The sequence below is a fragment of the Ranitomeya variabilis genome, chromosome 1, assembly GCF_051348905.1.
Source record: "Ranitomeya variabilis isolate aRanVar5 chromosome 1, aRanVar5.hap1, whole genome shotgun sequence".
In the NCBI taxonomy this organism is placed as follows: Eukaryota; Metazoa; Chordata; class Amphibia; order Anura; family Dendrobatidae; genus Ranitomeya; species Ranitomeya variabilis.
The window spans coordinates 582,571,867-582,860,224 of NC_135232.1; the positions used below are offsets into that span (position 1 = coordinate 582,571,867).

Consider the following 288,358-nt stretch of genomic DNA (forward strand, 5'->3'; position numbering starts at 1 on the left):
CTATGAGAAACATATTGGCGCCCCCGCTCAGCGATGACTGCCCCTAATGGCCCCTAGATATTTAGATGATCCAGGTGTTCCCTCCCACAATAAATGAATTTAAAGGGCACCTCTATATCTAGTGTTTTGTCAGCAAGGTAGGACTGTAATTAGATACAATAAAATGTAACTTTTAATAAATTCTACTAAAAGAGCCTATTTGACTCATAAAACGACATGAGACACAACGTACATATACTGGCTGATATTATCAGTAAGCTCTATACAAGCTCCAAAACAGCACGGTGATTAATATAAACACCTAAAAAAAATGCAAGAGGTGTCTTTTCTTATATGCCCTCTATGCAATAAACAGAACACATCCAATCCCGGGGAATAATCATTGATTGCTACTGATAACAAGAACAATCTCACCCAAGATGGAAGTAGCTTCACAGGATATTGTGGTCTGGAAACCCATGTAGATACGAGGTGGCACTCAATGTACCCATTTCAAACCTCACTCATGTGGATTTCATCCCACCAAATATCTATTCCTCCTTCATTCAGAATTTCTCCCTTTAACGCGTTTCTTGTGGCAATATCATCAGGGGAGAAGCCACTTCAAAAGGATAGTAAAGTGTGCGTCATTCGTCAGGCACACATAGGCACACGATGACTGCCCCTAATGGCCCCTAGATATTTAGATGATCCAGGTGTTCCCTCCCACAATAAATGAATTTAAAGGGCACCTCTATATCTAGACAGTCATCACTCCTCAAACTAGGGAGACCCTGGCCCCCAACAAAAGTGCAATATAAAAACAATGAAGAACACAATCGGCGTTCGGTGGTAAAGATAAATATTTAAATTCCAAATTTTTGATCGAGTGCTGAGGAAATAAAAAATACAAAATCAAGGGAATTGACCCCTTTAAGCTAGATGTGTATGATTATCCCCATGCATAACAGAGTACCATGTAGCCATGACGATCAATCATATCAGTTTATGCAGTCTATATGATATTTTTACCGCCAGATATAACCATAAGCAGGGATTATCCCTGCCATCAATGAACATGGCATAGAGGATTTGTGGTACTCATCTGTACGCCACCCGCCAGTTCCACCTCAACGCATTTCGCCCCTCTGGCTCATCAGGAGGCCCGATATAAAGAATGTGTCCCGATCTGGATGTGATGTCTGGATGAGATCTAGTTTATTGAGGGTTCGACTGCTGGCAACCCCACTAATCACAACAATGGGCACTTTTATCCAGGTTAGAATTGTTGGAAGCATTCGGCAATTCAATATAGAATGAATGGAGTGCACTCAGACATGCGCAGCACCGCTTTCTTCTAACTTGGATAAAAGTTCCATTTCTGGTAATTGGTGTGGGTCTGACCCCAGAGTTAGGCTAAGTTAACACTTGCGTGTGGCTGGTCTGCATATGGCTGCATAGTTCCTCCCTTAAGCTCTGCCTACAGTCCGCCTATTTCAACATGCGTCCTGCGTCGTCCTGTGTACAACGCATGTCCCTGCGTACCCAATGTTAAGAATAGGTACGCAGGAAACAAGCGGAAGTAGGCGGAGCATAGGTGGAGCTTAAGGGAGGAACTACATTGCCATACGCAGACTAGCCACACGCAAGTGTGAACCCGGCCTTAGTAAGTGTGCTGTGAAAAGGTTGTAGGGATGTGGGCTGTCTTACCCATTTCCTTCTCCTGAAGACCACAAACACACTATGTGAAAACCGTTGTGCGGTTTTATATGTGAAAGTAACGTGTGTCTAATGTAAAGTGATATATTGTATTATGGTGATGTACAAGATAAAAAGTGCTAATGCATAATGTGAATATAGCATAAGGGTAAGCTTAGGACAGCATAGAATATAGCATAATATAGGTTACCCTGTTAGATAGGAAATGGTTAAGGTTAAGATTAGCCCAGTGGAAGGGCACTATGGCTGATAAGATGGGAGTGGGAATTCCTGGTTAGAGGGAGTTCAGTGTAAGCCAGTGAAGTGTGGAGAGAGATAAAGTTCAGGTGGGGTGGTGGGTTGCTGGGGGCAGCATGAGCCAAAGGATCAGGGCCGTGAGTGGCCAAATGGAGATGCCTGATGGACATTCCAAGGTCTGGAGCCTAGGGCTTGGGACATGTACCCTGGATCTGGCCTGGTCTTCCGACATCACGAGGTTACATGGGGGGCAAGTGGCCAGTCCCGTGTGCACTGTCGGAGTGGACAACGAATCCCTGAGGCTGGTGGAGTTAGCGGACTTCGGGGCAGTGCAGGACAAATGGGTGGCAGAACAGAAGAGGAGGAAGGAGATGTGAATTGCTGTGCTGTATCCCACCTGTACCCACCTGATGAACTTGGACTGTTTAGTAAACATTTACCTGCTGCAAAGAACCTGGTGTCCCATGTATTGTGTGCAGCAGCTCCTGAGGACGGAAGCCTGGAAACAGGGCCAGTGTTAGGCAAAGTGGGATCCTGGGCAAAAGTTTAAAGCGGGGCCACAAATGCTCACATATTGGACCATCACACAGAAACATTTCTGTTGCATTTACATGCATTGACTTCAGGCCGCTAAATGAGCGCAATCGACAATATTGAAGTCGTTCGATGCTTGTTTCCTGGCCTATTTACTCCAGCTGTGGAAGAATGATGGGGACAGATAGTCCTCCATACAGTATAATGCAGGTCCCAAATAGTACACATAGTAGACTGCACTCCCAATGGTCCTTGATAGAGTATAATTCAGCCCCCCTCATAGGGTATAATGCAGCCCCCCTAATAAAGTATACTGCAGCCCCCCTCAGAGTATACTGCAGCCCCCTCATAGAGTATAATGTAGTCCCCTCACAGAGCATAATGCAGCTCCCTCAGAGTATGATGCAGCCCCCTCAGTTTATAATGCAGCCCCCTCAGAGTATAATACAGCCCCCCAAGTATAATACAGCCCCCTCAGAATATAATGCAGCACTCTCAGAGTTTAATGCAGCACCACACACAGTGTAATGCAGCCCCCCAAACACACAGTATAATTCAGACCCCCACAAATACACACAGTACAGTGCAGCCCCCACACACAGTATAATGCAGCCCCCTCAGTATAATGCAGCCCCACACGCACAGTACAGTGCAGTCCACCCACACACAGTATTGTGAAGCCCACACACACAGTATATAGCGGCCCCCACATACACAGTATAGGGCAATCCCCCCATACAGTATAATGCATCCTCCCCACATAGAGTACAGCGCAGTCCCCCCACACAGTATAATGCAGCCCACCCCCAGAGAATAAAGCAGCCCCTCAGACTTTGGCTTTGAGAAAGAACAAGCTATTGTTCGAAACGCGTAACCTTACGTAACGTTACTCATTATCATGTGAATTCATCCTACTGGACTTCATGTTTTATTCACAATAAATTTGGATTTTTTTTGGAAGCTGGATTTTCCTTTTCTTGCTATAAATAATGCAGCCCACCCCCCCAGAAAATAAAGTAGCTCCCTCAGAGTATAATGCTGCACCACACACAGTGTAATGCAGCCCCCCAAACACAGTATAAATCAGCCTCCCCACACACACAGTACAGTGCAGCCCCCCTACACAGTATAATGCAGCCCCCCTCACAGAATATGTAGCCCCCCACACACACAGTATTCTGCAATCCCCCCACACAGTATTGTGCAGCCGACACAGTATAATGCAGCACCCCACATACACAGTATAGCACAGTCCCCCACACAGTATAATGCAGCCCCCCACACACAGTATAGTGCAGTCCCCCCACACACAGTATAGTGCAGCCCCCACACACAGTAGGGTGCAACCCCCCACACACAGTATAATGCAGTCCCCACACACACAGTGTAATGCAGCCTCCCAAACACACAGTATAAATCACCCCCCACACACACACAAACACATAGAGTACAGTGCAGGCCCCTCACACACACACAGTATAATGCAACCCCCCACAGTATAATGCAGCCCCCCACACACACAGTATAGTGCAGCCCACACACAGTATAATGCAGCCCCCCTCATTGTATAATGCAACCCCCCCACATACACAGTATAGTGCAGTCCCTCCACACACAGTATAATGCAGCCTCCCTACATAAATAGTATAGTGCAGTCCCTCACACAGTATAATGCAGCCCCACCCCACACACACAGTATAGTGCATCTCCCCACACCCAGTATAGTGCAGCCCCCACACACAGTATAATGCAACCCCTTCACATACCAGTATAGTGCAGTCCCTCCTCACACAGTATAATGCAGCCCCACAAAGTATAATGCAGACCCCCACACACAGTATAATGCAGCACTCCATACGTATAATGCAGACCCCCACACACAGTATAATGCAGAACTCCATACACACAGTATAATGCAGCCCCCCACACACAGTATAGTGCAGTCCCCCCACACAGTATAGTGCAGCTTCCCACATCCACAGTATAGTACACTCACCCCACACACAGTAAAATACAGCCCCCACTTACAGTATAATGCAGCCTCCACACACACAGTATAGTGCAGTCCCCCCACACATGATATAGTGCAGCAGCCAGATGCAGTGCTGCAGTGTCTCAGCATCTCATCAGCTCCACTGCTGGCACACGCTGAGTCAGAGACAGAGGGGGAGTGATGGGAGGAGCTTCATATGACACTCTCTCTTCCATCACTGCTTTCAACTGTATCGGCATCTATGATGCTGATAAGTTGAATGTACAGGGGGGGTTGCGCCAGGCCCCGCTTACTCACGAGCCCCATAGCGGCCGCATGGTGTGCCACTATTAGTGGCACGCCACTGGCTGGGGGCCCCTGGAGGAGCAGGGGCCCTAGGCAGCTGCCTGGTCTCCCTGCCCCTGCCTGGAGGCAGCGGAGGCCTGCAGCCTACAAGGGAGTGTGATGTACAGCAGCTCGGTCTCAACTTGGAAATCACAAGCTGTACATTCCTTACACTCAGCAGCCGTAAACTGAAAGTTGGCGTTATGACTGCTCTAACACATAACGATGTCACGCCAGTCCCAGGAAACACGGTGCAACATCAGTGGAATGATGCCATTGGTGTTTTGACATTGATTTTTTTTTTTTGCTGTTTAATTAGGGGAACCCAGCATTTAAGAAGGAATAGATAAGTAGAATAATAATTCTACATATTCACATACTGCAGACAGTTCATGTGCACAGCAAAAATAAAAGTCAAATCTTCTTACTGGCACATATATTCAGATCCAGGAGTCTGATCCTGACGTAGTCTGATCCATGCATCTTTCAAGTTCCATCTTTCCAATTACATACTTTTAATTACTTTGCATTAGACTGAATTGGACTGGAATTAACTGGAAGGAAACAGAATACCAAACCACTACAAAGTTTTGGTTTCTTTTCTCTCACCCCCATACAACTTTCCTTCTTACAATCTCCTGCAATCCCTCCACCTAGTAAAGAGCTACTCATTTCTCCCTCCATACTCCCCAGCCATGTCACCTTCTCCTCAGAACTGTTCCTCCACATACAATCCTCTTTCTCAAGACACATACAGCCGCATCATGTCCTATCCTGCTCCCACCTTCTAACGCTGTCTGCTACTCCTCATCTCTGGTGATGTATCCCCAAATCCCGGCCCCCCTCAACACATCCCCACTCATTTCTAACCCCCTGCCACAATCCTCTGCACATTTTCCCAACTATTATAACCTCATACACATTCATCCAGCCCCCATTCCCCCCGGTTCCCCTACCTGGAGTACTATGGAACGCACGCTCTGTCTGCAACAAACTGCCATTTATCCATGACTTCTTCATTACCAACAAACTCTCCTTCCTTGGCATCACTGAAACCTGGCTCACCCCCTCTGACTCAGCCTCTCCAGCCGCGCTTTCCGATGGTGGATGCCACCTCTCTCACACCCCTCGCCCCAGCAACAAACGTGGTGGAGTTGGCTTGCTCCTGTCCGACACCTGCTCCTTTACTCCAATCTCGCTACCACCCTCCACTACTTTTCCCTCGTTTGAGGTGCACTCCGTCCGCATCTATTCCCTCTCCAACCTCCAGCTGGCTGTCATCTGTTGCCCCCAAGAAATAGGCATCTCCACCTTTCTCGACCACCTGGCTACTTCATTTCCTCTCTGCTGACATCCCCATTATCATCATGGGTGACTTCAACATCCCCATTGACACTTCCACCTCAGCTGCCTCTAAACTTTTATCACTGACTGCCTCCTTTGGCCTCACTCAATGGTCCTGAGGCCACTCACAAAGATGGCCACAGGCTGGACCTCATCTTCACTCGCCTCTGCTCCCTTACTAATCTCACTAACTCACCCCACCCCCTGTCTGACCACAACCTACTGACATTCTCTTCCCTCTCCTCTCCTAGTGTGCAACCCCCACTCCACAAACTCACTTACCCTCGCAGAAATCTCAAACACCTCAATTTACAATCACTCTGAGTCCCTTCTCCCTCTTACAGACATAGCCTCCCTTCATGTCACATATGCTGCTGCCACTTTTTATAACACCACAATAACAGCAACACTCGATTCGGCCGCCCCGCTCATGCATAGCAAAACTCATACACTCAACAGGCAGCCCTGGCTGACCAGCCTGACCAAAGAACTGAGACGGGCTTCCAGGATAGCTGAGCAGAGATGGAAGCGATCCCGCTCTGCCGACCACTTCACTGCATACAAGCAGTCCCTTGCCAAAGTTCAAGTCCATGCTCACTGCTGCAAAACAAACTTGCTTCTCATCTCTCATATCCTCCCTCTCACAACCCTAAACAGCTTTTCAGCACTTTGAATTCTCTACTCCGTCCCTCCGCACCCCTTCCCTCCCCTCTCATTTCTGCTAAAGACTTTGCCTCTTTCTTTAAACAGAAGATCGATACGATCAGAGAAAGCTTTGGCCCACAGCCCCCAATGCCCCTCTTAGCTGCTCAACCCTGTTTCTCCAAAACCAGCTTCTCCACCATGGCAGAAGATCAGCTCTCCACCCTCCTGTCAAGATCACACCTCACAACTTGCACGCTTGACCAGCTCCTGTCCCACCTCATCCCTAACCTTGCCACGGTCTTCATCCCAACCCTAACACACCTCTTCAACCTCTCACTCAAAAACAGGTGTCTTCCCCTCATCCTTCAAACATGCCAAGATCACACCCATCCTCAAAAAGCCCTCCCTCGACCCATCCTCTGTGTCTAGCTATTGCCCGATATCTCTTCTCCCTTATGCCTCAAAATTACTGGAACATGTCCATCTCGAACTGTCCTCCCACCTCTCCTCCTGCTCCCTCTTTGACTGGTTACAATCTGGCTTCCGACCCCATCACTCAACTGAAACTGCCCTAACTAAAGTCACCAATGACCTACTAACTGCCAAGTGCAAGCGACACTACTCTGTCCTCCTTCTCCTGGACCTGTCTTCTGCCTTTGACACTGTGGACCACTCCCTTCTGCTACAGATCATCTCATCTCTTGGCATCACAGACTTGGCCCTATCCTGGATCTCTTCATATCTGACAGACCGAACATTCAGTGTCTTCCTCCCCCACATCACCTCCTCACTCTGCCCTCTCTTTCAAGCCACATATCCAAGCCATTGCCTCCTCCTGCCGTCTCAAACTCAAAAATATCTCCCGGATCCGCGCATTTCTTGTCCGCGACACCACAAAAACACTAGTGCATGCCCTTATCTCCCGCCTTGACTACTAAAATCTCCTACTCTCTGGCCTCCCCTCTAGCACTCTGGCACCACTCCAATCCATCCTACACTCTGCTGCCCAACTAATCTACCTGTCTCCGCGCTATTCCCCACCCATCACTGGCTTCCTATCGCCCAGAGACTCCAGTTCAAAACCCTTACAATGACATACAAAGCCATCCACAATCTGTCTCCTCCATACATCTGTGACATGGTCTCCCAGTACTCACCTACACGCAACCTCCGATCCTCTCAAGATCTCCTTATCTACTCCCCTCTCATCTCTTCTTCCCACAACCGCATCCATGACTTCTCCCGTGCTTCCCCCATACTCTGGAACTCTCTACCACAACACATCAGACTCTCAACTACCATAGAAACCTTCAAAAAGAACCTGAAGACTCACCTCTTCCGACAAGCCTACAGTGATCCGCAACCTACTGAACCGCCGCACAACCAGCTCTATCCTCTCCTAGTATATCCTCACCCATCCCCTGCTGTGAGCCCTCGCGGGCAGAGTCCTCCCTCCTTATGTACCTGTGTACCTTGTTTTTTGCTCATGTTGAATTGAATTGTCTATATTTGCCCCCTTTTCACATGTAAAGCGCCATGGAATAAATGGCGCTATAAAAATGTATAATAATAAAGTCTCTTTATAAGGTCACAAGTTTAGCTTGTCTGTTTCCTACATATATTTAAAGGAAACCTGCCAGTGGAAACATATTTTGAAAAGACATCTGGGAACTATAGACCGATAGGGAGAGATTGGACTAGACCAGCGCGGCTCCTGGCTGGCTATTCCCTGCCCCGCTGCAGTTGACTGGCAGGTTTCCACAATATGCGTACACAGGGACTAAACCTTTTCGGCCCAATTCCCACTGAATTTTGACACGCACAAGGGTGTCCTGTCTAAATTCCTTTTTTGGAAACCCCATCATAACCGTAGAGGGAAGAGACACAAACTTTATTTGTACCTTTTTGGGGTGTAACTAGTGCAGTCGCCCATGGGCCCTGAAGTCTTAGGGAACCCCAAAAGGTGCCATACTATTAAAGACCCATGATAGTTAGGAGCCCAAGTTAGGATAGTTGAAGGTTGCAGCTCGAGACCCACAAGATTCAAGTTACGCCGCTACTTATGTCTGTTTGAAAGATGCACACTGTCAGAAAAAAAGTACAAGCGGAGTCCATTTGTGTCACTGCACTTTATGACTGTGTCAGAGGTCAAGTCTGAAACCTTTTGGGGGGTATTTGGATGGAGCAGCCAATGCGAGGGTCAAAATGCAGTGTGAATGGGGCCCATCACAAGAAATCTACCAATTCTTCCTTTTTTCCAGTAACTTGCCTGACAGGGACATAAATAAAAATCTTGGGACAACCCACTATAGTCAAATTCGGCACCTCCATCTAGCAACCAATCGGGGTGAAATCCTGTCTGAATCTCTTTATTTTCAGGGGGATTCAGACCAATCACTGAGGGTAAAGAGTGTTAAATGGCCTTCAGAAAGATGGTTTGGGGACATTTGGTGCTCATTCATTCTGGTGCGTGTCTGAGGTGTGGTGTGGAGAGCATTGTGTAAAAAGGCTGCATTAAGATAAAGTGGTGTCCTCATCAGTGTTCTCCTTTTACTATGAAGCGTTACAATCTTTGTGCGCTTTCCTGAAAAAAAGTCATATAATTTACTATGGGTGCTGTATATGTGTATAAATTATATCCAGATTTTTTATTATTATTTACAACAAAGATGCTTCCAAGACAAGCTACTTCCACTCCAGTCTGGCTTAAAATTTTATCAGCAATGCTTAATTAAAGATCAAACGTAAAGTTTTATCAGCAATACTTAAAGATCAAACGATATATGTATGTTACAGCCGAAAAGGAAAAAAAACAACTATTTCCACTCTGACAGGACTCCATCTTGCGAGCTACACTACAACACAGCCAGCACCACGTGACCTTGCCTCATAGCAGCAGCTGTTTACCCGCCTTGTGAGAACCAGCATCACGTGAGCTGCTCTGTGGCGCGGTCTCACAGCACTACTGTGGCAACCTCTGCTTCCCGCCTTGTGAGAAGAAGCAGCGGCGTCACGTGACCTGCTCTGCGGCGCGACTTCGGCTTCCTGCTTTGTGAGAAGACGTGCGGCGTCACGTGACCTGCTCTGTGGCTGGTCCGCTTCGTCTTGTAAGAAGCTGCGTCACCTGACGTCACCCGTCTTTGCTGACAACGACGCTCCCCTCACACACAGCCTCTTTCTGTCGCCATTTTGAATCCAGTTAAGTAGAGTGTAAACTGCGCCATCGCCGTGCATAGGACCTCCCTGACTGGAGTTCTATACTCTAGGAAGAGTCAGCTGCCTGTTTCTGAGGTGGACAGATTATTTTACACTGAATACACTAGAAATAAAAGTGATTTTCAAAGTGTTTTTTTTTCTTTACAAGTAATAATTTACGTTGTTATTACCATGAATACAAGCATGAGGAAAAATAAGGGGCTCCATTGCATCTGCTGAAGGAAGCCCCTCTTGGACCCATTTGAAGGACACAATCGTAGCACTAAAGTGTCACTAAAGTGTCGCAGTGCGCACCAGCCGCCATATTGTTTGAAACACTTGTGAGGGATGTGCATCAGTTGCAAAAATTCTAACCACTGCCCGGCGATTATTCTGTCTTGCACTTTCGTTTTTGATCCCTGTTTTCCCAAGAGCCTTTTTTCCGTCCTTGTAAGTCTCTTTTTTTCCTGGACGTTGAATGACAACATTAATTTTACCATATAATGAACTGAGAAATGGTAAGAAAATTCGACTTGTGGTATAATGGTGAAAAAAGCACAAACCCACAATTTTTTATTTATTTTTTTACCCGCTCATTGCCTAGAAACATGATTATCCAGGACGTTATGATTACGCCGATACCTAATTTATACATTTTTATATATATTGTAAGAATTAAAACACATTTGTAAAAAATATGTAAAATTTTTGTGTCACCATTTTCCGAGAGCCATAACTTTTTTATTTTTCTGTTGATGGAGCTTTTTTGGTTTATTTATTAAATGTAACTTTTTTTGTCTCCCTAATAAAAAATAAGTATACAGTACAAGTAATTGGTTGAACCATATACCACGTACCACAATTGCAGTAAATTTAATAGTCAAAATAATGATCACCAAGATGGCGGCAAGCCCTTCGGAAAGGCCACCAGCTGCCATTGTGACACATCAGCCTTGGAAATTATACATGCATGCTGCAGAAAATCTGAATGAAATCTGCAATCGGTGCATTTAGCCAAAACACCTTCCTACAGGAACGTTTTTAATGCGGAGATTCTGCGGTGATATTGGATATCATTGAGAAGAAACCAGATATTTCACCCCTTGAATCTCACCCACATCCATGATCTAAACCCACAGCTCTTTTTTTTTTACATTGTGATAATTTTTTTAACATTTTGTTAAAATCTCGCACACTGGAAAACGCGTTGGCTTTCAAGCAGATGAATACGCTACATTATCGTTAGGTGAGAACATTGCCGATTTTCTCAACTTTCATTTGCAATTACAATATTGGAATGAAGAATTGATTTTTCCCTCAGAGAACTTTTCACAACAAATCCTAAAAGGGTGAAAAGAAAAATCGGCCCAGTGGGTCAATTTGGGCTTGATATAAAATTTTGCAGGACAGTAATTAGATTCGTTGTAATTGAGGTCCGTTGTGGATTTCCCATCTGTAAATTTGCATGAACAACCTTCATAATACAGTATTTTCAATTTCTATTTGGCAGCGTGAAATGCGTCAGAAAATATTTATTTTTATGACCATGCTCTTTCCAACTTGCCAGGCCCCATCTATGTCCATTGAATGGGTTTTTGGTACCTGGGCAAAGAAAACAATATCGGATTCCCTGCTTTCTTGGGACTTTGTACCCTCTTCCCAAAGTTTTCTCTCATTTTTCCTGGAGAGTTGACATGTATGCATTGCATGTGCATTATACTATGCTGAATTGTAAAACATGTCCTGTACTTTCATATAGAGCCAGGCACATCATAGATTTGTGATGGCTGTGTTCAGATGATGAGTTTCTGAAGGATTTTCCGGAAACCCGATAATATTGCTCTGTCCGCATTTTAAAAAACATGAGATAAAAAACGCAACATGTGAAAAAGGCATAACATCCCTTTCTTCATTGCGGTATACAGGAGCCATGGTTGGCAGCAGCATACACCCATGGTTCCTGTGTTTCTCAATGTTCTCAATGAAGCCCCTGAGAAATGCTGTTTTTCTTCACAGTTGTGCTGGATTTGCTGACAATTTTTCGTGGTTCATTGTGAATCTTCACAGTAAAATCTATGGTGTAAATCTGGAGATTTCATAAGTTCCTCCGCTGACTTGTGAGCACAACCTTGACCGGACCGTGATTTACAAACTGGTCACAGTTCTCCCAACCCAAACTCATCAGCCTCATCTATGCCTATGAGCCTATCAATTTCAGGTTGGGGGACCAAAAGGTCGGTCTGTGCTTGGACTGTGTTTCACAGACGTCTGAATGAGATTTTAATGCTATATGCGCACATTGAATAAAGGGATGCAGAAATTTCTGCACCATTTCTGCATCTCTTGGCGGGAAAAACGCAGCTGCAAAAAAGTGTTTTTGTTACGCGTTTTTGTCCTGCATTTTTTTTTATTGATTTGAGTGAGGTCAATGCTTAAAAACGCTGTCAAAAAGGCACAGAGAATTGACATCCTGCAGATTATTTTCTTCATCAAATATGCAAGTCAAAAATACTCAATGTTTGCATGACATGTCAGGTTTCTCATTCACATTGCTGGCATCTGGATTGCTTTAGGTTTTGCTAGCAAATCTGCATGGCAAAAACGCACCAAATCTGCAACGTGTGTACAAGCTCTAATGTAGTATTTGGGTCTGTAAATTGCCAGCAGCTCTAATAATCTGGGTTTCATTTCAGGTTGTGGACAATAATTGACGATGGCGACTGCTCAGATGCAGCGAAGCTCTGTGGTAAGTCACATTTTCCTGCCACATGTACTGGTGTCTTCATAACCTTTTGTTTCTGTAACTGTAATCTATCCCATAGCTTATATGGGCTGTCACATAATTATTTATAACGGGAAATCATAGTTTTTAAGGTTGAAGGTAGACAAGTCCATTGAGTTCAACCCATACCCTCTCACATCTACCTCTGTAAAATTATTCTAGCTGCACAAAGTCATCTTCATCTTTTGTCTTCAGAGTACAGTGACATTACCAAACCGCGTCGCTACAGAGCAGCAGTCCATGGTTCTTGTGAAGAGGTTGCTTGCTGTCTCCGTGTCATGTATCACCTACCTGAGGGGCTTATTCCCTGAATATGCATATGGGACAAGATACCTTGAAGGTAAGATCCCTTAAAATGGGTATACAGGGTGGGCCATTTATATGGATACACCTAAATAAAATGGGAATGGTTGGTGATATCAACTTCCTGTTTGTGGTACATTAGTATATGGGAGGGGGGAAACTTTTCAAGATGGGTGGTGACCACGGCAGCCATTTTGAAGTCGGCCATTTTGGATCCAACTTTATTTTTTTCAATGGGAAGAAGGTCATGTGACACATCAAACTTATTGAGAATTTCACAAGAAAAACAATGGTGCTCTTGGTTTTAACGTAACTTTATTCTTTCATGAGTTATTTACAAGTTTCTGACCACTTATAAAATGTGTTCAAAGTGCTGCCCATTGTGTTGGATTGTCAATGCAACCCTCTTCTCCCACTCTTGACACACTGATAGCAACAACACAGAAGAAATGCGAGCACAGGCTTCCAGTATCCGTTGTTTCAGATGCTGCACATCTCGTATCTTCACAGCATAGGCAATTGCCTTCAGATGACCCCAAAGATAAAAGTCTAAGGGGGTCAGATCGGGAGACCTTGGTGGCCATTCAACTGGCCCACGACGACCAATCCACTTTCCAGGAAACTGTTCATGTAGGAATGCTCGGACCTGACACCCAAGATGGTGCACCACCACATTATGGGTGTCAGATCCAAAATGGCCGCCATGGTCACCACCCATCTTGAAAAGTTTTCTCCCTCCCATATACTAATGTGCCACAAACAGGAAGTTGATATCACCAACCATTCCCATTTTTTTAGGTGTATCCATATAAATAGCCCACCCTGTATATTACCTGATTTTGCAGTGTGGAAGTCCTCTCTGATGATTTTTCTTCTGCTCTTCCAGACATATGTGTGAAGATCTTGAGGGAAGATAAAAGCTGCCCTGGCTCCACTCAGCTTGTGAAATGGTGAGATACACAAGAAACAGGATTTCAGAACTTAAAAGCAAACAAAAACATAGTGGTTTTCATTTTATTCAATATTTTCCCCCTAATAGATGTAGTAAACACCTAATAAAATAGATTTAAAAAAAATCTTGGAACCCTACATATATAGAATTATTTTGATGATATTTTTAGAGTCAGTCTTTTTAATTGAAAATTGCTCTCCAGAAATCAACATTAAAATAATACCAGTCTCCGTGATGCCTGGTAAAGAAAAGAACATGTTTTTAACATTTCGGGTCAGAATGGGTCTTACTTTCTTAATTAATGCACTAAATATCAATTTTGTCATCTTTTGCAACTTCATTTAATGAATGAACCATTCAGACAAGACAAGCCAAAGATGAACTTGACAGAAAGACATTGCTTAATATGCACCTAAAAAATTCCCGAACCTCACAGGCAAGGCCCTTGTTCTGACCCTCACATACAAAACCCTGTCCCGACCCTCACAGACAAGGGCCTGTTCTGACCCTCACAGACAAGGTCCCTGTCCCTACCCGCACAAACAAGGCCTCTGTCCCAACCCTCACAGACAAGGCCTCTGTCCTAACCCTCACAGATAAGGCCTCTGTCCTGACCCTCACAGACAAGGCCTCTGTCCTGACCCTCACATACAAGTGCCTGTTCTGACCCTCACAGACAATGTCCCCGCCCCGACCCTCACCGACAAGGCCCTCATCCCGACCCTCAAAGACAAGACCTCTGTCCTAACCCTCACAGACAAGGTCCCCATCTCGACCCTCACCCGCAATGCCCCCATCCCGACCCTCACAGACAAGGGCCTTTTCTGACCTTCACAGACAAGGTCCCCGTTCCGACGCTCACAGACAAGGCCTCTGTCCCGACCCTCACAGACAAGACCGACGTCCAGACTCTCACAGACAAGGCCCCTGCCCAGTCCCCACACACTAGTGATGGGCAATCCAGCTCTTTTTGGTGATCTGGATCACTTGGTTCTTCTCACCAAGAAGATCCAGTTCTTTTGGATCTCAAAAGGTCTCCTATTAAATAGGTAACACACATTTAAGATGAAATGAATGCAGCTGAAACCCCGCATACCTGCTGCCAGCCATTGAAATCCCTGGGTGGACAAGGTTTTGGCTGCTGAAAACCATCATTTTACCCCCAGTGAGGGTCATTCAGAGACTTTTGGTGGCTACCATCATTTGCAGCAGGGAGTAGGCGATTTATAAACGACTCATGGCTTCCACATGCAAGTCTCCTGACCCAAGCAGACAGGGCCTCTGACCCGTCCTCGGTTGAGAAGGCCTCCGTCCCCAAGGCCCCTATCACAGCCTCAGTGGACAAGGCCCCCAGTCCTTAATTTGACCCTGACAGACAGTGTACCAGGTGCTAATTGTATAAGGCCCATGTCCTGGCCCTGACAGACATAGCCCCTGCAGAGAAAGCCCCAGGCCAAAATTGATGTCCTTTAGCTTAATACATTATCATACCTATTGCATAGTCTGTTAAAATGCATCAGATGGGGCTGACAATCTTTGGGGTTTTTTTAACGTAGATTGATCCATTGGAAGACCCCAAGCGCGTCATATCAGCAAAGGATGCGATAGGGGGCTCTCCTGCATTCAACAAATTCTGCTCTGGCAAACTCAATGTGACCATGTATTAGGCTATGTTTTACAGATGCGCGGCGTTTCCCACCCTGTGCCTATATACTTCTGCAATGTGAACACTGCCTTGCTTTCTTTGTAATACTCAATTTCATCCCTAGCAGCTGCATGAAGCTTATAAGGCCAGACTTGAGTAACTGTAATGCTACACGCATTTTTGTTAAATTTCACTTTTTGTTGCAGGATGCTGGGGTGTTACGATGCCTTACAGAAAAAGTATGTAAGTATTGATATCAGTATAGGAAACAAATCAGAAATATGACAAGCTCTGCCCTCTCCATGGCGATTGGTAGAACACAATCACCTAAGAAGGGGCAATCGCACCTGAACCCTGGAGCCTAGGGGCCCATATGAGCAGACTATTACTGGTAAAGATGTGCCATGGTTGGGGCCCTTGCTAGATATTTTGCAACAAGTTGTGCTACTGGATCACAACAGGTGCATACTGTACATTGGTGGGGCACTCTTTACGCATTAGGAAGATGAGTCTTATGGATGTCTTCCCAGGCTTCAGAACTTAAAGCGTTACCGGCCATGCTGGCTGGGCTACTAGAACATACTGTACATGTATGACTTTCTAATGTAGTAATATAGTATAGTAATACAATTTAGTAACATATCATTCTGATCTTATTGCTTTGTACAGCTAAGAATGGTGGTATTGGCAGTAAGTATTGCAACTTGTTTTTGTTTTGCTTGTTTTTTTGCCTCAGAATTGCCATTTTATACTAGAACCAGTAACCTAAGGGTTAAATCAAGGGTGGACAAGCCCTGAATATAATAATGTAACATGTAGAGGTGACACTATTTTTTTTTTGCTTCTGTTATACCTTGGTATTGTGTGGAATAAAGCCAAATTGCATTTTTGATGTAGCCCTAAAAAAATAATAATATTTATAAAAATTGTGTGTATGGAAATACTGTATATGTATAAGGTACAGATCTGATGACAGATGAAGAGGGCATACTACTACTACTACCCACACTTGTTCTGGTTTATTGCACCTGTTTATGATTTTTCATGGTTTTCTGAAATGTTTTGCAGTCAGCAGTACTAAAATGTGCGTTTTTATTGCATTTTTCAGCTATATACTAACATTGAAGATCCTCAGGTGGGTATTGTCAGCACTTACCATACAGCTTTGTCTCCGCTTCTCCAATGTGTAAAGACGTGCAGAACAATGGAAAAGATTCATTGAAATGCACTGGATCTCCCTGACTTCACTTAAAGAAGAATCCTCATTAAAATTCCTCTTAATAACTATGCACTGATGTGTAAGTGCACTACTTTGATTGACGTCTTCTCCCGTTTCCAGCCACGCTCCAGTCTCCTTCTGAACCATGTGACTGCTATTAGTTGGCTCACACAGTACCTCCTGTGCAGAGAGGCAGCTGCATCCCTAATGTAAGTCTATGAGCCTCAGTACGAAGCTCCATAGACTCATATTTAAGAGGCTAACAATGATGGCCTGTCCTTAGGACAGGTCATAAATGTCTGATCAGTGGGACACCTCTACCACTCAGCAGTTCCCGGTATCTGCACAACTCCTCCTACTGTGTAGTGGTTGTAGCAGGGTACTGCACATCCACCCTTCAAATCAATACAGAGCAGATGTGCAGTAACCAGTTGTGGTCACCATGCTGTTGACGGAGCTCTGCTGAGAAGTTCCAACCATTGCCAACATCGGGAGCAGCTGATTGGTGGAGGTGCCACACCGATCTGACATTGGTGACCTATCCTAAGGACAGGCCATCATTTCTAAAGTCTTGGACAGGCGCTTTAAAAAAGCTGCTCCTGGATGATACGCAAACCCCCGTGTTTCCAGGTAGCGTGGGCCAAAAGAGGAATGGAGAAAGAGAATTGTAATGCACTTACACTTCATCACATAGGTAAAAAATAAGCAAAACGTTGTGCCCCCAAAATGGTGCCAATGAGAACATTTCGGATACAAAAATAAAAAAAATATATATTTTTTTGGAATGGTGTACACACCAACAGCCATAGTATATGATTGGCAGGTTTTCCAGCAGTGGGACTTTCACACTGTCCACGATCCCTGATGGAGGGAGCACTGAAATAAAGAATTGTCAAAGGCTTTGTATTAGGGTGCAGTAAGACGGCCGAATAACACGGACGACTATCACATCGCACTGATCGGACTGACTGGCGGCTCTCCTGACCCTAGTATGGCAGCTACATAGGAGTACATGAATCTGTCAGACTCGGATCAGGAGAGCTTCTGGCCAGTCCGAGCATTGCGATGCGATAGTCGTCCGTGTTATATGACCGTCTCACCCAGTGTACCCAGGCATGTGCAGGGGCCCTGAGCAGGCAGGGAGGGCCCACTTGCCGTCGGGGATACCAGTGCACTATGGGGGCCCGTTGCCAGCGCCTGCGAGTGGGCCCCACCCCGCTTGCCCAGGGCCCAAGTGCTTGCAATATTTACCTCTCCTGTTCCTCCACAACTTCGGTGTCTTCTGACTCTGATGTTTCAGATCAGAGGGCACAATTACGTCACTACACCGCGCTTTCTGCTCTGAACAGTCACAGTACAGAGAGCCTAAAGACGGCGACGTTGAGGAGTCCAGACCCGCGGCCAGCGAAGAGAGGTGAGTATTTCATTTTTTTTTTTTTTAATGTTTGGATCAGTATATGGGGCCCATTCTTTATGGAGCATTATACTGGGCCCATCATATACTGTATGGAGCATTATATGGGTCTCATTATATATGGAGCAATATATGGTGCCCATCATATACTGTATGGAGCATTACAGTGGGGCAAAAAAGTATTTAGTCAGTCAGCAATAGTGCAAGTTCCACCACTTAAAAAGATGAGAGGCTTCTGTAATTTACATCATAGGTAGACCTCAACTATGGGAGACAAACTGAGAAAACAAAATCCTGAAAATCACATTGTCTGTTTTTTTTATCATTTTATTTGCATATTATGGTGGAAAATAAGTATTTGGTCAGAAACAAACAATCAAGATTTCTGGCTCTCACAGACCTGTAACTTCTTCTTTAAGAGTCTCCTCTTTCCTCCTCTCATTACCTGTAGTAATGGCACCTGTTTAAACTTGTTATCAGTATAAAAAGACACCTGTGCACACCCTCAAACAGTCTGACTCCAAACTCCACTATGGTGAAGACCAAAGAGCTGTCAAAGGACACCAGAAACAAAATTGTAGCCCTGCACCAGGCTGGGAAGACTGAATCTGCAATAGCCAACCAGCTTGGAGTGAAGAAATCAACAGTGGGAGCAATAATTAGAAAATGGAAGACATACAAGACCACTGATAATCTCCCTCGATCTGGGGCTCCACGCAAAATCCCACCCCGTGGGGTCAGAATGATCACAAGAACGGTGAGCAAAAATCCCAGAACCACGCGGGGGGACCTAGTGAATGAACTGCAGAGAGCTGGGACCAATGTAACAAGGCCTACCATAAGTAACACACTACGCCACCATGGACTCAGATCCTGCAGTGCCAGACGTGTCCCACTGCTTAAGCCAGTACATGTCCGGGCCCGTCTGAAGTTTGCTAGAGAGCATTTGGATGATCCAGAGGAGTTTTGGGAGAATGTCCTATGGTCTGATGAAACCAAACTGGAACTGTTTGGTAGAAACACAACTTGTCGTGTTTGGAGGAAAAAGAATACTGAGTTGCATCCATCAAACACCATACCTACTGTAAAGCATGGTGGTGGAAACATCATGCTTTGGGGCTGTTTCTCTGCAAAGGGGCCAGGTCGACTGATCCGGGTACATGAAAGAATGAATGGGGCCATGTATCGTGAGATTTTGAGTGCAAACCTCCTTCCATCAGCAAGGGCATTGAAGATGAAACGTGGCTGGGTCTTTCAACATGACAATGATCCAAAGCACACCGCCAGGGCAACGAAGGAGTGGCTTCGTAAGAAGCATTTCAAGGTCCTGGAGTGGCCTAGCCAGTCTCCAGATCTCAACCCTATAGAAATCCTTTGGAGGGAGTTGAAAGTCCGTGTTGCCAAGTGAAAAGCCAAAAACATCACTGCTCTAGAGGAGATCTGCATGGAGGAATGGGCCAACATACCAACAACAGTGTGTGGCAACCTTGTGAAGACTTACAGAAAACGTTTGACCTCTGTCATTGCCAACAAAGGATATATTACAAAGTATTGAGATGAAATTTTGTTTCTGACCAAATACTTATTTTCCACCATAATATGCAAATAAAATGATAAAAAAACAGACAATGTGATTTTCTGGATTTTTTTTTCTCAGTTTGTCTCCCATAGTTGAGGTCTACCTATGATGTAAATTACAGACGCCTCTCATCTTTTTAAGTGGTGGAACTTGCACTATTGCTGACTGACTAAATACTTTTTTGCCCCACTGTATATGTAGTCCATTATGTGTGGAGCATTATATATGGGGCCCATCATATACTGTATGGAGCATTACATGAGTCCCATTATGTATGGATCATTATATGGGGCCCATTATGTATGGAGCAATACATGGGGCTCATTATTCTGTATAGAGCATTATGTGGTGTCCATAACACTGTATGGAGCAATATAAGGGGCTCATTATTCTGCATGGAACTTTATGAGGTGCCTATAATACTGTATGGAGCAATATATGGTGCTCCTACTGTATGGAGCTCTGTATGGTGCCCATAATACTGTATGTTACAAAATATGGGGCTCATTATCCTGTATGGAGCAATATGTGGTGTCCATAATACTGTATGAAGCAGTATATAGGGCTCATTATTTTGTATGGAGCTCTATATGATGCCCATAATACTGTATGGAACAATTTATGGGGCTCACTATTCTGTTTGGAGCAATATGTGGTGCCCATAACACTGTATGGAGCAATACATGGGGCTTATTATACTGTATGGAGCTCTATGTGGAGTCCATAATACTGGATGGAATAATATATGGGGCTCATTATTCTGTATTGAGCATTATGTTGTGCCCATAATACTGTATGAAGCAATATATGGTTCTTGTTATTCTACATTGAGCACTATGTGGTGCCCATAATGCTGTAAAAAACTATCTGGTGCCCATAATCATGTATGGAGCACTATGTGGTGCCCATAATACTGTATGGAGGACTGTGGTGCCCATAATACTGTATGAAGCAATATGTGGTGTCCATAATACTGTATGGAGCAATATATGGGGCTCATTATAGTGTATGGAGCACTGTGTGGTGCCCATAATACTGTATGGAGAAATATATGGGGCTTATTGTCCTGTATGGAGCAATATGTGGTGTCCATAATACTATATGAAGCAATATATAGAGCTCATTATTTTGAATGGAGCTCCATTTTGTTCCCATAATACTGTATGGAGCATTGTATTGGGCTCATTATACTGTACGGAGCACTATGTTGTGCCCATAATACTGTATGGAGGACTATATGGTGCCCATAATACTGTATGGAGCAATATATGGGGCTCATTATTCTGTTTGGAGTAATATGTGGTGTCCATAATACTGTATGAAGCAATATATAGAGCTCATTATTTTGAATGGAGCTCTATTTTGTGCCCATAATACTGTATGAAGTAATATATAGAGCTCATTATTTTGATTGGAGCTCTATTTTGTGCCCATAATACTGTATGGAGCAATATATGGGGCTCATTATAGTGTATGGAGCACTGTGTGGTCCCCATAATACTGTATGGAGAAATATATGGGGCTTATTATTCTGTATGGAGCACTATGTGGTGCTAATAAAACTGTATGGAGCACTATATGGGGCTCATTGTATGAAGCACTATGTGGTGCCCATAATACTGTATGGAGCACTATGTGGTACCCATAATACTGTACGGAGCAATATATGAGTCTCATTATTTTGTATGGAGAACTATGTGGTGCCCATAATACTGTATGGAGGTTTATGTGGTGCCCATAACACTGTATGGAGCAGTATATGGTGCTCATTATTCTGTGTTGAGCACTATATGGTGCCCATAATACCGTATGGAGCACTATGGTGATCATAATACTGTATGGAGCAATATATGGGGCTCATTATAATGTATGGAGCTCTATGTGGTGTCCATAATACTGTATGGAGCAATATAATAGGGTGCTCATTATTCTGTATGGAGCAATATGTGTTGCCCATAATACTGTATAGAGGACTATGTGGTGCCCATAATGCTGTATGGAGCATTGTATTGGACCCGTTATACTGTATGGAGCACTAAGTGGTGCCCATAATATTGTATGGAGCAATATATGGGGCTCATTATTCTGTATGGGGCAATATGGTGCCCATAATACTGTATGGAGTAATATATGGGGCTCATTATAGTGTATGGAGCACTATGTGGTACCCATAATACTGTATGGAGCAATATATGGGGCTCATTATTCTGTATGGAGCACTATGTGGTGCCCATAATACTGTATGGAGGACTATGTGGTGTCCATAATACTATATGGAGCAATGTATGGGGCTCATTATTCTGTATGGAGCACTATGTGGTACCCATAATACTGTATGGAGCAATATATGGGGCTGATTATTCTGTGTGGAGCACTATGTGGTACCCATAATACTGTATGGAGCAATATATGGGGCTCATTATTCTGTATGGAGCATTATGTGGTGCCCATAATACTGTATGGAGGACTATGTGGTGCCCATAATACTGTATGGAGCAATGTATGGGGCTCATTATTCTGTGTGGAGCACTATGTGGTACCCATAATACTGTATGGAGCAATATATGGGGCTTATTATTCTTTATGGAGCACTATGTGGTGCCTATAATACTGTATGGAGCAATATATGGGGCACATTATTCTGCATGGAGCACTATGTGGTGCCTATAATACTGTATGGAGGACTATACTGTCTGGTTTCTGAGCTATTGTAGAATTTACAATAGATATCACTCAGGTTTTGTAAGAAGTAACTGAAATCTTTGGCATTGTACTATACCTACAGTATATTTCTCTGCCGTATCTGTGCATCATGAATCGTGGTAAGTGTTAAAGGGGCCCACTGAGACTCTTTTTCCCGGCGCCCACGAAAACCTGGAGCTGGCCCTGGTCTCACTACCTCCTAACATAGATAAAGCAGTCGCAATTTTGTTCTTTTTTTATGTTTGCTGCAAAACAGCAAAATGACTGCTACTGTATGTCTGAAAAAACACTAATTAATGTGACTTGGAAGGTAAAATGATAAAATGAAGACAGTGTTCATTAATTGTGTATTTCTGTGTGTTTTAGACTATTACAGAGTGCTACCAGTTCAAGTTTAAGTACACCTCTAGCGGGCCCGTCATGGACTTCACTAGGTACGGCTTTTCTAATGCTGATATTGTTTTTTAGACACAACATGCTGTCTGTTTGCTAATAGTTTTCCACACGGATCGATTATATGTTCGTCTGAATGAGGCGACTCGCGATACAGTTTCATGTCACCTGGGGGTTTATGCCTAGCAGCTATGTGGGGTTTTGGGCTAATAATAAGGGGACCACAGGAGTGGTTAGATGTGTCAAGGACCCCAGGTCCAGGCACATGATATGGAAATGGCTTAGATCCTCAGGAGACAGCAAGGGAAATGGACAGTAGGGGTTTAAGTAAGAAGAGTGCTTACATTTTTTATTTTTTTTCTAAAGATGCTTTTTTTGGGAAATGTGTTGTTGTACACACTATGGATTACCAATGGGAATTTTTTTGTATTTCACTAATAGTCTTCAAATGTTATGCTACATTTTTACACGACTTTACATTCACTCTCCAAAAACAGAGCTGGAAGTCCGCAGCAGCCTGATACGTGCATATGAGGCTCCCGGACAACACGTGTTGGATGTGACTTTGCTATAAATTTGCAATTTTTTTTTACATCTGTCATGCATTTTACATGTAATAAACCTGGCTGCTCTGTGACTCCTATCATCCTTTTTACCCACAGCAACAAAGGAAGCATTGTTTCTCCTTGCACAGATATAAAGAAGTCCAGTATCTTGCTGGTCCGCAAGCTGTACATATTGATGCAGAATTTGGGTCCTCTGCCAAATGACGTCTGTCTGACCATGAAGCTATTTTATTACGACGAAGGTAAATGTTAGTAATGAATTAAGTTCACATGGGGACAAAAGTCTCTGATACTGATGTAAAATACTGACCAAATACTAATAGTGTGACTGCAGTCTAATTTTTAAGGGTCTTTTATATATTTTAGTGATCAAAAGTTTTAACTTTGTAGCAAAGAAAACTTACCTTATGTCTCAATTTTCTGAGACCCATAACTTTTTAAATTATTAATGGAGCTTCACAAGGGCTTGTTTTTGTGCGCTGAGCTGTCATTTTTATTGATACCATTTTGACGTACATGCAACTATTTTATCTCTTTTTATTGTATTTTTGTGGGGAGATCTGTGACCAATATAAAAGTCATTCTTGTATTTCAAGATATATAACAAAGATAGATATTTATACAGTATATACAGTACAGACCAAAAGTTTGGACACACCTCATATAAAGATATTTCTGTATTTTCATGACTATGAAAATTGTACATTCACACTGAAGGCATCAAAACTATGAATTAACACATGTGGAATTATATACTTAATAAAAAAGTGTCTTATATTCTAGGTTCTTCAAAGTAGCCACCTTTTGCTTTGATAACTGCTTTGCACACTCTTGGCATTCTCTTGATGAGCTTCAAAAAGTAGTCACCGGGAATGGTTTTCACTTCACAGGTGTGCCCTGTCAGGTTTAATAAGTGGGATTTCTTGCCTTATAAATGGTGTTGGGACCATCAGTTGTGTTGTGCAGAAGTCTGGTGGATACACAGCTGATAGTCCTACTGAATAGACTATTAGAATTTGTATTATGGCAAGAAAAAAGCAGCTAAGTAAAGAAAAACGAGTGGCCATCATTACTTTAAGAAATAAAGGTTAGTCAGTCTGAAAAATTGGGAAAACTTTGAAAGTGTCCCCAAGTGCAGTGGCAAAAACCATCAAGCGCTACAAAAAAACTGGCTCACATGAGAACCGCCCCAGGAAAGGAAGACCAAGAGTCCCCTCTGCTTCTGAGGATAAGTTTATCCGAATGACCAGCCTCAGAAATTGCAGGTTAACAGTAGCTCAGATTAGAGACCAGGTTAATGCCCCACAGAATTCTAGCAGCAGACACATCTCTGCAACAACTGTTAAGAGGAGACTTTGTGCAGCAGGCCTTCATGGTAAAATAGCTGCTAGGAAACCACTGCTAAGGACAGGCAACAAGCTTTGTATCTAGAACCTTTGCTGAGACTGACGTAAACTCATCTGATTCTTTTTATACCAAAAGTACCATCGGTGTAACTAGAGGACTGTGGGCCAACTGCCCCCTTCTGTGCCTCCATCTTTGAATAATGCCCCTTCTGTGCCTCCATCTATGATTAATGCCCCCTTCTGTGCCTCTTTATTATAGTAAAGTTTCTGCTTCATGTCCCATTTGTTGCCATAAATCCCACCACCACCTAAATTTTTTCACTTGTTTGGGCTAAAGAACACAAGGAATGGATATTAGATCAGTGGAAATCTGTGCTTTGGTCTGATGAGTCCAAATTTGAGATCTTTGGTTCCAACCACCGGGTCTTTGTATGACGCAGAAAAGGTGAACAGATGGACTCTACGTGCCTGTTTCCCACCGTGAAGCATGGAGGAGGAGGTATGATGGTGTGGGGGTGCTTTGCTGGTGACACAGTTGGAGGTTTGTTCAAAATTGAAGGCATACTGAACCAGCATGGCTACCACAGCATCTTGCAGCGGCATGCTATTCCATCCGGTTTGCGTTTAGTTGGACCATCATTTATTTCTCAACAGGACAATGACCCCAAACACACCTCCAGGCTGTGTAAGGGCTATCTGACCAAGAAGGAGAGTGATGGGGTGCTACGCCAGATGACCTGGCCTCCACAGTCACCAGACCTGAACCCAATTGGGATGGTTTGGGGTCAGCTGGACCGCAGAGTGAAGGCAAAAGGGCCAACAAGTGCTAAGCATCTCTGGGAACTCCTTTAAGATTGTTGGAAGACCATTCCCAGTGACTACCTCTTGAAGCTCATCAAGAGAATGCCAAGAGTGTGCAAAGCAGTTATCAAAGCAAAAGGTGGCTACTTTGAAGAACCTAGAATATAAGACATAATTTCAGTTGTTTCACACTTTTTTGTTAGGTATATAATTCCACATGTGTTAATTCATAGTTTCTTTATCACTTCATTGGGGGACACAGAACAACCATGGGTATATGCTGCTGCTGCTAGGAGGCTGACACTATGCAAAAAAGGAAAAAAGGCGTGGCTCCTCCCTGGCAGTATACACCCACCGACAGGCACCAAGTACCTCAGTTTGTGCTTAGTGTCTGTAGGAGGCGGACCTGGATCTTCAGATCCGCTGCTAACCTTGATTCCTTTACAGGTTTTTGTTGTTTTTATTAATGTTTTGGCTTTTCTTTTTCAGATCACAGCATTCAGGGATTCAGGGTGCAATCTTCCACCCTGCCTCCCCAGGAGGGCGGCTGAGCGAGCAGTGTAGTGTTGTCCGCATCGCAGCTCTCAGACCGCCGGCAGGACATTATCCCCTGTCATCCTCCCAGGTGCTCCAGGGTTTTTATGGTGGCGGTCCTTGCCAAACAGTCCCCCTCACCCCTCTCCTCAGAGAAGGCTGAGAGGAAGACAGTGGTCACCAGCGGTGACCCTCCCCCTTGTCTTTGGGGTCGAGGCCGTCTTCTGGACGAAGGATTCCGTTTCCAGCGACCCCTCTCTCATCGGGCCCCTGGACGATCCTCTCTCCCTCTACCTGTGGAACCGGAACATGCAGGTACGAGCGCTTCAGCAGCCGCTCCCCCGCAACGCTTTTTTGGCCCCTCCCTCGGTATTATCCATACCACTGTAGGCCCCTTAGTCTTTTCTGTAGTATAGTGCTGCAGAATATCCTTATGTCCAACTCTTCTGGAGCTTTCCTTACCAAACCTACCATAACTCACTACGCCTGTGCTCCTTGTAAGATAAAGTGGTCAGTAGGCCAGTCGTCGCCTCTCTGCCAGTCCTGCAGTCCTCCTGCCATGTCTGCCTCGCAGGAAGCTTCTGACTCTCGGGATGGGGGTGCTCCCCCTCCCACTGAGTGGGCCGTTGCTATCTCGCAGTCGGTCTCTGATTTGACTAAGGTGTCTCAGTCCCTGGTCCAGGCGCTTGAACGTCTTCCACAGCTTCCTTCAGCCACCATTGCTCCGACCGTCTCCTATGGCGAGTCGGCCGCACCTGACCCTGAACCACAGGGAGACAAATCAGCCAGCCGCTCTAGAAAGAGGACTCTGTCTGGCTCTTCGTCTGGTTCTCCGGGTCCCTCTGCAGTGCTCAAATTGCTCTCCTCCTCCCAATTCCCCTCCTCGGAGGAGGACATTGGGTCTGATGTGGATTCCCAGTCCGGTTCTGACTCCGATTCAGACCAGACTTCTAGCATGCAGGCTGTCGTAGTCTTATTTCGGCTATCTCGCAAACCCTCAAACTAAAACAAGATGAGGTTTCCTCCCAGGATTCCTCTGTCTCCTTTAAGCGGGTGAAACGTCCCTCTCGCTCCTTTCCTACCCATGATGAGTTTGAGTCTACCCTGTCTAAACACTGGGAACATCCTGAAAAATGTTTTTCGGGTAGAAAACATCTGGACGTGCTCTATCCCTTTAGCGCCGATCTTCTCTCCAAGTGGGCTGAGTCTCCCAACGTCGATCCGCCGATCTCCCATTTTTCCTCCAAGAGGGTTCTCTCCTTACCGGACGGCGCATCGCTTAAGGACGCATCGGACAGACAAATTGAGGCTCTGGCCAAGTCAGCTTTCGAAGCAACGGGTGCTTCCCTCTGCCCCAGTTTTGCTACCACCTGGGTGGCTAAGGCCATCTCTGCCTGGGCCAAGATCCTCCATCGGGGCATTTTGGCTTCAGCCTCCCTTACCGAGCTGGCTGACCTCGCAGACCAGATTAACCACGCAGGGAAATACCTTCTCACTGCCTCTCTAGATGCAGCAGCCTGTTCAGCCAGAGCAAGTAGCAACATTATTGCTATTCGCCGCTTTCTTTGGCTCAAAGCATGGAATGCAGATGCTATTTCCAAAAAGTCTCTCACTAACTTGGTGTTTCAAGGTTCCAGGCTTTTTGGTGCTCGTCTGGATCAAATTATCTCAGACGCGACTGGGGGCAAGAGTACCTCTCTCCCCCAATCCAAGCCAAAGCGCTTCTTTAACCCAAAAAGGTCCTCGAACATTTTGCCCCTTTCGTCCATTTGCAGCCTTCCCAGGTCTTCTGGACCTCGTTCCAACAGATACCGTTCCAAGTGACGGGTCGCCCCCACCTGGGAGACTTTCCAGGGTGGGAGGCAGGCTTCTTCTCTTCAAAGACACCTGGCTGTCAATGATCAGCGATGCCTGGGTCAGAGAGATTATTACCTCCGGGTACAAGATCGAATTTTCTACCCTCCCGGAAAATCGCTTCTTTCTCTCTCGTCCCCCAAAGCAACCGTCCCATTTACCCGGCTTGCTTCAAGCCGTAACATCTCTGGTTGCCGCCGGAGTCGTAGTTCCCGTTCCTTCCGAAGAATGTTTTTCCGGGTTCTACTCGAACCTTTTTGTAGTCCCAAAGAAGGACGGGTCTCTTCTCAACCGCCACGTCCGACCTAGCCACTTCAGAATGGAATCCCTGCGGTCAGTGATCATAGTTACATAGTTATTAAGGTTGAAGGAAGACTTTAAGTCCATCTAGTTCAACCCATAGCCTAGCATGCCCTAACATGTTGATCCAGGGGAAGGCAAAAAAAAACCATGTGGTAAGAGTAAGCGCCATCATGGGGAAAAAAATTCCTTCCCGACCCCACATACGGCAATCAGACTAGTTCCCTGGATCAACGCCTTATCAAGGAATCTAATATATATACCCTGTAATATTATACTTTTCCAGAAAGGTATCCAGTCCCCTCTTAAATTGAAGCAATGAGTCACTCATTACAACATCATACGGCAGAGAGTTCCATAGTTTCACTGCTCTTACAGTAAAGAATCCGCGTCTGTTATTATGCTTAAACCTTCTTTCCTCCAGACGTAGAGGATGCCCCCTTGTCCCTGTCACCGGTCTATGATTAAAAAGATCAGCAGAAAGGTCTTTGTGCTGTCCCCTCATATATTTATAAATTAACATAAGATCACCCCTTAGTCTTCGTTTTTCCAAACTAAATAGCCCCAAGTGTAATAACCTATCTTGGTATGGCAGACCCCCCAGTCCTCCAATAACCTTGGTTGCTCTTCTCTGCACCCGCTCCAGTTCAGCTATGTCTTTCCTATACACCGGAGACCAGAACTGTGCACAGTATTCTAAGTGTGGTCGCACTAGTGACTTGTATAGAGGTAAAATTATGTTCTCCTCATGAGCCTCTATGCCTCTTTTAATGCATCCCACCATGGAACCCGGGGAGTTCCTCTGCTCGGTCGACATCCAAGATGCGTACCTTCATGTCCCCATCTGCGTACGGCATCAGAGATTCCTTCGGTTTGCTATCGGGGACAATCACTCCCAATTCACGGCTCTCCCCTTCGGTTTAGCGTCTGCCCCCAGGGTCTTCACCAAAATCATGGCTGCGGTCATGGCCCTCCTTCGTTCCAGGGGGATCCTCGTTATCCCCTACCTGGACGATCTGTTGATCAAAGGGTCCTCTCGTCTAGACTGTGCCCACAGTCTCCAGGTCTCCCTGGACACACTGACCCGTCTCAGCTGGATTATCAACCGGACCAAGTCCTCTCTGATTCCGTCCCAACGACTGTCCTTCCTGGGCATGTTGTTCGACACAAACTTAGCTCGGGTCTTCCTCCCAGAGGACAAGTTCTCAGTACTCCTCAAGGCGGTCCGCCTTCTCAAACGCCCAGATCCTCAGTCACTTCGTTTCTGCATGGGAGTCCTGGGAAAGATGGTGGCCTCCATGGAGGCTGTTCCTTTCGCCCAGTTCCACACCCGCCCCCTCCAACTATTCCTCCTATCCACCTGGAACAGGTCCTTGGACTCCCTGGACTGTCCCGTCCACCTTCCTCTCCAGGTCCGTCAGCCCCTAACCTGGTGGACGCTGTCCTCCTCTCTCCTGAGAGGAAGATCATTTCTTCCCCCTCAGTGGCAGGTCATCACCACCGATGCCAGCCTTCTCGGGTGGGGAGCAGTCTTCCGACAACACACGGCTCAGGGCCGTTGGACCACCCAGGAAGCTCTCCTTCCCATCAACCTTCTGGAGATCAGGGCAATCTTCCTTGCGTTAATCCGCTGGCAGTCTCTTCTGTCGAATCTTCCCGTCCGCATCCAGTCGGACAACGCCACGGCCGTGGCGCACTTAAATCACCAGGGCGGGACTCGCAGCGGCCAAGTAATGGCAGAAGTGGCAAAGATTCTTCGGTGGGCGGAACGCCACGTTCTGGCCATATCAGCCGTTCATATCCCCGGGGTCGAAAACTGGGCAGCCGACTTTCTCAGTCGCCAGGGCCTGGCAGCGGGCGAGTGGTCTCTCCACCCCGCAGTCTTCAATCAAATTTGCCTCTGCTGGGGTACGCCAGACGTCGATCTTATGGCGTCCCGGATGAACCACAAGGTCCCTCAGTTTGTCGCCAGGTCCCGGGATCCTCTTGCTGTCGGCCACGACGCTTTGGTAATTCCATGGTCCCAGTTTCAGTTTCCCTACCTGTTCCCGCCCCTCCCCTTGATTCCAAGGGTGGTAAAGAAGATCAAGTTGGAAGGGATTCCAGTCATACTGATAGCGCCGGACTGGCCAAGGCGGCCGAGGCACGCCGAGCTCGTAAACATGCTCGCGGACACTCCTTAGAGACTTCCGGATCGGCCAGACCTCTTCTCGCGGGGACCTCTCTTCCACCAGAGTTCTCAGTCGCTGAGTTTAAAGCTATGGCCGTTGAGGCCGCAGTCTTAAAAAACTCTGGTCTCTCTCCCCAGGTCATACAGACCATGATGAGAGCCAGAAAACCGGCTTCTTCCCGTATCTACCACAGATACTGGAAAGCGTTCTTCCGGTGGTGTGAAACTAATGAAGTTTTTCCAATGTCCTTTTCTCTTCCGGATCTTCTCGGTTTCCTCCAGTCTGGTCTCGATTCGGGTTTATCCCTCAGCACACTCAAGGGACAAGTGTCTGCTCTGTCGATCCTCTTCCAGAGTGACCTTTCCTCCATTCACCAGGTTCAGACTTTTCTACAGGGAGTTGCGCATATCGCCCCTCCATTCCGTCGTCCCTTGGAACCTTGGGACCTTAACCTGGTCCTTGGTGCTCTTCAGGCTGCTCCCTTTGAGCCTCTTCATGACGTGCCCTTTTCCCTTCTCTGTTGGAAGGTCGCCTTCCTCATTGCCATTACATCTATCAGGAGGGTCTCCGAGTTGGCAGCCCTGTCATGTCGTTCCCCCTTCCTGATTCTTCATCAGGATAAGGTCGTTCTTTGACCGGTTCCCGAATTCCTTCCCAAGGTGGTCTCGGCTTTCCACATCAACGAAGACATTGTCCTTCCATCATTTTTCCCTTCTCCGGCTCATCCTTTGGAGAAGTCCCTTCACAAGCTTGACGTGGTCAGGGCCATTCGGGTCTATCTTTCTAGAACCGCTCCTTTCCGTCAATCCGATTCTCTCCTTGTCGTTTCCAAGGGTCGTCGGAAGGGCTTTCAAGCGTCTAAATCCACCATTTCGCGCTGGATTCGCTCGGCAATTTCAGAATCGTACCGTGTTCATGAGGCACGTCCTCCTCCGCGGGTGCGAACTCACTCCACCTGAGCTGTCTGAGCTTCTTGGGCTGTTCGCCACCAGGCCTCCGCCTTACAAGTTTGCAAGGCCGCAACCTGGTCATCTTTGCACACGTTTATGAGGTTCTATCGGGTTCATACCCAAGGCTCGTCCGATGCAGGTCTTGGTAGGAAGGTACTGCAGGTGACGGTCGCTCACCTGCCGACCTGAGACCTTTTCTCATTTCCTTTCTACCCACCCTTTTCCGGGACTGCTTTTGGACATCCCATGGTTGTCCTGTGTCCCCCAATGAAGCGATAAAGAAAGAGGGATTTTTGGTACTTACCGTAAAATCTCTTTCTTGGAGCCTTCATTGGGGGACACAGCACCCTCCCTACTTGTTTGTTCTGGTACCGTGTTTGGGGCCTGGAGGCCCTAGTTGAGTTGGTACTTTTACTATTATGAGTTCTGTCGCTTCTCCTACTGCTTTTTGCACTAACTGAGGTATTGGTGCCTGTCGGTGGGTGTATACTGCCAGGGAGGAGCCACGCCTTTTTTCCTTTTTTTGCATAGTGTCAGCCTCATAGCAGCAGCAGCATACACCCATGGTTGTCCTGTGTCCCCCAATGAAGGCTCCAAGAAAGAGATTTTACGGTAAGTACCAAAAATCCCTCTTTTGATGCCTTCAGTGTGAATATACAATTTTCATAATCATGAAAATACAGGAAAATCTTTAAATGAGAAGGTGTGTCCAAACTTTTGGTCTGTACTGTATATATTTTTTTTTTCTTATACTTTATTTTTTAGTCCCCTCAGGGAACATCGATCTGCGAACGTTTGATCGCTTATGCTATCTTGCAGTACCACAACGTGTAGCTGAGCCTCAGAGAAGGGCCAATATGGCAGTTACCTGAGCGTTCAGCAAGCCTCCGTCCGGTGTGACAAACCATCAATTCTCCGTGGTCATCATGTAAATGCCACTATGAGTGATTGACAGCGGCATATATATAGTTGTACAACAGCGATATGAGCGAACTCTGTTTGCTGCTGTTGCTGGCAGATGCCAGCTATATCGAAGTTCCTGATCCTGATCCATACATCCGCCTCACCCATATGACTTAAATTAGCAATATCTGGTCACGAAAGGGTTATATGGCCAACTTCTGCTTGTTTTTTAAGAATATATTTTTTTTTTATTAGTGGAAAAAACCTTTATTTATCTGCCAAATATTGTTTAAATGTGAATTTGATTTTTTTTTCTCTTAATTTCAGTTACCCCATTAGATTATCAGCCTCCGGGCTTCAAAGAAGGGACCTGTGATGGTATGATGTTTGAGGGGGAACCCATGTACCTTAATGTGGGCGAGGTGGCTACACCTTTTCATACCTTAAAAGTAAGAGTTACTACTGAAAAAGACAGGATAGAGAACATTGAAAAGAACATACTAAGGAATGCAGAAATCAAAACCCCCCTAGTAACCACCCAGATGGATGTGGATGAAACTCCAGAGGAAGCTTTAAGTGAAACCAGGGTAGGTATCGGTTTGGGATTGTTACACCTTTTTGAATAGCGGGCTGAGCTTCAGCAGGAGTTTACACCAGAGATGTACTCTAGTCCCCAAGTGGAGTATATTTGTTTGCATCCAGAAGATTCAGCAAAGAAGGGCCCACATGTCTAGATGAAACGTAGCCCGAGAGTATCATTTTTCTGATGATTTATTTTTTTTTATTTAATCAGAACTGTGGTGATTTGGCTTTTATTAATAGACTGCATTTGACAATTGAATTTTAATTGAGCTTCACATTTATTGAAGGCTGCATTTCTGTGAATTAAATAGTGAAATCTGGTTATTATCTTCCAGGCGATGTCCTGAAATTAGATTCCTCAAGCTTATTCCGTTCTACTAAACCAAAAAAAAGCGAAATCAATAAAAGCCAAATGAAATCTGTTGCAGGAAGAATAAACTTGCTCTTTTTTCTTCTTACCTTCGTAAAGGACGAGACGCTTTGTGATTATTCGGTTGATTTGGAGAAAAATGACATCGCAGATTTGAAGGTTGACGGTAAAAAGTGCAAAATGAATGGATGTCATTATGGCGTCTGCGCTATTACGAAGGGGTTGGGTAGTTGTACTGTATGAGTGTTTTCTAGCTGGGATTAGTTGATCCTGCTTTTTCCTAGCTAATAAATGCATGCAGTAATTTGTATGCTTGGAAAGCCCACATAATGTGCATTATATAGCGTATAGGCTGATGAGTGGATGCTCTGTTTTCAGATATTTTAACGGGTGGAAAAAGGAAACATTGTTTGATTACCATCAAAATAAATATAATAAATATAATGTGCAATCCCACAATTGGTTTTTGTTTTGCCTTTTCACTATGTTCAGTAAATGCTAAAACTGACCTGCCATTATGATTCTCCAGGTCATTACGAGTTCATGAACACCAAACATGTATAGGTTCTTTTTTATCTAAGTAGTGGAAAAAAATTGCTAAGTTTGCTACAAAAAAATTGTGCCATTTTCCGATACCCATAGCGTCTCCATTTTTCGTGATCTCGGGCTGGGTGAAGGTTTATTTTTTGCGTGCTGAGCTTACGATTTTAATGATACTATTTTGAAGCAGATAGGATCTTTTGACTGCCTGTTATTGCAACGGAATTCTGGCGTTTTTACTTTTTTTCTCATTTAGCGTTCAGGTTTATTCTTTTTTAATATCGATTGATAGATCGGACAATTCTGAACTCGGTGATACCAAATATGCGTATATTTGTTTTTTAGTGTTTTTCTTTGAATGGGGCGATGATTTTAACTTTTATATATTTTTCTTTTTTTTTAATAGTTTTAAAAACATTTTTTTTTACTTTTGCCATGCTTCAATAGTCTCAATGGGAGACTAGAAGCTGCCATAACCCGATCGGCTCTGCTGCATACAGGCGGCGCATGTCAGCTGTTAGCGGCGCATGTCAGCTGTTCAAAACAGAGCCAGAGCAGTAAATCCCTATAGAAATGGCTAGTACTGACAGCCTTTAACCCCTTTCTAATGCAGGATATAATGGGACAGCCTATGTTCGTTCCTCGCTTATGAAGCGGATACAAGAGCTGAGCCCCACCATACTGGGCAATTGAGCCCACTGCTGCGACTGCAGCAAGCTCCAATCTCTGCATATTGCACTGACATTGCATGTGTAGCCAAGGCTTCATAGGAGAATGTCATTGTCTCTATATACAACAGTACTCTACTAGAACATACTATCCCTGCCCCCTAATGTCAGCCAGCTGTCTGTGCGCTGCTGTAGGGGCCAGGGACTAAGACAATACTGTACAAGAACACGTGGTCAGACCATATATGCCCTCCACAATACTCCTTAATGTCAGCCAGCTCTCTGTGCACTGCTGTAGGGGCCGGGTATTACAACAATACTGTACAAGAACATGTGGTCAGACCATCCCGCTCCTCCGCAGCGCCCCCTAAAGTCATCCAGCTGTCTGTGCACTGCTGTAGGGGCCAAGGACTACAATGGTACAGTACAAGAACACGTGGTCAGACTATGCCAGCCCTCTGCAGTGTCCACTAATGTCAGCCAGCTATCTGTTCACTGCTGTAGGGGCAGAGGACTATAACAGTACTGTAGAAGAATAAACGGTCAGACCATCCCAACCCTCCACAGTGCCCCCTAATGTCAGCCAGCTGTCTGTGCACTGCTGTAGGGGTTGGGGACAGCACAGTAGTAATGCCAGTGCCTGGGCTATCAGGAGAAATGTCTCACCAAGGTTTTTTGTAAAGAGCACAGAGCTGAATAATATAAAGCTCTTGTGTAATCTACTGCTATATTTCTGTATTCTCAGAACTTAACCTTACCTGCCAAGAAGATGACAGCATGAAGTGCGAGGAAACAACTAGTCAGAAATCACAGGTGCCTGTGCCATAATCTTATGACATCAGAAAATAACTAATTGTTCAAATTAACGTTATGTCAAATGTATTTTTTAGTTTGGATGATAGCACGATATCAGGCTGCGCTGCTGTAATAAAGAATCCTTGGGACCAAGATGAGTTAAACGGTTTCTTTTTCCACAGCGCATCTCAATGGTGGACTAACGTTTTTTTCGGATGCAATTGTTGTTTTTCTTTCGCCGGTTTCACACTCATCGTAGGGAAATACGGTCCGTTTTTTTACAGGCGTAATATGCAGGAATGATCCCAAAACAGTGATCCGCATGTCATCCGTAGGCAGGGTGTGGCTGGGTATTTTACACATGGAATCCGTATGGCATCCGATTTTCTCGCCGGCTTGCAAAATGGACATAGAATGGATTCATGGGCTCAAATATTTGTGAAAACATATATACAGTATATATATGTATATATATATATATATATATATATATATATATATATAAATATACATATGTCAGTGAGACACATATATATATATTTATATTTCAAACAGCGCTAGATAGCATAAAAACCGGTAATTCAATTGCCAGCTTTTGCTATCTCCTAATCCAACCCGACAGGATATGAGACATGGTTTACATACAGTAAACCATTTTATATCCGTTATTGTTTTACATATTCTTCACTATAATGTTAGTAGTGTGTGTGTGCAAAATTTAGGGGCTCTAGCTGTTAAAATAAAGGGTTAAATCACGGAAAAAACTGGCGTGAGCTCCCGTGCAATTTTCTCCACCAGAGTGGGAAAGCCAGTGACTGAGGGCAGATATTAATAGCCTAGAGAGGGACCATGGCTATTGCCCCCCCCCCTTCCCGGCTAAAAACATCTTCCCCCAGCCACCCCAGAAAAGGCACACCTGTAAGATGCGCCTATTCTGGCACTTAGCCTCTCTCTTCCCACTCCCGAGTAGTGGTGAGATATGGGGTAATAAAGGGTTAATGTCACCTTGCTATTGTATGGTGACATTAAGTCTGGTTAATAATGGAGATGTGTCAATGAGACACTTATCCATTATTAATCCTATATTAATAAAGGGTTAATAATACACACACACATTGTGAATAAAGTATTTTAATGAAATAAATTCACACATGGGGTTGTAAAATCTTTATTATACGCTTAATCCACCTGAAGAACCTCGTTCTGTAAAAGTAAAAAAAAGAAAAAATCAACAATCAGTCATGTCCCACGCTGTAAATCCATCTGAAGGGGTTAAATAATTTTACAACCAGAAGCCTGCTAATGCAGCTGTGCCCCTGGCTGTAAAAACTGGGGAATGAATTGAAAGCAGGGGAGCGTAGCTACCTAGACTTGCGGTGCTGCGCCCCCTACTGGCATAACCTCATGTGAACTCTAGCGTGGGAATTTTTCTGAATATTTTCTCACACTAGAGTTCATATGAGTTTATGCCAGCAAGGGGCGCAGCACCGCAAGTCTACGATGCTACGTTCCCCTGCTTTCAATTCATTCCCCAGTTTTTACAGACAGGGGCGGCTGCATTAGCATGATGGTGTCTTATTGACATCTCTCCATCATTAACCAGGCTTAATGTCACCTTACAATAGCAAGGTGACATTAACCCTTTATTACCCCATATCCCACAGCTACTCGAGAGTGGGAAGAAAGAGGCTAAGATCCGGAATTGGCGCGTCTTGCAGATGCGCATTTTCTGGGGTGGCTTGGGGCAGATGTTTTTAGCCGGGGGGGGGGGGGGCAATAACCATGGTCCCTCTCTAGGCTATTAATATCTGCCCTCAGTCACAGGCTTTCCCACTCTGGCGGACAAAATTGCGTGGGAGCCCACGCCAGTTTTTTCAGTGATTTAACCCTTTATTTTAACAGCTAGAGCCCCCAAATTTTGCACACATGCACTTGTAACATTATTAGTGAGGAATATGTAAAAAAATAAGGGATGTGAAATGGTTTACTGTATGTAAACCATGTCTCATACACTGTCGAGTTTGATAAGGAGATAGCAAAAGCCGGCAATTGAATTACCGGCTTTTAAGCTATCTAGCTCTGTATTAAATAAATAAATATATATATATATATAAAATTGTCTAACGGTTTTTCTGCCTGTCTTGGAAATCCCGCGTCTCTGATTGGTCGAGGCCGCCTGGGCCTCGACCAATCAGCGACGGGCACAGTATCGACATAGATGTCATAATGGAAATCCCGCGTCTCTGATTGGTCGAGGCCTGGCGGCCTCGACCAATCGGCGACGGGCACAGCATGGCGACAATGATGTCATAAAGGTTGCCTCGACCAATCAGCGACGGGCATAGTCTGCCGCGAATTCGCCTCGAGCAATCAGCGACGGGCACAGTATCGACGTAGATGTCATAATGGTTGCCATGGCGATGATGATGTCAAAAAGGTTGCCTCGACCAATCAGCGACGGGCACAGTCTGCCGCGAATTCTGGAATCATCATTGTCCATATACTACGGGGACATGCATATTCTAGAATACCCGACCACAGTCTAGTATATACAGTGGGGCAAAAAAGTATTTAGTCAGTCAGCAATAGTGCAAGTTCCACCACTTAAAAAGATGAGAGGCATCTGTAAATTACATCATAGGTAGACCTCAACTATGGGAGACAAATTGAGAAAAAAAAATCCAGAAAATCACATTGTCTGTTTTTTTATCATTTTATTTGCATATTATGGTGGAAAATAAGTATTTGGTCAGAAACAAAATTTCATCTCAAAACTTTGTAATATATCCTTTGTTGGCAATGACAGAGGTCAAACGTTTTCTGTAAGTCTTCACAAGGTTGCCACACACTGTTGTTGGTATGTTGGCCCATTCCTCCGTGCAGATCTCCTCTAGAGCAGTGATGTTTTTGGCTTTTCGCTTGGCAACACGGACTTTCAACTCCCTCCAAAGGTTTTCTATAGGGTTGAGATCTGGAGACTGGCTAGGCCACTCCAGGACCTTGAAATGCTTCTTACGAAGCCACTCCTTCGTTGCCCTGGCGGTGTGCTTTGGATCATTGTCATGCTGAAAGACCCAGCCACGTTTCATCTTCAATGCCCTTGCTGATGGAAGGAGGTTTGCACTCAAAATCTCACGATACATGGCCCCATTCATTCTTTCATGTACCCGGATCAGTCGTCCTGGCCCCTTTGCAGAGAAACAGCCCCAAAGCATGATGTTTCCACCACCATGCTTTACAGTAGGTATGGTGTTTGATGGATGCAACTCAGTATTCTTTTTCCTCCAAACACGACAAGTTGTGTTTCTACCAAACAGTTCCAGTTTGGTTTCATCAGACCATAGGACATTCTCCCAAAACTCCTCTGGATCATCCAAATGCTCTCTAGCAAACTTCAGACGGGCCCGGACATGTACTGGCTTAAGCAGTGGGACACGTCTGGCACTGCAGGATCTGAGTCCATGGTGGCGTAGTGTGTTACTTATGGTAGGCTTTGTTACATTGGTCCCAGCTCTCTGCAGTTCATTCACTAGGTCCCCCAGCGTGGTTCTGGGATTTTTGCTCACTGTTCTTGTGATCATTCTGACCCCACGGGGTGGGATTTTGCGTGGAGCCCCAGATCGAGGGAGATTATCAGTGGTCTTGAATGTCTTCCATTTTCTAATTATTGCTCCCACTGTTGATTTCTTCACTCCAAGCTGGTTGGCTATTGCAGATTCAGTCTTCCCAGCCTGGTGCAGGGCTACAATTTTGTTTCTGGTGTCCTTTGACAGCTCTTTGGTCTTCACCATAGTGGAGTTTGGAGTCAGACTGTTTGAGGGTGTGCACAGGTGTCTTTTTATACTGATAACAAGTTTAAACAGGTGCCATTACTACAGGTAATGAGTGGAGGAAAGAGGAGACTCTTAAAGAAGAAGTTACAGGTCTGTGAGAGCCAGAAATCTTGATTGTTTGTTTGTGACCAAATACTTATTTTCCACCATAATATGCAAATAAAATGATAAAAAAACAGACAATGTGATTTTCTGGATTTTTTTTTCTCAGTTTGTCTCCCATAGTTGAGGTCTACCTATGATGTAAATTACAGACGCCTCTCATCTTTTTAAGTGGTGGAACTTGCACTATTGCTGACTGACTAAATACTTTTTTGCCCCACTGTATATATATATATATATATATATATATATATATATATATATATATATATACTGTGGTGATACGCTACCTGAGTGTGTTGGGGGACACTGGCTTGGCATGGAATTTAAGCACTCAGGCACGATTTCTCCACTTAAACAGTCTATTCCGGTTTATTAAACATCATAAACCATAACACGAACAGTTCATTATTTACATCAACGGAACACATTAACCATCGATAGTCTATTCCAATGGCAGATCCGTGTCTGCCCGTAACCCCTTGTTACCTGGAGTTACCTTACTGGAGCTCCGGCTTAATATACTGACTCCTGCCAGTGCTGGTTCACAGGGGAAAGCTGCCTCACTGGGATCACCGTCCTTGTGACCAGGGCACCTCGGATAGTCCAGACCCACAGTAGGAACTGTAGCCTCCCCAATGCAGAAGCCGTCACAGGCTCTTTAGTTGCAGCCTTTCCATGCGCTTCCAGGAAGTCCAATCACAGGCACTTCCAACCCACAGGCCATCAGTCCATGATCTTACCAGGTGCTTGCAGGACTCCAGTCCATACCAGGACAATCCAACACCTCGTCCACTAAGTCCACGGTCTCAGGTGCTTCCAGGAAGACTCCACTCACAGGAGCTTCCAACACCGACCATCCAGGACCTTGCACAGGAACCATGTGACCCACACCCTGGTCACATTACATACCTGTAACCACTCCCCTGGGTGGGAGTGTGGGTGTGTGGGGCTAGTTTGACCCTCCCAACTCTCATAACTAGCCCTGCCAATCTCTCATTAGAACTACACAATCACACGTGGGACTACAGGTCCCAGCACACCAACTTAACTTCAGACTGACAGCGCAGAGTGACCTCCTCTGCGACACACACACCGGCGATTTATAATCCTGCCGGACTTTCTCTCATCACCATTATGCCTCCAAGCGCATCTTGAAGGGCACACACAGCGCCCCCTGACTGTAACATTGGTCACTGCACCACATACCTCCCCCCTTTGTTCAACCCTATTGGGGTGGACACATGACATAAACCCGGGGTTCCGATACCGGGAACCCACGTCACCTTTGATAGGCCTCCCCCGCCCCCAGCGGTCAGTTTGTCGGCCTTGGGCTTCAACCCTTGAGTCACCACCTGTCTGTGTCAGCAGACCCTTTTTGGTCAACCCACTTACAGTCGAGCTGACTGTCTGGTCTGAGTCTGACCCTTCGCTACTACGTCTGCTACCAGGTCTCCCACCTCGGTCACTCAGCCCTGAGCTAACAGAGGAGTCACTTCTTTGCACTCTTCTATTCTTTAGGGTATCTTTTCGTATCTCCATACCCTGGGTTGGAAGTGGTCGCTGTTGTGAATTTGGATTCTGGGCTCCCCCGGTGGCCGCTTGTGGAATTGGACTTGTCATCCTCTTTCCTGTTTCACCTGGTTCCATCAGTAGTGGGTGTCGCTATTTAAGCTCATTTCTCTGGTGGTTTCTTGCCGGTCAACAATGTTATCTGATGCCTCTCAGTGCTTGTTCCTGCTTCTAGACAACTACTAGATAAGTTGGACTTTTGTCCATGTTTTGTTTTGCCTATTTGTTCCAGTTCACAGCTGAAGTTTTGTTACTGTGTCTGGAAAGCTCTCGTTGATCAGGGATTGCTACTCTGGCGTTATGAGTTAATGCCAGAGTTTAAGGTAATCTCTGGATGGTGTTTTGTTAGTGTTTTTCTGCTGACCATGAAAGTATACTATCTGTCTTCTGCTATCTAGTAAGCGGACCTCAAATTTGCTAAGACTATTTTCCTGCTGCGTTTGTTGTTTCATCTGAACTCACCGTCATTATATGTGGGGGGCTACTGTCTTCTTTGGAATATTTCTCTAGAGGTGAGCCAGGTCTTATATTTCCCTCTGCTAGCTATTTAGGTCTTAGGCCAGAGCTGGGCATCTAGCGATAAATAGGAAATGCTACCTGGCTATTTCTAGTTGCGCGGCAGGCTTAGTTCATGGTCAGTATAGTTCCATCTTCCGAGAGCTTGTCCCTCTATAGGCTTGCTATGATCTCTGCCTGCAGAGATCATGAGAGTTTGACCGGCCCGTAAAGTGTTAAAGACCCAGGTTGAGAAAGGAGAGTTATAAGAAGTCTGCTGGAATTTTTTTTTTTTTTTCCCTCCAGTCTGCCTTGCTGCAGTCTTTTTTTCTCTCTCTCCTCCTAATCTCTGTATGCTCTGTGTGCACCTGACAATAATGGATCTCCAGAGTGTGACTGCGGGTTTGAATAATCTCATCACGAAAGTACAAAATTTACAAGATTTTGTGGTACATGCTCCGGTATCTGAGCCGAGAATTCCTTTGCCGGAGTTCTTCACAGGGAATAGAGCTAGCTTCCAGAATTTCCGAAATAATTGTAAGCTTTATTTGTCCCTGAAGTCTCGTTCAGCTGGAGACCCTGCTCAGCAGGTTAGGATTGTGATTTCCTTGCTCAGGGGTGACCCTCAAGATTGGGCCTTCTCATTGCCAGCAGGGGATCCTGCGTTACGCGATGTGGATGCGTTTTTTCTGGCCTTGGGCTTGCTTTATGAGGAACCTCATTTGGAACTTCAGGCAGAAAAAACTTTGATGGCACTATCTCAGGGGCAAGACGAAGCTGAAGTTTTCTGCCAAAAATTCCGTAAATGGTCTGTGCTTACTCAGTGGAATGAGTGCGCCTTGGCGGCAACTTTCAGAGAAGGTCTCTCTGATGCCGTTAAGGATGTTATGGTGGGGTTCCCTTTGCCTGCAGGTCTGAATGAGTCCATGACAATGGCTATTCAGATTGATAGGCGTCTGCGGGAGCGCAAACCGGTGCACCATCTGGCGGTGTCTATGGAAAAGACGCCAGAAAGTATGCAGTGTGATAGAATTCTGTCCAGGAGCGAGCGACAGAATTTTAGACGGAAGAATGGATTGTGTTTCTATTGTGGGGATTCTACTCATGTTATATCAGCATGCTCTAGGCGTACAAAGAAGCTTGATAAGTCTGTTTCCATTGGCACCATTCAGTCTAAGTTTATTTTGTCTGTAACCCTGATTTGCTCTTTGTCATCCATTGCCACGGACGCCTATGTTGACTCTGGCGCCGCTCTGAGTCTTATGGATTGGTCCTTTGCCAATCGTTGTGGTTTTGATTTAGAGCCTTTGGAGACTCTTATTCCTCTGAAGGGGATTGACTCCACCCCATTGGCTAATAATAAACCACAATACTGGACACAAGTAACCATGCGTATCAATCCGGATCACCAGGAGATTATTCGTTTCCTGGTGCTGTATAATTTACATGACGATTTGGTACTGGGATTGCCATGGTTGCAGTCTCACAACCCAGTCTTGGACTGGAGAGCAATGTCTGTGTTGAGCTGGGGATGTAAGGGTATTCATGGGGACGTACCTTTGGTTTCTATTTCGTCGTCCATTCCCTCTGAAGTCCCTGAGTTCCTCTCTGATTATCAAGACGTCTTTGACGAACCCAAGCTTGGGTCGTTACCTCCGCACCGTGAGTGCGATTGTGCCATAGATTTGATACCGGGTTGTAAATATCCAAAGGGTCGTTTGTTTAATTTGTCTGTGCCGGAACATGCTGCTATGCGGGAATATATAAAGGAGTCTTTGGAAAAGGGACATATTCGTCCATCTTCTTCTCCCTTGGGAGCTGGGTTTTTCTTTGTCTCAAAAAAAGACGGCTCTTTGAGACCATGTATTGATTATCGGCTTCTGAATAAGATCACTGTTAAGTATCAATACCCATTGCCATTGCTTACTGATTTGTTTGCTCGTATAGAGGGTGCTAAGTGGTTCTCTAAAATTGATCTTCGTGGGGCGTATAATTTGGTGCGGATCAGGCAGGGGGATGAGTGGAAGACCGCATTTAATACGCCCGAGGGCCACTTTGAGTATTTGGTCATGCCTTTTGGTCTTTCTAATGCCCCTTCAGTTTTCCAGTCTTTTATGCATGATATTTTCCGCGATTTTCTGGATAAATTTATGATAATATATCTGGATGATATTCTGATTTTTTCTGATGACTGGGACTCTCATGTCCAGCAGGTCAGGAGAGTTTTTCAGGTTCTGCGGTCTAATTCTTTATGTGTGAAGGGGTCTAAGTGCGTTTTTGGGGTCCAGAAAATTTCCTTTTTGGGGTATATTTTTTCTCCCTCTTCCATTGAGATGGATCCCGTCAAGGTGCAAGCTATTTGTGACTGGACTCAGCCCTCCTCTCTTAAGGGTCTTCAGAGATTTTTGGGCTTTGCCAACTTTTACCGCCGATTTATTGCTGGTTTTTCGGATGTCGTTAAACCACTGACTGATTTGACCAGACAAGGCGCTGATGTTGCTAATTGGTCCCCTCATGCTGTAGAGGCCTTTCAGGAGCTTAAGCGCCGTTTTGCCTCTGCCCCTGTGTTGCGTCAGCCTGATGTGAATCTGCCTTTTCAGGTTGAGGTTGACGCTTCGGAGATCGGAGCTGGGGCAGTGTTGTCGCAGAAAGGTTCCGACTGCTCCGTCATTAGGCCTTGTGCCTTCTTTTCTCGCAAATTTTCGCCCGCAGAGCGGAATTATGATGTTGGGAATCGGGAGCTTTTGGCCATGAAGTGGGCGTTTGAGGAGTGGCGCCATTGGCTCGAGGGGGCTAGGCATCAGGTGGTGGTATTGACTGACCACAAAAATTTGATTTATCTTGAGACTGCCAGACGCCTGAATCCTAGACAGGCGCGCTGGTCTTTATTTTTTTCTCGCTTTAATTTTGTGGTGTCATACCTACCGGGTTCTAAGAATGTTAAGGCAGATGCCCTTTCTAGGAGTTTTGACCCGGACTCTCCTGGTAATTCTGAACCCACAGGTATCCTTAGGGAGGGAGTAATTTTGTCGGCCGTTTCTCCTGATCTGCGGCGGTCCTTGCAAGAGTTTCAGGCGGATAGACCGGATCGTTGTCCGCCTGATAGACTGTTTGTTCCGGATGATTGGACCAGCAGAGTCATCTCTGAGGTACATTCTTCTGCATTGGCAGGTCATCCCGGAATTTTTGGTACCAGGGATTTGGTGGCAAGATCCTTCTGGTGGCCTTCCCTGTCACGAGATGTGCGAGTCTTTGTGCAGTCATGTGACGTTTGTGCTCGGGCCAAGTCTTGTAGTTCTCGGGCTAGCGGACTGCTGTTGCCCTTGCCTATTCCTAAGAGGCCTTGGACACACATCTCGATGGATTTTATTTCAGATCTGCCTGTTTCCCAGAAGATGTCTGTCATCTGGGTGGTCTGTGACCGTTTCTCTAAAATGGTCCATTTGGTTCCTCTGCCCAAGTTGCCTTCTTCTTCTGAGTTGGTTCCTCTGTTTTTTCAGAATGTTGTCCGATTGCACGGTATTCCTGAGAATATTGTTTCTGACAGAGGTACCCAATTTGTGTCTAGATTTTGGCGGGCATTCTGTGCTAGGATGGGCATAGATTTGTCTTTTTCATCTGCTTTTCACCCTCAGACTAATGGCCAGACCGAGCGGACTAATCAGACCCTTGAGACATATCTGAGGTGTTTTGTCTCTGCTGACCAGGATGATTGGGTTGCTTTTTTGCCATTGGCAGAGTTCGCCCTCAATAATCGGGCCAGTTCTTCCACCTTGGTGTCCCCGTTTTTCTGTAATTCGGGGTTTCACCCTCGATTTTCCTCCGGTCAGGTGGAATCCTCGGATTGTCCTGGAGTGGATGCGGTGGTGGAGAGATTGCATCACATCTGGGGGCAGGTTATGGACAATTTGAAGTTGTCCCAGGAGAAGACTCAGCGTTTTGCCAACCGTCATCGTCGTGTTGGTTCTCGGCTTTGTGTTGGAGATTTAGTGTGGTTGTCTTCTCGTTTTGTCCCTATGAGGGTCTCTTCTCCTAAGTTTAAACCTCGGTTCATCGGCCCTTATAGAATATTGGAGATTCTTAATCCTGTTTCTTTCCGTTTGGACCTCCCTGCGTCCTTTTCCATTCATAACGTTTTTCATCGGTCGTTATTGCGCAGGTATGAGGTACCTGTTGTACCTTCAGTTGAGCCTCCTGCTCCGGTGTTGGTTGAGGGTGAGTTGGAGTACGTTGTGGAGAAAATTTTGGACTCTCGTGTTTCCAGACGGAAACTCCAGTATCTGGTCAACTGGAAGGGTTACGGCCAGGAGGATAATTCTTGGGTCAATGCATCTGATGTTCATGCTTCTGATCTTGTTCGTGCCTTCCATAGGGCTCATCCTGGTCGCCCTGGTGGATCTGGTGAGGGTTCGGTGCCCCCTCCTTGAGGGGGGGGTACTGTTGTGAATTTGGATTCTGGGCTCCCCCGGTGGCCGCTTGTGGAATTGGACTTGTCATCCTCTTTCCTGTTTCACCTGGTTCCATCAGTAGTGGGTGTCGCTATTTAAGCTCATTTCTCTGGTGGTTTCTTGCCGGTCAACAATGTTATCTGATGCCTCTCAGTGCTTGTTCCTGCTTCTAGACAACTACTAGATAAGTTGGACTTTTGTCCATGTTTTGTTTTGCCTATTTGTTCCAGTTCACAGCTGAAGTTTTGTTACTGTGTCTGGAAAGCTCTCGTTGATCAGGGATTGCTACTCTGGCGTTATGAGTTAATGCCAGAGTTTAAGGTAATCTCTGGATGGTGTTTTGTTAGTGTTTTTCTGCTGACCATGAAAGTATACTATCTGTCTTCTGCTATCTAGTAAGCGGACCTCAAATTTGCTAAGACTATTTTCCTGCTGCGTTTGTTGTTTCATCTGAACTCACCGTCATTATATGTGGGGGGCTACTGTCTTCTTTGGAATATTTCTCTAGAGGTGAGCCAGGTCTTATATTTCCCTCTGCTAGCTATTTAGGTCTTAGGCCAGAGCTGGGCATCTAGCGATAAATAGGAAATGCTACCTGGCTATTTCTAGTTGCGCGGCAGGCTTAGTTCATGGTCAGTATAGTTCCATCTTCCGAGAGCTTGTCCCTCTATAGGCTTGCTATGATCTCTGCCTGCAGAGATCATGACAGGTCGCCATCTTATATTCTGCAGCTGTTTATTAATCTTCAGACGTTCCAGTCTTAGCTGCTCTATCTCCTTTAGATACGTCACCCGGTATTCAAGAAGCATTCGAATGTTCCTGAGGCTATTTACTGAGCCAATTACAACAAATGGAATCATCTCATCTTCACCAGTTACCTGGACTTCGCCAACATCTGGAATCCTCACTCTTGCCACACCTGATCTATTCACCAGGTCCTGCATCACTTTTCCAAATCTTCCAATGATTTTCCCCACCAGACTTCTGGGTACTTGAACAATGTCTTCTACAAAGCCCAGCCGACTTTGAACTTTCCTGGTATGCTTCAAACGTCGAGCGGCTTCCTTATTTTTCAACAAGATCATCTGTTTCGTACGGAGACATTGTAGGTGCATATCCTTCATGATAGCCACCCGCTTCACTGTGACTTCCATAGTCGACAATATCACCAACTGTTTAGTCTCTGGTGCCCAGTGCACACTACATGCTTCCACTGCTTTTCTAAAGGCCTCATGCACACCTTCACTGGTACAGGCTTCTTGCACCTCTTCGGGTACATCAATCACACTTGAAGAGCGGGGTCTCACTCTCTTCATGGACAGACGGCTTCTGTTCTTCCATGTACCTTTCCATTAAGACATCTGCCACGACCGGGTGACTGTCTTGTTCTGTTTTTTTGCGCCAATTCTTCCTCCGCTTTGCACTCTTCCAGATCCCTGGCCAGGATGGGCACTGACAGCTCCACCTCGTTACCACTTTGGCACCGGCACGATAAGTTTGCAACCACCAACTCTTTCTCTTGCAGAAGACCATTTAATGCTTCCCTGAGCACATCCACATCTTCCCTTAAGGCTTTATTCACACTTTGCCACGTTGACAGGTGACCTCAGAGCTCAGAGACTTCCTTCTCCAGCTCATCCACCCTGTGCTCAGCTGCTTGTCTCAGATGCCTTAACTCGGCCTGTAAATCTGTTACCTTTTGCTTCTCATGAGACAACTCATTAGTGAGATCCTGGACCTCCTCTTTATCAACCTTCTCAGAGGGTGCAATTTGTTCAGCCCCTTTGCCTCTTTTACGTCTCCGGCGATGGGAGGAAGACTTGCCACTTGTACTTAAGTCAGCTATACTGCACTCTTTTCCGCTGGCATCATCATCTGAATGGGAGTCATCACCACCCAATCGGTCATCCTGTAACCCGCAGTCGCCCCTTACACAGGTCATAATTTCTGTTATGGCTGCCCCTGCCATCCTGACTTTACCTTGTGGAGCACTGTCGTTCCCCTGTGTCAGTGTTTCTGTCCGCACAACCTCGTACTCAGCTCTAGTGGTTGCTACTGGTAATGAAACGTCACAGTCACCCCCAGACTCTGTGTCACACCCCACAACATGGTGAACGCTCAACTTGCTTTCTAATAGGGTGTCAGCTACACCGGTTTTATTTAACACACCACTACCAGTCATCTTGGGGTACATGTCAGGTGACATCATGTCAGTAAGTTGGGCAGACGAACCCTTCACACTGGTCACGCCGATGTCCGACCCGTCAATTCTGGGATGTATTACTGACTTAATGTATGCCCCTGAAACAACAGAGAGACTTCCATCCTCCTGCTGTAGAGGAACGCCCTCCTCCCACAAGTCTGAGAATAACTTACAGTCCCGGCCTACTATCACCGGACAAGGTAGGTTAGGAACTATGGTGGCCTCCAGACTTGTAAGACCCCTGGCCGTCTCGAGTTGCACTAAGGCCACTGAATAAACCTTAGTGTCCCCATGGATGCATGTGACCTCAATCTTTCTTTCAGACATAACAAATTTATCTCCTACAGCCCTCACCTGGGTCACCGAATCAACCAGACCAAAAACATCCTCTATATCTGCGTTCAACTCTAGAACACACCCACGCAGCTTCTTACCAGGAGGGTAGTTCACATGGCAAATTGGACACACATAGTACCATTGTGTCTGGCAACAGTCCGTTTGTGCCACCTTTTTAGTTTCAGGAGGCTCTACCCCCTTTTGGGCCTCTGCCCCCTTCAGGGTCACCACCCCCTTAAGGGACTCCACCCCTTTTGGACACCAACTCCCTTTTTGATGCCACCCCTTTTTGGGACTCCGCCCCCTTTTGGGCAACCATCCCTGGTTGGGTCACCGCCCCTTTTTTTTTTTTTCGGACACCACCCTATTAGGGACACCACCCCTTCCCTGGGGTACACCCCGTGGACTCCCCACAATACTTTCAGGCCCCAGATCGCACAGTACACCAATGTGACTCTGGCCTTGCACTGGCCCTTTAAGAGTCTGCACAACCTTGGAGCACAATTTTATTTTATTTTTTTTCTTCAATACTCCACCAGCTCTTGCTGGCAATGCTACAGCTCCTGATGCAGTCCCAAATCACTGGCCCCTCCGGGTGCTGATCACAAGCTGCTGCTACCGTGGACCCGCCGATCTACAGCAAGCCGCTTGTCACCTTCATGGACCCGCCGATCCACAGCAAGCCGCTTGTCACCTTCGTGACCCCGCCGAGCCACAGCAAACTTCGTGACCTCACCGAGCCACAGCAAGCTGACTTGAGAAAAAAAACTTCACAGTCTCTCACTGACCCCAGTCAGCACAGACTCCTGTCTGTTACACACGGTTCTCAGACCGTTTACTCCTCTGGCTCAGATCAGACCAGCGCTGCAACATGTGCTTCTTGGACCGTTGCCTGCATTCGAAACACCAAATGTGGTGATACGCTACCTGAGTGTGTTGGGGGACACTGGCTTGGCATGGAATTTAAGCACTCAGGCACGATTTCTCCACTTAAACAGTCTATTCCGGTTTATTAAACATCATAAACCATAACACAAACAGTTCATTATTTACATCAACGGAACACATTAACCATCGATAGTCTGTTCCAATGGCAGATCCTTGTCTGCCCGTAACCCCTTGTTACCTGGAGTTACCTTACAGGAGATCCGGCTTAGTATACTGACTCCTGCCAGTGCTGGTTCACAGGGGAAAGCTGCCTCACTGGGATCACCGTCCTTGTGACCAGGGCACCTCGGATAGTCCAGACCCACAGTAGGAACTGTAGCCTCCCCAATACAGAAGCCGTCACAGGCTCTTTAGTTGCAGCCTTTCCATGCGCTTCCAGGAAGTCCAATCACAGGCACTTCCAACACACAGGCCATCAGTCCATGATCTTACCAGGTGCTTGCAGGACTCCAGTCCAACCCAGGACAATCCAACACCCTGACCATTCCAGGACTCACACTCTTACCAGGTGCTTGCAGGACTCCAGCCCATACCAGGACAATCCAACACCTCGTCCATGGTCTCAGGTGCTTCCAGGAAGACTCCACTCACAGGAGCTTCCAACACCGACCGTCCATGACCTTGCACAGGAACCATGTGACCCACACCCTGGTCACATTACATACCTGTAACCACTCCCCTGGGGGGGAGTGTGGGTGTGTGTGGCTAGTTTGACCCTCCCATCTCTCATAACTAGCCCTGCCAATCTCCCATTAGAACTACACAATCACACGTGGGACTACAGGTCCCAGCACACCAACTTAACTTCAGACTGACAGCGCAGAGTGACCTCCTCTGCGACACACACACCGGCCATTTATAATCCTGCCGGACTTTCTCTCATCACCATTATGCCTCCAAGCGCATCTTGAAGCGCACACACAGCGCCCCCTGACTGTAACATTGGTCACTGCACCACAATACCTATAATATGTGTAGACCTTTATTCTATCTATTCTATTCTAACCTGTCAGTGTGATTTTACTGTACACCGCGCTGAATTACCGGCTTTTCTATAGAACACTGCTGCGTATTTCTCGCAAGTCACACTGTTGGTCCGTGTGTAATCCGTATTTTTCTCGCCCCCATAGACTTTCATTGGCGGATTTTTTGCGCAATACGCTGACAAACGCAGCATGCTGCGATTTTCTACGCACGTAAAATACGGCAGATAAATATACGGCAGATAGGAGCTGTCCCATAGAGAATCATTGGTCTGTGTGCAATATGTAGTTTTTGCGCCTCTCATACGTCCGTAAAACTCTCTGGTGTGACCCCGGCCTTACTTGAAAAAGAAGCTAGTCCAGTGAGTGACAGCAGAAAACGGCGACTTTACAAAGGTATTTCGGCAGCTTAGGTAGGTTATAAAGGCACACAAAGACACTAATGTAACGCCCAGCTCTGCCCCTATTTAATGCTATTTTTAGCTCATCTTCAAAAAACGGGGTGACAGGTTCCCTTTAAGTAAATCAGGTGATGTGCATCTCTGTAATGAGGAGGGGTGTTGTCTAATGACATCAAAACCCTATATAAGGTGTGCTTAATTATTAGGCAACTTCCTTTCCTTTGGCAAAATGGATCAGAAGAGAGATTTGACGGGCTCTGAAAAGTCCAAAATTGTGAGATGTCTTGCAGAGGGATGCAGCAGTCTTGAAATTGCCAAACTTTTGAAGCGTGATCACTGAACAATCAAGTGTTTTATGGCAAATAGCCAACAGGGTCGAAAGACCTACTGCCAGTTTCTCGAAGACAACTTCTTCAAGCAGTGGTACAGGAAGAAGTCGGTATCGTTCAAGAAAAACATGATTTTCATGCAGGACAATGCTCCATCACATGCCTCCAACTACCCCACAGTGTGGCTGGCCAGTAAAGTCCTCAAAGAAGAAAAAATAATGACATGGCCCCCTTGTTCATCTGACCTGAACCCCATAGAGAACCTGTGGTCCCTCATAAAATGTGAGATCTACAGAGAGGGAAAACTGAGTCTGTGATGGCTGCTGCATGCAATGTTGATCATAAACAGATCAAGCAACTGACAGAATCTATGGATGGAAGGCTGTTGAGTGTCATCATAAAGAAAGGTGGCTATATTGGTCACTAATTTTGGGGGATTTTGTTTTTGCATGTCAGAAATGTTTATTTCTAAATTTTGGGCAGTTACATTGATTTACCTGGTGAAAATAAACAAGTGAGATGGGAATATATTTGGTTTTTATTAAGTTGCCTAATAATTCTGCACAGTAATAGTTACCTGCACAAACAGATATCCTCCTAAGATAGCAAAATCTAAAAAAACCCACTCCAACTTCCAAAAATATTAAGCTTTAATATTTATGAGTCTTTTGGGTTGATTGAGAACATAGTTGTTGATCAATAATAAAAATAATCCTCTAAAATACAACTTGCCTAATAATTCTGCACACAGTGTAGAGGTGTTATCAGTCATTATACAGGAGGCGGAGGTGAGCTGTTACATTACCTATTGTGAATGGTGGATCCTGTGCAGTCCTCTGTATTTACAGTTGTTATCAGTCATTGTACAGGAGGAGGTGAGCTGTGATATCACCTATTGTGGATCCTGTATATTGTCACGCTGATGGATGTGGACCCACTGCGCCACAGGCAAGGGTTACTTTGGAGGGGTGTAACTAAGCGACTACTTGGTCTTCACTAGAGCCTCTGATGGTGAGATTAGGCTTGAGCTTCAGGTAGCCGACGGGTACCACTAAAGGAAGGGCCCCGATACTAAGGCAGGACCGGATACTCATGCTGGTTCAAACAGTACATATTCGGGAACACTAAACAGGATGTACACTGGTGCTGACAGTGCATGTTTTGATACAGGTATTAAAAGGACAGATAACAGTTTCAGGTGCTGGTTCAGACTAGACAGGTTGAATTAAGCAGTACTGGTTTAGGTCCAGAGTAATAGATGTTAGCACCATGCCGGATCCCTGCTGTGACAGGCAGGGTCTCCGGCATGTCACTTCACTCACCTGCGCTGCGGTTGGGTCTCCCCTTTCTCGTGCTCTGCATGCTTCCACCAGAGCTTCCAACCAGGCCTCTAGCCATGTCATTAGAGCATACGCACGTGCTCCTACCCTCTTAAAGGGCCAGCTCATGTACTTGCTATTTCTTTCCCAGCCAATGGCTGTGGGGCAGTATGTATATATTGCTTCCTCCCCACTGGAGAGGTGCCTGAGCAACCTTCCTGTTTTGCAGTCTAAGTTGCGTAAGTTTGCGTACCAGTCCTTTCTGCACTCTGGTGCAGATCCGGCCTGCTGCACTCTGATACAAACTCTGCCTGCTGCACTCTGATACGAACTCTGTCTGCTGCACCATCCAGTCTGTCCTTGCGGGTCCAGCTGCCGAGTGTCCGTTGGTCTGTCCTGGAGTGGCACCTGGCATGCAATGGGAGCCAAGCCTAACCTCACCATCAGTGGCTCTAGTGAACAGTCCAGTGCTCGCTTAGTCACGCCCCTCCAGGCTCTCCGTGGTCCGAGGTACAGTGGTTCCACAACCACGTCCATGACAATAGGACAGGTACGAGAACAGGGACCTGACAATTGACAACAGACTTAGCAGGTTGCTGACAATGCAGTTACTCAGGCACCTCCCTACAGGCGATGATGCCTTAAATACCTAGCACTTCCTAGCTATTAGTTGGGGACACATCAGGACTGCACGCTACCCTTTAAGAAGCAAAGAGGGCACGGTCCCTTAGCATGCTGCCAGGAGATCTGCGCAGCGTGCACAGGCCTTTGGAACGGGAGTCGGAGCAGAGCACACAGCTGGGCGGTTGAGGCAGTGAGCAGACAGGAATCATGCAGGGATACTGGCGTTACAGTACTTCCCCCGTACGCCTCCTTTTCAAGCCCATAAGGAATCTTTCCAGAATCAGTGGGGCATGAATACTCTCCTTGGGCTCCGACTATCTCTCTTAGGAACCGATCCCGTTTCAATCCACATGAAAAAAGGTCTTACCTATCATCCATTGCAAGAATGCTCTCCATCTCAAAGAGATCCTCAGAGCTGACTGGTGCAGGAGTAGAACCAGGATCCTTGAAGAAGTGGCTTAAGACGACTGGTTTGAGGAGAGATATGTGAAAAGAGTTAGGCACATCTATTGAGGGACAGGTAAAGCGAGGACCCAACTTATAAGATGGAACCTTGAGACAGATGTTTTTAAAGGAGAGCCACACCTTATCTCCTGCCTGATAACATGGTGGATCCATGTGTCTTTTGTCTCCATGTTTTTCATGACAAAAAACAGTGACCACCTAGCTTGGTGCGGGTTCTGCCTTTGTGCAGACTACAGGTAGGCCAAGTTCTTATAGTCGGAGGATATGACGACTGGTTGGATTGCCCCTTGGGTAAGTAAGGCCATTCCTTTAGAGCCATCTTAATTGGCAATAACTCTTGATCGCCTATCGAGTAGTTTAGTTCAGGGGCAGAGAAGGCCTTGGAGAAGAAAAAGCAAGTTACCATTCGATCAGAGGAAGACTTCTACGTCAGAACGCCTCCTGCTCCAGAGAATGAAGCATCTAGTTCCAGAAAGAACTGTTTGCTGATCTTATGTCTGTGTAGCACTGAAGCTGAAGAGAAGGCCTATATTAGAGAGAGAAATGCATCCTCAGCCTCCAAAGTCCAGATTCTCAGATTGGCCGCTTGCAGATTATTGCTGAAATGGGAGCTGTACGAGATGAGAAATGAGGAATAAACTGGCTGTAATAGTTGGCAAATCCCAAAAATCGCTAAATTGCGTTAGCGCCAGTTAGACTCGGCCATTTGAGAATAGAAAACAACTTCTCAAGATCCATCTTCAATCCCGTGGCAGAAATGATATAACCTAGGAAAGGTAGAGTGGACTGTTCAACGATGCATTTTTAACATTTCGTGTACAGGTGATTCTTCCTACATCTTTGCAAGACCTGGCGAACATTCCTTCTATGAGAGGGCAGATATGAAGAAAAGATCAAGATTAGAGTTGAGCGAATTTGCTTGGGTCCCTGCTTATTCGGCAAGCTATAGCGCTTATCAGCTGTTCGGCTACATAGCTGCATGTGTCTCTGCTGTGTGACAGTCTCGAAACATGCATGGAGAGCCCAACAAACAGGCTCTCCATGCATGTGTCTGACTGTCACACAGCCGCCACACGTGAAGCTGCAGTGCCGAACAGCTGATCGGCCAGAGCGATCCAGGAAGCCAGGCCACCTCTGCAGCTTATTCGGTAAGCGCTGTAGCTTGCTGAATAAGCAGGGACACGAGCAAATTCACATAACTCTAATCAAGATATCACCCAGATAAACCACCACAGAACAGTAAAGGAGATCTCTGAAGATGGCATTCTTGAATTCTTGGACATAACACAGTACTCGTAGTGACAATCTCAGGTGTTGAAAGTTGTTTTCCTTTCATCGCCTTGGCGTATGCGGATTAGGTTGTATGCTCCTCTTAGATCGAGCTTGGTGAAGATCTTAGCACCTCTAAAGGTACCGTCACACTAAGCGACGCTGCAGCGATAGCGACAACGATGCCGATCGCTGCAGCGTCGCTGTTTGATCGCTGGAGAGCTGTCACACAGACTGCTCGCCAGCGACCAACGATGCCGAGGTCCCTGGGTAACCAGGGTAAACATCGGGTTGCTAAGCGCAGGGCCGCGCTTAGTAACCCGATGTTTACCCTGGTTACCAGAGTAAAATGTAAAAAAAACAAACAGTACATACTAACATGCGTCCCCCGGCGTCCGCTTCCTGCAATGACTGAGCGCCGGCAGTAGCAGGGCACAGCGGTGACGTCACCGCTGTGCTGTGGTTTCACTTTCACTTTGCGGCGCTCAGTCAGTGTGGGAAGCGGACGCCGGGGGACGCATGTGAGTATGTACTGTTTGTTTTTTTTACATTTTACGCTGGTAACCAGGGTAAACATCGGGTTACTAAGCGCGGCCCTGCGCTTAGTAACCCGATGTTTACCCTGGTTACCAGTGTAAAATATCGCTGGTATCGTTGCTTTTGCTGTCAAACACAACGATACACGGCGATCGGACGACCAAATAAAGTTCTGAACTTTATTCAGCGACCAGCGACATCACAGCAGGATCCTGATCGCTGCTGCGTGTCAAACTAAACGATATCGCTAGCCAGGACGCTGCAACGTCACGGATCGCTAGCGATATCGTTTAGTGTGACGGTACCTTAAGAAGATCAAACAATTCCAGAATCAGTGGCAACGGATATTTGTTTTTGCTCATGTTTTGGTTAAAGCCTTTGTAATCTATACAAGGCCGGAGAGTTCCATCATTCTTCTTGACATTAATACGAACAGAGTCAATGGAAGAGAGGAATTACTTTCACCTTGGGTAGCCTCTCCAACAAAGCCTAGACTGCCCTAGGACAAGAGCGGATCATGTGTCCCGTGCTACCACAGTAGTAGCACTATCCCTTGGCTCAACAGATCTCCTGCCGTTGCTTGTCGAGCTTTACATGGTCAACTTGTATAGCTTCAGGGGAGACAGCTGACGCGGACTGCTGATGAAAGAGAGGCCTCTGGAAAGACAGAGCCAGGCATAGCGTTTTTCTCTCACGTGCCATCTCTCTGGAGTGTCCTTGGAACTTGAGGTTTATAGGGATAGCCAGGTAAATTAGATCATCTAGAGTAGTGGGGATGTCTCGACCAGCCAGTTCGTCTTTAATTCTTCTGGTCAGTCCCTCCTAGAAGGCAGTTACCACCACCTCATTGTTCTAGCCAAGTTCGTAACACAGGGTTTCGGAAACGGACTGCACTGATTAATGAACAAATGGCATTGCTCAGGATCTCCATCATATTGTGGTGGAGTAGATAGACGAGGACCAGCTCCGGGTGCATTGGTTGCTGGCTGCTCAGTCACTGCTGCAACTCGGGCTGGAGTGGATGAAGCAGTCGATGTCAGGGTGTCCAAACGGGTGTTAAAAGACTGTAAGTAGGCCAAGATTTTATCCTGCTGATCCCTTTGATGGGTTATCTCCTGGAATAACTCAGAGAGTGGGGGGTAAGGTATTGGGGTCAGCGGGGTCCATGGCCTGAGCAAACTGTCGTGCTGGTGGATGTGGACCCACTGAGCCACGGGCCGGGCTTACCTTGGAAGAGTGTAACTAAGCAACTACCTGGTCTTCACTAGAGCCTCTGATGATGAGGTTAGAATTGAGCTGCAGGTAGCCACCAAATACCTCTCCAGGGCAGTCCCTGGTACTAAGGCAGGACCAGATACTGATGCTGGTTCGGATTCGAGACCACTAGACAGACGGACATTGGTGCTGGTTCAGACGGTAAGGATTCTGGTACAGGTATTGAATGGACAGGTAAAAGGTTCTGGTGCTCCTTCAGACTAGATGGATTCAGGAAGGCAAAACTGGTTTAGGTTCAGAGTGACAGGACAGGTACGAGAACAGGGACCTGACAAAGGACTTAGCAGCTTGCAGACAAGCTAAACACTGATGTTCTCAGGCACCTCCCAACAGATGAAGGTGCTTTAAATACTTATGCTGCCAGGAGACCTGCGCATCGTGCACATGCATACCCAGGCCCTGGGACACGGGAGCGGCAGCGTGAGCTGGAGAAGAGGACACAGCTGGGCGGTCGAAGTGGTGAGCATGTCAGGAGGAAGGAGGGTAACCATGCAGGAACACCGGCGTTACATATATAGATGTGTTATCAGTCATTGAACAGGAGGAAGAGGTGAGATGTGACCATCTATTGTGAATGGTGGATTCTGTGTTATCTAGTGGAGCGCCCAGTCAGGGCAAGGGGGTACTCGGTACCGGGTCCTGCAGTTCACAGGGGAATATCATGGTGGCTGACCCGGTCCGTGGCCCTGGGACGTCCATGTAAAAGGGAAAGGTCTTTAAAGGGATAGAGTTTATGTTCGTGACGCCACCAGTGGTATTCGGTCAGGGTGACCGATGCTGCTTTAAGGGGTCCGCTGGGGTGATGTTATGGCAGCTAGATGGTATACCTTCCCACAGGTGAAGTATGTCCCCAGGGCGTCCCAGTGTGTAGACGGTGGATGGTGAGAGGCGCAGAGAAGAACGAGGACACAAGGTTGCACTCTCTTTACCTTTACTGAAGATTCAGCATCCACAGTCTAGGTCTCCAGATCACAGTACATGCAGAGTCCGGCCAGTTTGGAGGCAAGTCCGGAGTCCCCTTGTCCAGGTGGAAATCAGTAGCCTTCCCTTGCGCTGCGGTGGTGTAGTCCCTTACTGCCTATGGCTTCACATAAGGGTCTCACAGATGTGGTGTTTCGTTCTCTCTGTCCCCCATATAAGATAGGACAATACATGTATGACTGGTGACTTGAGCCTGTTTATAGGGTCTCTTAGATAACCCGGCTCTGTAGGTGTCACCGTGCCTCCTGGGTGTAGGTGCGGACAGGTAACCTGCAATTAGCTGTCCTGCTGGTCTTTGAAATAAGGTGTAGAGGTCCTTACTCCCTCGGTGTTCCAGCTACCGGGATGTTGCGCCTCAGAAGGAGCCAGCTTGAGCGGGGCTGGTGCCCTTCTGGTATCCTCTCCTTTGCTTCGACTTCCTTCACACTCACTGCAATACATTTCTGTCTTTCAATGTCTTTTTCCTGGAGCTGCAGCTCTGAGGGCATGCACAGCTCCTTTAACCTTCCATCCTCCTTAGTCTCTGGTCTGGAACTACAGAACTCCTGTCTAGAGCTCTGCCAGGAACTGACTCCTGTCTGGAACTGACTAAGTTTCCCTACAGACTACCAGTTATATATATATATATATATATATATATGGGGAGTGACCTAATAAATAGGAGCAGAAGCTCCCCCTGGTGGTCTGAAGTGTGAAATGTGTTGCATGTTTGTGATACCTGGATGCAGTTATCCTTCTTTGCCTCCAAACGTAGCATCACTCTCCCCGAGAGGAAAGCAATACTACTGCGACGACCAGGACCCTGGGAAGCCGCACTAGTGTATAGAGATTTTATCAGTCATTGTGCAGGAGGAGGGGGGAGGTGAGCTGTGACATACACCTGGCACCTTACTCTAATGGGCAGCACGGTGGCTCAGTGGTTAGCACAGCAGCCTTGCAGCGCTGGGATCCTGGGTTAAAATCACATTAAGGGCTCATTTCCACATGCGAGGCACACATCCGTATCTCGCATGTGGAAACCAAGCTCTGGCGCCGGCACTTTGGAGCGGAGCTGTGCAGCTCCATGTGTTCCTATGCGGCCGCACGCTCCGCTCTGGAGTGCCAGCTCCACAGCTTGGTTTCCACATGCGAGATACGGACGTGTGCCTCGCATGTGGAAATGAGCCCTTAGGAAAACATCTGCAAGGAGTTTGTATGTTCTCCCTGTGTTTGCGTGGGTTTCCTCAAACATGCCAAAGACATACTGATTGTGAATTTAGATTGTGAGCCCTATTGGGGACAGTGATGATGTATGTAAAGTGCTGCAGAATAAGATAGTGCAATATAAGCAAAGCATAATAAATAAAAAAATAGATCCGCAGTGACCGGAGCTACCTCTGGTCTGATCTCTGCTGTTTTACCTGTAAACGAGCGCCATTTAGGAGTGCAATTCAGGTGTCATGCCATTTCAGGTGTCAGCTGTGGGGAAGTTGTGAGGTGCCCATAGATTTCCATGGTAGCTGGGTGCTTGCTGTGGCCCCCCACCACTTCACGGCTGCTACCTTGGCACTACTATGTGGCTGGGCTTCTGCTATTGTGTATTTTCCAACAAATGATAATATCTAATAAGTCTTTACTATGGCTTCTTTAGCAAAATGTGTCCATGCCAGCCGCTTCCACCTCTACCACGGATGGCCGAAAGACTCGGAGCGGACGAATTGTTCCAGACACGGTCAGTCAAAGTCACAACAATCAAATGAAGCTTAGTGATTTCTTATTGATCCCAACCAATGAATGAGTTTTTGATAAATTAGTCTGGTACGTGAATATTACTATTGATAGATCAAGCAAAATGTGGGAAACTTATTCTAAATATTGCCAGAGGAGTTTAAGATATAGGCCGGCGTCACAATTACAGTCTGCAAAATCAGTCCGAGTCTCCCTGCCGAAAGTCGCACGACTGTTCTCCGTATGGTCATCCGTGTGTAATGCGTTTGCACAGCAGTGATGCAATTTTCTCCCACCCATGTATCTGTATGACATCCGTATGACATGCTTATGGCTTTACATTTCTCACTGATTTTCCCCATTTAATTATATTGCTCAATGGGCTGAAATGAAGAAAATGTGTGCATAGTTGTCGCCACCTAGACGGATGGTCTGTGTGGTGTCTGAGGTTTTCTTGCACCCATAGGCTTACATGGGCAAGTACAATTGCAGCATGCTGTGATTTTACACTCACGTCAAATACGCCTGAGGAAAAATACGGTGATGTGAGCTGCCCCATAGATTAACACTGGTCCGAGTGCTATGCGATGTTTTCTCGCATAGCACTCGCCTGTATTCTACGGTAGTGTGACTCCGACCTTAAAGAAAGTACCTCTCCTAAATATGTAAGTGCTAAGCCCTGGACCCTGGCATATGGAGGCCGAAAATTATACCTGTAAAAAATAAAGCCATAAAATAATGAAAGAAGCAATAACAGTTAATCAACATTTTCCAATTTTTTTTTTTCCAATGCACGGTCTGTAATATTCCTGCAAAATCAGATTGACCCAAACCTAGCCAAAATACTACAATACGCACCTTCTATTTTTGTGTTTCGCGTTCTGCCACAACATGCTTTTCCTCTTAAGTGTAAAATATTTACACCCAACTATTCTACACCCATGTACACTGATAGTGAGTGGGATGGGCTTAGACATGTCATGGGGGTCTTTGTTCTGGTCTAATGCATGACAGTGATATCATACTGTATATAGAAGCTCTAACATTGCAGACTTGGATCCTGACTGCACTGGCAGTCCCATCAGACCAAGAAGGTGCACCTCCATATTATGGGTGTCAGGTCTGAGCATTCCTACATGAGCAGTTTCCTGGAAAGTGGATTGTTCGTCGTGGGCCAGTTCAATGGCCACCAAGGTGTCCCGATCTGACTCCCTTAGACTTGTATCTTTGGGATCATCTGAAGGCAACTGTCTGCTGTGAAGATACGAGATGTGCAGCATCTGAAACAATGGATACTGGAAGCCTGTGCTAGCATTTCTTCTGCGGTGTTGCTGTCAGTGTGTCAAGAGTGGGAGAAGAGGGTTGCATTGACAATCCAACACAATGGGCAGCAATTTGAACACGTTTTATAAGTGGTCATAAACTTGTAAATAACTCATGAAAGAATAACGTTATGTTAAAACCAAGCACACCATTGTTTTTCTTGTGAAATTCTCAATAAATTTGATGTGTCACATGACCCTCTTCCCAATGAAAAAAATAAAGTTGTATCCAAAATGGCTGATGTCAAAATGGCCACTGTGGTCACCACTCACCACCCATCTTGAAAAGTTTTCCCCCTCCCATATACTAATGTGTCACAAACAGGAAGTTGATATCACCAACCATTCCCATTTTATTTAGGTGTATCCATATACAACTGTACTAGTACGGCGGCACGATCGCGCGGTCTCACTAGCTAGCGCCGATCGTGGGCATTTAATCACTCTGATGCTGCTGTCAGTAGTGACAGCGGCACAGAGAACAATCGCGCAGGGAGAGAGCTCCCTGCGTTCTGCCACCGGGACAACGCAATGCGATCACGTTGTTCCTGTGGTCTCCATGGAGACCCCGGATCCAAAATGGCCGCGAGGCTCCTTCCGGTTTCTTCACTGAGGTGGCATGCCAGCAAAAGCCTCCTGCACTGCCTGTAAGATCGCAGATCTGACACAATGCTATGTTAAGTGTCAGATCAGCAATCTGACTTTATATAGTAATGTCCCAACCTGAGACAATAAAGTAGAAAGTAAAAAAAAAAAAAAGAATAAAATAAATAAATATTTTCCAATAAATCCATTTATTTATGTAAATAAAAAAACAATAAAAGTACACATATTTGGTATCGCCGCATCTGTAGCGACCCGCTCTATAAAACAATCCAACTAGTTAACCCCTTCAGTGAACACCGTAAAAAAAAAATGAGGCAAAAAACAATGCTTTATCATCATACTGCCGATCAAAAAGTGCAATAAAACGTCATCAAAAAGACAGATATAAATAATCATGGTACCGCTGAAAATGTCATCTTGTCCTGCAAAAAAAAAAGCCGCCATACAGCGTAATTAGCAGAAAAATAAAAAAGTTATAACTCTCAGAATAAAGCGATGCAAAAACAATTATTTTTTATATAAAATAGTTTTTATTGTGTAAAAGCACCAAAACATAAAAAAATGATATAAATGAGGTATCGCTGTAATCGTACTGACCCGAAGAATAAAACTGTCTTATCAAATTTACCACATGCAGAACAGTGTAAACACCCCCCCCCCCCCCAAAAGAAATCCAGGAATTCCTGTTTTTTGTTCATTCTGCCTCCCAAAAATCAGAATAAAAAGCGATCAAAAATGTCACTTGCCCGAAAATGGTACCAATAAAAACGTCAACTCGTCCCGCAAAAAACAAGACCTCACATGACTCTGTGGGCCAAAATATGGATAAATTATAGCTCTCAAAATATGGTGATGCAAAAACTATTTTTTGCAACAAAAAGCGACTTTTAGCGTGTGACAGCTGCCAAACATAAAAATCCGCTATAAAAACCCACTATAATTAGTAAATCAATGCCCCCTTTATCACCCCCTTAGTTAAGGAAAAATAATAAAATTTAAAAAATGTATTTATTTCCATTTTTCCATTAGGGTTAGAGTTAGGGTTAGGGTTGGGGCTAAAGTTAGGGTAAGGGCTGGGGCTAAAGTTAGGGTTGGGGCTAAAGTTGGAGTTAGGGTTTGGATTATGTTTACGGTTGTAGTTAGGGTTGGGATTAGGGTTGGGTGTGTCAGGGTTAGGGGTGTGGTTAGGGTTATGGTTAGGGTTGGGATTAGGGTTGGGATTAGGGGTGTGTTGGGGTTAGGGGTGTAGTTAGGGTTGGGATTAGGGTTAAGGGTGTGTTCGGGTTAGGGGTGTGGTTAGGGTTAAGGGTGTGTTAGGGTTAGGGTTGGAGTTAGAATTGGGGACTTCCACTGTTTAGGCACATCAGGGGCTCTCCAAACGTGACATGGCATCCGATCTCAATTCCAGCCAATTCTGCGTTGAAAAAGTAAAACGTGCTCCTTCCCTTCCGAGCTCTGCCATGCGCCCAAACAGTGGTTTACCCCCACATATGGGGTATCAGCGTAATTCAGGACTAATTGGACAACAACTTTTGCAGTCCAATTTCTCTTGTTACCCTTGTGAAAATAAAAATTTGGGGGCTAAAAAATCATTTTTCGTGGAAACATTTTTTTTTTTATTTTCACGGCTCTGCGTTATAAACTTTAGTGAAACACTTGGGGGTTTAAAGTTCTCACAACACATCTAGGTTAGTTCCTTGGGGGGGTCTAGTTTCCAATATGGGGTCACTTGTGGGGAGTTTCTACTGTTTAGATACATCAAGGGCTCTCCAAACACAACGTGACGCCCGCAGACCATTCCATCAAAGTCTGCATTCCAAAACAGTGCTCCTTCCCTTCCGAGCTCTGCCATGCGCCCAAACGATGGTTCCCCGTCACATTTGGGGTATCAGCGTACTCAGCACAAATTGCACAATAACTTTTGGGGTCCAATTTCTTCTGTTACCCTTGGGAAAATAAAAAATTGCTGGCTAAAAGATCATTTTGTGGGAAAAAAATGATTTTTTAATTTTCATGGCTCTACATTATAAACTTTAGTGAAACAATTGGGGGTTCAAAATGCTCACCACACATCTAGATAAGTTCCTAAGGGGGTCTACTTTCCAAAATGGTGTCACTTGTGAGGGGTTTCCACTGTTTAGGCACATCAGGGCTCTCCAAACGCGACATGGTGTCCTTTCTCAATTCCAGCTAATTTTGCATTGAAAAGTCAAACAGCGCTCCTTCCCTTCCGAGCTCTGCCATGCGTCCAAACAGTGATTTACCCCCAATTCCTGTGAAGCACCTGAAGGGTTAATAAACTTCTTGAATGTGGTTTTGAGTACCTTGAGGGGTGCAGTTTTTAGGATGGTGTCACTTTGGGGCATTTTCTGTCATGTAGGCCCCTCAAAGTCACTTCAAATGTGAGGTGGTCCCTAAAAAAATGGTTTTGCAAATTTTTTTGTACCAATGAGAAATCGTTGGTCAACTTTTAACCCTTATAACTTCCTAACAAAAAAAATTATATTTCCAAAATTGTGCTAATGTAAAGCAGACATGTGGGTAATGTTATTTATTAACTATTTTGTATGATACGACTCTCTACTTCAAAGGGCCACTGTCACCCCCTCCAGCCGTTATAAACTAAAAGAGCCACCTTGTGCAGCAGTAATGCTGCATTCTAACAAGGTGGCTCTTTTAGTTTTTGCTTCTGTTATTCCCTCAATAAAGCGTTTTATAATTTTCCCCAAATACCTGTCTTTGTACCTGGAGGCAGGTCTGAAGCCTCCTCTGTGAAGCGCCCAACTGCCGTCACTCATCTCTTCTGGGGCGCTGGTCGCCGCCCCCTGAGCGCTGTTATCTTCTGAAATCCGGCGCCTGCTCTGTGCATGCCTGCCTGGGGCAGGCGCATTGAGAATTGCCCGTCATAGCTCAGATGCCGGGTTCTGTTCTGCGCCTGTGCGGGCAGTGCGGCCAGACTGTTACTCAGGGCCGGCTCCAGGTTTTTGAGGGCCCCGGGCGAAAGAGTCTCAGTGGGCCCCCCCTTTAACACATACCACAATTCATGATCGCATATAAACACAGCCATTTAGTATATAACACAGCCCACGTAGTATATAGCACAGCCACGTAGCATATAACACAGCCATGTAGTATATAACAGCCCACGTAGTATATAACACAGCCACGTAGTATATAGCACAGCCAACGTATCATATAACAGCCCATATAGTATATAGCACAGCCACATAGTATATAACAAGGCCCACGTAGTTTATAGAACAGCCATGTAGTATACAGCGCAGCCCACATAGTAGTATACAGCACTGCCCACACAGTAGTATACAGTACAGCCCACACTGTAGTATATAGCACAGCCCACACAGTAGTATATAGCACAGCCCACACAGTAGTATAAAGCACAGCCCACACAGTAGTATATAGCACAGCCCACACAGTAGTATATAGCACAGCCCACACAGTAGTATATAGCACAGCCCACACAGTAGTATACAGCACTGCCCACATAGTAGTATATAGCACAGCCACACAGTAGTATACAGCACTGCCCACATAGTAGTATACAGCACTGCCTACGTAGTATATAGCAGCCCATGTAGTATATAACACTGCCCACGTAGTGTATAACACTGCCCACGTAGTATATAACACAGCCCACGTAGTATATAGCAGCCCACGTAGTATATAGCAGCCCAGCCCACGTAGTATATAGCAGCCCATGTAGTATATAGCAGCCAACGTAGTATATAGCAGCCCAGCGCACGTAGCATATAGCAGCGCAGCCCATGTAGTATATAGCAGCCCACATAGTATATAGCAGCCCAGCCCACGTAGTATATAGCAGCCCATGTAGTATATAGCAGCCAACGTAGTATATAGCAGCCCAGCCCACGTAGTATATAGCAGCGCAGCCCATGTAGTATATAGCAGCCAATGTAGTATTTAGCAGCCCAGGCCATGTAGTATATAGCAGCGCAGCCCATGTAGTATATAGCAGCCAACGTAGTATATAGCAGCCCAGCCCACGTAGTATATAGCAGCGCAGCCCATGTAGTATATAGCAGCCAACGTAGTATATAGCAGCCCAGCCCACGTAGTATATAGCAGCGCAGCCCATGTAGTATATAGCAGCCAACGTAGTATTTAGCAGCCCAGGCCATGTAGTATATAGCAGCGCAGCCCATGTAGTATATAGCAGCCAACGTAGTATATAGCAGCCCAGCCCACGTAGTATATAGCAGCGCAGCCCATGTAGCATATAGCAGCCAACGTAGTATATAGCGTAGCCCACGTAGAAGTATATAGCAGCCCACGTAGTATATAGCAGCGCAGCCCATGTAGTATATAGCAGCCCACGTAGCATATAGCAGCCCACCACGTAGTATATAACACAACCCAATCAGTATATAAGAGCCCATACCTTGTCCTCCCAGCCAGGCTCTGCATCCCCCCGGCCCCCACAATCCTTTGTTCCAGGTAGCAGGTGCTGCACACTTCCTGTTTGGCGACGCTCGGCTCATTCTCCAGGCACTGGACAGTCGGAAGTCACTCTGCTCTGCGTATCCATGGCGACGGATTGTGGGCGGCTCTCCAGCAGCTGCAAAAGTCCCAGAGCTCCGTGCTGCCTCTGCCTCCTCTCTTCTAGCGTGCACCTCGGACCGCAGATGTCTGCCTCAGGGGCCGCATGCGGGCAGCCTGCCCCTAACGCCGGCCCTAAATGGGCCCCCCTGTCTCGCCAGGGCCCCGGCACTTGCCCGGGTACGCCGGGTGCTGACGCCGGCCCTGCTGTTACTGAATCCCCGCCCCGCACTGTGTTATGCATTATGCACAGTGCGGGGCTGGGATTCCTGGGCATGCGCACTGCGCTGTTCAGACGCTCCCCCAGGTCCCCCGCCTTCCAGCGTTGTTCTGTGCAGCTGTTCCAAATGCCGGCAAGGAAACCTGTATATTACGGCAACGCTGGAAGGTGGGGGACCGGGGGGGCGTCTGAACAGCGCAGTGCGCATGCCCAGGAATCCCAGCCCCACGCTGTGCATAATGCATAACACAGTGTGGGGCAGGGATTCAGCAACAGGCTGGCCGCACTGCCCGCACAGGCGCAGAACGGAACCCGGCATCTGAGCTATGACGGGCAATTCTCAATGCGCCTGCCCCAGGCAGGCACGCACAGCGCAGGCGCCGGATTTCAGAAGATAACAGCGCTCAGGGGGCGGCGACCATCGCCCCAGAAGAGATGAGTGACGGCAGTTGGGCGCTTCACAGAGGAGGCTTCAGACCCGCCTCCAGGTACAAAGACAGGTATTTGGGGAAAATTATAAAACGCTTTATTGAGGGAATAACAGAAGCAAAAACTAAAAGAGCCACCTTGTTAGAATGCAGCATTACTGCTGCACAAGGTGGCTCTTTTAGTTTATAACGGCTGGAGGGGGTGACAGTGGCCCTTTGAGGGCATAAAAACTAAAAGTTTGAAAATTGCGACATTTTCGCCAAATTTCCATTTTTTTCACAAATAAACGCAAATCATATCAAAGAAATTTTACCACAATCATAAAGTACAATATGTCACGAAAAAACATTCTCAGAATCACCGGGATCCGTTGAGTCGTTTCAGAGTTATGACCTCATAAAGTGACAGTGGTCAGAATTGAAAAAAATGGCCTGGTCAGGAAGTTGAAAACAGGCTTCGGGGTGAAGGGGTTAAGAAATGGGGTATGTGAACTTTTGATCAGGGTCATTTGGATGTATTGGGTTGTCATTATGATTTAAAAAGAGAGAAAAGACCGCAGTTTGACAATAAATGGCTTCACCCTACCACTAACCATGAGTGGAGAAAAAGTTTTGGTGTTATCTTTCATATTCTCTGTTTTCAAAAAATATATATATTTTATTAATAATGCAACTTGTTAAAAATAACTTTAAAAGGTAGAGCAAAATCCCACAGGTACAGTAAGATTTAGGGTGGGTAACCTGGGGAATACAGCAAGTCAATGCATAATAATACCACACAGGCAAGTGGTCACAAACCATAATTCGAATACAAGCACAACTGAGATATCACCTTATTGATATGATAGTCATGTGACTAGTTTCTTTCCACAGCACAACGTAAAACACATCTGTAAAAGCATCCAGTGATAACAAAGTAATACTGTAGATTATTGGACGGAGCATGCAATATACACATAATACCAATGTAATACCGCTATCAAAAATGCCCGCATGTTACATATAGTAAAGTATAATTACCTGAAACACCCAGGGACCCACCACACTCAGTTGTGCTTGTATTTTTCTCACTGAGGACTAACCATTTTGAGGACTCTATATCTGTATGTTGGAACCACTGATTGTATGTGATAAAGTGGACTATGTAGTATGATTTTCCAATTATGGTTTATAACCACTTGCCTGTGTAGTAATATGTATTGACTTTCTGTATTCCCTGGGTTACCCACCCTAAATTTGCTCTACCTTTTTAAGTTATTCATTAACAAGTTGCATTATTAATAAAAGATCATTTTAAAAAATAAATAAAATCGATATATGGTGGTATCAAAGCTTGTTTTTTGTTATATGATAGATTTTTGGTTTATAGAGCTATATGGGATAAAAATTTGGTGTTTTCATTCATATTCTCTGAAAATAGGCCAAGAAAGAAAAATTTCTACCGGTATATGTAAACTTTTGAGCACAACTGTATGTCACCAAAATAGTTAATAAATAACATTTCTCACATGTCTACTTTACATCAGCACAATTGTGGAACCCAAATTTGAGGGGTCTATATGATAGAAGATACCCCAAATTGACACCATTCTAAAAACTGCACCCCTCAAGGTGCTCAAAACCACATTCAAGAAGTTTATTAACCCTTCAGGTGCTTCACAGCAATTTTTTGAAAAACAAAATAACATTTAACTTTTTTCACAAAAAAATGACTTCAGATCTAGAGTTTTACTTTTTTCGGATCAAGTCGGGTTTCGCGAAACCCTACTTTGTCAAAAGTCAGGTCGGGTGAAATAGGCCGATTATTGCGTAAAGTCGGGGGCCGACTGAAACACGAAACCCAATGCAAGTCAATGGGGAATCAAAGTCGGCAGTGAGTGGAGGACAGGAAAACACTTACAGTGCCCATTTTAATGCCAAAAACATAAATTCTTATTGCTTAAGCTTGTCAATCTTATTTACTTTATAATAATAGTTAGGCATTGAAAACTGGGGGTCATTTGGCTAACGTTGTGGGGGGTAGGGCTGGCTCAAGATTTTCGTGGGCCCAGGAAACGCAGAATACGTCATGGCGGTGGAGCAGGGAGAGGTAAGTATTTCAACTTTGCAAGTGCTGTGAACCATGAGCAAGCAGTGGGGGCCCACTCGTTGGCATTGGCACTGGCACAGGGCCCCTCATAGTAAGGCGGTGTGTTTGACGGCGGGTGGCGCCTCCCACCGGCAGAGACACTTTTGCGTACTATGAGGGGCCCTGTGCCAGTGACGTCGCCAACGAGTATGCCCCCCCACCTGATGAAGGAACCTGCACTTTCATCTGCACCTTCCTCTTTGTCCCCATGTAAGGTGGTATAGTATGCAGGAAGGGGAACCTGACTTTCAGCAGGGTCAGGGCTGTGTAGAGTGAAAGGGGAATGTAGTGGTCTGGGTCAATGTACCAGCAGGCTCATCTAGCAGTGGCTGGGCAATGGGCAGGATGAGGAGGAAACACAGATATAGGCCCAAATAATAAAGTGGGCTAAATGCAGTTCAAATGTGATAACAGGACTAAACAGGCGGCACTGCTTTGTTCAGTGGAGGACAACTGTAATGAGCGGCAGACACAGTTATTAGGCCCAAATAATAAAGTAGGCTAAATGCAGTTCAAATGTGGTAACTGGACTAAACAGGCAGCACTGCTTTGTTCAGTGGAGGACAACTGTAATGAGTGGCAGACACAGTTAGTAGGCCCAAATAATAAAGTGGGCTAAATGCCTGCCAAACAATTGTTCATAAATAAACAGGTGGCATAGCTAGGTACAGGGGTGGGCTCCTCTGCTGAGTAGCAGACAGTGGTAGTAGGCGCAAAGTATTAACTGGTCTAAATGGAGGCCAGGGCCCCTGTATATTTTAACTATCATCTATCATTTCAACAAATTTGTATTGGCAGTTCCATTGAAGGATTTAACAGCCCAGACTACACAGTGGTAGAGCAGGGAGAGGTAAGTATTGCAAGTGGTAGAGCACTGTTCGAGCTGGGGGAGAACACTCTCTCGTGGGCGGCGGTACTGGCACAGGGCCCCTCATATTACGACGGTGTGTCTGACGTTGGTTGTGCACCACCACCATCAGAGACACTTCATTGTACTATGAGGGACCCTGTGCCAGTGCCGTCGTCCAAGAGTCTGCACACCCACCTGTCCAGGCAAACGGCACTCGCACGGGTGCTTGCACCAGGTGGTGACCACGGCCCTGTGGGGGGAGTCAGCCCATTTAGGGAGGTATAAAAATTGCCTATGGTGGACATTCAGCAGCTGCAAATGGAGGAATTGGAGCAGTCAGTAAGAGGAGGCCAAAAGCAAGACATTTTTCAGGCAAGCTACGTGTCAGCAGAGGAAGGTGGGGCCAAATAATTTGAAATCCATGATTGGTTCATTTTAATGAAGGTTAGATCATCAACATTTCGGGTAACCAGACGAGTCCTTTTTTCGGTCAGTATTGAACCAGCAGCACTGAATACTCTTTCTGATAGCACACTAGCAGCTGGGCAAGCGAGCTCCTGTAATGCATATTCTGCCAATTCAGGCCAGGTGTCTATTTTAGACGCCCAGTAATCAAAGGGGAATGACCTGTGAGGGAGAACATCGATAAGGGAGGAAAAGTAGTTCGTAACCATACTGGAGAAATGCTGTCTCCTGTCACTTTGAATCGATGCAGCAGTACCTGTCGTGTCTGCGGTCATTGCGAAATCACTCCACAACCTGGTCATAAAACCCCTCTGTCCAACGCCACTTCGGATTTGTGCACCTCTAACACCTCTGCCATGTTGCCCCCTACGGCTCGTGTGAGAACCATCACTGCCGCTGTGTGCTGGGAATGCCTGAACCAAACGGTCTACAAGAGTTGCTTGTTTGGTAGCCAATATTTGCTCAAGGTTCTCATGTGGCATGATATTTTGTAATTTTCCTTTATATCGTGGATCCAGGAGGCAGGCCAACCAGTAATCGTCATCGGTCATCATTTTGATAATGTGGGGGTCCCTTTTTAGGATACGCAAGGCATACTCACCCATGTGGGCCAATGTTCCAGGTGTCAATTCACTGCTTGTGCTGGGTTGAGGAGCACTTTCTTGCAAATCAACATCACTTGTGTCCCGCAAAAACCCTGTACTTGACCTTGCAACGCCACCAGTTTCTATTGCCCCCTGAGAAGCATCCTCCTCCCATAAATATTCATCCCCATGATCCTCCTCCTCTTTGTCCGCCACCTCGTCCAGGATGTTGAAATGACAGATCCTGTGCAGATTGTGGAAAACGTGTGCACTGGGCCCGTCTTTCTGACGGGCCCGTCGAGGCTATGTGCACATGTTGTGTATGCGTCTTTGCAGCGGTTTTCCGCTGAAAAAACACATCCTGCAAAGTTGCCCGCAGGATGCGTTTTTTTCTCCATAGACTTGCATTAGCGACGCATTGCCACACGTCGCATCTGTCGTGCGACGGATGCGTCGTATTTTGGCGGACCGTCGGCACAAAAAAACGTTACATGTAACTTTTTTTGTGCGTCGTGTCCGCCATTTCCGAACACGCATGCGCGGCCGGAACTCCGCCCCCTCCTCCCCGGACATTACAATGGGGCAGCGGATGCGTTGTAAAACTGCACCCCGGCCCCCATTGTGCTTTTTTTCACAGCATGCTTCGGTACGTCGGCACGACGCATTGCGTCGACGGATTGTGACGGGAGCTGAAAAACAGAAGTGTGAAAGAGGCCTGGCTTCTTTCACACTTGCGTCGCGTGATGTCCGTCACAATCCGTCGTTTTGGGAAAAAAACGGATCCTGCAAATGTGCCCGCAGGATGCATTTTTTTCCCATAGACTTGTATTGCCGACGGATCGCGACGTATGGCCATACGTCGCGTCCGTCATGCACTGGATGCGTCGTGTTTTGGAGGACCGTCAGCATGAAAAAACGTTCCCTTTCGTATGTCGCATCCGCCATTTCCTACCGCGCTTGTGCGGCCGGAACTCCGCCCCCTCTTCCCCGGACTTTAGAATGGGCAGCGGATGCGTTGAAAAACTGCATCCGCTGCCCACATTGTGCCACATTTTCACATCTTGCGTCGGTACGTCGCGCCGACACTTAACGACGGATCCGTACCGACGCAAGTGTGAAAGAGGACTTAGACCTCAGTCCAGAGCCTCTCACCTAGCCAAATCAGTTCTCATACTTCGCACTGACGAGGGCCAACAGCCGAAACACCATGTCTGCAAATTGAGATACTGATTTGGCTTTTGTCCTAAGTCATATTCCAAGACTCGTTAAAGGGTTGATTGTGACTTGTAGGATCACTACTTCCAACAGGTGGCGCTATAGAGTTCAAGTCCTCTTTTTCTCTGAAGAGGCAATTTGCATATTAAATTTCCCAGAGGAGCATTGCATGGCGAATAAGCCTCCTTTTCTTGACAAGCCAGAGCTGGAAAAAAAAAAAATTCTCAGATCCCAACGGAAGCACAGATGACGTTGCTCCTGCCCTGGCTTATCAAATGCCGTGAAGGTAAGAGATTCGCTGCTCCCCTCCAGCCGCCAGGACACTGGACCTGGACACTGGACCAGAACCCGTAAATCCATCCGCTCATCTCTGGTCCCTACTGTTCCAGATGCAGCGGACAGACCTGGATTTGGGTCTACGCCATGCAGTCTCAGGCGTCTGCTGACTGTCCTTCACTGCCAGCGCCCCTCTGACAACTCCTCCGGCCAGGGGAGAAAGAAATGGTAAATTAGCGTGGATTAAGATGTGGCAAAATGTTGCCTCAGAGGGCGTAGCACTCCTCATAGTTTGGTCCCTCTTTCTGTTTTGTAACGTTTGGGAGTTTTAGTGAACGCCGAACGGTGTCAAAAAAATACAATTCATCCCACAAAAAAAGATCTTTCAAAGTTAAGGCTATCGGGAAAAGGAGGGAAATAAAGAAAGCGCAAAATAAAAAATTGGATTAAATTTTCAAGTGATAAAAGGAAAGAGGCAGCTGTCATCCCAAGAAAATCTTGTTTTAATAGTTAGTTTCCACAAGGGGGCAGTGCTGTGCCTCTTTGTATAATTACTAGCTTCTGGCATTCAAGTTATAGAAGTCATAGATAACATTGTATTCTGAAAATTTATTCTCTTCTTCCTTCTTTATAACAATGCATCCACACCGAGGCAGAGAGAAAGTGTCTTCTGCTGTAACGTTATGGGTTATTGCAGAGGGCTCAGGACTAACAGTGAAGCAAGATTTCATGTTTCACCTGACTTTGGAAAGTACCTCATTGGAAAACCTGAAATGAAAGAAGAAGACATATCAGAAAATATTGAATTTTGACATTTCATTTACTCGCTTAGGCTACGTTCACAGTTGCGTTGTGCGCCGCAGCGTCGGCGCCGCAGCGCACAACGCAAACAAAACGCGGCAAAACGCACGCTAAAACGCTGCGTTTTGCGCCGCATGCGTCCTTTTTGGCCGAAAGTTGGACGCACAAAAAATGCAACTTGAAGCGTTTCTTGCGTCCAACGCTTGCGGCCATGCGGCGCAAAACGCAGCACAACGCATGTCCATGCGCCCCCATGTTAAATATAGGGGCGCATGACGCATGCGGCGACGCTGCGGCGCCCGACGCTGCGGCGCTGACCGCAAATGTGAACGTAGCCTTATATAGCGCCATAGGCTCACAGTATAAATACCCTCAAAGCTGTCATGCGAGTACAATCTGATTTTTCTCACCAAGCATCCGATTAACATCCGAGTGCAGTGTGATTGCTATCTGATTGCAATGTGATGTTAACATAAGCTTTTACATACAGCAATTCTCTATGTCATTTACACATCGTTTTCAAAGGAAATATTTGTCAAAACACACTATATACACAGTGAGTACGGAAAGTATTCAGACCCCCTGTCTATATAAGACCTCACAGCTCACAGTGCATGTCAGACCAAATGAGAATCAAGAAGTCAAAGGAACTGGCCAATGAGCTCAGAGACAGAATTGTGGCAAGGCACAGATCTGGCCACAGTTACAACATAGTTTCTGCAGTACTCAAGGCTCCTAAGAGCACAGTGGCCTCCATAATCCTTAAATGGAAGCAGTTTGGGACCACCAGAAGTCTTCCTAGACCTGACTAGGAGCCCATGCCATTTTTTTTTCAGAAAAATAATCTTTTAATAATTAAATACATATACAGTAAATTGCACACACATATATCTATTTATTCTACATGTATTTACTGTATGTAATCCATCTCTTCTATCCTGACGGCTTCTGCAGTGATTTTACAGTACACGGCAGATGAATTGCCGGCTTTTCTTCTATCTATCTAAGTAATATATATTGTAGTGCTGCGCTAGCACACTTATGCAGTGAGGAGGCAGTGACCCAACAAGGTTTCAACATAAACTCTTTAACGTGGTTACTTCACAGCATTAACTTCACATTCACACAAGTATGTATCATTAATGTCCAATTCACAGCACTACATAGTACCCGGTATCCTCCGGATTGCTGCCGGGAACCATATTCTCCAGATTACAGTCACTAAACACACCAGTTCTCCTTCGGGCACAGGGCAGTCCACCACCGAGACTTGTTGACGTGGGCGACTTGCACCACCGTGTTACTGCCTCTTTACTCACAGCTTTCCATAGTACACGATATCCTTCAGTTTACAGTCACTAAACACACCAGTACTTCTCTGACTAGTTACCGTGGGCGATTGCACCGCTATGCAGGCTGTGGGTGTCAGGCGTCTCAGCTCCCTTGGCTGTTTGGCTCCGTTTGCCTGTGTTCCCTCACACAGGTGCTCTGCAGAGCCACTTGCTCTGCCCTCTAGCATACACCAGACTGATACAGACTCTGACCCTAACACACCCAAACCCCTTTTAGGGGTTTTAACTGGGATCTGTGGCCTTCAGCCACATGGAGAACCTGGGCCTGGAATGAAATGGACTGCACGACTATCATCCTGCAGTCTGTTTCAAAATACAAACACCTCATAGCAGGTTTTCCCTAAATCTGCCTTGGACAACCAGCGTGTCCAAGACTAACACTTATTTTTAGTCTGCATTGCCATCACAGCTATGCCTGTGACTGCAATGCACCCCCATGGCCTCCATACGCTTCCATGCACATCTTGGGGAAAACACACAGCGACCTCTACCTGTGACATTGGTTACTGCTTCACAATTGCAATCACAGCTACGCCTGTGACTGCAGTTCACCCTGTGTCCTCAATAAGCCTCCATGCGCATACTGCAGAGAACATACAGCGACCCCTACCTATGACACCGGTCACTGCCTCACAATATACATATATAGATGTCAGTGGCACACACATATATACATCTATGTATATATATCTACTGTATTCTATCTATTCTAACCTGTCAGTGTGATGTTACTGTGCGCGGCACATAAATTGCCGGCTTTTGAAAGGACACCGGTGCGTAAAAATCTGACAGCACTCGCATGGTCCAATTGCTGTGCGATTTTTTTCTCGCTCCCATAGGCTTGCATTGGCGAGTCTCGGACGATATACACGTACAATCGCAGCATGCTGTGATTTTACACGCACGTCGAATACGCCGGAGAAAATAAATGGTGATGTGAGCTGCCCCATAAATTAACACTGGTCCGAGTGCTATGCGATGTTTTCTCACATAGCACCCGCCCGTATTCTAAGGTAAGGTGACGCCGGCCTTATCCAAGAAGTATGCCAGGCAATAAAAATCAAAATTACACTCGCTTTTTATGAGCTGCAGCAGATCTCCGGTCAGTAAATGACCAAACGATATCCAGGAAAGAAAGGAGAGTTTTGTGGATGATTTCAGGTTTTTCCTGATGAAGAAGTCTTTTGTACTTTGAAACATGTAGAATAAACTACTATCCATTTGACAATCTGGGATATATGTCTCATCATTGATCAGCAAGCGCGGAAATCATCCACAAAACTCTCCTTTCTTACCAGTATAAATACCCTATCAGTATTTCTTTGGAGCATATCCTTGGTAGGATATGAACCCAGGACCCCAGCACTGCAGACCCACAGTGATAACCACTAAGCCACCGCGCTGTCCTTACGTATTATGCCCACTGTAATATGTGTTATATAGCTGAGGAGGACAGGAGTCTCTACACAATACTCAGCTGATATTTCAGCCCCCATGTGCAACAACGGTGACTGTACAGTGTGCATGAAGATCTCTGATCTCATTTACTTTCTAGAAACGTGCAGCAGTATCTGAGAAGAAACAGAATAAAGGAGGCAAGAAACGACAGCAGCTCAAAAACCAGGTAACATAAGACAACTGTGATAGGAATGACAAGCCCGGGCATATATCCAATATGTGTAAATATGGGGTAACACCAGCCGGTTTGCACTAATCAATAAATATTTACCGATTGTGTAATAGATTTTCAGGGCACATAAGCTGCTATTGTTCTCTGCAGCACAGGTCCTGTGTACACAAGATGATCTTTTCTGCAGCACAAAAGATCCTTTCACCCAAGGAATGGCTGTTTTAAATTTAGGTGTTTGTATTGGGAGTGTGTCCCAACATGCAGTGACACTGTCAGACATCTGTGATGCTAGTGCAGACTCCCCACGTTAGCTCATTCTAGTCATCCACTGTACGTCAAAAGGAAATTCTGGAATTTCTAAGCTACATTGTATTGATCAATTGATTTACATTCCTAAGGGTACCGTCTCACAAAACGATTTACCAACGATCACGACCAGCGATACGACCTGGCCGTGATCGTTGGTAAGTCGTTGTGTGGTCGCTGGGGAGCTGTCACACAGACAGCTCTCCAGCGACCAACGATGCCGAGGTCCCCGGGTAACCAGGGTAAACATCGGGTTACTAAGCGCAGGGCCGCGCTTAGTAACCCGATGTTTACCCTGGTTACCGTCGTAAATGTAAAAAAAAACAAACAGTACATACTCACATTCCGGTGTCCGTCAGGTCCCTTGCCGTCTGCTTCCCGCACTGACTGACTCCCGGCCGTAAAGTGAAAGCAGATCACAGCGGTGACATCACCGCTGTGCTGTGCTTTTACTTTCCGGCCGGCAGTCAGTCAGTGCGGGAAGCAGACGGCTAGGGACCTGACGGACACCGGAATGTGAGTATGTACTGTTTGTTTGTTTTTTACATTTACGACGGTAACCAGGATACACATCGGGTTACTAAGCGCGGCCCTGCGCTTAGTAACCCGATGTTTACCCTGGTTACAAGCGAACGCATCTTTGGATCGGTGTCACACACACCGATCCAACGATGACAGTGGGAGATCCAGCGACGAAAGAAAGTTCCAAACGATCTGCTATGACGTACGATTCTCAGCGGGGTCCCTGATCGCTGCTGCGTGTCAGACACAGCGATATCGTATGGATATCGCTGGAACGTCACGGATCGTACCGTCGTAGCGACAAAAGTGCCACTGTGAGACGGTACCCTTACATTTTATGTTCTCCTTCCACTTGGCCATAGATTTTATTTTAATCATCCTCTCACTCTCTCTCTCTCTTATCTTTTTACAATATAACTATATGTAAATAGCCTATAGCCTCACTAGAAAGAAGAAAACCAAAACTCTAGTGCCACCTAGTGGAGAAATCAATCATATTAGGGCATGTTAGGTTAGGCTATGGGTTGGACTAGATGGACTTAAAGTCTTCCTTCAACCTTAATAACTGTAACTATAACTAAATCAATATTGACCCCTTAACAAGCCTTGCCGCATGACATAGAATTATACTCCTCATCAGCGTAAAGTACTGGGAAGTCTAAAGTGGCTAGGTGAAAGATCTCTGACAGGTTGTTCAAGGGTGAATGTGTCTCCTTATGGAGAGTGCAAAGACAGCATGAGGAGACTTAGGCTGCTTTCACACTAGCGTCGTACGACGCACGTCGCAATGCGTCGTTTTGGAGACAAAAAACGCATCCTGCAAAATTGCTTGCAGGATGCGTTTTTTCTCCATAGACTTGCATTAGCGGCGCATTGCAACGGATTGCCACACGTTGCATCCGTCGTGCGACGGATGCGTCGGACCGTCGGCACAAAAAAAGTTACATGTAACGTTTTTTTGTGCGTCGAGTCCACCATTTCCGACCGCGCATGCACGGCCAGATCTCCGCCCCCGCCTCCCCGGACATCACAATGGGGCAGCGGATGCGTTGAAAAACTGCATTCGCTGCCCCCGTTGTGTTTTTTTAGCACAGTATGCGTTGGTACGTCGGCACGTCGCATTGCGACGTGCGTCGTACGACGCTAATGTGAAAGTAGCCTAACTTGCCAAGCAATGCTCCTCTGAGAAATTAAATATGCAAATCGCCTATTCAGGAAGAAAGAAAACAAACTAGTGGTACCTAATGAAAGTATAAATCCTAATAATCAATATTGACCTTTTAACAAACCTTACCATATGACTTAGGGTACTGTCACACTAAACGATTTACCAACGATCACGACCAGCGATACGACCTGGCCGTGATCGTTGGTAAGTGGTTGTGTGGTCGCTGGGGAGCTGTCACACAGACAGCTCTCCAGCGACCAACGATGCCGAAGGCCCCGGGTAACCAGGGTAAACATCGGGTTACTAAGCGCAGGGCCGCGCTTAGTAACCCGATGTTTACCGTGGTTACCAGCGTAAAAGTAAAAAAAACCAAACAGTACATACTTACATTCCGGTGTCTGTCCCCCGGCGTTCTGATTCTCTGCACTGTGTCTGCCAGCCGGAAAGCACAGCGGTGACGTCACCGCTGTGCTCGCTTTCCGGCCGGCCGGCGCTCACAGTGCAGAGAAGCAGAACGCCGGGGGACAGACACCGGAATGTGAGTATGTACTGTTTGTTTTTTTTTTACTTTTACGCTGGTAACCACGGTAAACATCGGGTTACTAAGCGCGGCCCTGCGCTTAGTAACCCGATGTTTACCCTGGTTACAAGCGAACGCATCGCTGGATCGCTGTCACACACAATGATCCAGCGATGACAGCGGGAGATCCAGCGACGAAAGAAAGTTCCAAACGATCTGCTACGACGTACGATTCTCAGCAGGATCCCTGATCGCTGCTGCGTGTCAGACACAGCGATATCGTATGGATATCGCTGGAACGTCACGGATCGTACCGTCGTAGCGATCAAAGTGCCACTGTGTGACAGTACCCTAAGGCTTCTTTCACACTTGCGTCGTGTGACGTCCGTCGCAATGCATCGTTTTGGGGAAAAAACGGATCCTGCAAATGTGCTTGCAGGATGTGTTTTTTGCCCATAGACTTGTATTGCCGACGGATCACGACGTATGGCCATACATCGCGTCCGTCGTGCACTGGATGAGTTGTGTCTTGGCGGACCGGCGGCACGAAAAAACTTTCAAGGGAACGTTTTTTCGTACGTCGGGTCCGTCATTTCCTACCGTGCATGCGCGGCCGGAACTCCGCCCCCTCCTCCTGGGGACTTTACAGTGGGCAGCGGATGCGTTGAAAAACTGCATCCGCTGCCCACGTTGTGCCAAATTTTCACAACGTGCGTCGGTACGTCGCGCTGACGCTTAGTGATGTACCTGTACCGACGCAAGTGTGAAAGAAGCCTTAGGGTATGTGCACACGTTAGGATTTCTTGCAGAAATTTCCTGAAGAAAACCGGAAATTTTCTGCAAGAAATCCGCATTTTTTTTTTTTGCGTTTTTTCCCCGTTTTTTCGCTTTTTTTTTAGCATTTTGCAAGCGTGGTTGCACTGGTTATACTCACCTGCAGACAGCCGATCTCCTCAGCGGCTTCCGTTCCTATAGATGGTGTGTGTGCAGGACCTTCGATGACGTCGTGTGACATGTGACCGCGACGTCATCGCAGGTCCTTCACACACACCATCTATAGGAACGGAAGCGGCAGCATGCACCGATGAGAGGCGGGAAGACTCCGGGGGCCATCGAAGGTGAGTATATGACTATTTTTTATTTTAATTCTTTTTTTTTTTACCAATTATATGGTGCCCAGTCCGTGGAGGAGAGTCTCCTCTCCTCCACCCTGGGTACCAACCGCACACGATCTGCTTACTTCCCGCATGGTGGGCGTAGCCCCATGTGGGAAGTAAGCAGATCAATGCATTCCTAGGTGTGCGGAATCCCCGCAATTCCGCAAATTTAATGAACATGTTGCTTTTTTTTCCGCAATGCGATTTTTTTGCGGAAAAAAATGCAACATTTGCACAAGAAATGCGGAATACACTGAAAATAATGGGAGGCATATGTAAGCGTTTTTTTTGCGTTTCTTTCGCGTTTTTATCACGTTTTTATAGCGAAAAAACGTGAAAAATACTGAACGTGTGCACATGGCCTTAGGGTGGTTTTACATTGTGTTAAACACCGTGTAATACTACTGTGGGAAATTAAATATGCAAATAAGGCTATTTGCTTATTTAAGAGGACAAAGACTTGAACTTTATTTCCACATTTTGGAGGTAGTAATCCTAGAAGTCAATATTGACCTTTTCACATACCTCATCATGTAACGCAAGTTAAAAAGCCAAACCACACTCTACATTTAGGCTATGTGCACACGGTGCGGATTTGGCTGCGGATTTGCAGCTGTTTTCCATGCGGTTTACAGTACCATTTAAACCTATGGAAAACCAAATCCGCAGTGCACATGCTGTGGAAAATACCACGCGGTAACGTTGCATTGTATTTTTCACAGCATGTCAATTCTTTGTGCGGATTCTGCAGCGGTTTACACCTATTCCATTTCAGGAATCTGCAGGTGTAAAACCGCAGATGGAATACGCACAAAAACTGCAGGAAATCCGCAGTGCGTTTTACCTGCGGATTTAGCAAAAATGGTGCGGAAAAATCTGCACACTAATCTGCACCATGTGCAAATAGCCTTATAGACACATGTTTTCATGTTTTACCACTCATCAATGCAGAACAAAGATTTGATTTGGCCAGGTGAAAGGCCTCTAACCAAAAATCTAACTGGGAACATTTCTCCTTATTCAGGGTGTTTGTCACTTAGCAGTGTAGGAAGTCTGATTTGTATCAGTGAGAGGCCTCTGACATGAGGTTAAAGGGACTCTGTCACCTGAATTTAGAGGGAACAATTTTCAGCCATAGGGGCGGGGTTTTCGGGTGTTTGATTCACCCTTTCCTTACCCGCTGGCTGCATGCTGGCTGCAATATTGGATTGAAGTTCATTCTCTGTCCTCCGTAGTACATGCCTGCACAAGGCAATCTTGCCTTACGTAGGCGTGTACTATGGAGGACAGAGAATGAACTTCAATCCAATATTGCAGCCAGCATGCAGCCAGCGGGTAAGGAAAGGGTGAATCAAACACCCGAAAACCCCGCCCCTATGGCTGAAAATTGTTCCCTCCAAATTCAGGTGACAGAGTCCCTTTAAGGGGGGAACATTTTTCCTTATCATGCACCGTGTTCAAAATTATTATGCAAATTGGATTTAAGTGTCATAGATTTAATTTTTTTGTTTTTCAAATAAACTTGTCGATGGTATTGTGTCTCAGGGCTCAATGGATCACTGAAATCAATCTTAAACACATGTGATAATTAGTTTTCCAGGTGATTCTAATTAAAGGAAAACTACTTAAAAATGATGTTCCACATTATTAAGCAGGACACAGGTTTCAAGCAACATGGGAAATAAAAAGTATCTCTCTGCTGCTGAAAAGCGTTAAATAGTGCAATGCCTTGGACAAGGTATGAAAACATTAGATATTTCATGAAAACTTAACATACTGTGAAGAGATTTATGACTGAAGCAGAGCACAGACAGAGTTCATGCAGATAAAGGCATAATGAGGAAGGTTTCTGCCAGACAAATTCATTCGATTAAGACGGTGTTCCCAAACTCCGGTCCTCAAGAGCCACCAACAGGTCATGTTTTCAGTATTTCCTTAGTATTGCATCACCTGTACAGGCAATAATTCCATCACCTGTGCAATACTAAGGAAATCCTGAAAACATGACCTGTTGGTGGCTCTTGAGGACCGGAGTTTCGGAACACTGGATTAAGAGAACAGCTGCCAAAATACCATTAGAAAGCAGCAAACAGTTATTTGAAGCTGCTGGTGCCTTTAGAGTCTCTTGAACCACAAGGTGTGGGATCCTTCAAAGGCTTGCTGTGGTGCATAAGCCTACTATTCGGTCACCCCTAAACAGTGTTCAAAAGCAGAAATGGTTGCAGTGGGCCCAGACATACATGAAGACTAATTTTCAAATAGTCTTGTTTACTGATGAGTGTCGAGCAACCATGGATGGTCCAGATGGATGGAGTAGTGGATGGTTGGTGGATGGCCACCATGTCCCAACAAGGCTGCGACATCAGCAAGGAGGTGGAGGAGTCTTGTTTTGGGCCAGAATCATGGGAAACAGCTGGTAGGGCCCTTTATGGTTCATGAAGGTGTGAAAATGACCTCTGCAAAGTATATAGAGTTTCTGACTGACAACTTTCTTCCATGGTATAAAAAGCAGAAACGTGCCTTCAGGAGCAAAATCATCTTCATGCATAACAATGCACCATCTCATGCTGCAAAGAATACCTCTGAGTCATTGGCTGCTATGGGCATAAAAGGAGATAAACTCATGGTGTGGCCACTATCTTCCCCTGACCTCAACCCTATAGAGAACCTTTGGAGTATTATCAAGCAAAAGATCTGGGAGGCAGTTCACATCAAAACAGCAGCTCTGGGAGGCTATTTTGACTTCATGCAAAGAAATACAAGCAGAAACCCTTCAAAAACTCACAAGTTCAATGGATGCAAGAATTGTGAAGGTGATATCAAAGAAGGGTCCTATGTTAACATGCAACTTGGCCTGTTAGGATGTTTTGGAGTTAAATAGCTTTTTTTGTTCAGTGAATGTGACCTCCTAATGCTGCAAATTCCACAAATGAGCATTTTCAGTTCTTTAAAACATATCAAATGTTTAGAAATTCTACTGTGCCTAATAATTTGGAACAGTGCATTTTGAGTTTTTATTCATTTTGGAGATTATACTGTTATCACTGGGGGGTTTCTTAAATAAAATTCGATGTATACTCTAACAGGTGATAACTTTTATTAGACTGACTGTCATTTGCACCGACCATTTAGGAAAATCCGAGAAAAATATAATTTGCATAATAATTTGGAACATGGTGTATTAGCATTTAGCCAAATGCATTGTATGGTGTGCAAGTCTCTTTACACCAGATTGGCACTCTCCCTCTTAAACCCAATGCCAAAGGCCTCTTACAGACCCTAATCAGGCTTTCTGCTGTGAAGAGGGATAAATGCCCTGAATAAGGAGATTATGGTACCCATTAGATCTCTGATCAGAGGCCTTGCCTTAGCCAAATCAGGTCTGTGCTGTATGTTGTTGAGTAGTGAAACATAAAAATATGCATGTCACAACCCTATTCTGCTTTTTCTCCTATTAGAATATATGGAGAGATCTTTCCTGGTTCAGGCTTTGATTTTCCTGCTTTTTTTGACCTCACATCAACAATGCAGCTGTCACAACTCTGTTGTCAGGCGTCCCAGAACCAGGGGCTCCTTCCCTGTCTTTAACACTAGGGACGGCCTAGCTCACCTTGCTCCCTGGATTACTTCTGATGGTGAAGACGCTGGGACCACGTATTTTTACTTAGCTCCTGAATCCGCCTTCAGTCTGTATGGAGAGTAGTAGTGTACCGTAATACACAAAATAAGGTAATATGAACAGGGATTCAAATATACACATAAACAACAGAGGTAAACACCGGAGAGTGGAGGATGGGGTTAAGCCAAACTAGGAGAAGCAAAGGAATTATCACACACTGAAAACCTAGCAACAGTCACAGATAAATCCACCAAACGCCTTCTCCAATAATAACCAACGACAACCTCCAGCCATGCTGCAAAAGCTATTTCTGACAATGAGTGGAAGCCAGGACCCAGATTATATAGGAGAGGGGAGTGGCTAACAGTGCGCAGCTGACAGCCTTAATGCAGGAAAGTTTCCAGGAGCTCTCAACTAAACAGATTAACCCCTGCACTGCTAAAAGAAACCTGCACCATTTAATATGAAGGTGAAGGGCTTCTAATCAGTGCAGGAGTAGGAGAAATCAGACGCTGCAGTCTTCTCGCTCCTATCTGTTGCGGCAAACCTGTGATAATGCATCTGTAAATGTAGTGTGTGGTTTGGCTTTTTATTGTAACTCATATGGCAGTTTGTTAAAAGGTCAATATTAACTATTAGGATTTCTACCTCAGATACAGTAGGTGGTGCTAGAGTCCAAGTCTTGTTTCTCTTGGAATAAGCAATTTGCATTTTTAAATTCCTAGAGGAGCATTGCATGGCCTATTAGTCTCCTTATACCATCTTTACTTTCTCCATAAGGAGAAACGTTCTCCCTTGAACTGCCTGTCAGAGGCCTTCCACCTACCTAGATTAGATCTCCTACCTTACACTGATGAGGAATACATTTCTAGAGTCATGTGTTTGTAAATGCAATGTTTGCTTTGGCTTCTAATTCTAGGTCATGTGCCAAGTCTTGTTAAAGAGTCAATAATGTTTTCTTGGATTCGTCCTCCAATAGGTTGGACTAGAGTTCAAGTGCTGTGACTCTCTAAAGCGGCTGTGAGGGGTAAACACCTTGAATTATGAGTCTGCATATTGCATATTTGGTTTGACTTTTTATCCTAAATGATGAGACAAGTCATATTATAGGGTCAATATTATTGTTTAAAATTGGATAAGTGACATTAAAGTTCAAGTACTCTTCCTCTTTGAAGTGGCTATTTGCATATTTAAATTAGCAGATAAGCATTACATGGCATATCCAGTAAGTCTCCTTACTAATGAGCAGTAAAAACCCTGAAACACCTGTCTGCAAATGCATATTGTGACACTAGTCACTTCTCACGGTCAAGCCGTGAGGCAGAGTGGTCAAGGAGTCCAAGGTCAGAAGCCAGGAGGGTACCTCATAAACAGAAGGAAGAGACAAAAGCGTAGTCAGTTAACCTTTCGAGGTCAGAGTTCCAGGAGGATAACAGATCAGAGCTGAAGAGGTTAAACAGGCAGGTAGTCAGAACAAGGCCAGGCAACAGATCAAACATATAGAACTCAAAGCACAGAGAGCACAGCACAAACCTCACAGGCTGAATGTACATCTGGCAGTGTTCTGGGAAACTCAGCTCAGTTAAGAAGCATGGTCATTAACTGGAATAATGAATACATGGAGACAGCCAACGCCTCACAGTCTCTGATTCGATAGTCGAGCTGTCAATCAACACACTGACAGCTTCAGCACACCCCTGTACCTGATTGGATGGCCAAGCTGTCAATCACAGTACTGACAGCTTCAGCACACCCCTATACCAGATTGGACGGCCAAGCTGTCAGTAACTGCATCCCAGACACCCTGAAGGGTGGAACCTTGACACATATATCCAAGCAATTCATTGTATTGTGTAAGTATCCTTACACCAGATTGGCACTCCATAAGGAGAAATGTTCCCCCCTTAAGCCTCATGTCAGAAGCTTCTAACTGAGCAGACTTTCACTTAGCCAAATTAGATCTCTAGTCTGGATTGATGAGAAGTGAAACATGGAACTACATGTCTATGTAAAGGTAGAGTGTGGTTCGGCTTTTCATCCTAGTCATATTGCAAGGTTTGTTAAAAGGGTACTATTGACCATTACTATTGTTATCTCCAGTAGGTGGCACTAGAGTTCAAGTACCATGTCTTTCTAAAGAGGATATGAGGGGAAAACACCTTGAAACATGTGTCTCCATATGGTGTGTCTGTTTTGACTGTACAGTGGGGGAAATAAGTATTTGATCCCTGGCTGATTTTGTAAGTTTGCCCACTGACAAAGATATGAACAAAAGTACTGCAGTGCGCAGGCGCCAGGAAAGGTCAGAGAGGCCCGGCGCCTGCGCACTGCAGTACTTTGCTCTGCCCTCAACAGGGCAGACAAAGTACACCTGCGCCGGAGCCGCAGTGTGAAGACAAGAGGACGTCATCCTATGAAGATGGGAGTCCCCGGACCGGACCGCGACGCCCATCGGATCAGACCGCCCGCCCAGGTGAGTATAATCTAACCTCTTTTTCTCATCTTTCAGTATACATCTGTGGCTTATCTACAGTATTACAGAATGCTGTAGATAAGCCCCTGATGCCGCTGGCCTTAGCTCGTATACGATTTTGGGGATGACAGGTTCCCTTTAATACTTGGTGGCAAAACCCTTGTTGGCAAGCACAGCAGTCAGACGTTTTTTGCAGTTGATGTGCTTCTTTTTGAGCCACTCCTTTGTTGCCTTGGCTGTATGTTTTGGGTCATTGTCTTGCTGGAAGATCCAGCCACGACCCATTTTTAATGTCCTGGCAGAGGGAAGAAGATTGTCACTCAGGATTTTATGGTACATGGCTCCATCCATTCTCCAATTGATGTGATGAAGTAGTCCTGTGACTTTAGCAGAGAAACACCCCCAAAACATAATGTTTCCACCTCCATCCTTGACAGTGGGGACGGTGTTCTTTGGGTCAGAGGCAGCATTTCGATTCCTGCAAACACGGCGAGTTAAGTTAATGCTAAAGACCTCAATTTTTGTCTCATCTGACCACAGCACCTTTTCCCAATCACTCACAGAATCATCCATGTGTTCATTGGCAAACTTCAGACGGGCCTGCACATGGGCCTTCTTGAGCAGGGGGACCTTGCAGGCACTGCAGGATTTTAAGGCTATGTTCACACTTTGCGGTTTTTGCTGCGGATCCGCAGCGGATTTGTCGCTGCGGATCCGCAGCAGTTTTCCATGCAGGGTACAGTACAATGTTACCCTATGGAAAACAAAAACCGCTGTGCCCACTTTGCGGAAAATCTCTTTAAAAACCGCGCGGAATTGCTGCGGAAAAAAAGAAGGAGCATGTCACTTCTTTCTGCGGATTCCGCAGCGGTTTTCAACATGCACCAATAGGAAAGTGCTGTTGAAAACCCGCAGAGGAAACCGCAGAAGAAACCGCAGGGGAAACCGCAGCGGTTTTTCACTGCGGTTTTTCCAAATCCGCTGCGGAAAAATCCGCAGCAAAATCTGCAAAGTGTGAACAAGCCCTAAACCTTTATGGCGTAATGTGTTACCAGTGGTTTTCGTGGTGTGGTTCCAGCTGCCTTGAGATCATTAACCCCTTCACCCCCAGAGCTTTTTTCGTTTTTTCGCTCCCCTCCTTCCCAGAGCCATAACTTTTTTATTTTTCCATCAATAAGGCCATGTGAGAGCTTATTTTTTATTTTTTGCGGGACGAGATGTACTTTTGAACGATACCATTGGTTTCATGCCGTGTAACAGAAAACAGGAAAAAAATTCCAAGTGCGATGAAATTGCAAAAAAAGTGCAATCCCACACTTGTTTTTTGTTTGGCTTTTTTGCTAGGTTCACTAAATGCTGAAACTTGACCTGCCGTTATGATTATCCAGGTCATTACGAGTTCATAGACACCAAACATGTCTAGGTTCTCTTTTGTTTAAGTGGTAAAAAAAAATTCCAAAGTTTGCTAAAAAAAAAAAAAATTGCGCCATTTTCCGATACCCGTAGCGTCTCCATTTTTCGTGATCTTGGGTCGGGTGAGGGCTTATTTTTTGCGTGCCGAGCTGGCATTTTTAATGATACCATTTTGGTGCAGATACGTTCTTTTGATCGCCCGTTACTGCATTTTAATGCAATGTTGCGGCGACCAAAAAAATCGTAATTTGGGCGTTTTGATTTTTTTTCTCGCTATGCCATTTAGCGATCAGGTTAATCCTTTGTTTTTATTGATAGATCGGGCGATTCTGAACACGGCGATACCAAATATGTGTAGGTTTGATATATTTTTTTTTTATTGTTTTATTTTGATTGGGGCGAAAGGGGGGTGATTTGAACTTTTATATATTTTTTATTTTTTTTTATATTTTTAAACCCTTTTTTTTTTTTTTGGCATGCTTCAATAGCCTCCATAGGAGGCTAGAAGCATGCACTACACAATCGCCTCTGCTACATAGAGGTGAAGCACAGATCACAGATCACCTCTATGTAGCAGAAATGCAGGGTTGCTTTGAACGCCGACCACAGGGTGGCGCTCAAAACAATCGGCCATCAACAACCATAGAGGAGACCTCTGGTTGTTATGGCAGTGCACCGATGACCCCCGATCATGTGACGGGGGTCAGCGGTGCGAGCACCCCCGGCCGCGCGGCCGGGAGCGCTAGTTAAATGCCGCTGTCAGCGGCATTTAACTAGTTAATGGGCGGGCAGATCGCACTCATTGCGCGCACATGTCAGCTGTACAAAACAGCTGACATGTCGCGGCTTTGATGCCAGTTGATGTACTATTACGTCAGCTGACAGAAAGGGGTTAACAAGTTCCCCCCATGTGTTGTTTTAGGGCTCATAGAAGGCAAAACAGGGGTGGAGGGCACCATCAGTAATAACAACAAAATCTGATATTGGGGGATCTACCCAAGGTATGCCAAATTGAATACGACAAAAAAGGGGAAAGAGACATACCAAAAGCTGGGGAACACCCCATATACACAATATATAATTTGAAAAATAATTTATTTAGAGTCCAAAAACAAACAAACCACAAAAACAGTTCCATAAAAACATTAAAAACAGTAAATCAACAACCCCAAAAAAGAAAGAGGTGAAACCCCCTGGGGACTGGAAAAATAGACCAAATATCAATGATGAAGGTATTGCACTGTTACAATAAATATATACAACTATCAATGAAGGTCATAGGGCATAACTGCATGCAAAAAACGAAGGTTTTTTTTTTAAATACAAAAAACAAGCTGCAATTATAATATGCACACCAAATATATGTTGTCAACATTTATATATAGAGACCCCACTGTCTGAATACTCAAGGGGATATGAATTCCCAGTACAAAGCAAAAAAAACAAAAAACAATTCCATTGTAGAAGGGGGCATACTGAAGTTTATAACTTTATGCAGAACACATGAAGTGATCTCATATGACCAGCCAAACTACACAGAGGAAATAGCAGCTATGTTAGTAAATATACGCACCTATAGTATGCAGCAGGCTGCCAATGTAATATACATAATAATAGGTAGATACACATGCTTATGTACACGAAAAAACACCTCTGCTTAAAGACATATGTAAACCTTATACAGATACATTTGTTGTTTTACAATGTAGTAGGGATTTTTTTGTCGTCACAGTTATGAGCGGGCATCTGACAGTAGAGCTCAAAAATCAAGCTGCATGCACATAAAAGAAGATATATATGCAACATGTGATCATGTAGATTCACAGCATGCATCAGCTAGATCTACCCAGACAACTAAATAGCCGCCATACATATCCCATCCAGCATGCTCAAAAGTGTGCATATAGATATAAACATGCACCAACCCGATCTACCTATCAGTTTACATAACCACAATGTATGTCTTATCAGTCATGCCCAAAAAAAGTGCAAACCCAATCAAAGGTCCAAGGGGGGTCAAAGACCCGACGCGTGTCGCCACAGCAGTGGCTTCATCAGGGGTAAAGAATGGAGTGTTTATATACCTGTTATTATGTATATTACATTGGCAGCCTGCTGCATACTATAGGTGTGTATATTTACTAACATAGCTGCTATTTCCTCTGTGTAGTTTGGCTGGTCATATGAGATCACTTCATGTGTTCTGCATAAAGTTATAAACTTCAGTATGCCCCCTTCTACAATGGAATTGTTTTTTTGTGTGTTTTTTTTTGCTTTGTACTGGGAATTCATATCCCCTTGAGTATTCAGACAGTGGGGTCTCTATATATAAATGTTGACAACATATATTTGGTGTGCAGATTATAATTGCAGCTTGTTTTTTGTATTTTAAAAAAAAACCTTTGTTTTTTGCATGCAGTTATGCCCTATGACCTTCATTGATAGTTGTATATATTTATTGTAACAGTGCAATACCTTCATCATTGATATTTGGTCTATTTTTCCAGTTCCCAGGGGGTTTCACCTCTTTCTTTTTTGGGGTTGTTGATTTACTGTTTTTAATGTTTTTATGTAACTGTTTTTGTGGTTTGTTTGTTTTTGGACTCTAAATAATTATTTTTCAAATTATATATTGTGCATATGGGGTGTTCCCCAGCTTTTGGTATGTCTCTTTCCCCTTTTTTGTCGTTTTAGGGCTCATACTCACCTGTGAGAAACTTGGATGAGTCTCGCACGTCAATACCCGGCATTGCACCCGGCACTCAGGAGCGGAGCATGCGGCCGCATAGCAATACATGCAGCCGCACGCTCCGCTCCTGAGTGCCGGGTGAAGTGCCGGGTATTGACGTGCAAGACTCATCCAAGTTTCTCGCAGGTGAGTATGAGCCCTTAGACTGATCTCTCACCTTCCTCATGATCAAGGATATGCCATGAGGTGAGATTTTGCATGGTGCCCCAGATCGATGTCGATTGACAGTCACTTTGTACTTCTTCCATTTTCTTACTATTGCACCAACAGTTGTCTCCTTCCCACCCAGCGTCTTACTTATGGTTTTGTAGCCCATTCCAGCTTGGTGCAGATCTATAATCTTGTTCCTGACATCCTTATAAAGCTCTTTGGTCTTGGCCGTGTTGTAGAGGTTAGGCTGCCGTCACACTAGCAGTATTTGGTCAGTATTTTACATCAGTATTTGTAAGCCATAACCAGAAGTGGAACAATTAGAGGAAAAGTATAATAGAAACATATGCACCACTTCTGCATTTATCACCCACTCCTGGTTTTGGCTTACAAATACTGATGTAAAATACTGACCAAATACTGCTAGTTGCGTTGCATGGCCCATGATAAGTCTTCTTACTAATGAGGGTTAAAAATCCTGGAATACGTGTCTTTAAGTGCAATAATTTCACAACGGTGCATTGTATGATGTATAAGTATCCTAACACCAGATTAGCTCTCTCTATAAGGCCGGCGTCACACTCAGCGTACGAAAATACGGTCTGTTTTTTACTGCCGTAATACGCAGAAATGTTCCCAAAATAGTGATCCATATGTCATCCGTAGGCAGGGTGTGGCAGGGTATTTTGTGCATAGCATCCTCCGTATGTAGCCCGTATGGCATCCGTACTGCGAGATTTTCTCGCAGGCTTGCAAAACCGACATCTAATGGATTTTTGGGCTCAAATGTTCGTTAAAACATATATAAGGTATCTCTCTCTCTCTCTCTATATATATATATATATATATATATATATATGTCATTGAGACATATATGTATATATATATATATATATATATATATATATATATATATATATATATATACTGTATTTATATTTAATTCAGCGCTAGATAGCATAAAAGCCGGTAATTCAATTGCCGGCTTTTGCTATCTCCTTCCCAAACCCGACATGATATGAGACATGGTTTACATACAGTAAACCATCTCATATCCCTTTTTTTTTGCATATTCCACACTGCTAATGTTAGTAGTGTGTATGTGCAAAATTTGGGCGCTCTAGCTATTAAATTAAAGGGTTAAATCGCGGAAAAAATTGGCGTGGGCTCCCGCGCAATTTTCTCCGTCAGAGTGGTAAAGCCAGTGACTGAGGGCAGATATTAATAGCCTAGAGAACAATATCCCATACCTTCCGTCCTTCTGGCACATCCCACGATGTAAATCCATCTGAAGGGGTTAAATCATTTTACACCCAGGAGCTCTGCTAATGCAGCCACCCCTGTCTGTAAAATCTGGGGAATGAATGGAGTGCAGGGGAATGTCCTGTAGTTACCTTGAGTCGCGGTGATGCGCCCTCTGCTGGATGTCCTCATATGAACTCGAGCGTGGGAACTTTTCCCAGACGTGCCTTTTCTGGGGTGGCTGGGGGCAGATGTTTGTAGCCAGGGGGGGCCAATAACCATGGACCCTCTCTAGGCTATTAATATCTGCCCTCAGTCACTGGCTTTACGACTGGCGGGGAGGTGGAGCCGCATATTCATCACTGTAATGAGCGGTACCACGTGACCGCTCATACAGGACAAGCTGCGGCGCTGAGAGGAAGCATCGAGGGAGCTGGGTGAGTATTTTATTTCCAGCGGGCGGGCGCACAGGGAGTGGGAGGGGGTTGGTTACCGGGAACTTTTTTACAACCGCAAAAAAATAAAAAAACAATGATTTTTCATTCCTTCTCTCCAGCGAACGCTGCTGGAGAGAAGAAATGAATGGTGGCTTCAGCACCACAAGCTGGGGGGACAGCGCTTACTGTAGCGCTGTCTTCTGCACGGCACACTGACTGCACACGGACAGCATCCGTGTGCGGTACGTGTTTTACACGGACCCATTGACTTTAATGGGTCCGTGTGGTACGTGCGCTCCCACGAACACTGACATGTCTCCGTGTTTTTCAAATGGATACACGGTCCGTGAAAACACGCTGACATGTGCAGAGACACATTGATTTTAATGTGTCTACGTGAGTCAGTGTCTCCGGTACGTGAGAAAACTGTCACCACACGTACCAGAGCCACTGACGTGTGAAACAGGCCTAAGAGGTATTTCATGGAAACTGGATACCAGTGTCTGTAAACTTAGTGTATGGTTTGGGATTTAGTGTATGGTTTGGCTTTTTATCCCAAATCATATAGCGAGGTATTTTAGAAGGTCAATATTGACTTTCAGGATTGCTGCCTTCAATAGGTGGTGATAAAGTACAAGTCTTCTTACTCTTTGAAAAGGTTATTTGCATATTTAAAGTTCCAGAGGAACATTGTATGCCATGTAAAATCTCTATACATCAGCTTTGTACTCTCCAAAAGGAAAAACGTTCCCTATAATCCACTGCCAGAGACCTCTCACATAGCCAAATCAGATCTTCTGTGCACTGATAAGGGTCCAATACCTTGAAACACGTGTCTGTCAGTGCGTTATTTGGTTTGGCTTTGTGCTCTAAGGTATGTAGCAAGTTTTGTTAAAGGATCATGAATATTTATGTTTAGGATTGTTACCCCAAAAGGTGGTGCTAGGGTTCAAGTTATCTTTCTTTTTTGAAGGGGCTGTTTGCATAATTAAATTCCCTGAGGAGCATTTAATTGCCTATATGTCTTATTACGCTTGGCACCATTTAAAGGGACAAATGTTCCCTTTAATATCCATTATAACTGTGTGACGGGAGCTGTCTAGTTATCATGTGCAACTGAGATATGAGTTTCTGTTGTCCTTGTGATGCAATATACAGGTCCTTCTCAAAAAATTAGCATATAGTGTTAAATTTCATTATTTACCATAATGTAATGATTACAATTAAACTTTCATATATTATAGATTCATTATCCACCAACTGAAATTTGTCAGGTCTTTTATTGTTTTAATACTGATGATTTTGGCCTACAACTCCTGATAACCCAAAAAACCTGTCTCAATAAATTAGCATATTTCAACCGTCCAATCAAATAAAAGTGTTTTTTAATAACAAACAAAAAAAACATCAAATAATAATGTTCAGTTATGTACTCAATACTTGGTCGGGAATCCTTTGGCAGAAATGACTGCTTCAATGCGGCGTGGCATGGAGGCAATCAGCCTGTGACACTGCTGAGATGTTATGGAGGCCCAGGATGCTTCAATAGCGGCCTTAAGCTCATCCAGAGTGTTGGGTCTTGCGTCTCTCAACTTTCTCTTCACAATATCCCACAGATTCTCTATGGGGTTCAGGTCAGGAGAGTTGGCAGGCCAATTGAGCACAGTAATACCATGGTCAGTAAACCATTTACCAGTGGTTTTGGCACTGTGAGCAGGTGCCAGGTCGTGCTGAAAAATGAAATCTTCATCTCCATAAAGCATTTCAGCCGATGAAAGCATGAAGTGCTCCAAAATCTCCTGATAGCTAGCTGCATTGACCCTGCCCTTGATGAAACACAGTGGACCAACACCAGCAGCTGACATGGCACCCCACACCATCACTGACTGGGTACTTGACACTGGACTTCAGGCATTTTGGCATTTCCTTCTCCCCAGTCTTCCTCCAGACTCTGGCACCTTGATTTCCGAATGACATGCAAAATTTGCTTTCATCAGAAAAAAGTACTTGGGACCACTTAGCAACAGTCCAGTGCTGCTTCTCTGTAGCCCAGGTCAGGCGCTTCTGCCGCTGTTTATGGTTCAAAAGTGGCTTTACCTGGGGAATGCGGCACCTGTAGCCCATTTCCTGCACACGCCTGTGCACGGTGGCTCTGGATGTTTCCACACCAGACTCAGTCCACTGCTTCCTCAGGTTCCCCAAGGTCTGGAATCGGTCCTTCTCCACAATCTTCCTCAGGGTCCGGTCACCTCTTCTCGTTGTACAGCGTTTTCTGCCACATTGTTTCCTTCCAACAGACTTACCATTGAGGTGCCTTGATACAGCACTCTGGGAACAGCCTATTTGTTGAGAAATTTCTTTCTGGGTCTTACCCTCTTGCTTGAGGGTGTCAATGATGGCCTTCTTGACATCTGTCAGGTCGCTAGTCTTACCCATGATGGGGGTTTTGAGTAATGAACCAGGCAGGGAGTTTTTAAAAGCCTCAGGTATCTTTTGCATGTGTTTAGAGTTAATTAGTTGATTCAGAAGATTAGGGTAATAGGTCGTTTAGAGAACCTTTTCTTGATATGCTAATTTATTGAGACAGGTTTTTTGGGTTATCAGGAGTTGTATGCCAAAATCATCAGTATTAAAACAATAAAAGACCTGACAAATTTCAGTTGGTGGATAATGAATCTATAATATATGAAAGTTTAATTGTAATCATTACATTATGGTAAATAATGAAATTTAACACTATATGCTAATTTTTTGAGAAGGACCTGTATGTACTGTATGGTGGTGGTGTGCTTCAGGGAACATACATGCTTGTAATCCCCTTGAGATAAACATATATACAGTGTATGAAAATTTATGGTATACTTCTTTACATCTGGGTCAAGTGATACCACAGGGATTACATGAATTTATCTTGTCACCATCTCAGTAACCCGGCCTGTATATATGATGACACTGCCAGAGAACTTCCTATCACAGTTGCAGATGTGATGATTAGATAGCTCCTGTCACACATTATTATGAGCTGCCCTGACCGTATACGTATTATCTATTAAATTATTTAGATGACTATAGCAGGAAGATCGGTAAGAAGCAGTGGCAGCGAACTATTCACACTATGAATTGGGACACAGTGGTAACAACTTCCATATTTTTCTTGCAGACTCAGGTTTTGGAACTTTCCTGTAGTCAGGATGAACCAACTGTACCAAAAAGAAAAAGATTCAGCGAGCCGAAAGATCCGATATAGATGATCTGCCTCCTCCCATCACCACTGTTCTTAAGGCTCGTTACAAGTTATCCCAACCCACAGTTAATTCAATGTTAAATTTAATTTGTTAGTTCTGACACATTTTTCCTTAATGAATGAAATAATATTCTGTTATTGTCAGGAGAAGTCACTGATATGCTGCGACTCAAGATTGAAAAAGAAAAATATTAAAAGTGGAGTAGCTGCACAGTGAGCCATTCGTGTCCCTCCTTGATTGTCTAATCTGCATTCACTTCTGCATTGTGGTTTCTCTTACAGACAGAATCCACAAATCTGTGCCCAAGCAGTTGGCCAACAAAGCCTCCAGCACAAGTGTGAACATAGCCCACTTTGTTATCCTCATATGAGCCTTTATATGAGTTCATATCACCGTGCCCATCTGTGATTACAACGTGTGTGTGTGTGTGTGTGTGTGTGTGTGTGTGTGTGTGTGTGTGTGTGTGTGTGTGTGTGTGTGTGTGTGTGTGTGTGTATATGCATATTGTTGTGAATGGTGATTTAAGTGTACACAGTGTGTGTCCTTATCAGAAAGACGAGCAAAGACAGAACAGGCAGTTGATGTCATGAAAATTTGCCTGCAGTGTAGCACCTGTAGGAACCTGGTATCACTCACCTGCCCTGGTTCTACACTAATAGCTACATCGTGTCCCCTCTTCGATTGGTCTTGTCACGTCTTTTGATCACCGACCTAGGAGGGCAACCCAATAAGCACCGATGACATTGTCCTCTTTAGCCAATTCAACCTGACTACGACAACAGGACGTTACACTTTGCCACCACTGCAGACACAAATCTGCTATACAGCTATTTATTGTTCCAGCACTGCTTCATCACACATAATTGGTACAACTGATATTTCAGTTACTGTTGTTCCAACTTTGCTACATCAGTTATTGCTGTTCCAGCTCTGCCGTTTTGTATCTCCTTTATAACCCGTTACATCTTAAACAACACTTCATCCCCGTCTCTGCTGTCCCGCTGAAACACTACCACATTTTTTTGTGAATCCACCTCACCAAGTAAGATGTATCACATTACAGTAGTGTAGGGTCTGTCATAAGTAGTGTTGAGCATTCCGATACTGCAAGTATCGGGTATCGGCCGATACTTGCTGTATCGGAATTCCGATACCGAGATCCGATATTTTTGTGATATCGGGTATCGGTATCGAAACAACATTAATGTAAAAATGTGTAAAAGAGAGAATTAAAATAAAAAATATTGCTATACTCACCTCTCCGACGCAGCCTGCACCTTACCGAGGGAAGCGGCAGCGTTCTTTGTTTAAAATTCGCGCTTTTCTTTCCTTTACGTGAGTCCCGGCTTGTGATTGGTTGCGTGCCGCCCATGTGACCGGGACGCAACCAATCACAGCAAGCCGTGACGTAATTTCAGGTCCTTCAGGATTTTAAAATTACGTTCCGGCGTTGTGATTGGTTGCGTCGCAGTCACATGGGCGACGCAACCAATCACAGCAAGTCGTGACGTAATTTCAGGTCCTTAAGGATTTTAAAATTACGTCCCGGCTTTGTGATTGGTTGCGTCGCAGTCACATGGGAGACGCAACCAATCACAAGCCGTGACGTCACGGGAGGCTGGACACGCGCGCATTTTAAAATGGGCGCGTGTCCAGCCTCCCGTGACGTCCCGGCTTGTGATTGGTTGCGCCGCGATCAACCAATCACAAGCCGGGAGGCTGGACACGCGCGCATTTTAAAATTTTAAAATGCGCGCGTGTCCAGCCTCCCGGCTTGTGATTGGTTGACCGCGGCGCAACCAATCACAAGCCGGGACGTCACGGGAGGCTGGACACGCGCCCATTTTAAAAAGCGCGCGTGTCCAGCCTCCCGTGACGTCACGGCTTGTGATTGGTTAATGGCGGCCATGTTGCCGGGACGCGGACCAATCACAGCAAGCCGTGACGTAATTTCGTCACGGCTTGCTGTGATTGGTCCGCGTCCCGGCAACATGGCGCCGTGACCAATCATAAGCCGGGACGTCACTGGAGGCTGGACACGCGCGCTTTTTAAAAAGCGCGCGTGTCCAGCCTCCCGTGACGTCACGGCTTGTGATTGGTTAATGGCGGCCATGTTGCCGGGACGCGGACCAATCACAGCAAGCCGTGACGTAATTTCGTCACGGCTTGCTGTGATTGGTCCGCGTCCCGGCAACATGGCCGCCCTGACCAATCACAAGCCGGGACTTCACGTAACCAAGTAAAAGCGCGAATTTTAAACAAACAACGCTGCCGGTTCCCTCGCTGAGGTCCAGGCTGCGTCGGACAGGTGAGTATAGCGATATTTTTTATTTTAATTCTTTCTTTTACACATTTATATGGATCCCAGGGCCTGAAGGAGAGTTTCCTCTCCTTCAGACCCTGGGAACCATCAGGAATACCGTCCGATACTTGAGTCCCATTGACTTGTATTGGTATCGGGTATCGGTATCGGATTGGATCCGATACTTTGCCGGTATCGGCCGATACTTTCCGATACCGATACTTTCAAGTATCGGACGGTATCGCTCAACACTAGTCATAAGGACTTAGCAATAGTGTAGGACAAGTCACAAGTGTCACTGCACAGCTGTCGAGTGACCTGGGACCAGGGGTTCCTTCCCTGTCCCTAACACTAGGGGCACTCTAGCTCGACTTGCTCCCCGGGATACTTCAGATGGCGAATATGCCAGGGCCTCAGCCCTCAGCCTTTGCTTTAATTTCCTGAGCTAGCCCTCCATCTGTTCTCTTCCCCCACTCAGGGAAGAGGAGGTGCTACTGTACACTGTAGTACACCAACCCGACAAACAAGGCAACAGGGACGAGGGTTAACAGAAAATTCCAGACATACAAAATATTCACTCACATGTAACAGAGGAATACACCAGGGTGTGAAAGTAGGGGATTAAATCAAAATAGGGAAGGATAAGGAATTACCACACATACAAACCAAGCAACAGTCACTGATAATTCCTTCAACTCTCCTTCTTATATAATAATAATAATAATAATAATTTTTATTTATATAGCGCCAACATATTCCGCAGCGCTTTCCAACTTATAGAGGGGACTTGTACAGACAATAGACATTACAGCATAACAGAAATCACAGTTCAAAATAGATACCAGGAGGAATGAGGGCCCTGCTCGCAAGCTTACAAACTATGAGGAAAAGGGGAGACACGAGAGGTGGATGGTAACAATTGCTTTAGTTATTTGGACCAGCCATAGTGTAAGGGTACCGTCACACAGTGCCATTTTCATCGCTACGACGGCACGATTCGTGACGTTGCAGCGTCGTATAAGTATCGCTCCAGCGTCGTATACTGCAGTCACACGTTGCAATACACGGCGCTGGAGCGATAATTTCATGACGTATTTGCGATGTAGAAGCCGTTGGTTACTGTGCGCACATCGTATACAACCTGTGTCACACAATGCAATCATGCCGCCACAGCGGGACACTAGACGACGAAAGAAAGTTTCAAACGATCTGCTACGACGTACGATTCTCAGCGGGGATCCGGATCGCAGTAGCGTGTCAGACACTACGATATCGTAAATGCATCGCTGGAACGTCACGAATCGTGCCGTCGTAGCGATCAAAATTGCACTGTGTGACGGTACCCTAAGGCTCGGGTGTTCATGTAAAGCTGCATGAACCAGTTAACAGCCTAAGTATGTAGCAGTACAGACACAGAGGGCTATTAACTGCATAAAGTGTATGAGAACACGATGCAAGGAACCTGATTATGTGTTTTTGTTTTTTTTTTCTATTTTTAATAGGCCACACAGGGATAGTTAGGTTAATGCGTTGAGGCGGTAGGCCAGTCTGAACAAATGCGTTTTTAGGGCACGCTTAAAACTGTCGGGATTGGGGATTATATGAACTCCTCTCTAGCCATGCAGCAAATGCTAGCTCTGACAAGGATTAGTATGAGAGCCCAGATTATAAAGGGGAGGGGAGTGGCTAACCGAGCTCAGCTGTGCACACAGGGATTTCCAACATGGCAGATTAGCCCCTGTTCTGCCAGAAGAAATAAACACATTTAAAATGGAGAAGTGCTTCTTCTCAGCGCCGGAGTAGGAGTAATCAGACGCTGCTATCTTTTGGCTCCAAGCTGTCGCAGTAACCCCGTGACAATGAGACCCTATCAGTAGTGTAGGACCAGCCATGAGAATCTTGTAATAGTGTGGGGCCAGTCATGAGAACCTTGCAGTAGTGTTCGAACAGTCAGGAGAACCTGACAGTAATGTGGGACCAGTCATGAGAACCTTGCAATAGTGTGGGACCAGTAATGAGGTCCTAGTAGTAGGTTAAGACCAGCCATGATAAACTTGTAACAGTGTGGGGCCAGTCATGAGAACCTTGCAGTAGTGTAGGACCTGTCAGGAGAACCTGGTAGTAATGTGAGACCAGTCATGAGAACCTGACAGTAGTGTGGGACCAGTCATGAGAACCTTGCAATAGTGTGGGACCAATCGTGAGATCCTAGCAGTAGTGTACGTCCAGTGATGAGAATCTGACAGTGGCAACCTATCTACATGTAGTGGAAAAAATCTACATGGAAATGTATATGCTGAATTGGTGGAATAGTTCCTTTATTCTCAGTATTGGTGGAGGTCCCAGAGGTCGGATCGCTACTGATCTAAGCAGTATTTCATCACTTTTAGTGATGAGCGAGTGTACTCGTTGCTCGGGTTTTCACGAGCATGCTTGGGTGGTCTCTGAGTATTCGTTAGCGTTCGGAGATTAAGTTTTCATCACCGCACCTGAATGATTTACAGCTATTAGCCAGTTTGATTACATGTGGGGGTTCCCTAGCAACCAGCTAGGAAAACCCGAGCAACGAGTATACTCGCTCATCACTAATCACTTTGTGTTCTGTGCTCTACCTCTCTAAAGACTAATGCAGGGACTGGTGATCTCATGAGATAAAAATAACTTAGAAAACCAGTTTTACTTGTCCACCAGAAACGGTTCATTGACCTGGAAAACAAAAGAAAGGAGTTCCTATGTGCAGGTGACAAATCCTTGACTCCAGTCCACCACTTTATTTCTATAAACAATTTATTATACAGGACTGTGATAAACTGGGAATAAAAGACTGTCCTCCAGATGCTATAATAAGTAAGATATCAGGTAGCTATCTCACTGAATAAGTGAACCTGGCAGTAGTGTAGGACCAGTCACAAGAACCTGGCAGTATTGTAGGACCAGTCACAGGAACCTGGCAGAAGTGCAGAGCCTGTCACAAGAACCTTACAGTAGTGCAAGACCAGTCACAAGAACCTGACAGTTGTGTAGGATCAGTCACTTGAACCTGGCAGTAGTGTAGGATAAGTCATGAGGACCTGGCAGTAGTGTAAGACCAGTCACAAGAACCTGGCAGAAGTTTAGGACCAGTCACAAGAACCTGGGAGCATTGTAGGACCAGACACAAGAACCTAGCAGTAGTGTAAGATCAGTCATGAGGACCTGGCAGTAGTGTTGCACCAGTCACAAGAACCTGGCAGCAGTGTAGGACCAGTCACAAGAACCTGGCAGTAGTGCAGGTCCAGTTACAAGAACCTAGCAGTAGTGTAGGATCAGTCATGAGGACCTGGCAGTAGTGTAGGACCAGTCAAGGATGGATATCAGGAATGCGGCAAGCAAGGTGTAAGCCATCACACCCTGCTTGCGGCATTTCCTGATTCCCGGCTGTTGCTCCACACCGGTCCTCCTTCACATGAAAGAGATTTTTCGATTTACATTATTGCTCTAATAGATTTCTGCTTCCTGCACGCACAACAGATGTCCTTAACACAGACCGCTCCTGGTCGAAACGTTGGACCATATCTGTTTTTGACTCCTTGCCAGATCAAAATAAAATTTACACTTGTGAGGCAGGGAGGGGGAACATATGCGAGGGTCGATATGTATCCCCCAAGATGCTGATGGAGTCCTATTAGACCCGCTGGAGTGCCTTGTGATCACAGCAGTACGACTGTAAGTCACAGGGCAATATAAAAGTAAGCGTGGATCTGGTCAATCTATTTGGTCTAGGCATTGTTCAGAAAAAGCTGGTATGGGCTTTTATTTCTTAAACGGACTGCAGGAAGGAAGTGGGGCTGGTACGTTTCCACCAGGCTGGGTCTTACAGGTGGCCTATGGCCACAGATTGCAGTTTGAGAGACCCTGCCGAAAGCATTTGGATGTGTCAGTTTTGATCTTGCATGCAGACAGAGCAGTAGGCGCTGCAGAGATCAACTGCGTGAAGCAACACAGGGCCAAGCGATGCCAAAGGCCTGACACCCTCAGCATACACGGCGGTGCAGTCGTCCACGGCAACAAGTCACGGACTGTATTTGTTTCCCGGCTGTGATCCGGATGATCTGATTTACTTCATTTGTTTGTGAGTACGCTGTTTATTAAAAAAGACTTTTATTTTAACTTTTCCTGGGTCACTTCCTCATCCCTGCACAGTGTGGACACCGCTGCACTACACACTGCAGCAAGACTCAGGCTGTTTGCACACAGTACGTTTTTGATGCATTTTCGCTGCATTTTTCCATGTGGAAATGGGCCAAAAATGATCTGGACTCCTTATGCAAGCTAATTCAATGACAATCCTGAAGTGTTGGGCACATTATCAGTAATTTTCCTTGTGTATTTGCAGTGTGTTTTTTTTCTGCAGCTTGTCAATTCTTTGTGCGTTTCTGCAGCGTTTTTCACCCATTGACTTCAATTGAGTCAGTCAAATTCGCAACAAAAACTCAGGTATAAAAATATTTGCGGATTTGCTGAGTTTTTGTTTGCATTTTCACATATATCCTATGGTGTGACACCTGGGAAACACCGGCGCAGTGGTTCATATCGGCGGTAATGCTAATGCCGGTAAGACCGTCGGTCAGAGCGCTGCGGAGTCAAGATGTCAGCATGACCCCGCAGCTGTGACTGTGACCCGCAGTGGTGACCTGCAGTAAAAAGCTTACCACAGGTCAGCAGACGTGGGCTGATGAGACTACTGCTCCCATCGGGCTATGTCTGCTGTCACTGATAACACTGATGGCAGGAGCCACTGATGGGAGACGTAGTCTCATCAGCCAGCACCTGTGCTCACAGTTTAAAAAAAAAGGGAAAATAATTACATATATTTTCAAATAAAAATAAAACATTATACTCACCTAACAGCCAATACTTGATGCACTCGTCTCCTAGAAATAATGAAAAATAATAAACCAACATATACTCACCTGTCTGCCGTAGTCCACGTATTCCCGAGTGTTCCACAGCAATCTCACCTGTAGATGAGAGATCACAGGAGATGTGACTGCTCTAACCGGCCGCCGGCGATACACCGGACAGGAAGTAATCACTCCCACAGTGTATCACTGAGCTGCCGTGAGAGAAGTCACCAGAGTTCATCAGCTGATCAGCTCCTTTACTTTTGGCTCCGCTGTGTGAGAATTTTCTCACGGGAGCTCAGTGATACACTGCGGGAGTGATTACCTCCTATCGGTGTATCGCTGGCTGTCTTTGAGAGCAGTCACATCAGTGACTGCTCTCAAAGTGATCAGGATTGTCATGGGACATTATGGATTATTATCTTCTCTGCGGGCGGTGTGGAATATTGTGGTTTATTTTTTTTATTTTTGTTGCAGGAGACGGCTTCGACCGATTAGGCGTTCGGTAAGTATGGTTTAATTAAGATTCATTAATGGAGTCTGTGTCATTATTTCAAATACAAACAAAAAAGAGGAGGGGGCACTCCTGGTGTGATACCCGGTGGTCAAGTGGAGGAGATTGAGAACAAAGTGCATTAACCTGCCGTGGTTATGCCAGACCTGCCGGCATAACCACGTTAGCAGAGCCTACGGTTCACCATCCCTGCTTCCGTGTTCGGAGGTAGACCAGTCATGTGGATTGACATGTGATGCTGATGTCACCGCAGGTCCTATGTCTTTCAGGTCCTACAGGATGGTTGATACTCTGCTGAGACCGTGCTGCACCAAGTCGCTCGCCCAGAAGGGTGTAAAATGCAAGGAAGGAAAGGTACGGCTGCTGAGACAAAGACAGACACTTGTTTTAGATAGAAAAGAAACTTCTTAACTTGGTCACTATCTTCTCACAAAGCTTTTCAGCGGTAAATCCACCTTCATCAGGTTACCTTTCAAAGATTTATTTCAATTAAAGGACTTTATTCAGGATATCTGTGCTTTTTATACAATATCACTATGGGGTTGCTAATGGATAGGTGTCTTATAGACGCCTCTCCATTACTAACCTGTGGGCTTGATGTCACCTGACAATACAAAGGTGACATCAACCCGACAAATATGAACCCCACTTGCCACCGCTACAGGGCAAGTGGGAAGAGGGAGGCTAAGCACCAGATATGGCGCATCTTATAGATGCGCCTTTTCTGGGGTGACTGATAGCGGATGTTTTTAGTCTGGAAGGGGGCCAATATCCATGGCCCCTTCCTAGGCTATTAATATCAGCCCAAAGCTGTCAACCTAGCCTTTGCTGGTTAGATTTTTTAGGGGGACCCTATGTCATTTTTTTGGGGGGGGTCCCCCTGTAAACGAGCCAGTAAAAGCTAAGCAAACAGCTGTGAGCTGATATTAATAGCCTGGGAACCTTTATGGCTATTGGCTCCTTCCCAGAATATTAGCATCAGCCTTCAGCCATTGGCTTTCCCTCTGCTGGTTATTAAAATTACGCGAGAGCACATGCCATTTTTTTTTCTTTAAAATTAGCAGTTGCCGATTAGTTACAGCCTATGTATGTTTGTTCTGTTAACACTCCTACATAGGCTGGTGACAATGTGTGTGTTTGTGTGTGGGTTTGTGTTTACTTATCGGCTTTGTAATGAGGGTGAGATTACATCACAAAACTTTTTTCTTTTAAATATATTTAGCTGAAAAAGCCTTCATTGCTGTACAAAAACACATGCATTTTTGCCTCAGCGTTTTTCCTGCCAAGAGATGCAGAAATCTTGCAGAAAGTTCTGCAAGCAAATACTCAATGTGCACGCATAGCCTTTCAGTCTCATTTTCCTTTGTGGTGCTGAGGTTCCTACCCCAATAAGTCTGGACCACGAGTCCCTTCCTCAAGTACCCAATTTTTAAAAAAGGTCATCGTATCAGTCTTTCTCCTTCTAAGTAGCGAGGGACCCGTCACAATAACTTGGCAGTAGTGTGGGACCAGTTATGAAAACCTAGCAGCAGTGTGAGACCAGGCATGAGAACTTGGCACTAATGTAGAACCAATCACGGGATCTTAGGAGTAGTGTGGGACCAGCCATGTGAACCTGGCAGTACTTTAGGACCAGCCATGAGAACCTGGCAGTAGTGTAGGACCAGCCATGAGAAACTGGCAGTAGTGTAGGACCAGTCACGAGAACCTAACTACTGTGGGACCAGGCATGAGAACCTGGCAGTAGTGTAGGACCAGTCACGAGAACCTGACAGTACTGTGGGACCAGTCATGATAACCTGGCAGTAGTGTAGGACCAGCCATGAGAAACTGGCAGTAGTGTAGGACCAGTAATAAGAACGTGGCAGTAGTGTAGGACCAGTAATGAGAATGTGGCAATAGTGTAGCACCTGTCATGAGAACCTTAAAGCAGTGTGGGACTACTGCCAGGTTCTCTTTGTTGGTCCTACACTACTGCCAGGTTTTCATGACTTGTTCCAAGTACTGTTAGGTCCTCATTACTGGTTCTACACTACTGCCAGGTTCTCATGACTGGTCCCACACTACTGCCAGGTACTTATGTCTGGTCCTAAGATGCAAGACTCATCATGAGAATGTCCACCAGCCCCAACACACGTTTCATCCAGAGGCTTCAACCAGGACACATGTACCAGAACCCCCCTTTTCACTGACATACCATCTTGTGTGAAAGTACTTACCTTATGCATTTTTTCACTAAACAATTTAGTACTAGTCATGACACTTGTTAGTTGACTTGATTAATTACGTAGATGGGGTTCTTTGCCCTATTTGGAATCTGTCGTGTTACTTTACATCTCTCACTTAGTACATGTTACTGGTGCCACTTCTAGAAACATTCTGTTTTGTAATAATGACAATCAGTCTGGCAAAGATGTACCCTGACCTGCTGGAAAAGGATGTATGGCTGCTATCCTTATGTTATCAGTGCCTTCCATGGTGACTGAACATCACCCAAATATAAGAGCATGGAACGGTGTAGGATCCTGGAAGAACATTATAGTACTGTCACCAAGAGTTTTTCAAAACCTCTTCAGGTAAAAAAAATGCTCCAAAATCTCCTCATATGAACAGCACAAAGTGGATTTGCCATAGTTATGCATTTGGAAGAGATAGGAGGAAAATTCCTATAAAAACTCAACGTGAACATGGCCTTAAGAGTCTGTGCACAGTTTTGTTAGCAGTCCTTTCAAGCGAGTCTGTTCTGAAAAATTACTCAAAAACCACTTGAAAGACTCCTCTGTCACATTTCTTCTGTAAAACGACTTGCTGGTCACGTGTTCAGTCTTTTGAGTATTGACTTTTAGGAAAAAAATGCTTGAAAAATTCTTCAAAACTGCTTTAGGAAAAGAAAAACACTCAAAACTCCCCAAAAAACAGTTTCCAGAAGTGGTTTCCACTAAAAAAAACCTCATTTTTCCCACCTCTATGTGTCCATACCTAATATGGCTATAGGTCCATACCTTATATGGCTATGCGTCCATACCTTAGGGCTATGCATCCATACCTTATATGGCTATAGGTCCATACCTTATATGGCTATGCGTCCATACCTTAGGGCTATGCGTCTATACCTTATATGGCTATAGGTCCGTACCTTATAGGGCTATGCGTCCATACCTTATATGGCTACAGGTCCATACCTTATATGGCTACAGGTCCATACCTTATATGGCTATAGGTCCGTTCCTTATAGGGCTATGCGTCCATACCTTATATGGCTATAGGTCCATACCTTATATGGCTACAGGTCCATACCTTATATGGTTATAGGTCCGTACCTTATAGGGCTATGCGTCCATACCTTATATGGCTATAGGTCCATACCTTATATGGCTACAGGTCCATACCTTATATGGCTACAGGTCCATACCTTATATGGCTATAGGTCCGTACCTTATAGGGCTATGCGTCCATACCTTAGGGCTATGCGTCCATACCTTATATGGCTATGCGTCCATACCTTAGGGCTATGCGTCCATACCTTATGTGGCTACAGGTCCATACTTTAGGGCTATGCGTCCATACCTTATGTGGCTACAGGTCCATACTTTAGGGCTATGCGTCCATACCTTATATGGCTATAGGTCCATACCTTAGGGCTATGCGTCCATACCTTATATGGCTACAGGTCCATACCTTAGGGCTATGCGTCCATACCTTATGTGGCTACAGGTCCATACCTTAGGGCTATGCGTCCATACCTTATGTGGCTACAGGTCCATACCTTATGTGGCTACAGGTCCATACCTTAGGGCTATGCGTCCATACCTTATATGGCTACAGGTCCATACCTTATGTGGCTACAGGTCCATACCTTAGGGCTATGCGTCCATACCTTATGTGGCTACAGGTCCATACCTTATGTGGCTACAGGTCCATACCTTAGGGCTATGCGTCCATACCTTATATGGCTACAGGTCCATACCTTATGTGGCTACAGGTCCATACCTTAGGGCTATGCGTCCATACCTTATGTGGCTACAGGTCCATACCTTAGGGCTATGCGTCCATACCTTATGTGGCTACAGGTCCATACCTTATGTGGCTACAGGTCCATACCTTAGGGCTATGCGTCCATACCTTATATGGCTACAGGTCCATACCTTAGGGCTATGCGTCCATACCTTATATGGCTACAGGTCCATACCTTAGGGCTATGCGTCCATACCTTATATGGCTACAGGTCCATACCTTATATGGCTACAGGTCCATACCTTAGGGCTATGTTCACACAGATTTTTTTTTTTTTTGGGGGGGGGGGGGTTGGAGGAATTTTTCTTACTTCCCTGAAGCAGTTGTGAAGAATTTTAGAACAGCTTTTTTTCCTGAAGATTTTTTTTGCCGGTCTTTGGAGAAGATCAGCTCCAAAAAAAATCTCAGTGTGAACTGAGCCTAAGGCGCTGTACACTAAGACTTTTCTGTGTTTTTGAAGTGACAACTTGAAAAAGAATATATTTATTGACACCTGGGTGTGACCAATCCCTGCCGAAGGGGAACATGGGCCAAGCCCCCACCGTGTCCACCCAGTTGATAATTTTTTCATACCGTTCTTGGAGGGATAACAAAGGAGCGTAACAACGCACAGATTTATTGAGAAATGCCTGAACTGGTAAATAACACGAAATCCCAGGAGGGAACACGTTTCTTTGCTTCTTGTGTGATTCCCCCGCTGTAATTAATTACTAAAGATTTCCACTTCCCTAAACAAAGATGGCCACAACGGAAAAAATAACATCACGTGACGCAGTTGTCTTAGCTCCCAAGCAAGTCCCGCCTCTACTTTCATTACTCGCTTTCTGATTGGCTAGACTAAGCGGTCACGGAATCCGCTCTTATTTGCCGACTCTGGGCGGAGTGGGCGGGGTTTTCACCGGGAGCCGGTTGTGATTGGTGGATTCGGCTGCCGGTCAGTGGTGACATCGAGCGACGTGAAGGTGCGTTGTCTGCCCCGAGCTGATGTGTCCCATACCAGGAAGTGAAGTTTTTAAGGAGCTGAACTGAGAGTGGAGCAGGTGAGACCCGGAGAGGAGGGGAGCGCTGTCCGGGGGTTATAGGGGTGTTACATGGTGGTCGTGTAGAGCGCCGGGGACACAGGCAGTTATCACGATCAGACATCTGTCACGATGAGTCTGTTATTGTCACAACATTCCAGGCATTCCTCCGAGAGATCGTCCTGACAGCGATGTTGTGTCACTAATGGGGGCCTGAGACGTGGCCCTGGACTCTGGTGGAAATGGCCCAGGAAGAAGCTGGTGGGGGCCCCAGGGTGGGAAGTGTCTTAGTGGGGTGGCTCCCCGGATGTGTGACGGCGTGGCTCCCCGGATGTGTGACGGCGTGGCTCCCCGGATGTGTGACGGCGTGGCTCCCCGGATGAGTGACGGCGTGGCTCCCCGGATGAGTGACGGCGTGGCTCCCCGGATGAGTGACGGCGTGGCTCCCCGGATGAGTGACGGCGTGGCTCCCCGGATGAGTGACGGCGTGGCTCCCCGGATGAGTGACGGCGTGGCTCCCCGGATGAGTGACGGCGTGGCTCCCCGGATGAGTGACTGCGTGGCTCCCCGGATGAGTGACGGCGTGGCTCCCCGGATGTGTGACGGCGTGGCTCCCCGGATGTGTGACGGCGTGGCTCCCCGGATGAGTGACGGCGTGACTCCCCGGATGAGTGACGGCGTGGCTCCCCGGATGAGTGACGGCGTGGCTTCCCGGATGAGTGACGGCGTGGCTCCCCGGATGCGTGACGGCGTGGCTCCCCGGATGCGTGACGGCGTGGCTCCCCGGATGCGTGACGGCGTGGCTCCCCGGATGCGTGACGGCGTGGCTCCCCGGATGCGTGACGGCGTGGCTCCCCGGATGAGTGACGGCGTGGCTCCCCGGATGAGTGACTGCGTGGCTCCCCGAATGCGTGACTGCATGGCTGATGGATGAGGGCACCGATAGCAGTTGTCCCTAGGATGGATGAGGGCACAGACTGTGGGGTTCCCCAGATGTCCGAGAGCACAGACTTTGGAGCTCTCCGGGTGGGTGTCCGATATCAGATTCCCCCGGATGTGTGGCTGGGGGGCTGTGACCATCCGTCCTCTGGCCCTTTATAAATCCTGAGCATGGAGGAGCCGCCACTCTAAGCCAGCAGTATGACCTTGTCACTGATTCTCAGGGTGCCTGCTGTGCCGTCTGATTGAAGCAAGTGGATCTGTGCTGTTTCCATTCTATCAGTTTCCGGGGGCAGCTGACGCCTAGTGTTACCAGCACTGTATCTCGGGGGCAGGCGCTCCCTCACATTATCGTACATTGTTTTGCTTCTTAACAACGGGAATTTACACAATTGGGGAGGAGCCGACAACCAGCGGCACCATGTGTCTGACTCCCTGCTTTGTTTCCTTCCTAGAAAGGATGACCACTTTAATTCGGCGCGGCCGACGTGGAGACGAGGGGCAAGAGAAGAGGGCGGATTCCGATGACTCCAGCAAGGACAAAGAGGAGGAAAGCTCGGCGGACTGTAAGGACATGAGGCTCACGCTCATGGAGGAGGTCCTTCTTCTAGGACTGAAGGATAAGGAGGTACTTGGAGGAAATGACATCCTTCTGCTGTGCAGTATTTTTGACAAGACGCAAAATGATATAGGTGGCAGACCGGGAGGCGTCACATCATATGTGGGCGTTGTGTGCTGGCCTATTGTATGTTCTCCCCGTGTTTGCATGGTTTCCTCCGGGTTCTCCGGTTTCCTCCCACATTCCAAAGACATACTGATAGGGAATTTAGATTGTGAGCCCCATCGGGGACAGTGATGATAATGTGTGCAAAACTGTAAAGCGCTGCGGAATATGTTATTATGTGCAGTATTGGGGTATGGCGGCTCAGGCTGTGCACTCTCCATATACTGCTGTGGGAGTGACCGGAGAGTGTTGCGCATGCAGTCACCTCCCCATCTCTCTGCAGCAGCTCACCTGCCTCACCTTTCTCATCCCTTTTCAGCAGCATGCTCAGCCTTTCCTCTTCCATCTTTCTGCAGTTGGGTGCTCATCTTTCCTCCTGTATCCCTCTCCTGGTGTGCGCTCACTTTCCTTCTTGCATCATTCTCCAGCTGCACATTCACTATTCTTTTTGCATCTTTATTCAAGGGTGAGCTCATCTTTCCTCTTGCATCCCTCTCCGGCGGCGCTCTCACTTTTCCTTTTATATCCCTCTCCGGCGGCGCTCTCACTTTTCCTTTTATATCCCTCTCCGGCGGCGCTCTCACTTTTCCTTTTATATCCCTCTCCGGCGGCGCTCTCACTTTTCCTTTTATATCCCTCTCCGGCGGCGCTCTCACTTTTCTTCTTGCATTGCTCTCCAGTGGCACGGTCACCTTACCTCTTGCATCTCCCTGTGTGGCGGACCTTTCCTTTTGTATCTCTCTATGGCGGTGGGCGCACCTTTCCACTTGCATCTCTCGGCGGTGGTGTGCTTGCCTTCCTATTGCATCTCTCTGTGGTGGCGCACACGACTTTTCCTCTACTGCGGCATCCTCCAATCTCCCATCCTACTCTGAGTTATGTTAGTTTCTCTTCTCACATCTTCATCCTGGTGTCATACTTTCCTCTCATCACTTTGCTGTAACACACTCTTCTCCCATCCCTTTGCAGCACCGTATTTGTCTTTCCTATTTCATCCCTCTGCAGTTGTGCTCTCTCCTTTCCCATCCCTATGTGGCTGCGCATTTGCCTCTCTCTGCTGCAGCACGCTGACTTTTCATTTTTCTGCGGTAGCACCTTTGCCTCTCCTCTCCCATCTTTCTGTAGAGGTACGCTCTCTTTTCCTATCCCTTTGTAACGACAATCTCTCATCTCCCATCCCTCTGTAATGGCATGCTCGCCTGTCTTCTCCCATCCCTCTGTAATGGCATGCTCGCCTCTCTTCTCCCATCCCTCTGTAATGGCATGCTCGCCTCTCTTCTCCCCTCCCTCTGTAATGGCATGCTCGCCTCTCTTCTCCCCTCCCTCTGTAATGGCATGCTCGCCTCTCTTCTCCCCTCCCTCTGTAATGGCATGCTCGCCTCTCTTCTCCCCTCCCTCTGTAATGGCATGCTCGCCTCTCTTCTCCCCTCCCTCTGTAATGGCATGCTCGCCTCTCTTCTCCCCTCCCTCTGTAATGGCATGCTCGCCTCTCTTCTCCCCTCCCTCTGTAATGGCATGCTCGCCTCTCTTCTCCCCTCCCTCTGTAATGGCATGCTCGCCTCTCTTCTCCCCTCCCTCTGTAATGGCATGCTCGCCTCTCTTCTCCCACCCCTCTGCGGCGGCACGCTCCTCTCCCACCCCTCTGCGGCGGCACGCTCCTCTCCCACCCCTCTGCGTCGGCATGCTCTTCTCCCACCCCTCTGCGTCGGCACGCTCTTCTCCCACCCCTCTGCGTCGGCACGCTCTTCTCCCACCCCTCTGCGTCGGCACGCTCTTCTCCCACCCCTCTGCGTCGGCACGCTCTTCTCCCACCCCTCTGCGTCGGCACGCTCTTCTCCCACCCCTCTGCGTCGGCACGCTCTTCTCCCACCCCTCTGCGCCGGCACGCTCTTCTCCCACCCCTCTGCGGCGGCACGCTCTTCTCCCACCCCTCTGCGGCGGCACGCTCTCCTCTCTTCTCCCACCCCTCTGCGGCGGCACGCTCTTCTCCCACCCCTCTGCGGCGGCACGCTCTCTCTTCTCCCTCCCCTCTGCGTCGGCACGCTCTTCTCCCACCCCTCTGCGGCGGCACGCTCTTCTCCCACCCCTCTGCGGCGGCACGCTCTCCTCTCTTCTCCCACCCCTCTGCGGCGGCACGCTCTCCTCTCTTCTCCCACCCCTCTGCGGCGGCACGCTCTTCTCCCACCCCTCTGCGGCGGCACGCTCTTCTCCCACCCCTCTGCGGCGGCACGCTCTTCTCCCACCCCTCTGCGGCGGCACGCTCTCTCTTCTCCCTCCCCTCTGCGGCGGCACGCTCTCCTCTCTTCTCCCACCCCTCTGCGGCGGCACGCTCTTCTCCCACCCCTCTGCGGCGGCACGCTCTCTCTTCTCCCACCCCTCTGGGGCGGCACGCTCTCCTCTCTTCTCCCACCCCTCTGCGGCGGCACGCTCTTCTCCCACCCCTCTGCGGCGGCACGCTCTCCTCTCTTCTCCCACCCCTCTGCGGCGGCACGCTCTCCTCTCTTCTCCCACCCCTCTGCGGCGGCACGCTCTTCTCCCACCCCTCTGCGGCGGCACGCTCTCCTCTCTTCTCCCACCCCTCTGCGGCGGCACGCTCTTCTCCCACCCCTCTGCGGCGGCACGCTCTTCTCCCACCCCTCTGCGGCGGCACGCTCTTCTCCCACCCCTCTGCGGCGGCACGCTCTCCTCTCTTCTCCCACCCCTCTGCGGCGGCACGCTCTCCTCTCTTCTCCCACCCCTCTGCGGCGGCACGCTCTTCTCCCACCCCTCTGCGGCGGCACGCTCTTCTCCCACCCCTCTGCGGCACTCTCCTCTTTCATAGGCTTCCCTTTTGCATCCCATGAGCTGCCGTGTAGGCTAAAAGATGTCTGTCCATAACGCTGATGCCTCTATATAATGCTTCCTCTAATACGACTTCTGGCGCCTCTAATGTCCTCATCAGGAGATGTGCGGTTTTGCTAACGGCACCTTTACGCTTGCCTACCAGCACGTGTATGTGGTCGGCAGATATCCTTTACATTAGAAATCCTGGCCTGGTATGTGCAGGCATAGTGTCATCAGCGTCACGTGAGGAAGTAGGTAGCAATGTAAAACCCCTTTAATTTTCCATGCAAATCTGAGGATCAGAAGTAGTAGACGGCATCCCTTTACCATCGATTCACAGCGTGTGTGGTCTTGGGTTTAGGAATTGTTTCGGGTGGTGCAAAGGGAGGCCCTTCCTGGAAATAGGTGCAGGTCCCCGAGGTGAGACTCGCACCCACTACTTATTTATGGTATGTCCGACAGATCTGAGGATTTAAAAGATAAAGGCATCTCCAAGGTTACAGACTACAAACAAACCCTCTGTAGTCTGACCCTACAGTCCCTGTCATCTTTTGCGGCTTCTATGTGGTTAGTAATAGGAGAGGCAGGGTCGGAGGGTTTTCTTGGGAGACTCTTGGTGTGTGCATAAGGACCTGGGTACACAGATCGGCCAGTTAATGGAAGTGTCTTCAATTTCAGAAGCATTAAATAGTAGTAGTTGCTAAAGTATTCAAATCCTTTAATACCATTGTTCCCAGAAGGTCATAGACACCCGGGATACGTGGCTTCTCTTTTCTTTGGCACAGAGAGATCCAAACAGGACTTCTCCTTCTGGAGCCTCATGGTCTGATGTGTCTGTGATGGATTTGTCCCATCAGTGTGACCCCGGGCGAGGTGATCTGTGACCTGGACAAACATCCCTGCTGGTGGATGATCCACGGGCAGGACATGCTGTGGTTCATGTCGAGCTTGGTGGTGCGCAGTCATTACCTCTGCTTTTTTATCTTTGCTTCTTTGTTATTCTATACAGTGGGCAATTCAAACAAACTACGCTGCAGTGTAAAGCAGGAGGGACAGCAAGTGATTCTGATGAACACGATTCAGCACTAGGACACTTTGTATAATGCTTTCTTTTACCAAGGTGCGATTGTGCAAACCAAAGGAACTGTCAGAACTGACTGTTCAAACAAAGCACACGAGCTTGGTGCACCCTTGGCATGGCTGAATAGTTCAGTGCACCTTCCTTGTTCCCGCCGATCTCTGCCCTCTATCAAGCCGGAGCTATTAATTAATGAAGGGGGTGGCGATAAAGCGGGGAAACCAGCATGCAGAAAGGTACACTTATGTGTTTGGCCACACCAAGGGTGCACGGGCGCCTATGCTTGGTTTGCACAGTCATTCTGTGCTGATAGACTACCTGTAATGTCAACCTGCAGGCTCAGGAGCTGCTCCGCTACACATAAAACAATATATGAAACCATTGATAAAAACGTAATTCTCCCTATTTTCGGTTTTCCCATCCAAAAATAAGCCACTGCGATATCTGTGCGTCCACAAAGTCCAACTTGTTAGAATATATTATTTCAGGTGTGTGGTAAACGTCATCCAAAAAATTAAAATGCAATAAAAAGTCATCAGTGTTTTTGTTTTTTTTTTTCTTACCCCAAAATGGTACTAATAAAAAAGGATTATTAATTATATTAGGAGATTAAGGGGTTAACGTGATGATGACTTTGGGCTGGTGATGGAGGACATGGTCTGCATGTGTGCAGGATGTTGTCACCCGTCTGGTTTACAGCTTTGCCCCTCAGCGCTTTTCTCTCCGCTGATCAGTAGGGGGCGCTCCTTTACACTGATGTGTATATATGTATTTCCCTAGAAACAAGCCCGCGACATTTTTGAGAATTTTGGGGGCACCTCTGTGCCCCTTTTAGTGCACAGTAACCTTTTCCTCCTCTGTATCCTGTTGGTAAATGCTCCATGACACAACGTGTCTGCCAGACGCTCGGGTTTCTCACTTAATATTTAACCAGATGATGACTGCACGGCCCTGCATGTGCTCACAGAGGCCAGAGATATCCGGGGATAGGCTGCAAGTTTAAAGGGCTGTTCCCAGGTGCACACTGCTGTTTACGAGACTGAGCTGTTATACCACACGTGGCCTGTGAACAAGAGTGGCACTATTTCTGGACAACTACTCCCTGATGTAATGACCAGTGTTTGCATATGGCGGCCGGCTTGGTGTAATCCTCCGTCATTCTGTTATTGGTGTAGTGCAGTATTGAGATGGACAATGTTAATCTCCTTTATGACATTGTCCTATAAATAGTCTCTCATTACTTTTGGGATTATGATATAGTATGGCCGTCTTCTCATAGCTGTGGAACGAGGCCGCTGCTTCACGCCTTGTAATGTCGTCCGACCGGCTGCCAGTGTTCATTCCCCATAAAATGAGGTTCTGTGCGAAGTGTGACTGCTGCGTACCAATGCGGGAGGGAGTGGATGTGATTATGTGCGCGAGTATGTGGACATGTATAACGAGACACAATCACACATGAATTTCTTTTTTAATTGCATCTACACCAAAGAAGTATTCTGAATATAAAAATTACCGAAAAGGCAGAAAGTATGTGAATGAGCAAGGAGGAACGATCTTGGAGATCTGAAACCCGCGTGTATGAGAAGACTGTGTGGTCGTGACCTAGTTATGGGTGATTGGTGAAAGGGAATCCCCCAAAGAATGCCCCAACCACCTCGCCCTGTCAGGAGCCTTGTATATCTCAGTTCTGTAGTCTTAGGTGGCCATTGTTCGGGGTAAGGTCCTAGCCGATCCGGCATATCTCTATAGTCAGAGCTTCTGCACAAATAAAACCTGTAGAACCAGATCCAGCAACGTCTGGAAAGTGGCAGGTACTCTGTTATAATCTCTGGACCCACAAAAGAGAAGCCACGTTTTATTGCAGTGTCCACCTTTTGACCTTAAACATTGGGCTCCTTACTGGGTTTATGGCTCCTTATCTAAGCTGCTCTGCAGGAAGACATGAGGCCAAACTTTCTTCTCTGGAGAGTTTGCCTCCATAAAACATGCAGTTGAAGGGACTTTTGCAAACTGATACATATGTGTAGGGAAAGTTTGCCTTTGGTTGTAAGCTGATCCATCGGGATTCCTACTAGATGGCTGCCAAAGGTTTTCACTGCATGTTGACTAGATATGCCATATTGATAACATACACCTCGTAAAGCGGTCATTTTCTATCTGTCATACAAGAGTTCAGTCTCCACCTTCATCATCTAATGATTGGAAGAGTAATTTAATCCTTGACACCTTTGGCGGCTTATCTCCTTCAAGAGCAAAAGAATTTGGCATTGGAATTTGACATGCTTGATCCTTCTCTTCTCCTTGACATATGATGACACAAAGTCGGGTGTCTGTGATTATGCAATAAATGATCCACTGGTCCTTCCAAATCGATAGATTTGGACAACTTTTTTTTTTATTTCATAAGAGGACAGCCATGGGGTCTTAAGTAGGCCCCCAATCACATTTTTGTCTCATTATCACCTTGCAATTGCTGTAACATGTAACACATAATTATATATATTATATCTATCCCTGTTTTCCTAGTTTAAAACTAAAAAGATTTTCTTTAAAACAAATTTGTCACATCCACAAAAATCTGAGCTATTAAATAGAAAATTAGGAACCTGAGAGGTCCCCCATGTCCTCCAACCCAGCACAATTAATTTATGGATCAATAAATTCCATGCCTAACGAGCCTTGTATAACTGTTTTAGGTAAAAATTATGTTTAAAAAAAAAAAGCATTTATATTGTCCCCATTTCCTATGCTAATAAAGGCTTTGACTAGTCGATGGGACATTAGTTCCCCCACACTAATCAGCCCTCTTTCCACGTTATCACACTCCTGTGGGCATAATAACATAATTTGCAGGTGTGGCGTCATCGTCAGCCCTTGCAAACCTAGCCCAGGTATGCCGCTCATTTTGGCAGCATCACTGCGTCTCTACAGCCAGGTGTATGCTTCCCGGCAGGGCCGGCGTTAGGGGCAGGCAGACTAGGCAGCTGCCTAGGGGCCCCCAGCCAGGGTTGGACATACTGCTGATGGCACTGCTCCGGGGCCCAGAGGTGGAGGGGGGGCCCTGGAGGCAGGCCCGGTATCATGCAGGATCGGGCCCCTCTCACTCCCTCCTGTAATCATGGAACGCTGGGGAGAGAGCGGGGCGTGAAGTGCAGGAGATCAAAAAGGAGGCGTGTCATGCAGGGAGAGACGCTGGCCAATGAACGCTTTCCTTACCTCACAGTGACCAGACTGAGGAGAGCGCTCACTGGCTGCCGTCTGTCCTCCTGCATGGCGTGTCCTAATGGTGAGTGCTCACCTACAGTCAGGGGCCCCACAGCACAGCACATAGAGCCATCATGGAGGAAGAGCAGGACTTAGTGTGTGCCTTCTGCTCCCTCCACTGTTCTAATCAGAGCAGGCTGCACCTCACAGAGAAGAGATGGGGGAGGAGGCTCACTGCACTGGACAACACACAACACGGCAGCACCAGGGGGCTGATATCAGTCCTGCCTCCTCTGTGCCCCTTCCCCCACAGCAGTGGGTTCTGCAGCCCTCTCCTGCTGAACTATGTGACCTCATCCAGGGCTCCTCTAATCACCTGTGAGCTGATATCACAGATTGGTATGTGTGTATGTATATGCTTGTATGTGTGTGTATCTATGTGTATGTTTCTATCTGTGTGTATCTGTGTATATATGTACGGTATATTTGTGTATGTATGGTATATTTGTATGGCTGTGTGTATGCATGTACAGTATGTGTATGTATGTACAGTATATGTGTATCTGTATGTGCAATAAATCTGTATGTATAAATGGTATATACACTCACTGGCCACTTTATTAGGTACACCTGTCCAACTTCTTGTTAACACTTAATTTCTAATCAGCCAATCACATGGCGGCAACTCAGTGCATTTAGGCATGTAGACATGGTCAAGACAATCTCCTGCAGTTCAAACCGAGCATCAGTATGGGGAAGAAAGGTGATTTGAGCGCCTTGAACGTGGCATGGTTGTTGGTGCCAGAAGGGCTGGTCTGAGTATTTCAGAAACTGCTGATCTACTGGGATTTTCACGCACAACCATCTCTAGGGTTTACAGAGAATGGTCCGAAAAAGAAAAAAAATCCAGTGAGCGGCAGTTCTGTGGGCGGAAATGCCTTGTTGATGCCAGAGGTCAGAGGAGAATGGGCAGACTGGTTCGAGCTGATAGAAAGGCAACAGTGACTCAAATCGCCACCCGTTACAACCAAGGTAGGCCTAAGAGCATCTCTGAACGCACAGTGCGTCGAACTTTGAGGCAGATGGGCTACAGCAGCAGAAGACCACACCGGGTACCACTCCTTTCAGCTAAGAACAGGAAACTGAGGCTACAATTTGTACAAGCTCATCGAAATTGGACAGTAGAAGATTGGAAAAACGTTGCTTGGTCTGATGAGTCTCGATTTCTGCTGCGACATTCGGATGGTAGGGTCAGAATTTGGCGTAAACAACATGAAAGCATGGATCCATCCTGCCTTGTATGGAGCATCTTTGGGATGTGCAGCCGACAAATCTGCGGCAACTGTGTGATGCCATCATGTCAATATGGACCAAAATCTCTGAGGAATGCTTCCAGCACTTTGTTGAATCTATGCCACGAAGAATTGAGGCAGTTCTGAAGGCAAAAGGGGTCCAACCCGTTACTAGCATGGTGTACCTAATAAAGTGGCCGGTGAGTGTATGTATGTTTATGTGCATGTACATACAGTATGTATGTGTGTGGTATGTTTATACTATATGTGTATATACTGTGTGTATGTACGGTACATGTATGTGTATCTGTATGTACGGTATATGTGTGCATCTGTGTATGCACGGTGTATCTCTGTACGGTATGTGTATGTATGTACGGTATACTGTATTTATGTGTATATGTGTGTATGTATGGCATATGTATGTACGGTATGTGTATACAATATGTGTACATAACTGTATGTGTGTATGTACAGTACGTGTATATATATGTACGGTATGTGTGTAGGTATGTACGGTATATGCCTGTATATGTATGTATGGTATATGTATGTACGGTATGTGTGTGAATGTACGGTATATGCATGTGTATGTACGCTATGTGTATGTATGACAGTATATGTATGTGTATCTGTGTGTATGTATGGTATATGTATGTGTTTGCATATACTGTATTTATATGTGTATCTGTATGTATGTGTGGTATATGTAGAGCAGATACCAGACATATCGTGGTTATGTAATCTACTAGATGGTGGCCCGATTCGAACGCATCGGGTATTCTAGAATATGTATGTATGTGTGTATATAGCAGCCACATAGTATATACTGTAGCAGACACGCAGTATATAACACAGCCCACGCAGTATATGACACAGCCCACGCAGTATATAATACAGGCCACGCAGTATATAACAGTGGCCACGCAGTATATAACACAGCCCACGTAGTATATAACACTGCCCACGTAGTATATAGCAGCCACGCAGTATAGAACAGCCCACGTAATATATAGCACAGCCCACGTAGTATATAACAGTCCACGCAGTATATAACACTGGCCACGTAGTATATAGCAGCAACGCAGTATATAACATAGCCCACGTAGTATATAGCAGTGTGGGCACCATATCCATGTTAAAAAAAAAAATAATTAAAATAAAAAATAGTTATATACTCACCTCCGGCGTCCAGCGAAGCTGTCCCGATGCACGCGCTGCTGCCGCCAGCTTCCGTTCCCAGAGATGCATTGCGAAATTACCCAGATGACTTAGCGGTCTTGCGAGACCGCTAAGTCTTCTGGGTACTTTCGCAATGCATCTCTGGGAACGGAAGCTGGCGGCAGCCGCGCGCACTGGCGGATGACAGAAGGTGAGAATAGCAGTTTTTTTTTTTTTTATTATTATTTTTAACATTAGATCTTTTTACTATTTCTGTGTGATGTGCAATATGTTAGCATTTGGGGCCCCATTTTAAACTTTTGCCTGGGGCCCCACTTTGCCTAAAACCGGCCCTCCTTCCCGGCTTCAGAGGCACACACTGCTGATGTCCAGAAGTTTAGAATATAGCTTCCGGTCATGCGCAGTGCACTCCTCTGAAGCCGGGAAGCATACACCTGGCTGTAAAGACACAGTGATGCTGCCGAAATGAGCATGAGATGTACATAAGCTGCGATAACACCGCTTGTCAAAATTATGTTATCACACCAACAGGGGCGTAATAACATGAGAGGACTGACTAGTCTGGGGAACTAACGCCCCATCAACTAGTCAAAGCCCTCATTAGCATAGAAAACGGGGATGTTAGAAATGCTTTTTTAACCCTAATTCTTACCTAAAACCGCTATACAGGCCTGGTAAGGCAGGGAATTTACTGATACAAGGGTGAATGATGCGGAGTTGGAGGGCATGGGGGACGTGACAGGTTCCCTTTAAGTAAAACTAAAATTGGCATTTCCATTATAAACCATTATTTAAAAAAAAAAAAAAAAAAATCAAACAAAATGGTAACAAAATGTCAGATCCACGTGGGAAAAAAACAAGCTCCAGCGATAAGAAAATAAAAATTACCGTTCTAGGAAAATGGCGACACAAACCACTTTTAGGGAAGTGATCGGTACCTGTTCCAAATGATATCTAGTTCGATCATACAGGTCTTCCTATTGCATTGGGTCTGTCTGATGGGACCCTCACTGATCCTGAGGAGCGGGCTATAGAGTATGAATGGAGTGTAGGTGGAGGATGCACACCTCCATTCTTTCTCAATGGTAGCCCTGGAGATGGCCGAGTGTCTGGCCTCCAGCACAAAAACTGCAAGAAAATAAACCCGTTGTCGCCATTTTCTGTGACCCCCTAACTTTATTTTTCCATAAATAGAGCTGTGGGAAGGCTTGTTGTTGTTGTTGTTGTTGTTGTGAGGGGTTATTTCCTCCCTCCCCCCAGTGTTGAGCCCTAGTTTTTTGTGTGTTTTTTTTTGTATCAATTTAAGGTTCATACAATGTTTTGATCAATTGCATAAATTGACTGCAGACTGTTAACTGCAAACCTGGACAACCCCTTTAAGGAGTTGTTTACAATGTGATAGGACAACATTATCAGATCGGTGGGAAGCCGACACTTGGCACTAGAGATCAGCGAATGTTGTGAAATGCAGTTTTGCTACGCTTTGGGAATTTTTCAAAATAATTGGATTTACAGTGAATTGATTTACCCTGGATCACATTACATTGCAAAGCCCCCTATTTCCCTGAAAAGACATGTGTAGGACTGTTTCCAACCCCTTTAAAGCTCTTTAACACCAACACAGCCTTAGTAATGTCACAGATACCTCTATATCTGGCTAAACAGCTAGTAACATTTTTCACTGCTGTGCTGTCACACACTATCCGTAATGTTCATTCAGTGTTTTCTGGCTTTCTCATTCATCTCACTATCCAGATTCACCTTAAAGGGGCCACTGCATTCCCTGCCTGTCCAATGTGACGTAATAGCTGCAAGGAGATATACATATATATATATATATATATATATATATATATATATATATATATATATATATATATATATATATATATATATATATATATATATATATATATATATATATATATATATATATATATTACGGGGATGCTCAAGGTCATGTGAGCCTTCTCTGGCTGATGCAGTCTTCTTTTTATTTACACAAAATGAACATCAAATTGTTCAAGTAAGTCAGTGTCTAACACATTATTGTAAAATGTGATACTCAATTGTTTTATGTGTTGATCTCTAACTGGCCACCCCAGCAATCAGTGCAGCAACAGCACAGCTGCCAGTGGCCACTTCAGCACAACTGTGTAATGGCTGTTTTTGGGCTCTGTGGCTTGGGTCCTACTCACTTTAATAGGAGTTTCAATAGCTCTGTTGTTAAGCTGCTAAAAGCTTGCTTCATTGGGAAATTATTCTTCCCAGTCCAGAAGAGCTCATTTACTCCTGAAAAAAGGCGTGTCACTTGCCATCATTGTTGTGTGTGTAAGTGCCGCTGTCCTCCTGAATCTGGCGTTGTTTTTGTTTTGTTCCTGCGCCTCTCCATTCCCGAGATAAGGCCTCCTTTTCCCTGCATGTAAATCTGGTCTGGTTACCTCAGTGGGCGTGGTCCTCGGCTCTTCTGTGGGTGTCTACTTGAGGACCACGCCCACTTAGATAACAAGGCCAGATTTACATGGAGGTCAGAGGAGGCCATATCTCCTGAATGGAGTGACGCAGGAACGAAGCAAAAACAACGCCGGATTCAGGAGAACAGTGGGATTTACATCAGGTGAAAAAATACACATATTAATGGCAAGCGACACGTCCCCTTTAAGACCTAGCTCAATAGTAGTGATGAGCTAATATGCTCGGATAAGGTGTTATCAGAACATGTTCTGGTGCTAAGTGACTTCAGCATGCTCATAAAATATGTTCGAGTCCCTTCACCTACATGTCTCACGGCTGTTCAACAGCCACCACACATGCAAGGATTGTTGCGACTGTCGAACAGCTGTGAGACATGCTGCCGCGGGGACTCCACCATATTTTTCGAGCACTCTGAAAATACTTGGCTAGCACCAGAGCATGATCTGATAACGTCTTTCCCGAGCATATTCGCTCATCACTACTCAATAGGAATCTTAAAGGTATTACACAATTTTCTCACAATTGCCGTCATTGCTATAGTCCGTTGAACGCAGCTGACTGAAGTTTTGGGATGACGCAGGTCCCTCCTTGCTGACTGACACATCCGGGACAGGTTGGAGGATCTGGGTGGCTTGGCACATATGAATAGCACAGGGTTTTGCAATTAACACTGGGACTATTTACATAGTAAAGACCAGTCTGTACTGGGAAATGTCCCGTTAACTATTCATCCTCCTGGGTGTAAAGTCTTTGCTTTAGTGGTTTAACTCTTTGAACCCTTAGTAAAGCAGCAGTACAGCCTCTTGCTTACAGCTATGATTTCTGAAAAAGATATTTTCGCTAGAGGAGACTGCGCACTAGAAAAAGTGTAAAAAAAGAAAAAAAAAAGTCAAACCAGTGTTTGTGTGTTGTGTCGCTATACATCATAGTTTTATTGACAATTTTATTTTTTATTAAAATTTTTACAAACTAGAAGATTTGAATCTCCAAAATGAATATTGTGTTAGGAGCTGCTTTAGTTTGGCGACCCATCAGCACTTCATAAGGTCATCAATGCACATTGAGCTTCGGAGCAGGCGCCTTTCTGGTATCGCAGCATGAAAATTCCGATGTCATTGACTGATGGCAGCGATTGGAGCTGACTCTGATTGCTGCTTATTGAGGCAGGGTCTGGTTATATAACTGTGCATGGGGCAGACAACGACCTGGCTTCATACATCCACTCTACGTGTACGCTGTATGGTAGAAAGGCCAGAGTTGCTATTAAAGGAGATCCTTATTTTGGGAGAACGGGGGCCATGTTTGGGGACCCCAAATGCCAATATTGGACAGTCACGTGCTCAACCGTCTCTGATGAACACTGTCAAGTATAGAAAGATTGGAGCATGTGCTTGCTAGGAATGGGCTAATTGGGTTCACCAAGCCTGGGACCCTGGCCCATCAGGCCTTTCATTCTTTAGACCGTCCTTTTTACTGTAATGCTTCCCCCTTGTCTTTTTGGTGCAGGGCTACACATCCTTCTGGAATGACTGCATATCCTCAGGGCTACGTGGCGGGATCCTCATTGAGCTGGCTCTCAGGGGGCGCGTAACTCTGGAACCAGCTACTTTGCGGAAGAAACGCCTACTGGACAGAAGGGTAAGATCTGCTACTCTGCTCGTTTTTCTTTTTTATTTGTGTAATTTTTATGACTTGTGCCATTAAAAACTGCAACTCGAGCCCTTGTTACGGCCATGTGGACGGCAAGAAAAAGAAAAGTTTATTTTAGAATAACGCAAAATTGCCTGTTTCTTAAGAGGTTAACGGAACAAGCCCCCATTTAAAAGAAATTGTTCTTGGGATAAGGCACTCGTTTTTCTTTAAGTGATACAGGAAGTCTCGTTATTTCCTGGTACAATGAAACAATCTATGAAAAAATGGCCAGCGTTCCAGATAGTCCACACCAGAGTGTGCAATCTGCCAAGGTTGCCTTTATTTCATCCTGAGAAGTCACAAGGTTCATGTCACACTTCTTAAAGGTGTTATTCAAAGTCAGATGCGCAAATACAAGAATCCACTGAAATTCCTTTAATCCGTCATCTGACAATCCAGAAAGTCTAATCGGCACTTGCGTCCACCAATTAAAAATTTCTCAAACTTTTCAGATGGATTATTATACAAAAAGCTTTTACAAATGACGCTTTCCAGATAATAACACTTTGGAGATAAAAAAAGAAAAGTGTTGGTGACATGTGTACACTATAGTGTGTGTGTTCTCACACTCCGGCCCTCCTTCCCCATGCCCCGCTCCTGGAGCCTGCACTACTGTGTCCCGGCTCGGGGTGTGGCAATGTGACCTAAGTCCTGGTATTTACTTGTGTGCACAAAGGAAGGCATAAAGTGTATCCGGCAGCGCAGCCACCTGTCTTAGCGACTGCACCCTTCTCCTATCACACTCGTACTCTTACCATTATACATGGGACCAGGGGGCATTACACTGTGTTCCAAATTATTATGCAAATAATATTTCCTCATATTTTCTCTAAATTACCTATCTAAATTGCAGTCATTGTTATTTTCCAGTCATCTACTATTCTAGTATAATTGCAATGTTTTGGAACAAACTGCCTATGAAAACAGTATATTTAAAAAAAATAAAATAAACACTCAAAATGCATGTTCCAAATTATTATGCACAGCAGAGTTTTCAACCTTTTTTTTTTTTATTTTGAACAAAAAAATGGCCAATTGAATTGTGAAGTTATAAGCATTATCAGCTTATTACAAAATGAAATCAAACAGTTTTCAAGTGAAAACTTTATTCTAGGTGATGTTACATTTGCACATAGGACCCCTTGTTTGAAAGAAGCTTCTGAACTCTCTCGTCCATTGAATTTGTCAGTTTTTGGATGGTTTCTGCTTCAGTTGTTTTGCATGTGGACAGAATACCCTCCCAGAGCTGTTGCTTAGATGTGAACTGCCTCCCGCCATCATAGACACTCCTTTTGATGATGCTCCAGAGGTTCTCAATGGGGTTGAGGTCAGGGGAAGATGGTGGCCACACCATAAGTTTGTCCTCTTTTATGCCCATAGCAGCCAGAGATGCAGATGTGTTTTTTGCAGCATGAGACGGGGCATTGTCATGCATGAAAATGATCTTGCTGCGGAAAGCACGGTTCTTCATCTTGAACCATGGCAGGAAGTGTTGTTTTAGAAACTCCACATAGATTATGGAGTTCATCTTTACCCCTTCAGGGATCATAAAGGGGCCGACAATCTCTCTCCCCATGATTCCAGCCCAAAACATTACTCCACCTCCTCCTTGTTGGCGCCTTAGCCGTGTTTTCATGGGGTGTCCATCAACCAGCCATCCTCCACTCCATCCATCTGGACCATCGAGCGTTGCACGGCACTCATCGGTGAACAAAACAGTTTGGATGTCAGTCTTCATGTATCGTTTGGCCCACTGGAGCCGTTTCTGCTTGTGTGCAGTGGATAGAGGTGGTCGACAGGATGGCTTATGCACAGCTGCAAACCTCTGAAGGACCCTGCATCTTGTTCTGGGGACGTTGGAGGCACCAGCAGCTTCAAAAACTTGTCTGCTGCTATGACAAGGCATTTTTGCAGCTGCTCTTTTAACCTTACGTAATTGCCTGTTGGAAAGAGTCCTCAATTTTTCCTTATCAGCACGCACACGTGTGTGCTGGGAATCAGCTACATACTTCTTGATTGTGCGATGATCACGATGAAGTGTCTTGGCAATGTTGATTGTAGTTATGCCTTGACCTAAATACTCCACACTTTGTTGCTTCGCAGCAGCCGACACATCCTTTTTCTTTCCCATTTTGGCAAAAAATGTAGGCTGCTTAATAATGTGGAACAGCCTTCTTAAGTAGTCTTGCCTTTATTTGGACACACCTGCCAAACTAATTTGCACAGGTATCTGCAATTGCTTTCAGTGATATAAAGATCCCTGACACACACCACCATCAATGAGTTTAAGTGACAAACAAAAAAATTCTAACCTTATCACTCCTAAACTCTTTGTGCATAATAATTTGGAACAGAGTGTATAACCCAGTAGGAAGTAGAAATTTTAACACCTCTAAAAGTTTGGGAAATGCTGATCTAGACGATACAATAACTCCGAATGGAATCACTACTGCAGTGCAGGCCTCTTTACATATTACCACCACTGCAGTCCCATTTCCTAGAAGTTCTATTAAGGGGGATGGAAGATGGTTCTGCTTAGAGGGGGGGGGGGGGCAGGAGGAGAAAATCTGGCCGTCTTTTCAGGAATGGATGCCCCTGCAAATTCACCCCAAGATTAAAATGTGGAATGCTCAGAAAAACTGCAAGAAACCCAAGAGCTACATCTCCAATTCTTAAGGCCTCAGCATGTTAGATGTTGAAGTTCATGATTATACAGATGGTTAAAGGGAACCTGTCACCTCCAAAATTGAAGGTGAGCTAAGCCCACTGGCATCAGGGGCTTATATAAATTCTGTAATGTTGTAGATAAGCCCCAATGTATCCTGAAAGATGAGAAAAAGAGGGTAGATTATACTCACCCAGGGGCGGTCCTGCTGCGGTCCGGTCCGATGGGCATTGCGGTCCGGTCCCTCCCATCTTCTTACTATGACGTCCCTTTCTTGTCTTTACGCTGCAGCTCCGGCGCAGGCGTACTTTGTCTGCCCTGTTGAGGGCAGAGCAAAGTACTGCAGTGCGCAGGCGCTGGGAAAGGTCAGAGAGGCCAGGCACCTGCGCACTGCAGTACTTTGCTCTGTCCTCAACAGGGCAGACAAAGTACGCCTGCGCTGGAGCCCCAGCGTGAAGACAAGCAGAGGACCTCATCATAAGAAGATGGGAGGCCCCGGACCGCCCCTGGGTGAGCATAATCTAACCTCTTTTTCTCATCTTTCAGGCTACATCGGGGGCTTATCTACAGCATTTCAGAATGCTGTAGATAAGCCCCTGATGCCGGTGGGCTTAGCTTACCTTCGATTTTGGGGGTGACAGGTTCACTTTAAAGACTGAGCAAGTATGGGTTGTTTGAAAGGTTGGCTGTAGAAAACTATTTCTTTGTGTGCTGATGACTGAATCAAGTGAGGGTAGTTATTCTAAGACCCTTTCACAAGTATTGATAACTGGCCATACGAAATGCTCGTTCATCAGCTGCTTGGTTCTTTGACATGCAGAACGATGACCAATGACCAAACAATGATATTGAACTGCCCATGTCAATTCCATGTCAAGTATATAATATTTCAGCTGAGCGTTCATTGTCTGTAGGTGCTAGAACGTCATATGTTTATCTAAAGAAACCTTCCATTTACTTACTAGGTGCTACTAAAGTCAGAAGCCCCAACAGGAGACGTTCTGTTAGACGAGACCCTCAAACACATCAAGGCAACTGACCCTGCGGAAACTGTACAGAGCTGGATAGAGTTACTCACCGGTAAGATTTATGGAGGTGTTGACAATACCAAGACAATGGGGGTACTTAGATGTGCCAAGGGGTTTTAACAAGTGATTCTTTGCCCGATCATTACAACCACTACTCGGGTAATAAGCATGCAGGTAGGCTGTATGAGTGACGTACCATAAAACAGCTTGGGATACTCCAACCTGCAGGGACCACATGCATAAAACTTTAAGGCTGGGTAGGACACCTGATGTATATTCAGTATTTGCTTAGAGTATCACTGGTGCTTTTGTAATATTGGTCTTTTGATTTTTACCAGGTGAAACGTGGAACCCGTTCAAGCTTCAGTTCCAACTGCGAAACGTTCGAGAACGCATCGCCAAGAGCTTGGTGGAGAAAGGAATCTTGACCACGGAGAAACAAAACTTCCTGCTCTTCGACATGACAACCCACCCTGTCACCAACACCACAGAGAAGCAACGACTGGTGAAAAAGCTTCAAGAATCAGTTCTAGACAAGTGGGTGAACGACCCACATCGCATGGACAAACGGACACTGGCCCTCCTTGTACTAGCCCATTCCTCTGATGTCCTGGAGAACGCCTTCTCCACGCTGGCGGATGACAAGTATGACATGGCCATGAACCGATCCAAGGACCTCCTAGATTTGGATCCAGATATGGAAGCCACGAAACCCAACTGCACAGAGATGATCTGGGCCGTACTGTCTGCTTTTAACAAATCCTAAGATTTGTGGCTGGCGAGTGGTGGAGTTATAACTGCATTGAAGAATTCACCCATTCTCCAGGACGGTCAGTTGGGTGGGGGAATACAAAGATCGAAAACTTTGCTCGAACGTTGACTTTGAACCTCCAGCCCCCTGGATATCCTCTCATCTGGTACCCTTTAAAAATAGCTGGTGTTGGTCAAGCACATAGAAACAGTGAACTGTTCTATATTTCTTTTTGGGTTTTTTGAAGGGTTGGAGTAAAATAATAATAAAAAAATAGGAGTTGCTCAAGAACTGAAACATCTTGGATAATTCTGAAGTCTCTGGTGATTCAAGTACCAGTAATACCATGGCACTGTGCGCTGGTACGAATATCTTCTAGATTAGGCAGTGGAGTACCCACCTCTCAGTCCATCTGGTCTCCAGTCAGTGACCGATGTATGTAGTTTATGTCTCATGCTCACGTTTTCTATGATGAAGAATCAAAAAAATAAAAATTCTGTAGACTTTTTGAAGGCTATGCTCCAGTTACACTGTTGTGGCCCATGAGATTTTTCTTTGTACTTTTTTGTTTTTAGGCCAACCTGATCTCATGAATGATTTTACCATGTAGCTTTAATAGACAGGAAAAAAATAAACAGATGTCTCCAATGGGACCTTTGTGATTTATTTATGGTCTCCATGAAAGTTTTACCTTTCCAGTCTCTTGTAATGTAGGATTCAGGACCATTTGTTTGTTTATATCCAGAATCTACAAGTTGGCTTCAGTTCCCACCAATTGGACCACAAGTATCAAAGTGGTTGGCTTTTGTATCACCCTACTATTGAAAGTTCTACACCCCCATTCTCTTGTGGGCTTTCTATGGATTTCTTATCAGGTTTCTCTATGGTGACCTATTCCTAGTGGAATCACAAGTATGGATCATCCACTGGTTAGGTACATGAATCTTCCTACTTTCCAGCAAATTGAAGAGTCACAGCTTACATAATTTTCTTCTAGACCTTGGCTTGGATTATCTATGTATATCACTGTTCAGGATCACACACAACCCAAGAACCAGGTCATCAACTTTTGGGGGTTATATTCCATTAATGGTCCTTTTTTTACCTGCTACTGGAAATAAAATTCGGACTGGCTTCTGAATCGTGTTGCTGGCAACTAATGCCTAGACTAGTCTGTCCATCCCTGTTTCTGTCTAAGGCCGGGGTCACACTTGCGAGTGCAGTGCGATAAACTTGCACGAGTCTCTCGCATCAATACCCGGCACAGCCGCCGACACTAGGGAACGGAGCGTTCATCTGCATAGAAATACATGTAGCCGCACACTACGGCCCCGAGTGCCGGCGGCAGTGCCGGGTATTGATGCGAGAGACTCGCGTGAGTTTTTTGCATTGCACTCGCAAATGTGACCCCGGCCTAAGACCAACTCTCACTTGCAGCTGGCAGGTTGTTGGGAGACTACCTGTTCCAGGTGGTTGGGCGTGTCTCTGTGGCAGAGGGTTGGGCTCCTCTCTCTGTGGCCCTGTTGGGCTACCCTCCCTATGTTACATTATTTTTGGTATCAGGATGAGAACAGAATAACGGGATATTGTCTGATTTCATCACCCTCTTTAAGAATATCAGAATTTACCCCTTAACACCCAACTTGTGACCATCTGACATAGCAGGATTCAGTGTTATGATGCTTCTATTTTTTGGCGATTGAATGGAGAAACGTGTTACCGCAACCATATATGACCTGTTGCATCGGTTATTATTGTGGCGTAACTTGAAGCTTGTGGGCCCCAGTGTGAAATCTTCAAAGCCCCCATCTATCATGGAGCTTCATTCCTATTAGTCCCCTATATCCATATATGTCCTTTTGGGACTAAAGGTTCCAGGGCCTGGGGTGCAGTACCAACCCCTGTACCCAGTCTAGTTAAACTCCTGGTCTCCAATCATAATAAGGGGTTCACTCTTTTAATTTTGCAATGCTCTGGAAGAAACGTTGAAGCTTTTTTGTGAAGCTTTCTTTATCAAACTATTATATCGTTATTGCATCAATTTTTGTTAACTCTTCTGTATATTCTTTTAATTAGATTTAATATTATGTTATGATCGAAAACCTTGAAAAATATTTTGTTTTCTTTTTGTAAATCTTTCACACAGTGGAACGAGAAATCATTGCACAAGGATTATTTATGTAGTGTTTTGTGTGGGCTGGCCGGGACTATGCCTATGGAATTCTAAGGCCTAGATGCCCAACCTGGCGGCCGTTGGCTGATGAGTATGGTTTGGATGATGGCATACGAGGATAATCGTGTACACAGGACCAAAGTGATCATGTATTTGTTGCATCTATGAATTAAGTATCTTTCAAATAAAACGGTATAATATTTTAACGTCCGAGTTTGGGGTGTCGGTTATTTTACAGTGATATTTTGGTGTTTTTTTTTTTTTGTTTTTTTTACTATACACTATGGGCCTAAACACCTACTTGCCTGTTGTGCCCAGCGCCAATCTCTGCTGGCACAGAGCAGTCACAGACCGCTCTTGCTGGTGAGTCAGTGGCTTCCGCTGACATCTTGTAAGGGCAATGCTTTCTCTTCCCTCTCCGCTCCGCTATGCTCTGTTGACTGGACATGACTGTCGACATCATGCCCATTGACACCTGGCTCCCTGCTGCCTAACTGCGGAGAGCCAGGTGTCAATCAGCAGGACTTCAGCAGAAACACCCTGCTGGCTGAGCAGCACAGAAGTGGAAGATCTGCTCTGTTGACGTTGATCAGCTGAATCACCGGCAGGCGCAGTCAGTGACCAATATATGACGGTGCCGTCTAGAACCGGCACGTAGCTAACCACTACGTTCCTGTTAGTTTTAGGCCTAAAGTAAAAAAATAAAATGTCCTGGATAGACCCTTTAAAGGGTACTTATTGGAGATGAGCAGATTACTTCTCACAGCCATGGTCAGCGCTATCCAGCAGAGAACAGTAGCTTATCGAATTTCCTTGCCCTTCAGGATGCAAGGTTCGATTTATGATTTGCCGGTCGGGCACATAGTCACTTGACCCTGGCACACAAGACATTGTGCCGGGGACCCTGGAAGCTCAGTACTTGGCAAGAAGCTTCTGCTTCTTGACCAACTCAACTTTGCATATGCGACATTGAGGCGTGGAGAGAGTATATTAATGCTATCCTGGAAGAAGAGCAAGTAGAAGACATGGCCATTGTAAGCTATCTGAACAAATATTGAGTGCTTCTCTCGGAGCCTGGAGGTCCTTCAGCTGGTTTCTCACCTCTTGAGGTTAAATGATCGGAACCGTTTCTTGCTAAGGGGCTTTACTATAGGTGGAAAAAAATTACTATGTTATCAGAGACAAACTTATGTGACCTATTGATTGTACCATTCAACTACTATCACAGGAGAACGATGGCCACTACGTATGCATCGGCTGTTCCACGAAGCTCCTGATATTTCTGATGGGACAGAGGGATGTAGCTGGCAGCATCCTGCATAGAAGACTGCATGATATCCTCACCGGCATAAAAAGTTGAGCCTGACCTTTAGTGTTAAATTTTTTGTAATATTGTATAATAACGGGCCAAACGTTAAGGTTAGGGAAGAGGGACACTATGGCACCATAATCGGGGCTCGTGTACACAACTGATTTTTCTTGGATGAATGCTATGTGTGGTTTTTCACCAATGACACTCAAATCTATCATACTTTCTGGCACTCTGCAGGTGTCCCAATTTTTTTTCTTGGAGTTAAGAAGGCCACGGAAAAAATCAGACATGTCTGATTTTTGATTAAAGGGGTCAGGATGAAAATCAGCAATGCAAATCAAATAGCTGCGTCCACGGCTGGTAACCTGTCAAATACTGCTGTCTTTTGTGACAGCGTCCTTTACAGCGTGACCGTAGATGGACTCTTGACTCTATGCACCGATCGGTATTCCTGTGATTTTGATCGTGGGGCGCCGATGGGATGCTCAGATAGCCAGGGGTCTGTTGAAGATCCCTGTACCTGTCATGATTTTCTGTAAAGGCCCTTGGCTGGCGTACATACAATAGATGGTGATTTTTTTTTTTCCTATTTACAGCAATACTATGACATCGCTGTATATAACACAAGCGACCAGACAACCGCAGCTTTTAAGTTCCCTAAGGGGACAAAAAATGCAAAAAGTGAAAAAAAAAAAAAATGTTTTAGAAAATATCTAAAAAGCTCCTATCACCCAAGAGTAAAAAAAAAATGCACATTTGGTATCACTGTTTGTACAAGTCCGATCTATAAAAAAGACAATAAATCCGATCTGTAAACCATGTAACGAGAAAAAAAATCCAAACTCCAGAAATACAGTTTGGAGGCAGCCGCAACATTGCAGTAAGGTCCAATCACAACATCGTATTTACCCTAAAATTGTATTAGTAAAAACATCATCTCGGCCCCAAAAATATTCCTCTTCCCCTAGATCTTAAAAATAGAAACCTTTACAGACTTCGGAAAATGGCGACACAAGAAAAACACTTTTTTTTTTTTTTTTTTTTAAATAATCAATTTTTTTTTCACCAATTCATTAAAAAACATGCGATAAATGTTTGGTGTCTGTGTACTCATACTGACCTGGGGAATCATATTGGCAGGTCAGTTTTGCTATATAGTGAACATGGTGTATATATATTAAAAAAAAAAAAAAACAATAGTGGAATTGCTCTGTTTTTGCTAATTTGCCACACTTGAAATTTGTTTCTCGCTTTCTAGTGCATCACGTGATAAAATAGATGGTTTCATTCAAAAGTACAACTCGTCCCACAAAAAACAAGCCCTCATACAGTTATGTGGGCGGAAAAATAAAAAAGTTATGTTTAATGAAAGGAAAAAAGGAAACTGCACAAAATATAAATTGGCTCTGTTTTCCCCCACCTGCCATCTACTATAACGCAAGGCGGCCCCCAATCAGGGCCAACGTTGGGGCAGGCAGACTATTCACCCAGGCAGTGGCGTGCCACGTGGCCACTATGGGGCCAGTGTCAGGGGCTCGGTGCTAGCACCTCTGCCCCCTGCTCATCGTGCATTCAGCTGTATCGGCATCTTAGATGCCAATACAGTTGGAAGCAATGATGGAGGAACGAGAAGCCTCTCCCTTCGTCCCCCTCTGTCTCTGACGCAGAGGGTGTGATGACGTCACTTCACGCACCGCGCTGTGCCAGGCAATGGTGTGCCAGGCAATGGAGCTGCTGAGGTGAGGACACGCGCTGCAGTGGGGAACGAGGAGAGGAGGATTGTATTTATTTTTTAAATCAGTGAGAATGTGGTGGCCATAATACTGCAGGACTGGGGGGGCTGCATTATATTCCTATAAGATTCTACATTATACTCTATGGGGAGGCTTCAATATTCTATGGGGCTGTATTATACTCCTGTGGGGGGGTGCATTATACTTCTATGGGGGCTGCATTATACTATAGGAGGGCTGCATTATAGTCTATGGAGATGCATTATAGTCTTTTGGGGGGCTGCATTGTACTATATGGAGGACTGTGGGGTGCATTATACTATAGGGGGCTTGTATTATACTCTGGGGGCTACATTATACTCCTATGAGGCAGCATTATACTATAGAGTGGCGGCATTGCATGCTATGAGAGCTGCATTATACTCCTTGGGTGCTGCAGTATACTATGGGGGGCTGCATTATATTCCTTGTGTGCTGCAGTATACTCCTATAGGGGGCTGCATTATACTCCTATGACGCATTATACTCCTATGGGGTTGCAGTATACTATAGGGGGTCTGGATTACATGCTATGGTGGCTGCAGTATACTCTGGAGGGGCTGCATTATACTCCTGTGGGGGATGCATTATAGTCTATGGAGCTGCATTATACTCCTGTGGGGGTAGGCTGAATTATACTCCTGTGAAGAGCCGCATTATACTCTTGGGGGGGCTGCATTATACTCCTGTATGGGGCTGCATTGTACTATATGGAGGACTGTGGGAGGTGCATTGTACTATATGGAGGACTGTGGGAGATGCATTGTACTATATGGAGGCCTGTGGGAGGTGCATTGTACTACACTGCGTGCAGAATTATTAGGCAAGTTGTATTTTAGAGGATTATTTTATTATTGATCAACAACTATGTTCTCAGTCAACCCAAAAGACTCATAAATATCAAAGCTTAATATTTTTGGACGTTGTTTTTTTTTTTTGTTTAGATTTGGCTATCTTAGGAGGATATCTGTTTGTGCAAGTAACTATTACTGTGCAGAATTATTAGGCAACTTAATAAAAACCAAATATAATCCCAACTCGTTTATTTTCACCAGGTAGACAAATATAACTGCACAAAATTTAGAAATAAACATTTCTGACATGCGAAAACAAAAACAAAAAAAATTAGTGACCAATATAGTCACCTTTCTTTATGATGACATGACACTCAACAGCCTTCCATCCATAGATTCTGTCAGTTGCTTGATCTGTTTACGATCAACATTGCATGCAGCAGCCACCACAGCCTCCCAGACACTGTTCCGAGAGATGGACTGTTTTCCCTCCCTGAATATCTCACATTTTATGAGTGACCACATGTTCTCTATGGGGTTCAGATCAGGTGAACAAGGGGCCCATGTCATTATTTTTTCTTTTTTGAGACCCTTACTGGCCAGCCACGCTGTGGAGTAGTTAGAGGCATGTGATGGAGCATTGTCCTGCATGAAAATCATGTTTTTCTTGAACGATACCGACTTCTTCCTGTACCACTGCTTGAAGAAGTTGTCTTCCAGAAACTGGCAGTAGGTCTGGGAGTTGAGCTTCACTCCATCCTCAAGCCGAAAAGGTCCCACAAGTTCATCTTTGATGATACCAGCCCATACCAGTACCCCACCTCCACCTTGCTGGCGTCTGAGTTGGAGTGGAGCTCTCTGCCCTTTACTGATCCAGCCTCTGGCCCATCAAGAGTCACTCTCATTTCATCAGTCCATAAAATCTTTGAAAAGTCAGTCTTAACATATTTCTTGGCCCAGTCTTGACGTTTTATCTTCTGTTTCTTGTTCAAAGGTGGTCGTTTTTCAGCCTTCCTTACCTTCGCCATGTCCCTGAGTATCGTACACCTTGTGCTTTTTGTTACTCCAGTAATGTTGCAGCTCTGAAATATGGTAAAACTGGTAGCAAATGGCATCTTGGCAGCTTCACACTTAATATTCCTCAATTCATGGGCAGTTATTTTGCGCCTTTTTTGCCCAACACGCTCGGCAAGACATCTCACAATTTTGGACTTTTCAGAGCCCGTCAAATCTCTCTTCTGACCCATTTTGCCAAAGGAAAGAAAGTTGCCTAATAATGAGGCACACCTTATATAGGGTGTTGATGTCTGAGATGTAGTAAATAGATCAATGGCTGCACTCAATTTTACTGTACTAAAGCAAGGAAATTTGCGATACATGAAATGTGAATAGCATAATGGCTTGTGAAATCTATGAAAAAACACATGAGATGCTTAGCACAAGATTTGGCCAAAAATTGTGAGTCCATCCACCAAACATCAAGGTAATCTCAGATCGGATGGGTACCTGACCTCTCTGCCTAGTGTGAACACTTACCTATGGCTAATAACATGGTAAAGCCTGCATTTATAGGAAGGTCAGAACCAACTGTGTTTGGATGTAATTAAAATCACAGCATGGTGAAGGGCGGGGCATTCAAGTCAGAAAAAATAGTACATAGTAAATATAGAAAAACTGACTGAACAGCAATCTAGTCTGAACTGGTGCATAACCAAAAAAAGACATATAGTAAATAGATCAATGGCTGCACTCAATTTTACTGTACTAAAGCAAGGAAATTTGCGATACATGAAATGTGAATAGCATAATGGCTTGTGAAATCTATGAAAAAACACATGAGATGCTTAGCACAAGATTTGGCCAAAAATTGTGAGCCCATCCACCAAACGTCAAGGTAATCTCAGATCGGATGGGTACCTGACCTCTCTGCCTAGTGTGAACACTTACCTATGGCTAATAACATGGTAAAGCCTGCATTTATAGGAAGGTTGGAACCAACTGTGTTTGGATGTAATTAAAATCACAGCATGGTGAAGGGCGGGGAGTTCAAGTCAGAAAAAATAGTACATAGTAAATATAGGAAAACTGATTGAACAGCAATTTAGTCTGAACTGGTGCATAACCAAAAAAAAGACATATAGTAAATAGATCAATGGCTGCACTCAATTTTACTGTACTAAAGCAAGGAAATTTGCGATACATGAAATGTGAATAGCATAATGGCATGTGAAATCTATGAAAAAACACATGAGATGCTTAGCACAAGATTTGGCCAAAAATTGTGAGCCCATCTGAGATGCACATCACCTGATTTACTTAATTGGTAGTTGGCTCTCAAGCCTGAACAGCTTGGAGTAGGACATGATGTATAAAAAGTATCATGTGATCCAAAAAACAACTTGCTTAATAATCCTGCACGCAGTGTATATGGAGGACTATGGGGAATGTATTATTCTACAACCCCTGGCAAACATTATGGAATCACTGGCCTTGGAGGATGTTCATTCCATTGTTTAATTTTGTAGAAAAAAAAGCAGATCACAGACATGGCACAAAACTAAAGTCATTTCAAATGGCAACTTTCTGGCTTTAAGAAACATTAAAAGAAATCTAGAACTAAAAATGTGGTAGTCAGTAATGGTTACTTTTTTTAGCCAAGCATAGGGAAAAATTATGGAATCACTCAATTCTGAGGAAAAAATTATGGAATCATGAAAAACAAAAAAAAACACTCCAAAACATCACTAGTATTTTGTTGCACCACCTCTGGCTTTTATAACAGCTTGCAGTCTCTGAAGCATGGACTTAATGAGTGTCAAACAGTACTCTTCATCAATCTGGCTCCAAATTTCTCTGATTGCTGTTGCCAGATCAGCTTTGCAGGTTGGAACTTTGTCATGGACCATTTTCTTCAACTTCCACCAAAGATTTTCAATTGGATTGAGATCCGGACTATTTGCAGGGCCATGACATTGACCTTATGTGTCTATTTTCAAGGAATGTTTTCACAGGTTTTGCTCTATGGCAGGATGCATTATCATCTTGAAAAATGATTTCATCATCCCCAAACATCCTTTCAATTGATGGGATAAGAAAAGTGTCCAAAACATCAATATAAACGTGTGCGTTTATTGAAGATGTAATGACAGCCATCTCCCCAGTGCCTTTACCTGACATGCAGCCCCATATCATCAATGACTGTGGAAATTTGCATGTTCTCTTCAGGCAGTCAACTTTATAAATCTCATTGGAACGGCACCAAACAAAAGTTCCAGCATCATCACCTTGCCCAGTGCAGATTTGCGATCCATCACTGAATATGACTTTCATCCAGTCATCCACAGTCCACGATTGCTTTTCTTTAGCCCATTGTAACCTTGTTTTTTTCTGTTTAGTTGTTAATAATGGCTTTCATTTTAGCTTTTCTGTATGTGAATCCCATTTCCTTTAGGCGGTTTCTTACAGTTCTGTCACAGACGTTGACTCCAGTTTCCACCCATTCGTTCCTCATTTGTTTTGTTGCGTATTACCTGTTTAGGAGACATATTGCTTTACGTTTCCGATCTTGACGCTTTGATGTCTAACAGTATGTTTTCCTTTAACAACCTTCCCATGTTGTTTGTATTTGGTCCAGATTTTTGACATAGCTGACTATGAACAACCAACATCTTTTGCAACATTGCGTGATGATTTACCTTCTTTTAAGAGTTTGATAATCCTCTCCTTTGTTTCAATTGCTATCTCTCGTGATGGAGCAATGATTCATGTCAGTCCACTTGGTGCAATGTCATGATCTCCATGGCCAGAGAACTAGCATAAGCCTCAATAGGAACAAGCTCTTGGAAGATGTAACTGTACTGACCATGAACTAAACCTACCGCATCATCTAGAAGTAGCCAGGTAGCATGTCCTACTTTTTATCCCTATATGCCCAGCGCCGGCCGGAGAACTAAATAATGCTAGCAGAGGGAAATATAAGACCTGACTCACCTCTAGAGAAATGCCCAAAAAGGAGACAGAAGCCCCCCACATATATTGGCGGTGATATGAGGTGAAACAACAAACGCAGCAGGAAAATAGTTTTAGCAAATTTGAGGTCCGCTTTCTAGATAGCAGAAGACAGAAAGCATACTTTCATGGTCAGTAGAAAACCCTAACAAAACACATCCAGAAATTACTTTAGGACTCTGGCATTAACTCATAATACCAGAGTGGCAATTCCTGATCAACAAGAGCTTTCCAGACACAGTAACGAAACTGCAGCTGTGAACTGGAACCAAAATACAAAAACAAAACATGGACGAATGTCCAACTTATCTAGTAGATGTCTGGGAGCAGGAACAAGCACAGAGAGGCTTCTGATAACATTGTTGACCGGCAAGCATCTAACAGAGAAGCCAGGTTATATAGCGACACCCAGATCTAATCAGAACAGGTGAACAGGGAAGATGATGTCACAAGTTCAATTCCACCAGTAGCCACCGGGGGAGCCCAGAATCCAAATTCACAACAGTACCCCCCCCTCAAGGAGGGGGCACCGAACCCTCACCAGAACCACCAGGGCGATCAGGATGGGCCCTATGAAAGGCACGAACCAGATCAGAGGCATGAACATCAGATGCAGTGACCCAAGAATTATCCTCCTGGCCGTATCCCTTCCACTTGACCAGATACTGGAGTCTCCGTCTGGAAACACGGGAGTCTAGGATTTTTTCCACAACGTACTCCAACTCACCCTCAACCAACACCGGAGCAGGAGGCTCAACGGAAGGCACAACCGGTGCCTCATACCTGCGCAATAACGACCGATGAAAAACGTTATGAATAGAAAAGGATGCAGGGAGGTCCAAACGGAAGGAAACAGGGTTAAGAATCTCCAATATTTTATACGGACCGATGAACCGAGGCTTAAACTTAGGAGATGAGACCCTCATAGGGACAAAACGAGAAGACAACCACACCAAATCTCCAACACAAAGCCGAGGACCAACACGACGGTGACGGTTGGCAAAAAGCTGAGTCTTCTCCTGGGACAACTTTAAATTGTCCATCACCTGCCCCCAGATATGATGCAATCTCTCCACCACCGCATCCACTCCAGGACAATCCGAGGATTCCATCTGACCGGAGGAAAATCGAGGGTGGAACCCCGAATTACAGAAAAACGGGGACACCAAAGTGGCAGAGCTGGCCCGATTATTGAGGGCGAACTCCGCCAATGGCAAAAAAGCAACCCAATCATCCTGGTCAGCAGACACAAAACACCTCAGATATGTCTCCAGGGTCTGATTAGTCCGCTCGGTCTGGCCATTAGTCTGAGGGTGAAAAGCAGACGAAAAAGACAAATCTATGCCCATCCTAGCACAGAATGCCCGCCAAAATCTAGACACAAATTGGGTTCCTCTGTCAGAAACGATATTCTCAGGAATACCATGCAAACGAACAACATTTTGAAAAAACAGGGGCACCAACTCGGAAGAAGAAGGCAATTTGGGCAGGGGAACCAAATGGACCATCTTAGAAAAACGGTCACACACCACCCAGATGACAGACATCTTCTGAGAAACAGGCAGATCTGAAATAAAATCCATCGAGATGTGTGTCCAAGGCCTCTTAGGAATAGGCAAGGGCAACAATAATCCACTAGCCCGAGAACAACAAGGCTTGGCCCGAGCACAAACGTCACAAGACTGCACAAAGCCTCGCACATCTCGTGACAGGGAAGGCCACCAGAAGGATCTTGCCACCAAATCCCTGGTACCAAAAATTCCAGGATGACCTGCCAATGCAGAAGAATGTACCTCAGAGATGACTCTACTGGTCCAATCATCAGGAACAAACAACCTATCAGGCGGACAACGATCCGGTCTATCCGCCTGAAACTCCTGCAAGGCCCGCCGCAGGTCTGGAGAAACGGCTGACAAGATAACTCCCTCCTTAAGAATACCTGTGGGGTCAGAGTTGCCGGGTGAATCAGGCTCAAAACTCCTAGAAAGGGCATCCGCCTTAACATTCTTAGAACCCGGTAGGTACGATACCACAAAATTAAACCGAGAGAAAAATAATGACCAGCGCGCCTGTCTAGGATTCAGGCGCCTGGCGGTCTCAAGATAGATCAAATTTTTGTGGTCAGTCAATACCACCACCTGATGTCTGGCCCCCTCGAGCCAATGGCGCCACTCCTCAAACGCCCACTTCATGGCCAAAAGCTCCCGATTCCCAACATCATAATTCCGCTCAGCGGGCGAAAATTTACGGGAAAAGAAGGCACAAGGCCTCATCACGGCGCAGTCAGAACTTTTCTGCGACAACACTGCCCCAGCCCCGATCTCAGAAGCGTCGACCTCAACCTGAAAAGGAAGAGTCACATCAGGCTGACGCAACACAGGGGCAGAAGAAAAACGGCACTTAAGCTCCTGAAAGGCCTCCACAGCATCAGGGAACCAATTAGCAACATCAGCACCCTGTCTAGTCAAATCGGTCAATGGCTTAACGACATCCGAAAAACCAGAAATAAATCGACGATAAAAGTTGGCAAAGCCCAAAAATTTCTGAAGACTTTTAAGAGAAGAGGGCTGCGTCCAATCACAAATAGCTTGAACCTTGACAGGATCCATCTCAATGGAAGAGGGAGAAAAAATATATCCCAAAAAGGAAATTCTCTGAACCCCAAAAACGCACTTAGAACCCTTGACACACAGAGAATTAGACCGCAAAACCTGAAAAACCCTCTTAACTTGCTGAACATGAGAGTCCCAATCATCCGAAAAAATCAGAATATCATCCAGATACACTATCATAAATTTATCCAAAAAATCGCGGAAAATATCATGCATAAAGGACTGGAAGACTGAAGGGGCATTAGAAAGACCAAAAGGCATCACCAAATACTCAAAGTGGCCCTCGGGCGTATTAAATGCGGTTTTCCACTCATCCCCCTGCCTGATCCGCACCAGATTATACGCCCCACGGAGATCAATCTTAGAGAACCACTTGGCCCCCTTTATGCGAGCAAACAAATCAGTCAGCAACGGCAATGGGTATTGATATTTAACCGTGATTTTATTCAAAAGCCGATAATCAATACATGGTCTCAAAGAGCCGTCTTTTTTTGACACAAAGAAAAAACCGGCTCCTAAGGGAGATGACGATGGACGAATATGTCCCTTTTCCAAGGACTCCTTTATATATTCTCGCATAGCAGTATGTTCAGGCACAGACAGATTAAATAAACGACCCTTTGGGTATTTACTACCCGGAATTAAATCTATAGCACAATCGCACTCACGGTGCGGAGGTAGCGAACCCAGCTTGGGTTCTTCAAAGACGTCACGATAATCAGACAGGAACTCAGGGATTTCAGAGGGAATAGATGATGAAATGGACACCAAAGGTACGTCCCCATGAGTCCCCTTACATCCCCAGCTCAACACAGACATAGCTCTCCAGTCAAGGACTGGGTTGTGAGACTGCAGCCATGGCAATCCTAGCACCAAATCATCATGTAGATTATACAGCACCAGAAAACGAATAGTCTCCTGGTGATCCGGATTAATACACATAGTCACTTGTGTCCAGTATTGTGGTTTATTATTAGCCAATGGGGTGGAGTCAATCCCCTTCAGAGGAATAAGAGTCTCCAAAGGCTCTAAATCATACCCACAACGATTGGCAAAGGACCAATCCATAAGACTCAAAGCGGCGCCAGAGTCGATATAGGCGTCCGTAGTAATAGATGACAAAGAGCAAATCAGGGTCACAGACAAAATAAATTTAGACTGTAAAGTGCCAATGGGAACGGATTTATCAAGCTTTTTAGTACGCTTAGAGCATGCTGATATAACATGAGTAGAATCCCCACAATAGAAACACAACCCATTTTTCCGTCTAAAATTCTGCCGCTCGCTTCTGGACAGAATTCTATCACACTGCATGTTTTCTGGCGTCTTCTCAGTGGACACCGCCAGATGGTGCACTGGTTTGCGCTCCCGCAGACGCCTATCGATCTGAATGGCCATTGTCATGGACTCATTCAGACTTGCAGGCACAGGGAACCCCACCATAACATCCTTAATGGCATCAGAAAGACCCTCTCTGAAAGTAGCCGCCAAGGCACACTCATTCCACTGAGTAAGCACAGACCATTTACGGAATCTTTGGCAGTAAATTTCAGCTTCATCTTGCCCCTGCGATAGGGACATCAAAGTTTTTTCTGCCTGAAGTTCCAAATGAGGTTCCTCATAAAGCAAGCCCAAGGCCAGAAAAAACGCATCCACATTGCGCAACGCAGGATCCCCTGGTGCCAATGCAAAAGCCCAATCTTGAGGGTCGCCGCGGAGCAAGGAAATCACAATCCCAACCTGCTGTGCAGGGTCTCCAGCAGAACGAGATTTCAGGGACAAAAATAACTTACAATTATTTCTAAAATTCTGAAAGCTAGATCTATTCCCTGAGAAGAATTCCGGCAAAGGAATTCTCGGCTCTGATACCGGAGCATGAACAACAAAATCTTGCAAACTTTGTACTTTCGTGGCGAGATTATTCAAACCTGCAGTTACACTCTGTAGATCCATTATAGACAGGTGAACATAGAGCCATTCAAAGATTAGAAGGAGAGAGAAAAAAAAAAAAGACTGCAGCATAGACAGACTGGCAAGTGATCCAATTAAGAGCACACTAACTACTAGAGAAAAAAAAAAAAAAAAAAAAAAATTTCAGCAGACTTCTTATTTCTCTCCTTTCTCAGCCAAGGATTTTAACCCTTTTGTTGGCCGGTCAAACTGTCATGATCTCCATGGCCAGAGAACTAGCATAAGCCTCAATAGGAACAAGCTCTTGGAAGATGTAACTGTACTGACCATGAACTAAACCTACCGCATCATCTAGAAGTAGCCAGGTAGCATGTCCTACTTTTTATCCCTATATGCCCAGCGCCGGCCGGAGAACTAAATAATGCTAGCAGAGGGAAATATAAGACCTGACTCACCTCTAGAGAAATGCCCAAAAAGGAGACAGAAGCCCCCCACATATATTGGCGGTGATATGAGGTGAAACAACAAACGCAGCAGGAAAATAGTTTTAGCAAATTTGAGGTCCGCTTTCTAGATAGCAGAAGACAGAAAGCATACTTTCATGGTCAGTAGAAAACCCTAACAAAACACATCCAGAAATTACTTTAGGACTCTGGCATTAACTCATAATACCAGAGTGGCAATTCCTGATCAACAAGAGCTTTCCAGACACAGTAACGAAACTGCAGCTGTGAACTGGAACCAAAATACAAAAACAAAACATGGACGAATGTCCAACTTATCTAGTAGATGTCTGGGAGCAGGAACAAGCACAGAGAGGCTTCTGATAACATTGTTGACCGGCAAGCATCTAACAGAGAAGCCAGGTTATATAGCGACACCCAGATCTAATCAGAACAGGTGAACAGGGAAGATGATGTCACAAGTTCAATTCCACCAGTAGCCACCGGGGGAGCCCAGAATCCAAATTCACAACAGTGCAACAGCTATCCAAGGTGTGATCACTCCTTTTTAGATGCAGACTAACGAGCAGATCTAATTTGATGCAGGTGTTATTTTGGGGTATGAAATTTTACAGGGTGATTCCATAATTTTTTCTTCAGAATTGATTGATTCCATAATTTTCCCCCTGTGCTTGGTTAAATAAAGTAACCATTACTGACTACCACATTTTTTGTTCTTTTAGTTTTTCTTAAAGTCAGAAAGTTGCCATTTGAAATTCCTTTAGTTTTGTGCCATGTCTGTGATCTGCTCTTTTTCTACAAAATTAAACAACTGAATGAACATCCTCCAAGGCCGGGGGTTGTGTATGGAGGAATATGGGCTGTACATTATATTATGTGGAGGACCATGAGGTGCATTATGTTATGTGGAAGATTATGGGGCTTATTATATTATGTGTAGCACTATGGGGAGTGTATTATACTATATGGAAGACTATGGGGCACATTATACTGTATGGAAGACTATGGCATGGATTAGGCTATGTTCACACGATGCGGTTTTTGCTGCGGATCCGCAGCGGATTTGCAGCTGCGGATCCGCAGACGTTTTCCATGCAGGGTACAGTACAATGTTACCCTATGGAAAACCAAAACCGCTGTGCCCACTTTCCTTTTTTCGACTTGAAAATCCGTGCTGATTTTCTGCGGAAAAAAAGAAGTAGCATGTCTATTCTTTCTGCGGATTCCGCAGCGGTTTTCCACCTGCACCAATAGGAAAGTGCAGCTGGAAACCCGCAGTGGAATCCGCAGTAGAAAAAGGACAGAAAACCGCAGTGAAAACCACCGCGGTCTTGCACTGCGGTTTTTCCAAATCAGGACCTGAAAAATCCGCAGAAAAAAAAGGATAGTGTGAACAAGGCCTTATACTATGTGGAGGACTATGGGAAGTGTATTATACTATATGGACAACTACAGTGTGCATTATACTATGTACAGTACTGTGGGCAGTGTATTATACTGTATTGAGGACTGTGATGCACTTTATACTACACTGCTCAAAAAAATAAAAGGGAACACTTAACAGAATATAACTCCAAGTAAATCCATCTTCTGTGAAATCAAACTGTCCACTTAGGAAGCAACACTGTTTGACAATCAATTTCACATGCTGTTGTGCAAATGGAAAAGACAACAGATGGAAATTATTGGCAATTATCAAGACACACTCAATAAAGGAGTGGTTCTGCAGGTGGGGACCACAGACCACATCTCAATATTAATGCTTTCTGGCAGATGTTTTGGTCACTTTTGAATGTTGGTTGTGCTTTCACACTTGTGGTAGCATGTGTCAGATTCTACAACCCACACAAGTGGCTCACGTAGTGCAGCTCATCCAGGATGGCACATCAATGCGAGCTGTGGCAAGAAGATTTGCTGTGTCTGTCGGCGTAGTGGCCAGAGGCTGGAGGCAATACCAGGAGACAGGCCATTACACCAGGAGCCATGGAGGGGGCCGTAGGAGGGCAACAACCCAGCAGCAGGACAACTACCTCAGCCTTTTCATGGAGGAACAGGAGGAGCACTGCCAGAGCCCTGCAAAATGACCTCCAGCAAGCCACAAATGTGCATGTGCATGTAGAAAAGCCGCGGAGACACCATCATGGGTTTCTCAATGCAAGCAATGAATAGCCAGGTCTTTCACCGGGAAGCAACAACCACGGGAAGGGCAGCATCCACAAAAGGAAAACCACCTATGCCAAAACAAGGTATCTATCCACAGACAACTGTTTCGGGGTATTTGCCCCTCATCAGTGTGGAGTAGGAAACTGGCTATTAGGAGCAGTGCCTAGTGAAAAGACTATAAACATAAGGATGAATGACCTCGGGGAGATCAAAACATCCAACACCGCGGAGACACCATCACATGTTTCTCAACGCAGTGATCCAGAACACTGCCCCCATCCCTAAAGGGAAATATGCAAATGCATGTAGAACAGCCACGGAGACACCATCACGTGTTTCTCAACGCAAGCAATGAATAGCCAGGTCTTTTACCGGGAAGGAACAACCACGGGAAGGGCAGCATCCAAGAAAGGAAAACCACCTATGCCAAAACATGGTATCCATCCACAGACAGCTGTTTGGGGTATTTGCCGCTTATCAGTGTGGAGTAGGAAACTGGCAAAGTTTTATGATGATTTGTATGCTGTGAAATGGAGGGATGAAGGTTTGGAGGGTGAGGTGTTGAGTGTTTTGGAAAATAGTTTGAATAGGATAGAAAGGGAAAGTTTGATGGGTGATGTGACGAATGAAGAAGTATGGAAGGTGGTGTGCAGTATGGCGCTGAATAAAACACCGGGGGAGGATGGTCTACCGGTGGAATTTTATCAGGTGATGTGGGATGTGATTGGGAAGGATTTTGTGGATGTATGTAAGTATACAGGTCCTTCTCAAAAAATTAGCATATAGTGTTAAATTTCATTATTTACCATAATGTAATGATTACAATTAAACTTTCATATACTATAGATTCATTATCCACCAACTGAAATTTGTCAGGTCTTTTATTGTTTTAATACTGATGATTTTGGCATACAACTCCTGATAACCCAAAAAACCTGTCTCAATAAATTAGCATATTTCACCCGACCAATCAAATAAAAGTGTTTTTTAATACCAAACAAAAAAACCATCAAATAATAATGTTCAGTTATGCACTCAATACTTGGTCGGGAATCCTTTGGCAGAAATGACTGCTTCAATGCGGCGTGGCATGGAGGCAATCAGCCTGTGACACTGCTGAGATGTTATGGAGGCCCAGGATGCTTCAATAGCGGCCTTAAGCTCATCCAGAGTGTTGGGTCTTGCGTCTCTCAACTTTCTCTTCACAATATCCCACAGATTCTCTATGGGGTTCAGGTCAGGAGAGTTGGCAGGCCAATTGAGCACAGTAATACCATGGTCAGTAAACCATTTACCAGTGGTTTTGGCACTGTGAGCAGGTGCCAGGTCGTGCTGAAAAATGAAATCTTCATCTCCATAAAGCATTTCAGCCGATGGAAGCATGAAGTGCTCCAAAATCTCCTGATAGCTAGCTGCATTGACCCTGCCCTTGATGAAACACAGTGGACCAACACCAGCAGCTGACATGGCACCCCACACCATCACTGACTGTGGGTACTTGACACTGGACTTCAGGCATTTTGGCATTTCCTTCTCCCCAGTCTTCCTCCAGACCCTGGCACCTTGATTTCCGAATGACATGCAAAATTTGCTTTCATCAGAAAAAAGTACTTGGGACCACTTAGCAACAGTCCAGTGCTGCTTCTCTGTAGCCCAGGTCAGGCGCTTCTGCCGCTGTTTATGGTTCAAAAGTGGCTTTACCTGGGGAATGCGGCACCTGTAGCCCATTTCCTGCACACGCCTGTGCACGGTGGCTCTGGATGTTTCCACACCAGACTCAGTCCACTGCTTCCTCAGGTTCCGGTCACCTCTTCTCGTTGTACAGCGTTTTCTGCCACATTGTTTCCTTCCAACAGTCTTACCATTGAGGTGCCTTGATACAGCACTCTGGGAACAGCCTATTTGTTGAGAAATTTCTTTCTGGGTCTTACCCTCTTGCTTGAGGGTGTCAATGATGGCCTTCTTGACATCTGTCAGGTCGCTAGTCTTACCCATGATGGGGGTTTTGAGTAATGAACCAGGCAGGGAGTTTTTAAAAGCCTCAGGTATCTCAGGTACCTCAGGTATCTAGACGAATGCAGAGGTGGCAAATGGTATGCGTGCAGGGGTGGTTGTGTTATTGCCAAAAAAAGGTGATTTGAAAAATCTAAAAAATTGGAGGCCGATCACATTGCTGAATTGTGATTATAAGATTTATGCGAAACTTTTGGCTAACAGGATGCGTGGCGTGGTTGGGAGTGTGGTGGGTGAGGAGCAATGTTGTGCGGTGCCTGGAAGACGAATACATGGAAGTTTGTGTATGTTGAGAGATTGTTTGTGGGACTGCATGAATCGTAAGAAAGGGGTGTATGTGTTGAGTTTGGATTTTGAGAAGGCGTATGATAGGTTGGCGCATGGTTTTTTGTTTAGTGTGTTGGTGAAGATGGGTTTTCCTTCTGTGTTTGTTGAGAGAGTGAGAAGTTTGTATAAGAATATTTATAGTTGTGTGTTGTTGAATGGAAATGTGGGGAGGAGAGTAAATGTATTTTCGGGTGTTCGGCAGGGGTGTCCTTTGTCCCCTATCGTTTTTATTTGCACAATTGAGCCTTTGTTATGTCTGTTAAGAAAAGATAAGGTGATTCGGGGTGTGCAAGTACCCGGGGGTGGGGGGAGAGAGTGGAAGATGAGTGGCTATATGGATGATGTGTGTGTGCTGTGTGATTCAGAGTGTTCGGTACGGCGTGTGAAGTTGTTGGTTTCTATTTTTTGTGGAGCATCTGCTTTTAAAGTGAATTGGGAGAAGAGTGAGTGTAAGAATTTTGGGGGAAGGAGTCTGAGCAATGATGCTGGAGTAAATGTGTTGAGTGGATCGATAAAGGTTTTGGGTGTGAAATTTTCAGAGAAATTGGATGGAGAGGAGAGCTGGGTGGGTGTGAAAGAGAGAGTGGAGCGTAAGTTTAATTTTTGGAGTTTGAGGGATCTTACGTTTTTTGGTAAAATTTTAGTAATTAAGAGTGTTGTGTTACCTATTTTTTTGTATGTTGCGATGGTTTTTCCACCAAGCTACATGTGTATTAAATAGGGTTTTGTTTGTCTTTTTTTGGGGTTCATGTATGGAGTGTGCGCAGAGAGAGATTGTTATGAAGAGTTTGGATAAGGGGGGACTGGGTTTCCCAAATTTGAATGTTTTTTTCGGCGTGAATATTATGGTGTTTGTATTAGGTGTGATTAGGATGGATGGGAAGTATGCATGTATGTGCAGGTTTTTGTTTGGAAATTTCTTGTTTCGTTTGAAATGGCGTGAAAGAGATCTTAGGAGCCCAGTGGCTTTTTAGGTTCCTGTGTGGTATGTGTGGGTTTACAAATTTTTAGTGAAGTATGAACTGTGTGATGTGGATGTGAGATTGTTAGAAAAGAAGAAAGCTGTATATAAGATGATTGTGTGTAGAGAGATGGAACGTGACATTATTGTTGGACGAGCCCATAGGCTGTCCTTGCCAGATTTTAAAATGGTAAGAGGGGATGATGTGCAGAAAGTATGGAAGAAGGTACATGTGAATGGTATGACAAATAGCAAATAGATCAATGGCTGCACTCAAGTGCAGCCATTGATCTATTTGCTATATGACTTTTTTGGTTATGCACCAGTTCAGATTAGATTGCTGTTCGGTCAGTTTTCTTATATTTATTTGGTATGACAAATAGGCAGAGTGAGATTGTATGGCAGTCATTGCATGGGGTGTTGCCGGTGAGGGAGTTTCTCAAAAATCGGGGTTTAGTGAGGAGTGAGAGGTGTCCGAGGAGTGGATGTGGTGGGAGTGAGAGTGTGGTGTATTTGTTTTGGGATTGTCAGTATGCTAGAAGTGTGATTGCAGGTCTGGGTCGTTTGTGTAAGGAGCTGTGTGAGGTGAATCTGTTGTCTTTTGAGCTTTTTATGTTTGGATTGGGTATGTGTGGGGAAAAGGAGAGAGTATTGTGGTTGATGATGGCATGTATAAAAGAGGTTTTGTGGGATGTGAGGAATATGTATGTGTTTAAAAGGAAGGATATTGAGGTTAAAAACTGTATAAAAATTATTTTGGGAAAATTGTATTTTTGCTTTGTGTGTGATCAGAGGAGGAGAGAGGAGGTGGATGCAGAGGGAATTTGGAAGACTAAAAAGTGGAAACATTTTGTTAATGTATCTTGAAGTGTTTTTTTGGTTGTTAATAAAAAAAATTTCTTGTGTTTTCCAAGGATGAAGGGAATAGCGGTTGCACTAAGTATGTGGCACGCTGTTTTGGGAGATGAGTTCCTTATAGTTTTGGTTACCTGACTGTGGAACTTCCCATCTGAGGGAAAAAAAAAAATCTGTCTGTGGATGGATACCATGTTTTGGCATAGGTGGTTTTCCTTTCTTGGATGCTGCCCTTCCCGTGGTTGTTCCTTCCCGGTGAAAGACCTGGCTATTCATTGCTTGCGTTGAGAAACACGTCATGGTGTCTCCGCGGCTTTTCAACATGCATTTGCATATTTCCCTTTAGGGATGGGGGCAGTGTTCTGGATCACTGCGTTGAGAAGCACGTGATGGTGTCTCCACGGTGTTGGATGTTTTGATCTCCCCGAGGTCATTCATCCTTATGTTTATAGTCTTTTCACTAGGCACTGCTCCTAATAGCCAGTTTCCTACTCCACACTGATGAGGGGCAAATACCCCGAAACAGCTGTCTGTGGACGGATACCATGTTTTGGCATAGGTGGTTTTCCTTTCTGGGATGCTGCCCTTCCCGTGGTTGTTCCTTCCCGGTGAAAGACCTGGCTATTCATTGCTTGCGTTGAGAAACACGTGATGGTGTCTCTGCGACTTTTCTGTTATGTACCTGGTGGTTAGGAGCACCCGAAATGACCTGGTGGTTAAAACCGAAAACCTGGGACAAGCTCTGAGGAGGTGGAAACTCTCTTGACCGCAATCCCTAATCCTATCACAAACACTAGAAATAGCCGTGGAGCGTACCTAACTCTCCCTAGACGCCTCTTCACAGCCTAAGAGCTAACTACCCCTAAAGATAGAAATAGCAGCCTACCTTGCCTCAGAGAAATTCCCCAAAGTAAAGGTAGCCCCCCACAAATATTGACTGTGAGTTAAGAGGGAAGTAACAAACACAGGAATGAAACAGATTTTAGCAAAGGAGGCCGAATCTTCTCTAGAAAGACAGAGGATAGGAAAGGGAACTATGCGGTCAGTATTAAAAACTACCAAAACCACGCAGAGTGTGCAAAAAGACCTCCACACCGACTCACGGTGTGGAGGTGCAGCTCTGCACCTCCAGAGCTTCCAGCTAACAAGGAAATATCATAATAGCAAGCTGGACAAGAAAAATAGCAGGTACTGAGAAATATATTCAAAAACCAATAAACAACAAATGAACTAGCAGGGACTTAGCTTCTGCTGGAGTAGACAGGTCATCTGAGAAATCCAAGAGAGATCTGAACCAGTACTGAGACATTGACAGCTGGCATGAACTAACGACCTGGGCAGAGTTAAATAGGGAAGCCAGAGAAGCAATAAGCGAGGGCAGCTGAGAAAGCCAACCTCAAAGATCAGCAGTTCCACTCAAAGCCACCAGAGGGTGTCCAAGAACAGAACTCACCAAAGTACCATTCACGACCACAGGAGGGAGCCCGAGAACGGAATTCACAACACTTTTCTACATGCATTTGCATATTTCCCATTAGGGATGGGGGCAGTGTTCTGGATCACTGCGTTGAGAAACACGTGATGGTGTCTCCGCGGTGTTGGATGTTTTGATCTCCCCGAGGTCATTCATCCTTATGTTTATAGTCTTTTCACTAGGCACTGCTCCTAATAGCCAGTTTTTTAAAAAAAGCCACGCAGAGTAAGCAAAAAGACTCCCCACACCGACTCACGGTGTGGAGGTGCCACTCTGCACCCCCAGAGCTTCCAGCTAACAAGGAAATATCATAATAGCAAGCTGGACAAGAAAAATAGCAGGTACTGAGAAATATATTCAAAAACCAATAAACAACAAATGAACTAGCAGGGACTTAGCTTCTGCTGGAGTAGACAGGTCATCTGAGAAATCCAAGAGAGATCTGAACCAGTACTGAGACATTGACAGCTGGCATGAACTAACGACCTGGGCAGAGTTAAATAGGGAAGCCAGAGAAGCAATAAGCGAGGGCAGCTGAGAAAGCCAACCTCAAAGATCAGCAGTTCCACTCAAAGCCACCAGAGGGTGTCCAAGAACAGAACTCACCAAAGTACCATTCACGACCACAGGAGGGAGCCCGAGAACGGAATTCACAACACTTTTCTACATGCATTTGCATATTTCCCATTAGGGATGGGGGCAGTGTTCTGGATCACTGCGTTGAGAAACACGTGATGGTGTCTCCGCGGTGTTGGATGTTTTGATCTCCCCGAGGTCATTCATCCTTATGTTTATAGTCTTTTCACTAGGCACTGCTCCTAATAGCCAGTTTTTTAAAAAAAGCCACGCAGAGTAAGCAAAAAGACTCCCCACACCGACTCACGGTGTGGAGGTGCCACTCTGCACCCCCAGAGCTTCCAGCTAGCAAGGGAATGTCATGATAGCAAGCTGGACTAGAATTTTGCAGTACTAAGAAATATATTCAGGAAGCAGTAACAACAAATGAGCTAGCAAAGACTTAGCTTCTGCTGGAGTAGACAGGTCCTCAGAGAAGTCCAAGAGAGATCTGAACCAATACTGAAACATTGACAGCTGGCATGAAGTAACGATCTGAGTGGAGTTAAATAGGAAAGCCAGCATAGCAATAAACGAGGGCAGCTGATAAAGCCCACCTCAGTGACCAGCAGTTCCGCTCGAAGCCACCAGAAGGAGTCCAAGAGCAGAACTAACCAAAGTACCATTCACGACCACAGGAGGGAGCCCGAGAATGGAATTCACAACAGTACCCCCCCCCTTGAGGAGTGGTCACCGAACCCTCACCAGAGCCTCCAGGCCAATCAGGACGAGCCAAATGAAAGGCACGAACCAAATCGGCAGCATGGACATCGGAGGCAACAACCCAGGAATTATCCTCCTGACCATAGCCCTTCCATTTAACCAGGTACTGAAGCTTCCGTCTCGAAACACGAGAATCCAAAATCTTCTCCACCACATACTCCAACTCCCCCTCAACCAACACCGGAGCAGGAGGATCAACAGAGGGAACCATAGGCGCCACATATCTCCGCAACAACGACCTATGGAACACACTATGGATGGCAAAAGAAGCTGGAAGGGCCAAACGAAACGACACAGGATTGATAATTTCAGAAATCTTATAAGGACCAATGAAACGAGGCTTGAACTTAGGAGAAGAAACCTTCATAGGAACATAACGAGAAGACAACCAAACCAAATCCCCAACACGAAGTCGGGGACCAACACAGCGACGGCGGTTAGCAAAACGTTGCGCCTTCTCCTGAGACAACGTCAAATTGTTCACCACGTGAGTCCAAATCTGCTGCAACCTGTCCACCACAGAATCCACACCAGGACAGTCAGAAGGCTCAACCTGCCCCGAAGAAAAACGAGGATGAAAACCAGAATTACAAAAAAAAGGCGAAACCAAAGTAGCAGAACTAGCCCTATTATTAAGGGCGAACTCGGCCAATGGCAAGAAGGTCACCCAATCATCCTGATCAGCAGAAACAAAGCATCTCAGATAGGTTTCCAAGGTCTGATTGGTTCGTTCGGTTTGGCCATTTGTCTGAGGATGGAACGCTGAAGAAAAAGACAAATCAATGCCCATCTTAGCACAAAAGGACCGCCAAAACCTAGAAACAAACTGGGAACCTCTGTCCGACACAATGTTCTCCGGAATGCCATGCAAACGAACCACATGCTGAAAAAATAATGGAACCAAATCAGAGGAGGAAGGCAATTTAGGCAAGGGTACCAAATGGACCATCTTAGAAAACCGATCACAAACCACCCAGATGACAGACATCCTTTGAGAGACAGGAAGATCAGAAATAAAATCCATGGAAATATGCGTCCAGGGCCTCTTCGGGACAGGTAAAGGCAAAAGCAACCCACTGGCACGAGAACAGCAAGGTTTGGCCCGAGCACAAGTCCCACAGGACTGCACAAAAGAACGCACATCCCATGACAAGGAAGGCCACCAAAAGGACCTAGCAACCAAATCTCTGGTACCAAAAATCCCAGGATGACCAGCCAATACTGAACAATGAACCTCAGAAATAACCCTACTAGTCCATCTATCAGGGACAAACAGTTTCTCCACTGGACAGCGGTCAGGTCTATCAGCCTGAAACTCCTGCAGCACCCGCCGCAAATCAGGGGAGATGGCAGACAGAATTACCCCCTCTTTGAGAATACCAGCTGGCTCAGGGACTCCCGGAGAGTCAGGCAAAAAACTCCTAGAAAGGGCATCAGCCTTCACATTCTTAGATCCCGGAAGGTATGAGACCACAAAATCGAAATGGGAGAAAAACAGTGACCATCGAGCCTGTTTAGGATTCAACCACTTGGCGGACTCGAGGTAAGTCAGATTCTTGTGATCAGTCAGGACCACCACGCGATGTTTGGCTCCCTCAAGCCAATGTCCCCACTCCTCGAATGCCCACTTCATAGCCAACAACTCCCGATTGACGACATCATAATTACGCTCAGCAGGCGAAAACTTTCTAGAAAAGAAAGCACATGGCTTCATCAAAGAACCATCAGAACTTCTCTGAGACAAAACAGCCCCTGCCCCAATCTCAGAAGCATCAACCTCGACCTGTAAAGGGAGCAAAACATCTGGCTGACGCAACACAGGGGCCGAGGTAAAACGACGTTTAAGCTCCTGAAAAGCCTCAACGGCCGCAGGGGACCAATTCACCACATCAGCGCCTTTCTTCGTCAAATCAGTCAAAGGCTTAACCACACTAGAAAAATTAGCGATGAAGCGACGGTAAAAATTAGCAAAGCCCAGGAACTTCTGAAGACTCTTCACAGATGTAGGTTGAGTCCAATCATAAATGGCCTGAACTTTAACAGGGTCCATCTCGATAGTAGAAGGGGAAAAAATGAAGCCCAAAAAGGAAACCTTCTGAACTCCAAAGAGGCATTTAGACCCCTTCACAAACAACGCATTAGCACGAAGGACCTGGAACACCATCCTGACCTGCCTCACATGAGACTCCCAATCATCCGAAAAGACCAAAATATCATCCAAATATACAATCATGAACCTATCCAGATACTTCCGGAAGATGTCGTGCATAAAGGACTGAAACACAGATGGAGCATTAGAAAGCCCGAATGGCATCACCAGGTACTCAAAATGGCCCTCAGGCATATTAAATGCTGTTTTCCATTCATCGCCCTGTTTAATACGCACAAGATTATACGCCCCTCGAAGGTCAATCTTGGTAAACCAACTAGCCCCCTTAATCCGAGCAAACAAATCAGACAACAGAGGCAAAGGGTACTGAAATTTGACCGTGATTTTATTTAGAAGGCGGTAATCTATACAGGGTCTCAGAGAGCCATCCTTCTTGGCCACAAAAAAGAACCCTGCTCCCAACGGTGACGAAGACGGGCGAATATGCCCTTTCTCCAAGGACTCCTTTATATAACTCCGCATAGCGGCATGTTCTGGCACAGATAAATTGAACAGTCGGCCCTTAGGGAACTTACTACCAGGAATCAAATTAATAGCGCAATCACAGTCCCTATGAGGAGGTAGGGCACTGGACTTGGGCTCATCAAATACATCCTGGTAATCCGACAAAAACTTAGGGACTTCAGAAGGAGTGGAAGAAGAAATTGACATCAAAGGAACATCACTATGTATCCCTTGACAACCCCAACTAGACACAGACATTGATTTCCAATCCAGTACTGGATTATGAACCTGTAACCATGGCAAACCCAACACGACAACATCATGCAAATTATGCAACACCAAAAAGCGAATATTTTCCTGATGTGCGGGAGCCATGTACATGGTCAGCTGAGTCCAGTACTGAGGTTTATTCTTGGCCAATGGCGTAGCATCAATCCCCCTTAAGGGAATAGGATTCTGCAAAGGCTACAAGGAAAAACCACAACGCCTGGCAAACTCCAAGTCCATCAAGTTCAGGGCAGCGCACGAATCCACAAATGCCATAACAGAGTAGGACGACAATGAGCAAATCAGAGTAACAGATAAGAGAAATTTAGGCTGCACAGTACTAATGGTGACAGACCTAGCAAACCTCTTAGAGCGATTAGGACAATCAGAGATAGCATGAGAGGAGTCACCACAGTAAAAACACAGCCCATTCTGACGTCTGTGTTCTTGCCATTCAGCTCTGGTCAAAGTCCTATCACATTGCATAGGCTCAGGCCGCTGCTCAGAGGACACCGCCAAATGGTGCACAACTTTGCACTCGCGCAAACGCCGATCTATCTGAATGGCCAAAGACATTGATTTATTCAGACCAGCAGGCGTGGAGAACCCCACCATAACATCTTTAAGGGCTTCAGAAAGACCCTTTCTGAAAATTGCTACCAGGGCACACTCATTCCATTGTGTAAGTTCAGACCACTTTCTAAACTTCTGGCAATATACTTCTGCTTCATCCTGACCCTGACATAGAGTCAGCAAGATCTTTTCTGCCTGATCCACAGAATTAGGTTCGTCATAAAGCAATCCAAGCGCTAGAAAAAATGCATCTACATTAAGCAATGCAGGATTTCCTGGCTCAAGGGAGAATGCCCAGTCTTGCGGGTCGCCACGCAACAAAGAAATAATAATCTTTACTTGCTGAATGGGGTCGCCAGAGGAGCGGGGTTTCAGAGCAAGAAACAGTCTGCAATTATTTTTGAAATTCAAAAATTTAGATCTATCCCCAGAAAACAAATCAGGAATTGGAATTCTAGGCTCTAACATCGGATTCTGAACTACGTAATCTTGAATACTTTGTACCCTTGCAGTGAGTTGATCCACACAAGAGGACAAACCTTGAATATCCATATCTACACCTGAGTCCTGAACCACCCAGAGGTTAAGGGGAAAAGAAAGACAAAACAAGCTGCAAAGAAAAAAAAATTGACTCAGAACTTCTCTTATTCCTCTTTTGAGATGCATTAACACTTTGTTGGCCAGCTGTACTGTTATGGACCTGGTGGTTAGGAGCACCCGAAATGACCTGGTGGTTAAAACCGAAAACCTGGGACAAGCTCTGAGGAGGTGGAAACTCTACTGACCGCAATCCCTAATCCTATCACAAACACTAGAAATAGCCGTGGAGCGTACCTAACACTCCCTAGACGCCTCTTCACAGCCTAAGAGCTAACTACCCCTAAAGATAGAAATAGCAGCCTACCTTGCCTCAGAGAAATTCCCCAAAGTAAAGGTAGCCCCCCACAAATATTGATTGTGAGTTAAGAGGGAAGTAACAAACACAGGAATGAAACAGATTTTAGCAAAGGAGGCCGAATCTTCTCTAGAAAGACAGAGGATAGGAAAGGGAACTATGCGGTCAGTATTAAAAACTACCAAAACCACGCAGAGTGTGCAAAAAGACCTCCACACCGACTCATGGTGTGGAGGTGCAGCTCTGCACCCCCAGAGCTTCCAGCTAACAAGGAAATATCATAATAGCAAGCTGGACAAGAAAAATAGCAGGTACTGAGAAATATATTCAAAAACCAATAAACAACAAATGAACTAGCAGGGACTTAGCTTCTGCTGGAGTAGACAGGTCATCTGAAAAATCCAAGAGAGATCTGAACCAGTACTGAGACATTGACAGCTGGCATGAACTAACGACCTGGGCAGAGTTAAATAGGGAAGCCAGAGAAGCAATAAGCGAGGGCAGCTGAGAAAGCCAACCTCAAAGATCAGCAGTTCCACTCAAAGCCACCAGAGGGTGTCCAAGAACAGAACTCACCAAAGTACCATTCACGACCACAGGAGGGAGCCCGAGAACGGAATTCACAACACTTTTCTACATGCATTTGCATATTTCCCATTAGGGATGGGGGCAGTGTTCTGGATCACTGCGTTGAGAAACACGTGATGGTGTCTCCACGGTGTTGGATGTTTTGATCTCCCCGAGGTCATTCATCCTTATGTTTATAGTCTTTTCACTAGGCACTGCTCCTAATAGCCAGTTTCCTACTCCACACTGATGAGGGGCAAATACCCCGAATCAGCTGTCTGTGGATGGATACCATGTTTTGGCATAGATGGTTTTCCTTTCTTGGATGCTGCCCTTCCCGTGGTTGTTCCTTCCCGGTGAAAGACCTGGCTATTCATTGCTTGCGTTGAGAAACACGTGATGGTGTCTCCGCGGCTTTTCTACATGCATTTGCATATTTCCCTTTAGGGATGGGGGCAGTGTTCTGGATCACTGCGTTGAGAAACACGTGATGGTGTCTCAGCGGTGTTGGATGTTTTGATCTCCCCGAGGTCATTCATCCTTATGTTTATAGTCTTTTCACTAGGCACTGCTCCTAATAGCCAGTTTCCTACTCCACACTGATGAGGGGCAAATACCTCGAAACAGCTGTCTGTGGATGGATACCATGTTTTGGCATAGGTGGTTTTCCTTTCTTGGATGCTGCCCTTCCCGTGGTTGTTCCTTCCCGGTGAAAGACCTGGCTATTCATTGCATTGAGAAACACGTGATGGTGTTTCCGCGGCTTTTCTACATGCATTTGCATATTTCCCTTTAAGGATGGGGGCAGTGTTCTGGATCACTGCGTTGATAAACACGTTATGGTGTCTGTTGTGAATTCTGCTTTTGGGCTCCCTCCGGTGGTTGTAGGTGGTAATGCAGTTGTCCCTGAGTTGCAGTCCTGGTCAGGTGTATCTGCTGATTGCAGTTCTGACTGGGGTATTTAGGCGTGCAGGATTCATTAGTCCTTGCCAGTTGTCCATGGTTGTTGGGAGGTTTTGGTCCTGGTTTGGTTCCTTCTGCCTTCTGCCAAATCAGCAAAGATAAGTGTCTGGTTTTGTTTCTGTGGCACACATGCTGTGTGCTTAATAATTCTGTGCTATTCAGTGTTTTTTTGTCCAGCTTAGATTGTGTCAGTATTTTCTCAGTCTTGTTGGATTATCTGGAGTGGCAGATATACATTCCATGTCTTTAGTTAGATTGTGGAACTTTTTGTATTATCTGCTGTGGATATTTTTGGAAAGGTTTTAATACTGACCGCTTAGTATTCTGTCCTATCTTTCCCTATTTTTCTAGAGTGGCCTCTTTTGCTGAATCCTGTTTTCTGCCTGCGTGTGTCTTTCCTCTCCTACTCACAGTCAATATTCGTGGGGGGCTGCCTATCCTTTGGGGTTCTGCTCTGAGGCAAGGTAGTATTCCTATTTCCATCTATAGGGGTATTTAGTCCTCCGGCTGTGTAGAGGTGTCTAGGGTTTGTTAGGCACACCCCACGGCTACTTCTAGTTGCAGTGTTAGTTCAGGTTTTGCAGTCAGTACAGTTTCCACCTACTCCAGAGAAAGTTCATGCGGCTCCAAAGTCACCGGATCATAACAGGTGTCTTTGCGGTGTTGGATGTTTTGATCTCCCCGAGGTCATTCATCCTTATGTTTATAGTCTTTTCACTAGGCACTGCTCCTAATAGCCAGTTTCCTACTCCACACTGATGAGGGGCAAGTACCCCGAAACAGCTGTCTGTGGATGGAAACCATGTTTTGGCATAGGTGGTTTTCCTTTCTTGGATGCTGCCCTTCCCATGGTTGTTCCTTCCCAGTGAAAGACCTGGCTATTCATTGCTTGCGTTGAGAAACATGTGATGGTGTCTCCGCGGCTTTTCTACATGCATTTGCATATTTCCCTTTAGGGATGGGGGCAGTGTTCTGGATCACTGTGCTGAGAAACACGTGATGGTGTATCCGCGGTGTTGGATGTTTTGATCTCCCCGAGGTCATTCATCCTTATGTTTATAACAAATGTGCATGTGTCTGCAAAAACGGTTAGAAACAGACTCCGTGAGGATGGTCTGAGTGCCAGACGTCCACAGATTGGGGTTGTGCTCACAGCTCAACACCGTGCAGGACGCTTGGCATTTGCCACAGAACACCGGGATTGGCAAATTTGCCACTGGCGACCCTGTGCTCTTCACAGATGAAAGCAGATTCACACTGAGCACGTGACAGACGTGACAGAGTCTGGAGACGTCGTGGAGAGCGATCTGCTGCCTGCAACATCCTTCAGCATGACTGGTTTGGCAGTGGGTCAGTAATGGTGTGGGGTGGCATTTCTTTGAAAAGCTACACAGCCCTCCATGTGCTCACCAGAGGTAGCCTGACTGCCATTAGGTACCAAGATGAGATCCTCAGACCTCTTGTGAAACCATATGCTGGTGTGGATGGCCCTGGGTTCCTCCTAATGCTGGACAATGCCAGACCTCATGTGGCTGGAGTGTTGTGAATTCCGTTCTCGGGCTCCCTCCTGTGGTCGTGAATGGTACTTTGGTGAGTTCTGTCTTTGGACACCCTCTGGTGGCTTTGAGTGGAACTGCTGATCTTTGAGGTTGGCTTTCTCAGCTGCCCTCGTTTATTGCTGCTGCTGACTTCCCTATTTAACTCTGCCCAGGTCGTTAGTTCATGCCAGCTGTCAACGTCTCAGTACTGGTTCAGATCTCTCTTGGATTTCTCTGATGACCTGTCTACTCCAGCAGAAGCTAAGTCCTTGCTAGTCCATTTGCTGTTCATTGGTTTTTTTAATATATTTCTCAGTACATGCTATGTTTTTGTCCAGCTTGCTATTATGATATTTCCTTGCTAGCTGGAAGCTCTGGGGGTGCAGAGCTGCACCTCCACACCGTGAGTCGGTGTGGAGGTCTTTTTGCACACTCTTCGTGGTTTTTGTAGTTGTTAATACTGACCGCATATTTCCCTTTCCTATCCTCTGTCTTTCTAGAGAAGATTCGGCCTCCTTTGCTAAAATCTGTTTCATTCCTGTGTTTGTTACTTCCCTCTTAACTCACAGTCAATATTTGTGTGGGGCTACCTTTACTTTGGGGAATTTCTCTGAGGCAAGGTAGGCTGCTATTTCTATCTTTAGGGGTAGTTAGCTCTTAGGCTGTGAAGAGGCGTCTAGGGAGAGTTAGGTATGCTCCACGGCTATTTCTAGTGTGTGTGATAGGATTAGGGATTGCGGTCAGTAGAGTTACCACTTCCTCAGAGCTTGTCCCAGGTTTTCCATTTTAACCATCAGGTCATTTCGGGTGCTCCTAACCACCAGGTCCATAACACTGGAGTATGTCAGCAGTTCCTACAAGATGAAGACATTGAAGCTATGGTCTGGCCCGCCCATTCTCCAGACCTGAATCCGATTGAACACATCTGGAACATCATGTCTCACACCATCCACCAACGTCACATTGCACCACAGACTGTCCAGGAGCTGGCAGATGCTTTAGTCCATATCTGGGAGGAGATACCTTAGGAGTCCATCCGCCGCCTCATCAGAAGCATGCCCATGCGTTGTAGGGAGGTTATACAGGCACGTGGAGGCCACACACACTACTGTGCATGATTACCTTGTCTTGAGGCATTTCCACTGAAGTTGGATCAGCCTGTAACTTCATTTTCCACTTTGATTTTGAGCATCATTCCAACTCCAGACCTCCGTGGGATATTAGTTGTGATTTACATTGCTCATTTTTAGGTTTTATTGTTGTCAACACATTCCTTTATGTAATGAATAAAGATTTACAACTGGAATATTTTATTCAGTGATATCTAGGATGTGGGATTTTAGTGTTCGCTATATTTTTTTGAGCAGTGTATATGGAGGACTATGGGATGCATTATATTATGTGGAGGACTATAGGGTGCATTATACTAAGCAAGCAAAATGCTGGCTATTCATCGAGTGATTGGACTGTTTATTCCGGAACAGCAGATATACTGCTGATAACATGATACTGTATGAGGACAGATTGATCTTTCTGTCCCCATAATTCTTTCTCAGCCGGTGTACAGAGGCCGGGAACAAGCGTCGAACAACTTCAATATTGTCGAGCACACTCGTTTAGTGGACTGAACTCAGCGTATGTAAATACAACCGAAATGTCTGTGTGATGGGGCAGTATGTAAACATTTGGGACCTCACTCTAAACTTTTGCCCAGGGCCCCACTTTGTCTGAATCGGCTGTCCCCTATATCAGGTCTTCTCTTGAGCGACGGTATATGTATGCACTGACTAAAGTCTACGTGAGCAGCAGGATTCCCGGGAGGTGTTCACTTGCCTTGTGTGTAGGTAAATCAATAGCAGGACTTTATCATTCCGAGCAACTGACGTGGTGGATTCAGCCCTGAACATTTTCATTGACCGCCCGGCAGGAGACGCCATTACCGGGCAGCATGTAAAGATTTCTCAAGAAGATGAGAAATATTACAACTGCGCCAGCAGATCAAAGAAAGCAGCGGCACGGATAGAAGCCAGACATGATAATCATCAGAGGTGTCCTCCAAACTTATTCTGTGCACATCTCCCATGCCTCTGCGCTGCCACCTTTCCAATGGGATCTGCCTGATATTACAAAAGAAAAGAGCTGCAATACTGTTCATGGACATATGTGGTGCTGTTTTAGGACAAATATTGACAGAGCTCTTTTTGCTAATACTAGAAATTCTTTCAAGGAAATATTTGAAGGTTATCCTCCGCCGCCGACCCTCGTGGGCAACTTTACATTTGCAATGGCATTTGTAAGGAACTTTAAGAATGAGATCATCTTTGAATATAAATATGATCGCCTCCCCCATCAAAAAATAAAAGAAGCGAAGTCTGTTTTTAAAATGCCAGCATTATCTAGAGCTGCATTCATAATTCTGCTGCCTATAATTGGAAACAGCTAATGATCTTGTCGTCAACTAAGGCTTCTTTCACACATCTGTCGGCACGGGTCCGTCGCAATGCGTCGGGCCGACGTACCGACGGACGCTGTGAAATAACTGCAAGACGTGGGCAGCGGATGCAGTTTTACAACGCATCCGCTGCCCATTCTGCAGTCCGGGGAGGAGGGGGCGGAGTTTCGGTCGGGCATGCTCGGTCGAAAATGGCAGACGCGACGCACAAAAAAGTTACATGGAACTTTTTTGGTGCCAACGGTCCGCCAAAACACGACGCATCCGTCACACGACAGATGCGACGTGTGGCAATCCGTCGATAATGCAAGTCTATGGAGAAAAAACGCATCCTGAGGGCAACTTTGCAGGATGCGTTTTTTCTCCAAAACGACGATTTGCGCCGTGCGTCACACGACGCAAGTGTGTAGCCTAAGCTCAGTTACAGATGTTGAATAATGTTGTCTGTGCAGTGTAACAGCACCAGGGGCGAACATACTGCCTGTGCAGCCAGTGCAGCTGCACAGGGGCCCCGGAGGAGAGGGGGCACCGATCAGCTGCTAAAATGTCTTGTTCTCTCATAGAACGAGCGGTAGCATGTCCACTAAGATGAGAAGAAGGTCTTTTGCCGTCAGAGACGGGGGTGCACTCTACAGACTTTGTCAGGAGGGGCCCCCTTCCTCTCCTCTTAATTGACGCTGCTCCTGGATCTATGATGCAGGAGTCCGGGATTCCTGGATGCCCCCGCTTCTCAGTGTCGTTTAGGCTCAGGCAGGATGACAGGCCTGGTAAGTATAGCTGACCTCAGCCACTCCGTCTCCTGTCTCCTCACTGCCTCTGACTGCTGCTGGAAACAGCCTATGAGCAGTCAGTGTAGCTGACAACTCTCCTTCCTTCTGAGCAGTTCTGAGAAAGTAACTGCCTGACTAATGTTCACATGAGCTATCAAATAAATCCCCCCTGCCCCCTGTAGCTACCTCCACCCTCTGGACTGGGGGGGTTTATTGGAAAACCGCTGCACTGGCCCATTCAGAAGCAGTATTTGCAGTGTGAATGCTGCCTGAGGGCCAGTGCAGTAGTTCCCCAATAAAGCCCCCTCAGTACAGAGGGTGGTAGGTGGCTATAGGGGGGAGGGCAGATATTCTATTGGCTAGTATGTTACCGAGAAACCCTAAATTATTGTAGGTCCTGCCCCACCTGTCAGATAACTGCTCCTGCTTCTCACTTCCGAAGCCCCTCAGTTCCGTTGCCTGTGATACTTGCTCAAACCTAGTAGGTCCCCTAGTTAAATCTGCACGCAGCCATCAGATATCCTAGTGGCCATGGACTATACGACCCGGTACTGAGGAACTATTTTGCTAAGAGTATTGACCGGGTGCTTGTCCATATCTTCGCTAGGACCAGCTTGCCTAATGATATTTTGATGGACCAGGGATCCCCCTTCATGAGTAAAGTGATGAGGGAGCTGTGTAGAGTCCTCCAGATTGCCCAGCTGCGAACCTCAGTTTACCATCCACAGACCGATGGCCTGGTGGAGCACTTCAATAAGACCCTGAAGGCCATGCTCAAGAGGGTCGTTGAGAAGGATGGTCGAGTGTTGTGAATTTGGTTTCTGGGCTCCCCCGGTGGCCACTGGTGGTACTGAACTTGTGTGCTTCATCTCCTCTGTTCACCTGTTTCCATCAGGATGTGGGAGTTTTCTATTTAACCTTGCTCCTCAGTCATTTCTATGCCGGCCAACAATGTTACCAGAAGCCTTTCTGTTGCATGTTCCTGCTCCTAGACTACTATCAGCTAAGTTGGACTTGTAGTCCTAAGTTTGTTTTGCATTTTTGTTCCAGTTCTCTGTGTTTGAATAATTCTGAGGCTGGAAGCTCTTGTGAGCTGAAATTGCCACTCTAGTGTCATGAGTTGATATTAGAGTCTTAAAGTAATTTCAGGATGGTGTTTGAAAGGGTTTTCAGCTGACTGTGTAGTTCCCTTTTCTGTCTTCCTACTATCTAGTAAGCGGACCTCAATTTGCTAAACCTATCTTCATACTTCGTATGTCAATTTCCTCTAAAATCACCGACAATATATGTGGGGGCTACTGTCTGCCTTGTGGGGAAAATTTCTCTAGAGGTAAGCCAGGTCTGTATTTTCCTCTGCTAGGGTCAGGCAGTCCTCCGGCTGGCGCTGGGCGTCTAGGGATAAAACGTAGGCACGCTACCCGGCCACTGTTAGTTGTGCGGTAGGTTTAGCTCACAGTCAGCTCGAGTTCCCATCTTCCAAGAGCTAGTCCTTTTTGTATGCTTTACTACGGTCTCTTGCCATTGAGAACCATGACAGTTTGGCCGGCCAAGGGTTAAAATAATTGGCAGAAGAAAGGAGAGAAAAGAAGTCTGCAGAGAATTTTTTTTTTTTTTTCCTGAGTTTGCTCATTAGTTGATTTTTTGCATCTCTGCTTACTGCAGCCTTCGTCTCTCTCTCCTTCTAATCCTTGAATGGTTCTGATTTCACCTGATAAAAATGGATCAGCAGAGTTTAGCTACAGGTTTGAATAATCTCGCTATGAAGGTTCAAAGTTTACAGGATTTTGTAATTCATGCTCCTATATCTGAACCTAGAATTCCTTTACCTGAATTTTTCTCCGGGGATAGATCTCGCTTCCAGAATTTCAAACATAATTGTAAATTATTTTTGTCTCTGAGATCTCGCTCCGCTGGAGATCCTGCACAGCAGGTCAGGATTGTAATTTCCTTGCTCCGGGGCGACCCTCAGGATTGGGCATTTGCTTTGGCACCAGGGGATCCTGCGTTGCTCAATGTGGATGCGTTTTTCCTGGCATTGGGGTTGCTTTATGAGGAACCTCATTTAGAGATTCAGGCTGAAAAAGCCTTGATGGCCCTGTCTCAGGGGCAAGATGAGGCTGAAATATACTGCCAAAAATTTCGTAAGTGGTCTGTGCTTACTCAGTGGAATGAGTGCGCCCTGGCGGCGAATTTCAGAGAGGGTCTCTCTGATGCCATTAAAGATGTTATGGTGGGGTTCCCTGTGCCTACAGGTCTGAATGAGTCCATGACAATGGCCATTCAGATTGATCGGCGTTTGCGGGAGCGCAAACCTGTGCACCATTTGGCGGTGTCTACTGAGAAGGCGCCAGAGATTATGCAATGTGATAGAATTCTGTCCAGAAGCGAACGACAGAATTTTAGGCGAAAAAATGAGTTGTGCTTCTATTGTGGTGATTCAACTCATGTTATATCAGCATGCTCTAAACGTACTAAGAAGGTTGATAAGTCTGTTTCAATTGGCACTTTACAGTCTAAGTTTATTCTATCTGTGACCCTGATTTTCTCTTTATCGTCTATTACCGCGGACGCCTATGTCGACTCTGGCGCCGCTTTGAGTCTTATGGATTGGTCCTTTGCCAAACGCTGTGGGTTTAGTTTAGAGCCTCTGGAAGTTCCTATACCTCTGAAGGGTATTGACTCCACGCCATTGGCTAGTAATAAACCACAATACTGGACACAAGTAACTATGCGTATTAATCCGGATCACCAGGAGATTATTCGCTTCCTTGTGTTGTATAATCTACATGATGTGTTGGTGCTTGGATTGCCATGGCTGCAATCTCATAACCCAGTCCTCGACTGGAAAGCAATGTCTGTGTTAAGCTGGGGATGTCAGGGGACTCATGGGGACGTACCTTTGGTTTCCATTTCGTCATCTATTCCCTCTGAGATTCCGGAATTTTTATCGGATTATCGTGACGTTTTTGAGGAGCCTAAACTTGGTTCACTACCTCCGCACAGAGATTGCGATTGTACTATAGATCTGATTCCGGGCAGTAAGTTTCCAAAGGGTCGTTTATTTAATCTATCTGTGCCTGAACATGCTGCTATGCGGGAATATATTAAGGAGTCCTTGGAAAAGGGACATATTCGTCGTTCGTCATCTCCCTTAGGAGCCGGTTTTTTCTTTGTATCTAAAAAAGATGGCTCTTTGAGGCCGTGTATTGATTATCGGCTTTTGAATAAAATCACGGTTAAATATCAGTATCCTTTGCCACTGCTTACTGATTTGTTTGCTCGAATAAAGGGGGCCAAGTGGTTCTCTAAGATTGATCTTCGTGGGGCGTATAATTTAGTGCGAATTAAGCAGGGGGATGAGTGGAAAACCGCATTTAATACGCCTGAGAGCCATTTTGAGTATTTAGTAATGCCTTTTGGTCTTTCAAATGCCCCTTCAGTCTTTCAGTCTTTTATGCATGACATTTTCCGTGAATATTTGGATAAATTTATGATTGTGTATCTGGATGATATTTTGATTTTTTCGGATGACTGGGACTCTCATGTCCAACAGGTCAGGAGGGTTTTTCAGGTTTTGCGCTCTAATTCCTTGTGTGTAAAGGGTTCTAAGTGTGTTTTTGGGGTTCAAAAAATTTCGTTTTTGGGGTACATTTTTTCCCCCTCCTCCATTGAGATGGACCCTGTCAAGGTTCAGGCTATTTGTGATTGGACGCAACCCTCTTCTCTTAAGAGCCTTCAGAAGTTTTTGGGCTTTGCAAATTTTTATCGTCGATTTATAACTGGTTTTTCTGATGTTGCTAAGCCGTTGACTGATTTGACTAAGAAGGGTGCGGATGTTGCTGATTGGTCCCCTGCTGCTGTGGAGGCCTTTCGGGAGCTTAAGCGCCGCTTTTCTTCCGCCCCTGTATTGCGTCAGCCTGATGTTACTCTTCCTTTTCAGGTTGAGGTCGACGCTTCAGAAATCGGAGCTGGGGCGGTGTTGTCGCAGAAAAGTTCCGACTGCTCCGTAATGAGACCTTGCGCGTTCTTTTCTCGTAAGTTTTCGCCCGCTGAGCAAAATTATGATATTGGTAATCGGGAGCTCTTGGCTATGAAGTGGGCTTTTGAGGAGTGGCGTCATTGGCTTGAGGGGGCTAGACATCAGGTGGTGGTATTGACCGACCACAAGAATTTGATTTATCTTGAGTCTGCCAGGCGCCTGAATCCTAGACAGGCGCGCTGGTCGTTATTTTTCTCTCGGTTTAATTTTGTGGTTTCTTACCTACCTGGTTCTAAAATTGTGAAGGCGGATGCCCTTTCTAGGAGTTTTGAGCCTGATTCCCCTGGTAATTCTGAACCTACAGGTATCCTTAAGGATGGAGTGATATTGTCTGCTGTTTCCCCAGACTTGCGACGGGTCTTGCAGGAGTTTCAGGCGGATAGACCTGATCGTTGCCCGCCTGGTAGACTGTTTGTTCCGGATGATTGGACCAGTAGAGTCATCTCGGAGGTCCATTCTTCTGCGTTAGCTGGTCATCCTGGAATCTTTGGTACCAGGGATTTGGTGGCTAGGTCCTTCTGGTGGCCTTCCCTGTCGCGAGATGTGCGAGGTTTTGTGCAGTCTTGTGATGTTTGTGCTCGGGCCAAGCCTTGTTGTTCTCGGGCTAGTGGATTGTTGTTATCTTTGCCTATTCCGAAGAGGCCTTGGACTCACATCTCCATGGATTTTATTTCTGATCTCCCTGTTTCTCAGAAGATGTCTGTCATCTGGGTGGTGTGTGACCGTTTCTCTAAGATGGTCCATTTGGTCCCCTTGCCTAAATTGCCTTCCTCATCCGAGCTGGTTCCTCTGTTTTTTCAAAATGTGGTTCGCTTGCATGGTATTCCGGAGAATATCGTTTCTGACAGGGGAACTCAATTCGTGTCTAGATTTTGGCGAGCATTCTGTGCTAGGATGGGCATTGATTTGTCTTTTTCGTCTGCTTTCCATCCTCAGACTAATGGCCAGACCAAGCGAGCTAATCAGACCTTGGAGACTTATTTGAGGTGTTTTGTGTCTGCGGATCAGGATGATTGGGTTGCCTTTTTGCCCTTGGCGGAGTTTGCCCTCAATAATCGGGCTAGTTCTGCCACCTTGGTTTCTCCTTTCTTCTGTAATTCGGGGTTTCATCCTCGTTTCTCTTCCGGTCAGGTGGAGTCTTCGGATTGTCCTGGAGTGGATGCTGTGGTGGAGAGGTTGCATCAGATTTGGGGGCATGTGGTGGACAATTTGAAGTTGTCCCAGGAGAAGACTCAGCAGTTTGCCAACCGCCGTCGTCGTGTTGGTCCTCGTCTTTGTGTTGGGGACTTGGTGTGGTTGTCTTCTCGTTTTGTCCCTATGAAGGTTTCTTCTCCTAAGTTTAAGCCTCGGTTTATCGGCCCGTACAAGATATTGGAGATTCTTAACCCTGTGTCCTTTCGTTTGGACCTCCCTGCATCTTTTTCTATTCATAATGTCTTCCATCGGTCATTGTTGCGCAGGTATGAGGTACCGGTTGTGCCTTCCGTTGAGCCTCCTGCTCCGGTGTTGGTTGAGGGTGAGTTGGAGTACGTTGTCGAGAAGATCTTGGACTCCCGTGTTTCCAGACGGAGACTTCAGTATCTGGTCAAGTGGAAGGGCTACGGTCAGGAGGATAATTCTTGGGTGACAGCCTCTGATGTTCATGCCTCCGATTTGGTCCGTGCCTTTCATAGGGCTCATCCTGATCGCCCTGGTGGTTCTGGTGAGGGTTCGGTGCCCCCTCCTTGAGGGGGGGGTACTGTTGTGAATTTGGTTTCTGGGCTCCCCCGGTGGCCACTGGTGGTACTGAACTTGTGTGCTTCATCTCCTCTGTTCACCTGTTTCCATCAGGATGTGGGAGTTTTCTATTTAACCTTGCTCCTCAGTCATTTCTATGCCGGCCAACAATGTTACCAGAAGCCTTTCTGTTGCATGTTCCTGCTCCTAGACTACTATCAGCTAAGTTGGACTTGTAGTCCTAAGTTTGTTTTGCATTTTTGTTCCAGTTCTCTGTGTTTGAATAATTCTGAGGCTGGAAGCTCTTGTGAGCTGAAATTGCCACTCTAGTGTCATGAGTTGATATTAGAGTCTTAAAGTAATTTCAGGATGGTGTTTTGAAAAGGGTTTTCAGCTGACGACGCAAGTGTGTAGCCTAAGCTCAGTTACAGATGTTGAATAATGTTGTCTGTGCAGTGTAACAGCACCAGGGGCGAACATACTGCCTGTGCAGCCAGTGCAGCTGCACAGGGGCCCCGGAGGAGAGGGGGCACCGATCAGCTGCTAAAATGTCTTGTTCTCTCATAAAACGAGCGGTAGCATGTCCACTAAGATGAGAAGAAGGTCTTTTGCCGTCAGAGACGGGGGTGCACTCTACAGACTTTGTCAGGAGGGGCCCCCTTCCTCTCCTCTTAATTGACGCTGCTCCTGGATCTATGATGCAGGAGTCCGGGATTCCTGGATGCCCCCGCTTCTCAGTGTCGTTTAGGCTCAGGCAGGATGACAGGCCTGGTAAGTATAGCTGACCTCAGCCACTCCGTCTCCTGTCTCCTCACTGCCTCTGACTGCTGCTGGAAACAGCCTATGAGCAGTCAGTGTAGCTGACAACTCTCCTTCCTTCTGAGCAGTTCTGAGAAAGTAACTGCCTGACTAATGTTCACATGAGCTATCAAATAAATCCCCCCTGCCCCCTGTAGCTACCTCCACCCTCTGGACTGGGGGGGTTTATTGGAAAACCGCTGCACTGGCCCATTCAGAAGCAGTATTTGCAGTGTGAATGCTGCCTGAGGGCCAGTGCAGTAGTTCCCCAATAAAGCCCCCTCAGTACAGAGGGTGGTAGGTGGCTATAGGGGGGAGGGCAGATATTCTATTGGCTAGTATGTTACCGAGAAACCCTAAATTATTGTAGGTCCTGCCCCACCTGTCAGATAACTGCTCCTGCTTCTCACTTCCGAAGCCCCTCAGTTCCGTTGCCTGTGATACTTGCTCAAACCTAGTAGGTCCCCTAGTTAAATCTGCACGCAGCCATCAGATATCCTAGTGGCCATGGACTATACGACCCGGTACTGAGGAACTATTTTGCTAAGAGTATTGACCGGGTGCTTGTCCATATCTTCGCTAGGACCAGCTTGCCTAATGATATTTTGATGGACCAGGGATCCCCCTTCATGAGTAAAGTGATGAGGGAGCTGTGTAGAGTCCTCCAGATTGCCCAGCTGCGAACCTCAGTTTACCATCCACAGACCGATGGCCTGGTGGAGCACTTCAATAAGACCCTGAAGGCCATGCTCAAGAGGGTCGTTGAGAAGGATGGTCGAGTGTTGTGAATTTGGTTTCTGGGCTCACCCGGTGGCCACTGGTGGTACTGAACTTGTGTGCTTCATCTCCTCTGTTCACCTGTTTCCATCAGGATGTGGGAGTTTTCTATTTAACCTTGCTCCTCAGTCATTTCTATGCCGGCCAACAATGTTACCAGAAGCCTTTCTGTTGCATGTTCCTGCTCCTAGACTACTATCAGCTAAGTTGGACTTGTAGTCCTAAGTTTGTTTTGCATTTTTGTTCCAGTTCTCTGTGTTTGAATAATTCTGAGGCTGGAAGCTCTTGTGAGCTGAAATTGCCACTCTAGTGTCATGAGTTGATATTAGAGTCTTAAAGTAATTTCAGGATGGTGTTTGAAAGGGTTTTCAGCTGACTGTGTAGTTCCCTTTTCTGTCTTCCTACTATCTAGTAAGCGGACCTCAATTTGCTAAACCTATCTTCATACTTCGTATGTCAATTTCCTCTAAAATCACCGACAATATATGTGGGGGCTACTGTCTGCCTTGTGGGGAAAATTTCTCTAGAGGTAAGCCAGGTCTGTATTTTCCTCTGCTAGGGTCAGGCAGTCCTCCGGCTGGCGCTGGGCGTCTAGGGATAAAACGTAGGCACGCTACCCGGCCACTGTTAGTTGTGCGGTAGGTTTAGCTCACAGTCAGCTCGAGTTCCCATCTTCCAAGAGCTAGTCCTTTTTGTATGCTTTACTACGGTCTCTTGCCATTGAGAACCATGACAGTCGAGACTGGGACTATCTGCTCCCATTTCTGCTATTTTACATCAGAGAAGTCCCACAAGACTCCACTGGCTTTTCGCCCTCCGAGCTCCAGTACGGTCGACATCCACAAGGATACCTGAGAGACAGTATGTGTAAAGGTAAATATCACTTAACAGGGGTGTCCCGAGGCCAGACAAATCGCCAGTTGAGCTGCATCAGGCCCAGAGGTGGAGTGAGCTAAAATTTTAGCTAGATCTGCATCCTCGGACACACATTTAGCTGAAATATATTGCAGTATAGGGGATCCAACAGTTCTGTTGCAATACACGCTGCTGGGGGGCATATGGCAGTGATGACATGAGCGATGGTGGTGATGCCGATGTCAGCTGGTGGCTCTTGCATTGGTTGCAGAAGAGGACGCCGTGTGGCATGGGAGTGGAGAAAGGTGAGTAGAATCTTTTTTTTTCCATGTGTTACAGAAGAACAAGACAAATTAGAGAAAGGGGCATGTAGCGCTATGCCCGACGTGGTGTCCCCTCCTCCCTCCATGCAGGGACGCCAGCTTACTCACTGGCCCACGGCGCAGTTCTCGGCATGCTCCTGCTCCTCCCTCCTCTATGCATGCTGCACTGTGTCCCGAAGGCGTGCCTAGGGTGTGTGTGTGCACGCTCCCTTGTTTTAAAAGGGGCAGCATGTGCACATGGAAAATACTCCCAGCCACAGCTGGGAGGCATCTAGTTAAATGTATGTTCACTTGCAAAGCGTCTCCCAACCAATACCTTGGAGACATCTTGTATAAAAGGCATCCTCCCCAATAGGGAGATGCCTGAGCAATCCCTATAGTTATGTTAGATGGTTGGTGTGTATGCAACTGTATGCTGCCAGGTCCCCCATCCCTAGACTGATATAGAATCCCATATCCCAGACCCTGTGTCCTGTTATTAGTGCTCGCTTCCTGTGCCCGGTGTCCGAATCCCGAAATCGAGTCAGCAGTACCGGTACCCTCCCGTCCCTTATTACGTTACATCCTCTCCATTCACATATGATACCATCTTTTATTCTATAGCGTCCTGTTTTGTGGAGCACCGTCCATTATTACATAGTATCATCTCTTGTCATTTACAGCACCGTCCCTTACATTGAGTATTCTCATTGTTTTTGTTATTCATAGCGCCTTCTCTTTATTACATAGAGTCCTCTCTTCTAAAATGACGGCTCAAGGGGCAGAATCTGACTAGAAGACCAGTCCATCAGCCGCATCCATCTCAAAAGATGCTTTCCCATGCTCCATCAGCCATCATTGCATTATATTATCTAACAAAAGCGAATGGTATGAAATAAAGAACAGGGAGCTGTAAATAACAAAAATAACGAGAATCTTGTATGTAAGGGATGGTGCTGTATATAACAAGAGGGAACTATGTAATAAGGGACGGCGCTATACATAAAGAGAGGGTGCTGTGTAATAAGGGGTGGCAATATATATAATGAGAGGAGACTGGGAAAAATATATGACTATAAGTAGCTTGATTGCCGTAAAAGGAGGGGGGCCTAGACACAGTTCTTGCACAGGGGCCCCAAGCTATCTGTGTCCCCCCATGAACAGCATCAGGAATAAACTACAGGGAGGGCACGTGCAAATCACTAAGATATCAGTGCTGAAGCCTTCAGAATAGAGAATGCAGCTCTGGAGTAAAATACAGCATGTAACTCAGGATCAGTACAGGATCAGTAATATAATGTATGTACACAGTGACTGCAACAGCAGAATAGTGAGTGCAGCTCTGGGGTATACAGGTCCTTCTCAAAAAATTAGCATATAGTGTTAAATTTCATTATTTACCATAATGTAATGATTACAATTAAACTTTCATATATTATAGATTCATTATCCACCAACTGAAATTTGTCAGGTCTTTTATTGTTTTAATACTGATGATTTTGGCATACAACTCCTGATAACCCAAAAAACCTGTCTCAATAAATTAGCATATTTCACCCGTCCAATCAAATAAAAGTGTTTTTTAATAACAAACAAAAAAACCATCAAATAATAATGTTCAGTTATGCACTCAATACTTGGTCGGGAATCCTTTGGCAGAAATGACTGCTTCAATGCGGCGTGGCATGGAGGCAATCAGCCTGTGACACTGCTGAGATGTTATGGAGGCCCAGGATGCTTCAATAGCGGCCTTAAGCTCATCCAGAGTGTTGGGTCTTGCGTCTCTCAACTTTCTCTTCACAATATCCCACAGATTCTCTATGGGGTTCAGGTCAGGAGAGTTGGCAGGCCAATTGAGCACAGTAATACCATGGTCAGTAAACCATTTACCAGTGGTTTTGGCACTGTGAGCAGGTGCCAGGAAGCATGAAGTGCTCCAAAATCTCCTGATAGCTAGCTGCATTGACCCTGCCCTTGATGAAACACAGTGGACCAACACCAGCAGCTGACATGGCACCCCACACCACTGACTGTGGGTACTTGACACTGGACTTCAGGCATTTTGGCATTTCCTTCTCCCCAGTCTTCCTCCAGACTCTGGCACCTTGATTTCCGAATGACATGCAAAATTTGCTTTCATCAGAAAAAAGTACTTGGGACCACTTAGCAACAGTCCAGTGCTGCTTCTCTGTAGCCCAGGTCAGGCGCTTCTGCCGCTGTTTATGGTTCAAAAGTGGCTTTACCTGGGGAATGCGGCACCTGTAGCCCATTTCCTGCACACGCCTGTGCACGGTGGCTCTGGATGTTTCCACACCAGACTCAGTCCACTGCTTCCTCAGGTTCCCCAAGGCCTGGAATCGGTCCTTCTCCACAATCTTCCTCAGGGTCCGGTCACCTCTTCTCGTTGTACAGCGTTTTCTGCCACATTGTTTCCTTCCAACAGACTTACCATTGAGGTGCCTTGATACAGCACTCTGGGAACAGCCTATTTGTTGAGAAATTTCTTTCTGGGTCTTACCCTCTTGCTTGAGGGTGTCAATGATGGCCTTCTTGACATCTGTCAGGTCGCTAGTCTTACCCATGATGGGGGTTTTGAGTAATGAACCAGGCAGGGAGTTTTTAAAAGCCTCAGGTATCTTTTGCATGTGTTTAGAGTTAATTAGTTGATTCAGAAGATTAGGGTAATAGGTCGTTTAGAGAACCTTTTCTTGATATGCTAATTTATTGAGACAGGTTTTTTGGGTTATCAGGAGTTGTAGGCCAAAATCATCAGTATTAAAACAATAAAAGACCTGACAAATTTCAGTTGGTGGATAATGAATCTATAATATATGAAAGTTTAATTGTAATCATTACATTATGGTAAATAATGAAATTTAACACTATATGCTAATTTTTTGAGAAGGACCTGTACAGTGCCTTGCGAAAGTATTCAGCTCCCTGGAACTTTTCAACCTTTTCCATATCATGCTTCAAACATAAAGATACCAAATGTAAATTTTTGGTGTAGAATCAACAACAAGTGGAACACAATTGTGAAGTTGAACGAAATTCATTGGTTATTTAAAATTTTTGTGGAAATTCAAAAACTGAAAAATGGGGTGTGCAATATTATGCGGCCCCTTTAACTTAATACTTTGTTACGCCACCTTTTGCTGCGATTACAGCTGCAAGTAATTTTTGTACATTGAGAGACTGAAATTCTTGCCTATTCTTCCTTTGCAAACAGCTCGAGCTCAATGAGGTTTGATGGAGATCGTTTGTGAACAGCAGTTTTCAGCTCTTTCCACAGATTTTCGATTGGATTGAGGTCTGGACTTTGACTTGGCCACTCTAATACCCTGATATGTTTATTTGTGAACCATTCCATTGTAGTTTTTGCTTTATGTTTGGGATCATTGTCTTGTTGGAAGACAAATCTCCGTCCCATTCTCAGGTCTTTTGCAGACTCCAACAGGTTTTCTTCAAGAATAGTCGGTATTTGGCTCTATCCATCTTCCCATCAATTTTAACCATCTTCCCTGTCCCTGCTGAAGAAAAGCAAGCCCAAACCATGATGCTGCCACCACGTTTGACAGTGGGGATGGTGTGTTCAGGGTGATGAGCTGTGTTGCCTTTACGCCAAACATATCGTTTGGCATTGTTGCCAAAAAGTTCGATTTTGGTTTCATCTGACCAGAACACTTTCTTCCACGTGTTTGGTGTGTCTCACAGGTGGCTTGTTGCAAACTTTAAATGACACTTTTTATGGATATGGATGAGAAATGGCTTTCTTCTTGCCACTCTTCCATAAAGGCCAGATTTGTGCAGTGTACGACTGATTGTTGTCCTATGGATAGACTTTCCCACCTCAGCTGTAGATCTCTGCAGTTCATCCAGAGTGATCATGGGCCTCTTGGCTGCATCTCTGATCAGTCTTCTTCTTGTTTGAGATGAAAGTTTAGAGGGACGGCCGGGTCTTGGTAGATTTGCAGTGGTATGATACTCCTTCCATTTCAATATGAGCACAGTGCTCCTTGGGATGTTTCAAGTTTTGGAAATCATTTTGTATCCAAATCTGGCTGAAGGCTGTGTGCACACGTTGCAGATTTGATTGCAGATCCGCAGCGTTTTTTGCCGCACGGAAGTGCATCAAATCCGCAGTGTAGTGCACAACCAATGTAAGTCTATGGGAACCGCAGACTTGATGTGCACATGCTGCGGAAAAAGCCGCACTGAAATGCAGCTTTTTTTTCCAGCAGCATGTCACTTCTTTTGTGTGGAACTGCAGCGTTTCTGCACCCATAGACTTGCATTGAGTCGGGCACATCCGCAGCAAAACCGCAGATGTAAAAAAGATCTGCAGTTTTGCTGCGGATGTGGGTCCAAGAAACGCTGCAGTTCGGGAGGAGGTAAGTGTGTGGGCGGAGTGTGGGCGGTGACTGTGTGCGTGTATATGTGCGAGAGGGGTCTGCGGGCTGTTCGTGTGTGTGCGGATGTGTGTGGCACTGTATGGATGTGTGCGGAGCTGTGCGGGTGTGTGTGGTACTGTTCGGGTGTATGAGGTGCTGTATGGGACTGTTCGGGTGTGTGCGACGCTGTGCAGGACTGTTCGGGTGTGTACAGGGCTGTTCGGGTGTGTGCGGCACTGTGCGGGACTGTTCAGGTGTGTGCGGGGCTGTTTGGGTGTTCGGCGCTGTGTGGGTGTGTGCGGGACTGTTCGGGTGTGTGCCGGGCTATTCAGCTGTGTGCGGGGCTATGCAGGGAGTCCTTGGGGGGGGGGTTTGTGTGCAGGCATCATCCGATGGGACTGCAAGTCCCATCGGGCTATGCCTGCTACAGTGACAGTGGCTGACACATTAGCCAATGATGGGACAGTAGTAGTCCCACAATCCTGCTAATGCGTTGAATGTAAAAAAAACAAAACAAACACATATACACATGTACAGTACATACACCATGTAACATGCACCATGCAACTTGCAACATGCACCATACAACTTGCAACATACAACATGCACCATACAACATACACCATGCAACATACATCATACCACATACACCATACAACATACACCATGCAACATACACCATGCAACATTCACCATGCAATATACAACATGCAACATACACCGTACAACATATACCATGCAACATACAGAACATGCAACATACGACATGCAACATACACCATGCAACATGCACCATACAACATGCATCATACACCATGCAACATACACCATGCAACATGCACCATACAACATACACCATACAACATACACCATTCAACATACACCATGCAACATAGAACATACACCATGCAACATACACCATGCAACATGCAACATACACCATGCAACATACACCATGCAACATACAACATACACCATGTAACATACAACATACACCATGCAACATACACCATGCAACATACACCATGCAACATACACCATACAACATACACCACGCAACATACACCATGCAACATACACCATACACCATGCAACATGCAACATACACCATGCCACATACACCATGCAGCATGCAACATACACCGTACAACATACACCATGCAACATACAGTACATACAACATGCAACATACGACATGCAATATACACCATGCAACATGCACCATACAACATACACCATACAACATACACCATGCAACATACACCATGCAACATGCAACATACACCTTACAACATACACCACGCAACATACACCATGCAACATACACCATACAACATACACCATGCAACATACACCATGCAACATACACCATGCAACATGCAAGATACACCCTGCAACATACACCATGCAACATACACCATACAACATACACCATGCAACATACACCATACAACATACACCGTGCAACATACACCATGCAACATACACCATGCAACGTACACCATACAACATACACCATGCAACATGCACCATGCAACATAAAACATACACCATGCAACATACACCATGCAACCTACAACATGCACCATGCAACATACAGTACATACAACATACAGTACATATGCCATGCAGCATACAACATACACCATGCAGCATACAACATACACCATGCAACATACACCATGCCACATAAAGTACATACAACATACAGTACATACATACAACATACATATAGACATATAGTACCTACATACAGTACATACAACATACAGTAGATACATACATTACATACATACAACATACATATAGACATACAGTAGATACAACATAGAGTACATACTCACCATCACCTTGATCCCCAAAGCCATTGTCACCTGTAAAAAATATTAAAATATTAAACAAACAATATACTCTCTGATCAGCAGATATCCAATTGAAACGAGTGTCCCACGACGATCTCCCGTTGAGAGCTGCCACATCAGCTGATGCGACCGCTCTCCTAGGGCTCCAGGAATACAATGATGGAAGGTATCATTCCGCAATGTATTCCTCCGCCGCTGTGAGAAATAGACCCTACTCTCACTTGTGGCACTGCTGTGTGGGAAAATTCCCATGCAGCTTTGCCGTAAAGTGAGACCCTGAACTACAGTACCTCTTCAGTGATGCACTGCAGGAGCCATTGTCTCCTGTCAGTGTGTCACTGGAGGCCTATAGAGCAGTGACATCACCCAATGTCACTGTTCTATAGGGAAGATCGTCGTGGGACACTCGTTATTAATTGGACTGCATCGGACAGGGAGTATACGGTTGATTTATTATTTTTTATTTTTTGCAGGCGATCGAGTAAGGTAAGTATGGTGAAATTAAGAATATTAAAATACTTTTTTTCTGGCTGTCTTTATTTTTTTTTTAACTCTTTCACTACTATAGGATTAATAATGGATAGGCATCTTATTGATGCTTCTCCATTATTAACCCAGCTTAATGTCACCTTACAATAGCAAGGTGACATTAACCCCTTATTACCCCATATCCCGCCGCTACAGGGGAGTTGGGAGACAGGGGCTCAGTGCCGTAAGTGGCGCATCATACAGATGGGCCATTTTAGGGGCAGCTGGGGGCTGGTATTTGTAGCCGGTGGGCAAATATCCATGGCCCCACTCTAGGCTATGAATATCAGCCCGCAGCTGTCTGCATAGCCTTTCTGGCTATAAAATGTAGGGGGACCCCACGTCATTTTTTTTGGGATCCCCCTATTTTAATAGCCAGTAAAGGCTACGCATACAGCTGTGGGCTGATATTCATAGCCTGGTAGGGGGCCATGGGTATTACCCCCTTCCCAGGCTACAAATATTGGCCCCCGGCCATCAGCTTTCCCCCTCTGGTGCAGAATTTTTTTTTTCCCTTTTTTTTTTTAATTAAATGTTCATTAATAAACATCATTGTGCGAAAAAACAAGAAAAGAAGCCATGCAAACGGGGCGCACACCCAAAGAAAATACAATCTAAATAGAAAAATATTACTTTATTGAACATAGAGACAAGTGCATACAGATAAAAACATATTAAAAAACAACAAACACACCACCGGTCCCATGGTAGATGTTTAAATAAGCAGACGGCCCAAATACAGTTGGTAAGTAACAAAGGCAAAAAATACACCACCAATATGCTATTTAAATATTATGCATTATGTGAGGAAAACCTACAGTGTAGAGGGTGAAAAGCCATACATGCTATGTATATATAGACATGATATGCCCCCTGCTTGAATGACCAACAGATGGCAATATAGATATGGATAAATATAGCAAGTCTGGGCGTCCCCAGACAGCCATGAGGTAAAGATAAAATACCCTTGTACTGTTGGAAATAATAGGCCACCAGTACGGCCCCAATAAGCCAAAAACAAGAGTGGCAAAAGGAAAACAAGACCGCCTCAAAGTAGAGGTGCCAAAAAGATGAAGGTATATGGCACAAGGTAGACAGGGAGGAGAAAGGGGGCAAAAGGCAAGTCACCAGGTAGGTCGTCCTGTGCGTGGTGTGGGCCGTCGGCCGTCAGCAGTCAGCAATGGGAGAAATTGATCCCGGGATCCAAGCGGTGTGGGGGAGGCCCCACGCGTATCGCTGCTAGCCGCAGCTTCGTCGTCCCCTGACGAAGCTGCGGCTAGCAGCGATACGCGTGGGGCCTCCCCCACACCGCTTGGATCCCGGGATCAATTTCTCCCATTGCTGACTGCTGACGGCCGACGGCCCACACCACGCACAGGACGACCTACCTGGTGACTTGCCTTTTGCCCCCTTTCTCCTCCCTGTCTACCTTGTGCCATATACCTTCATCTTTTTGGCACCTCTACTTTGAGGCGGTCTTGTTTTCCTTTTGCCACTCTTGTTTTTGGCTTATTGGGGCCGTACTGGTGGCCTATTATTTCCAACAGTACAAGGGTATTTTATCTTTACCTCATGGCTGTCTGGGGACGCCCAGACTTGCTATATTTATCCATATCTATATTGCCATCTGTTGGTCATTCAAGCAGGGGGCATATCATGTCTATATATACATAGCATGTATGGCTTTTCACCCTCTACACTGTAGGTTTTCCTCACATAATGCATAATATTTAAATAGCATATTGGTGGTGTATTTTTTGCCTTTGTTACTTACCAACTGTATTTGGGCCGTCTGCTTATTTAAACATCTACCATGGGACCGGTGGTGTGTTTGTTGTTTTTTAATATGTTTTTATCTGTATGCACTTGTCTCTATGTTCAATAAAGTAATATTTTTCTATTTAGATTGTATTTTCTTTGGGTGTGCGCCCCGTTTGCATGGCTTCTTTTCTTGTTTTTTCGCACAATTATCCCTTTAGCCTTGCAGTGAGCGGCACCCCTCACTATTATGTATCTTGCATCTGGTATGCAGTAATATAATTGCCCAAGTGTGGTGCTCCCTGGCCCCCCCAATTCTACATTAATAAACATCAGGCCCCCTTCTAATACTCACCTCTCCTCGTTCCGGCGGCAGCTGCAGACATCTTCAGCGCCCTCTGACTCTGCGATGTTTCAGGGCAGAGGGTGCGATGACGTCATCACTGCGCGCTCAGCCTCTCTGTCCTGAGCGTTGCAGAGCCGGAGAGACGCTGAAGACACTGCAGCTGCCGCCGGAACGAGGAGAGGTGAGGATTGTACTCTTTTTTTATGTTTTTTTTTCTATGGGGCCCAATGTATGGAGGAGTCGGGGGGGGGGGGGGGGCAAAATGCTGTGTGGAGGGGTGGGGTCCCATAATACTGAATGGAGGAGCTGGGGGGCGTAATACTGTGTGGAGGAGCTGGGGGGCATAATACTGCGTGGAGGAGCTGGGGGGGCATAATACTGTGTGGAGGAGCGGGGGGGCATAATACTATGTGGAGGAGCGGGGGGCCCATAATACTGTGTGGAGGAGCAGGGGGCCCATAATACTGTGTGGAGGAGCGGGGGGTCCCATAATACTGTGTGGAGGAGCGGGGGGGCCCATAATGCTGTGTGGAGGAGCGGCGTCCCATAATGCTGTGTGGAGGAGCGGGTGGGCATAATACTGTATGGGGGAGCGGGGATCCCATGACACTGTGTGGAGGAGTGGGCTCCCATGATACTGTAGGGAGGCGTGGGGGGCATAATGCTGTTTGAAGGAACGGGGGGCCCCATAATACTGTATGGAGGAGCAGAGGGGGCATAATACTGTGTGGAGGAGCGGGGGGGGGCATAATACTGTATGGAGGAGTGGGGGGCATAGAGGCATAATACTGTATCGAGGAGTGGGGTCCCATAATACTGTATGGAGGAGCGGTGGGGGCATAATACTATGTGGAGGAGCGGGGGGCATAATACTGTATGGAGGAGTGGGGGGGCATAATACTGTATGGAGGAGCGGGGTCCCATAATACTGTATGGAGGAGCGGTGGGGGCATAATACTCTGTGGAGGAGTGGGGAGGCATAATACTATGTGGAGGAGCGGGGGGCATAATAATGTATGGAGGAGTGGGTGGGCATAATACTGTATGGAGGAGCGGGGTCCCATAATACTGTATGGAGGAGCGGGGGGGCATAATATGGAGGAGCCAGGGGGGGGGGCATAATTCTGTATGGAGGAGCAGAGGGGGGGAAAAATACTGTGTGGAGGAATGAGGTCCCATAATACTGTATGGAGGAGAGGGGATGCATAATACTGTATGGAGGAGCGGGGTCCCATGATACTGTGTGGAGGAGCTGGGGGGGCATAATACTGTGTGGAGAAGCACGGAGCACACAATACTGTATGTAGGAGCAGGGGGCCCATGATGTGCTGTATGGAGGAGCATTATATGGGGTCCATAATACTTAATGGAGGACTATGTGGTTGGCCATAATACTGTATGGAGGACTATGAGGTGCTCATAATACTGTATGAAGAGCATTATATGGGGCCAATAGTACTGTATGTAGGAGCATTATATGGGGCAATAATACTGTATGGCCGACTATGTGGTTGGCCATAATACTGTATGGAGGACTATGAGGTGCCCGTAATACAGTATGGAGCACTATGTGGTTGCCCATAATACTGTATGGAGGACTATGAGGTGCCCGTAATACTGTATGGCGGACTACGTGTTGACCATAATACTGTATGGAGGACTATGAGGTGTCCGTAATACTGTATGGAGGACTGTGTGGTTGCCCATAATACTGTATGGTGGACTATGTGGTTGCCCATAATACTGTATGGTGGACTATGTGGTTGCCCATAATACTGTATGGCATACTGATACAGGAAATGGCAGCCATCTTTAGTGTCTCACTTTGATCTGAGAAAACTTATGTAAGGTTAAACAATACACGTTATGGGTCACTTCTCTCAACCTCTTATGTCTTGAGGTTAATTAAGTATTTGATCTTATGGCTCTCCTCAATAGGGTTGAGCGACCTTTACTTTTATAGGATCTGGTCGGGTTTCACGAAACCCGACTTTTTCAAAAGTCGGGTCGAGTGAAATCGGCCGATCCTATAAAAAAGTCGGGGTCGGGGTCGGCCGAAACTCGAAACCCAATGCAGTGCATTGGGTTTCCAATGGTTCCCAGGGTCTGAAGGAGCGGAAACTCTCCTTCAGGCCCTGGGATCCATATTTAAGTGTAAAATAAAGAATTAAAATAAAAAATATCGCTATACTTACACTCTGACGGGCCCTGGTACTAACCGGGAACCTTCCTTCCTTAGAATCAGCCTTCCAAGACCTGCGGTGACGTCGCGGTGACGTCGCGGCTTGTGATTGGTCGCGCGGCCCCCATGTGACCGCTCGCGCGACCAATCACAAGCCGCGACGTCTCCGTGACGTCACCAAAGGCCCTGGAAGGGCTGATTCTTAGGAAGGAAGGCTGCCGGAACTAAGCCGAGGGTGAGTATATTCCTATTAGGTATATACTCACCCTCGGACACGCCCTGCTTCTTTCCGACAGCCTTCCTTCCTAAGAATCAGCCCTTCCAGGGCCTTCGGTGACGTCACGGTGACGTCACGGCTTGTGATTGGTCGCGCAAGCGGTCACATGGGGGCCGCGCGACCAATCACAAGCCGCGACGTCACCGCGACGTCACCGCAAGGCCCTGGAAGGCTGATTCTAAGGAAGGAAGGTTCCCGGTTAGTACCAGGGCGCATCAGAGGGTAAGTATAGCGATATTTTTTATTTTAATTCTTTATTTTACACTTAAATCTGAATTCCGATACCAATTCCCGATATCTTAAACATATCGGGAATCGGTATCGTAATTCCGATTCCAGATTCAGAAGATCGCCGACTTCATGGCCGACCCCACACAGGGGTCGGGTCGGGTTTCATGAAACCCGACTTTGCCAAAAGTCGGCGACTTCTGAAAATTGCCGACCCGTTTTGCTCAACCCTACTCCTCACCAGTCCCCCCTAAATACTTTATTAACCCTTTTTTTATCTTGATCCCACCGTAATTCCCTAACCCACCAGTGTTAAGTGTCGCTATGACATCAGAGGCTTCATAACAATATGGATGCTATTGACACCAGAGAATGTGTGACCAATTATGGGTATACCGAGGAGGTATATCGGAGCGCGTTACCAGTGTCCTCGGGACTTTCCTACCTGCTGGATCTATTACTCTCCAATCTCCCATCTCCATGGTTACATAAAATACACATGTGACTCACCCTGATGCAACGCGTCCTAGATCTGACCGTCTCGCCTTGGAGTTTTCACCAGTTTGAGACAAGTTTTCCCTTGTGGAAAACCTCCCTTTGTAGCTGGACTTGACAAGCAGGTCAGAACCTACTCTGTCCCTAACTGTCTAACAAGTTTATAATGTGAGAGATGGATCCAGGAGGCGCTCAGCAATCCTGACCAAAGTAGGAGTAGTCAGGACTCAGGAGCACTTGGTAGGGACCCTCTAATCTCGACTCCAGGGATGTCTTTCTGATGAACTTCTTTACCAGCATGTAGTCAACAGGTTGGAAAGTATGGGTACCTTCACTGGAATTTGGACCTGGAATGGATGATAAAACTTGTACATGTGTTACTGACAGTTCTTTAGTAAGGACAATTACATAATTTACAAGGGTATCACTTCCTGAGGCTAGCTGTTGTGGAAAATATTGACCCAACCTTGGAGGCCCCCCAAAAAGAATCTCAAAAGGTGTAAAGGTACCATCACACTAAACGATATAGCTAGCGATCCGTGACGTTGCAGCGTCCTGGCTAGCGATATCGTTGTGTTTGACACGCAGCAGCGATCAGGATCCTGCTGTGATATCGCTGGTCGTTGATTAAAGTTCAGAACTTTATTTGGTCGTCAGATCACCGTGTATCGTTGTGTTTGACAGCAAAAGCAATGATGCCAGCGATGTTTTACAATGGTAACCAGGGTAAATATCGGGTTACTAAGCGCAGGGCCGCGCTTAGTAACCCGATGTTTACCCTGGTTACCAGTGTAAAATGTAAAAAAAAGAAACACTACATACTCACCTTCTGATGTCCGTCACACGTCCCTCGCTGTCCGCTTCCTGCACTGACTGTGAGTGCCGGCCGTAAGTGAAAGCACAGCGGTGACGTCACCGCTCTGCTGTTAGGGCCGGCGCTCAGTCAGTGCAGGAAGCGGACGCCGGGGGACGCGAAGGTGAGTATGTACTGTTTGTTTTTTTACATTTTACACTGGTAACCAAGGTAAACATCGGGTTACTAAGCGCGGCCCTGTGCTTAGCAACCCGATGTTTACCGTGGTTGCCCAGGGACCTCGGCATCGTTGGTCGCTGGAGAGCAGTCTGTGTGACAGCTCTCCAGCGACCAAACAGCGACGCTGCAGCGATCGGCATCGTTGTCTGTATCGCTGCAGCGTCGCTTAGTGTGACGGTACCTTAAGTTTAGTGGGACCCCTTGGAGTGTTTCTGACTGAGTATAAGGCAACAGGCAAAATGTCTGTCCAAGTCTGAGCTCCTAGGCTTTCAGTATTTTATTTTTGAAGGTGCCATTTAGTGTTTCTACTTTCCCACTGCTCTGTGGGTGATACGGAGTATGTAAACCCAAATCAGCTCCCACCAATGTCCATAGTTCCTTAGTCAGTGCTGCAATGAATGCTGGTACTTGGTCACTCTCAATTACCTCTGGGACCCCATATCTGCATACTACTTCAGTCATCAGTCTCTTAACAGTCACTCTGGCAGTCATGTTGGTTACTGGATAGGCTTCGGGCCATCCTGAGAACATGTCAGTCACTACCAGTACATTTTTGTACTTCCCTACTTTTGGCATTTGAATGTGATCAATCTGAATCCTCTGAAAGGGATAGAGTGGTTTAGCCAAATGTTTCTGAGTAACTTTCTGAGGCGGTGCTGGATTGCATGCTGCACACACAAGGCAGGACTTGAAATATTTTTGGTTGGCAGTAGAGATCCCAGGTGCCATATAAGTCTTCCAAATCAGGTCATTCATCCGATTCTTGCCTCTGTGGGTGATACCGTGTGCCCATTCTGTGACCGAGGGGTACAGATTACGGGGTAGACAGAGCTTTTTGTTCACCCTCCAGACTCCATCTTCATCTTTTTTTAACTCCTTCTTGCCATGGCTCCTTTTCATCATCTGATGTCTTGATGTAGATGGATAATCCTCAAGAGAGAGCATTTAGGCCCTTCTTCAGTTTCTTGTGACACGTACATCGCTGCTTTCTCTTTCCCAAATGGATCTGCAGCATAAGTTTTTGCTGTTTTGTCAGCAAAGAAGTTCCCCCTTGCTTCTGGAGAATCCAATCTCCCATGAGCTTTGATCTCGATCACTGCAACCTCTGAAGGTAGATCTAGAGTGACCACAAGTTCTTGTATGGTAGCAGCATGTTTTACAGGAGTTCCACTGGACGTTAGGTATCCTCTGGCTGCCCAGATACTGCCGAAGTCATGAGCCACTCCGAAAGCAGATCTTGAATCCGTGTAGATGTTGACCACCTTCTCCGTTGCTTCCTGACAAGCCAACGTCAAAGCCTTAAGTTCCGCTTCTTGTGCAGATGTGCAGTGGTAGGGATCCGGCTGAGATGACCTGGTCATGTGTAACCATGGCATATCCTGTATGGAACCTTCCTGTTTCATCTGCAAATCTGGAACCATCAGTGAAGAACATCAGGTCAGCATGTGGGAATGGGTCTTCAGACACGTTTTTTTCTTGGAGACTGCTTCTTCCTGCATTTGTTCGAGACAGTCATGATCCTCTGAGTGTGCAGAGGCATCTTCTCCGAGAGCATCAGTATCATCATCCACATCCCCCCTGGAAAGAGGAAGCAGCATGGACGGGTTAAGGATGGTGCAGTGGACAAGAGTGACATTATCCGGACCAAGAGGGAACATTGGAGTCTCATATGACACTGTAACGACAGGTGTTTAGGTTGAGTCTGGCCTAGAATAGCTTTTATGTAGTGTGGAGCAATTAAAAGAACTGGATGTCTTAAGATGATATCAGAATTTGGGATTCCAAGAGCTGGTGCAGACTGTATGGCCTGTTTAAGAGCGTAGAAAGCTTCCACAGATTTGGGATGTAGTGGAAACGCTGACGTCTTAAGGTCATCGTACAATGGTTGCATCAGCTTGGAAGCGTCTGGAATCCATTGGCGACAATATGTGATAAGTCCTAAAAAAGCTTGTAACTGCTTAGGTCCTTTTGGTAGAGGAACGGTCTTAATAGCAAGCTTCCTTTCATCCATTAGGTGTTTCAATTTTGGAGAGAGACAGTGGCCTAAAAACAAGACTTTAGGCTGACACCACTGGACTTTGTTGAGGGACACCTTACAGTTTTGTTGTGCAAGATGAAGAAGAAGACTGAGACTTGACTCTTCAGCGGTCGCCTGATTAGGACAGCATAGTAGGAGATCATCTACATATTGAAGGAGGACAACTTGATGGTTAATCTCTCTCCACGGCTGTAGACAAGTGGCAAGGGCCTGAGAGAAATGACTTGGTGAGTTCTGTGCTCCTTGTGGTAAGACCGTCCAGGTATATTGTGATCCTCTGTAAGTGAAAGCAAACAGGTACCAATCTTCTGGATGCAGTGGTATGCTGAAGAAAGCATTGGCCAGGTCTATGACAGTGAAACGTTCTGCATCTGATGGTATTTCCGACAGCAATGTATGTGGATTGGGCACAATTGGACTTTCTAGTACAGTTGCTGCGTTAAGAGCCCGGAGATCTTGAACCATACGATACTTTGGAGCTTCTCCATTTAATGTCCGCTTCTTTACTGGAAACAAAGGTGTGTTACAGGGAGAGTTACATTTGACTAGTGCCCCGTTCTCCAAGAGAGTCTCGATTTGAGTGGCTAAAGACTCTTCCTGGACAGATTTGAGTGGATATTGGGGCACCCTAGGAAGCTGAGCTCCAGGTTTAAGAATGACCCGTACCGGGGGCACAGCAAGACGTCCAATATCTTCAGGGCCAGTTGACCATAGAGTAGATGGAACTTGTGACATCACTTCTGGCGGAACACTCGAGACTCTTTTAGCAGCTTCATCCATCATCATAAGCAGAGGTGCAGCTTGAAGTTGACACTCTTCGCTCGGATCGAGCGGGTCAGTGATGGTGATGGTGAGACCATCTGATTAATAGGCAGTAGTTGCTCTCAGCTTTTGGAGAAGGTCTGCTCCCAGAAGGTTGGTAGGACAAGTGGGGGACACCACTAGATGCATAAACACATCTTCGTATGGTCCAACCTGTATCTTATGGGTGAGCTTGTTAGAAGTAGGCTTGCCATCCACCCCCATGCATGTCACGGCTTCAGAGGATATCAGATCGGGAAAAGGCAGGTCCTGTAATCTGATAACACTTCTGGCTGCACCTGTATCCACAAGAAACGGTAAAGGTTTGCCTTGAACGTTGATAGTTACTTTGGCTATAGGACCAGACATAGAAGCCAAAGTAGTGAACACGGGCTTGCCCTTGTCCTATCGGGTACTTAGATCCATCAGAGCTGCGGTGTGATTGACATCGGGATTCATCTGAGCTTGTAGTGGTCGTTTGTAGTATTGGTCATTGTAACGAGGATAGTTAAATCTGCATTTATCCTCGTTGTGATTCCTGAATCTGCGTCTTGGAAAAGTGGCCCTACAATCTCGTTTTCGGTGACCTGGGTTGCCACAATTGAAGCAGACGTCTTTGCTATGAGGTGATAGAAGTTGCTGGTTTTGATATTGCACATCAGTCCATAGAATATGGGTCTTTTTGTTCGAGGTTATCGATTTCTCATAGAGTGTTTTTTCGAATCCCTTAGCTATTGTTAAAACATCTTTTGGATCCAATGTACCATATTCAGGTCTGATTGCTTGAAATTGCTTTCTCAGGGCTTCCCGAAGGCCTTCAACAAAAGAGGAGACGAGAAAACACAAAAAAGCACAGTAAAACCAAAACCACTCTGTTGCAAAAAAAATCACAGTGGACAGCAAGTGCTAGTAAAAAGATGGAAAAAACAGGGTATTTGGTTGATACATTTTTTGCAAAAAATGTATATTAAGCCGCTGTACCAATCGCCAAGGTATACCCATATCACAGCAGTCCTAACTAATGAATGTAATCCCTATCTGATGTATTTAAAAGCTGGTCATATGTACAATACCTGTATGAGCAGGATTCAGAAAAGGAATGTCCATGTGGACACGTTGGACAGAACGGCTCCTGTGCGCACAGCTCAAAAAAAGAGGGGTGGAGGCCTCCCCAGTCTTGTAGAAACAAGAAAACAATTATGTAGAACCAGAACACATGAGCTGCGCGCACAGTGAACAAGCCAGTAAAGACATGTTCACACCACCAAGAGACTTGAAAACACAAAAAAGCACAGTAAAACCAAAACCACTCTGTTGCAAAAAAAATCACAGTGGACAGCAAGTGCTAGTAAAAAGATGGAAAAAACAGGGTATTTGGTTGATACGTTTTTTGCAAAAAATGTATATTAAGCCGCTGTACCAATCGCCAAGGTATACCCATATCACAGCAGTCCTAACTAATGAATGTAATCCCTATCTGATGTATTTAAAACCTGGTCATATGTACAATACCTGTATGAGCAGGATTCAGAAAAGGAATGTCCATGTGGACACGTTGGACAGAACGGCTCCTGTGCGCACAGCTCAAAAAAAGAGGGGTGGAGGCCTCCCCAGTCTTGTAGAAACAAGAAAACAATGCTCATGTGTTCTGGTTCTACATAATTGTTTTCTTGTTTCTACAAGACTGGGGAGGCCTCCACCCCTCTTTTTTTGAGCTGTGCGCACAGGAGCCGTTCTGTCCAACGTGTCCACATGGACATTCCTTTTCTGAATCCTGCTCATACAGGTATTGTACATATGACCAGCTTTTAAATACATCAGATAGGGATTACATTCATTAGTTAGGACTGCTGTGATATGGGTATACCTTGGCGATTGGTACAGCGGCTTAATATACATTTTTTGCAAAAAACGTATCAACCAAATACCCTGTTTTTTCCATCTTTTTACTAGCACTTGCTGTCCACTGTGATTTTTTTTGCAACAGAGTGGTTTTGGTTTTACTGTGCTTTTTTGTGTTTTCAAGTCTCTTGGTGGTGCGAACATGTCTTTACTGGCTTGTTCACTGTGCGCGCAGCTCATGTGTTCTGGTTCTACATAATTGTTTTCTTGTTTCTACAAGACTGGGGAGGCCTCCACCCCTCTTTTTTTGAGCTGTGCGCACAGGAGCCGTTCTGTCCAACGTGTCCACATGGACATTCCTTTTCTGAATCCTGCTCATACAGGTATTGTACATATGACCAGGTTTTAAATACATCAGATAGGGATTACATTCATTAGTTAGGACTGCTGTGATATGGGTATACCTTGGCGATTGGTACAGCGGCTTAATATAAATTTTTTGCAAAAAACGTATCAACCAAATACCCTGTTTTTTCCATCTTTTTACTAGCACTTGCTGTCCACTGTGATTTTTTTTGCAACAGAGTGGTTTTGGTTTTACTGTGCTTTTTTGTGTTTTCAAGTCTCTTGGTGGTGTGAACATGTCTTTACTGGCTTGTTCACTGTGCGCGCAGCTCATGTGTTCTGGTTCTACAAAAGAGGAGACGAGCAGTGTCCGTTGAACTTTTATTTGGTTACTGAAGCCAAGGTCATTAAACATTTGGGCTAAGCGAGCATGATATCTCTCCACCGATTCCCCTGGTTCCTGCGTGACATCCTTGAAAGATGTTGACTGATCAGCCAACTTATCCGAGGCCCATGTCTTAAGTTGTTGGCAGAACAAAATACCACAGTCCCATGTGGTGTCACTGGCAAGTGAGGCATCATTGAATGCGATCTCCATAACAGGCCAATATGCATCGCCCGCTTTAAGATTTTCCAGGGAAATGAGGTCTTGCCACGTGGCTGAGTAATTCCTTTGGATTTGAAGCATGCTTCTGTAGAAAGGCATCGGCTGTTTTTCTGGATCTGGAAGTTGGTTCAACAGAGTAGCAGCTTGCTGGGGTGTAAACTTGACATAGAGGGTGGGCTCCTCAGACATGAGCATTGGCACTGTTGGTAGTGGCACCTGAGGTGGGAGTAGAGATGGCACCTGGAGTACAGATGTAATCCCTTGTGTATGAGGAGCAGGAGGAGGTAACAGTCCTGGAATGAGGGGCTCTATTTGAGCAGCTCCAGTATCATGGTGTGGGGTCCAGGTGACGCAGGCAGTCTTAAAAGCTTTAACAGTCCTGTCCTCATTACTAATTAACCTGATTTCAGAGAGGCAGCAAATGCTTGGGGGGCTACACTTATTTATTATAATTCCAACGATTTCCCTTGTACATGCATGAACAGGGAAACCGAAAATGCCAACACCAATGGCGGGAATTGTCAAGGTCTCAATCTGCTCACTAATATTTGCATACTCTAAAATGCGCGTTATCGCTGCATGCAGTTGTTGAGCACTAACGTCTGGATGAATAGGGTCAAAAGTAGGGGTCACAGCATGTATGATCATTCTACATGGGAGATTGCCAGCTTTAGTCACCGCTATGTCCCCAACAGCGATCTGACCACGTGACTCAACAATGATTCGACTGTCAGCTTGAATAGTCGCCCCTCCTGCTTCCACTATAGCTCTAGCTACACCTCCACTGTGCTCTAACCGGGAATTGGCAGCATTAACAATAGTGTCTGTCTCCATTGTTGTTATGTCACCCTTTCCCACCACTAACAAGGGTCCCTCAGGAAGTTCTTTTTCAAAAATAGGTTGCCAACTTTCCCTCCCCTTTGTGCTTCCTGTGTTGCTGGTATCCCCCTCCCAGATTGAGCCCCCCCTTGTTACAGTTGCCACCGTCCCATACAGGTGTGTGCTTGGCTGCGAGAGAGCCTGTGAGGTACCGGGCATAGGGTTAGGTAGACTGCGTGAGAGTGCTGTTGTAGTGGAAGCATTGGGAGGAAAGGCCGTTGCTTGGAGCATCTCATGTGGGTGTGCGGCTAAATTGGCATTGGAAGTGACAGTAGAAAGGGTCGGTGCCGGGGACGATCCAGGTGGGAGGATAACTGGATTCACGACAGGAGTGATAGGGGAAAGGGTCGGTGCCCCATTGGAAACCACTGAGACGGGAAACATGGGTAAAGCCTGTTCACTTCCCGAAGGAATATAGTATTGGCCGTTAGTGGTCATTACTGGGTAACAAGGATTAAGTGATGTGGTGTGTAGCCTTAGTCTGAGATGTTCACCACCAGGAGCAGCACATTTGCCATCCACAAAATGGCCACCGTCAGAATTACATTTGCCATCCACAAAATGGCCGCCGTCAGAATTAACACATGGCCCATCCACAAAATGGCTGCAGTTAGGCTTAACACTTTTGCCATCCACAAAATGGCTGCCGTTAGCATCAACACATTTGCCATCCACAAAATGGCTGCCACCAGAATTAACACATGGCCCATCCACAAAATGGCTGCTGCCAGAGCTAGCACTTTTGCCATCCACAAAATGGCTGCTGCCAGAATTACATTTGCCATCCACAAAATGGCCGCCGTTAGAATTAACACTTTTGCCATCCACAAAATGGCTGCCGTTAGCATTAACACATTTGCCATCCACAAAATGGCTGCCATTAGAATTAACGCTTTTGCCATCCACAAAATGGCTGCCGTCAGAATTAACACATTTGCCATCCACAAAATGGCCACCGTTAGAACTAGCACTTTTGCCATCCACAAAATGGCTGCTGTTAGCATTAACACATTTGCCATCCACAAAATGGCCGCCATTAGAATTAACACTTTTGCCATCCATAAAATGGCTGCCATTAGCATTAACACATTTGCCATCCACAAAATGGCCACCGTTAGAATTAACACTTTTGCCATCCACAAAATGGCTGCCGTTAGAATTAACACTTTTGCCATCCACAAAATGGCTGCCGTTAGAATTAATACTTTTGCCATCCACAAAATGGCTGCCGTCAGAATTAACACATTTGCCATCCACAAAATGGCCACCGTTAGAATTAGCACATGGCTCTAGGCCACCATTATACGGTGGTGGCCGCTCACAGGATATATTTTTGTAATACACATAACTCAAAACTCTGCCCTTTTTATTCCTTTCCTCCTCTACCCAATTTTCTATATACAAACTTTCAGAGACTCTTTCCCATACCCTAGCAGTAGACAACAATCCATTATCTTCTAGGATACCTTTTCTTTCTTTCAAGACAATCTTCCACTCCAGGGGCTGTAACCTCCCCCCTTCTGGCATTCCACACAACTTCATAAGCTTTTTACATTGTTTAACATGACTCTTCCCTTCACGAGTCGCTACTAATGTGCACGAGTCTAACTTGCCATCTAAATTTGGCTTAGTGCCAATACGGCAGAACTGCATAAATTTCTCCATCTTTCTATAGATATACAGTATATATATCTATCTATCAAGATAACAAACACCAAACAAACAATAAGACGGGGGAGATGACTCAAACCTGAGATTCTAAAGGGAACTGAGTCTGCAGCACTCAGTTCCTATTCCTTCTTGTCACGTGGTCCCTGTCTGACTTCCGTGTTCCGTACTTTACAAACCAAATATTCCCTACTTAATCAAATTGCTCCCTAAATTACCAGTCCCCGTGCAGAGTCAATTCACACGATGTCACAAGGCAAAACTATAAATTTAATTGGCTCGAACTGAGTCATCTCACTCAAAGTTTAGCGGGCCGCTACACAATTTATTAGGCGCCGAACTGAGTCATCTCACTCCAAGTTTAACGGGCCCCTCCTAGGCCGAGTCAATTCACTCAAGGTCCTAGTCTCTCCTATACAAAACTGAAAATCGTATCACAGGCGACAACCGTGTACTGTACCACAGACAAAATTTTTTTTTTTTTTTTTTTTCTTTTCTCAACATTTGCTTTTCTTTTCTAACACTTGCTTTTCTTTTCTAACACTTGCTTTTCTTTTCTTTTCTTTTTTTTTTTCCCCCAACACTTGCTTTTCTTTTTTTTTCTTTCTTTTTTTTAAACGCTGAAAAGAAAATCCGCTTGCTCTCTTAACTACCAGTCATCTCCCCTCTTCACAACACGCAACAGGCAGTAGGCAACTAAAACATGTGACGGTTCCTGCAATTAAATGACCAGCAGCGGAGAGACCCTTCTGCCGTCTTACAGATACCACGAAAACCGGACACGGTCAGGCAATCTGCACAGGATACGCCGAAGGACACAGGTAAAGACTACAGATTATAAAAATCAGCAGACTTACTGTGTTCTGATAAGGAGGTGATCAGTCTCCAGGTTCGGGGTATTCAGCGTGTCCTGCTGTTCCACTCGCCGGTCCTCAGGGTTCAGGGCTCTTCCTCTGCTGGCCCCAGGTTGGGCGGCCAAATATGTTAGGTTGAACAATCAATAAAATGTTCACTTCACTTCAGTTGCCTACTCCTGGCCTAATGGATATTGATCAGGTGCGCACCAAAGAAATAAACATATGATACACACAGTCAGATGTAAACTCTCCTTGATCAATCTATGGCTCAGCTCCAAGGGGGACTTTATTAGTCAGAACACAAGTTTATATATTTCCTGTAAGCGGGCTCGGTTAGCTCTAAAATGGGAGTGATCGGATGTATTCCATTGGTTAGTGGGTTGGGCAATGAGCAAGTCCATGGGTGGATCCATGAGGTCATCAGGGTGGGTTGGTCCATGAGGTCATCAGGGTGGGCGTCACTGTGGGTGGATCCATGAGGTCATCAGGGTGGGCGTCATCTTTGATACCAGCACATGGCATGCTGATACAGGAAATGGCAGCCATCTTTAGTGTCTCACTTTGATCTGAGAAAACTTATGTAAGGTTAAACAATACACGTTATGGGTCACTTCTCTCAACCTTTTATGTCTTGAGGTTAATTAAGTATTTGATCTTATGGCTCTCAACAGATCACTATGTGTTGACCATAATACTGTATGGTGGACTATGAGGTGCCCGTAATACTGTATGGAGCACTATGTGTTGACCATAATACTGTGTGGTGCACTGTGTGGTGCCTATATATTGTACTATATCTGTTCTGTTTTTTTATCTGTGCATCAGGAATCGTGGCATGTGTTAAAGGGGCCCACTGATACTCTTTCGCCCGAGGCCCATGAAAACCTGGAGCCGACCCTGGCGACAACGCACATCAAGATGAATGCCGGCTGAAGCTGTGACGGAGTGCTCTGCTCTGTGAAAGGCCATGTGTTGAAGTCACATTGTAACGACCACGCCGAATATGAAGCCACAAGAGGAAGCTGGGGAGCGCAAGAAGGTGAGAAGAATGCCCCCCCTCTGTAGTTGGGCAAGGTAGTGGCCATAGGGAGGGACATAGGGGCCCAGGGAGGGTACATTAAATAGAGGGGCCCAGGATGAGGACATTTATTACTGGAAGGGACCCAGGATAGGGACATTATTAAGGTGGACATTGGAGTCCAAGATGGAGACATTAAATAAAGGGGCCAAGGATCTGGCACCTTATTAAATAAAGGGGTGACATAATTACTGTATTGAGGTCAGGATGAGGAACATACATTATTGGTTTATGGTGGCAAGTGGGGACATAATTACTGTAGGGGCCAATCAGGGGACATTACTGCTGTAATTTACTTTTGAGCTTACTGTCTTCCATGGGGAGAACAAAAGGGGGTCATGCTACTGTGCAGGGTGGCACTATGTCTTTTTTTTCTTCATCTGACATGGAAGCGATCAGCTATAGCTAACTGTGTTATTTTCTGCAGAGGCAAGTCTTTGCTGGAAGAAGTAATGGCGGTCTGCACTGGATGAAGAAAAAAGACTTCAACTACAGATGTCACCGGTGAGTCAGTGTGTTGCTTGTACACTTACACTATATACTGCATACTGTATAACAACTTATATGACTAATCACCATGATAACTCATCATATGACAGAAATCTGTACCATAGGTGAAAAAGGACCAACAAGACCTATCATCACGATAAGCACTGAACACAAAAAGAGGAAAGCGATGAAAAATGGTCACACACAATAAATAGAAATACTATAAACTTTATTGATAGAGTACAACAATATTAAGAACAGGTGAAAGGAGGGAAGGTAGTAACAGCACAGAAATCACTGTTAAAGAGTTAGCAGGAAAGGCGCCACCAGAAATAACAGTCCTACAGGCTTATATATTATCAGAGTAGAAAAAATAAGCAAAAATAGGAAAATCAAATAGCAAAAAACTAAATAAACCACAAAGTAATAACTAGATCCTACTGCGGGCAGGAAAACCGAGCCAATAGCCAGTATGCATATAAGATAGGTGAATACCAGAGCCACTGTGTTGCTATCCTAATTAAGGTACCATAACCTATCAAACAGACATAATAATATTATTAAAGCAAGGTACCCACCGCATGGAGGACTGTAGTGCTGGAGGCGCGCTTCCACCCCAACGTGCGTTTCGGCGATCACACCTTCATCAGGGGGCAGGGACAATAAGTGCACATGGGTTTAAAAAGCACCCGGACAGGAAATGAGCGGGTGCTGCGACAAAAGGAGTCCGTGCGGCAACAGGAAGCTGAGAAACAGTGACCGCATATGCAGGAAGTAGAAGGGCGTGGCTATAGAAGTGATCGCGCAGTACCATGGAAACCATGACGCAACAGCGTCAAGAACAAAGCGCGATACCATGGAGACCATAACGCTGCAGCGTCATGAAACAAGCGTAACACCATGGGAACCACAACGCTGGCATAATCGGAGCAAGACTACATGATAGCGTAATTCCATGAAAACCACAACGGCGGCAGCGTCCAAGAAAGGCCGAAGGAAGCCGAGGACCACTGGGGCCCCAGGTGATCCGCAGCGTCCAAAGGCCATCATAGGAACGCACCGGCGCATAGGAATCACTGAGGCAGCACCCAAAGGTGAAATGATTGCTGCTAGATGGAATTACCACAATCACTAAAGCATAAAGCGTATTACGGGCCTACAAACATAGAGACTAGGATAATTGATCAAAGGGAGGGTCGCCATACTTGGATCTGCCTACCCAAAGTAAAACTAAGAACAGCCCCGTTCTATTGTACAAAGAACATCAAATGACAAAAAGAGGGGCAAATTCAAATAAATTAACTAAGAGGCAGTCCAAGCATCACTTAATCACCTATAATCCTAGAAAGATTAAAACAAAAGACTTATCACATAGTCTATAAAAGATTCATACAAAAAACTTATCACACAGTCTATGCATTACAAAAGCAGTAAAATTTGATAACAATAACATATATAAATAACACTGGTATATATAGAAAGAATATATATACAACTGCGATTGTAGATGCAAAACTTAATCATAGTGGCCACAGTCCATTACTCATTTGTGCCTTTTGAATCCTTTACTTTCTTTCAGATTGTTGCGGAGATGTCCTCTTCATAACATTATAGAATAAGAATCTGGAATATGTCGCAGAGTACTGTCAGGTCGACATGTGCTAAAAACAATAAGGTGAGTTAAAAACAAGATTAAAAACAAAGAACTAACAGCGTAAAAGTGCAGATACTACAAGCAGGACCGACAACAATGTGTACACCTGGGAGAGAAGCAGTTATATATAACATATAATTAATACTAATATTACAAGAAGGGAGCATAGCTAATATTGTCATTAAGACCAGTCGGCTGCACCGTGCCCAGAGTCCATATCCATCTTGACTCAACACGGGCCAGCCTCTGAAAAGTACCACCCCCACGGATCCCTACTTCAAGTAAATCAATCCCTCTAGCCCTGAGAAGGCCAGGATTACAGTCGTGAAAGATCTTAAAGTGGCGTGGTATTGTTTTGAGGGTGGATGTGTCTTCCACAGTAGCCGCTGCGCCGATGCCCAAAACATGTTCACGAATGCGTGTTTTGAGTTGGCGGGTGGTCATTCCTACGTACATTTTGTCACATGGACATGTGACAACATAGATCACATTAGTGCTGGTACAAGTGATTTTTTTCTTGATTTTAAATTCACGTGATCTATCCCAGTTGGCGAATACGCCAATTCTCTCAATGTTTGGGCATGCGACACAGCGGCCACACGGAACACACCCCACCCGAACCACCATACTGTCCAGGAAAGTGGTCATCCTCTCACCAGTATAGTGACTATGTACTAGGGCATCCCTAAGGTTCCTAGACCGTCTGACTGCAATCCCAGCCCTCTCAGGAAGATATCGTGCAATAACAGGGTCAGCCCTCAATACATGCCATGATTTTTGTAAGATTCTTTTCATCATCGGGAATTGGGAGTGGTACCTAGTAACAAATCGGACAATATCATGCTCTTGTTTAGCATTACTCTTGTATAATAGTGAATCCCTCGAAGAGTGTTTCGCTCTATTAAAAGCTTTTTTTATGCTGCGTTTACTGTGGCCTCTGGACAATAATCTGTTTTTTAGATCCTCGGCCTGCTCACAGAAATCCGTCTCAGTAGAACAAAGTCTACGTAGACGGAGAAATTGTCCCGTGGGGACTGATTGGATGACATGACCAGGGTGTGAGGAGGAGGCGTGCAACAAGAGATTGGTGGAAGTTGGTTTCCTATAAATAACTGTCTGCAGGTCACCACGCACATCCCGTTTGATCATGACATCTAAGAACTCGATGGCATTGCCATCGAATTTGTATGTCAATTTAATATTACTGGTGTTATTATTAAGGGATGTCATGAATTCCTGCAGACTAGTAGAAGAACCCCGCCAGATCATCAAAATGTCATCAATGTACCGTGTCCACAAGAGGACACGGCACATTGACTCCGGATGATCCGGCAGGGAGAGGCCCCTCTCCCACAGCCCCAAGAACAGGTTGGCGTAAGCAGGGGCAAAGGGGGCACCCATTGCTGTTCCTTGGAGCTGCAGGAAGAAGGACCCCTTAAAAACAAAAAAATTATGAGTTAAAGAAAATTCCAGGAGATCACAAATAAGTTTTTTGATTTCAATTGAAGAGTTGGATGCATCTAAGAAGAACTTGACCGCTCGAAGGCCATCAGAATGTCGAATACTGGTGTATAAGGATTCGACGTCGGCTGTGACTAGTAATTCCTCATCACCGAGACAAACCCCATCCATAAGTCTCAGAAATTCACCCGTATCTTTAAGATACGACGGAAGACATAACCAATGGCTGGAGCTTAGAGTCGATCCATTGATTTACCTTCTCGAGGTAATTGCCTCTGCCAGATATTATAGGACGTCCAGGGGGCGTCTTCGTGTCCTTGTGTATCTTGGGGAGAAGATAGAATGTCGGAATTGTAGGATCACTTGTCAGCAATGCTGATGCTAATTCATTTGTGATCGTACCCGCATCTCTAGCCTGTTTAACAGTGTCAACAAGTTGCTTAGAGAAAGCGGACAAGGGGTTAAAAGTGAGTTTTTTGTAACAAACTTTGTTGTTCAACTGGCGATAGGCCTCCTTCTCATACATTGAATTAGGCCAGACCACCACGTTACCCCTCTTGTCCGCCGGCTTAAACACAACATCCCCAAGACTCTGAAGGACACGAAGACGTCCCCTCTCCTCATATGTTAGATTATCTTTATAGATATGTTTAGGGATTCCCTGAAAATCTTTGGTGACCATTTGTACAAATAAGTCTACGTTTGGGCATGAAGACAGGGGAGGAAATTTTTTAGATCTAGCACGAATGGAGGTTGGGATCATACCTCCTTCAGGGGTGTCGTGTTCCACTGCCAATTCTTCCAAAGTACGAAGGGCTATCTGTTCTTCCTCTGTGGGGAAGAGTGCAGCCAGATTACCATCAAAAAAATACTTTTTGAAAATCAATGATCTGGCAAAGAGGTGAAGATCTTTTACCGCCTCAAACACATCAAAGGGTGCTGCAGGTGAAAAAGATAGACCCTTCTCTAATAGTTCTAAATCAGTGTCAGTAAAATTATGTGAGCTAAGGTTGATTACCTTGTTGTTATATTTACGGGGTTCAGCGGAGACATCATCTCGTCTGTAGGGATGAAACATAAAATCTCTCTGGTTCCGTGTAGTCATCCTTGACCGTGTGGTCACTGAAGATGTAGATCGTTCCGAAGTATCGCTTACAGAAGAGATGGACGACTGAGACTGGGCCCGTCTCATCTGTCCATCACCCTGTCTACTTTTTCTCCATAGATACACCCTCTTACTCTCATAGTCATGACGATCTCTGCCGATTTTAGATGACTGAGTGTCTTGGATTTTTTTAACAACATTTTCCAGGGACTTCTCAATTTGTTTATTACATAAGTCGAGTTGCTCCACAGTCCCACATAATTTCAATTCCTCCTCTGCTACTTTAATAGACGCATCCAACTGCTCAATGATTCCTTTATTGTAATCTCCCAATAACTTCATAAGTTGACCAGAACAATTATTGCACGCCTCCTCCCAACCAGCAATAAAGGCCGCATCCTCCACAGGAAAAGTAGGAATGACCCGAACTCTCAGGCCACGTGGGATCATCTTTCTGTTTTGGTACCCTTCTAAGAAGGTACAGTTCCACCAGAGTTTTGTCCGTTTTACCACCATATTTTGCAGCTCGATAACTTGTTCCTCCCATCTGCGGTCAGTAGCCTGCTGTGTGATGGAAACATCTCCTCCAAACACCTGATCAATATGTGAACGCCAAGCTATTTCCTTGGCTCTGAAGTCCATGCCTATAAGCAAACCTGTGCAAAACACAGCAAGAAATGGATAACAACTTATATGACTAATCACCATGATAACTCATCATATGACAGAAATCTGTACCATAGGTGAAAAAGGACCAACAAGACCTATCATCACGATAAGCACTGAACACAAAAAGAGGAAAGCGATGAAAAATGGTCACACACAATAAATAGAAATACTATAAACTTTATTGATAGAGTACAACAATATTAAGAACAGGTGAAAGGAGGGAAGGTAGTAACAGCACAGAAATCACTGTTAAAGAGTTAGCAGGAAAGGCGCCACCAGAAATAACAGTCCTACAGGCTTATATATTATCAGAGTAGAAAAAATAAGCAAAAATAGGAAAATCAAATAGCAAAAAACTAAATAAACCACAAAGTAATAACTAGATCCTACTGCGGGCAGGAAAACCGAGCCAATAGCCAGTATGCATATAAGATAGGTGAATACCAGAGCCACTGTGTTGCTATCCTAATTAAGGTACCATAACCTATCAAACAGACATAATAATATTATTAAAGCAAGGTACCCACCGCATGGAGGACTGTAGTGCTGGAGGCGCGCTTCCACCCCAACGCGCGTTTCGGCGATCACACCTTCATCAGGGGGCAGGGACAATAAGTGCACATGGGCATAAGCATACGCTTTATGCTTTAGTGATTGTGGTAATTCCATCTAGCAGCAATCATTTCACCTTTGGGTGCTGCCTCAGTGATTCCTATGCGCCGGTGCGTTCCTATGATGGCCTTTGGACGCTGCGGATCACCTGGGGCCCCAGTGGTCCTCGGCTTCCTTCGGCCTTTCTTGGACGCTGCCGCCGTTGTGGTTTTCATGGAATTATGCTATCATGTAGTCTTGCTCCGATTATGCCAGCGTTGTGGTTCCCATGGTGTTACGCTTGTTTCATGACGCTGCAGCGTTATGGTCTCCATGGTATCGCGCTTTGTTCTTGACGCTGTTGCGTCATGGTTTCCATGGTACTGCGCGATCACTTCTATAGCCACGCCCTTCTACTTCCTGCATATGCGGTCACTGTTTCTCAGCTTCCTGTTGCCGCACGGACTCCTTTTGTCGCAGCACCCGCTCATTTCCTGTCCGGGTGCTTTTTAAACCCATGTGCACTTATTGTCCCTGCCCCCTGATGAAGGTGTGATCGCCGAAACGCGCGTTGGGGTGGAAGCGCGCCTCCAGCACTACAGTCCTCCATGCGGTGGGTACCTTGCTTTAATAATATTATTATGTCTGTTTGATAGGTTATGGTACCTTAATTAGGATAGCAACACAGTGGCTCTGGTATTCACCTATCTTATATGCATACTGGCTATTGGCTCGGTTTTCCTGCCCGCAGTAGGATCTAGTTATTACTTTGTGGTTTATTTAGTTTTTTGCTATTTGATTTTCCTATTTTTGCTTATTTTTTCTACTCTGATAATATATAAGCCTGTAGGACTGTTATTTCTGGTGGCGCCTTTCCTGCTAACTCTTTAACAGTGATTTCTGTGCTGTTACTACCTTCCCTCCTTTCACCTGTTCTTAATATTGTTGTACTCTATCAATAAAGTTTATAGTATTTCTATTTATTGTGTGTGACCATTTTTCATCGCTTTCCTCTTTTTGTGTTCAATACTGCATACTGTGTACAGAGCTCCTTTGTATATTGTCACTGATGATCACTGTATTATGTGTACTCTGACACTATATACAGAGCTCTTGTGTATAATGTCACTGGTGATCCCTGTATTACCTGTACACTGACACTGTATACAGAGCTCCTGTGTTTAATGTCTCCGGTGATCCCTGTATTACCTGTATACTATACACCATATACAGAGCTCCTGTGTATAATGTCACTGGTGATCACTGTATTACCTGTACACTGACACTGTATACAGAGCTCCTGTGTATGTCACTGGTGATCACTGTATTACCTGTATACTGTACACTATATACAGAGCTCCTGTGTATAATGTCATCGGTGATCACTGTATTACCTGTACACTGACACTATATACAGAGCTCCTGTGTATAATGTCACTGGTGGTCACTGTATTACCTGTACACTGACACTATATACAGAGCTCCTGTGTATAATGTCACTGGTGATCACTGTATTACCTGTACACTGACACTATATACAGATCTCCTGTGTATAATGTCACCTGTGATCACTGTATTACCTGTACACTGACACTATATACAGAGGTACTGTGTATATTGTCACTGGTGGTAATAACAGTGTTGTTAGTATTGTGGTTTGTATTCATAATCAATATTGTAGTGTTGGTAATTTGTGGTCTGGTCACGGCGTGGCAGTATTTCTCCCTGTATGTGGTATCATTTGGTCCCTATATGCTGGTAATATTTATTTTTATTTATTTTTACTCATTTATATAGCGCTATTAATTTTACAGCGCTTTACAGACATTATTGCCACTGTCCCCGATGGGGACTCGCAATCTAGATTCCCTAGCAGTATGTCGTTGTAAATGTGGGAGGAAACCAGAGTACCTGGAGGAAACCCACGCAAACACGGGGAGAACATACATTGCAGATGTTGTCCTTGGTGGGATTTGAACCCAGGACCCCAGCGCTGCAAGGCTGCAGTGCTAACCTCTGAACCGTGCTGCCCTAATATGTCATATTATTCGTCACTATGTGGTGGTAATATGTGGTCTGGTCATGGTGTGGTGGTATTTGTTCCTTGTATGTAGTATTATTCACTCACTATGTGGTCTGGTCATGGTGTGGTGTTATTTCTTCCTGTATGTGGTAATATTGGTCTTGGTATAGTGGATTGTGTTGTGTATGGCTGTCATTTGTTCTCTCTGATATTAATTAGAAGATTCTTTATTTCCATTAGAGTTTTAATGCTTTGTACACAGCGGCGGAGATGCACTTACAGGGGGTTTCCTGTGGAAAAAAGTAATCACCTTTCCACAGGATAAGTGATAACGTATTGATTGGTGGGGGTCTGACTGCTTGGACCCATTCAGCAAAATGTGGAACTTTTTATCCCCATTAGACTGGAGTGGCATGTCCGACTAGATCACTGATCCATTCATTCCCTCAGTGGCTGCACTTGTTTTTTCTGGAAGACCCAAGGAGAATGAATGGAGCTGCGGTCAGACAACCCACCTGCCGCTGCATTTTAAAATAGGGATAAAAGTGTCCTGTCAGGGATAAAACTTTCCCATTCTTCCAGACGGTGCAGTTTCTAATGGTCGGACCTAAGCGATCACCTATCCTGTGGAGCCCATGAATCGGTGATAACTTGTTTTAACCAAGAACCCCATTAATGTAAACTATCGTGATTATACATCCCAGTTATGGGGGTGCACAGTAGATGTGCAGCAGCCGCCTGTGTTTTACAGCTGATGTGAGTCGCCCCACAGGCTAGGGGTACTTGGTACCGGGTCCTGCTATTTCACAGGGGGGTTTCATGATGGCTGTGACCCGGTCCGTGACCCTGGGCGCCCATATAAAAGGGGAAAGGTCTTTAAAAGGATAAAGTTTATGTTCGTGACGCCACCTGTGGTATTCGGTCAGGGTGACCGACACTGCTTTAAGGGGTCCGCTGGGGTGATGTTATGGCAGCTAGATGGTATACCTTCACACAGGTGAAGTATGTCCCCAGGGCTTCCCAGTGTGTAGACGGTGGATGGTGCAAACGCAGAGAAGAACGAGGACACGAGCTTGCAGTCTCTTTACCTTTACTGAAGACTTCAGCATCCACAGTCCAGAGCACCAGACCACAGGGTAGGCAGAGTCCAGCCGGTTTTGAGGCAAGTCCAGAGTTCCCTTGTCCAGGTGGAAATCAGTAGCCTTCCTTTGCGCTGCAGTGGTCTAGTCCCTTACTGCCTATGGCTTCACATAAGGGTCTCACAGATGCAATGTTTCTCTCTCTCTGTCCCCCGTATAGGATAGGACAAAACCCGTATGACTGGTGACTTGAGCCTGTTTATAGGGTCTCTTAGATAACCCGGCTCTGTAGGTGTCACCGTGCCTCCTGGGTGTAGGTGCGGACAGGTAACCTGTAATTAGCTGTCCTGCTGGTCTCTGAAATAAGGCGTAGAGGTCCTTACTCCCTCGGTGTTCCGGCTACCGGGGTTTTGCACCTCAGAAGGAGGCAGCCTAAGTGGGGCTGGTCCCCTTCTGGTATCCTGTCCTTGCTGCAGCTCTGAGGGCATGCACAGCTCCGTGGACCCTCTATCCTCCTCAGACTACTGTCTGGAACTGACTTCCACAGAACTCATGTCTGGAGCTCTGTCAGGAACTAACTAACTTTCCCTACAGACTACCAGTTATATATAAATATAAATATAAATATATATGTATATATATATATATATATATATATATATATATATATATATATATATATATATGGAGCTACCTAATAAATAGGAGCAGAAGCTCCCCCTGGTGGCCTGGAGTGTGAATGTGCAGTGCCCCAGAGTCCTGGTCGTTGCAGTAGTGTCGCTCTTCCACCAGGGGGAGTGATGTTACGTCTGATGGTACTAAAGGAGTTCACCTGACCAGGTATCACAGTCACACACTACACTTCACACTCCAGTCCACCAGGGGGAGCAAAGGTACTATCTACTAGGCCATTCCTCACACACGGGTAAAACTGGTGGGTGGGTTGGATAGGAAGCCAGTCAGAAGCTACCTGGGTTCGACCCAGAGAGGACCTGTCAGGCAGACAGGGGGAGAAGCAGGAACATCTGAGCTGCAGACAGAGGGTCCCTGTCAGGGTTGGGATCCTGACAGAGACCAAGCACGAGATAGAATGTTACGGAGCTGCGCCTTCACTCCATTGCGGCAGCATCCTAAGAAAGGACACGAAGCGAAGTATATTGTGGAGAGTGAGAAACAAAGTCACAGCACAAGGAGATAATACTGGGAGGAGTTCTGCCCCAAGATCGGCAGCCTCCTTCTGAGGCACGTAGCCGGTGGCCGGAACACCGAGGGAGTAATAGGCTCTACGCATTACTTCAGAGACCGGTAGGACAGTCGATTGCAAGTTGGCTGCCCGACCTTAATACCTATGAAGACACGGAGGCAAAATTGTGGGAGAGGGGCGTGTCTAGGGTCCCTATAAAATAGCCCCAGGCCTGCCCCGACATATGGGTTGGCCTATCCATATCATCTGGGGAACAGAGAGAGAGAGAACATCAGAAACGTCCACGAAAGTTGTGAGGACTATCCCGTGGTGCTCAGCAGGGAGGTACTACAACACACAGGCGCTAGTAGGAAGGCTACTGATTTCCACCTGGATAAGGGAACTCTGGATGTGCCTTCGGACCGACTGGACTCAGCCTGCCCTGTGAACGGTACTCTGGACTGCGGACTCTGAAGTCTTCAGTAAAAGGTAAAGAGACTGCAACCTTTGTGTCCTCGTTATTTATTGTGCCTTACAACGTCCACCATTACCACCTACACAACTGGGAAGCCCTGGGGACATACTTCACCTGTGGGAAGGTACACCATCTAGCTGCCATTCCATCACCCCAGCGGACCCCTAGCAGCATCGGTCACCCTAACCGAATACCACAGGTGGCGTCACGAACACCGTACAAACTACTACACCTTTAATTGGATGCCCCTCAGAAGGGCCACGGACCGGGTCGAGCCACCGTGACATCCCCAGAATCCAGAGCGATAGACCCGGTACCGAGTACCCCATTGCCCCACACGTGGGGGCGATCCAAATGTGTGTTGCATGTTTGTGATACCTGGATGCAGTTATCCTTCCTTACCTCCAAAGGTAGCATCACTCTCCCCGAGCGGAAAGCAATACCACTGCGACGACCAGGACCCTGGGGCGCCGCACTCCCCCCCCCCCTCCCCGTTAAATCCAGTACTTCCGGACTGGGAAAAGAAAAACAACAGTTGCATGTTAGCAAAATGAAATAAAATTTTTGAAATGCTATAAAACAAGTTAATACTACATCTAAGCTTCCCTGCATGGGATGTGAAGACACGTGAATGTTGCATAAACTATTTACATTATGGGCCCATTTTGATAAGAATAGAAAACAATATAACAATTAACTAACTATGAAATGCGATGACCCTTACGGGTATACTATCTCTTAAGGCTTCAAAGTGCAAATCAACATTTTATTACTCTTATTCTTCCTCAAGTGCAAAAACTTTCTATCAACCCCCACGGGTTTACTATATTCTCCTTTCAGTTTTATTCAAAAGTACAGAATTCTCTTACCCCTACGGGTATACTACGTCACTTCTATCTGATTCAAAGTTGCAACATCAAACATTTTTACTACTTTCTACACACAACACTAACTACAAGTGTCGATTTTATTTTTATTCAGTATATATTAATTCACTAATATACTAACTATCTGGCTTTGGCTCGACAAAGTGCAACATATCAAATTTCAAGTCTTTTCAATACTGAGGTAGTGTAATTAGTACGCAAGTCAATCATTAATATTCAAGTTAATTAATAACTTAGTAACAGCAGCAACGATATGCGAGAGGGACCCGTTATTAACCCTCAACTTTGGCCTTGAGCGGGCTCAAGGCATGCATACAGACCCGGAATCCTGCTGCGCCAGACGGGTTTTTCTTCAGGTCTCTGGAAAACAAAACACTTTTGAGAAACATTAGAAGCAGTTTCCTTAGAAGCAGTCTCTTTAAAAGCTTCTTTTGTAAAACCAGTAGGAAGCACCTTTAAGAAGGTGCAAACTATTTACAGGAAAAGTTTTTGATCATGCACAGTCCATGATTCACAGTTCTTTAAGGCAACTTGTGCAAACACAGGATCTTGTTTACGCATGGGACCCCTTTAAATGGAAACCCTGGTCAGGTTCAGTAAACTTTTTAACAGAGAACTTTTTGTGGTAGCAGCAATGAGTTAACAGTAAACTACATACAGTCATTTCAGATTTCCTTTGTTCTGTTATAGCAGTAGCCAAGGTACCAGTCGGTATTGAACATTTCCTGGCCTGGGAAGGTGGGTATCCTGATCCTCTTCTGGTTCCAAATAAATGTCATGGGTTTGTCTCTCATGTATGGTAAAGTCATTAGCTGCTATCAAAGTTTGTGTAGCTTGAGTACGGATGTCAGCGATGGCAGTTGCCACAGCGGTAGTTTCAGTGGTGGTGATTATGCACACAGTAGTAGTAGTGTTGGTTGAGGAGTAACTGGCTCCTTAACTGGAGGAATAGTGGTGGTATCAGCTTTGACACTAGGTGGCGCTGTGGTGGGTGCGCATTTCCTAACGTTCCGAGTGCACCAGCCCTTTTCATCCCGGTGTCGGGTGTAGGTCACATGGTCCCCTTGGCATAGATCCCGTGCAGGATGTCCCTCCTGGAGATGAGATTCCACATCACAGCGGGTGACATAGACCTTTGTCGGCAGCTCGGATTCCTGAATGAAACCCCAACCCGTTTTAGGGTAGAAGGCCACTACTACACCCCATCTGGCTGGGCCGTTGTCACTTCGCTGGGTGTTATGGGTCTGCGATTTGCGTTGGGCCTCACTCCCTTTATCCTCCTTCCATTTTAGTACCAGACGTCGGTCATATTCCAAAAAATCCAAAAGAAAAGAGAGGTACCCAAAAGCCAAAGTAAATGAATTATAAACTTTATTTAAATAGTGTGAAGAAAAGGAAGAATAGTTGTACAACATAATTTAAAAAGCATGAATATCATGCTAGACATATAATAAAAACAATGTTGAAGAGAGGGGGCGTAGCATGCCAGCTGGCCAGTACAATCAATCATTAGAAAATTAGATCAAAAATTAGTAGTAAACGTAATGCTGCCAATAGCAATTATTACAAAAGAGTCAATACATATATACTTTACAGTGAAAGTGCACAGTGCATAGTATAGAATAGTACCAAAACAGTAGCAATAACAATATCCTATAGGCAACATACATAATTAGAATATCACATGGAAAGAGTTAATTCATGAGAAATAGTGACCAGTGTGTACACGCCGCCCCCTCACTACACTCCAAAGCGCATTTCGCTTCCGCTTCGTCAGGGAGTCGGTCATATTCCTCCCAGGTGAGGGCTTCAATATGGGACCCCTCTGGTTGGGCCTCCCCTGGGGACCCGATTGGTTCTGCTCTCAGATTGTCCGATTGGAAAACTACCCCCTCGGGGCTCACCTCCAGTGGGGTGCCTATGGGTGCTGGGAGCGGGCCTGTCAGTGTCTCATCGTCGGTGGTAATAGTCGCTGGAGCAGGGTTATTGGCTGGGGGAAGAGCGGTCGCTGGGGCGGGACCGGTCACCGGGGCAGGGTCGCTTTCAGTACCTGCGTCTGATGTGGTTCCATCGATGTCGGTCCACTCCGCTGATGAGGATGCTGGAGTCGGCTGTGGCATGGACTGCGACTCCTCCAGCAAGATCTTCCGGCACAGGGCCGACTTCCATTTCTTCACTGCGGTCAGCTCTGTGTCCCGGAACTGGCGGCTCAGCTCCTCCACCTGTGATTCCAAGAAGTCCGGATCCTCAAGCAGCTGCAGGTCTGGGTTCTCCTCCGATTGCCTGGAGTAGTCCTGGATCCCGTCGTCGTCCCTCGGGTACCCGCTGGTCGCCATCCCTGCTCCTGGGTCTGCGGCCACACATGCACGCTTCTCCTCCATTTCTTGGGGGCGGGGCTCCTTCTCCTTGTTCCCACCATCGCAGATCAGGAGGGGGACCTCCTTGGCAGATGGGCAGGTCCTCATCGAGTAATAGCATTCGTAGGGGGCGTTCATCACTGTTCGCACCACTTTGGAAGTCTCCTCCCGTGATGGCATGCCCTTCTTCTCCAGCGCTCCTCGTGGTGCTGTAATGGCGGCGGCTTTGGCCGCAATTTTTGGTGGTCTTTTGCGATACACAGTCTTTCAATAAAGTACAGTTCAGGCACAGTTCTGGCACAGTCTCTAGGCGCACATGACCTGATTCACGGGGTTTAGTAGATCCTGTTTGTGACGCCAAAGATGAGTCGCCCCACGGGCTAGGGGTACTCGGTACCAGGTCCTGCTATTTCACAGGGGGATGTCACGGTGGCTGCGACCCGGTCCGTGGCCCTTGGCGCCCATATAAAAGGGGAAAGGTCTTTAAAGGGATAAAGTTTATGTTCGTGACGCCACCTGTGGTATTTGGTCAGGGTGACCGACGCTGCTTTAAGGGGTCCGCTGGGGTGATGACAGCTAGATGGTATACCTTCTCACAGGTGAAGTATGTCCCCAGGGCTTCCCAGTGTGTAGACGGTGGATGATGCAAGCGCAGAGAAGAACGAGGACACAAGGTTGCAGTCTCTTTAACTTTACTGAAGACTTCAGCATCCACAGTCCAGAGCTCCAGATCACAGGGTAGGCAGAGTCCGGCTGGTTTGGAAGCAAGTCCAGAGTTCCCTTGTCCAGGTGGAAATCAGTAGCCTTCCTTTGCGCTGCAGTGGTGTAGTCCCTTACTGCCTGTGGCTTCACATAAGGGTCTCACGGATGCGATGTTTCTCTCTCTCTGTCCCCCATATAGGATAGGACAAAACCCGTATGACTGGTGACTTGAGCCTGTTTATAGGGTCACTTAGAAAACCCGCCTCTGTAGGTGTCACCGTACAAGAGAACAATTATGGAAACAGAAACACATGGGTTACTTGCACAGTGAACAAGTCTGTAGGAACATGTTCACACACCACCAAGAAACTTGAAGACACAAAAGAGCCCAGTAAGACCAAAAACACTTTTGTAAAAAAAAATTTTTTCTTGTGTCTACAAGACTGGGGAGATATCCACCACTCCTTGTGGGTCATTTGCACAAAAGCTGTTCCATTTAGCGTGTCCACATGGACATTCCCTCTCTGAACCCTGCTTATACAGGTAATATACAGATGATCAGGTTTTAAATACATAAGATAGGGATTACATACATCAGTTAGGACTGCTCTTTATGGGTATACCTTGATGTTTGGTGGAGCAACTTAGTATACATTTTTTGCAAAAACCGTATCAACTAAATACCCTGGGTTTTTTCCATCTTTTTACTAGCACTTGCTTATTACTGTGATTTTTTTTTTACAACAGTTTTTTTGGACTTACTGTGCTCTTTTGTGTCTTCAAGCTCTGAGAGCATGCACAGCTCCATGGACCCTCTATCCTCCTCAGACTAGTGTTTGGAACTGACCTCTATAGAAGCTCCCCCTGGTGGCCTGGAGTGTGAATGTGTGTTGCATGTTTGTGATACCTGGATGCAGTTATCCTTCCTTGCCTCCAAATGTAGCATCACTCTCCCCGAGAGGAAAGCAATACCACTGCGACGACCAGGACCCGCAGGCACCGCAGATGCTCCGCTATAATGACAGATATTTGCATATAGCTGTAGGGTGAGCCCCTAGAGTCCATTCCCCTGGTGGGCCCCAGACACCCCAGTCCGACCCTGTATACATAGGGCTCTGTGATTTACCTTGCGGCGAAGGAGCGTCGCCGCAAGGTAAACAGACATGCTGCATTCTAAAAAGACGCGCCACATCTCCGTAAACTCAGGGCCGTCGGATGCATGTTCGCACGCATAGTGCAGATGTAATCCGGCCCGTGGACACATACCCTACACTATCCATACATCTATCAATAGATCTATCTATCCACCTCATTCCTTCTATCTATCTGTCTGTCTGTCTGTGTGTGTGTAATGGAGTGTGGGTTGAACAAATGTAAAAGAGGAGGTTGGACAATAATGACATCACAAATCTTTTTTTATTGTTCAATAATACACCTTTATTTAGCTTTCAAAAATGCATACAAAAACGCATTAAAAAACGCACCAAAAAACACATCAAAACGCATCAAAAACACGGCTGCGTTTTCTGCCAGGAGATGCAGATTTTGTGCAGAAAATTCTACACCCAATCTGCAACGTGTTCACATAGCCTTAAGCTTCTCCATAACAGTATCACGGACCTGCCTGTTGTGTTCCTTGGTCTTCATGATGCTCTCTGTGCTTCAAACAGAACCCTGCGACTATCACAGAGCAGGTGCATTTATACGGAGACTTGATTACACACAGGTGGATTATATTTATCATCATTAGGCATTTAGGACAACATTGGATCATTCAGAGATCCATAATGAGCTTCTGGAGTGAGTTTGCTGCACTGAAAGTAAAGGGGATGAATAATAATTTTTATTATTATTGCATAAAAATAATATAACATAATATTGCACGCCCCACTTTTCAGTTTTTGAATTTCCACAAAAATTTAAAATAACCAATACATTTCGTTCAACTTCACAATTGTGTTCCACTTGTTGTTGATTCTTCACCAAAAATTTACATTTGGTATCTTTATGTTTGAAGCATGATATGTTGGAAAAGGTTGAAAAGTTCCAGGGGGCCGAATACTTTTGCAAGGCACTGTAATACAGGATGTAACTCAGGATCAGTAATGTAATGTATGTACACAGTGACCGCACCAGCAGAATAGTGAGTACAGCTCTGGGGTATAATACAGGATGTAACTCAGGATTAGTACAGGATCAGTAATGCAATGTATGTACACAGTGACTACACCAGCAGAATAGTGAGTGCAGCTCTGGAGTATAATACAGGATGTAACTCAGGATCAGTACAGGATTAGTAATGTATGTACACAGTGACTGCACCAGCAGAATAGTGAGTGCAGCTCTGGGGTATAATATGAGATGTAACTCAGGATCAGTAATGTAATGTATGTACACAGTGACTGCACCAGCAGAGTAGTGAGTGCAGCTCTGGTTTATAATACAGGATGTAACTCAGGATCAGTAATGTAATGTATGTACACAGTGACTGCACCAGCAGAATAGTGAGTGCAGCTCTGGTTTATAATAGAGGATGTAACTCAGGATCAGTAATGTAATGTATGTACACAGTGATTGCAGCAGCAAAATAGTTAGTGCAGCTCTGGAGTATATAATAGTGCAGCGCCCCAGAGTCCTGGTCGTTGCAGTACTGACGCTCCGCCGCTAAGGGGAGTGATGGTACGTCTGATGGCACTTAAGGAGTTCACCTGACCAGGTATCACAGTCACACTTTACACTTCACATTCTGGCCATCAGGGGGAGCAAAGGGTTCTATGCATTAGGCCACTCCTCACAATCTGGTAAAACTGGGGGCTGGATAGGAAGTTAGTCAGAAGCTGACTGGGTTTGAACCAGGCAACATCCTGTGGCAGAGGGTGTTGTGGGGAAGATTCAGGGGGTCTCTGTCAGGGGTGGGATCCTGACAGTGGCCTAGCGAACAGAACAGAACGTTACGGAGCCGCGCCTGCACTCGAATACGGTGGCATCCTAAGAAAGGAAAATAAGCGAGGTTTATTGTGGAGAAGTGAGAAACGAGATCGCAGCAAAAAGGAGATAAAGCCAGTAGGAGTCGTGCCGTAAGATAGAGGCAACATCCTACTGAGGCGCGTAGCCGGTGGCCGGAACGCCGAGGAAGTATTAGGCTCCAAGCAATACTTCAAACAGCGGCAGGACAGTTAATTTTAGGTTGGCTGTCTCACCTAAATCACCTGAGCAGACATAGGGGGCAATTGTGGGAGAGGGGCGACGCTAGGGTCCCGGAAGAACTCCAGGCCTACCCGTCATATGGGTGCGTCCTATCCATATCATCTGGGGGACGGAGAAGAACATCAGAATAGATACGAGTTGTGAGAAGACTGTGGAGACCTGGGTGTCGTAACCAGTGCCTTCCCCCCCATCAATCCCGTAATGAAACACACACAGTCCTAGGTGGGTTGAACAGGTCGGTCACAGTTTATTAATTAAATAAGCAGAGAAAGGGCAATTACATATTGTAACGAGCGGCTCGCGCCAAGCTCCTGTCCGTGATCGACAGGGGAATTGGCCCAACGAGCGGTTACGACCTTTGCCCTCCTCCGCTTCTTCCGCTGTGACTTAATAAAATTACTAAGGTTAGTTACATCCACATACGTATATACACACTTTTTATATATATATATATATATATATATATATATATATTGCCATAGACTTTACAAATTTACATTATCCCGCGGGTTAGTATCACCAATAGCCTTTAAAAGGGAGGGAGGGTGGGACAAAAGCTTCCAGGTGTCCGCCGGGAGCAAAAGAGGAAGTTCCCGGCCGGATACCTGGATTTAACCCCTGTAGGAGTGGCCGTAGGACCCCTCCCCTCTAGTGGCCACTGGCCGGCTGGGGGGTCTTCAATTAGTGCATCACTAAGGGGGAGTGATGCCAGGGGGGGAACTGGCACTGACAACCTTTTCCAGCTGCTCTCTATGTGTGCTCCCCAGTCAGAGACGCGCACCTTATTCAGTACCGCGTCTGCCAGACTGTGGAGACCTGGGTGTCGTAACCAGTGCCTTCCCCCCCCATCAATCCCGTAATGAAACACACACAGTCCTAGGTGGGTTGAACAGGCCGGTCACAGTTTATTAATTAAATAAGCAGAGAAAGGGCAATTACATATCACAACGAGCGGCTCGCGCCGAGCTCCTGTTCGTGATCGACAGGGGAATTGGCCCAACGAGCGGTTACGACCTTTGCCCTCCTCCGCTTCTTCCGCCACGGAGGATCCCATGTATTACCTACGCGGGACTCCGACCCCACTCATCAACCTTAGGGCCTGTTCAACCCCATCCTGTAAACCCAACAAGAAAATATCGAGGCCAATGTCCGTTAGGTGAACTCCATCCGGTCTTAATTGTGGCGTGTTATCCCCTTGTAGCGGGTGGTGACGAATCACGACACCGCCTCTTCCTCTCGGATATTTTCCGATCCGCGCATTGAATTTACCCCTTGTCCGCTCTATGGCTTTTTTATCTCTTGCTCCTCGCCATACGGCCCGTGGTGTTATATCCGACCACACCATTATTATGTTCCTGAAAAGACAGCTGAACCGATCCATATCAGTTGTCAGTCACCCATTTGTACAATTTGGCCACCTTTTGTTTTCCAAGGTCATTGCCACCCGCGTGTACCACCATTATCACAGAGCGTTCCGCCATCCTTGCTATGCCAACCATCTCCTTGAACACCTGTTTCCACTGGAGGCCTCTGATACCCCTCCAGTTAACTTTTATGCCCGGGAGGTAAAGATTTGTTCCTCCTGGCCGCAGTTTGGCCCTCTCTTCGGCCCAGTATACGTAGGAATCTCCTACAACCCAAACTTCAACCCCTGTAAGAGACAACACATGTTAATTCAGCAAATCAGGTCTTATGTATCTGGCGAAGCATGCGGACTTCCAGCAACCCATTCTCTGCACTTCGGCCTCTGACACTCCTGCCCTAGCTGCTTCTGTGGCCGCCCCTATCCGGAACGAATGTGTTCCGTACTCCTTTGGATTTGCGCCGTTTTTTTCCAAGCATAGCTTGAACATTGCCTGGAATTGGTACTTGGTCAGAGGGGACCCGTCTGTATGAGTGAAGAAAAATCTACCAGCGTGTCTTATTACGGTGTATGTTTTAACCATTTTTAGCGGGCAAGCTGGGCCATCTGTAGAGTTAACCAGGACCCATGTGCCCCTACCGGTGGGATCCCATTTGGATTTTCTAACCCTGATGCGCAGGGCGTCGCTGCATATAACTATGTCCTCGTTAATTAGGCCTCCTTCCGACGCGTTTTTTGACCGCGGTAGCAATTCGCTGATACGCAGTGCTCCGAAAAAGATGGTGGGAAAAGCTGCCGATATGAGGGCTGCCTCATATTGCGATGAGCAGACTGACGGGGATATTGCAATCAGGTCCTGCAATAGTCTCAGAGAAATGGGGCGGCGACATTCTTGGCTTGGCTGAAGCCTTTTCCAACCTTTTATGGCTTGTCTTATGCAGAAGGACTTAGTTACGTCTACCCATCCCAATAATTGAAAGAAAAATGCTAACCCCGATAATTTCCGTTGTGCCGAGGTACCCGACGCCCCGCCTTCCCTCATCCGTAATAGAAAATCGGTCGTCACCGCGCTTCGTGCTCCGTCGCATTCATCAACTGGCCTCCCCTGAATTAGTGAGCACCACTCCTCCCAAGCCTTACCATACACCTGCCAGGTAGCTGGCGAAACGGAGGCCCGGATTAGGGGCATCAATGATTGGCCACTGTGTCCCACAGGGACCGTGGACACCGAATACCCCGGGGTTGCGCGTTGGGCTGCTGGATTCTGAAGGCCTGCCAATTGGAAAATGACAGTGGGTTAATGATATTATCGTCAACTTCCGCCACCACGGTGGCTCTACACCAAATATTGTTTTCAAGGCATATCAGCGCTAGCCTGCGCAAGAGAGCGAGTATGGGCAAGGATGAAGAAGACATGTGGTTCACACTCCTTGCTGTTTTCACATTTTTTGTTTGAAAACGAATGTTCATGTTTCTCAACTGACTGGCCCATATCTCCAATGCTGCTACTACCGCAAACAATTCCCATAGGGCTGGATCTTGCCCCCACTTTGCTGTCGTCCATTGCTCTGGCCAACCAGATTTGCACCATTGGTTTTTATAGATTGCTGCAAAACCCTCTTTTTTGTTCCACCCTATTGTCAGCCCTAATTCCTTGCTTGTGATCTCTCTAGCCATGACGCACGTGTGACCGTTGTACGATTGCAGGAACGTCTGCCATACTAGCAGATCTGCTTTTAGCGAACGAGTGAGCCTAATACTATGGCCGGGCTGAGAAGCTCCTTTTGTTGCCAAAGATAGTCTGCGCGAGAATGCTCTGCCGACCGGCATTACGCGGCAGGCGAACGTCAGTAGGCCCAATAATGCCTGCATTTGCTGTAGGGTTACCTTGTTCACTTCGCGAAAGCCTTTCAACATTTGCTGGGTTTTTAGTATTTTATCCTCTGGTAAGCGGAAAACCATCGCATTGGTATCTATTTCGATGCCCAAAAAGGGCAACACATTACATGGTCCCTCCGTTTTTTCTGGTGACAATGGCACGCCGAGTTTGTGTGAGATAGATTTGAATTTTTCTAGTAAATCGGAGCAGAGATTAGAATTCCTGGGGCCGACGAACAGGAAATCGTCGAGGTAGTGAATTAGGGATTTACTGCCCGTCTCGTACCAAACTACCCAATCTAGGAAGGTGCTGAATAGCTCGAAATAGTGACATGAGATGGAACATCCCATCGGAAGGCACTTATCGAAGTAATAGAGCTGGTCCACCTTGCAGCCCAGAAGGTGGAAACATTCGGGGTGCACGGGTAGTAAACGGAATGCGGATTCTATGTCGGATTTGGCTAGCAGGGCGCCGGGTCCGGCTGCCCGAACTAGTTCTACTGTTTTATCGAACGACGCGTATGAGACGGAAGCTTCTTCTGGGGAAATTGCGTCGTTAACCAAATCGCCCTTTGGGTGAGATAAATGATGGATTAGGCGGTATTTACCGGGTTCCTTTTTTGGTATAATGCCTAGTGGTGATATTTTCATGTTTTTGAAGGGGAGCGACTTAAAGGGGCCTGCTATTCTACCCAATTCTACCTCCTTTTCAATTTTTTGTCTTAGAATTTGGGGAAATTCACGAGCAGATTTTAGGTTATCGGATAGGGTTGGCGTTCTTGTTAGCCTAAAGGGAATAAAAAACCCGTCGGAGAATCCAGCCTGCAGCTGCTGAGCCGTTTTCTTATTGGGGTAGAGCTTTAGCCAGGGGGCCATCGCGGTTACGCTCACTGGGGTTCTGCCGTGTAGGCGCTTTGTAAGGCTGACGAGTGCACCTTGCCGCTGGGTGTCCCCCCCGCAAGCGGAGCAATCATGTCTGAATTTGCATAACGCGTGGAAACGGCAGTTTCCCTCGTTGAATAGCCAGCAGGCCCCGGGTTTTCGCACGACCACTGAGTTCTGACCTGCGGCTGCGGAGTAATTAGTGGTCGTGGCTGAAAAGGGGGGCTGTTTCTGGGACAGCATCAGTCGCAACCATACGTCTGTTGCTTTAACCCCCCAGCCTAGATCGGGCTGTAGGGCCAGATGTCTGCGGAACTCCTCGTCGTACCGACGCCAGGCTGAACCGCCGTGCTACTTGTACGAACTATATATCATGTCCTGATATATAAACATTTCGGAGCAGCGTTCCGGATGTTTCTGGCCCATAATACAGCCCAATACTGCGAAGGCCTGGAGCCAATTATTGATGGTTAGTGCAATTTTTGATCTCCCCCTATCGAAACTCCTATCGTTAGCTTTATCCACCGTCTGTTGGTCCGCTGATAACAGCGACCATATGTCAATATAATCATTGTTCCAGTTTTTCTGTCTAGTTTCCTGATCTTTATGGGCGCCTAGCAGGCTGATCCCGCAGAAGAAGGCGTCTCTGTGTAGATTGGCGGACTGTGGCGTTGCATTGTTCACCACTTTCCCGCTCGACTGTGATAGTTGTAGGATTAACTCCTTTACCTCTGAAGTTAGCTCCGTTTCTTGTACCATTTCCTTGCCACCCTTGGAACACTCACCGTTGTGTGACTCTGGACGAGTGTACACCGATCCTGGAGGAACCCCCGCAGATGTTGACAGGGTGATGTCACAGGACAGGGAAACTCTGGCTCCCGCTACAGCGAGGGATTGTCCGATGTGCTGGCCGATACACTGGGTATCATGCGTTGGAGCCCGATTACAACCATCTAGTGGCGGATTACTGGCTCTGTCTTCGGCGACTGCGCGGTTGTTGTTGTGGCTGGAAGCCGCGGGGGATTGTTCTCCCTGGCTGAAAGCCCTCGAGGGTGCCCGGGATTTTGAAATCTTGTCACGTGCACAATAACTTCTATCCGGGCTCTGCGATAAATCGGACCCCTCGGATGTTGCTGATGACAGCCATCCAGAGGCCCGGGATCTGCGATGGCTCCTGTGGGAGCTGCGTCTGCGTCGATGACGGGAGGGGCATTTAGAGGGGTAGCGCGAATGGCGATGGAAGTTATCAGAGGAGGATTGGGAGGACATTTGGCGTCTACGCCTTCGTCCGCCGTTGCTCAGCGGTGTAATGGGGGGGATTCTAACATTATTCCGAGGGGGATCAATGACAGTATACGGTCCCGTAGTGCTACTTAGAAGGGGGGGGTTAGGAGGTAACTGTATTCAGCCCCATTGCTGGGATTTAGCGGGGCACCGGTTAACGGAAAATTTTTATTAGGAATTTGGGCATTGGGGGCAGGTGTAAATGTGTCCGTGCTTGGTGCGTTTATTGATATTTTGCAGTGATTCCCGCTGTGCAGCTGTTGAGCGCCTTGCTCGGTCCTATTGGACCGAACAATGCGCTCTTCAGCTGCCCTGTAACATCTACGGCCTGACCCCTGATACCGCCGTGCAGGCATCAGTGCTGCGTCTGCCAGGGGTATGCTGGAGGTCAGGCTTTGACCGATCAGCGCGCTCTGGGGACCATGTGGCATTAGTGTCGACCTCCAGGTTACCCCCTGCGGGCAGCGTATATGTGCCCGCAGGGAAGATAACCGAGGGCTGGCCAGTGCTGTTCCCAGCCCTGTGATGCGGTGACCGGAAGTGGGTGGGCGGGGCTTTCTTTGAGCGCCGGACCGAGCCCGAGGAGGGAGCCGGAAGACGCCGGCAGCTGCGAGGCGGAAGGCCGCCCCCTCCCCAACCTGGAACCGCTCCGGGGAGCGGGGTAAGCGGGCAGACCGCCTGCCCCCCCGTGCAGCTGGGGGATCCGCCGGAGCAGCCAGGGAAGGGGGCGGTGCCTCGCGCCGCCTGGCGCCGCCAGCCTGCTCGACGCCAGCCACCGGAGCCGTGGGGAGAGGAGGCGACGCTGCACGCTGCTCGGCGCGGCCCGGTGCCTCATCGACAAGGGGGCCTACTATGTTTTTTCGGCGTGTGCGGCGCCCGACCCTCCCCCACCGCCTCCGAGAGGCCAGCCTAACGTCTGTGGCTGGGAGACCCTCGGACCGCTGTGTGGCAGAGAGGGGCAGCACTGATGCCACCTCCGTACCGCAGGGACGCTGCACGGGACACCCCCCAGCTGGCGAGCAGGCCAGCGCCAGAGGTGAGCTAACCAGAAGGGACCCCGGGGGCGCGGGCGTGAGGGAGGACGAGGCTGACCCGACCGGACCAGATAAGAGGGGTGTGAGCTGGGGGTCTGGAGAGGGCACAGAAAGCTGAGCCCTGATGTCGGCGACAATGGCCTGAAGCCAGTTCTCACCTTTCTGTGCCGCTCTCCTCTGTAAGGCCTCAACCAAGGGGTACGACATCACTACTGCAGGGACAAAAGCTTCCAGGTGTCCGCCGGGAGGAAAAGAGGAAGTTCCCGGCCGAACACCTGGATTTTACCCCTATAGGAGTGGCCGTAGGACCCCTCCACCCTAGTGGCCACTGGCCGGCTGGGGGGTCTTCAATTAGTGCATCACTAAGGGGGAGTGATGCCAGGGGGGGAACTGGCACTGACAACCTTTTCCAGCTGCTCTCTATGTGTGCTCCCCAGTCAGAGACGCGCACCTTATTCAGTACCGCGTCTGCCAAGAAGAACATCAGAAACAAACACAACAGGACTATGTGAGGACTATCCCGTGGTGCTCAGCAGGGAGGTACTACAACACACAGGCGCTAGAAGGTAGGCACTGATTTCCACCTGCAAAGGAAACTCTGGATGTGCCTTCGGACCGGCCGGTCTCAGCCAGCCCTGTTAGCAGTACTCTGGATTGAGGATCCTGAAGCCTTTAGTAAAGAGGTAAAGAGACTGCAACCCTGTGTCCTCGTTATTCATCGCGACCTGCACCACGCACCATCATCACATCTTTCATTGGACGCCCCTTAGCAGGGTCACGGACCGGGTCTAGCCACCGTGACAACCCCAGAACTGAGACAGAGAGGCCCGGTACCGAGTACCCCGCGGCCCTGCGTCTGGGGGCGCTCCAATAGGATGTAACTCAGGATCAGTACAGGATCAGAAATGTAATGTATGTACACACTGACTGCACCAGCAGAATAGTGAGTGCAGCTCTGGGGTATAATACGAGATGTAACTCAGGATCAGTAATGTAATGTATGTACGCCGTGACTGCACCAGCAGAGTAGTGAGTGCAGCTCTGGTTTATAATACAGGATGTAACTCAGGATCAGTAACGTAATGTATGTACACAGTGACTGCACCAGCAGAAAAGTGACTGCAGCTCTTGGGTATAATACGGGATGTAACTCAGGATCAGTAATGTAATGTATGTACACAGTGACTGCACCAGCAGAATAGTGAGTGCAGCTCTGGAGTATATTACAAGATGTAACTCAGGATCAGTACAGGATCAGAAATGTAATGTATGTACACAGTGACTGCACCAGCACAATAGTGAGTGCAGCTTTGGAGTATATTATAGGATGTAACTCAGGATCAGTGCAGGATCAGTAATGTAATGTATGTACACAGTGACTGCACTAGCACAATAGTGAGTGCAGCTCTGGGGTATAATACATGATGCACTTCAGGATCAGTACAGGATCAGAAATGTAATGCATGTCCACAGTGACTGCTCCAGCAGGATAGTGGGTGCAGCTCTGCTCAGCTGCTGCTCATTGTGCTGATTGTGGGTGCGGTCGCTGCTGAACCTGCTGTGTGCTCCTGAGCTCCTGGGAACCACCACCTCTCCGCCGGGGACCTGCTCTCTCTCTTACCCAGGGAGTGAGTGGGTTTCCTGTGATGAATGAGGGGGCCAAGTCCCAGGCTTCTGCTTCTCGGACCAGGCTGGCAGGGGGCAGAAGGAACCAGCAACCAGCCTGCACATCAGAAGATTCGGGGGTGAGACGCTCCACCAGGAGTCGCAGCAATGTGGCTCCTACTCCCCCCAGGTCTGCAGAGACCGAGAGAAGCCGCAAGGCTTCCATGGAGGAGAAGCCTGTTAGCGTGCAGGATAGCGGCCCTTCCGGAGGAAAGCTAAGCGCTCACGGAGGTGAGGCCGACCTCACTGAGGAGGGTTGGGCGCTGCAGAGACCCCGGGAGTCTGTGTCCACCTATGCCTCCCGGGTCATGAGCCACCTCCGTGAGTATGAAGAGGCAAGTAAGAGATTGAGAAGGCTCCGGGAGGAGCTGCGCTGCACAAGCGCAAAAGCTGCAGGCGCCTCCAGACCCAGGAAGACACAATTCCAGGTGGAGGTAAAGAGGCTGAAGCTTGAAATTAATGACCTGGAGGTAAGAAAAGCGTTTATTCAAGAAAAAAGTGGACCATTTAAAGAAAAATTGCAAAATGAAGACCGATTCAGAGAAATGGCTGATAACAGAGAGCAAAGGCAGATAGGGCTGCAGCCTGGGAGCCAGGTGGATGATGATGATGATGATGATGACGATGATGATAAGAAGGAAGATGACCAGCAGAAAGCCCCACCTGGCAGCCTGCTTAGTCACTCACAGGAGGGAGGGGAGGGGAGAGCAGCCCGGTGTCAGGGGCAGCTCCGGTAGCCTCGGTGTCCCTGAATGCTGTTGCCGCTGATCACTTAGTTGAGAAGCAGCGGCAGTGTGAGGGGGTTACCGGGGCTGGGCGTTCCGGTCCTCCCACCAAAGTCCTGTTCTGTGTTGGCGTCGCTGGTCAACAAGATGCTGATATAAAGGATCAGCGGTGCGCCACAGCGGCGAAAGATCAACAGCGCCTGGTATCAGCAGTAAAGCAGCGGAAAATATCATCTGATGATGCGGAGGGCACACGTAAGACCAGGGGTGAGGTCGCCTCCAGTTCTGTGGAGGAGACTCAGCCCCTTGTGCCTGATGATGCGGAGGTCAAAGTGTCACTCCCTGTTGTCACTGGTCCAGCAGGAGTGAATGTGGTGGTGGGTATGGATGAGGAAAACTCTTTGTCTAGTGGTGTGGTTGCTGGTTTGGTAGAGGGTGAGGGGGTTATGGAGGTGGTTAATGGTGATGCTGTTGGTGTGGATGTGGTCACTGGTCCGGTTGCCCCCCCGGGGGTGGGAGCACCTGTCAGGAGTTTTGCCGCTGTCACCTCCAGGGGAATTAGGGCATCCTCCTCGTCTCCGGGCTCTGGGGATGGCATGTTGCAACGGCGTCTCCTGGAGGCTCTAAAGAAGGGAGAGAGATCACTAATGGAAGAGGGTCGAGAGGTTGATCTATCCTTCTGGATAGAGAGGCATGGCCTCGGGGCCTTCCGAGAGCAAAGAGGGGGGGATGCAGTGTGGTCCCTCCCAACAGCTGGGCCGGGTAGTGTGCGTAGGAATGTGGTCCGTCTTCGGTGGAGGGGCAGTGATGCATGTCCTCCAAGGTCTAAAGTTGTGGAGCTCCTGCTGAAGATGGGCTTCAAGGCGATTGACATCTATGCCTTGATACATCCCTATTCCACACCTGAGTTTGATGTCAGCTTTGTTCGGCCGGAGGGGCTTGAGTTCTTCTGGTCGAACTATGAGTTGGCAAAAAATGAGCCTGGCTGGCGAGACTTTGCCGTTCAGGTGGTGTCTCGCCAAAACCAAGTCAAGAAAGTGACCGTGATGACTTGTAACGAGTCGCATTCTTGTTATGACATCATGACGTGGCTTGGCCGGTATGGAGATGTGGTAGAAATGCCAAAGAAAAACCGTGACGAGTTTGGTATCTGGTCAGGTGCCTGGACGTTTATGGTAAAACTTAAGCGTTCAGGTGGTACGGTTGCCCACATACCATCATCTGCCTTCCTGGGTAGGGATCGTATCCTGGTCTTCTACCAGGGGCAACCGAAGCTCTGTCACAAGTGTGGCGACCCCACACACTTCAGTGCAAACTGCACTGTGCAGAAGTGTGCATTGTGTGGGGATATCGGCCATCTTGCTGCATCTTGTGTGGAGATTAGGTGCCACCTGTGTGTGAGTTAGGTCACCCATTCAGCCGTTGTCCTCGCTCCTTCGCTAACGCAGTCGTGACCCCGGTGGGAGAAAGCCATGAGGCTGATTCTGCAGGGGAAGGGACTAGCAGGGGTGAGGGAGCTGAGGGGCCAAGGAATAAAAAGATGCCTGCTGTTATGATCTGGTGCCCTAGGAGTAGCATGAGACGTACTCTGGAGAAGGTGGTACCTGTACTGACTGCAGACCCTGAACTTAACACTGCAACTACACTATGTTCCAAATTATTATGCAAATGACATTTTTCTCGGATTTTCCTAAATGATCAGTGCAAATGACAGTCAGTCTAATAAAAGTCATCACCCGTTAGAGTATACATCGAATTTTATTGAAAAAACCTCCCAATGATAACAGTATAATCTACAAAAAGAATAAAAACTCAAAATGCACTGTTCCAAATTATAAGGCACAGTAGTATTTCTAGACATTTGATATGTCTTAAAGAACTGAAAATGCTCATTTGTGGAATTTGCAGCATTAGGAGGTCACATTCACTGAACAAAAAAGCTATTTAACTCCAAAACATCCTAACAGGCCAAGTTACATGTTAACATAGGAGCCCTTCATTGATATCACCTTCACAATTCTTGCATCCATTGAACTTGTGAGTTTATGGAGAGTTTCTGCTTGTATTTCTTTGCATGAAGTCAGAATAGCCTCCCAGAGCTGCTGTTTTGATGTGAACTGCCTCCCACCCTCATAGATCTTTTGTTTGATGGTACTCCAAAGGTTCTCTATAGGGTTGAGGTCAGGGGAAGATGGTGGCCACACCATGAGTTTATCTCCTTTTATGCCCATAGCAGCCAATTACTCAGAGGTATTCATTGTCATGCATGAAGATGATTTTGTTCCTAAAGGCACGTTTCTGCTTTTTAGACCATGGAAGAAAGTTGTCAGTCAGAAACTCTATTTATTTTGCTGAGGTCATTTTCACACCTTCAGGAACCTTAAAGGGCCCTACCAGCTGGTTCCCCATGATTCCAGCCCAAAACATGACTCCTCCACCTCCTTGCTGACGTCGCAGCCTTGTTGGGATATGGTGGCCATCCACCAACCATCCACTACTCCATCCATCTGGACCGTCCAGAGTTGCTCGACACTCATCAGTAAACAAGACTGTTTGAAAATTAGTCTTCATGTATGTCTGGGCCCACTGCAACCGTTTCTGCTTGTGAACACTGTTTAGGAGTGGCCGAATAGTAGGTTTATGCACCACAGCAAGCCTTTGAAGGATCCTACACCTTGAGGTTCAAAGGACTCCAGACGCACCAGCAGCTTCAAATAACTGTTTGCTGCTTTGTAATGGTATTTTGGCAGCTGCTCTTTTAATCCAATGAATTTGTCTGCCAGAAAACTTCCTCATTATGCCTTTATTTGCATGAACTCTGTCTGTGCTCTGTTTCAGTCACAAATCTCATCAGAGTATGATCACTCTTAAGTTTTCGTGAAATATCTAATTTTTTCATACCTTGTCCAAGGCATTGCACTATTTAATGCTTTTCAGCAGCAGAGAGATCCTTTTTATTTCCCATATTGCTTGAAACCTATGACCTGCATAATAATGTGGAACATCATTTTTGAGTAGTTTTCCTTTATTTAGAATCACCTGGAAAACTAATTATCACATGTGTTTAAGATTGATTTCAGTGATTCATTGAGCCCTGAGACACAATACCATCCATGAGTTTATTTGAAAAACAAAACAATTAAATCTTTAAGACACTTAAATCCAATTTGCATAATAATTTGGAACACAGTGTAGAAGTAGCCGTGGAATGTACCTATCACTCCCTAGACATCTCGACACAGCCGGAGGACTAATTACCCCTAGAGATGGAAAAGGGAAAACTATCTTGCCTCAGAGAAAATCCCCAAAGGATAGACAGCCCCCCACAAATATTGACTGTGAGAGGAGAGGGAAAAAACATACACAGACTGAAATCAGAATTTAGCAAAGGAGGCCACTTCTAGCTAAATAGAAAGGATAGGACAGAGTACTATGCGGTCAGTATTAAAACACTAGAAAATATCCACCACAGAAAATACAAAATCTCCACATCTAACTAAAGATATGGAGGGTATATCTGCATCTCCAGAGATACCAGCTTGGCTAAACAAATCCTTATACAGACCAAGCTGGACAAGACAAAAACATGGAAAAGAACTGAACAATAAGGCCCACAGCATGTGGACTGCAAAAATCAGGGCCAGAACTTATCTTTGTTGAAATGAACAGCAAAGCAGGAGAGACCAGGCAGGGATGTGAATCCTCCAGGAACAATGGACAACTGGCACTGACTAAAGGGTCAAGCAAGACTAAATAGCCCAGTCAGATTTGCAAAAAGTGGGCACACCTGATGAATGCTGCGATCCAGAGACAGCAGCACTACCACTTATAACCACCGGAGGGAGCCCAAGAGCAGAATTCACAACAGTACCCCCCCCCCTTGTGGAGGGGTCACCGAACCCTCACCAGAGCCCCCAGGCCGATCCGGACGAGCCAAATGAAAGGCACGAACCAAATCCTCAGCATGAACATCGGAGGCAACAACCCAAGAATTATCCTCCTGGCCATAACCCTTCCATTTGACAAGATACTGAAGCTTCCGCCTCGAAAAACGAAAATCCAAAATCTTCTCAACCACATACTCCAACTCCAAATCAATCAACATCGGGGCAGGAGGATCAACAGAGGGAACAACGGGCACCACATATTTCCGCAACAAAGATCTATGAAAAACATTATGGATGGAAAAAGAAGCTGGAAGGGCCAAACGAAAAGACACTGGATTGATAATCTCAGAAATCCTATAAGGGCCAATAAACCGAGGCTTGAACTTAGGGGAAGAAACCTTCATAGGAACTTGACGGGAAGACAACCAGACCAAATCCCCAACCCGAAGCCGGGAACCAACACACCGACGACGGTTAGCAAAACGCTGAGCCCCCTCCTGAGACAACACCAAATTGTCAACAACATGAGCCCAAATTTGCTGCAACCTGTCAACCACAGAGTCCACCCCAGGACAATCAGAAGGCGCAACCTGCCCTGAAGAAAAACGAGGATGAAAACCAGAGTTACAAAAGAAGGGTAAAACCAAGGTAGCAGAACTAGCCCGATTATTAAGGGCAAACTCGGCCAATGGCAAGAAAGCCACCCAATCATCCTGATCAGGAGACACAAAGCATCTCAAATAAGTTTCCAAAGTCTGATTAGTTCGCTCGGTTTGGTCATTTGTCTGAGGATGAAATGTGGAAGAAAAAGACAAATCAATGCCCAGCCTAGCACAAAAGGCCCGCCAAAACCTAGAAACAAACTGGGAACCTCTATCGGACACAATATTCTCCGGAATGCCATGCAAACGAACCACATGCTGAAAAAACAACGGAACCAAATCAGAAGAGGAAGGCAATTTAGGCAAAGGTACCAAATGAACCATCTTAGAAAACCGGTCACAAACCACCCAGATAACCGACATCCTCTGGGAAACCGGAAGATCCGAAATAAAATCCATAGAAATATGCGTCCAAGGCCTCTCAGGGACCGGCAAAGGCAAAAGCAACCCACTAGCGCGGGAACAGCAAGGCTTGGCCCGCGCACAAGTCCCACAGGACTGCACAAAAGAACGCACATCCCGTGACAAAGAAGGCCACCAAAAGGACCTACCAACCAAATCTCTGGTACCAAAAATCCCAGGATGAGCAGCCAACACAGAACAATGAACCTCAGAAATCACTTTACTAGTCCATCTGTCAGGAACAAACAGTTTCCCCACTGGACAGCGGTCAGGTTTATCAGCCTGAAATTCCTGAAGAACCCGTCGTAAATCAGGGGAGATGGCAGAAAGAATCACCCCTTCCTTCAGAATGCCGACCGGCTCAAGGACCCCAGGAGAATCAGGCAAAAAGCTCCTAGAGAGGGCATCAGCCTTAACATTCTTAGAACCCGGAATATACGAAACCACAAAATCAAAACGTGAGAAAAACAGGAACCATCGGGCCTGTATAGGATTCAGCCGTTTGGCAGACTCGAGGTAAATCAGATTCTTATGATCGGTCAAGACCAAAATACGGTGCTTGGCCCCCTCAAGCCAATGTCGCCACTCCTCAAATGCCCACTTCATAGCCAACAACTCACGATTGCCGACATCATAATTGCGTTCCGCAGGCGAAAACTTTCGAGAAAAGAAGGCACACGGTTTCATCAAGGAACCATCAGAATTCCTCTGAGACAAAACGGCCCCTGCCCCAATCTCAGAAGCATCAACCTCAACCTGAAAAGGAAGAGAAACATCCGGCTGACGCAACACAGGGGCAGAAGTAAATCGGCGTTTAAGCTCCTGAAAGGCAGAAACAGCCGCAGAGGACCAGTTCGTCACATCAGCGCCTTTCTTCGTCAAATCGGTCAGGGGTTTAACCACACTGGAGAAGTTGGCAATGAAACGGCAATAAAAATTAGCAAAGCCCAAAAAGTTCTGAAGGCTCTTCACGGATGTGGGCTGGATCCAATCATGAATGGCCTGAACCTTAACCGGATCCATTTCTATAGATGAGGGAGAAAAAATGAAGCCCAAAAAAGAAACCTTCTGTACTCCAAAGAGGCACTTAGACCCCTTCACAAACAAGGCATTATCACGAAGGATCTGAAACACCATCCTGACCTGTTTCACATGAGACTCCCAATCATCTGAAAAAATCAAAATATCATCCAAATATACAATCATGAATTTATCAAGATAATTCCGAAATATATCATGCATGAAGGACTGAAACACAGATGGAGCATTAGAGAGACCAAATGGCATCACAAGGTATTCAAAATGGCCTTCGGACGTATTAAACGCAGTTTTCCATTCTTCACCCTGCTTAATACGAACAAGATTATATGCCCCTCGAAGGTCAATCTTAGTAAACCAACTACCCCCCTTAATCCTAGCAAACAGATCAGAAAGCAAAGGCAAAGGGTATTGGAATTTGACCATGATCTTATTCAAGAGGCGATAATCAATACAGGGTCTCAAGGAGCCATCCTTCTTGGCAACAAAAAAAAACCTGCTCCCAATGGTGAAGAAGATGGCCGAATATGCCCCTTCTCCAAAGACTCCTTAACATAGCTCCGCATGGCGGTATGTTCTGGCACAGACAGGTTGAAAAGTTGGCCTTTAGGGAACTTACAGCCTGGAATCAAGTCAATAGCACAATCACAGTCCCTATGCGGTGGAAGAGAACTGGACTTGGGCTCATTGAATACATCCTGGAAATCTGACAAAAACTCAGGAATTTCAGAAGAGGGGGAGGAGACAATTGACATCAAAGGAACGTCACCATGAACCCCCTGACAACCCCAACTAGTCACAGACATAGATTTCCAATCTAATACCGGATTATGCACCTGTAACCATGGGAAACCCAGCACAATAGCATCATGCAAATTATGCAACACCAGAAAACGACAATCTTCCTGATGGGCTGGCGCCATGCACATGGTCAGCTGTGTCCAAAACTGAGGTTTATTTTTAGCTAACGGTGTAGCATCAATGCCCCTCAAAGGAATAGGACTCTGCAAAGGCTGCAAGGGGAAACCACAACGTCTGGCAAATTCTAAGTCCATTAAGTTTAGAGCGGCGCCTGAATCCACAAATGCCATGACAGAAAATGACGATAATGAGCAGATCAGGGTCACAGATAACAGAAATTTAGGTTGTACAGTACTGATGGTAACAGAACTAGCGATTCTCTTGGTACGCTTAGGGCAATCAGAAATAACATGAGCAGAATCGCCGCAGTAAAAACACAACCTATTCTGACGTCTGAATCCTTGTCGTTCAACTCTAGACACAATCCTATCACACTGCATAGGCTCAGGACTCCGCTCGCAAGACAATGCCATAGTGTGCACAACTCTGCGCTCGCGCAAGCGCCGATCAATCTGAATGGCCAGAGACATAGAATCACTCAGACCAGCAGGCGTGGGGAACCCCACCATAACATCTTTAACGGATTCAGAAAGACCCTTTCTGAAAATTGCCGCCAAGGCATCCTCATTCCATTTAGTCAGCACAGACCATTTTCTAAATTTCTGGCAATATGATTCTGCCGCTTCTTGACCCTGACACAGGGCCAACAAGGTCTTCTCAGCATGATCCACTGAATTAGGTTCATCATACAATAACCCAAGCGCCTGGAAAAAGGTGTCTACATTAAGCAAAGCCGGATTCCCAGGTTCCAGGGCAAATGCCCAATCCTGGGGGTCACCACGCAGCAGAGATATAACAATTTTAACCTGCTGGATGGGATCACCAGAGGAACGGGGTTTCAGAGCAAACAACAGTTTACAGTTATTTTTAAAGCTCAAAAATTTGGACCTGTCCCTAAAAAACAAATCAGGAGTTGGAATTCTAGGCTCTAAAACCGGAGTCTGAACGATATAATCGGAAATACCCTGTACTCTAGCAGCAAGTTGATCCACACGAGAAGCCAATCCCTGAACATCCATGCCAGCGCCAAACTCCTGAGCCACCCAGAGGTAAAGAGGGAAAAAAAACACAACAGACTACAGAAAAAAAAAATGGCTCAGCACTTTCCTTCCCTTCTTCTGAGATGCGGTTAACTCATTGCTGGCCAGTTGTACTGTTATGATCTGGTGGCCTAGGAGTAGCATGAGACGTACTCTGGAGAAGGTGGTACCAGTACTGACCGCAGACCCTGAACTTAACACCACAACTAGAAGTAGCCGTGGAATGTACCTATCACTCCCTAGACATCTCGACACAGACTAATTACCCCTAGAGATAGAAAAGGGAAAACTATCTTGCCTCAGAGAAAATCCCCAAAGGATAGACAGCCCCCCACAAATATTGACTGTGAGAGGAGAGGGAAAAAACATACACAGACTGAAATCAGAATTTAGCAAAGGAGGCCACTTCTAGCTAAATAGAAAGGATAGGACAGAGTACTATGCGGTCAGTATTAAAACACTAGAAAATATCCACCACAGAAAATACAAAATCTCCACATCTAACTAAAGATATGGACGGTATATCTGCATCTTCAGAGATACCAGCTTGGCTAAACAAATCCTTATACAGACCAAGCTGGACAAGACAAAAACATGGAAAAGAACTGAACAATAAGGCCCACAGCATGTGGACTGCAAAAATCAGGGCCAGAACTTATCTTTGTTGAAATGAACAGCAAAGCAGGAGAGACCAGGCAGGGATGTGAATCCTCCAGGAACAATGGACAACTGGCACTGACTAAAGGGTCAAGCAAGACTAAATAGCCCAGTCAGATTTGCAAAAAGTGGACACACCTGATGAATGCTGCGATCCAGAGACAGCAGCGCTACCACTTATAACCACCAGAGGGAGCCCAAGAGCAGAATTCACAACAGCCTGCCCAGCTAAGGCGTCTAGACAAGCGCAGACAGGATAGGGAGCTGGGCGAGCCTCGGGCTACTGGGCCAGCCCCTGTTCTGGATGCCAGTATTGCTGCTGAGGCCCCGTGGGATGATGAGTTGGATGAGGAGGTCAGGAGGATCCACAGGGAGGAAAGTGCCACTGCCTCAGAGTCCTCCCATTATGAAAGTATGGATGAGGATAATATGCAGTGGCTAGATGACAAGCGTAAGCTCGGCACCAAAAAGAAGATAAAGAAGGAAGATAAAAAATCTTCTCCCGCTCTGACCAAGGTACCTAAGGAAGGAAAAACCGACTCCCCTCTGGTTGGTCTTTCTAACCGGTTCCAAGCCCTTGAAAACATCTCTTCCTCTGAGGAGGAAGCTGAGGGTGAGGTTCTGGCTTCGGCGGGGCTCACAGGGGACGCCGAGTCTCCTTCTTCGGGGAATGTAAGATCCTTGGAGGGAGGGACTGGCCCAGAGTCCGGAGACGAGGACGATAAAAATAAAAAACACATGGGAATGGATACCTCATTGTCATTAAAGAGGGGGAAGGATTCCTCCTCTGAGGCAGAGGATAAGGGTAGTGGGAAAAAGAAAGCCATCTAACTCAATCACCAATGATGGCGGAACCCACTCCGTTGACGCTGGCGTCCATTAATGTCGCCAACATAAAGTCAAATACAGCTAGATTTGCGGCCTTTGATTTTCTCAGCCGGGTTGAAGCTGACATTTTCTTTTTGCAAGAGACCAGGCTGCCAAACATGGCAGATGTGTTTAAAGCTAAGAGGGAGTGGAGACTCGGGCCCTCCTATTGGTCTCTTGCGGCCGAGCCGTATAGCGGAGTGGCGGTCCTTTTTACCGCACCGGTGGAATGCCGACGGGTTATTGAGTTAGAAATGGGGAGGTGCCTGATCTTAAATGTCCTCATGAAGGGACAAGAGCTCTGGCTCATCAACATCTGTGGTCCCCAATCTAAGTGGGACCGGAAGTGTCTCTTTATGAGGATCAAGCCCTACCTTTTACAGAGACCCTCCGGATGGGAAGAGGCTTTTGGAGGCTCAATTCGTCTCTCTTGGAAGAAGCAGAGATAAGACAGTCCTTTGAGGATTTTCTTCAGAGCCAGGTACCCTTACTGGATCTTTGTAGTAGTAAGTCAGAGTGGTGGGAGATGTTCAAGGAAAGGGTGGTGAGATTCTTCCGCCAGCTCTCGAACCTTAGGAATCTGAGCAGGTACCGCCTGTATCGGGGTCTGAGGAGGAAACTGGAACATCTTGTCTCAACTGGAGGTAGCCGCGAGGAGATCTCCAGAGTGAAATCTTTGCTTATGAGGTGTCAGTACGATAGACACGCATCTTTGGTTTTTGAGAGGGATTACGGGAAGTACCGCTCGCCCGACCCTTACAGAAACTGCAAGATGTCAGTGAATAGTAAAGTAGTTACAGGACTGGTCGACACTACAGGGTCCCTGAGGCAATCCAGATCAGGGATCCTGGAGGTTGTCAGATCCTTCTACTCGCACCTCTTGGGGAAGAGGGATCTTGATTTGGATGAGATGTCGGCTTTCCTGTCTGAAGCCGTCCCCGAACCAGGGGTAGACCCCTCTCTTGACAGTTTGACAGAAATGATCAGGGAAGAGGAAGTTCAGTTGGCGATTGAAGGGCTTGCCCCAAAAAAATCGCCTGGTCCAGATGGCTTAACATCTGAATTCTATAAGACCTTTAAGGACGTTTTGGTTCCCCTCTTGACTGAGGTATTCAATGAGTGTCTTTCCTCGGGCACTCTGCCGAAGTCAGTGAGGAGGTCTGCTCTGATCATCTTGTCACACATTTAGTGCTGTGCTCTGTGTCCGGGAGGCAGTGGAGCAGGGTAGGGCTAGTCACTGGAAGGAGTACATGCTGTCACTGGACCAGGCAAAAGCGTTTGATCGGGTTAATCACGAGTACCTCTGGTCCGTCCTTCTGAGATATGGCCTGCCGGGGGGGTTTGTTGATTGGCTTAAGACCTTGTACAGTGGGGCAGAGAGTTTCCCGCTTGTGAATGGTTAGATTAGCAGCTCTTTTGAGGTTGGGTCCGGTGTTCGCCAGGGTTGTCCCTTGAGCCCACTGCTGTACGTGTCTGCGATTGACCCTCTTGTTAGGAGGGTGGAGCGTGGACCATTGGCCGGGATCGGGATGGACCAGGCAGCACCGGAGGCCACTCTGAGGGTGGTGGCGTATGCCGTTGATGTCACCGTGTTTGTTTCCTCTCACGAGGAGGCAGGGTGGCTGATGTCAGAGGTAGATCGCTACTCGGAGGCATCCGGGTCCAAGATCAACCGGGATACGTGTGAGAGTCTCTGGCTGGGAGGAGGAGATCCTGGTTTTGATCTCCCGGACACCCTTCCAGGACCCAAAATCTCTGCAAAAATCCTTGGCATCGAATTTGGCCAGGGGGATTACCCCAAACAAAATTGGGACAGCAGGCTAGAGATCGCCACTCAGAAGGTGAACCAATGAAGGGTTGGTCTTTGACCCTAAGGGACAGGGTAAACCTGATCAAAACTTACCTGCTCCCTTTACTGATTTATCTGGGCAGTGTGTGCATCTTGCCGGAATCTATCTGGACTCGGGTCTACAGTTTGGTCTTCCAACTGTTATGGGGGAATAGACTGAACCTGGTCAAGAGGGAGGTTACTTACCGTACGAGGAGACTAGGAGGGTTGGGTATGGTCAACCCTGTGGTATTCCTTGTGGATACCTTCATTAAGATCAATATTGCAAACCTCTGGAAAGAGAGGGCTCCTCCGTGGGTATTCTCCTGTAGGGGATGGTTTCAGCCTTTCTTCCAGGAATGGGAGACAGGAGGGCAAGTGAAGGATCTTCGTACACCGCATGGACATCTTCCGGCTTACGCTACCTTGGTTCTGAAGGTAATTCGTCGGTGGGGTCTGGGAATGTGGGAGATCAGGACTCTGCCAAGGAAACTCCTTGACAATAGGGTTCTGTTGACCCATTTCCAGAGGCCTCTGGTGCTCAGGGACTGCCCAAGTCGGGATCTTGGGGTGGGTTTGCATCTTTTGAATTCTATCAGGATCCCCTCGAAGTTTTGGGACTTGGCTTAGCGCTGCTTCCATGGGAAACTGTGTGAGGGACAATCTGAAGTGTAGGAGCTCTGAGGACAGGAATTGTCCTCGGGAGCATTGTGGTACCTTGCTGGAAAGCATGGACCACTTCCTGCTTCATTGTCCCTTCAACACAGAGGTGTACAACAGGGTGGGCGCCTTCATTGGCTGGTCTCGGCTGGCTGGTCTCTCCTATGCGGAATGGGCCTATGGAGCATTCGGAGACCTTGGTGGTCGGGACCGTCGCACCTTATTTCTAGTTAGCGCAGTGGTTAGGTATCACACGTGGAACGCATCGACGCAACGAAAAATCCTCCCAGTGGATGATGTGTTTAGGACCATACTCGGTGACCTGGTGAAGGTGCGCTCTCTGGAGTATGGGAGACTGGGCGCACGGAGGGCCGCGTTCCTCTGGAGGGGCTTATCTTTTAGTGTGCCCTAGTCTGGTCATCTTCTTTCCTGGTGGTGGGCTGCTGCTGACACTGTAGATTTTTGTTTTGTTTGATCATTATACAGTGATGTAGGGCTGCAGGCGCCGAACTTGGGCTTCGTGAGTTGTGATTATTGTGGTGTGTGCTGCTGTATATATTGTATATATTGTATATATTGTATATGGGGATATAGATTTGGGTGTAGGTGTTAGGTTGGGTGGTGGGAAAGGGGGGGAGGTGGGTTTATCTTGTGGGACTATGGGACACTGGGTTGTTTGGGGGAAAACTGGCACTGCCTGATCTGGCCTATGGACGTGGGACATGGACTGAGGCATGAGATGCAGGACCAGCTCTCAGGTCAGTGCGGGGGGTTGGGAATGGAGGATAGCTTAGTATTGTATATATTTGTGGTTACTTTATTTAAAACTAAAAAACTAAAAAAAAAAAAGAAAAAAAAAGTTAATGTATATATTTTGTTTGCCATTGTTTATTTTATTTGGTGACCGGACCAGAAGGTCAAAGTAGTTATTGTTCTGTATATACTGTATAATATGTGTGAGAGGAGAGAATGAGCGTCTGGACCAGTGTTCAGTATACTGATTATTTTCTGGCTAAATTTTTTTGTTATGGTTTCCGCTATTATTATTGTTACGTTTTTCATTTTTATAATAAAAGATCTACATGCTGTAACTCAGGATCAGTACAGGATCAGTAATGTAATGCATGTGCACAGTTACTGCACCAGCAGAATACTGAGTGCAGCTCTGGAGTAAAATATAGGATGTAAATCAGAATCAGTAATGTAATGTATGTACACAGTGACTCCACCAGCAGAATAGTGAGTGCAAATCTGGAGTATAATACAGGATGTAACTCAGGATCAGTACAGGATCAGTAATGTAATGTATGTACACAGTGACTGCACCAGCAGAATAGTGAGTGCACCTCTGGGGTATAGTACAGGATGTAACTCAGGATCAGTACAGGATCAGTAATGTAATGTATGTACACAGTGACTGCACCAGCAGAATAGCGAGTGCAGCTCTGGGGTATAATACAGGATGTAGCTCAGGATCAGTACAGGATCAGTAATGTAATGTATGTACACAGTGACTGCACCAGCAGAATAGTGAGTGCAGCTCTGGGGTATAATACAGGATGTAACTCAGGATCAGTACAGGATCAGTAATGTAATGTATGTACACAGTGACTGCACCAGCAGAATAGTGAGTGCAGCTCTGGGGTATAATACAGGTTGTAACTCAAGATCAGTAATGTAATGTATGTACACAGTGATTGCACCAGCAGAATAGTGAGTGCAGCTCTGGGGTATAATACAGGTTGTAACTCAAGATCAGTAATGTAATGTATGTACACAGTGATTGCACCAGCAGAATAGTGAGTGCAGCTCTGGGGTATAATACAGGATGTAACTCAGGATCAGTAATGTAATGTATGTACACAGTGACTGCACCAGCAGAATAGTGAGTGCAGCTCTGGGGTATAATACAGGATATAACTTAGGATCAGTAATGTAATTTATGTACACAGTGACTGCACCAGCAGAATAGTGAGTGCAGCTCTGGGGTATAATACAGGATGTAACTCAGGATCAGTACAGGATCAGTAATGTAATGTATGTACACAGTGACTGCACCAACAGAATAATGAGTGCAGCTCTGGAGTATAATATAGGATGTAACTCAGGATCAGTACAGGATCAGTGAAGTATTGTATGTACACAGTGACTGCACCAGCAGAATAGTGAGTCCAGCTCTGGAGTATTATACAGGATAACATATGGATGACCTGCCGCTAAGATTTTGGCATTGTAGGATTTGCCCGTGGACATTCAGCTTTGATAAACCCTGTCCCTGAGCTCCATCCTCCATCGCAGCACACGACTGCTCACCGGGTGACATGATGCCACAGACCAGAGGTAAATTATTACAGTAAATAAAACGTGAACTGTGATTAAGGAGCGCATTTAAAAATCAATGGAAACTTTAGCAAAAATCCTTTTAGCCTCTGCTGATATACAGTTTATGTATAATTCCTCAACTTCTGCTAAGACATTTCCCAAATCACCTCTTATATTCTGCTGTCATGGTCTGCTATGCCCCAACACTCCGGCCAGAAATCAGCGGGCAGGGATGCGCAGTTATACATTATTCTACCGTCATTACTTATTCTGATGTATTATTTGTTTTGCATTTTAACATCTCCAGAATCTGCCTGAAAGGAAGGTTGGATTATACAGAGAGGAAAAGGGGCAATTGCCCCTGGGGTCCCCATCGTTCAGCTATCTCCAGACCTTCACAAGATTTAGCTAACTTGAGGCCATGTGCACACGTTCAGTATTTTTCGCGTTTTTTTTGTGTTTTTTCGCTATAAAAACGCGAAAAAAACGTGAAAAAAACGCTAACATATGCCTCCCATTATTTTCAGGGTAATCCGCATTTTTTGTGCAAATGTTGCATTTTTGTCCGCGAAAAAATCGCATCGCGGAAAAAAAAGCAACATGTTCATTAAATTTGCGGAATTGCGGGGTTCCGCACACCTAGGAGTGTATTGATCTGCTTACTTCCTGCACGGGGCTGTGCACACCATGCGGGAAGTAAGCAGATTATGTGCGGTTGGTACCCAGCGTGGAGGAGAGGAGACTCTCCTCCACGGACTGGGCACCATATACTTGGTAAAAAAAAAAGAATTAAAGTAAAATATAGTGATATACTCACCTTCGATGGCCCCCGCAGTCTTCCCGCCTCTCAGGTGCATGCTGCCGCTTCGGTTCCTATAGCTGGTGTGTGGTGAAGGACCTGCGATGACGTCGCGGTCTTGTGATTGGTCGCAAGACCGGTCATGTGACCGCTCACGTGACCACGACGTCATCGAAGGTCCTGCACACACACATCATCTATAGGAACGGACGCCGCTGAGGAGATCGGCTGTCTGCAGGTGAGTATAACCATTTTTTTTATTTTTTTTATTACTTTTAAACATTCTATCTTTTACTATTGATGCTGCATAGGCTGCATCTATAGTAAAAAGTTGGTCACACTTGTCAAACACTATGTCAGTCAGTTTTCCAAGCGATGCTACAGATCGCTTGGAAAACTTTAGCATTCTGCAAGCTAATATCGCTTACAAAATGCTAAAAAAAACGTGAAAAAAACAAAAAAAAAAAAGCGGATTTCTTGCAGAAAATTTCCGGTTTTCTTCAGGAAATTTCTGCAAGAAATCCTGACGTGTGCACATACCCTCAGGGGTATATAGCTGCGCTGCTCAATTCTTCCAGTAAAAAAACCTTTGTGCTTTATTTCAACAATAAACTGTGGACATGGTTTGAGAAGGCAGGGCGATAGCAAAACAATCTAGTGTTGTTAATGGAATAGGGCCGTTTCGCGTATAACACGCTTCAACGGGACCAGATACCAAATGGAACTATTTGATTTTTGATGTTTCGCCTGGATTGGATGCTGTCCTTCATTGCTTTTTTGGTGTGTGCGCTGTCCATGGGGGTCTAGTGGAGCTAGGACTTGCATCTATGTGTCTGATGTGCTGTCGACTATCTGTTATTTTTTGGCACTATATTACAGGGAGAGACAGACAGACCTCACATTCAACCTATATTACAGGGAGAGACACAGAGACCTCACATCCAGCCTATTTAACAGGGAGAGTCACACAGATCTCACATGCAGACTATATTACTGGGAGAAATACACAGACCTCACATTCAGCTATATTACACGAAGAAACACACAGACCTCACATCCAGCTTATATTGGATATGGGGAGAGAAACCAAATGATAATTGATGCTAGAGCTAAGTAAAAATATGTACAATCTTTATTGAGAAAAAATATATATTGGATGTGGAGGTCGCGGCATTGACACCACACAGCCTGTAAGTGTGACCTTTAATCCTTATTCTACCATTATGCTTTTTTTGTTTTGGTATGCTACTCTTAGAATGCTATTTGGCATTACACTGGCTTCACACCAGTGTGAACTCCATTATTGCTTTATTTAGCAGGTGGACTTTCCACGAATGACTTTTGGACCTCTGTAGCCAATCTTTCTACCTCAGCACATATTTTATCTCAAAACCTTCTCTAAGGAAAATTTGTCGTAAGCACAAGCACTTTGACTCGATTTGATAAAATTACACTCTTATTTTTTGTACATGGTCATGCTGTTCAAATGTGTTTAAAGTTGTCTCTAACATCCAGCGTCTCTCACATCTGAGGCATCTGCTTTAATCCCAATTATTCTTTTTCATTATTTTGCTCTATATAAATAAAAATTGCATTTGATTTTCTTGTGAAATCTACTGTGTGCTTTTTCCATTTGCTGTTCTCATGCAGTTGAGCAACTGGTAAACCAGACAAGTTTATTATATTACAGGGAGAGATACACAGACCTCTTATCCAGCCTGTATTACATGGAGAGACACACAGACCTCTCACCAAGCGTATACTACAGGAAGAGACAACAGACCTCTCATCCTGCCTATATTACAGGGAGAGACACACAGACCTCTCATCCAGCCTATATTACAGGGAAAGATACACAGAGCTCACATCCAGCCTATATTACAGGGACAGATACACATACCTCAAATTCAGACTATAATACATGGAGAGACACACAAACCTCTCATCCAGCCTATAGAACAGGGTGAGGTACACAGACCTCACATCCAGCCTATATTACTGGGAGATACACACAGACCTCATATCCGGTCTATATTACAGGGAGAGACAGACAGACCTCACATTCAACCTCTATTACAGGGAGAGACACACAGACTTCACATACAGCCTATATTACAGGGACAGATACACAGGCCTCTCATCCAGCCTAAGTTACAGGGAGAGATGCACAGAGGTCACATCCAGCCTATATTACAGGGAGAGTCACACAGATCTTACATCCAGCCTATTTTACTGTGAGAAATGCACAGATCTCTCATCCAGCCTATATTACAGGGAGAAACACACAGACCTCACATTCAGCCTATATTGGATGTGGGGAGAGAAACCAAAAGAAATTGGACGCTAGAGCTAAATAAAAATATGTATAATCTTCATTGAGAAATAATATATATTGGATGTGGAGGTCGCGGCATTGACACCACACAGCCTCTAAGTGTGACCTTTAATCCTCATATCCGGTCTATATTACAGGGAGAGACAGACAGACCTCACATTCAACCTCTATTACAGGGAGAGACACACACAGACCTTTCATCCAGCCTGTATCACAAGGAGATACACACAGACCTCTCACCCAACCTATATTATAGGGAGAGACACACAGACCTCTCATCCAGCCTATATTACAGGGAGATGGTATCCATCCACAGACAGCTGTTTCGGGGTATTTGCCCCTCATCAGTGTGGAGTAGGAAACTGGCTATTAGGAGCAGTGCCTAGTGAAAAGACTATAAATATAAGGATGAATGACCTCGGGGAGATCAAAACATCCAACACCGCGGAGACACCATCACGTTTTTCTCAACGCAGTGATCCAGAACACTGCCCCCATCCCTAAAGGGAAATATGCAAATGCATGTAGAAAAGCCGCGGAGACACCATCACGTGTTTCTCAATGCAAGCAATGAATAGCCAGGTCTTTCACCGGGAAGGAACAACCACGGGAAGGGCAGCATCCAATAAAGGAAAACCACCTATGCCAAAACATGGTATCCATCCACAGACAGCTGTTTCGGGGTATTTGCTGCTCATCAGTGTGGAGTAGGAAACTGGCTATTAGGAGCAGTGCCTGGTGAAAAGACTATAAACATAAGGGTGAATGACCTCGGGGAGATCAAAACATCCAACACCGCGGAGACACCATCACGTGTTTCTCAACTCAGTGATCCAGAACACTGCCCCCATCCCCAAAGGGAAATATGCAAATGCATGTAGAAAAGCCGCGGAGACACCATCACGTGTTTCTCAACGCAAGCAATGAATAGCCAGGTCTTTCACCGGGAAGGAACAACCACGGGAAGGGCAGCATCCAATAAAGGAAAACCACCTATGCCAAAACATGGTATCCATCCACAGACAGCTGTTTTGGGGTATTTGCCCCTCATCAGTGTGGAGTAGGAAACTGGCTATTAGGAGCAGTGCTGTTGTGAATTCCGTTCTCGGACTCCTTCCTGTGGTCATGAATGGTACTTTGGTTAGTTCTGCTCTTGGACTCCTTCTGGTGGCTTCGAGCGGAACTGCTGGTCACTGAGGTGGGCTTTATCAGCTGCCCTCATTTATTGCTATGCTGGCTTTCCTATTTAACTCCACTCAGATCGTTACTTCATGCCAGCTGTCAATGTTTCAGTATTGGTTCAGATCTCTCTTGGACTTCTCTGAGGACCTGTCTACTCCAGCAGAAGCTAAATCTTTGCTAGCTCATTTGTTGTTACTGCTTCCTGAATATATTTCTTAGTACTGCTAAATTCTAGTCCAGCTTGCTATCATGACATTCCCTTGCTAGCTGGAAGCTCTGGGGGTGCAGAGTGGCACCTCCACACCGTGAGTCGGTGTGGGGAGTCTTTTTGCTTACTCTGCGTGGCTTTTTTTGTAGTTTTTTGTGCTGACCGCATAGTTCCCTTTTCTTTCCTCTGACTATTTAGTTAAGTCTGGCCTCCTTTGCTAAAACCTGTTTCATTCCTGTGTTTGTGACTTTCCTCTTAACTCACAGTCAATATATGTGGGGGGCTGCCTTTACCTTTGAGGAATTTCTCTGAGGCAAGTTAAGGCTTCTATTTCTATCTTTAGGGGTAGTTAGCTCTTAGGCTGTGAAGAGGCGTCTAGGGAGAGTTAGGTACGCTCCACGGCTATTTCTAGTGTGTGTGATAGGAGTAGGGTTTGCGGTCAGCAGAGTTCCCACTTTCCCAGAGCTAGTCCCGATTTTGAGTTTACTCATCAGGTCATTCCGGGTGCTCCTAACCACCAGGTCCATAACACAGTGCCTAGTGAAAAGACTATAAACATAAGGATGAATGACCTCGGGGAGATCAAAACATCCAACACCACGGAGACACCATCACGTGTTTCTCAACGCAGTGATCCAGAACACTGCCCCATCCCTAAAGGGAAATATGCAAATGCATGTAGAAAAGCCGTGGAGACACCATTACGTGTTTCTCAACGCAAGCAATGAATAGCCAGGTCTTTCACCGGGAAGGAACAACCACAGGAAGGGCAGCATCCAATAAAGGAAAACCACCTATGCCAAAACATGGTATCCATCCACAGACAGCTTCTTTTTCTTTTTTTTCCCTCAGATGGGACGTTCCACAGTCAGGTAACCAAAACTATGAGGAACTCATGTCCCAAAACAGCGTGCCACATACTCAGTGCACCCGCTATTCCATCATTATTGGAAAACACAACAAAATTTTTATTAACAACTAAAAAACACCTCAAGATACATTAACAAAATGTTTCCACTTTTTAGTCTTCCAAATTCCCTCTGCATCCACCTCCCCTCTCCTCCTCTGATCACACACAAAACAAAAATACAATTTTCCCAAAATAATTTTTACACAATTTTTAACCTCAATATCCTTCCTTTTAAACACATACACATTCCTCACATCCCACAAAACCTCTTTTATACATGCCATCATCAACCACAATACTCTCTACTTTTCCCCACACATACCCAATCCAAACATAAAAAGCTCAAAAGACAACAGATTCACCTCACACAGCTACTTACACAAACGACCCAGACCTGCAATCACACTTCTAGCATACTGACAATTCCAAAACAAATGCATCACACTCTCACTCCCACCACATCCTCTCCTAGGACACTTCTAACTCCTCACTAAACCCCGATTTTTCAGAAACTCCCTCACCGGCAACGTTCCATGCAATGACTGCCATACAATCTCACTCTGCCTATTTGTCATACCATTCACACGTACCTTCTTCCATACTTTCTGCACATCATTCCCTCTTACCATTTTAAGATCTGGCAAGGACAGCCTATGGGCTCGTCCAACAATAATGTCACGTTCCATCTCTCTACACACAATCATCTTATATACAGCTTTCTTCTTTTCTAATAATCTCACATCCACATCACACAGTTCATACTTCACTAAAAATTTGTAAACCCACACATACCACACAGGAACCTCAAAAGCCACTGGGCTCCTAAGATCTCTTTCACGCCATTTCAAACGAAACAAGAAATTTCCAAACAAAAACCTGCACATACATGCATACTTCCCATCCATCCTAATCACACCTAGTACAAACACCATAATATTCACGCCGAAAAAAACATTCAAATTTGGGAAACCCAGTCCCCCCTTATCCAAACTCTTCATAACAATCTCTCTCCTCGCACGCTCCATACATGAACCCCAAAAAAAGACAAACAAAACCCTATTTAATCTTCTAATACACATGTAGCTTGGTGGAAAAACCATCGCAACATACAAAAAAATAGGTAACACAACACTCTTAATAACTAAAATTTTACCAAAAAACGTAAGATCCCTCAAACTCCAAAAATTTAACTTACGCTCCACTCTCTCTTTCACATCCACCCAGCTTTCCTCTCCATCCAATTTCTCTGAATATTTCACACCCAAAACCTTTATCGATCCACTCACCACATTTACTCCAGCATCATCGCTCAGACTCCTTCCCCCAAAATTCTTACACTCACTCTTCTCCCAATTCACTTTAAAAGCAGATGCTCCACAAAAAATAGAAACCAACAACTTCACACGCCGTACCGAACACTCTGAATCACACAGCACACACACATCATCCATATAGCCACTCATCTTCCACTCTCTCCCCCCACCCCCCGGTACTTGCACACCCCGAATCACCTTATCTTTTCTTAACAGACATAACAAAGGCTCAATTGCGCAAATAAATACGAAAGGAGACAAAGGGCACCCCTGCCGAACACCCGAAAATACATTTACTCTCCTCCCCACATTTCCATTCAACAACACACAACTATAAATATTCTTATACAAACTTCTCACTCTCTCAACAAACTCAGAAGGAAAACCCATCTTCACGAACACACTAAACAAAAAACCATGCGCCAATCTATCATACGCCTTCTCAAAATCCAAACTCAACACATACACCCCTTTCTTACGATTCATGCAGTCCCACAAACAATCTCTCAACATACACAAACTTTCATGTATTCATCTTCCAGGTACCGCACACACCTTCCATACTTCTTCACCTTTCACATCACCCATCAAACTTTCCCTTTCTATCCTATTCAAACTATTTTCCAAAACACTCAACATCTCACCCTCCAAACCTTCATCCCTCCATTTCACAGCACACAAATCATCATAAAACTTTGCCACTTCCTCACACAAGTCCGCGCCACTCACTTCATTTCCATCCATCCCATTCAAAACACTCATACTCTGTCTCTTCCCAAAAACTTTTTTAAAGAAAAAACGTGAACACTTCTCATTCTTTTCCAAATTCTCTAATTTGGCCCTATACACAATACTCCTCCCTCTTTCTAACAAAAAATCATTAACTTCTTTTTTCACTTTCACTAAATCTTTACTCACATGCATCCCTCCCGCCCTCAACTTATACAACACACTCAACTACACAGCACCGCCACTGTCCTCCTCCACCATCTGCGCTGAGCAGCTTTCAGAGCCGCTGACCTCCATACACTCCTCTACACGCGTCTTCTTTTGCCCAGCCTTCCTCTGGGGCCCTCCACCTTCACGAACCTGAGAGTCACAGATTTCCCCACCACCCTCCCTGGGACACTTTTGACCTCCAGGCTCCTATTCTGAGGAAAAAACGCCAATGCTTCCTGGTTCAGAATCAAGAATCAACGACGCAGCCATCTCCTCCACCCCAGAAGTGTCAAAATCCATCAAAACACTCAACTCCTCAGCTTTGGTAACTGGGGCCTTTTTTTTTATTTTTCTTTTTAACCATAGCACGCTCTTCATGCTTTGCGGCTCTCCAGAATAACTTGTCCTCCAGCTCCTCCTTCCTCCTTTCAGCCTCCTTGTCCTCCTGCCGTTTATCCCGCCGTCTCTCAATCATAGAGGGCGGAATTACCTCAGCGCTTTGCTGCGCAGATGCCTCGCTTTCCTCCCGCTTCCTCTCCTCCTCTCGTTTCTTGACCTCCTCCTCTCCCTTCTTTTTCTCCTCCTGCCTCCGCTCCTCCTCACGTTTCTTTTTTTCCTCCTCCCGCCTCTCCTCCTCTCTAGTTGGCCTCCCTGGCCAACCATATGGACAGTCCTTATACAGGTGCCCTGTATTACCACACCGGTCACATTCACGTGGCATCGGACACTCAGCCGCCACATGGCCTTCTTGCTTACAGTTACGACAAACCATGCTCTTCTCACACATGTTATGTAAGTGCCCAAATTGGAAACACTTCCTGCAGTATAGAGGCTGCCCTGCATACGACAGAAAGCCCCTATGACCCGCCACTGAAAAATTCGCCGGGGGATGGGTGAAACCTCCCAAACAACTTGGGTCTTTCCTCAGTTTCACACGAAACATAGTAACATAGTAACATAGTAACATAGTTAGTAAGGCCGAAAAAAGACATTTGTCCATCCAGTTCAGCCTATATTCCTATATTCCATCATAATAAATCCCCAGATCTACATCCTTCTACAGAACCTAATAATTGTATGATACAATATTGTTCTGCTCCAATAAACACATATTTACAATTAAAAATGCCCAAACAATTTCTCTGTTTCTCTCCACTTTTCACATATTCGCAGTACCGAGCCAGGAACTGCTCCAGCAGACTTACTTCTATGTAAGGATTGTACACGGTAACAGTCACTACTTTCTCCATGAGCCCAAACAGAGGCTCCACTCGCACTCCCTCCAGGCATGGGTCATCATCATGGCTTCTGAACCACTCAAAAACAGACAGCAAGGCTCACTCACAAAGGTAACATCATATGTATCCTGGTTGTGAAACTCGTTCACACTGAAGATATCAGTCCGATGAGCTCCAGCCTTTCCCTCCAGCAGGTCACAAACCACATACACCACGTTGTTTCTGGCACCACCTTCCACCACTACACGAATCACATTCTTGATAAACATCTTCAGTCTTCACTGCCGATACGAATACCACAGAAGAAAATTAGCTGCACGCTGCCTGGAAATACTCGCACCCTCTGACCGCGATACAAGATCGCAGCCAAAAGGCAGAGAAGCACTTCCACCCACAAACAGCTGATTCGGGGTATTTGCCCCTCATCAGTGTGGAGTAGGAAACTGGCTATTAGGAGTAGTGCCTAGTGAAAAGACTATAAACATAAGGATGAATGACCTCGGGGAGATCAAAACATCCAACACCGCAGAGACACCATCACGTGTTTCTCAACGCAGTGATCCAGAACACTGCCCCCATCCCCATTCATCCTTATGGTTATAGTCTTTTCACTAGGCACTGCTCCTAATAGCCAGTTTCCTACTCCACACTGATGAGGGGCAAATACCCCGAAACAGCTGTCTGTAGATGGATACCATGTTTTGGCATAGGTGGTTTTCCTTTATTGGATGCTGCCCTTCCCGTGGTTGTTCCTTCCCGGTGAAAGACCTGGCTATTCATTGCTTGCGTTGAGAAACACGTGATGGTGTCTCCGCAGCTTTTCTACATGCATTTGCATATTTTCCTTTAGGGATGGGGGCAGTGTTCTGGATCACTGCGTTGAGAAACACGTGATGGTGTCTCCGCGGTGTTGGATGTTTTGATCTCCCCGAGGTCATTCACCCTTATGTTTATAGTCTTTTCACTAGGCACTGCTCCTAATAGCCAGTTTCCTACTCCACACTGATGAGGGGCAAATACCCCGAAACAGCTGTCTGTGGATGGATACCATGTTTTGGCATAGGTGGTTTTCCTTTATTGGATGCTGCCCTTCCCGTGGTTGTTCCTTCCCGGTGAAAGACCTGGCTATTCATTGCTTGCGTTGAGAAACACGTGATGGTGTCTCCGCGGCTTTTCTACATGCATTTGCATATTTCCCTTTAGGGATGGGGGCAGTGTTCTGGATCACTGCGTTGAGAAACACGTGATGGTGTCTCTGCTGGTGTTGGATGTTTTGATCTCCCCGAGGTCATTCACCCTTATGTTTATATATTACAGGGAGAGACACACAGACCTCTCATTCAGCCTATAATAAAGGGAAACACTGTTATGGTTCCAACCCTCAGTGTGATTGATGAAGAGTACTGTTTGACACTCATTAAGTCCGTGCCTCAGAGACTGCAAGCTGTTATATATAAAAGCCAGAGGTGGTGCAACAAAATACTAGTGATGTTTTGGAGTGTTTTTTTTCATGATTCCATAATTTTTTCCCTCAGAATTGAGTGACTCCATATTTTTTTCCCTATGCTTGGTTATAAAAAGTAACCATTTCTGACTACCACGTTGATTTCTTTTAGTGTTTCTTAAAGCCAGAAAGTTGCCATTTGAAATGACTGCAGTTTTGTGCCATGTCTGTGATCTGCTTTTAGTCTACAAAATTAAACAACTGAATGAACATCCTCCAAGGCCGGTGATTCCATAATTTTTGCCAGGGGTTGTATATTCCCCGGAGAGACACTCAGACATCACATCCAGCCTATATTATTGGGAGAGGCACACCGTCTTCTTTTCCAGCCTATAGTTCAGGTAGATTAACTCCCATTAGAGAAACACTTGAAAGTTGAATGAAGCTACAATCTGATTATAGTGGCTGAAACTGAATGATGGCATCAAGATTGCAGACTGAAACCTAGTGCAATTTTATCATGCAAGCATAACTCTATGTCAAATGTATCTATAGAAACTAAGTCTCCCTAAAAGTAGAGAAATTATGTCAAAATCCCGTGTCCAGGAGTGTTATGCCCTCATAATACCACAAGATGGCAGCAGTACACTCTTGTAGATTTCGGGCTCACTACAAACTGTAACATCAGGAACAGTCTCCTAGTTCCCTATGGGAATAAAGTTGCAAACAACCTTACGAACACTTCCAAGTTTAGAATATTACATGGTTGATGCTGATTTTTCCTCCTATTGAACCTAATTGTCATATTAGGAGTGTGATCTTGCAGTTTTAGAGAAACTGGCTGCCGCATTGCCGGCACAGGACCCTGGCTGACTTTGGCTTACTGCACCGTTTATTATTGGTAGAGGTTTTTTCTTTACACAATTACAGTTGTGCACTATAGTGCGTCATATCTGCAGAGGTTTTAATTATTTATGTAGCTCCAGGCACTAATCCAGATCTGATTGGTTTAGGAACGTTGAAGAGTCTGCGCCATTCTGATGACGCTTATCACTGACGCTGACATTTCTTGTACGACTCCAACAAGTGTTGTCATCCAGCTTTCTTATAGCATAGATGCCAATTTTGAAAGACAGAAAAGAGGGATGCCATTTTTTTTAATGGCTAAGTCATTCTCCTACACCTTTTTGTGCAATCACACAGAAATAGAGACCTTGGTGAAGCCCCTAAGTAGTTTCAGTTTGACACTGCTTTTATGTCTCCTACACATCATGATGCCCCTTACAGTGCCCTCTACACACAGTATGATGCCCCAAAAGAGCCTCCACACACAGTATGATGCCCCAACAGTGCCCCCTACACGCAGCATGATGCCCTTACAATACCACCTACACACAGTATGATGCTTTTCACTGTGCTCCCCGTACACATGGTACCATGTCCCCTACACAGTGTGATGTCTCCCCATATACAGGTATAATTCCTGCACAGTGCCCCCTACACACAGTATGATGCTCCCACAATGCAATCCGTCACAGATAGAATGATGCTTCACACTGTCCTTCCCCTAAACACAGCATGATGTTCCTACAATGCCCCTCGACACCGTATGTTGCCTCCACAGTGTCCCATACACACAGTATAATGCCCCCATAGTATTCCCTATACACAGTATGATGCCTCCCCCTACACACAGTATGATGCGTCCCACTGTATTCCAGTACACACAGTATGATGCCCCCACAGTGTCCCCTACACACAGTATAATGCTTCTATCTTTACTCACCCTACACACAGTATGATGCCCCCACAGTGTCCCCTACACACGGTATAATGCTTCCCTCTTTACTCACCCTACTCACAGTATGATGCCCCACAGTGTCCCCTACACACAGTATAATGCCTCCATCTATCCTCACTCTACATACACTATGATGCCTCCATCTATCCTCACCCTAAACACAGTTTGATGCCCCCAGAGTGTCTCCTATACACAGTGTAATGCCTCAATCGGTCCTCACAATACATACAGTATGATGCTTCACACTGTCCTTCTTCATGCACAATGCCGCCACAGTGCCCCCTACACACACACAATATGATGCCTCCCATTGTCCTCCACTACACACAGTATCAAGCCTCCCACTATCCTCCCCCTACACACAGTATGAAGCTTCCCACTATCCTTCCCCCTACACACAGTATGAAGCCTCTCACTATCCTTCCCAATACACACAGTATGATGCCTCTCACTATCCTCTCCCTACACACAATATGATGCCTCCCACTATCCTCCCCCTACAGACAATATGATTCTTCACACTATCCTCCCCTTACACACAGTATGATGCCTCCCACTATCCTCACCCTACACACAATATGATTCTTCACACTATCCTCCCCCTACACACAGTATGATGCCTCCCACTATCCTCACCCTACACACAGTATGAAGCTTCACACTATCCTCCCCCTACAAACAGTATGATGCCTCCCACTATCCTCCCCCCTACACAGTATGATGCCTCCCAGTATCCTCACCCTACACAGTATGATGTTTCACGCTGTCCTTCACTACACACAGAATGATGTCCCCACAGTTCACCCTATGCACAGTGTAAAGCCTATGTAAGGGGGAAGACCGGACCGTGGGTACCAGTACTAAACCGGGTCTGGAACTGTCGAGGCTGCTTCCCATATTGTCCGGGGGAAGGCAAAAAGGCACGGACAGGTGCCCTGACACAGAAACCGGGGGCGTGGTTAAAAGTTAAAGCTCGCGCAGCATCAGCCAGTTTCCCGCTGTGTGTGCAGCCGGGCTGTAATGACACGGCCGACCCGACACAGGACACTGCCGGAGCCCACCGCAGTAATAGGGAGAGAGCCGAGAGCCTTGTATAGCTGAGCGCTGCACATAAGCCTGAGGGCCAGAGAAGAGTGCAGGACTATATGCCGATGCTCTTGTTGCCGGACATTGCCACGCCGCTCAACTGGGACCCTGACGGTACTGCGGCCTTGTTTGCGTTGGCCGCATCCAATTATGGACTAGGGCTCAGTGGAAGGTATCGGAGACCGACTGCTTCCGCCAAAAGACGGACTACCGTTGCTTGCAGGACCTCATTGGACAAGCACCTCACCGGCCGTTGTTGGCGCTGCTGACTCCCAAGCATCATCTGCAGCCTGAGGAACATCAGATAAGTATTTGAAAGAACTGCTGTAACCTTGTTCATTGTTCATTAACTCTGCATATATGTTGCAATTTAACTGTTTATTTCCTCACTTAACTGTTTGCCTCCCTGTATGGAGTATCCCATTGTTAAATTAAATGGTTAACCCTTGTTCTGCCTCTTGTGCGTCACTGCTTCCCCCAACCTGCTCACACCCCCAAAGCAGGCTTGGCCACAGGGGACAGGTGATTGTCCCAGTGGGCCCTGTGCAGGAGTTGGCTCGCCCTCGTATATAAGCAGTAGTTGGCACAATACACTTGATTCACTATGTACAGACAGCAGCAGCATTTTATAAATCAGCAAACTACTCATTATTCTTACATAGCACTATACTGTAGATACATTTGTGAATGAGGGTAATGTAATATTTGCATGAAGCTGAACACTGGGCCCCCATAATTATTGCTACTGGTGGGCACTTGACACACCAGTCCGACACTACCCCACAGTGCCCGCACACACATTATGATGAACTTCTGTGGATTGGATACCGATCAATGCTTCTCCACAGCAGAACATGTGGTGCTTACAAGCTCTTTTTGAAGAGTTGCTTACAAGCTTGATGACAGCGGTGATCGGTCTCCTAGGCAATGAGCTGTAAACAAAAGAAAAATGTTAATATCTCAAGAACAGCTGCAAATTTTTAATAAGTAGCAAATTGCAAAAGTGCTTGCTTCTACCAGTATTATTCGATATTACCCATTTTTAAACATGAGAATAAACCCTTTAAGCCAGTGTCTAAATGGTCAGCCCATTAAGCACAGCTATATGACCCATCTGATTACTGACGTGGCACCTGTCAGCAATTGATCTTACTGAAATGACCAAATTAGGAAGGGGGTCACATAATTTTTGAGAAGTGTGCATATAAGGAACTGTTCTGATTATCTCCATCTTGGCAGCGCGTGGTGAAAAACAATTTGCCGCCACTTTAAAAAGACACGTACTTATCGTCTATAATGCAGATGCTTGTGTTTGCTAGCAGGGGAATTACCTGCATGAATACTTACAAATTGAAATGAATTAGCTATGCGGTTTTATCTTAAAGAGCCGTAGCCTCGCTCAACTAATTCATCTCTGTGAAGTCTAAACCACTTATTAATATCTAATACTGTCAGCTTCAGCCTCGTGCCGCAGAGCCCTCTGTAAACAGCTCCTGCTGAAATCCAATATGGCCGACGCATCAGTCAAAATATCAATACGACTGGAGTTTAACCTCTACATCACAGGCCGGTCAGCTTTACAGGTCCGGTATGGAGGAGAATGACGATCTAGGAGATCACAGAAAGGAATACCTCTCCTCCAGTCTGTTCTGGGGTAAGCTGAATAATAACCAATATGGCTACCAGAGGAAGAACTTGGAGCGCTCCGGCCCCAATGCAAAGTCGTTAATAAATCCACTAACTATTAAGCCAAAGTGATCAGTCGGATAGTACTTCTTGAGGTGTCAGATAAATGCCCAAAATCAAACAAAGGTTTTTTTTTCTTGGTAACAGGTTGCCTTTAATAATGTTAATGCCATATATAAACAACGGATACTGGAAGCCTGCGCTAGCATTTCTTCTGCGGTGTTGCTAACAGTGTGTCAAGAGTGGGAGAAGAGGGTTGCATTGACAATCCAACACAATGGGCAGCGCTTTGAACACATTTTATAAGTGGTCATAAACTTGTAAATAACTCCTGAAAAAATAAAGTTATGTAAAAACCAAGCACACCATTGTTTTTATTGTGAAATTCTCAATAAGTTTGATGTGTCACATGACCCTCTTCCCATTGGAAAAAATAAAGTTGGATCCAAAATGGCTGACTTCAAAATGGTGGCCATGGTCACCACCCATCTTGAAAAGTTTTCCGTATTCCGTATACTGATGTGCCACAAACAGGAACTTGATATCACCAACCATTCCCATTTTATTTACGTGTATCCATATAAATGGCCCACCCAGTATATGCAATTTCTAGGGAAAATAAACAAAGTTGCCTTTTCTCTGGCAACAACCTGTCGTGGTGGCCAGTGGGCTTTGAGAATTGTAGAAATCTGGTTCACTAATGCTGCACATCCAGGTGTCCTTCATAACGTTAAATTAAATCTTCATTGGGAACATAGAATCATACAAAATTCTTGATTGGTTGTCCACTCTTCCACACAGAAGAAGAGAACCATTTTTCCAAAACCTCTTTTGTTGCTAAAGCCGTTAACCCTTATGAGGGGAAGATCCTTTGTGTTCTGGTCATGGACACTTATTTGCTCCTCCTCATAGGTGGGGGACATTTTTTGACTGGTTAGTTACCCACCTCTTCCAGATGGAAGAGAACATCTATTTTTCCAAAAACTCTCTTGTTGCGGAAGCCATTAACTTTTATGATGAGAAGATATTTTGACCACGGGATATGGACACTTATTTGCTCTTCTTTGTAGGTGGGGGACATTTTTGGACTGGTTGTCCATCTCGGCCTCTGCTACTGATACTATAAATCCCTCATGCTAAGTGTTGTTCTTTTATGATCTTTGTTTTTTTATTTAAAGCCAAGAAACACAAAATTTACATGCTACAATAGAAAATGCATGACGATGGAGAAGTTTCTCTGCCGCCTTCGATCGGCTGCTAAATATGTTTCTTTGCATTCCCCGCCCCAAACCTCCAGACATCGACACATCATTACAATACACCAGGCTCGCCTGTCAATAAAGCCACGCAATATAAAAAAATGGAAAAAAAATGACAAAAATCCACATTGTTTCCCGCATAAAGCAAAAGACGACAAAAAAGGCAAAATGAACAAAAGCAGCGAGTGAGAAAGCGAGGGGAAGACACATCTAGAATTACACAGGCAGGAGAGAGAGGAAGAGAGAGCAGGGACCAGGAGACCGGGGAGGTATTGATTGGTGTCTGTCAGGTATTGTGGAACAATGGAGCAGATTCTTGTCTGGGCACTGCACCAAAGCACAGATCAATGGGGACATCGATGCTGGAGGAAGGATAGGCTCTGACTCCATAGCAACGCTTCAGGAAGGAGCAATGACGGGGAGGCCTCTTCCAAACTTAGTCGTAGACATCCAGTGACCCAAATTTCTGTCATATGGGTTCCCTCTCGAAATAGATTTAACATGCACCTACACCCCCCTCCCTGACAGCCATTTTTTTAGGCGAACACAGTATAATACGTCTGTAAAAGTCAAGCTTATAAGACACATCAGCTCGCTCCACCTGCAAACGATGTGACCCTTTTGACGGTGTACGGATCGAGCAAAACAAGCAAGCTGGCAATGCAGAAGCTAGTCGACATTCAGTCCAGCACACACACTGGTGGTAATTTTCTCCGACTTTATTGTGTGGTCATAAATGCACACAACATTCAGATTTTTTTAAAAAGCCAACGCGTTTCAAACATTCTGTCCTCATTCATTCTGTAGAAGTCTATGACCTCGATTAATTTGTTTCCGATGTCCTCAGCATTGATTCCACCTACAAAAGGGTTACTTCTTTTATATTCTATGCACGTATGGACCAGGCTTCATAGAAAATATTCAGCTAGGTCATTGTGTCTCCTGAAAACTAATTATGATAATGAATTTACAACACGACAATGGTATCTGGGGTTATTTCTAAGACTCCAGATACATTTATGGCATTTTTATATAGGGGATGAATTAAAGTTGAGCAAAAACATTTGCAGGACCCTGATTGAGGCTACCATGGAAGTTTGAACCTCCTCGGCTGGCACTCGAATGTTGGCATCATGGGTGCCTCTGGCAATTACAAGCAGGGCTGTGACTTTAGTGGGTACAGTGCTCAGTTTCACCCAAGCCAGAGAGACAACAGGGGTTCAAACAGTCCCTTTGGCCCATATGAGAAAACCAATACTACTAAAGACCAATGCAGTTGAGGGCCCTGTTGGAGATTTAAAATTGGGACCCATGAGCTTCAAGTAATTCCACTTGTTACAAGGAACACACATGTTTATGATGATGCAGCTCTATACACGTCATGATGTTGGAAGAGGCCTATTGAGTAGATCTCTTGTGGTGCTATAAAGTCTCGGGAGCATTGTAAACACCAGAGGCACCCAGGATGTTAACTTTGCATGGAAGTTGGGACTGACCTGGTCTGCCTGCTGCAGAGTACTGTTGTAGATTCCCAATATCCACTATATATACTTTTTCAACCATTTTTAATTCTACTATTTTGTGTACACAGCTCCTATGCAGGTGTATGTGGTGCAAAACAAAAGTTCAATGACATGTTTGTGTTTCCCAATTACGTGACTTCTAGTAGGCCTGAAGTTGAGCAAAAACACTTTACGTTTTGCTCTTCAAAGGTTGGATGGTACAAGTTGATGAACGTTTTAGAACTATGTTTTTGTTTCTAACAGGATCATGCAGATTAGAACCAAGTATAGACTTTAGCACTGCATAAAATCAGGCTAGACATTGCCACCTGCAGCTGCACGATGTTCCTAGTCAATGTTGCATCCAGCCAGCTTGGGCCAGTTTCAGACATCTGATCTTCAAAGTCCAAGTATGAACTGAAATTTCCTCACCAACTACTGGTGTCCTGACCTCAAAACAACAGCCTATGATCCTCTTGTGCTTCGGTCAAGAGACCCATGGCTGGTCCATACTCGAACCATGAAAGTCAAACTTGTGTACGCTAGACTACTCGTTCACAAAGGTTCCTGATTGCCTCTTTATGTCCTTCAAATAGGCAATAATGAATCCATAAAAAGTCAAGTTGCTCATTTTAGGCGTATGAAGAAATTGTGGGTTTAGTAACCAAACTATAACTGTGTAGAACAACGGTGGTGTGCTAATATTGATATAAATGTGATGGCTGCGAGAAGTTATAGTGGATCCCAAACATAATAGTCAACAAATCACCACTGTGATGCAGTGACCCCTGTTACAGCTAGGGGGCGCTGTAGGTGCTCCTCAGGATGAGAATGGAGGCGTATCTGTGATTTTGAGGGTGAAACAGTGACCGGCAGGATTGTAAATGGCCAGTATGTGTCGCAGAGGGAGTTGGCGCTGTAAGCCAGTAATGTTGTTGTTCTGGGACCTGTAGTCCCACAAGTGTTTGTATAGTTTTGTAAAGGGAGGCTTGCAGGGTTAGCTGGAGAGCTGGGTGGGTCTGGCTAACCACACACCACCCATCTATGAGAGTGGTTACAACTACATGATGTGACCAGGATTTGGTCACATGGTCTCTGTGATGGAGTGTTTGTAGATCCTGGAAGGCTTGTATGTTGGGAGGTTCTGTATGTGGACCGGATCCCTGAATAGCGCACTGAGAGCCCATGGATCTGAAGACTTGTGTGTTGGGAGGTCCTGTGTGTGGACCAGATCTCTGAATAGAGCACTGAAAGGTCTATGTGTTGGGAGATCCTGGGAATAGGATAGGATCCCTGAAGGAGGCCTGTGTGTTGGACGGTCTGATCAGCACACGCCGTGGCCTGAAGAGCACACGGAAAGGCCACATGTATGCATTGCATTTGGGAGCTACAGCCCATCTGAGAATCTGGACTGTCAGGTGGCCTGGTGAGCATGTCATTGTCCAGGACGGTGATCCCAGTATTGCAGCTTCCCTGGGAGAGAAAGTACTGACAGTAGTAAGCGTGTGGAGCAGGAGCTCCAGGAAGGTAACCCACAATTGGGGAATTGTGTGCACTGACAGGAGGTCAGTTAATGAACTGTGCGGTCACCCATGGTAACTGCACAGAGTAAGGTCCAGCATGTTTAGAGACTGCAACCTAATGTCATGTCTTGGTGATTGTTGTGTTCCATGGACATTGATGAACTGTTCGGCGTACGGTCACCCATGGTAACTGGACGAAGTGAAAAGTCTGGCATGTTTAGTGACTGTAATAGAGTGCAGGGTTGAGTATGTCACCACGGAACAGACAGACCAACTGTTGAGGGGAATTTAACAGGAGTAAGATTCTCCTCGCAGTAAACAGTGGTTAATAGAGATAAAGCAAACAGTAAACAGTTAAGAAAGGGTTAACGAGTGTTCTTGTAACTTATCAGTCCAGGGAGGTCCTGACTGGAGGGTCCTTATTCCAACGTGGGTTCAGTCACCAGCAGCGCTTGAGATCCTGAAGTCTCTCCTCTGTCTCCTGGGAACTGGAGGCTCCGGGGTTAAGTCTTGCAGTCTTTTCTCCCAGTGAAGCTGGAAGCAGGAAGTAACTCAGCCACTCTGCTGTGAGTCTCTGTATATCAGGCCGGCAGTCTTTCTGCAGTAGCAATGCTACACACACTGAGCAGTTTACTTGTCATACTCAGGGGTCCTGGCTTGTCACTGCGGTCACCGGGGCTGCATGCTCAGGTCACTGTCAGGGGATACGTCTTCTCTGATTACAGAGGCTTCCAAGTCCACACTCACATCTAGCCTTCACTACGGCTGATATCTCAGCCTCAGTGCCCTCATGGGGAGCACTCTCTTTCGGGGAGCACGGCGCTGCAGCCTGCTCTCTCTCTGGTGCGCTGTCCCCTCTGTCTCACGTGCTCTGCTCTCCCGCTCTTTTCTGACCACACCCCTCTCTCTTCCTCTCTGCCCCCAGCAGTCACATGGTCCCTTCTGTCCAGGACAGAAAGTCTTCCCCCCAACAACCCAGCTGTGAGACTAAGTGGTTCCAATTAAAGAGCAGGGAAAGCAACCTCCTTACATTCCCCCTCTCTTGAAGCTCACCATTCCACGAGAGAGAACTGTTCGTGCTTCTCTTTGTTCCTTTGAGGGGAGTGAGATACCTGCAATTCTCACATCTCCTTCTGCCTTTCTTATTTCACATACTGCCAAACTAAATGGTCTAGGAGTTGTTCATCAGTCAGGTTGAGAAATTCTTCCTCTACCTCATCAGCAGCCATAGAAGAAAATTCCTCAGACGAATTTTGTGTTGTCACATTAGATTTTCCAATGGCATCCACTGTCCTCCTCTTCTTTTTCTTCTTCTTTTTGGCTTTGCCACTAGGAGATGCTTGCATAGACGATTCGTCCTTTTCCTTGTCGTTATCAGAAATTTTAGGGATTTCTTGCCCGGGTTCCTCAGTCTGGGGGTTTATTACAAGTAATTCTTCTCCATAGCTCCCCCTCTCTTTGACAGGAGCATTCTCGTCGAAACTAGAATCAGATGAATTAAGACCATGCAGGCCGGACTCTTCATCATCTGCGCCGGGCTCTGCGGGCATCACTTCCCAGGGCTTCACAGCCACACTGTCTCACACAGCTGTTCCATTTCCTCTGTCCGATCAGGAACTTGTGGGCTGACATCCAGCACACTCCTCACCTCAGGGGATGACATCAGTGGTTTCTCCTTCTCATCGACTAGGACCTTGAAAACGAGCGTCGCAGGAACACTTGGCACTTTCTCCCCTTCTCCTGGGCATCCGACATTGTGGTATTGTCTTGCTCTAGGTGGGGCTCTTCTCTTCCAGCCGTACCACTCCCTCCAGGGGCGACGTTCCCTCCAGTTAGCAGAACCCTCAGAGGGGTGAGTGGATCTCTGCCACTGCTCTTCTCGGGTAGGGCAAATTTCCGGACATGTGTCCCACCCTTCTGCACAACCAGCACTTACGTCTGTGTCTGTCTGGAGGGCGCTATAGTCTGGATCGTCGACCTCGGCGGGAGACATCTCTCATCTGCGGTTGCTCTTCACCCCAGGATACGAAGTTACACTCTGGGGCCACCACTGAAGCCTTCTTCATGCTACGCACCTCTCCGCTATCTTTTTCTGGCTGCTTCCGCACGTTACCTCAGGGTATGCCGCTGGTCCCCAAAACGGCAGTCAGGGCTCTCCCCAGACTCTCAATCTCTTCCCAGATTCTTCTTATCTTCAACCGGGAATCCTGGTTCCATGTCATCTCCTCTTCATTCTGACTGGGTGCTCCGCAATTGTAGCATATAGGCAGTCTTCTTCGTCGAGCGGCACTAGTCTCACTTTGGGGGGCGGTCTCTCTTTCTCGCACTGGAGGGCTGTACTCTGCAGCAGGGGTCTTCTTAGATTCAGCCACTTTCTCACGGACCCACTTAACCTCCTTCTTCAAGTCTTCTACCCATTGAGGGGCGGTTACCTCCCCGCTCCATACCTTCCCCACTGGCGCTACCACTCCTTGCTCTTGCTTGCGCATGCGTGCCTCACTCCTGACCTCTGAGAAAGTCATATCTGGCTTTACGCGCATGCGCTCTCGCAGGGCCTGTTTCATCAGCACATCCTGTCACCAGTTGGTCTCGCAGCACAGTATCAATTGACCCCACACATACGCCGTCCTTCCGTATAATGGCAGTATGAAGCTCCTGCAGTGCATTCATATATTGCGTCATGGTCTCCCCCTCTCTTTGTACCCGGCGAAACAGTCGCATGCGCAGCTCCCCTACCTCAGTGGGGTCCCCATGCGTCTCCTCAAGTATATGTAATACTTTGTCCAGGGTATCTCTCGCCTGGGGGGTCTGAGCATAACAGAGTCTCCTGCATCCCCCTTTAGGGCCATCACAGCTATTTCCGCCTGCAGAGCCAGCGTCATAGGATGCATCATGCATCATCCCTCGGATGCGCTCCGTCCAACTCCACAACATGACATCGCTCCGACAATTTTGGCAGGGTAACTAACATGGCTCCCAGGGAGATGCTAGACCTGGGGCCTCCCTCAACTGCTTGGTCTGCCCTTTCCGCGCTACCGTGTGACATCCTGCCGACTACGCCAAGTGTAATAGAGTGCAGGGTTGAGTATGTCACCACGGAACAGACAGACCAACTGTTGAGGGGAATTTATTAACAGGAGTAAGATTCTCCTCGCAGGGAGTAAACAGGGGGTTAGTAGAGAGAAAGCAAACATTATAACAATACACAGCAAGCTAACTGAAGCTATGAAGCAGTTAAGCGGAATAGAAACGGTTAACGAGTGCTCTTGTAACTTATTAGTCCAGCGAGGTCCTGACTGGAGGGTCCTTATTCCAACGTGGGTACAGTCACCAGCAGAGCTTGAGATCCTGAAGTCTCTCCTCTGTCTCCTGGGAACTGGAGACTCTGGGGTTAAGTCTTTGCAGTCTTTACTCCCAGTGAAGCTGGAAGCAGGAAGTAACTCAGCCACTCTGCTGTGAGTCTCTGTATATCAGGCCGGCAGTCTTTCTGCAGTAGCAATGCTACACACACTGAGCAGTTTACATGTCACACTCAGGGGTCCTGGCTTGTCACTGCAGTCACCAGGGCTGCACGCTCAGGTCACTGTCAGGGGATATGTCTTCTCTGATTACGGAGGCTTCCAAGTCCACAGTCTCACATCCAGCCTTCACTACAGCTGGTATCTCAGCCTCAGTGCCCTCACAGGGAGCACTCTCTTTCAGGGAGCGCGGCGCTGCAGCCTGCTCTCTCTCTGGCGCGCTGTCCCCTCTGTCTCGCGCGCTCTGCTCTCCTGCTCTTTTCTGACCACACCCCCCTCTCTTCCTCTCTGCCCCCAGCAGTCACATGGTCCCTTCTGTCCAGGGCAGAAAGTCTTCCCCCCAACAACCAAGCTGTCTGACTAAGTGGTTCCAGGTAAGGAGCAGGGAAAGCAACCTCCTTACATGACTGTGAGTTGAAGCCGTATAAAATGTATATAATGAACTGTGCATGAGCTGGTTTTTGCTGCATAAAATAAACCAGATATTCTGTTTACGTGGAAACCCGTGTCTGTGTGACTGAATCCCGTGCTAAGCGAATGTCCCCCAATACATTCAGTAATTGGAGTGTCCCCCAGTACATTCAGAAACGCCTCCATGCTCATCCCGAGGAGCACCTACAGCGCCCCCTCACACCACGTTAACTTCTTTTCTAAAGAAACTCAAGAAAAAGGTAATCCTATGTCTCAATAACACTCCTGTGTTTCAAGCTATAGACTCTTTTTTTATTGGCAGAAGTTGACGTTCAGTCTTGGAGATGAGAAGACCTGTCTCATCCTCTAGCCTCTTGGAAAACGTATTGCTAAGAAATACCTAAGTATCATTGGGTAACATCTGGCCATTGTCTTCCTTGACCTAGCTTCCAGAAGAAAAACTGGTTGATTTTTTGCCTCTTGGACTCCAGGAACCTAAGATTTTGCTTGTAAAGACATAGGTCTAACTTTAGGCGTTTGCAATCTATGTGGTTTCGATGGGTGCACTAGCTGCCCCAGTTGAACAGGATGACAAAGGTGGCCTGGAAATCAAGGTTTGCCCCATAATAAATCTGGAAGGGGTTGCCCATCAAATTGTTAGAATATGTCTCAAATGTCCAATAAATCTGAGTCACGTGTGGCAGCCTCTCTACACCTGATTGATTTGTTTAATCGTGTGTATGACCAGTGGTGTAACGTTTAACTTGTGGGCTTCAGTCAGTAGTCCAACAGGATCCCCAACTATCTCAAGTTTTTTTTTTTTAAATCAGATCATTTTTATTGATTATTTGATTTTAAAAACAATTACATACATTATACATTATAACACAAACACAATAACCTTAATAAACAAGTTTAACCTTTAAAGTTTATATAGTCCTATACCAGCCAAGGTAGTCCATGCCAAACAAATTTTTCATTTTTTTCCAATTAACATTTTCCCAAAGACTGGTGACACGTTATTAAATACAGGGATTATACCAAAACTAGTATTGGTGGTATGTTCACTAACAACATGCTTACAAACAAACTATCTCATGTTTTTAGGAGAACCTTGTTGGGCTACTGTTGCCCTATAGCTTCAAGTTACACCACTGGTCACACATACAACTATACAATATGTATGGTCTTCTCATATGAGCCAAAATAGACTTTTTGAGTTATAGTTATGCCCCGCGTGTGATGGGAGTCCAACAGAAAGTACCACACAGGGCCTCACTATAAGGCCGACTACAACCATTTAAAAAACATTAACACAATAAAAATATATTTTTTTATGTTTTCTCTATTTCTATTCTGCAGAACATGTCTTGATGGGAACCAAAACTTCTCAGACATGCGATCATTTAAATTAAGCAGCACTCAAGGGGTTAACACTTGGAGGTCATCCGGTGTGACCTATATTAGTAGGTCTTGTGGTTTCTAGCACACAGGAATGAAGTAAAATATTAATGGCAATGTGCAGATTTTAGCATGTCCAGACTGTCGGCTGATGGGTCTCAGGGTCTGGATTGAGATGATTAATAGGGTCTGCTTTCCCTTTTCCTCCACTGTGGCTTTAGGGCGGCCTGGCTTATGGGATTCCTGGAAGACACACGACGTTTCAGTTTCTCCGCTCATTTCCAGGAATCCCACGCGTTTCACTCTCTGGTCCCAGGAGGGACAGGTTCTACTGGTTCTTCCAAGGGTCTTACAAGAAGCATGAAGCTTCCTAGAAGTGAGCAACATCTGATACCTGACCCAACACAAATGCTCCTGCCCGCCGCACTGTAGGATCACGTTTCCATGTAGGCTGAAGGAAACATCATGAATTTCTTAAGATGTTTATTCCAGATTGATTTTTTTTCTGGGACTAGTTTGGTTGTTGCTTATTTAGATGTGATGGATGTAGAAATCAAGTGTATTATAATAGAAGCGGTTTGGCTGCCAGTCAGATTTCAGGGATTTTGGGATGGTTACTACAAGGGTTAATCTTTGACAAGTCTGACTGGCATTGGTGGACAAGAAGACTTTTCCCTGCCATGTCTAATTGTGGCTGTGTGGCATATATTGACCATATAAAGAATTATACTTTGACGACTTGGAAAGACATGAAAATATTTTTATACTTCATCCATGAGTAAATGATACGTCTCCATAGCTACAGCTAAAAAGTCATCAGTAACAATAGTGCCATCAGAGTGCCCTTAGTAACTCTAGTGCCATCAGAGTGCCCTCAGTAACAATGGTGCCATCAGAGTGTCCTCAGTAACAATGATGCCATCAGAGTGCCTTCTGTAACAATGGTGCCTTCAGAGTGCCCTCAGTAACAATAGTGCCTTCAGATTGCCCTCAGTAACAATGGTGGCATCAGAGTGCCCTCAGTAATAATAGTGCCATCAGAGTGCCCTCAGAAACACTAGTGCCATCAGAGTGCCCTCGGTAATACTAATGCCATCAGAGTCTCCTCAGTAACTCTAGTGCCATCAGAGTGTCCTCAGTAACACTAGTGCCATCAGAGTGTCCTCAGTAACAATGATGCCATCAGAGTGCCTTCTGTAACAATGGTGCCATCAGAGTGCCCTCAGTAACAATAGTGCCTTCAGATTGCCCTCAGTAACAATGGTGGCATCAGAGTGCCCTCAGTAATAATAGTGCCATCAGAGTGCCCTCAGAAACACTAGTGCCATCAGAGTGCCCTCGGTAATACTAATGCCATCAGAGTCTCCTCAGTAACTCTAGTGCCATCAGAGTGTCCTCAGTAACACTAGTGCCATCAAAGTGTCCTCAGTAACACTAGTGCCATCAGCATGCTCTCAGTAACACTAGTTCTATCAGCATGTCCTCGGTAACACTAGTACCAGCAGAGTGCCCTCAGCAACTCTAGTGCCATCAGAGTGCCCTCAGTAACACTAGTGTTATCAGAGTGCCCTCGGTAAACAATGCTGGCAACAGGGTATCCCTCATAAACAGTGCTAGCAGGGTGCCCATATAAACCATATCATAAGAGTGCCCTCAATAAACAATACTGGCAGCAGAATGCTCCCCCATAAACCATGCCAGCAGGTAGTCCCTGTAAACCATATCATCAGAGTGCCCTCAATAAACAATACTGGCAGCAGAGTGCTCCCCCTTAAACAGTGCCAGCAGTTAGCCCCTGTAAATCATATCATCAGAGTGCCCTCACTAAACAATACTGGAAGCAGAGTGCTCCCCCAAAAACAGTGGCAGCAGTTAGCCCCTGTAAAACATATAATCAGAGTGCCCTCAATAAACAATACTGGCAGCAGAATGCTCCCCATAAACAGTTCTAGAAGGCTGCCTCCATAAACCATATAATCAGACTGCCCTCAATAAACAATACTAGCAGCAGAGTGCTCCCCATAAACAGTGCTAGAAGGCTACCCCATAAACCATAACATCAGAGTGCCCTCAATAAACAATACTGGCAGCAGAGTGCTCCCCCATAAACAGTGCCAGCAGTTAGCCTCTGTAAACCATATAATCAGAGTGCCCTCAATAAACAATACTGGCAGCAGAATGCAACCATAAACAGTTCTAGAAGGCTGCCTCCATAAACCATATAATCAGACTGCTCTCAATAAACAATACTACCAGCAGAGTGCTCCCAATAAACAGTGCTAGAAGGCTGCCCCCATAAACCATAACATCAGAGTGCCCTCAATAAACTATACTGGCAGCAGAATGCTCCCATACAAACAGTGCCAGTAGTTAGCCCCTGTAAACTATATAATCAGAGTGCCCTCAGTAAACAACATTGGCAGCAGAGTGCTCCCTCATAAACAGTGCCAGAAGGCTGCCCCCTAAACAACATCATCAGAGTGCCCTTAATAAACAATACTGGCAGCAGAGTGCTCCCCATAAAGAGTGCTAGAATGCTGCCCCCATAAACCATATAATCAGAGTGCCCTCAATAAACAATACTGGCAGCAGAGTGCTCCCATACAAAGAGTGGCAGTAGTTAGCCCCTTTAAACCATATAATCAGAGTGCCCTCAGTAAACAACACTGGCAGTAGAGTGCTCCCTCATAAACAGTGCTAGAAGGCTGCCCCCAAAAACAATATCATCAGAGTGCCCACAATAAACAATACTGGCAGCAGAGTGCTCCGCATAAACAGTGCTAGAAGGCTGCCCCTATAAACCATTGCATCAGAGTGCCCTCAATAAACAATACTGGCAGCAGAGTGCTCCCCATAAACAGTGATAGAAGGCTACCCCCATAAACCATAACATCAGAGTGCCCTCAATAAACTATACTGGCAGCAGAATGCTCCCATACAAACAGTGCCAGAAGTTAGCCCCTGTAAACCATATAATCAGAGTGCCCTCAGTAAGCAACACTGGCAGTAGAGTGCTCCCTCATAAACAGTGCCAGAAGGCTGCCCTCATAAACAATATCATCAGAGTGCCCACAATAAACAATACTGGCAGCAGAGTGCTCCCCATAAACAGTGCTAGAAGGCTGCCCCCATAAACCATAGCATCAGAGTGCCCTCAATAAACAATACTGGAAGCAGAGTGCTCCCCATAAACAGTGCTAGAGGTCTGCCTCCATAAGCCATAGCATCAGAGTGCCCTCAATAAACAATACTGGCAGCAGAGTGCTCCCCATAAACAGCGCCAGAAGGCTGCCCCCATAAACAATATCATCAGAGTGCCCACAATAAACAATACTGGCAGCAGAGTGCTCCCCATAAACAGTGCTAGACGGCTGCTTCCATAAACCATAACATCAGAGTGCCCTCAATAAACTATACTGGCAGCAGAATGCTCCCATACAAACAGTGCCAGTAGTTAGCCCCTGTAAACTATATAATCAGAGTGCCCTCAGTAAACAACATTGGCAGCAGAGTGCTCCCTCATAAACAGTGCCAGAAGGCTGCCCCCTAAACAATATCATCAGAGTGCCCTTAATAAACAATAATGGCAGCAGAGTGCTCCCCATAAAGAGTGCTAGAATGCTGCCCCCATAAACCGTATCATCAGAGTGCACTCAATAAACAATACTGGCAGCAGATTACTCCCATAAAAATAGTGGCAGTAGTTAGCCCCTTTAAACCATATAATCAGAGTGCCCTCAGTAAACAACACTGGCAGTAGAGTGCTCCCTCATAAACAGTGCTAGAAGGCTGCCCCCATAAACCATAACATCAGAGTGCCCTCAATAAACTATACTTGCAGCAGAATGCTTCATACAAACAGTGCCAGTATTTAGCCCCTGTAAACCATATAATCAGAGAGCCCTCAGTAAACAACACTGGAAGTAGCGTGCTCCCTCATAAACAGTGCCAGAAGGCGGCCCCCATAAACAATATCATCAGAGTGCCCACAATAGACAATACTGGCAGCAGAGTGCTCCCCATAAACAGTGCTAGAAGGCTGCCCCCATAAACCATTGCATCAGAGTGCCCTCAATAAACAATACTGGAAGCAGAGTGCTCCCCATAAAGAGAGCTAGAAGGCTGCCCCCATAAACAATAGCATCAGAGGTCCTCAATAAACAATACTGGCAGCAGAATGCTCCCATACAAACAGTGCCAGTAGTTAGCCCCTGTAAACCATATAATCAGAGTGCCCTCAGTAAGCAACACTGGAAGTAGCGTGCTCCCTCATAAACAGAGCCAGAAGGCTGCCCCCATAAACCATAGCATCAGAGTGCCCTCAATAAACAATACTGGAAGCAGAGTGCTCCCCATAAACAGTGCTAGAGGGCTGTCTCCATAAACCATAGCATCAGAGTGCCCTCAATAAACAATACTGGTAGCAGAGTGCTCCCATACAAACAGTGCCAGTAGTTAGCCCCTGTAAACCATATAATCAGAGTGCCCTCGGTAAGCAACACTGGAAGTAGCGTGCTCCCTCATAAACAGTGCCAGAAGGCTGCCCCCATAAACAATATCATCAGAGTGCCCACAATAAACAATACTGGCAGCAGAGTGCTCCCCATAAACAGTGCTAGAAGGCTGCCCCCATAAACCATAGCATCAGAGTGCCCTCAATAAACAATACTGGAAGCAGAGTGCTTCCCATAAACAGTGCTAGAGGTCTGCCTCCATAAGCCATAGCATCAGAGTGCCCTCAATAAACAATACTGGAAGCAGAGTGCTCCCCATAAACAGTGCTAGAGGTCTGCCTCCATAAGCCATAGCATCAGAGTGCCCTCAATAAACAATACTGGCAGCAGAATGCTCCCATACAAACAGTGCCAGTAGTTAGCCCCTGTAAACCATATAATCAGAGCGCCTTCAGTAAACAACACTGGAAGAAGAGTGCTCCCTGAAAAACAGTGCCAGAAGGCTGTGCAGCGCCCCCACTGCCGCAGGGTCGAGGGGTACCCGGTACCGGGCCTCTGAGTCTCTGCTCTGGGGTTGTCACGGTGGCTAGGCCCCGGTCCGTGACCCTGCCGAGGGGCGCACCGTTGAATAATAGATGTAGATGATGGTAGTGGTGGTGGTGGTGCGGTGCAGTAAATAACGAGGAACCCCAGGTTGCAGTCTCTTTACCTCTTTACTGAAGGTCTCTGGGTCCTCAGTCCGGAATACGGTTCACCAGGCAGCGCAAGTCCGGCCGGTCCAATGGCACCTCCAGAGTTCTCTTTGCAGGTGGAAATCTGTGCCTTCCTGCTAGCACTATGTGTTGTGGTCCTCCCCTGCTGTGCTTACGGGATAGTACCCCACAACTGTTGTGTCTGTTTCTGATGTTCCCTCACAACTCGTTCGGATGATGTTCTTCTCCTCCGTCCCTCCCTGATGTTCTGGTTAGGACGGCACCCGTATGACGAGTAGGCTCGGAGCTCTTCCGGGACCCTAGAGTCGCCCCTCTCCTAGTGCGCCCCCCATGTCTTCATAGGTGATGTATGTGAGACAGCCCGCCTGAGACTGACTGTCCTGCCGTTGGTTTGAAGTATTGCTTGGAGCTAGATATATAAATACTTCCTCGGCGTTCCGGCCGCCGGTTGTGCGCCTCAGTAGGATGTTGCCTCGGTCTTACAGCACGACTCCTACTGGTATTTCTCCTCTTGCTTTGATCTCGTTTCTCACTCAGCACAATATATCTCGCTTCTAATCCTTTCTTAGGGCACCGCTGCTATACTGAGCAGGCACGGTCCCGTGACGTTCTTTCTTGTAGCCAGGCCTCTGTCAGGGTCCCAAACCTGACAGGGACCCTACCGAATCTTCCCCCACAACACCCTCTGCCACCAGGTGATGTCTGGTCCAACCCAGTCAGCTTTCTGTCCTAACTTCCTGCCTGACCCCCAGTTTACCCACAGTGGTGAGGAGTGGCCTAATGAATAGCACCCTTAGCTCCCCCTGGAGGCCCGACTGTGAAATGTATTGGTGTCTGTGATACCTGATCAGATGAACTCCTTCAGTGCCATCAGACGTACCATAGCCCCCCTTAGCGGCGGAGCCACAGTACTGCAACGACCAGGACTCTGGGGCGCTGCAGCTGCCCCCATAAACAATATCATCAGAGTGCCTTCAATAAACAATACTGGCAGCAGAGTGCTTCCCATAAACAGTGCTAGAAGGCTGACCCCATAAACCATATCATCAGAGTGCCCTCAATAAACAATACTGGCAGCAGAGTGCTCCCATACAAACAGTGCCAGTAGTTAGCCCCTGTAAACCATATAATCAGAGTGCCCTCAGTAAGCAACACTGGAAGTAGAGTACTGCCTCATAAACAGTGCCAGAAAGTGGCCCCCATAAACAATATCATCAGAGTGCCCACAATAAACAATACTGGCAGCAGAGTACTCCCCATAAACAGTGCTAGAAGGCTGCCCCCATAAACCATAGCATCAGAGTGCCCTCAATAAACAATACTGGAAGCAGAGTGCTCCCCATAAACAGTGCTAGAAGGCTGCCCCCATAAACCATAGCATCAGAGTGCCCTCAATAAACAATACTGGCAGCAGAGTGCTCCCCATAAACAGTGCTAGCGGGCTGCCTCCATAAACCATAGCATCAGAGTGCCTTCAATAAACAATACTGGCAGCAGAGTGCTCCCCATAAACAGTGCTAGAAGGCTGCCCCCATAAACCATAACATCAGAGTGCCCTCAATAAACTATACTGGCAGCAGAATGCTCCCATACAAACAGTGCCAGTAGTTAGCCCCTGTAAACCATATAATCAGAGTGCCCTCAGTAAGCAACACTGGAAGTAGCGTGCTCCCTCATAAACAGTGCCAGAAGGCTGCCCCCATAAACAATATCATCAGAGTGCCCACAATAAACAATACTGGCAGCAGAGTGCTCCCCATAAACAGTGCTAGAAGGCTGCCCCCATAAACCATAGCATCAGAGTGCCCTCAATAAACAATACTGGAAGCAGAGTGCTCCCCATAAACAGTGCTAGAGGTCTGCCTCCATAAACCATAGCATCAGAGTGCCCTCAATAAACAATACTGGCAGCAGAGTGCTCCCCATAAACAGTGCTAGAAGGCTACCCCCATAAACCATAACATCAGAGTGCCCTCAATAAACTATACTGGCAGCAGAATGCTCCCATACAAACAGTGCCAGTAGTTAGCCCCTGTAAACCATATAATCAGAGCGCCTTCAGTAAACAACACTGGAAGTAGAGTGCTCCCTGATAAACAGTGCCAGAAGGCTGCCCCCATAAACAATATCATCAGAGTGCCTTCAATACACAATACTGGCAGCAGAGTGCTTCCCATAAACAGTGCTAGAAGGCTGCCCCCATAAACCATAGCATCAGAGTGCCCTCAATAAACAATACTGGCAGCAGAGTGCTCCCATACAAACAGTGCCACTAGTTAGCCCCTGTAAACCATATAATCAGAGTGCCTTCAGTAAACAACACTGGAAGTAGAGTGCTCCCTCATAAACCGTGCCAGAAGGCTGCCCCCACAAACAATATCATCAGAGTGCCCACAATAAACGATACTGGCAGCAGAGTGCTCCCCATAAACAGTGCTAGAAGGCTTCCCCCATAAACCATAGCATCAGAGTGCCCTCAATAAACAATAATGGAAGCAGAGTGCTCCCCATAAACAGTGCTAGAGGGCTTCCTCCATAAACCATAGCATCAGAGTGCCCTCAATAAACAATACTGGCAGCAGAGTGCTCCCCATAAACAGTGCTAGAAGGCTACCCCCATAAATCATAACATCAGAGTGCCCTCAATAAACTATACTGGCAGCAGAATGCTCCCATACAAACAGTGCCAGTAGTTAGCCCCTGTAAACCATATAATCAGAGTGCCCTCAGTAAGCAACACTGGAAGTAGCGTGCTCCCTCATAAACAGTGCCAGAAGGCTGCCCCCATAAACAATATCATCAGAGTGCCCACAATAAACAATACTGGCAGCAGTGTGCTCCCCATAAACAGTGCTAGAAGGCTGCCCCCATAAACCATAGCATCAGAGTGCCCTCAATAAACAATACTGGAAGCAGAGTGCTCCCCATAAACAGTGCTAGAGGGCTGCCTCCATAAACCATAGCATCAGAGTGCCCTCAATAAACAATACTGGCAGCAGAGTGCTCCCCATAAACAGTGCTAGAAGGCTGCCCCCATAAACCATAGCATCAGAGTGCCCTCAATAAACAATACTGGCAGCAGAGTGCTCCCCATAAACAGTGCTAGAGGGCTGCCCCCATAAACCATAACATCAGAGTGCCCTCAATAAACAATACTGGCAGCAGAGTGCTCCCCATAAACAGTGCTAGAAGGCTGACCCCATAAACCATAACATCAGAGTGCCCTCAATAAACTATACTGGCAGCAGAATGCTCCCATACAAACAGTGCCAGTAGTTAGCCCCTGTAAACCATATAATCAGAGTGCCCTCAGTAAGCAACACTGGAAGTAGCGTGCTCCCTCATAAACAGTGCCAGAAGGCTGCCCCCATAAACAATATCATCAGAGTGCCCACAATAAACAATACTGGCAGCAGTGTGCTCCCCATAAACAGTGCTAGAAGGCTGCCCCCATAAACCATAGCATCAGAGTGCCCTCAATAAACAATACTGGCAGCAGAATGCTCCCTATAAACAGTGCTAGAGGGCTGCCTCCATAAACCATAGCATCAGAGTGCCCTCAATAAACAATACTGGAAGCAGAGTGCTCCCCATAAACAGTGCTAGAGGGCTGCCTCCATAAACCATAGCATCAGAGTGCCCTCAATAAACAATACTGGCAGCAGAGTGCTCCCCATAAACAGTGCTAGAAGGCTGCCCCCATAAACCATAGCATCAGAGTGCCCTCAATAAACAATACTGGCAGCAGAGTGCTCCCCATAAACAGTGCTAGAGGGCTGCCCCCATAAACCATAACATCAGAGTGCCCTCAATAAACAATACTGGCAGCAGAGTGCTCCCCATAAACAGTGCTAGAAGGCTGACCCCATAAACCATAACATCAGAGTGCCCTCAATAAACTATACTGGCAGCAGAATGCTCCCATACAAACAGTGCCAGTAGTTAGCCCCTGTAAACCATATAATCAGAGTGCCCTCAGTAAGCAACACTGGAAGTAGCGTGCTCCCTCATAAACAGTGCCAGAAGGCTGCCCCCATAAACAATATCATCAGAGTGCCCACAATAAACAATACTGGCAGCAGTGTGCTCCCCATAAACAGTGCTAGAAGGCTGCCCCCATAAACCATAGCATCAGAGTGCCCTCAATAAACAATACTGGCAGCAGAGTGCTCCCCATAAACAGTGCTAGAAGGCTGCCCCCATAAACCATAGCATCAGAGTGCCCTCAATAAACAATACTGGCAGCAGAGTGCTCCCCATAAACAGTGCTAGAAGGCTGCCCCCATAAACCATAGCATCAGAGTGCCCTCAATAAACAATACTGGCAGCAGAGTGCTCCCCATAAACAGTGCTAGAAGGCTACCCCCATAAACCATAACATCAGAGTGCCCTCAATAAACAATACTGGCAGCAGAGTGCTCCCCATAAACAGTGCCAGTAGTTAGCCCCTGTAAACCATATAATCAGAGTGCCCTCAATAAACAATCCGGGCAGCAGAGTGCTCCCCCATAAACAATCAGGAGGGACATTTCGCCCCCATTACCATAGTGCACGACCTATGCAACTGTATATCTTAATTCAAATATCTGCTTCTTTCAAAAACAGCACCCCTCTTGCCTGTAGTTTGTGTCTGGTATTGCAGTATTGACTTTGATGGGGCTGTTTTATGTTTCCAACACATTTTTACTCTGAAATTAGCGTCAGTTGTTGTCACCCTATTATTAACCCCTTCACGCCGCAGCCAATTTCTGTTCTTGCGTTTCCGTTTTTTCCTCTCCTTTTTCCCAGAGCCATAACTCTTTTATTTTTCTGTCCAGATAGACATATCAGAGCTTGTTTTTTGCGGGACGAATTGGACTTTTGAATGACACCATTCATTTTACCACATCGTGTACTTGAAAATGGGAAAAAAATTCCAAGTGTGGTGAAATTGTGAAAGAAAAACAATTGTGACATTGTTTTTGGGAATTGTTTTTACGGTGTACAATTTGTAGTACAAATGATCCTGCAATATGATTCTCCTCATCAATACGATTACGGTGATGCCCAACATGTGCAGGTTTTTTTAGTTAATTTAGTAGTGAAAAGAAATCACAGGTTTAAAAAAAAAAAAAAAATGTTTGGAGTTGTGTGGCCATTTTCCGAGACCCATAACATTTTTATTTTTCCTTCGATGGAGCTGTGTGATGGCTTATTTTTTGTGGGGCGAGACAATATTTTTATTAGTACTCTTTTGGAATAAATGTGACTTTTTGATTGCTTGTTACAGCATCTTTTGGGGAACTGTGGCCACCAAATAAACATAATTTTGCTGTCCTTTAATTTTTTCCGCTTATGGTGTTTACTAATAGGGTTAAATGCCGCTGTCAGAGATTGTGGGGGCTGTAATACTTCACCATCACCACTATGCGGCGGGCTTGCTGTGTGAGCCCACTCCACACACCCGCTTCCATCATGCACCGTACGTACGTATACAGCGGATGTTGTAAACGGGTTAAAACTGAACAGAAGCAGTAATGCCAGCCATATTGCTTCATCTACGTTTGTATAAAATTTCAAGAGTAATTTATTTTCATTACTTAAATTATGGAAATCCAATCTGCCCCATGTATTATCATTAGTATATTACAATGTATTTTATTATTTTATTTCTCTAAGTTTTTTTTGTTTATTTTTATTATTATTGTTTTTAGGTTTTTTTTCGTAATTCTGTGTCTGATACACCAATTTAGTATTAGCATTATTTTACTGCATTTTTTTTATTCTTCTCACTATATTTCAGTAATTTTATATTTTTTTTACCATTTTTATGTTTCTGATATTTTTTAAGATTTTTGGTTGCGTGACCCATTAACTTTTATTATGCTACTTTTTTTCCTAATTATATTTCAGTATTTTTTTTTTTTTTTTCTTCTTTGATTTTTTGTGATTTTGTGTGTAGATTTGTTTTTTTTTGTGTGTGTCACACCAGCTTTTTAGCTAATGTCTGACCCAGCAGACATCTTCGGTCCAACTTTAAACGCCATTAGGCGTCTGAAATGAAGGCGTTCCTCAGGAACGATACACTTAATGTTTGCCGCGTAGGGAGAAGGGTTAAAGATATAGACAGAGCAGAACAAAATTCCTGTGCTATTGATTTCTGTGCTCCTGTCTCCAGCGGTTCCCTGTAGTTTCGATCAATGAAGGTAACTGGTAAAACTCACTGGGGCTCCCACCACCCAGAGCCATAAAGCATCATGTCTCCTGCACAAGGTCTGCGAGTCAAATGTGACCATTTTCTTCCCACAGGCCATAGATAACCGTGTGCAATCTATAAGCCAGAATCTACAGTTCCCACAATCCCCCTTGGCACAGTCAATGTGTGACAGTCACAGCTTTCTGTCATAAAGTCTATAAAGCGCGTCTAACCCCGACATTACAGATAGGCGTAGAGTTCAGTCCAGTAAATGGCAGTCAAACCACTGGGCCGATTATCATTGATTTTCTGGGAAATCATTCATACCCCAACAGACCAATGGAACACAAAGCCATGGCCGCATCCTGAAATTATATACATTGTCTTCATCTGCCAGTGTCTTAGAGAAGGAGGAAGGGTGTGCGAGGTATAAAGTGGCTGAACTATATAAGGGTGTGCTCACACTGAGTCTTTTCAAAGCAGAATTCTGAGCAGAACCTCCAAGTTTTGAGTTTGTGAAGAGGGTCTGGACACTTTCTGCTCAGTGGGTAAGAGCACACAGCTTTGTGAAAGAGTTTTTTTTAGCAGATCCTCTCTAAAGTCCTCCTGAAAACTGATTGTGGAAATCTTTGAAAGCTCTTCCAATTTATTTCTATGGAAAATCCATTTAGGTTAGCTTTTTTTCCTGAAGTGGTTTTGAAAAACACCTGGTGAATACAAAAAGGCATGTTGTTTTTCTTAAAACTGTTTCTGAAGGAAACCTCTAAAAACTAGGTGATGTCCAATCAAAAGGCTTCAAAGAAAACTTGTTTGGAAACTCATCAACACCACTTCATAAAAAAAAAATTCCTCCAAAAACACCATCTCCACAAAAGAGCGTTTCATGAAGTGGTATCCATTTGCAAAACTTGTAATTTTTTAAGGACTTAAAATACTAAAAATTAGAGGAGGTCATACATTTTAATGTGACAAATTCGATGCCGTGTGGCTCGACCCAAACATGATCATAAATTTGGCAAAAATCCTTGCATGTCAGAGGGCCCTTCCAGAAAAGAACATGTCTCAAACTCTTGGAAAAGTCAGCAATTCTCCACTCAAAATCCAAGGCCGCCATCAGGGCAATACTGCCCTTACTGATGTATGGGACCAAGTGAGCGAGCAGAAGCAAAGAGGGGGAGACCCGGACTTTTGCTTCTGCTCACCAGGCCCCAGGTAATAATGTACTGTGCGCCGCCATAAGCTGCACACATCTCGGCGCAGGAAGCTTTAGTGGTGCTGCACAGCAATCAAAACAGAATGGCAGCACAGCTTCAGGGCTGTCTCCACCTCTTCTGTGATGTGCTGGTGATGGCGCCTAGGTGATGATGTCTTCGCATACGCACCGACATGTATGCGTGCCACTTGCCATGATATCAAAAGTGGAGCTGCGCATGATGATGATGATGATGATGATGAATTGAGGGTGTGGAACGAGGGATAGTGAATAATGATGTATTGAGGTTGGGGGAGCACAAATAATGATGAATTAGGGGTGGGGGATAGCAAATGATGAATTGAAGGTAGGGGAGGGAGAGTCAATGATGAATTGAAGGTGGGGGTGGGAGACAGCGAATGATGAATTGAAGGTGGGGGTGGGGTGGAGAGAGCAAATGATGAAATGAAGGTGGGGTGGGGGACAGCAAATTATGAATTGAGGGAGAGGGTGGAGAGTAAATAATAATGAATTGAGGGTGGGAGGAATAAATGATGATGTATAGAGACTAAGGGATGGGGACAGTAAATGAGGATGAATTGAGGGTGGAGGGCAACAAATGATGAAATGGTGGTGGGCGAGAGTAAATGATGCATTGAGGGTGGGGGAGACCAAATGATAATGACTTGAGGGTAGGCTAGAGCAGTTGATAATAAATAGAGGATGGGGGTTGGAGAGAGAGAGAAGTCATGACATAATGAATTGGGGCAAAAGGGGCATGTAAATGTAATGAATCAAAGGAGCGGGGTATACAGAGTGGGGGCATTGAGAATGCAGAAGTGTGACTGGTAATGAACTGGGGAGAGAGTACAGGGGCTAATTAATTTATATATTTGTTAAGTGGGGAAAGTGGCCATTTATAGCTAGTGGGGGCACAGTGGTGGATTACAATTTATATTTGGAATGGTGGGTTGCATAATAACTAATTATATATCATTATGGTGGGTGCACATCTGTATTCAGATGCGAAGTGTAGAAGTTGGGGAAAAAGGGAGGAATGCACTCTGGAAGCGGTGCTTTACATAAGTGTGTTATTTTCTTCACATACAAGACTTTAAATGGAGCTCCTGTGTATAATGTCACTAGTGACCATTTCATTACCTGTATCCTGACACTAAATACAGAGCTCCTGTGTATAATGTCACTGGTGATCCCTGTATAACTTGTACACTGACACTATATACAGAGCTCCTGTGTATAATGTCACTGGTGATCACAATATTACCTGTACACTATACACTATATACAGACCTCCAGAGTATAATGTCACTGGTGACCATTTCATTACCTGTATCCTGACACTAAATACAGAGCTCCTGTGTATAATGTCACTGGTGATAACTGTATTACCTGTACACTGACACTGTATACAGAGCTCCTGTGTATAATGTCACTGATGATCATTGTATTAACTGTACACTCTATACAGAGCTCCTGTGCATAAAGACACTGGTGATCACTGTATTATCCATACACTAACACTACACTAACACTATACACACAGTGCCTGTGTATAATGTCTTTGGTGATCACTATATTATCTGTACACTGACACTATATACAGAGCTACTGTGTATAATGTCACTGGTGATCACTGTATTACCTGTACACTATACACTATATACAGAGCTCCTGTGTATAATGTCACTGGTGATCACTGTATTATCTGTACACTAACACTATATGCAGAGCTCCAGTGTATAATGTCACTGGTGATCACTGTATTATCTGTATACTGACACTATATTCACAGCTCCTGTGTATAATGTCTTTGGTGATCACTATATTATCTGTACACTGACACTATATACAGAGCTCCTGTGTATAATGTCACTGGTGATCACTGTATTATCTGTACGCTGACACTATATGCAGAGCTCCTGTATATAATATCACTGGTGATCACTGTATTTAACCTGTACACTAACACTATATACAGAACTCCTGTGTATAATATCACTGGTGATCACTGTATTACCTGCACACTAACGCTATATACAGAGCTCCTGTGTAAAATGTCACTGGTGATCACTGTATTTTTTGTACACTGACATTATATACAGAGCTCCTGTGTATAATGTCACTGATGATCACTGTATTATCTGTATGCTGACACTATATGCAGAGTTCCTGTGTATAATGTCTTTGGTGATCATTATATTATCTGTACACTGATACTATATACAGAGCTCCTGTGTATAATGTCACTGGTAATCACTGTATTACCTGTAGACTGACACTATATACAGAGCTCCTCTGTATAATGTCACTGGTGATCACTCTATTATCTGTACGCTGAAACTATATGCAGAGCTCCTTTGTATAATGTCTTTGGTGATCATTATATTACCTGTACACTGATACTATATACAGAGCTCCTGTGTATAATGTCACTGGTAATCACTGTATTACCTGTACACTGACACTATATACAGAGCTCCTGTGTATAATGTCATTGGTGATTACTGTATTACCTGTACACTGACACTATATACAGAGCTCCTGTGTATAATGTCACCGGTGATCACTGTATTATCTGTACACTGACATTATATGCAGAGCTCCTGTGTATAATGTCACTGGTGTTCATCGTATTACCTGTACACTATATGCAGAGCTCCTGTGTATAATGTCTTTGGTGATCACTTTATTATCTGTAAACTGACACTATATACAGAGCTCCTGTGTATAATGTCACTGGTGATCACTGTAAGACTTGTACACTGAACTATATACAGAGCTCCTGTGTGTGTCTTTGGTGATCACTTTATTACCTGTACACTGACACTATATAAAGAGCTCCTGTGTATAATGTCGCTGGTGGTCACTGTATTACCTGTACACTGACACTATATACAGAGCTCCTGTGTATAATGTCACTGGTGGTCACTGTATTACCTGTACACTGATACAATATACAGAGCTCCTGTGTATAATGTCACTGGTGATCATTGTATTACCTGAACACTGACATTATATACAGAGCTCCTGTGTATAATGTCACTGGTGATCACTGTATTATCTGTACACTAACACTATACGCAGAGCTCCAGTGTATAATGTCACTGGTGATCACTGTATTATTTGTACACTGACACTATATTCAGAGCTCCTGTGTATGTCTTTGGTGATCACTATATTATCTGTACACTGACACTATATACAGAGCTCCTGTGTTTAATATCACTGGTGATCACTGTATTACCTGTACACTAACACTATATACAGAGCTCCTGTGTATAATATCACTGGTGATTACTGTATTACCTGTACACTGACACTATATACAGAGCTCCTGTGCATAATGTCACTGGTGATCACTGTAATATCTGTATACTGACACTATATTCAGAACTCCTGTGTATAATGTCTTTGGTGATCACTATATTATCTGTACACTGATGCTATATACAGAGCTCCTGTGTATAATGTCACTGGTGATCACTGTATTATCTGTACGCTGACACTATATGCAGAGCTCCTGTGTATAATGTCTTTGGTGATCATTATATTATCTGTACACTGATACTATATACAGAGCTCCTGTGTTTAATGTCACAGGTAATCACTGTATTACATATACACTGACACTATATACAGACCTCCTGTGTATGTCACTTGTTATGGTTCTCAATGGCAAGAGAACATAGCCCAGCAAACATAAGAACTAGCTCTTGGAAGGATGGAAACTAAACTTACCATGAACTAAACCTGCCGCACAACTAACAGTAGCCGGGTAGCGTAGCCTGCGTTTTATCCCTAGACGCCCAGCGCCGGCCGGAGGACTAACTAATCCTGGCAGAGGAAAATATAGTCCTGGCTCACCTCTAGAGAAATTTCCCCGAAAGGCAGACAGAGGCCCCCACAAATATTGGCGGTGATTTTAGATGAAATGACAAACGTAGTATGAAAATAGGTTTAGCAAAATTGAGGTCCGCTTACTAGATAGCAGGAAGACAGAAAGGGCACTTTCATGGTCAGCTGAAAACCCTATCAAAACACCATCCTGAAATTACTTTAAGACTCTAGTATTAACTCATAACATCAGAGTGGCAATTTCAGATCACAAGAGCTTTCCAGACACAGAAACGAAACTACAGCTGTGAACTGGAACAAAATGCAAAAACAAACAAGGACTAAAGTCCAACTTAGCTGGGAGTTGTCTAGCAGCAGGAACATGCACAGAAAGGCTTCTGATTACAATGTTGACCGGCATGGAAGTGACAGAGGAGCAAGGCTAAATAGCGACTCCCACATCCTGATGGAAACAGGTGAACAGAGAGGATGATGCACACCAGTTCAATTCCACCAGTGGCCACCGGGGGAGCCCAAAATCCAATTTCACAACAGTACCCCCCCCTCAAGGAGGGGGCACCGAACCCTCACCAGAACCACCAGGGCGATCAGGATGAGCCCTATGAAAGGCACGGACCAAATCGGAGGCATGAACATCAGAGGCAGTCACCCAAGAATTATCCTCCTGACTGTATCCCTTCCATTTGACCAGATACTGGAGTTTCCGTCTGGAAACACGGGAGTCCAAGATTTTTTCCACAACGTACTCCAACTCGCCCTCAACCAACACCGGAGCAGGAGGCTCAACGGAAGGCACAACCGGTACCTCATACCTGCGCAATAATGACCGATGAAAAACATTATGAATAGAAAAAGATGCAGGGAGGTCCAAACGGAAGGACACAGGGTTAAGAATCTCCAATATCCTGTACGGGCCGATGAACCGAGGCTTAAACTTGGGAGAAGAAACCCTCATAGGGACAAAACGAGAAGACAACCACACCAAGTCCCCAACACAAAGCCGAGGACCAACCCGACGCCGGCGGTTGGCAAAAAGCTGAGTCTTCTCCTGGGACAACTTCAAATTGTCCACTACCTGCCCCCAAATCTGATGCAACCTCTCCACCACAGCATCCACTCCAGGACAATCCGAAGACTCCACCTGACCAGAAGAAAATCGAGGATGAAACCCCGAATTACAGAAAAAGGGAGACACCAAGGTGGCAGAGCTGGCCCGATTATTGAGGGCAAACTCCGCTAAAGGCAAAAAAGCAACCCAACCATCCTGATCCGCAGACACAAAACACCTCAAATATGTCTCCAAGGTCTGATTCGTCCGCTCGGTCTGGCCATTAGTCTGAGGATGGAAAGCAGACGAGAAAGACAAATCTATGCCCATCCTAGCACAGAATGCTCGCCAAAATCTAGACACGAATTGGGTACCTCTGTCAGAAACGATATTCTCCGGAATACCATGCAAACGGACCACATTTTGAAAAAACAGAGGAACCAACTCGGAAGAAGAAGGCAACTTAGGCAGGGGAACCAAATGGACCATCTTAGAGAAACGATCACACACCACCCAGATGACAGACATCTTCTGAGAAACAGGAAGATCCGAAATAAAATCCATCGAGATGTGCGTCCAGGGCCTCTTCGGGATAGGCAAGGGCAACAACAATCCACTAGCCCGAGAACAACAAGGCTTGGCCCGAGCACAAACGTCACAAGACTGCACAAAGCCTCGCACATCTCGAGACAGGGAAGGCCACCAGAAGGACCTTGCCACCAAATCCCTGGATTTTTGTGGTCAGTCAATACCACCACCTGATGTCTAGCCCCCTCAAGCCAATGACGCCACTCCTCAAAAGCCCACTTCATGGCCAAAAGCTCCCGATTCCCAACATCATAATTCCGCTCGGCGGGCGAAAATTTACGCGAGAAAAAAGCACAAGGTCTCATCACGGAGCAATCGGAACTTCTCTGCGACAAAACCGCCCCAGCTCCGATTTCAGAAGCGTCGACCTCAACCTGAAAAGGAAGAGCAACATCAGGCTGACGCAACACAGGGGCGGAAGAAAAGCGGCGCTTAAGCTCCCGAAAGGCCTCCACAGCAGCAGGGGACCAATCAGCAACATCAGCACCCTTCTTAGTCAAATCAGTCAATGGTTTAACAACATCAGAAAAACCAGCAATAAATCGACGATAAAAGTTAGCAAAGCCCAAAAATTTCTGAAGACTCTTAAGAGAAGAGGGTTGCGTCCAATCACAAATAGCCTGAACCTTGACAGGATCCATCTCGATGGAAGAGGGGGAAAAAATATATCCCAAAAAGGAAATCTTTTGAACCCCAAAAACGCACTTAGAACCCTTCACACACAAGGAATTAGACCGCAAAACCTGAAAAACCCTCCTGACCTGCTGGACATGAGAGTCCCAGTCATCCGAAAAAATCAAAATATCATCCAGATACACAATCATAAATTTATCCAAATAATCACGGAAAATGTCATGCATAAAGGACTGAAAGACTGAAGGGGCATTTGAAAGACCAAAAGGCATCACCAAATACTCAAAGTGGCCCTCGGGCGTATTAAATGCGGTTTTCCACTCATCCCCCTGCTTAATTCGCACCAAATTATACGCCCCACGGAGATCTATCTTAGAGAACCACTTGGCCCCCTTTATGCGAGCAAACAAATCAGTCAGCAGTGGCAACGGATATTGATATTTAACCGTGATTTTATTCAAAAGCCGATAATCAATGCACGGCCTCAAAGAGCCATCTTTCTTAGCCACAAAGAAAAAACCGGCTCCTAAGGGAGATGACGAAGGACGAATATGTCCCTTTTCCAAGGACTCCTTTATATATTCTCGCATAGCAGCATGTTCAGGCACAGACAGATTAAATAAACGACCCTTAGGGTATTTACTACCCGGAATCAAATCTATGGCACAATCGCACTCCCGGTGCGGAGGTAATGAACCAAGCTTAGGTTCTTCAAAAACGTCACGATATTCAGTCAAGAATTCAGGAATCTCAGAGGGAATAGATGATGAAATGGAAACCACAGGTACGTCCCCATGCGTCCCCTTACATCCCCAGCTTAACACAGACATAGCTTTCCAGTCAAGGACTGGGTTATGAGATTGCAGCCATGGCAATCCAAGCACCAACACATCATGTAGGTTATACAGCACAAGAAAGCGAATAATCTCCTGGTGATCCGGATTAATCCGCATAGTTACTTGTGTCCAGTATTGTGGTTTATTGCTTGCCAATGGGGTGGAGTCAATCCCCTTCAGGGGTATAGGAGTTTCAAGAGGCTCCAAATCATACCCACAGCGTTTGGCAAAGGACCAATCCATAAGACTCAAAGCGGCGCCAGAGTCGACATAGGCATCCGCGGTAATAGATGATAAAGAACAAATCAGGGTCACAGATAGAATAAACTTAGACTGTAAAGTGCCAATTGAAACAGACTTATCAAGCTTCTTAGTACGCTTAGAGCATGCTGATATAACATGAGTTGAATCACCGCAATAGAAGCACAACCCATTTTGTCGTCTAAAATTCTGCCGTTCACTTCTGGACAGAATTCTATCACATTGCATATTCTCTGGCGTCTTCTCAGTAGACACCGCCAAATGGTGCACAGGTTTGCGCTCCCGCAGACGCCTATCGATCTGGATAGCCATTGTCATGGACTCATTCAGACCCGCAGGCACAGGGAACCCCACCATAACATCCTTAATGGCATCAGAGAGACCCTCTCTGAAATTCGCCGCCAGGGCGCACTCATTCCACTGAGTAAGCACAGCCCATTTACGGAATTTCTGGCAGTATATTTCAGCTTCATCTTGCCCCTGAGATAGGGACATCAAGGCCTTTTCCGCCTGAAGTTCTAACTGAGGTTCCTCATAAAGCAACCCCAAGGCCAGAAAAAACGCATCCACATTGAGCAACGCAGGATCCCCTGGAGCCAATGCAAAAGCCCAATCCTGAGGGTCGCCCCGGAGCAAGGAAATCACAATCCTGACCTGCTGAGCAGGATCTCCAGCAGAGCGAGATTTCAGGGACAAAAACAACTTGCAATTATTTTTGAAATTTTGAAAGCAAGATCTATTCCCCGAGAAAAATTCAGGCAAAGGAATTCTAGGTTCAGATATAGGAACATGAACAACAAAATCTTGTAAATTTTGAACTTTCGTGGTGAGATTATTCAAACCTGCAGCTAAACTCTGAATATCCATTTTAAACAGGTGAACACAGAGCCATTCCAGGATTAGAAGGAGAGAGAGAGAGAAAGGCTGCAATATAGGCAGCCTTGCAAGAGATTCAATTACAAGCACACTCAGAACTGAAGGAAAAAAAAAAAAAAAATCTTCAGCAGACTTCTCTTTTCTCTCCTTTCTCTGTCAATTAATTTAACCCTTTATGGCCGGTCAAACTGTTATGGTTCTCAATGGCAAGAGAACATAGCCCAGCAAACATAAGAACTAGCTCTTGGAAGGATGGAAACTAAACTGACCATGAACTAAACCTGCCGCACAACTAACAGTAGCCGGGTAGCGTAGCCTGCGTTTTATCCCTAGACGCCCAGCGCCGGCCGGAGGACTAACTAATCCTGGCAGAGGAAAATATAGTCCTGGCTCACCTCTAGAGAAATTTCCCCGAAAGGCAGACAGAGGCCCCCACAAATATTGGCGGTGATTTTAGATGAAATGACAAACGTAGTATGAAAATAGGTTTAGCAAAATTGAGGTCCGCTTACTAGATAGCAGGAAGACAGAAAGGGCACTTTCATGGTCAGCTGAAAACCCTATCAAAACACCATCCTGAAATTACTTTAAGACTCTAGTATTAACTCATAACATCAGAGTGGCAATTTCAGATCACAAGAGCTTTCCAGACACAGAAACGAAACTACAGCTGTGAACTGGAACAAAATGCAAAAACAAACAAGGACTAAAGTCCAACTTAGCTGGGAGTTGTCTAGCAGCAGGAACATGCACAGAAAGGCTTCTGATTACAATGTTGACCGGCATGGAAGTGACAGAGGAGCAAGGCTAAATAGCGACTCCCACATCCTGATGGAAACAGGTGAACAGAGAGGATGATGCACACCAGTTCAATTCCACCAGTGGCCACCGGGGGAGCCCAAAATCCAATTTCACAACAGTCACTGGTGATCACTGTATTATCTGTACGTTGTCACTATATGCAGAGCTCCTGTGTATAATGTCTTTGGTGATCATTATATTATCTGTACACTGATACTATATACAGAGCTCCTGTGTATAATGTCACTGGAATCACTGTATTACCTGTACATTGACACTATATACAGAGCTCCTGTGTATAATGTCATTGGTGATTACTGTATTACCTGTACACTGACACTATATACAGAGCTCCTGTGTATAATGTCACCGGCGATCACTGTATTACCTGTACACTGTGCTCCTGTGCTCTTGTGTATAATGTCACTGGTGATCACTGTATTACCTGTACACTGAACTATGTACAGAACTCCTGTGTATAATGTCAATGGTGGTCACTATATTACCTGTACACTGACACTATATACAGAGCTCCTGTGTATAATGTCTTTGGAGATCGCTATATTATCTGTACACTGATACAATATACAGAGCTCCTGTGTATAATGTCACTGGTGGTCACTATATTACCTGTACACTGACACTATATACAGAGCTCCTGTATATAATGTCACTGGTGGCCACTGTATTACCTGTACACTGACACTATATACAGAGATCCTGTGTATAATGTCACTGGTGATCACTGTATTATCTGTACACTATCACTATATGCAGAACTCCTGTGTATAGTGTCACTGGTGCTCACTGTATTACCTGTACACTGACACTATATACAGAGCCCCTGTGTATAATGTCACTGGTAATCACTGTATTATCTCTACACTAACACTATATACAGAGCTCCTGTGTATAATGTCACTGGTGCTCACTGTATTACCTGTATTCTGACACTATATACAGAGCCCCTGTGTATAATGTCACTGGTGATCACTGTATTATCTGTACACTATCACTATATACAGAGCTCATGTGTATAGTGTCACTGGTGCTCAGTGTATTACCTGTATTCTGACACTATATACAGAGCCCCTGTGTATAATGTCACTGGTGCTCACTGTATTACCTGTACACTGACACAATATACAGAGGCCCTATGTATAATGTCACTGGTAATCACTGTATTATCTGTATACTGACGCTATATACAGAGCTAATGTGTATAATGTCACTGGTGATCACTATATTGCCTGTACCCTGACACTACATGCAGAGCTCCTGTGTATAATGTCACTGGTGATCATTGTATTACCTGTACACTATACACTATATGCAGAGCTCCTGTGTATAATGTCACTGGTGATCACTGCCTTACCTATACACTGACAGTATACATTGCATACTAGGTACAGATCTCCGGTGTATAATGGCTCTTATGGTAATATTAGTGTCATGTTTTTATTATTAATGAGCAGTATTGTAGCATTCAGTCACTATGTGGTGGTAAAATGTGGTCTGTTCATAGTATGGCAGTATTTGTTCCTTGTATGTGGTATTATTACGGCGCACGCAGATATTCACCTTGCTTCACGGGTCCCTTGCCAGCTCCCGTCTTCTCTTCCGGGTCCTCAGCTGCGCTGGGGATCCTGTTTCCCACGCATGCACGCTAGGCCGCTTAGGTCATGGTCGCATGCACTCCCTTCTTCTTTATGATGCCGGGTTGCACTGATCCACAAGCGCTGTCCTGCCTGGGCAGCGGCCTCTGGGTATATCAGTTCACTTCCTGCTAGAGGAAGCACCTGATTGTTATTGTGCCTTTCCATGCTCCCTCCAGGTCCGCTTAGGTTTCTGTACTTCAGGTCCCTGTACGCTTCCAGTGTGTGCGTTTTCTGCTCTGTCTTTGTACTCTTCCAGTGTGTGCAAGCTCTGCTCAGTCCTTGTACACTTCCAGTGCGTGCTCTGCTCTGTCCCTGCATGCTTTCAGTGCGTGCATGCTCTGCTCAGTCCCTGTGCACTTCCAGTGCGTGATCTGCTCAGTCCCTGTATGCTTCCAGTGTGTGCGCGCTCTGCTCAGTCTCTGTACGCTTCCAGTGAGTGCTCTGCTCTGTCCCTGCACACTTCCAGTGTGTGCATGCTCTGCTCAGTCCCTGTATGCTTCCAGTGTGTGCTCTGCTCTGCTCCATCACTATATTCCTCCAGTGCTAGCTCTGCTCGATCCAGGATCCGGTACCCTTTGCATGAACCATGCCGTATCCTGAGTTCCAGGTTTTCTCTGTGGCTGCTCCGCCTGTCTGGTCTTTGGTGAGTACCCTAATTCTTGAGCCGTCCCTCTGGCACAAGCTATCACAGTGTATCTCCCTCCTAGGCTTGTCCCTAACGGTCCCTGTGTAGGGGTCAGTTCCACCTGGTCAGCTCGCCTGGAAACGGTCGTCACTGTGATCCAGTGGGTCCACTCCAGGAATCATAACAGGTATTATTCAGTCACTATGTGGTGGTATTATGTGGTCTGGTCATGGTGTGACAGTATTTGTTCCTTGTATGTGGTTTTATTCATTCACTATGTGGTGGTAATATGTGATCTGGTTATGTGTGGCGGTATTTGTCTCCTGTATGTGGCATTAATCGGTGACTATATGGTGGTATTATATGATCTGATCATGGTGTGATGGTATTTGTTCCTTATATGTGCTTTTATTCGGTCACTATGTGGTGGTAATAAGTGATCTGGTCATGTGTGGCAGTATTTGTTCCTTGTATGTGGTATAATTCATTCACTATATGGTGGTAATATACGGTCCGGCCATGGTGTGCCGGTATTTGTCCCCTGTATGTGGTATTACTCATTCACTATGTGGTGGTAATATGTGGTACGGCCATGGCTTGATGGTATTTGTTCCTTGTATGTGGTATTATTAGCCATTTTTCCCTCCGTTTTTGTCAGTTGTCTCTTGTGCATGCAGATAAAGTTTAGTGCATAAAATAATTATCTGATTTTTGCAGCATTTTTGCACAACCCATTGCTTTCAATGGGGCAAAAATAGTGCAAGAACGCTGAAAGAAGTGACATGCGGCATTTTGCAAAAATATAGCTCTTTGACAAAACAGTCAGAAAAAAAGAACAAGATGTGTGCATGAGATTTCTGAAATCTCATAGACTTTGCTAGTACTGTGAAACACAGATGAAAATTTGAATTAAAAAACACTGCAAAAAAATGCTGCAAAAAGGAAATGTGTGAAAATAGCCTTAATGTGTAATTGGTGAGGACACGGTGCAGTGTGGAGTTTTTCCAATAGTGAGCTTTGGGACTGTGGAAAGTTCGAGGTGTGGTGGCGGAGCTGGGCATGGTGCCTGGGCGGAGTATCAAGGGGACGTGGAAATTTTGCAAATCTGGGGCCCGGAAATTCCTGGTGGCAGCCCTGCCAAAACCTCCTGGAAATCAGTGAATCCAAGAGGTTTCTAGATGCATAGTCTCAGGAAGCAAAAAAAATAATATGTGAAGGGGCGAAGAATGGGCAGAGATGGTCGTGATAGCTAAAAATGATAGAAATCTTCTGGTGTCAATCTGGTCTCATGATAAACTGACTTTCTGCCAGATACCAGGCAGCAAAAGTGGCAAGTATGCTGTAAACCCAATGAGGGACTTCTGTATGTGTTATGGAATTCCACTATGGAAAACTTTTAGTGTTTTTTGGGACTTTGTGTAATCAATATGGTGTAAATTGAAGCTAATGTGTCTGCATGCAAAATCTACAGTGGGTACAGAAAGTATTCAGACCCCTTTACATTTTTCACTCTTTGTTTCATTGCAGCCATTTGGTAAATTCAAAAAAGTTCATTTTTTCTCATTAATGTACACTCTGCACCCCATCTAGACTGAAAAAAAACAGAAATGTAGAAATATTTGCATAATTTGCAAATTTATTAAAAAAGTAAAACTGAAATATCACGTGGTCATAAGTATTCAGACCTTTGCTCAGTATTGAGTAGAAGCACCCTTTTGAGCTAGTACAGCCATGAGCCTTCTTGAGAATTAAAGTTTTTCACACCTGGATTTGGGCATCCTCTGGAATTCTTCCTTGAAGAGCCTCTCCAGTTCCATCAGATTGGATGGTGAACATTGGTCGACAGCCATTTTCAAGTCTCTCCAGTGATGTTCAATTGGGTTTAGGTCAGGGCTCTGGCTGGGCCAGTCAAGAATGGTCACAGAGTAGTTCTGAAGCCACTCCTTTGTTATTTTAGCTGTGTGCTTAGGGTCATTGTCTTGTTGGAAGGTGAACCTTCAGCCAAGTCTGAGGTCCAGAGCACTCTGGAAGAGATTTTCATCCAGGATATCTCTGTACTTGGCCGCATTCATGTTTCCTTCAATGGCAACCAGTCGTCCTGTCCCTGCAGCTGAAAAGCTCCCCCATAGCATGATGCTGCCAACATCATGTTTCACAGTTGGGATTGTATGTGCAGGTGATGAGCAGTGCCAAGTTTTCTCCACACATACCACTTAGAATTATCACCAAAAAGGTTTATTTTCGTCTCATCAGACTAGAGAATCTTATTTCTCATAGTCTTGGAGTCCTTCATGTGTTTTTTAGCAAACTATATGCGGACTTTCATATGTCTTGCACTGAGGAGAGGCTTCCATTGGGCAACTCTGTCATAAAGACCTGACTGGTGGAGGGCTGCAGTGATAGTTAACTTTGTAGAACTTTCTCCAATCTCCCTACTGCATCTGTGGAGCTCAGCCACAGTGATCTTGGGGTTCTTCTTTACCTCTCTCACCAAGGCACTTCTCCCACAATTGCTCAGTTTGGCTGGAGGCCAGGTCTAGCAAGACGTCTGGTGGTCCCAAACTTCTTCCATTTAAGGATTATGGAGGCCACTGTGCTCTTAGGAACTTTGAGTACTGCAGAAATTCTTTTGTAACTGTGACCAGATCTGTGTCTTGCCACAGTTCTGTCTCTGAGCTCTGTGGCCAGTTCCTTTGACCTCATAATTCTTATTTGGTCTGACATGCACTGTGAGCTGTGAGGTCTTATATAGACAGGTGTGGGCCTTTCCAAATGAAGTCCTATCAGTTTAATTAAACACAGCTAGACTCCAATGAAGGAGTAGAACCATCTCAAGGAGGATCACAAGGAAATGGACAGCATGTGAATTAAATATGAGTGCCTGAGCAAAGGGTCTAAATACTTATGACCATGTGATATTTCAGTTTTTCTTTTTTATTAAAATTGCAAAAATTTCTACATTTCTACACTTCTGTTTTTTTTTCAGTCAAGATGGGGTGCAGAGTGTACATCAATGAGAAAAAAAATGAACTTTTTTGAATTTACCAAATGGCTGCAATGAAACAAAGTGAAAAATTTAAAGGGGTCTGAATACTTTCCGTACTCACTGTATAAAAAGTTCCACCTAGCATGTGCCGTTTATAATACACATGTATATTATAATAATACTATATATATATATATATATATATATATATATATATATATATATATATATATATATATATATATATATATATATATATATAAATATATACACTGCTCAAAAAAATAAGGGGAGCACTTAAACAATAGAATATAACTCCAAGTAACTCAAACTTATGTGAAGTCAAACTGTCCACTTAGGAAACAACACTGTTTGATAATCAATTTCACAAGCTGTTGTGCAAATGGAATAGACAACAGATGGAAATTATTGGCAATTATCAAGACACACTCAATGAAGGAGTGGTTATGCAGGTGGGGACCACAGACCACATCTCAGTACCAATGCTTTCTGGCTGATGTTTTGGTCACTTTTGAATGTTGGTTGTGCTTTCACACTCGAGGTAGCATGAGACGGACTCTAAAACCCACACAAGTGGCTCAGGTAGTGCAGCTCATCCAGGATGGCACATCAATGCGAGCTGTGGCAAGAAGGTTTGCTGTGTGTAGTGTCCAGAGGCTGGAGGCACTACCAGGAGACAGGCTAGTACACCAGGATATGTGGAGGGGGCAACAACTGAGCAGCAGGACTGACACCTCAGCCTAGTGCAAGGAGGAACAGAAGGAGCACTGCCAGAGCCCTGCAAAATGACCTCCAGCAGGCCATAAATTTGCACGTGTCTGCACAAATGGTTAGAAACTGACTCCATGAGGATGGTCTGACTGTCAGACTTCTTAGATGGGGGTTGTGCTCACAGCCCAACACCATGCAGGATGCTTGGCATTTGCCACAGAACACTAGGATTGGCAAATTCACCACTGGCACCCTGTGCTCTTCACAGATGAAAGCAGGTTCCCACTGAGCACATGTGACAGACGTGACAGAGTCTGGAGTCGCCATGGAGAGTGATCTGCTGCCTGCAACATCCTTCAGCATGAACGGTTTGGCAGTGGGTCAGTAATGGTGTGGGGTGGCATTTCTTTGGAGGGCTGCAGAGCCCTCTATGTGCTCACCAGAGGTAGCCTGGCTGCCATTAGATACCGAGATAAGATCCTCAGACTTCTTGTGAGACGATATGCTGGTGTGGTTGGCCCTGGGTTCCTTGGAATGCAGGACAATGCCAGACCTCATGTGGCTGGAGTGTGTCAGCAGTTCCTGCAAGATGAAGGCTTTGAAGCTATGGACTGACCCAAAACACATCTGGGACATCATGTCTCGCACGATCCACCAACGTCACGTTGCACCACAGACTGTCCAGGAGTTGCTTTAGTCCTGGTCTGGGAGGAGATCCCTCAGGAGACCATCCGCCGCCTCATCAGGAGCATGCCCAGTGTTATGGTTCTCAATGGCAAGAGAACATAGCCCAGCAAACATAAGAACTAGCTCTTGGAAGGATGGAAACTAAACTGACCATGAACTAAACCTGCCGCACAACTAACAGTAGCCGGGTAGCGTAGCCTGCGTTTTATCCCTAGACGCCCAGCGCCGGCCGGAGGACTAACTAATCCTGGCAGAGGAAAATATAGTCCTGGCTCACCTCTAGAGAAATTTCCCCGAAAGGCAGACAGAGGCCCCCACAAATATTGGCGGTGATTTTAGATGAAATGACAAACGTAGTATGAAAATAGGTTTAGCAAAATTGAGGTCCGCTTACTAGATAGCAGGAAAACAGAAAGGGCACTTTCATGGTCAGCTGAAAACCCTATCAAAACACCATCCTGAAATTACTTTAAGACTCTAGTATTAACTCATAACATCAGAGTGGCAATTTCAGATCACAAGAGCTTTCCAGACACAGAAACGAAACTACAGCTGTGAACTGGAACAAAATGCAAAAACAAACAAGGACTAAAGTCCAACTTAGCTGGGAGTTGTCTAGCAGCAGGAACATGCACAGAAAGGCTTCTGATTACAATGTTGACCGGCATGGAAGTGACAGAGGAGCAAGGCTAAATAGCGACTCCCACATCCTGATGGAAACAGGTGAACAGAGAGGATGATGCACACCAGTTCAATTCCACCAGTGGCCACCGGGGGAGCCCAAAATCCAATTTCACAACAGTACCCCCCCCTCAAGGAGGGGGCACCGAACCCTCACCAGAACCACCAGGGCGATCAGGATGAGCCCTATGAAAGGCACGGACCAAATCGGAGGCATGAACATCAGAGGCAGTCACCCAAGAATTATCCTCCTGACCG

General features: G+C 45.8%; 2 protein-coding genes and 1 long non-coding RNA gene across 10 annotated transcripts; 2 read left to right on the forward strand and 1 right to left on the reverse strand.

The window, feature by feature from the left end:
* Positions 1 to 9,761: 9,761 nt before the first annotated feature.
* Positions 9,762 to 94,839, forward strand: HORMAD1 (HORMA domain containing 1). Of its 7 annotated transcripts, none has more exons than XM_077257695.1 (15): positions 9,768 to 9,973; positions 12,664 to 12,716; positions 12,948 to 13,092; positions 13,942 to 14,005; positions 15,859 to 15,895; positions 16,322 to 16,342; positions 16,761 to 16,787; positions 22,934 to 23,001; positions 23,623 to 23,768; positions 32,713 to 32,972; positions 33,437 to 33,503; positions 35,291 to 35,358; positions 59,091 to 59,171; positions 75,548 to 75,616; positions 94,539 to 94,839. In XM_077257695.1, exons 2-15 carry the CDS (start codon positions 12,684 to 12,686, stop codon positions 94,623 to 94,625), a joined length of 1,173 nt encoding a protein of 390 aa, XP_077113810.1. In that variant the 5' UTR covers positions 9,768 to 9,973; positions 12,664 to 12,683; the 3' UTR covers positions 94,626 to 94,839. The 7 variants fall into 7 exon arrangements, with proteins under 7 accessions (XP_077113842.1, XP_077113832.1, XP_077113835.1 ...); XM_077257687.1 differs by having other exon boundaries at positions 9,769 to 9,971; positions 12,661 to 12,716; XM_077257703.1 differs by lacking the exon at positions 9,768 to 9,973 and adding an exon at positions 9,984 to 10,066.
* Positions 72,327 to 84,527, reverse strand: LOC143769154 (uncharacterized). The gene is made up of 2 exons (XR_013214234.1): positions 84,448 to 84,527; positions 72,327 to 72,607 (listed from the first exon to the last, which is right to left on the reverse strand). It is a non-coding gene; the product is annotated as an uncharacterized LOC143769154 (long non-coding RNA).
* A 12,387-nt stretch (positions 94,840 to 107,226) lies between the features above and the next one.
* Positions 107,227 to 129,587, forward strand: GOLPH3L (golgi phosphoprotein 3 like). Of its 2 annotated transcripts, none has more exons than XM_077257738.1 (5): positions 107,227 to 107,376; positions 108,750 to 108,922; positions 122,579 to 122,710; positions 126,395 to 126,509; positions 126,796 to 129,587. In XM_077257738.1, exons 2-5 carry the CDS (start codon positions 108,755 to 108,757, stop codon positions 127,221 to 127,223), a joined length of 843 nt encoding a protein of 280 aa, XP_077113853.1. In that variant the 5' UTR covers positions 107,227 to 107,376; positions 108,750 to 108,754; the 3' UTR covers positions 127,224 to 129,587. The 2 variants fall into 2 exon arrangements, with proteins under 2 accessions (XP_077113853.1, XP_077113855.1); XM_077257740.1 differs by having other exon boundaries at positions 107,257 to 107,376; positions 108,754 to 108,922.
* Positions 129,588 to 288,358: the final 158,771 nt, after the last annotated feature.

Bases quoted from the DNA above. Each gene is read 5' to 3' on its own strand.
- GOLPH3L (XM_077257738.1), top strand. From the start codon at position 108,755: ATGACCACTTTAATTCGGCGCGGCCGACGTGGAGACGAGGGGCAAGAG. The intron at 108,923-122,578 runs GTACTTGGAGGA...TTTTTGGTGCAG, and splicing joins TAGGACTGAAGGATAAGGAG to GGCTACACATCCTTCTGGAA. The intron at 126,510-126,795 runs GTAAGATTTATG...GATTTTTACCAG, and splicing joins CTGGATAGAGTTACTCACCG to GTGAAACGTGGAACCCGTTC.
- HORMAD1 (XM_077257695.1), top strand. From the start codon at position 12,684: ATGGCGACTGCTCAGATGCAGCGAAGCTCTGTG. The intron at 33,504-35,290 runs GTAAAAAGTGCA...CTGTATTCTCAG, and splicing joins CGCAGATTTGAAGGTTGACG to AACTTAACCTTACCTGCCAA. The intron at 35,359-59,090 runs GTGCCTGTGCCA...TGGCTTCTTTAG, and splicing joins CAACTAGTCAGAAATCACAG to CAAAATGTGTCCATGCCAGC.